This window comes from Lepidochelys kempii, chromosome 1 (genome assembly GCF_965140265.1).
Source record: "Lepidochelys kempii isolate rLepKem1 chromosome 1, rLepKem1.hap2, whole genome shotgun sequence".
Taxonomy (NCBI): domain Eukaryota; kingdom Metazoa; phylum Chordata; order Testudines; family Cheloniidae; genus Lepidochelys; species Lepidochelys kempii.
The window spans coordinates 122,772,010-123,060,367 of NC_133256.1; the positions used below are offsets into that span (position 1 = coordinate 122,772,010).

A 288,358-nucleotide genomic window follows, 5' to 3' on the forward strand; every position below is an offset into this window, starting at 1 on the left:
ATCTGCCGTCTTGCAATAGGTCAATTATGTAGCTGATGGTCCTTAATGGGCCATCAAGCAGGCTAGGCAGAGCTGACACCAACTTGTCTGGGGTGTCACCCAGAAGCATAGCACAAGTTTGAAATACAGACAGTATAGAGCCAATACTTATATCTTTAAATACAAAAATTATAAATGCACCTTATTTGACCCCCTTTATACAAGATTTGGTGCCATTACAGGGCCTTGGTTGCAACAATGTTCTATACGGTCCCAGTTCAAGTCAATAACGTCACACGGCGGTCATCATATCCCTTGGTCCGCGCTGCTTCCCGCAGCCCCCATTGGCCTGGAGCGGCAAACCGCAGCTAGTGGGAACTGAGATCGGCTGAACCTGCGGACACAGCAGGTAAACAAACCGGCCCAGCCCGCCAGACTGGATCAGACCTATGGTCCAGCTAGTCCAATAATAATTTTTATTTATATTACCATAGTACCCAAGAGCCCTAGTCAGAAGAAGGTAGTCAGACATTGACTGAATGAAGCATAAGGTGTAATATTGCTTCCAAAATTTGGTAGCATAATTATAACTCTGGATTTCTTTTTGATGTAAAAGAAGTTTTCTTTCTTTCAAAAAAAACTTTTCATTTTAGAGGGGAAAAAAACCAGTTTTATACATCAGATGAACTATAGAAAAGAAAACAATAATACTTACAGGTACATTATTTATAGATTCATAGATTTTTCGGGCCAGAAGGGACCATTAGATTATTTAGTCTTCTCTATTTAGTTTTATCACACAGGCCAGAGACTTTCACCCAGTTACCCTCCTATATTGAGCTCAATTGTTTGTTTGACTAAAGCATATCTTCCAGAAAGGCATCCAGTCTTGATCTGAAGACATCAGAAGATGGAGAATTCACCACTTCCCTGGGTAGTTTGTTCTAATAGTTAATCACCCTGCTAAAAATTTATTCCTTATTTCTGATTTGAATTTGTCTGGCTTTGACAGTTGGAATACTGTATTAAAAAATGATAGCAACACTGAGGGTTCTCTTGACTCTTCCTGACATCAGAAGGCTTTCTGTAAGCTCCATCCAAGAGAAGAATCTATCCTGTTCTTATGTCACTGGCAAACGAGTCATTCTAGCTGTATGACACCAAAACTCAGCATTAAAATCCACCTGGTTAACTTTTTTTATTGATCTTGATTTCTTTTCTTACCGATTAGTAGTTATCACTGCTATTACTGACATTCAAAATATGATTTGCATTATAGTAGCACATAGAAGCTTCACCCAACATCAGGGCCCCAGTGTGCAAGGCACTGTACAAACACATAATAAGAGACAGTCTCTGCCCCAAAGAGCTAAGTAGGGAAGATAATGGGTGGGAGAAGGGAAGTATCATTATTCTAATTTTACCATAGAGAATGGAGGCGCATAGGGATTAAGCGACTTGCATAAAACCACACCGAAAATGTGTGGGAGACCTGGGAAGTGAATCCAGATCTGCTGAGTCCCATTCCAGTGTCTTAACCACAGGACCATCTTTCCTCTTAAAATGTCACTTTGTTATTTAAACTTTCTTCGACGATGCTACCTTCGGAACTGATACTTCTTCAAGATTTCAGCTAATATCTATCGGGTTTTGGTAGCACATGTGGATGGCATTTAAAGAGTTAGGGAAAAATTTAGAGGGTGACATAAATGAAGATGTAAATTACATGTCAATAAGTGGATATAGGTAGGAGTAACATATATATTAAGGATACACAAAGGGTGATGCTGCAGGAAAGGCAACTTGCAGGACCCTGTGAAAACCCTCCCTCCTCCTTAGATTGCTTTTCCTGCTTCACCACTCACCTTCCTGGCACAATGTGTAATTAGACCAGTTTACCTGTGCTTACACAACAGTGAGCTGGAGTAACTAACACTCCCATTTATGTCCCCACCTCTTAGTAAAGCTGTTTATTATTATTATTATTTATACACCATCACAGGGATATATACTATACAAATACAACTGACCGGTCCCTGCCCACAGGAGTGCACAACCCAAACCATGCTCAAACTTGTTTATTTGGGAAGCAGGTCATCACCAAAGAACCATTACCTTCTACAGCCTGTCACTAGAGGTCTGTCAACAGGATAGGCAGGTAAAAACCTTGATTTACTTTAACAAATCATTTATTCATAATTTCAAGGCTACAAGTGTGTTCTTGTTATTGATTTAAAGGGACACTTTTAGCTTAAATAACATTTCTAAAAAAGTCTTTACCTATATTACTAATAATAACTTAGATTATTAAAAATGATTGGGTGTTTTATATCTACTCTGAGTTTTTTGTTCACTTTGACATTTATCTCCAGAAAATAAAAACAGAGAAGTCCCTTTCATTTGCTGGACTAATACACTTATAAAATGCTGCAAAATTTCGGTTGCAAAGACTGAAGGGATTTTTTTTAAAACAATCTTTCCATTACAATTGGAAACAAACCCGATCTTGTTAAATTAGACCTGACAGTCACCTTTATGATCTTAAATGTATGTTTATATTTATTTTCAAAAGGTCTTTCAGTTCACCCTTTAAAGAGTATCATCCACAAGGTCAGCAAGAATGGATGGCTGTCACATCTTAAAACAATTTTCACTGCTTATGGCTGTGAGAAGCTGTGTCCAATAGTATGGATGGATAAGAGGAGCTAATATTTTTTGGTTTTTTTTTAAACTGTCTGAGTTTGATGCTTTTGAAAGTAGAAGATGGGTCACGGATGAGGGCTACCTAGAACCACAGTCTAGGCTGCTCTTGTCCTGTTGAAGCCAATGGACTGATTGTGGATAGATGCTGCATAATCAACTGATCCTCTCTGTGCAGCTCTATGAAAGCTATCCTGACCTGTGATCTCTCTGATATTCAAATGCCCGATTTCACTTGAAGAGAGCCTGAAATATATGCCAAATTTTGTGGTGAGCAAATGCTCTGTATCAGTGGTGGGCAACCTGCAGCCCATCAGAGTAATCTGCTGGCAGGTCGTGAGGCAGTGTTTACATTGACCGTCCGCAGGCATGGTCGCCCGCAGCTCCTAGTGGCTGCGGTTCGCCGTTCCCGGCCAATTATGGGAGCTGCGGGTAGCAGTGGCCAGCATGTTCCTGTGGCCCGTGCCACTTCCTGCAGCTACCATTGGCTGGGAATGGTGAACTGGAGCCACTGGGAGCTGCGGGGGGCCGTGCCTGCGGACGGTCAGTATAAACACTGTCTCGCAGCTCATGAGTGGATTACCCTGATGGGCCACAGTTGCCCACCACTGCTCTATATGGACAAGGATGAATAAGATCACCAAATTCCTTCTCCCTTGACACAAAAGCATATATGGTACCATTATTAGCTGCACTGTGGAGCTTTGAATCTGACCAGCAGCGTCTGCAGCAATTTTCATCCTTGTCATTATGCTGCTGTCCACCAAAGGGAGCTGATTTCCAATTTCACACCATCCAAATTTGCACTGGAGAGTCTCCATGTAGGCTGGGATCTGTCCAAAAGTGAATAGTATCATAAAAATGTCACATTAAGGTATTAGTATAGCATCAGAAAAAGGCAGATGAGGAGAAAAATGAAAAGCATTCAACTAATATTATCCACATTAATTTAATTAATCTTAGCTAGCTGGAATAGGAGACCCGCTTTGGCATCTGCTCACATGGAAACTGATCATGTGGGAGTTTTCTGTCTAGTAGCTACCTCCATTTTTTCACATCTGTCAGCCAAATCAGAAATCTAAATGCAAAATATAGCTCTTGGGAGCATTATATGGATGTAGGATACTCCCTGGAGAAATTTGGACCACTAAGTAATTAATGGATTACAATGAGACATGAATTGAACATTTTCATCTGTGACAGCTATAATCTTCATGTGTGTTATTTAAAGGGAAGCTGTATCCATTTCCCTCAGACTAACCTTCTGAATTTTTTTTTAAGAAATGCAACAATAAGGAAGAGCTAAATGAGAAATAGATTTAATATTTAACTGGGCTCCATCGTTTCTGGTGAGGATGGTGTGTTAAGGACTAGATTGGAAACTGGTTAAAAATGACAAAACTCTCACTTTATGTGTGAGGCTTTCCTAGTTCTGCTTGCAGGCTAGAAGGCTCTGAGAGAAGCCACCTGGGTTATCTGAGTCAGTCAGCAGACAGGCAGCATGGGATGAGTCAGGTTGAAGCAAGGTGGGTGAATGGTATCGCTCTGATTTAGGGAGCAGCCTGTTTTGCTTTTCTCTGTCTCTCTGTTTTGGGGTTCTTGTGCATTATTCTGAATTCTAAGAAATAAAGTAGTGTTATGTTGCAACCTTCCGGCAATGGAACAGTCTGGGAAATCCCTCCTTCCCCCAACGGAACAGGAAAAACTCAGCAAGGAGGACCTTGTGGAACTTTCCTTCTTCCTGATTCTCTTCTGTGGATTTTCTATGGGACGAGTGGTCTGGAATTAATCATTAACAGGTGCCAAAGTATTGAGCCAACTACCCCCTGCATGATAGTATGGGCCTGTCAGGAATGTGGGCCTGCAGCTGGGCCTGGGATCAGCCAGTTAACTGCAGCAGAAACCCCCTAGTTGGCCAGGTTGTCTGAGTGGTATTGCCAGGACTGCTGTTAAGCCCAGCAATAACACTTGCCCAGCTCTTTTCAATGCTTATGCCCGCAGCTGTGATCGCTCCTATGCCTGCTTTGTTCCCAGCCCTGTTCTTGCCCTGCTCCTGACCCTGACTCTGACCCTTGGCTTGGACTCCTGGTTCCTGACTCCAAAGCTCCAATCACTAGACCTGGCTGCCACTGTCCGACCATTAGACCTCACCATCCACCTCCCAGTCCATGACAGGGTCTCCGGGCTGCCAGGGATGCTCTCTTTTGGGTTTGTCATAGAACTAAGGGCCTCACCACTCATGGTCATTAAAAGAATCCAGGGATTTTTTTTTTCAAGAGCAACTGTGTTAATCCTGATGTTCCATCTTAAGAGCAACTTTGGTATGATATAATTACATTCTGCCTTTGGGACTGATGAGTAAACTCCAGTATTTGTCAAGTAAAATAAAGATTTCAGGCAATTCAAGTTTATGTGCGTTCGTAAACCATGGCAGACAACTGTACAAGGTTTGGGTGGGTATTTTTTTTTTTTGGTAATTTATCTTCTATTTTGCTGTATTTGCTTCTATAATTAGTCCAACAAACAATTTAAGTTTTGTGCATCAGATGGTGAACTAAGTGAAGCTGTCGCAATATGCATAATGTTGTGCTGGAAGATGTTAATGGCTGCCATCAAATGTATCTTTGATCAATCTGCAATCACAGACTTCATTAAAGCTGATAGGTAGGGCCCTACCAATTTCATGGCTGAGAAAAATGCATCACGGGACTGTGAAATAAACTCTTCCCTGTGAAATCTAATCTCCCCCAGCTGCTAGGAGTGCCCCAGCCAGGGGGCTCCTAGCTCTGGCTGGGCTGGAGAGTGACAGGACTTGTCCATCCCCTGCACAGCTGCTGTTGGGGGGAGCTCAGACCCACCTCCACCTCTGGGAACCAATGTTCCTTCTAATATTTTACATCCATGTGCAGAATGAAATTTGTTATGTGCACCAATATGGAGGTGGAGTGTGAAATTGACCATAATGGACCATGAATTTGATAGGGCCCTATTGATAGGTATGCTAGCTACCCTTCATTCAGGGTAAATGGCAGAAGCAATTAAGCTCCAGTAGAGAGTAAGATATCAGAAACAATAGAAGCCACTGCCCAAGGTACTAGATTGCATGCATGGCCAATCAGCAGCTAAGTCATATGGGCTGAGGGGTTTCCCTGGGGACTGATTGCAAATGCTGGTGCTGAGGCTTTGTGTGTCAGAGACGAAAAAGCGGGACAAAGCTAGCAGAAAGCCAGAAAAACAGTTGTGAACATGGCCCTAGGTGGGAGCAGAGATAGAGCTCCTTGGGGCACAGAACTAGGTTAGAGAGGCAAGCTTAGAAATTGTGAGCAAGGAAACTGTCTGCGTTGTTTGTTCCTCCTGTGTTCGGGGAAACAGGACTTTGTGTACATTCTTTGTAAATAAACAGGCTCCAAAGAAATGCCAGCCTAATTATAATCAATTTCTCCTCTTAATGTAAACAACCTGGCAAGGGCCTGAATATTGACCAACCTTGCTCTGCTTCCTCTTTCTGTTTAAATAGGCCACTAGGGTGGAACAGGTAATTTCACCCAGGCTGTTCTGTTTGTGAGATCCAGGCTTGCGCTTAAAGGGGTAGTACACTCCTTCACATACCTCCCCATCTTGAGTGGACCTGTTTGGGCACTCACCGGATGTCCCAATGTCTTCATCCATTCGCCAGAAATCTGAGTTTTGATGGTCCTTACTTGGCTGGTGTTCGATGCTGAACCAAAAGCACCATAATGCTATGCACTACTGGGTGACACAGGCATTTGAGTCCTTCATTGTATGAAGCCACCATAGAGCCCCATGAGCAGTGACCAGGACAAATGGAATAGCAAACAGGTAGTACTTTAGCACCCTCACAGCCCTGTGTATTTCAAGGATGTAGTACTGCATCTCTCTGTCCAGGAGCTTTTGAATCCTATAGAGCAGGGATCAGCAGCCTTTGGCATGCAGCCCATCAGGGAAAGCCGCTGGCAGGCCGGGACAGTTTCTTTACTTGCAGCATCCACAGGTTCGGCAGCTCGCAGCTCCCACTGGCTGTGGTTCACCGCTCCAGGCCAATGGGGGCTGTGGGAAGCCGCAGCCAGCACATCCCTCAGCCCACGCCCGTTCCCACAGCCCCCATTGGCCTGGAACAGCAAACTGCGGCCAGTGGAGCTGTGATTGGCCAAACCTGTGGATGCTGTGGGTAAACAAACTGTCCCGGCCCGCCAGTGGCTTTCCCTGACGGGCCGGGTGCCAAAGGTTGCTGATCCCTGCTCTATAGAGAATGGGGCATTCCTGCCCTTGGAACTCCTGAGAAAGGATGGCCACCACAGTGAGTGTGAAGCATCAGTCTGTACAATAAACTCACACGTGAAATCCGGATTGTGCAAAATAAGCACTCTATGGAGAATTCACTAAATCTCCTGGAAGGCCTGGTGAGACTGGCAGGTGAACTGCCAAGGGACTGACTTCTTGGCAAGGTCTGCGTGACGCCAGTGAAACAAAATCTGGCACAAATCACCTGTAATAACCAGCTAGATTCAAAAAGGACCACACCTGTTTTTTGTTTCTTGGGGTGGGAGTACTGGTCAATGCCTCTACCTTATCAATGAGGGGGCTGTACCCGCCCATTCCCCACTAGATACCCTCAATCCTTTGTTTCTTGCTTGCCTACCTGGCACTTTCTAGGGCTCACTGTGAGATTGCCCTCTCATAAGGACTGCTGGTCCATGACCAGATTCCAGTGGTGAGTAAACCAGTCTTGGCTGTAGACCATCACATGACCTAGATATGCCGCGTATAGATATGGTGAGAGCATAATACCCAGTCCATCAATCTCCTGAAGGTGGCAGGACTCCATATAACCCAAAGTGCATCATTATGAAATGAAACAAGTCTATCAGGGTAGCAAAAGCTGTTTTTCCTGGGAGTCAGGAGAAGGAGGAATCTGCCATGGTCAGATCTAAAGGCAGTCTGGTAAATCATCCTCCTGGGGCATCGGGTAGGCATCAAAACGACTGATGACATTTACCTGCCTGAAGTCCACACAGAATCAGATGGCCCTCTTAGAATTTGGGAGTAGGACTACTGGACTAAACCAGGGTCTATAGGATTCCTCAATTGCCCCCATCCTTAACGTCTCTTCAAATTCCTGAGCCAGTACCTTCTTCATCCCTTCAGAAATCTGACAGGCTTTCTTCACCAGCTTGGCCCCGGCTCGAAATGGATCAGGTGTGCCACAAGGGAGGTTCACCCTGGTTGTGTGGAGAACACATCCTTGTATGCCCTCAGTAGGGGACCCATTTGACCTTGGAATGCCCTAGTAAGCTGCTCCCCCAGAGGTACATCCCCAGCACGCTTCTAGATCCTCCCTACCATCCTTAGGGTGAATGAAAAGACCCTGCTGTCCCCCTTTCCCCCACGGTTTTAGCAAATTAACATGGTAAATTTGTTTCCTTTTGTCTGGACAATGCATCTCGTACTCCACAGGTCCAAACCACTGCAGCGCTTCCTATGAGCCCTGACACTTAGCTAGGAGTTTGGTCTCCAAGCTGGGACAGGAACACCTGACCCCCCCCCGGCTGAAACTCCCTGGGCCTAACTCCTTTATTGTACTGTTGGGTCAGGGACAGGTTACTTCTAGCAAAGCAGATTATGCACTCCAACTGCTCTCTCATCTGGAGGACACATGGCACCATGTCATTAGTGTGTGTAGGCTGGGCTTCCCAGGATTCCTTAAACAGATCAAGAATACCCTGGGGCTGTCCCCTGGAAAGGAGGTCAAAGGAGGAGAAGCAAGTGGAATCCTCTGACACCTCCCACACTGCAAACAGCACTGTCAGTCAGTCAGGGCACTGTATTCCAAGGTGAGAGTTTGGTCTGGGATTGGGATGCCCCTGTGAGATACCCAAAGTACAATCCATACTAAAGAGTAGCGGTGTCACCCCTCTTCTCTAACCTGGGGTACCCTTTACAGTGCCCTGCTGCTGTAGGCTCCAGTCTGGACTGCTCATAAACAGTCTCCAGCATGTAAGTTACTCCCAGCTGTGTCTGTGTGTATGCTGCAGCTAGCCAGCCACACCGTGGCTCTTACTAGCCTCGGACGATGACCCCAACACACCCCCAGTCCTAGATTTCCCCCTAGAAAATATATGTCCTGTACTTCCCTCTTGTGGACAATACAAGCTGTGATAAAGTTCCTGCTCTACCTTGGTGGGTCTTGCGCTTCCACCGTTCCTAAGTGGGTTCCCCAGTCGGTGGTGTGAATAATCACATCATCCAGGTATGCCGCTGTATAACTGGTATGGGGCCATAGAAGCTTGTCCATAAGACGCTGGAAGGTGGCAGGTGTCCCACGCAATCCAAAAGGAAGAACAGTATATTGAAACAGACCCTCTGGTGTAGAGAATGCCGTCTTTTCTTTCGCATCTTTGGCAAGGGGAATCTGCCAGTATCCCTTTGTTAAATCAAGGGTGGTCAAAAATCGGGCATTGCCCAGATTTCCAGCACAAGTCCAGGTTTTCTCACCCCCACCCCTTTTCCCACACAAACAGAGTGAGTTTGTGTGTGTGTGGGAAAAGTGGGGGGGGGGTGAGAAAACCTGGACTTGTGCTGGAAATGGCCCACCTTGATTATCATACACATTGTAAGGAGAGTGATCACTTTAGATAAGCTATTACCAGCAGGAGAGTGGGGTGGGAGGAGGTATTTTTTCATGCTTTTTGTGTGTATATAATAAGATCTTCTACACTTTCCACAGTATGCATCCGATGAAGTGAGCTGTAGCTCACGAAAGCTTATGCTCAAATAAATTGGTTAGTCTCTAAGGTGCCACAAGTACTCCTTTTCTTTTTGCGAATACAGACTAGCATGGCTGTTACTCTGAAACCTGATTCTTGTTTCCAGTGTCCTGGCTGCCACACCTTGTAGGTTACTTCCCCCACGGGTTCAACTACCTCATAGGACCCCTGCCATTGGGCCAAAAGCTTGCTTTCTGCCATGGGTACCAACACCATCATCCAATCCCCTGATTGGAATGTCGGACTTTTGCCTGGGGATTGTAATGGGTTCGCTGGGCCTCCTGCGCCTTTTCCAAATGTTCCCGTACAATAGGGGTGATCTGGGCTATCCGTTCTCGCATCTGCAACACATGGTCAATTATATTTCTCCCCTCATTGGGTTCCTCTTCCCAGATTTCTTTTTCAATATCTAGTATGCCACGGGGGTGGCGTCCATGTAATAATTCAAAGGGGGAAAACCAGTTGAGGCCTGAGGTACCTCCCGGATTGCAAACATAAGGTAGGGTAGTCGGGTGTCCCAATCCTTCCCATCTCGACTTACCACTTTCCTTATCATTGTCTTGAGCGTCCGGTTAAACCTTTCTACCAGCCCATCGGTCTGCGGATGATAGACTGAAGTTCTCAGGGTATGTATATGGAGCAGCGTACAGAGGTCCTTCATTAGCTTCGACATAAATGGGGTACCTTGGTCTGTTAATATTTCCCTTGGTAGCCCCAATCGGGCAAAGATCCCCACCAACTCTTTAGCTATCGTTTTAGAGGCCGTGTTCCACGGGGGACGGCTTCTGGGTAGCGAGTAGCATAATCCTGAACAACAAGTATATATTGGTGGCCCCGGGCTGTCTTATCCAGGGGTCCCACTAGATCCATGGCTATTCGCTCGAAGAGGACCTCTATGATGAGAAGGGGAACTAAAGGTGCCCTCAAGTGGGGACGGAGACTGTGCAGCTGACACTCCGGGCAGGACGCACAGTACCTCCGCACTTCTTCATATACTCCGGGCCAGAAGAATTGTCGCAGGACCCATGCCAGGGTCTTCTCTACCCACAAATGCCTCCCAAAAAGATGACTATGGGCCAGACTTAATACAGCATTCTGGTGTTTTTGAGGTACTAGGATCTGCTGTACTTTCTGCCCCTGGACTGGTGCAACCCGGTATAAGAGATTCTTCTTCATTATGAAGTAGGGTCCTGGTCCCTGGGTTTTCCCTTCCACGGGGACCCCATCTATTTCGGCCACCTCCTTCCTAATTTTGTCGTACCTTCGGTCTTCAGCCTGGTCCCACCCAAAATTTCCTCTCCCGGGGCTAATCTGCCTGAGATCTAGGGGGCCAGTCTCTGTTGCCTCTACTGGTTCAGAGGCATTAGGGTGTGGGTCAGACTTGGGTGCTTCTCCCTCCTGGGTGGCCTCCTTTTCAGCTGCTTGGGTCTGCCTACCTACGAGAGCGACCCTCTGGCTTTGGGCCAGTATTCGGGTTCCCAAGGCCTTAGCTGCCCTTCTTTCCCTTTTCATCTTTCTAAGCTGTCTGGGAGCGGAGAACAAATCTGGGGATATTTCAGAGAAGGTTGGGGGTTGACAGTCTACTGTGGATGCCTCACTACTCTCAGGGCTTCCCCCTTTCTCCAATTCCCCTACCAGGAGTAAGTCTTCAAACCCTGGGAGTCCCTCCCTATGAGCACTGGGTATGGGAGTTTAGGGACTACACCTGCTGCTACCGTAGTAGTGTTCCCCTGAATCTCGATTTTTACTGGGATGGTTGGGTAATAACCAACTGTCCCATGGACGCATGTTATCCCCATATGCTTAGCCCACAGCAGCTGACTACGCTTCATGAGCTTCCCCGAGACAAGCGTGATAGCACTCCCCGAATCAACCAGTGCTGTGGTGTCTACCCCATTTAGCTTCACTGGTCTAGTGTACATATGTGGGGTTAGTGAGACCCCCACAAGGTTGATTAAGGAGCATGGGTCTGCCCAGTTCCCCAGGTTACACTGCATAGGCTCCTCGGCATTGGGACAGTGTGCAGCTAGGTGTCCCCACTCCACGCAGGCGTAACATCTGTGTGGAGCCCTAGGCATTCCCCGGTCTCTTGGTTTGGGTAGTCTAACATCGTGATCCTCTTCCCCCTCAGTGCTCCGACTCTTTGTGGCTTCTGGTGGTCTTTCAGCCCCTCTCTTTTTCCACCTGGGTTCTCCTGGTGGCCCAGTCACCCGAGCTCTAGGGCTTGGTGCTGATAGTTTAAGCCGGGGTGCTTCTTCCTTAACTGGTCGAATCAGCTCCCTCACCGTCCTTCGCCTTTCTACCAGCGCGACAACCTCGTTTTAGGTGGAGGGTTCGTTCTGGCTTACCCAGGTGCGAAGGTCTGGCGGTAGTCCTTTCATGTACCGATGACCAGAACTTCTAGTATCGACTCTGGGACTCAGTTCATAACCACTTTCGTGTGAGATAGATGAGGTCATATAATTGGGACCGTGAGGTTTTGTTTTCCTGGTACCTCCACTCATGATATCGCTGGGCCCGCACTGCGATCATTACGCCAGATCTGGCCAGGATCTCTGCTTTCAGCTGGGGGTAGTCTGCCGCAGCCTCTTCAGGCAAATCATAGGAGGCCTTCTGGGCCTCCCCACACAGGAATGGAGCTAGGATGCCAGACCACTGTTCTGGGGGCCAAGCCCCCCACAGGGCTGTCCTCTCAAAGGCCAGGAGGTATGCCTCTACATCATCCTCCCACGTCATTTTCTGCAGCCAATTGCTGACCCGCATGATCTGCGTCCCAGCATTCATGGCCGCGGTTCAGCTCTGTAAGGGCCTTTACCTGATTTACCAGTTCCCGCAACATAGTCCGAACTTGAGCAGCCTGGTCCATCAGCAGGCGATTAGTCTCCTGTTGCAGCCGCACTGCCTCCTGTTGGGCGGCTGCCTGGACATGAGTAGCCTCCTGCTGGGCAGCCGTGGCTTGTATCAGTGCCTGCACTACCTCCTCCATTGTGGTGAAAAAAATAAAAATAGACGCTCTTCCCCCTTTTTTTTTTTCCTTCCAAACACCCTTCTTCTTCCACCGCGCTGTGGACACCAGATCCCACTGCCGGCACCAGTTGTGACAAAGTTCCTGTTCTACCTTGCGCTTATTGGCGGATTTGCTCACCTTGGCGCTTCATGGCAGACCTCAGCTTGGCCGTTTTTCTGAACCCACAGTCCAGGTCGACTCCTCCTGTGTCTGACCAGGAGTTGGGAGGATTTGGGGGGAACCCGGGCCCGCCCTCTACTCCGGGTTCCAGCCCAGGGCCCTGTGGAATGCAGCTGTCTAGAGTGCCTCCTGGAACAACTGTGCGACAGCTACAACTCCCTGGGCTACTTCCCATGGCCTCCTCCCAACACCTTCTTTATCCTCACCATAGGACCTTCCTCCTGGTGTCTGATAATGCTTGTACACCTCAGTCCTCCAACAGTCCGCGTTCTCACTCTCAGCTCCTAGTGCCTCTTGCTCCTAGCTCCTCACACGCACACCACAAACTGAAGTGAGCTCCTTTTTTTAAAACCCAGGTGCCCTGATTAGCCTGCCTTAATTGATTCTAGCAGCTTCTTGATTGGCTGCAGGTGTTCTAATCAGCCTGTCTTAATTGTTTCCAGAAGGTTCCTGATTGTTCTGGAACCTTCCCTGTTACCTTACCCAGGGAAAAGGGACCTACTGAGCCTGGGGCTAATATATCCGCCTTCTATTACTCTCCTATAGACATCTGGCCCGACCCTGTCACAAAGCTTATACTAGTCTGTGTTTTTATTAATAGAAATGGTATGCACACATCTTGTTACCCCAAATGGAATTGACCAAACACTTCAATTTAAACACACTGGATTATATAAAACAGTAAAACAAGTTTATTAGCTACAAAGAGGGATTTTAAGAGAGTACAAGTAGTGAGGCATAAAACTCAGAAATGGTTACAAGAAAAATAAGGATAAAATGCAACTAGTGCCTAACTTAACAAACTATGTTAAATTCAAAGCAAAGTTTTTCTCACCACATGCTCTCAACAGTCTTACTGGCCAAACTTCTTAGGCCAAGACCCCTTCTTCGGGTCAATGGCTGCTTCCTTTGTCCCTTCTCATGCATTGAATTGGTGGACAGAGGGAGATAGAGAAGAGAGTGCTTTGGGACGTCTGTCCATTCTTTTTATTGTCCTGTCCCCCCTTTGAGAAGCATTTCCAGCTTGGAGCAAGACAAGAGGCAGTCTATGCGGAAAGGAACTCCATGCTATTTCTTTGCTAAGATGTAGATATTTTGCCCCTTTCCTGCCAAAGAATGGTCCATCAGCCTTGTTTACAACTGTCTGAGGGGTCAGCTTGCTCTTTGTCTCTGAGGAACTGGTTTGGCCACTCCCCAGACTTCTCTTAAAACGTATTTTTAGTCATGTTCTCAGCTTATGTTTATAAGGTCACATATAACGCTGCTATGTACATTTTCCCATGATATTAATGGTCAGCAAATTATGAGGTTTTTAAATGACATTTCACAAGGCATACTTTGCACAAAGATTATTGGACTATTGGGTAGCATGTGGACACAGCGGTACATTTTGGCACAGCCCCTTTCAACTCCAGGGTGTCTGGGCTGCTGAGAGGTTCCCTTGCCAAAATCCAACCCCTGAGAAGGCCTTCCCTCAGACTCCATGGTGCTGTCACTGACACAGGCCCAAACAGACCAAGGGTCGTGGTTGAGTCTCCATCATTGACCATTTTAAAATAAAGACTGGCAGTTTTTCTAAGAGATCTGCTCCAGGAATTATTTAGGGAACGTTCTATGGCCTGTGTTATACAGGAGGTCAGACTGCATGGTCCCTTCTGGTCTTTGAATCTACTAAATCTTCCCAGGTCGCGAACCAGGAGGGCCAATTCCAGGTGGGAGCTGCAGATTGCCTATCCTGGTCAGTGATACTGGGGCAAGACTAGAAATATTTTCCAGTGCTCTTGGGAGGAGAATCCATTCCCTCAACCCTGAACCCTCAGAGGGGCAAAAAGGGAGCCCACTTGGAAGATGCCTGGAATCTATTCCCCACTGACCAGTCATATATTTTTGCGATTCCCAGCAAGTTCTGAAACTCATGAAGCCAGTGACTGAGGTCAGTGGTTCTCACATGAGTACAGGCTTCAGGATCTGGCTATAAGTGTGGTGGTATATTTACAGGGAGCTCTGAATTTTTAGGGGCAATTAAGTAGTTGAGCTGAGAAATACATTACTGTCCTACTCTGATTCCAAAGGACTAATTATACATAAAAACGTTATAAGCAAAATAATAAAACATGGGTGTGCCATCATCGTGTCTTCTGTTCATATCCAGGGAACTAGAAAAACTTGTCCTTCAACTTGTCATGCTTGGCCTTATTGTAGCTCCTCACGTGTGCCAGTATAAAAGCATAGCACGTGTGCTGACGTGTTCATTTAAATCAGTATTATTATTGCCTATGTTTTGAATTGTCAGTTGCTTGTATATTATTTATGTTTAGTTTTGCCAATTAAAACTTTATAATAAATATTGCCAAGGCACTTTGCATTTTGAATAGATGCAGATGTATGAACAAATTATCTTTCCCCGGTATAACTCAAAAGTCAGGAAAAAAGTGATTGGGTTTTCCCAGAATAGAAAATGAAATCATTCTATCATGTGTATATTAATCATCATCTAGGATTCAATTTGTTTATAAACAATACACATTGTTATCAGAATGTGGTGAAATCTGTCTGGTAAGGAAATCTTCCAGCTACTACAGGAAAAGGATGGAATGCTCAGAAACTCCTTTGTATTGTACAGATCAGTCCAATTTAAAGGCAAGTGTCTGGGAAAGTTAATTTGCTGGAGAGAATAAATATGATAGAATCGGGTGGTGTCTGTTGAACCCATACAGATTTGTGTGTGGACTAGCGTGTAAACCCATTGTACAGGAACAGAACAGGGATATGGATATGAAGTTAAGAGAGAGCATGTGAGAAAAAGTGGAGGAGGAAATCTGTAAAATCTTGTGGTTCACTAGATTTAACATGCATATTTCTTATATGCATTGTTTAATTTTAATATATGTGCAAATTCTTAAGTCATTAGAGCTATGCTAAAAAGTTTTATTTAGTGTGCAAAATGCTGACAACGAGTAGTTTTTTGTAAGACCTCTTCCTAATAACACACACAACCAGAATTGGGCACATAGTGTTTGCGTTGAAAGAGCAGTGGTATCATTTTTATGACTGTTGCATACCCAGTAAATCAGCTCAAGATAGTACATGTAGGAGACAGAGCATGAGTCAGTCAGACTTCTGTAAAGGTTGATTTTTGTCCCTTAGCCCATCTCCCAGGCACTTGGGCTGAGTTCAAGCTGGGGTACAAGAGTCTGCTCCTAGCTATGACCCCAGTGATGCTGGAACAGTTTTTATAGTGGGGGTTCTGATGGCAGAAACCATGTATTTGGGTTGTTATTACAACTTCAAGCCAGTACCCCTTGTTCCAGCACCTCTGTATGACCCCCATGGTATATTGAACAACTGCCGCTTCTCTTAGTGGGCTTTTCCCCATAGTACTTGAATAACGGGAGAATTGTTGATGGCTTATTTAACAGATTTTGTTCAGTGCAGGAGACACTATGCCACATGTAGGCATCAGTACGGTCAAAATAAAAGCCAGCCTGAAACTTCAACCAAAACTTGAAATGAACCTGTTTTAGGGCTTAAAAATGCCAACTGTATTTTTTTAATCCCACAGCTGGAAGCAGTAATGCTAGAAATAGCATGAGAGTTCCTGTGTACTTGTTCGATTTTCTGCCCAGCTTTGCATACCCATAAAATTTCAATAAGTATTAGGGATGTGAAAAATCCATTATTTCTGGATTATTCTGGATACCAATTACAGTTCTTTCCTGTCACCCAATGAATACTAATTGGGAAAATCAATGACATCTATGTCAAGAACAGCATAAAGATTGACTGGTTCTAAGTAATAATGATTCCAACATACAATGTAACATATACAGCAGCCTATAAGTGGTTATATATTGTCAACTACTACTGGATGTCAGTGTAGCAAGTGATTGTAGTATTTTATTGGGGTAGTTTTACAACAGCCAGATTGCCAACTCCAAAGGTTCAAAAATCATGAGCCAAACCCCAAAAGTCATGACATTCTTTTAAAAAGATTATAGTGTGTGTTTGGTCTGTCATTTCATTTTTGAACTCCCTCTGTCCATCCCCAGTGTGTGTGTGTGAGACAGTTAGTGTTGCAATCGCTCCTAAAAGTAGTAAAAAGATTATGGCCTTGCTGCCAGAGTTCTTATCTCCACATCTGCCCATCCCCTAACCCCATCAATTCTGCCCCCCACCTCCTATCAATTCTTCCTTGCCCCCCAACTTCCTATTATTCTGCCCCGCCTCTGCCTCACCTTGGCTCCTCCTGGGGTTCTTCAGCCTCTCTCCCAGGCCCAGCAGGACAGCACAGAGGAATCCCCTCTTCACCTTCCAGGCTGAGGGGACAGCTCCAGGGGCTCTTCACCTCCTTCTGCCCCATCCCAGGCCATGTGCTGAAGAGAGGGAAGGGGAGGAGCAGAGGAACTGTCCCCATTGCTCACAGGAGGGGAGAGGGGAAGGTGGGAGCAGAGACACCCTGAGCTGGTGGGCTCTTTAGCTCCCTCTAGGGTTGCCAAGCCTTCAGGATTGTCCTGGAGTCTCCAGAAATTAAAGATGAATCTTTAATGAAAGGTTATGTCATAGGATGAAACCTCCAGGAATATGTCCAACCAGAAATGGCAACCCTAGCTTCCTCCTCCACCAACCCTTCTGTGAGAGAGCATGATGACCCCGCATGTTCACAGACAGAATGGGGTCTGTACTGCAGCAGGGTGCCAGGACGGTAGGAGAAGGCTAAGGAGAAAAGCAGCAAGGAACAGGAGTGCAGACCGTGGCTGCTGATTAAAGGGTCCCCGAGCTGGAACTCGGAGTACAGGGTGGGCCCTGGTTCCACTACCAGACTGGGGATGTGGCACAGGCCAGGCAGAGGACAGTGGACTGCCTGGGGCAATTTGTCCTGGAAAGATTTTGATACCCCAGCAGGGGAAACCATATAGTGACCTGGCCAGAGGGCTAAGTCACAAAGAGGAGACTGCAGTTCCTGGAGTGAGAGGGGGGCTGTAGGGTGAGAGGATGATGGGAAAGACATGGCTGGGGGTGGGGAGGCAAAGCATCTGGCAGAACTAATCCCAGGATGGCCAGAAGAGGGTGCCACTAGCAGCGAGGGGACCCCGTGACACACAGCTACTTCATATCTTGGCCACGAGGGCCTAGAGAAGCTCCCATTTTCCACCAATTGCACTGTAGCATGGAATCAAATATTGCTCACAGCATTGCCATAGTGGCTCGCTGCTTCTGGTGAGCCACAACAAAGAATTAAAGCAGTAAAAACTCTCTCACTATGTTAAGCTCTCCATGTAACAAGCTGTACAGAAGACATTTGCAGTGCACCACAAGTAGGTTGGTCCTACTAGTCCTAGGAACAATGTTGCATATTCCTGAGTGCCATCAATGGCACCTTAACTATTTTCAGAGCTCTCTTTTATGGAGCACTCCTTTGGCAACAGATGTCTCATCTCCCAGTGGATCTCTCTGGGATGACTGGCCCTTTGAGCACTAGCTTCTGGCCAGCCTCCTCTTTGTGATCTTCACAGGAGAACTTGGAGATTACCCTTTCACCAGACCTCTATCTCAGGAGGAGGAGAGGATCTTCTTGTCACAGTTCAAGGTACCCACTCTAGACTTCCAGTTCCCCAGCTGTTTCCTCTCTTGGAGGGAGACCCTCATCTTTCCTCCTTCTGCCAGAGAAATTTCCAGGCTGAACGGTTCCCTGTCTTTACTGTGTTATTCCTAGAAAAAGAGTCTGCCTAGCCACGCCTGCTTCACTTCTCTCCTCGCCTCAGAGACAGTACATAGTGTAATTGCCACAGGTATACATTACCACACAAGCTCTTTCTAAGGAAGCACATTTCATTCTTAAGGTAAAAGCATTACAGAGAAAACATATTAAAAACAATACAAGAACCTACATGCATGCTAATAAGCTTACCAGTGATCACTCCAACTGCAGCATGTGCTTTGGCAGGAACAGTCTTTCAGCTTTCACCCGGGGGTTTTCCTTTGGTTTCTAATTCGTCACTTTTCTCAGAACAAAAATCCAGTCTTATGAGCTACACTGCTTCCAACCCTTCCCTAAGGTTTGGGGCCTCTGTGGACCAGAGGTCCCGTCTGTTTGCTGGATCAGGAAGAAAGCCCTGAGCCCACTTAAATTCAAGCTATGTAACTAAAAGTCCTTCCTTTGTCTGTTGTCCCTGAGGGCAGGGTGGGGGTTGGAATCTCAGGAGGAGTAACAACCTGAGTGAATATGCCTAAACACCTCCTGCTGTTTTTAGTTCCTGGAGGCCCCCCTTAAAATTAGATACAATCCCTGGCCCATAAGGATACATACATCATTCATTTACTACAATGGACTCCAAAGATATTGAACTTAATTCAATCGGGTTCATCCAGGATATTGCTGGAAATTGTCATAATTGTCACATTTCTCCCCCAGGCTGGCTGTCTCTGGGGTAAGCTGTCCTTTTAAGAATAAAGCCTGCAGGAACAGGTGCTCTGCTTTGGATGCTTTGATTGCAAAGCTGATGCTGCCATTTTAATGCATGGTGCTGGTTTTCCTTTGCTTCTCCTGAGACAGCCAGTGTGATTACTAGGCACATTCCCACACAGCTCTGAAGCCCTGGACCAGCTTGGAGTGAGTACCACCTCCATACTACAAGTCACATTTCCTTGGCAAAGGCTTTATGGAAACCACTGGACTCAGAGGATCATGTGATGGATTTTTTGTGTTCCAAGCTCCTCATCCAGCTACAGGATTGAAATGGTGAAGTGGCAGGGATGTGGCTCTGGGAGACAATAATCCCTTATCCCATTTTGTGCTTTGCTCCCTGCACACACTCTAAAGCCACAGGAGTCAGAGGCCACTCAGGGAGCACTTGTATGTGTTCCCTTTATATGCCTCTGAGTTTTTACTCCCTCTCTTGAAGGGCTGATATTGCCCTTTAAAGAATGGGTGCCTCTACTGACCCTTTCTTGGTGTAGGTCCTTCCTGCTATCTTGCTAACTCTCGATCTCACGGGGAACTCCAGTGGAGCTCTTTGAGTTGAACATGCCCCTCTGTGATACTTTTTCAACCTCCTCATGACTTTGAGTGGATCTTGGGGGATACTTTCTTTCCTCTGATTAGCCCTTTATCCTGAGAGATGGAAAGGATGTTCTCTCATGCTGGGTTTCTCTGAGGGATAACCTACTATCCTAGACTCAGCACATCCTGGATTCAGGACAGGACATGGGATGAAAATGGCTTTACTGGTGCTGATGGATGATGATCTGCTGTGAATGGATAGAGGGCAGATATTCATTCTCATCCTCCTGGACCTCTGCAGCATTCAATGTTGTTGAGTATGAGATACTGCTGTCCCACCTGGGAGAGTGGCAGAGGTCCAGGGGACTATGCCAGAATGGTTTAAGTCCTTCCTGGAAGGACACATTCAATGACTAGTGATAGGAAACTGTACCACCCACCCCTAAAGCCCTCATTTGTGGAGTTCCACAAGGATCAATTCTCTCTCCAGTCCTATTTAACTTCTACAAGCAGGCGAACTGGTCAGATGATTTACAGGGAGCAATATTCAGATGATACACAGATTTACCTGACCATCACCACGTATGTCCACACCGCTACCACCAGCATGACCCAGTGCTTGCATGAGATCAGCTCTTGGATGAAGAACAGCTGGGTGAAAGTGAGCCCAATGAAGACAGAGATACATCTGGTGGGTAGAGGAAAGTACTTTGAAGAGCTTGCAGCTGTTGCTTGAAGATACACCCTCACAATTGGTCAATTCACTCCAGAGTTTAGGAATGTTCCTGGGTTCCTCACTGATGCTAAGCTCTCACATAGTAACATGCAGAAGTAATGCTTTCTACCCTTTCCGTTTGGCTAGGAAACTCCGTCCCAAACAATGACCTTACCTTGATTATTCACACCTTTTGGCTGGACTACGGCAATGCAATATACCTGGGCGTGAAGCCACCGGTCTTTAGGGAACTCCATCTAGTACAGAATGCAGTAGTGCTTCTCCACAGCAACACAGACTACTGCAAGAACTTCAGTCCTGTCCTTCATTCTCTACACTGGCTTCCCTGAGAATATTGAGTCAAGGCAGTTTTTATCTTCAAGACACTCAAAGGCCTGGGTCCAAGGTATTTAAACAATCGCCTAAAGCTCCAGATAGAGACCATGGTCAACAGCACCGCTCCTCAGGCGGAATGGCGCTTTCTACCATAAGAATGAAGCGTGTCTGTGCATGAGGCAGAGCTTTCTCAGAGGCTGTAGAAAGAACTCCCACAGGAAGTAAGGACTATTACAGACCTCCCCACCTTCTCCTCAAGTGTGAGGCACACTTTTTCAACCTTGCCTTCCCTATCAAACCCAGAACCGTGTGTTCATTAAAGAAGAAAACAAACCTACAACCCAAACCCTACCAAACCACAACACTATGCTGCACATACAATTCTTCCCCTGGGATTAGAGAGAGAGAACAGCCCACTTGTGACAGTTGTTAGTCATGTTGCTTAAGGCACTACTTGAAGGTGTTTAGATACTAAAGTGAGGAGGGCAGTATAAAAACCAGTATAGGCTAGAACAGAGCTGCTGTGTAAGAAGGGAGAGTCCCACTTCACTCTGACTGCAGAGCTCCTCAGCAAGCTACAAAGCTCTGGAAAACAAAAGGTCAAGTTGATGCTACTCCCTTAGGCCTAGTGATTACTTTATCTTAGGAGTGAGTGACCTGCCCTCCTCCTCCCCCTCTTTGGTTCTCTCCTCTAAGGGCTTGTCTACACTTGAAACACTACAGTGGCACAGCTGCAGCACTTCAGTGTAGACTGTAACAAGAAGGGTTCTCCCGTCAGTGTAGTTAAGCCACCTACCTGGGAGACAGTAGCTAGGTCAACAGAGGACTTATTCTATCAACCTAGTGCTATGTACACTGGGGATTAGGATGGTTTAACAATGTCACTCAGGGGTGTGGATTTTTCATATCCCTGAGCGACGTTGCTGGGTCGACTTAACTTTTGAGTGTAGACCTGGCCCAAGTCCATCAGCTCTAGTACAGTGCCTCAGTGCACAGAATACTTTAATTACCAGAACTAGGCCAAGTCAAATGTTAACTATCAAAGTCAATTTATTTGCTTATATGATGTAGCAACAGTAACTGCCGTCAACGGATATTGACCCCTGCCAATGGATGTTGACCCCTGCCATCTCCAGCTCTCTTTTACCAAGTCTGGCTACTTGAAAGAACATTGTCCCAATAATGACACAGAGAAGTAACCCTATGTCAAGGTTCCTTCCCCACTCTGAACTCTAGGGTACAGATGTGGGGACCTGCATGAAAACCCCCTAAGCTTATTTTTACCAGCTTAGGTTAAAACCTTCCCAAGGTACAAACTATTTTACCTTTTGCCCTTGGACTTTATTGCTGCCACCACCAAGCGTCTAACAAATATATAACAGGGAAAGAGCCCGCTTGGAAACGTCTTTCTCCCCAAAATCCCAAACCCTACACCCCCTTTCCTGGGGAAGGCTTGATAAAAATCCTCACCAATTTGCATAGGTGAACACAGACCCAAACCCTTGGATTTTAAGAACAAATGAAAAAGCAATCAGGTTCTTAAAAGAAGAATTTTAATTGAAGAAAAAAAGTAAAAGAATCACCTCTTTAAAATCAGGATGGTTAATACCTTACAGGGTAATCAGATTCAAAACATAGAAAATCCCTCTAGGCAAAACCTTAAGATACAAAAAGACACAAAAACAGGAATATCCATTCCCTTCAGCGCAACTTATTTTATCAGCCATTTAAAGAAAACAGAATCTAACACATCTCTAGCTAGATTACTTACTAAGTTCTAAGACTCCATTCCTGTTCTGTCCCCGGCAAAAGCCTCACCCAGACACTTTGAAAGTGTCTTGAAAGTGACTTTGAAAGTGTCTTGTCTCCTCATTGGTCATTTTGGTCAGGTGCCAGCGAGGTTATCCTAGCTTCTTAACCCTTTACAGGTGAAAGGATTTTTCCTCTGGCCAGGAGGAATTTTAAAGGTGTTTACCCTTCCCTTTATATTTATGACAGCGTGTTTGCGTAATTGTCTCCCCTGCAGTTGCTGGAGGGCTCTGGTCATCGATCTGTTTTCTAATACTGGAATGGGTAGGGCACCAGCTGTACCGACCGCTCAGAGGCAAGCGTGAAAGGACCTTCAACTGCTGGGCGCAATGAGCTCTAGCACCGATGGGTCCCAAAAACCTGTCCAAGAACTACCTCCAAATACCCTCTCCCTTTGGCCCCCAAATACCCTTCCCCTTTGGCCCCTCTCCCTAAGAGCCAGAGGCAGCTGCCGGGGGGTGAGGTGGGGAGTCCTGAAGGTGCTTACCTGGGGCAGCTCCCAGGAAGCATCCGGCAGCTCCCTCTGGCTCCTAGGGGTGGGAGAGCGTAGCTGCGGGGGAGCAGGAGGAGCGACCGCTCCCCCACTGATCACATCAAAAGTGGCACCTTAGGCGCTGACTCCCTGGGTGCTCCAGGGCTGAGAAGCAGACCGTGGCTTCACACTCAGGCCGAGGGTGGTGGAGGTGAGCTGGGGCAGGGGCGGTTCCCCTGCACACACCCCCGGGTTACCTCCGCCTCCCTGGGCCTGAGCGGGAAGCTGCCGCTTGCTTCTCAGCCTGGCCCGGCTTCCCGCGCGAACAGCTGATTTGCGAGTAGCCCGGGGGTGGGGGGGGGGCGGAGAAGCAGAGCGGGGCAGCACGTTCAGGAGAAGAGGCAGAGGCAGAGCGGAGGTGAGGTGAGCTGGGGCCGGGGCTGGGGTGGGGAGCTGCCGGTGGGTGCTCTGCATCCACCAAATTTTCCCCTTGGGTGCTCCAGGGCTGGACACCCGTGGAGTCGGCACCTAAGGCGCCACTTTTGGCCTGTTAAATTTAGAAGCCCTTTTAGAACCGGTTGTCCCTCGCGGAACAACCGGTTCTAACAGGGCTTCTAAATTTAACAACCGGTTCTAATGAACCGGTGCAAACCAGCTCCAGCTCACCACTGCTCTCACCCATCTTTCTGCATTTTCTGTTTCTACTTTCCTTTCCCAAAATAAGCAAACAGAAAATAACAAACTGGTAACCTTCACTTTGACTGTTTTCAGCCACCACATTTAAAGTCTCACTTAAAATCTCTACACCACAATATGAAGTGCAAATCTCACTCAGATCAACAAGCTGTGCATTTCACTCTGCTCGCTGTGCCACAGTGATGGGGTGTGATGTTATTAATATGAACTGTGACCATACAGATGATTGTTGCAACCAAGGTCATATAGTGGCACCAAATCTTGTACAAAGGAGATCAGGTAAGGTGCCTATGAAAAGGTTATGATTTGCTGGTTATAATTATGCTGTTTGTATGTGTGTATCATTTTTGTATTTGAAGTTACGAATATTGGCTATGTACTTGTATCTTGGCATGTAGCCATTAATGCCATAAGGTGGTGTGCCTCAGTTTCCCCGTCTACACAGCAGACCAGGTGTCTTATGGTTTCTCTGTTATGACAAGCTTCAAGCCTGTTTACAGGTATTAGCTGAGAAGCAGCATTACCATAGGGCTTCTTAACACAGAATATGCTCTTATTTGCCACTCCTAGCATGTCCAAAGTGTGGGCGAAGAGCTGTTCGGCGGCGGGGGAGGGGAGGAACGTGGCATGCTCGGGGGAAGAGGCGGGGGAGGGAGGAGCTTGGCTGCCAGTGGAGCCTGCCCTGCTGCAGCAGGAGCTGGCAGAACCAAGCTTCTGCCCCCGCAGGAGAGAGCAGTGGGCGGGGGGCAGAGAAGAGCAGGCCGGGCCAGGGCCCCTTTAAAGTGTGGGCCTAGCGCCATGGTGTCACTGGTACTGACTCCAGCTAGTTCCCCGCAGCTCCCCAGCCTTGCATCCCAGAACTATACAGAAGCCTGACCAGTGTAAGTTCACCACTCCCTCAGTGTGGGGTGGACACACACTAGCCTTTGTAAACTGAGCTGAGATTTTCCAAGCACTTCAACCGAACCAGAGTGTTTTAGGTAAAATATAAAACAGGTTTATTAACTATAGAAAGAGAGATTTTAAGTGATTATAAGTCGCAAGCACAGAGATCAAAGTTGGTTACTAAAGGAATAAAAATAAATTCACAGTCTATGTTCTACAAATGAAGCAGGATTTGAATCAAGCAGTGTCTCACCCTGACAGACAGAACAAACAGGTTACAGATCTCCAATATATGGGCTGGAACTTGCCTTCCAGGCTTGGCCCACCCTTCCCCAGTTCAAAGTGTTTGTCCTCCAGACATTTCTTCCAGGTGCTGTGTTGGGGGGAAGAGAGGCCAAATAATGATATCACTTCCCCTCTTTTATATTTTCTTCCAGCTTGTTGAAAAGATCTTTTGCTGTGATGTGGGGAACAGGCAGTCCCCACTGGTCAAGCAGTCTCTATTGTATATGTGCTCTCTCTGAGAAGTTTCTGGGATGGCTGTTGTTTTGAGAGTGGATTCCCTTTAATGGACCATCAGCACCTCTGGCTGGTCCTTTGTTGCAGTTAGAAGATTGGCTATGGGCGTCTCCCAACCTCAAAACATATTTAAGTAACACACACATAGCAAAACTTCATCACTTTACATACAATGATACCACATACAATCTAACAGGATATTAATGTTCAACAGATCAAGACTTCTAAAATTATACCTCACAAGGCAAACTTTGTATAAAACATGACATAATTATATGACAGTAGTGAATATGGGGATTCCAGGGTGCTACTCTGAGATACAGTGTGTTACATATACCTAACACAAGCATTGCAAACCCCAGAAATTCACAGTCAAAGACTGTTTGGATGTCTTAACTATTGCATTTCCATATCTTATAGCAGTGGTTCTCAAATTGTGGGTTAGGACCCCAAAGTGGGTCACAACCCTTTTTTAATGGGGTTGCCAGGGCTGGCGTTAGACTTGCTGGGGCCCGGGGATGAAGTCAAAAGTCCGAGTCCCACTGCCCAGGACTGTAGCCAAAGCCTGACCGCTTCAGCCTGGGGCACTGGGGCTCAGGTTACAGTCTCCACTTGCCCAGGGATGAAGCCCTCAAGCTTTGGGTTTGCCCCACCCCCGGGGGGCGGGGCTTGGGCTTCAGCTTTGGTCCCCCTTCCTGGGGTTGAGTAGTAATTTTTGTTGTCAGAAGGGGGTCACAATGCAATGAAGTTTGAGCAACCCTGCCTTATAGCATGGAAACAGGACCATCAATCCTCCTAAACATTTCTTTTTAAAAACTACCCATTACACCACATCTATTAAAGAGTTGCTTCTTTGCCACTTTTCGCTTAGCTAGACAGTGTCTGAGACAAGATCATTCAGGACAAAAAAAGGTCTCACTCAGCAGCATAATTTATTAAGGGACCCTTTTTAATTACTTTTAACTCAGACAGATTTACCTGTAAAATTTCAGAAAATCCATTCATAATTCAAAGAGTAAGTGGTGCAATGGGGAGGAAAATAAAGTGTTTTCTTCACGCACAATAAAATGGTTGAATCCTTGCTCTAAGTGCAAAACTCAAATCAGCTTTAACTATGGAGCCGTGATGGATGATAACTAACAAAATAGAAACGTTTCACTCAGATATACAGACATAAAGCATCTTTCTGTGTCCATCAACTCACTCTTTGATCCCCTTATAGCTCCTTGTCTTGATTCTGTCAGCTCTGTAACTTCCTGTTATTGAATGCTTCAAAAACTCACCAACTCCTCCTGAGTTCCTTTTTGTCCAATATTTCTACCTCCACTATTAATTGCTTTAACTCAGACATTTTTTGCAACCAAAGCCAGAAATCTTGAAGACATCCCGGACTTCTTTCCTCCCACAGCTTCTTCATCTGTAAATCTGCTTATCATGACCTCTGCAGTACTACCAGAATTCATCCTTACCTTGACCCTTGCTCTGTTGAAATACTTTGTCATTGCTTAATCGCTTGCTGATTAGTTTCCTGTTATTCCTTCTTTTATAGTTGTTTTAAATCCTTAGGGCCCGTTTGTGATCTCACTCATAGCAATTTAAATAGGAGTATCTCCATTGACATCACCAGTGTTACTCCAGAGAGGAGAATTCATGCCCTCTACTTTTAAATTTGAAACTGTCCAGACTGCTGTAGCCAGATTTGCTCTAGCATGCAGGAACCTAGCTGTCCATTTCTAATGCACTTATCCCAGTAGTGTCTGAGAGCCATATAACTCTCTTCTTACTCTTCTCTCTTCCATCAACTTGCCTTCCTATGAAGTCTCTGAATCAAATTTAACTTTGTCATCCTGATTTTTAAAACTCTCCACAGACTCTACTTCATCCTATATCTCTGACTTGATATCCCTGTGCTCACCTATACAGTCACTTTCTCCTTTGCCGTCTGTCTCCTCTTCCCCTAGAGATTTCTCAGTTTCAAATCTTACTTTAAAAAAAGTCCTGTTTGCTTTTGTGCTTGATGTACCCTGCACTACCCTCCCCATTGTTGGGTTCACCTGCTTTCCATCATAGTGTGACAGGGCATTTAAACCCCCCACTAGTGACAAATTAGTTAAAGGGTTACTGTGGGCAAGGCTGGCCCCGCTTCTCCACCCCTGTCAATCATGTCAGGGGTGGAATAAGAGTTTAAAAGCCAGTTGTTCCAAACAGTTGTTGGGCAGTTCTGGGAGAAAGCATACAGCAGCTCCTGAGAGGGGCTCCTGGAAAGCTTCAGAGAAACTGCCCTCGAGAAGCTCACCCACTGATCTCCCCTGTGCCTACAAGCAGAAAACAGACTCCGATATACTGGACAGGCAGCACAGGTTCAGCAAGCCTCAGGTGAGCAGTCGGTACCACTATCCTCTACCCCTTCCGGGAGCAGGGAATCTTGGATTGTATTGAAAGGACTTAGAGAGTGGGAGCCAGGAGCCCCATCCCCTTCAAACGCAGTCAGACTGTTTGCCTCAGTTTTGCATCACAGAGACTCCTGTTTATGCAGATTGAGGGGTGGGGGCCATGGGTTTTGCAGCACTCAGATAGCAGAAGGTACTCATCAGTAACCCAAGAACTGTGACACACAGTAACTTGTATCCTTACTGCTTTTAAACATTTTTCTAATTTCCACTTTCTGCCACTGATAGCAGGGGTGAAAGTAACATTAAGCACTTACCAATATGGGTCCCAGCTCTGGGACCCCGGAAGGGGCGGGGCCTCAGGCGGAAGAGGCGGGGTGGGGGGCTTCAGCCTCTCCCAGCCAGCCCATTCACGCTGCCTGGCCTGCACTGCCTGGGGTTCCGGCTGCTGCCACAATAGCAGCAGCGGTGGCCGGGAGCCCCGGGGCCTTTTAAATCGCTGGCCCTGGGGCAGCTGCCCCTTTTGCTCCCACCCCCGCCCATCAATGGCAGCCCGCAGGGAGGCAATGACCTTAAAATGTTGCTGCGGCAGTGCTTTAACATCGGCTGTGTACGGGCCGGTACCGGCAGCCACTTCTTACTGGTACGCCGTACCAGCCCGTACTGGCCTACTTTCACCCCTGGCTGCTAGTCTCCTTACCGAGCTTCAGAAAAGTACTATGTCTCCGGAGCATTTTGTAACGCTCTGTATAAAGGAAGCTATATAAAAATAAATTGCATTGTATTATAACAGTGAAGTAGAAGCACTTTTAGAAATGTGCTTCTAAATTACAATAACAGAAGCTCTAAATAACTCCTTAAGATCACCTCCTTGATCTGGGGACTAGACATTAAATGTATTTTTTGAATAGGGGAGCTTAATCGTAGAATCATAATGTATTCACTCCATGGCATGCAGCTGATATCGCAGTGTCTCTAGGAATGATGAGAAACAAATTTGTAACTAGCATGGTGGTTGCTAAACTCGACTGTTGAATCAAACTAGTTGTCAGTACATGTCATTCACCCACTATCTGTATATAGGTTGTCTATTTATATAGTAAGCTCTTAAAGCATGGGACCTTCACTTCCTATGTCTGTACAATAACTGGATAAATGATGATAACCTACATCCTAAATGTAGAAATTGTAGAAGTTGGAGATGGGAAAAGAAATATCAGGTCATCAAGTTCTTCTCCTTGAAATGGAGGATGGAAATGCTGTTAGATGATAAAGGTGATCATAATTAATAAAAAAAATAATATAGATTAGCTCTTGTACAGTCCTTTTCATCCTTACATCTTAAAATGCTGCAAAAAGTTTGTTAAATATTATTACTTTGTGTGCTGCTAGACTTCCTTTCGTCATTCCTTGCATGTACATTAATCATGAGGCAATACAGTGTCTCATTCTTACATGGTTTTTCACAACAAGAGGGAGCAGCCTCACTGAAGTGAAGCCTCAAAAAATTGGGTAGAAACTCATAAATGTTCCTCTCCACGGAAATCTTTAGTAAAAGGTGAAAGATTTATATGATCTGAAGAGAAACCAGAGTATGCATGTTAGGCAGCTCCACTAACCTGAGGAACTTTTGTTCTTCCTCCTCTCATGAAGCTGGGTGTCACTTGATCTGAGAGTGTGCTGCAGATTCTGACCAATCCCATGGCAGTTAGCGTGCTGTGTTTGTTTGCATATGTTTCCTGATGTAGTGTAGGAGATTCAGTTCAGTCTTTCACAGGGGAAGACTAGCTGCTAGGAAAGCGGAAATCTTTTTGAAGAAATGAACAGCTGAAATGAAAACCAATGATTTCATAAGAGTAAGTAAAACTAAAATAATCCCTTCCCCCTTGAGAACAAAAGTATAGTGTAACTAAATCAAAGACCTGGAATTATTTGAATATATACACCTCTACCCTGATATAACACGAATTTGGATATAACATGGTAAAGCTGTGCTCTGGGGGGCAGGGCTGCGTGCTCTGGCAAAGCAGCGCATCAGCGTGTCTGGCTCTGACATGCTGCTCTGAGCGGCAGGTTAAGGGTGCCGGGCCGGGGCCGAGAGGTTGGATAAGGGGCAGAGGGTCTCGGGGGGCGGTCAGGGGACAGGGAGCAGGAGGGTTGGGTAGGGGGTGCAGTCCTGGGGGTGATTGGGATGGGGGGGGTCTCTGGAGGGGACGGTCAGGGGACAAAGAGCAGGGGGGCTTAGATAGGGGATTGGGGTCTTGAGAGGGATGGTTATGTTATACCAATAAGATAAAAACCAGCAAGATCTTATTAAAGGGGAAAAGGCAAAATGCCACATTTATTGTGAATACAGAAAGAATCATAGTAAGCAGTTAGTTATAGCTATAACATTCCATTCAATTTCATATTTATTCACACATTCATTCATACAAACACACACACAGGTTCTGCAAGGTTGTTATCATAGTTACCAGCCTTAGAGTTGCTCATGCCAAGCCACTGGCCAGGTGGCCTGGACATGAGGAGGGAGCAGGGCCTTGTCAGATGCACATCTGATGCTCCTGGAAGTTGGTTTGCAGAATCAGACCCCAAAGTTCTCACTTTCTAGAGTCCATTTTTATAGGAATTTCTTCCTATGCCAGTCTATGGGAATTGCTTCATCATGCTGTTGCGGAATCAATCAGCAGATAGCACATTCCTGACAGCTCCGTGCTGCCAGATGTTATCTTGTTCTTTGGTTCTCCCATCCTTGAGGCTCTTGGGTGGATTCCAGTCTGCCCCCCCGGGGGTCCTCTGGTTATTTCCACTTGACGCCTTCTTCAGCCGATGGACACTGGATTCTTAGGCTGGCACCTCCCTGATCATTCAGTTATTATCCACACCAAGCATCCATCCACATACATCCTCTATCTCTATTTTAATCACAATTGTTAACAAAGCGAGATGAATACAACAAAAGGGCGGGGAGTCTCTGGGTGCTGTTTCTGTTGGTACAGAGTATTGCTTTGAGTCTCTCTGTGTGAATAGCTGTTGTTACAAAGAATTGCTTTGAGAACAGACTCTGTCTTAGAATGTACTAACACAATTAGCAGCTTGCAAGTTTCACACAGAGAGGGAGAGAAACAGCACCAAAAACCAAGAGACCTCTTAATTAGTAATACCCTGGAATTTAAACTATGGGGAATCAAACTCTTTTGTGATTTTAATACAGAACTTCTTTAATATGATCCAACAGTTAGGGGTGGGGGGTCTCTGGAGGGGGTAGTCAGGGGACAAGGAGCGGGGGGGTTGGATGGGTCAGGGGTTCTGAGGGGTCAGTCAGGGGGCAGGAAGTGACTATTAATAAGGGAAATGCTTGAGGCCAAAGCAAGTTCAATATAGGTTTCACCTATAACGCAGTAAGATTTTTTGGCTCCCGAGGACAGCGTTATATCGGGGTAGAGGTGTACTTCTTTTAAAAGCAATCTGGGAGTTGGATTCTGTATTATTTAGACTGTTTCTAGATATGGATGCTTTTGCTTGCGTGTTCCAGAGACAATTTAATCTTAAGTGGCAGTTCACTTAGTTTATGTAAACATATTTTCCCCAATCACTGCTGTATTAGTTTGTTCCTAAGAGGACTGGTGAATTCACTTTCATTGTTTCATCAGGAATTCCACAGGTTGAAGCATGCAATATATACTTCCAACATAAACGTCTCCACACCAGTGAAATGCCACACCCTCTTTTTTGGCCTACTGAATTTAGAAGGCAATGAGCTAAAATTATGATACTCTATTATATTTTGGTAAGTTTACATTATTTATTATGTTTTTGGAAATGTATCATGCATATTACAGATATTTAATACAGATATTAAAATATTAATGAAACTGTCTATTATGTCTATGCAATTGTATACTACCTAGTCACTGGGTTTAATATTTATTATGGTAACATCCACAAAGTGCTTGGTACTGTCCACACCTAGCCTGTCTACTGTCAGACTAGAAATAAGACTTTTTTATCAGTGAGGATAACTAACCATTGGAACAGCTTATCTAGCAGTGTGATGGATTCTCCATTGCTTTCCAGTCTTTAAGCAAGACTGGATCTCTTTCTAAAAGACATGCTCTAGCTCAAACAGAGCATATGGGATCAATGCAGAAATTATTGGGTTAGATTCTATGGTCTGTGTTATATAGGAGGGCAGACTAGATTATAATGTCCCTTCTGGCCTTAAAATCTACAGGAAGACATAATGTTTGCCTCAAAATTCCTACAATGGAGGAGGGCCCTGGTTCTGCCTTGTGTTGCTCATGGACTGACAAGCTCCTGCACCTGTGCAGAGCTCCCCTGACTTCAGTGGGACTCTGTACTGCTAGACCAGGGATCGGCAACCTTTAGCCGACGGCCCACCAGGGTAAGCCCCTTGGCTGGCCGAGCTGGCTTGTTTACCTGCCGCATCTGCAGGTTCGGCCAATCGCAGCTCCCACTAGCCGCAGTTCGCCGCTGTAGGCCAATGGGGGCTGCGGGAAGTGGCAGTCAGCACATCCTTCAGCCCATGCTGCTTCCCGCAGCCCCCATGGGGCTTACCCTGGTGAGCCACGTGCCAAAGGTTGCCGATCCCTGTGTTAGACCCTTATGCAGGAATGCAGAATTGGGGTATAAGAAGACAAGCAACAGAGGAAGGGGGGAAGCGAGAAAACATATACTCAATATTTGTAGTTATTTTTAGGATCAGAATTTCATTCCATTATTTATAGCAGCTGAATCTCAGTTTCCATCACAAGCCTGACTTTCACAGGCTTGAGAGAGAACTGCATCAAGTCCTCGCTGGCAGTAAGGAGAGTCATTGCCACACAAGGGGTAGCTCCTTAGCTGATGTAAATTGTCATAGTTCTGTTAACTTCCATGGAACTCTGACAATTTCCAGCAGCTAAGGAGCTGCCCCTCGGAGTTTTAGCCCTGTGTCAGGGAGGAACACGGAGTGGTGATGTTACAGCATCCTCCTAAAGATCTTAAATGTAAATTGCACAGGCATATTTCGTTAGTTTATCTAGCTAATGAGGTTCATTTGGAGGCTGGCCTCAAGTTCAGAGGCTGTGCTCCAACTCTGTGGCGTGGCTTGTGTGTGGAAAAAACTTAGCTCAAGAAACCCCCTATGAAAAGTGGTGTGGAATCCAAAACAAAGATTTTCAAAAATGGGTGCCTAAAGTTAGGCCCTGTTAGGATATAGATATTCAGGCCTGTCTGCAAAGGCCTGTACTTTAAGAATTTAGGTGTATTCTTATCACTTGGCTAGTTCTAGAGGTATAAAAGAAAGAATCAAAATCACTATCTGCTGGAGTAAGGGGCTTCTCTTACTGTGACAGTCTGAGGCCCTGGTCTTAGTCTAAGGCCTTTGGCTAAGCAGCAGAGGCAGCCATAAGCTAGGAAGCCAACAGTCACATCCTCACATTCCAAACTAGTCACATTGAAATAAGGTGCTATTGGGCTGTTAGGCACTATCAGGACAGGATTGTATTCCTATCACCTCCAGAGAAAGGGAAAGAAAATGTAAAAGGAAACTTAGTTTGATAGCATCCTGTCTGGCAAGAACTCACTTATCAATAGCTGGGATGTGAAATCCTCACTTCTGTATTGTCTTGTCATTATAGTTCCCACTTTGCTATTGTTTGTCTGTATAATCTCTGTCTGGTTCTGTGATTGTTCCTGTCTGCTGTATAATTAATTTTGCTGAGTGTAAACTAATTAAGGTGGTGGGATATAATTGGTTACATAATCATGTGACAATATGTTAGGATTGGTTAGTTAAATTTCAGGAAAATGATTGGTTAAGGTATAGCTAAGCAGAACTCAAGTTTTACTATATAATCTGTAGTCAATGCGGAAGTGAGTCGGTGGGTGGGTGGGTGGGTGGGGGAGATAGGAACAGGGAATGGGGGTAAGAAAATTGGAATCATGTTTTGCTAAAGGGGGAAATGGGAACAGGGAATGGAAGTAAGGAAGTTGGAATCATGTTTGGCAAAGGGCAGGAATGTTTGGCAAAGGGCAGGGAACAGGGACACAGGCGTAAGGCTCTGTGGTGTTAGAGCTGGGAAGGAGGATACTAAGGAAGGAAACTGGAATCATGCTTGCTGGAAGTTCACCCCAATAAACATCGAATTGTTTGCACCTTTGGACTTCAGGTATTGTTACTCTCTGTTCATGTGAGAAGGACCAGGGAAGTAAGTGGGTGAAGGAATAAGCCCCCTAACAGGCCCCATAATCATTATATAGGTACCTAAATAAGTGGCCTGATATTCAACAGTGCTGCACACGTAGGAGCTTCCACTGGCTGTATAGAAAGGGAAAGAGAGACTATCCAGTTTCTTGCAAATGTTTAGCATTTAAAAATATTATTTTAAGCTTACATAGCACCTCTGTTCAATATACAGTACACACAGCACCACTGAAATGCAGGTATGCTGGGAAAGAGGGGACCAACCGACTGATGTACAGAACAATAGTGAAGGGGAAAGAAATGTGACTAGGGATAGTGCAGTGGGATCTTTAATTTGCATATCGAGCCTGTGCCCTTGCCTGAAAGGCCACACACAATAAGTTGCATAGTGCCTAGATTATTTACCTCAGAAGGAAAGACTGAGGTGACCCTGCTGGGTTATGAACATGTGGTTCCAAGGAAGATAACGATACCAAACTTAAACTTTAGAGACCATTAAGCCACCTCCTCTAGCTTAGTAGTAAATTGGCTCCTTTTCCAGAGTATAGGGGTCTCAGCCAAAGCTTACTGAAGTTAATGGGAGCCTTTCCACTGACTTCAGTGTGTTTGACATCAGGCCCTAGGACCACAGGTCATCAGGCAGACCAAATGTAAGTTATACAATAGGAGCACAAATCACTCAAACTATTTATAATGTACAAAATACTTCAACTCTTTTCAGAACATCCTGTGAGAACCCACTGTTGCAAATAATGAAAGCGACTTCGGAAAGGTCCATTCATCTGTGTCATGAAAATGGTGATTGGATGTCACATCTGCCAGAAAATCTCTGGGATGTTCCTCTCCATAACTTATCCCTTCCAGGTAAATATTAACCTTCTTCTCTAGATACTGATCTTGTTGTCAAAACATTTAAGCATTAGATGCTTGGAGTACCAACAGTGTGGTCAGCGCTTGTGCAATAGAAGAAAATACCATTTCTTTTCCAAGGAGCTAATAGTCTAAATAGATTGAGTGGGAGTAACTGAAGATGCTATCTGTTGGATCAGATGTAAACCAAGATCCTGATCACTTATGATTATTAATGATTGCATGACTCTTTTTACAAGAGTTACCAGGGTAGTCCTGCTGTGCTAGTGAATTACAGTGGGAGTGATTACTCTCAGGGACAGATTTATTAGTCTGATTACATAAGAACAGTTATACTGGGACAGACGAAATGTTCAACTAGCCCAGTATTGTGTCTTCTGACAGTGGCCAATGGCAGGTGCTTCAAAAGGAATGAAAAGAACAGGTAATTATCAAGTGATCCATCCCCGGTTGTCCAGTCCTAACCTCTGGCAGTCAGAGGCGTAGGGACACCCAGAGAATGGGATTGCATCCCTGACAGTCTTGACTAATAGCCATTGATGGACCTATCCTCCATGAATTTATCTAATTCTTTTTTGAACCTAGTTATACTTTTCACAACATCCCCTGGCAATGAGTTCCACAGGTTGACTGTATGTTGTATGAAGAAGTACTTCCTTTAGTTTGTTTTATACCTGCTGCCCATTCATTTCATTGGGTGACCCCTGGTTCTTGTATTATGTGAAGGAGTAAATAACACTTTCTTATTCACTTTCTTCATACCATTCACAATTTTATAGATCTCTATCATATCCCCTCTTAATTGCCTCTTTTCCCAGCTGAATAGTCCCAGTTTTTTAAATCGCTCCTCATATGGAAGCTGTTCCAGACCCCTAATCATTTTTGTTGCCCTTCTCTGTATCTTTTCCAAGTCTAATCTCTTTTTTGAGATGGGGCGACCAGAACTGCACACAGTACTCAAGGTGTGGGTGTATGATGGATTTATACAGTAGCATTATGATATTTTATGTCTTATTAGCTATCCCTTTTCTAATGGTTCCTAACATTCTGTTCGCTTTTTTTACTGCTGCTGCACATTGAGCAGATTTTTCAGAGAACTATCCACAGTGACTCCAAGATCTTTTTTGAGTGGGAACAATTAATTTAGAACCCATCATTTTGTATGTATAGTTGGGATTACGTTTCCCAGAATACATTACTTTGCATTTATCAACACTGAATTTCATCTGCCATTTTATTGCCTAGTCACCCAGTTTTATGAGATCCCTTTGATCTTTGCAGTCTGCTTTCGACTTAACTATCTTGAGTAGTTTGTATCATCTCCAACTTGCCACCTCATCCCTTTTTCCAGATAATTTATTAATTTGTTGAGCAGCACTTGTGTAACTACAGATCCCTGGGGGACACTGCTATTTACCTCTCTCCATTCTGAGAACTCACCATTTATTCCTACCCTTTGTTTTCTGTCTTTTAACCAGTTATTGATCCATGAGAGGACTTTCTCTTTTATCCTATGACTGCTTACTTTACGTAAGAGTCTTTGGTAAGAGACCTTGTCAAAGGCTTTCTGATGATCAATTTACTGGTTTGGTGGATAGGGGGAATGCAGTGGACATAATATATCTGGACTTCAGCAAGACTTTTGACACAGTCCAACATGACATTCTGATAAGTAGGATGGAGAAATGTGGGCTCAGAGAAACTACCATTAAGTGGATACATAATTGATCAATAACTGCAAACAATGAGTAACTATTAATGGAATGACATCAGATTGGAAGGAGGTCTTGAGTGGAGTTCCACAGGATCGGGGATTGCAAACACTTTGGAGGATAGAGCTAAAATTCAGAGGGATCTTGATGAATTGGAGAACTGGGCTATAGACAACAAAATGAAATTTAACAAAGACAAATGTAAGGTGCTACATTTAGGAAAGAAAAACCAAAAGCACAAATACAGAATGGGGGATAACTGGCTTGGCAGCAGCACTGCTGAGAATGATCTGTGTAGTTGTGGTGGATCACAACCTCAACATGAATCAACAGTGTGATGCTGTTGCAAAACATGCAAATGCAATTTTAGGTTGCTTTAACAGAGGCACAGCATGCAAATCATGAGAGGTGTTAGTACCGCTCTATTCAGCACAAGTTAGGCCTCAGCTGGAGTACTGTGTCCAATTTTGGTCACCAATGTATAGAAAGGATGTAGAGACACTGGAAAGGATCCAAAGATGAGTGATGAAGATGATCAAAGGGATGGAATGCAAGCCATATGAGCAAAGGCTGAAGGAACTGGGTATGTTTAGTTTGGAATAGAGGAGATTAATGGGGGACATGATAACAGTCTTCAAATACTTGAAAGGCAGGCAAGGGGTTCAAACTACAGCATAGCAGATTCAGATTAAATGTCAGGAAAAACTTCCTAACTGTAAGAACAGTAGGACAATGGAACAGACTGCCTAGGGAGGTTGTGGAAGCTCCTTCACAGGAGGTTTTCAAAAGGAGGCTGGATAGCCATTTGTCTTGGACACAACAAATCCTGCATCTTGGCAGGGGGTTAGACTAGATGACCGTTGCAGACCCTTCTAACCCTATGGTTCTATGATTTTATGATTCTAAGTCCACATACCCTATATTCACTGGATCATTCTTGTCCACATGTTTATTGACCCCCTCAAAGAATTCTAGTAGATTGGTGAAGCATGATTTCCCTTTACTAAAACCATGTTGACTCTTCCCCAATATATTGTGTTCATCTACGTGTCTGATAATTCTTTTCTTTATTATAGTTTCAACCAATTTGTCTTGTACTGAAGTTAGGCTTACTGGCCTGTAATTGCCAGGATTGCCTCTGTAGACGTTTTAAAAAATTGGTGTCACATTAGCTATCCTCCAGCCATCTGAAGCCGATTTAAGTGATAGGTTATACACCACAGTTAGTAGTTCTGCAATTTCATATTTGAGTTCCTTCAGAACTCTTGGGTGAATACCATCTGGTCCTGGTGACTTATTACTCTTTAATTTATCAGTTTGTTCCAGTAATGATAAGCAGCTATTATATAACACTGTGACAGGTTTCAATCGGTCCACCGAGCCCCTAGGGGGGATGGAGAGCTATGGTCCCACAGGCAGGCCTTAGTCACACCATCCGCGCCTGCTGACCAAACACACCCACCCCACGGTGCAGTTCTGCCCCTGGGCTACTTCCTACCCGGTCTCTCAAGCGGGCCTCTCCGGTCCCTCCAGCTCGTCCAGGTATTCCGCTGCTGGCAGCTCCAGCTCCCCCTCTGTGTCGGACTCACGCCGGCCCGGGCTACAGCCGGGCCCCTCCAGGTCCTCAGCGGCTGGCAGTCCTGGTCGCCACAGGCCTTCCTCCCGGTCAGGTTCCTCCTGGCCCAGGGCCTCCCCTGGGTCGGCGGCAGGGTCTGGAGGGAGCAGCCAGCAGCTTGTGTCTGTCTCCCTCTCTCGAGCTCTCTTCACTGGGCAAAGGGCTCCGCCCTTTGTACTTCCTGTCCCACCCCTCCCCTTCTGGGGATTGGCGTAAATTTGGTCTGGCCCTGCCCACTCAGGCTGAGAGGATGGCTCTTTATCCTCTGGTTCAGAGGGAAGCCACCCTGGCTCCCTACAAACACTTTTCAGTAGATTTCAAAGGAGGTCAGTATAATCCCCATTTTACAGATGGGGAAACTGAGGCAGGTGAGGTGACTTGCCCAAGCTCACCCAGCTGGCCAGTGGCAGAGCTGGGAATAGAATTCAGCTTTCCTGAGTCCTAGTCCAGTGCTCTATCCATTAGGCCACACTGCTTCCCTTATTAGGATGTATTTTATATGACTATATTGGTTTAGCCCACAGGCGATAGTTTGAAAAAATATGCAGGAAGGCAAAGAATGACTCAAGACAAGCTGCCTCTCAGCAAACACTGGAGGGCTGTTATGGAAGAATGCCAGAGCTATTAGCTTTGAAGATTTTGCCTCCTCTCCAGCTAATCTACAAAACTGGCTTGAGGCAAGACTGGAAAAGGCCTGCGAACACAGGAGCTCAAAAAAATTGTGGCAGGTTTAAAAAGAATGTTCTCTGTCTTTTGAGAAGAGGGACGTTGTTTGGGAGAACCAGACTGAGCCACACGATACCCTGATGGGGGTGTCTGAGCCACACGATACCCTGCCAAGGTTACCCTTAGGGATAGAAAGCCATTAGGTAACATAGCCATGCAGTAGTCTGTTTGTTTTCAAATCCTTTTTCTTTAAATTTTTTGTTCCTACTGTTAAAATAAACAATACGTTGGTTTTAAGAAAGCTGTCTGATCACTGCATGGCACTGGTCACAGATGCTCAAAATTCATCTGAGCAGGTGACATACCCACTCAGACTTTCTGGGAAAGCAACGCTGATATACAGGGTCCTATATCCCAGAGCTCAGTAAGACTGGAAGAATTGTGGAATTCCACCCCAAGAGAGGTAAACGCATAAGGCCAGACTCCTGAGGGGCTACTCTCACAGAGACCATTAAGGGAACACAGGTTCAGTTAGCCTTGTAACCTTGACACATTCTCCCGTATTGCCAATCCCCAGCATTTAAAAATCATAAATCAGGCCCCCAAATCACGAGATTTAAAAAATAATAAATTTGGGATATTTTTATTAGCCTTTTGGTTTTTGAGCTTTAAGGGTCACATTTTTCATGTTTTTCTCCATGACCGTGATGGCTAAAAACATTTTTTTTTTGTAAACAAAAGTTGAAATTCTCAAATAATCACAGAACTCCTGGACCTGAGCCTCTAAGAAAAACATCAAATATCATGAGACTTATGATGAGAGTTGGCAACACAGTCCTTCTGCATTTCATTTGGATATAGTATGCTTCACTGCTGTCATTAACTGCACTCAGCAACACTGCAGAACAGTTTAAGAGTTGCAACTTTTTACCAGAGAGGTGGTTAGGTGAAGAGATTTCAGTATATTTTGTATTGATGCTGGTTGGCCAGTGATAGAGTGAGAATGTTAAGGGGTGACTTGATTACAGTCTGTAAGTATCTACATGGGGAATAAATATTTAATAATGGGCTCTTCAGTCAAGCAGAAAAAGGTATAACACAATCCACTGGAAATAAGGCATACATTTTTAACTATGAGAGTAATTCACCACTGGAACAATTTACCCAAGGTGGTATTAGATTCTACATCACTGACAATTTTTAAATCAGGATGGGATGTTTTTCTAAAAGATCTGCTGTAGGAATTATTTTAGGGAAATTCTATGGCCTGTGTTAGAAAGGGGATCAGACTAGATAATCATAATGGTCCCTTCTGGCCTTGAAATCTATGAACTTGTACTGGCAAAATATGACTACGTCCACACTAGGAGTTGCACTGATTTAACTATTTTGGTAATAGGGTTGCCTTGACTAGCTACATCAAGACAAAAATGGCAGTGCCTTTTCTCCATTAGGATTTTACATTAAGATAGTGATCTCAAATTAACTATCTTGTGTAAAAACACATCTGTTTTGTAGTGAATACATATGCCTTTTGCCAATACACACTTATGTTTTGGGGGTAGATTGGGAGTTGGAAGGTTAGGTGTGCATATGTAATATTATTTTCTATTGTGTAATACAAAGGAAAATGGTATTTGAGGTATTAACAAACAATTGAAACAAACTTAACCTTTGTTTTTATTCTACAGGGAGCCATGACACTATGACTTACTGTTTAGATAAAAACTCTGATATAAGTGTCAATGAATCAAAGCTGTTGCAGTTGATAGATAAATTTATGCCCTGCATCATACATCCTATTATTATGAAGTGGTCTATAACACAGGTAACCAATTATCTAATGTTCTCAAACTTGAATTAATTGTCTTGTTTGAAGTTTGTTACATAGTGTTGAATGTTTGTACTTTTTTCAATCCAATTAAGGAATACATTGGTGCCTAGATATGTGAATAACATTTTGGGGCAAATTCTAAATACCATAGGTAGAGATGTAAGATAAAAACATTCTGTAAATACCAAATGTCTGTTTATGGGGAAGATATTTTTGGTGGGAGAGCCTGATATTTTAGGGATAGAGGATTCATAAATAAAGATAATAGTTAAAGGGACACTGTTAACTAAAACCCCCCACATACTGCTTTCTAATCTGAATTAGTTAAGAACATAAGAATGACCATACTGTGTCAGAACAATGGCCCATCTAGCCCAGTATCCTGTATTCCAACAGTGGCCAATGCCAGGTGCTTCAGAGGGAGTGAACAGAACAGGCAGTCACCAAGTGATCCATCCCTGTAATCCAATCCTAGCTTCTGGCAATCAGAGCATACGGTTGCATCCCTGACCATCTTGCCTAATAGCCATTGGTAGACCTATCCTCCAGGAACGTATCTAGTTCTTTTTAGAACCACATTATAGTTTGGCCTTCACAACATCCCCTAGCACTGAGGTCCACAGGTTCTGACAGTCTTGACTAATAGCCACTGATGGATATCCTCCATGAATGTATCTAATTCTTTTTTTGAACCCAGTTATACTTTTTACAACATCCCCTGGCAGTGAGTTCCACAGGTTGACTGTATGAAAAAGTACTTCCTTTTGTTTGTTTTAAACCTGCTGCCTATTAATTTCATCAGGTAACTCCTGGTTCTTGTGTTATGTGAAGGAGTAAATAAAACTTCCTTATTTACTTTCTCCACACCAGTAATAATTTTATAGACTTATATCATATCCCCTCATAGTTGTCTCTTTTCCAAGCTGAATAGTCCCAGTCTTTTCAATCTCTCCTCATATGGAAGCTGTTCTACACTCCTAATCATTTATTTGCCCTTCTCAGTACCTTTTCTAATTTTAATATATCTTTTTTGAGATGGGGCAACCAGAATTGCATGCAGTATTCAAGGTGTGGGCGTACAAGGGATTTATATATTGGCATTATATTTTCTGTCTTATTAGCTATCCCTTTTCTAATGGTTCCTAATATTCCGTTAGCTTTTTGACTGAGGCTGCACATTGAGCAGATATTTTCAGAGAACTATCCACAATGACTCCAAGATCTCTTTCTTGAGAGGGAACAGCTAATTTAGGCCCCATCATTTTGTATAATTGGGATAATGTTTTCCAATGTGCATTGCTTTGCATTGATCAACACGGAATTTCAGCTACCATTTTATTGCCCAGTCACCAAGTTTTGTGAGATCTCTTTGTAACTCTTTGCAGTCCGCTCTGGACTTAACTATCTTGAATAATTTTGTACCATCTTCAAAATTTTGCCACCTTCCTGTTTACCTGTTTTTCAAGATCATTTATGAATATGTTGAATAGCATTGGTCCTAGCACAGACCCCTGGGGGACACCACTATTTACATCTCTCTGTTCTGAAAAATGACCCATGTATTCCTACCCTTTGTTTTCTGCCTTTTTACCATTTACTGATCCATGAGAAGACCTTCCCTCTTATCCCATGACTACTTAGTTAGATAGGTACAACTTTTATTATAGGTAAGGCCTCTATCTAGATCAAAATATATGTGTTTTTTTAGAACTTTCACCCCAGAAAGCCACATTCACCAGCTGTCTTAGCAGAGTGATTAGGACAGGGCTATGGGAAAGAGAACATAAGGCCTCCGTTTGTAGGAATTCAGAAACTGATTCAGCCTTCTTAAAGACTTTAATATTATAAATAAATACATAAAATAAAAATCCAGTATCCATGGGATTATTATTTCTGTTGAGGGAACATGATCAGGGAGCTCCCTAAAGAAAATCTCTGTGAAGTCTTTGATCTGAGGAAAATGAATGCAGACATTTTAAGTTGCTGATCCTGCAACCTTTTCTCAAACAAGGAGTCCAGATGACTTCAATAGGAGTATTATTGAACTCAGAACTCAGTATTAACCAGAACTGCTCATGTGTAGGGATTGAAGAATTGGCTCCTAAGCCTTTATTATGTAGACAATTTAAAGTCCTTTTTAAAAGATCTTAAACTAATCTGTGTTTAGTGTCCACTTCATAAGGAAATAAAAACCCTTAATGTCAGATATTTCTGTAACTTCAGAGCAAACAGTCAGCACCACACACAAAACTTTCAGCATCATTTTAAAGGTGAAAGACGTAATAGATTTTGTAATCCTAAAAATATGAAAAATAAGATCAGACAATTTTATAAGCTTCTTTAGATTTCCTAAAATAAAGGAACACATGTCCCTTGCAAAAATTTACGATTCTTTTGTTGTTTTTAACCATTCAGGTACTAAATGTGTCAGAACAACTGGATGCCGGGATTCGATATTTGGATTTTAGGATTGCTCACAAGCCTAATGACCCTTCTGTGAATTTGTACTTTGTGCACATGGTATACACAACGGCTGTAGTAGAGGTACTGTTCTTAAATCTGGAACATTCAGAAAGGGGTGCTGCTAATTTTTTTTAAAGAACCAACAACTACTTCTGAGTAAGAACTGCTTTGGGTGGGGAACACTGACCCTAAGATTTTCTGAACAGGTTATTCTTTCTTCAGTAACATGGGAACTTCAAAATAAGAAATTAAATATACTGCCGGGTTGATTGTTGGAGCTGAAATTCCTGTGAGTTGGAATTATCTTCCACCGTTCTCTGCAAACAAATAATTGCCATTTTCCAGGCTGTGTTTTGTGATAGTCCCAGTATCTCATCTTGAGCCAGCCCATCATTCTGTGATGTGGGCACAAAGTGACCACTTTGAGAAATAAGTGACGGAAAAATAAGATGGGATTTAAAGTGTAATATAGGTAAAATATTTTTCAAGAAAAATGTAGTTAATGAAAAGATAATGACTCAGTCTTTTGGTCTTAAAATGTCACATGTTGATTGGTGTATTCCTTTATTGGCACGCATAGGGCCTGGCCATGCTGTTAGTTGCATGTGACTTCAATGAGATGTAAGTGTCAGCAACTAATGGGAGGTCTGTCTTGTTATAGCAAGACTATGGGATTTAGGGGACCTGGGTTCTATCCCTGATTTTACCACTGACTCACTCTTTGACCTTGAACTAGTCCAGAAAAATGGGGATTCTACTTTCCACCTTTGAGATCCTCGGATGAAAGACACTGAAGATGCAAAGTCTCTATATACCTTATATACATTGGTGTATAAGGTGGAGAACCCCACAGGTGGCATAAATCAGCATAGCTCCACTGAAGAAAAATCCAAAGGATGGCTTTCCAGCCACTATGAAACTTCCTGCAGAATGTCCCATATTGTCATTTATGATAAAGCTATGCTGATTTGTACCAGCTGAGGGTCTGGCCTATCATAAAACATTAGTTTATGATTTATTTAATTCTCCCTTACCATCAGACAGGCTTTTCTAAGTTGATTTGACTTAACTTTTGTAGGATATTCTGTGGGAAATTTTGAAGTGGTTGCAGGCCCATCCTCAGGAGGTCGTTATCCTTGCCTGCAGGAATTTTGTTGGATTGACCAAGGAACTTCATCATCATCTTATCTCCTGCATAAAAAAGATCTTTCATTCTAAACTGTGTCCAAAAGAGGTAAGTGCAGAAATAATTTCTTTTAGAATGATACAGTAGTTGTTTGATTTGTTCCGAGTCCTTATATACTCTACGTTATCATTATGTCCTTTAAAACTATGGAAACACGCACCTGTCCTATTATAAACAACTTAAGTGGAGGTCAGTTATTAGAGAGTTATCACATAAGTGATGTCATAACGTGGAGTGGCCCTCTAAGGGAACTGACTCAGCTCCACCTGTGCTGTGTCATCCAATCCCAAGTAATGGGTTTGGACTTGGGCTTGTGATTGGGTCAGGTGACCAAGCATCACATGATGGTATCCCAGGAGCAGGGCTTCCTATAAGAATGAGCCTGCTCTGTCAGAGAGAGGAAGACCAGGGGAATACTCTAGAGAAGCCCAGAGTTTGAGTGGTCTTAACAGAGCTTCCCTGCCCAGAAAGGGCAAGCGGAGAGAGGGCTGTGGCTTTCAACCCTGACACAAGGGTAACTGAAGAGAGAGACTGTGGGGAGGCTCCTGACCCATGGCCAGAGAGGACTGAGGAGGGCCTTTCCATATCATCCAGATGGAAAGACCTGGCTGGAGCTAACTGGCGTGAGAGTAGAAGCCTTAAGCAGAAGAGGCTTGAGGATACACTGGGCAGCAGGACCTGGGTTTGGGAGAAAGTACTGTGGAGTCCAGCAAGGCACTGAAGAAACTACAGAGTTGGGGAAAGACTTATTTTGATTTAATTTGACATTTAAATGTGCTGTCTTAATAAACCAGAACCCAAGAAGGGGTGTTTATTTGACTTGCATGAGAGCTGGGGGGACAGTTACTGGAAAGCCCCAGAAGGGGAAACTGTGGCAAGAATTATCTGAAGGTTTAGGGTGTTAGCCTAGGGGCTTGGGAGACCTGGGTTCAATTTTCTGCTGAGCTACAGATTTCTGGTGTGACCTTAGGCAAACCACTTAGGGCCAGAGCCACAAAAGTACTTAGGCACGTAACCCCCAGATTTAGGAGCTTAAGTCCCAGATTTAGGATCCACTGGGATCTACAAAACTCCCACTCAGGTCCAATCTAACCCTGTAGGTGCCTTAACTCAAGTCTCACTCCACACTGACATTTCCTCTGCAAAAATTCCCTTGGCACCTATGTTTCTGCCTGTGGGCATGCGGCTGCAGTGCACATGCCAGGTGTCCAGATGCTTGTCTCCTGCCTAAGCCCCAAGATGATCCACAATCCAGGGCCCCATCTGGTAAGCATGCTCAGACCAGGGGTGTCATTTGAGGGTGGCAGAGAGGAGCGGGACTGGGAGCCTTCCCCCCCTCCCCCCGAGTTTCGTACAGGAGATGTGGGAGTTCCTAGGTGGAACTCTTAACTACAGCACAGCGTCAGTGTGAAATGTAAGTTCTGCAAAGGAGAGGTGCCCCTGAGGCAGGGAGTCAGTATTTTGTTTACAAACAGAGGCAGGGTGATTAAGATAAGAAAGGGCTGGTGATTAAATTAAGGTTTCAGAGTAACAGCCTGTTAGTCTGTATTCGCAAAAAGAAAAGGAGGACTTGTGGCACCTTAGAGACTAACCAATTTATTTGAGCATGAGCTTTCGTGAGCTACAGCTCACTTCATTGGATGCCCACAGTATGAGGCGCAAGAATACCAAGATGAGAGCAGCCCTGACAGTTGAGAATTCAGTGGCAATAGCCCTGTTGAAGCTTGCAACGCCAGACAGCTACTGGTCAGTCGGGAATCAATTTGGAGTGGGCAAATCTACTGTGGGGGCTGCTGTGATGCAAGTAGCCAAAGCAATCAAAGATCTGCTATTATCAAGGGTAGTGACCCTGGTAAAAGTAGGACACATGCAGAAGCCCTGCCCCCTCAATGGCCCCACTCCTGTCCCTCCTCTTCCCCTGAGCCCCCGCCCCCCCCCCCCCCCCCCGCTACTCCTCTTCCCCTCAAGACCCTGCTCCCTGGCTACGCCAGAAGCCATAGCCGGGCCATGGTAAGAGCCACTCAGGGAGCCTGGGCTGCTGTGAGGAGCCCCGGACCCTCCAGTTGCGCTGGGCTATGACATCCATCCCAACCTCCAGGGATTGTTTGCTGGAGTCTCAGAGAACTGGCCACCTTGGTTTTGTTCCCATCTATCAGAGTCCTCTTTTTTTGCAGCACGTAGCAGAGAGAGGCTGGTCTGCTGGATAGGGAGCTAGCCCTGAGGGACCTGGGATCTACTCCCCCGCCCCCCATGGACTTCCTGTCTAACCTCAGGCCAGAGCCTTATGGACAGAATTTCAAAACCTTGTAGGGACCCAAAGATGCAGCTTGGCATCTAGTGGGGTTTACAAAGCACCTAACCTTCTAGGCACTTCTGAAAATCTTACTAGGTGACTAAATACCTTTGAAAATCTGGCCTTTGGTCTGTGTGCGCCTCATGGCCCCATCTGTACAATGGGGATAACAGCACTGCTCTACCTCACTGAGGGGCTGTGAGGAGAAATAGTTTAGTACCTTGTGAGACAGATACTACAGTGACAGGACCACATAAGTACCACAGGTAGAGTGGGAACTTCTCTATATCACTGCTAGCCCTTCCCTTGGTTTTGGCCCCTTCTTTTCACCTGCGCCCCTCCCCCCCAAATCTCTCCCTTTTTCTGAATGTAACCTTGGCTAAGAGGGCTTGGCTGTATTTTTTCTGAGTCCCTTATGTTCTCTCTAAAACAACTCCCCCCACCACCACCTGGATTCCTGTTTTACAAGCTAGACTTCCAGATACTTAATTTAATCAAAAAGAAAAGGAGTACTGAGGCACAAGAGTTCTCAGGGCAGGGGAAAGCAAGTCACAAAGTTCCATGAAAGTGCCCTTACGCATGGGAAAATTTCTCAGCCACTAAGAATCGTCCCAGATCTGCAACACTATGCAGTGCCACCAGTCTGTGCTTGTTTCCCGACCCCAGGATCGGTGTTCCACCGCATGAACCTGCCCCATTAGCACCATGATGCCCACATTGCCAGGGCCCATGCTTTGAGAGAAGTTTGTGTCCATGTCCTCATCACTCTCGTCACTGCACTGAGGTTGCCTACTTGCCCGGTTTCGCTTTGCCAGGTTCTGGTGCTGCATATACTGCTGGATAATGCGTGTGGTGTTTAATGTGCTCCTAATTGCCAAAGTGATCTGAGCGGGCTCCATGCTTGCCATGATATGGCATCTGCACAGAAAAAAAGCGCAGAACGATTGTCTGCCATTGCTCTGATGGAGGGAGGGGCGACTGACGACATGGTTTACAGGGTTGGCTTACAGGGAATTAAGATCAACAAAGGCGGTGGCTTTGCGAGAAACAGAATGGCCCCCTCAAGGATAGAACTCAAAACCTCAAGGATAGAACTCAAAACTGGGTTTAGCGGGCCGTTGATTTCACAGAGGGAGGGAGGAGCAAATGAGTACAAAACAAATCTGGTCTATTTCTTGTTTTGATCCACTTCATCTATCTTTATACATCTTGCTGGCAGCAGACTGTGGAGTACGACCGCTAGCGATCGTCATCTCCTCAGCAGAAGACACTGCAGTATGACTGCTGGCCATCATCTTCTGCTGGCTGCAGATTAAAAGACAGTGCACTGCCGGTAGGACTGAATCGCCATGAAACGAAACTTAAAAGGGAAATGACTTGGCTGAATCACTCCCATGTTTGCCCAGGCACCCTTGACCTCATTGAGGTCAGTTAAAAGAGCACCCTGGACAATGCTGACGACGGCTACCAGTCATACTGCACTGTCTGCTGCCAAAAGGCAATAAACTGTTGGTGTGTAGCAATGCAGTACCGCGTCTGCCAGCACCCAGGAGACATACGGTGACGGTTAGCTGAGCGGGCTCCATGCTTGCCGTGGTATGGCGTCTGCACAGGTAACTCAAGAAAAAAGGCGCAAAACAATTGTCTGCCCTTGCTTTCACGGAGAGAGGGAAGGAAGGGGGGCCTGACGATATGTACCCAGAACCACCCGCGGCAATGTTTCAGCCCCATCAGGCACTGGGATTTCTACCCAGAATTCAAATGGGCGGTGGAGACTGTGGGAACTGTGGGATAGCTACGCACAGTGCAACACCCCGGAAGTCAATGGTTGCCTCGGTACTGTGGACACACTCCACCGACTACATGCACTTAGAGCATTTGTGTGGGGACACACACAATTGACTGTATAAAAACGTTTTCTACAAAACCGACTTCTATAAATTCAACCTAATTTTGTAGTGTAGACATACCCTTAGAAACACTCTACCTTAATTTCCCCAATACTAATTTCTCCCTACTGTTACTCGCACCTTCTTGTCAAGTGTCTGTAATGGGCCACTCTCATTACCACTTCAAAAGTTATTTTTCCTCCCTTGGTATCCTGCTGTTAATTGATTTATCTCATTAGACTGACCTCACACTTGGTAAAGCAACCCCCATCCTTTGATGTATTTATACCTGCTCCTGTATTTTCACTCCATGCATCTGATGAAGTGGGTTCTAACCAACGAAAGCTTATGCCCAAATAAATTTGTTTGTCTCTAAGGTGCCACAAGGACTCCTCATTATTTTTATAAAGAGTGTATCATTCTCTGTTACTTTCTGTAGGTTAGATAAATTTCTGGAGGACTCTTTTTTGGTTTTCTCCTAGTTCAGTTCAATTTTTTGCAACATAGGCTGCATCTATACTAGCAAACTTTATAGCTGTAATTCTCCACCAGTGCTACCACTAGCAGAACTGCATTTTGCTATGGCTAGAAGTTTGCAAATGTGGACAAGGCCATATAGTATATAAATACAGATTTTAAAATATACACTTTTCACTTTTCCTCTCCCCTCCCTTCATGCCTAAAATGGCCCCATGTAAAATCTCTTGTACTGCAGTCCAGTAAAGGCTACCTAAGATGTTTGGTAATTAGGTGAACTTTGTAATTTTACCTGTGAATTATACTGGCACCTGATAGATTGATTCACACCTGGTTCCACTGATGTCATTCAGAACAATTCACTCCCCTAGCGTGCCTAGTCAGAGTGATGATGTTGAATGGACTTTTAAGGTAGTACTGGGAATGTCCGTGGAGGTGGGTTTTTTGTAGTGTACTGTTAGTGCTAGCGCTCTCCTGACAACTCTGTGGCCCCAAAGCTCTCTGATGGAATTGATACATAAAGTGATCACTCTCCTTACAGTGGGTATGATAAACATCCATTTTTTCATGGTCTGTGTGTATATAAACCTCCTCACTGTATTTTCCACTTTATCCATCCGATGAAGTGAGCTGTAGCTCACGAAAGCTTATGCTCAAATAGATTGGTTAGTCTCTAAGGTGCCACAAGTCCTCCTTTTCTTTTAGCAGCAATGCAGGCTTCCTCACACTGCTCCACCAATGTATGTCAGCTGTGTTCCAGAGGGACGGTTAGGGGATGAGACAGTAGTCTGGTCTGTCTTTTTGATCCTGGACCTCTCTGCTGCAAGTGCCAACAAGGCACTAATTAGTGCTAGTGTTTTTTGTGATGTGGGCTTCTCCACTAGGGAATGGACTGGGACCACCTACTGACTTCACACAACAGCCAGCAGATGGTAATGACTTTCTCTATTGAACTTAGGCTGGATTCGACCTGCCAACCTAGAGGTGAGAGAGGCTTGCCATCCTACTACCATTCCTTTGAACCCTCCAGCCCTCCCGAAAGGGCTTGATTTAATAATCAGAAATTGTTTAATGATTAAATTCTAAGAGTTAAAATTTTCAGGGTTTTTTTTTTAAACCAGCTACAAGGTACAAGAGCTTTGAGCAGTTAAACAATTAACATTTCAAAGAGGCACATGAACAGTGAGATTTCTCTGGAGCCATGAGGGCTACAGGATAATGATGACCCTGTTTACTATTTGAATTAAGTCTTTGAAGTTACTGTACCTAGTGGTAACCATTCAAGATTACCATTTCAAAGAGGTTTGTTCAGTAGAGTTAAAATAGAACAATTCTGGGGAAAATTAGATAATCCTGAATATTCAAGGTCTCAACTGAATAACTGAAGACCTGAGTGACATTGTTTTATTGTTTCCTCGAAGCACTCTTTGACATAAAGGTCTGGATTAACAGAACCAATATTAGAGGGGCTAATGGAATAGATTACTTGTGTTCAGAATGGTCAGCCAGAGTGGGATGAATTAAACTGTCCTCACCACAAAAGGAATTTTTGATACAAAAGAATAAAGGGACTAAGATCATGGTGAGGCTATCATACTGTGCTGTAGCTGTCAGTGCTAGATTCTTGCTTCTACCACTTATGCTGCTGAACCTGATATGTTGCCAGCCCTTAGTTCTGGTAAAATGGTATAAAACTCCTTTTAGTTCTATTGGAGGGGAAGATTTCAAAAATCTGGACTATGGTGCCAAAATTGGGATGAGTGACCAAGGTAATTATAGCAGGTGTGGCATTTGATCTCCACCTGGCTTTAAAATTACACATTTCTTTAGTCCCCCCATCCCCCCTCCACCCTCCCAAAAAACAAAACCAAAAAACCCTACAACAGATTCTCTCCCCCTTCCCATTTCAGTGACGGAGCAACAGGGGAGGTATTCCCTTTCTTTGTGGAGAGCTGGAGAGAGAAGTATGGAGATGGGAAGGTGTTTTCCTTGCTCTGCCCACCTGCCCTACCACACTGAAGTTGCTTCAGGGAAGAGCAGGAATGGATTAAGTTGCAAACAGTGGCAGATCACGGAGAGAGTAGAAGAATGACACTCTCTAAGCATTCAGGGCTCTTAGCATAGCAGTCTGACGTGCATGTGCAGTAGAGCCATGAAACAGACACAGGCTAAATAGCCTTTGGGAATAAGAAATGAGGTAAACATTACTTAAAGAACATGGATGGTTCACATCTAGTCTATCAAGGAATCAGAGAGAGGGGCCAATACATTGAAACTATCTCTAAGTAAATGTGGCTTTCAGGTTTCAAATTACATCCCTTATTGCCTGAAGCATCTCACAAATCATCTTGTTCTTAAGGATAGGTGAACTGGTTCTGATTCATAGGCACTGGAGATTGGGATGATGGGGACTGAGAGAGAAGGGAAGAAGAGAGTCAGGCTGGTGACGGGGGTTGTCCCTTGACAGGTCCAGGGGGACAGTCTGGTGAAGGGGTGCTTCCTTTAGGGCTCTGGGAGGGAGATGTTTTTGTTGCTTGCCAACCCTTCTCCCCACTCTTGCAGTACTTCTAGCACCCTTGTCTAGAGCTGGTGTGTGTTTGTGGAAGGCATTAGGGGAACTGTAGGTGGTTTCCTGTTAGACAGGAAGAAGGAGAACTTGTAATGTGTGCCCTAACTAGAACTGCCCTAAAGACAGAGACGTCTCAAGTTATTATTACCATCACAGAGCTCTCTCAGCCCGAAGCACCTTCTAATTCACCTGGTGCCTGCCCTTTATGTTGGCAGGTGTAGCAGCATTGTCAGGACTGAGCCTGCATCTGTTTCATTTTAGAGCAAGTTCATGCCTTAGCATTTGAACTTTTAAAGAGTTGCCCAGGAGTTAGTCCTCCAGCTCCTGTTAACTTTAACAGCAGGACTGTCATTCCTTTCAGGTGGTTCCAACGTTACGGAACATGTGGACATGTGGTTACCAGGTTATCATCTCCTATGAGGATGTGACTGAAGTAATGAAGCACCATGAACTATGGCCTGCAATTCCATATTGGTGGGGAAACAAGACTACAACTCAGGATCTTATCCAGTATCTGGAACAAATGAAACAGAATGGGCGCCCAGGTAACTACCACATCTCACTTACAGGAACTAGGAACACACCCAGGAACAAGAAATGAGTAGAAACCCCAAACTACTTATTGCCAACCTATACATTTGGGCCTGATCCACAAAGGTACTTAAGTGCCTAAATTCCAGTTTTAGGCTCCATGGTGACCCACAAAACTCCTGCTGAACCTTGTAGGTGCCTTAATTTCAGCCTCTGGTCATGCGCCCTGCTGCCTCTCTCTCTAGGCATCTGGATGCTTATCTTGCATATGAGGCCCAATCTGGCAGGCATGTTCTGAGGTTGCCTACCAGAGCAGGTCCCACTTAAAATCTTGCTGGTGGTGGGGCTTTATAACTTTTAGCCCAGTGGTCAGAACACTCACCTGGGATGTGGGAGATCCAGCTTTAATTTCCCCATTTCTGCCAGAGAGGGAGAAAGGGGACCCCTGTTCAAATCCTGTGTCTCAGCAGGGAGCTCTAACGACTGGGCTATGGGATATTCTGAAGAAGGGTGCCCTCAATCTCTCCTGTTGAAGCTGTTCCACTGTGGGTAAAGTGAGAGTGACGGGAGCAGAGGGATTACACACGTGGGTACCCTAACCACCAGGTCACAGAGTCATTCTCACTCTTGCATTCGCTCTCTCTGGCCCAATGACTGTTCTAAACAGGGGATTTAGAGGGGGGTTCTGAACAGTCATTGGGCTAGACCAGAGAGAGTGAAAATGACTCTAGCCAGGTGCTTAGGATACTCATCTGGGAGACCCAGGATCAAGCTCCCCTGTTCTAATCACTCTTTTGTTATTCAGGAGCCCCACATCAGAATATCCCATAGCTCAGTGATTAGAGCCCTCTCCTGAGGTTTGGGATCTATCTCCCTGTTCAAATTCTTTCACCCCTCAGGGGGAAGGGGAATTGAATCTGGGACTCCCACATCTCAAGTGAGTACCCTAACCACTAGGTTAGAAGTTAAAAGGTGCCCCCTTCTTCTTTGTGGAGAGAGGCAGATTCCTAACTCAGTCTCATCAGAAGCAACATAGACACCTAACCCCCCTGATTCCATGAGAGGGATTCCCATTCGTGGAAGGCTAGCAGAGATAGACACTGAAATCCAGGCTGCAGGGAGGGACTGATATCTGTCAGAGCGAGGGGGCTTAGGATACACCCCTTTCATCAGCATCTCCTTTAGCTAGCTTAGATGGCTCCCTGCGTAGTGTGCTGGCTTTTTGGATCACATTGTAAGGTGCCTATCTCTCCCCATGCATTGTATTGGGACGCTAGGTGCATAACTCAGGCTTTGTGGATCCCATTGCTATTTTCTAGGTGCCTAAAAGTTAGGTGTTGCTGGGCACAGCATCACAGTGCCTAAATCCCTTTATAGATCTGGGCCTTAATGTCCTACTTGTTACACTGTATGCAGTAGCTGTTACCTTGCTTTAAATGCCCATGATACTGAATGGGTGTGATACTCCATGGCTGGTTAGATCAGTGAAGTTCATCTTCCCTTATAATGATGTCTCCAAAAATGGATCAGCTCTCTGCTTCTTTTACATATCAGCTATTTGCTTAAAGTTGTGACATGAACCTTAATTCTGGGAAGGAAACTAAGGGTATGTCTATACTACCCACCGGATTGGCGGGCAGTGATCGATCCAGCAGGGGTCGATTTATCGCGTCTAGTCTAGATGTGATAAATGGACTCCTAAACGCTCTCCTGTCGACTCCTGTACTCCAGCGTCGCGAGAGGTGCAGGCAGAGTCGACGGGGGAGCTGCAGCAGTTGACTCACCACAGTGAAGACACCGTGGTGTGTAGGTCTAAGTATGTCGACTTCAGCTATGTTATTCACATAGCTGAAGTTGCATAACTTAAGATCGATTCCCCCAGCTAGCGTAGACCAGGCCTAAGGCAGGGAAAAAACAGAAACATGGGTGACTTGTATTAAAAGACAGGAGGGGTTTTCACTGACTTTTGAAACCCATTATAAAGTAAACTATCTTTTCTCAGACACAGCTCACATCTAAAACTAGCCCTGAGAAGTTGGTTTCACTTTGTAATTGTCCATGGCTACCCACATGTAAACACCAGCTTGGCTTAATGGTGAAATCCTAGCGGATCTTAAACATAAAAAAGAAGCTTACAAGAAGTGGAAGGTTGGACATATGACCAGGGAAGAGTATAAAAATATTGCTCGGGCATGTAGGAATGAAATCAGGAGGGCCAAATCGCACCTGGAGCTGCAGCTAGCGAGAGATGTCAAGAGTAACAAGAAGGGTTTCTTCAGGTATGTTGGCAACAAGAAGAAAGCCAAGGAAAGTGTGGGCCCCTTACTGAATGAAGGAGGCAACCTAGTGACAGAGGATGTGGAAAAAGCTAATGTACTCAATGCTTTTTTTGCCTCTGTTTTCACTAACAAGGTCAGCTCCCAGACTGCTGCGCTGGGCATCACAAAATGCAGAAGAGATGGCCAGCCCTCTGTGGAGATAGAGGCGGTTAGGGACTATTTAGAAAAGCTGGACGTGCACAAGTCCATGGGGCCGGACGAGTTGCATCCGAGAGTGCTGAAGGAATTGGCGGCTGTGATTGCAGAGCCACTGGCCATTATCTTTGAAAACTCGTGGCGAACCGGGGAAGTCCCGGATGACTGGAAAAAGGCTAATGTAGTGCCAATCTTTAAAAAAGGGAAGAAGGAAGATCCTGGGAACTACAGGCCAGTCAGCCTCACCTCAGTCCCTGGAAAAATCATGGAGCAGGTCCTCAAAGAATCAATCCTGAAGCACTTGCATGAGAGGAAAGTGATCAGGAACAGCCAGCATGGATTCACCAAGGGAAGGTCATGCCTGACTAATCTAATCGCCTTTTATGATTAGATTACTGGTTCTGTGGATGAAGGGAAAGCAGTGGATGTATTGTTTCTTGACTTTAGCAAAGCTTTTGACACGGTCTCCCATAGTATTCTTGTCAGCAAGTTAAGGAAGTATGGGCTGGATGAATGCACTATAAGGTGGGTAGAAAGCTGGCTAGATTGTCGGGCTCAACGGGTAGTGATCAATGGCTCCATGTCTAGTTGGCAGCCGGTATCAAGTGGAGTGCCCCAAGGGTCGGTCCTGGGGCCGGTTTTATTTAATATCTTCATAAATGATCTGGAGGATGGTGTGGATTGCACTCTCAGCAAATTTGCGGATGATACTAAACTGGGAGGAGTGGTAGATACGCTGGAGGGGAGGGATAGGATACAGAAGGACCTAGACCAATTGGAAGATTGGGCCAAAAGGAATCTGATGAGGTTCAATAAGGATAAGTGCAGGGTCCTGCACTTAGGACGGAAGAACCCAATGCACAGCTACAGACTAGGGACCGAATGGCTAGGCAGCAGTTCTGCGGAAAAGGACCTAGGGGTGACAGTGGACGAGAAGCTGGATATGAGTCAGCAGTGTGCCCTTGTTGCCAAGAAGGCCAATGGCATTTTGGGATGTATAAGTAGGGGCATAGCGAGCAGATCGAGGGACGTGATCGTTCCCCTCTATTCGACATTGGTGAGGCCTCATCTGGAGTACTGTGTCCAGTTTTGGGCCCCACACTTCAAGAAGGATGTGGATAAATTGGAGAGAGTCCAGCGAAGGGCAACAAAAATGATTAGGGGACTGGAACACATGAGTTATGAGGAGAGGCTGAGGGAGCTGGGATTGTTTAGCCTGCAGAAGAGAAGAATGAGGGGGGATTTGATAGCTGCTTTCAACTACCTGAAAGGGGGTTCCAAAGAGGATGGCTCTAGACTGTTCTCAATGGTAGCAGATGACAGAACGAGGAGTAATGGTCTCAAGTTGCAGTGGGGGAGGTTTAGATTGGATATTAGGAAAAACTTTTTCACTAAGAGGGTGGTGAAACACTGGAATGCGTTACCTACGGAGGTGGTAGAATCTCCTTCCTTAGAGGTTTTTAAGGTCAGGCTTGACAAAGCCCTGGCTGGGATTATTTAACTGGGAATTGGTCCTGCTTTGAGCAGGGGGTTGGACTAGATGACCTTCTGGGGTCCCTTCCAACCCTGATATTCTATGATTCTATGATGGCCATCAGCTAAACACATCCCTGTTTCAGAGTAGCAGCCGTGTTAGTCTGTATCCGCAAAAAGAAAAGGAGGACTTGTGGCACCTTAGAGACTAATACATTTATTTGAGCATAAGCTTTCGTGAGCTACAGCTCACTTCATCGGATGCATCATCCAAAATGCACATCCCTGTGACATTGAAACTCCTCATCACTTTACGCTGCAAACCCACAAGCCTCCACCAGCACCACTGACAGTAAAAAGTGAAACCTGTAAGCACTTGAGCAGTTCTAACATTTTTCAAGAAGCAGGCAGTGATGCACTCGTGTGTGCAAGCCAGTGCATTACCACTAACAAAAAGAAAGAGGCCTTTCATGTTTGTAAGTGTAGCAGTGAGTACATTAAGTGAATATATATTGAAGCTTAAACACTTTCTTTGATGTTAGTGAGAGTAACATAAATGAGTGATTAACATACAGTGATGGAAGAATTGTGACAGCTTGACTTTATGCTTTGGCGTGTCACAGGAGTGCTGCAACCTCAACAGAGCTGTGTTTTATCTATCCAATTGATCTCTACACATTAAGATGTATCTAAAGATTGTGGGGGGGGGGAGGGTAAAAGGGAGAGAGAGCTATTGTATACCTGCCCCTCTTTCCCCTTCCCTACTGCCTTCCACATTCTTTCTTTTCTCATTTTTTGCATTGCACATAATTAATGGGGTTTAAAAGCCTCAACCCCCCCTTCTGCATCAGTCTGCTTCTCCTCCCTGTTAGCGATGTACTACTTTCATGGAAATTACCTCCAAATGGATACCTTTCCTTTAGAGTTGGGCATTATGCCATATATTATGGGGACACTTAACCATTAAAGAACAGGTTTCAGAGTAACAGCCGTGTTAGTCTGTATTCGCAAAAAGGAGTACTTGTGGCACCTTAGAGACTAACCAATTTATTTGAGCATGAGCTTTTGTGAGCTACAGCTCACTTCATCGGATGCATACCGTGGAAACTGCAGCAGACTTTATATATACACAGAGAATATGAAACAATACCTCCTCCCACCCCACTGTCCTGCTGGTAATAGCTTATCTAAAGTGATCATCAGGTTGGGCCATTTCCAGCACAAATCCAGGTTTTCTCACCCTCCACCCCCCCACACAAATTCACTCTCCGGTGGGGGGGATGTGAGAAAACCTGGATTTGTGCAGGAAATGGCCCAACTTGATTATCATGCACATTGTGTAAAGAGTTGTCACTTTGGATGGGCTATCACCAGCAGGAGAGTGAATTTGTGTGTGGGGGTGAAGGGTGAGAAAACCTGGATTTGTGCTGGAAATGGCCCAACCTGATGATCACTTTAGATAAGCTATTACCAGCAGGACAGTGGGGTGGGAGGAGGTATTGTTTCATATTCTCTGTGTATATATAAAGTCTGCTGCAGTTTCCACGGTATGCATCCGATGAAGTGAGCTGTAGCTCACGAAAGCTCATGCTCAAATAAATTGGTTAGCATTAAAGAACAGTTACCACTTGTTATATGCCTCAACTTGTACACCCTCTGTACTGATACAGCTGTAAAAGGAGGCATGTCAGCCGTTCATTTTCTTCCTCGAATAGAGATGCAGGGATAGTGAGTGATGACTGGGGGGAACAATGGGACATATTATGCAACTGATATTTACAGGGGACTCCTCAATGAAGCCATTGCTTGTTAGCCTATAGAAGTTGAGGCAACTCTTATGGGGAAACCTATGACTGGATCTTGCCACAGATATTGTGCAGTACTGTTCATAAAAAGAAATTGCCAAATCAAGGCACAGTATGGCCCTATATTGATATAGGGAACTCCAGTTACTGTTAAGTGACCTAAGTTTCACCTTTATGAAAATTTTCCTTGATTGATGGAGACTAGCAAGCAGGGAACATTTTCTCACAGGATGAGTAAATTAAGTGACAAATTATTGAAGCATGTGAGCCTGAGTTAGGTTAACTGGTTTTAATTGCTCCATATCTGTATAGCGTAGCTTGCAACTCTAAGAGAAGGTGAGCTGTTGAGACAACTCCAGTTACTGGAAAGGTATCTAATTTTCTGGAGGAAGCTCCTCTGCTAATTATTCCAGAGAAAACACTAGATGTAGGGCTGAGTCAATGCTCAGTAATAACAGATACCAATTTAATGTTTCTTTCTTTTGTTCGTTTCAGACAGTTTCTTTGTTGCAGGGATTAACCTTACTGAAGACTTAGAGTACATTCTGGCACATCCATTTGGATCCTTGAAGAAAATGACCCTTTCTAGCTTTTCACACTTGAAACTCTGGATAAAGCAACAGTATCCAGGACCAAAGAGCGACTGTATCAACATCATTGCTGGAGACTTCATAGAAAATGATGATTTTGTGAATGATGTGATAGAACTTAACAAAAAAATCATCCCTCTATTACATTTCCATGGTAATGAGACTGAATTAAGGGATGTTTCATACTTTCAGCTTCATAACCTTGGTATTGAGTAGCTTTTAATCAGCTCTCACCCAGAGGGCCGTTTTCCTGGTTCAGATACAGCGTATGTGTATATAAATTACGTTTCTTCCTCCCAGGGATATTTTGAAGATTCATTAGTTGATGCTTTCTCACCAAAGTCAGATTTTAAAATACACAATGCTTATGGCAAGCAAAACTTCCTATAACTAGGGGAGGGAGAAGAGCAAGAAGGCCTCTCCTTAAGTTCTCTAGAACCCTTGCCATGTAGGTGTAATTTAGCTGGGAAGAGCATAAATATTGCAGTAACAAAACTTTTAGAAAATAAGTTTGTTTACTGTTGATTTTTTCCTTTAAATATATTCTTAATGCAAATAATTTAGTTATTTCAATGAAAAATTTTTAGGTATGGATTTAAATGTTTGTTTGTGTGTGTGTGTGTGTTTGCAACCTGAACATCTTGGTTTGTGCATCAGACAGTGCAACTGACTAGTTTGTTTTCATGGGCCAAGGTGAGTGAAATGTTAAAAGTACACAACATAATTAGCAAACAGAAAATTAGATTTTTAGAATATATTGTTTTGATAATCTAAGGCATTATTACTATGCCTACAAGTAAATTTATCAAAACTGACAAAAAGAAAAGCAATACTTGTAGCACGTTAGAGACTAACAAATTTATTTGAGCATAAGCTTTCGTGCGCTACAGCTCACTTCATCGGATGTAGCTCACAAAAGCTTATGCTCAAATAAATCTGTTAGTCTCTAAGGTGCCACAAGTACTCCTTTTCTTTTTGAGAATACAGACTAACATGGCTGCTACTCCAAACGTGACAGTGTTCTTAAAGAATCTTGGCAGTATTTTGGAAAATGTCAAGTTGGTCATCAGGTGGGCATTTTGGCATCTTGGAGGGAAACGGCAATACTGTACCCAAGAGGGTGCTGAATTGATCCTTTAGTGTCTGTCTTACAACCTGGTAAGTTTATTATCACAATGTTCATCAGCAGTCTCTATGCTAATACACTACTGTTTACTACATATTCCTCAGGCCTGATATTGCCCCCATTTTATAGTCATGCCAATTCTGACTTCAAGATAGCACAACTGGGCCCTCTGAGCAGATTTTTACCCATTTAGCTTGAAATGTCTTCAATGAAGGGGCTGTTATGTAGCCCCCAGTAAAATACAAGCAAGATTTTTAAAAATGTTTTTCACACTTTAATTTAACTATAATACACTATGGACTAAAGTCTACTTTAATTTACACTGATATAAATCTAGAGTATCTTCAGTAGAGTTCCAAGTTGGTAGGACCTGAAGTGACCACCTGGGACATCAAGTCAAGTCCCCTACTACTGTAGGCAACCCTTTCATAAACATATCACACTCCATTTTAAAACTAGTTGTTTCCCCCACTAGCCCAGCAGAAGACTGTTCCAGAACCTCACTCCTTTGAGGGTTAGAAATCTTCCAACTTCCAACCTAAATTATGCTTTAAATTAATATTTATATTTCCCCCCCTCTTACTTAACAAAATAGCAACTAAAGCAGATATTGGGTATCTGGACTTGTACATTGCAAATCATGGGTTTGATGCCATGCACTGATTGTTAATACTATTTTTCTGTTTTCATTTTTGGATAAACTATGTGCATTTTTATTAATCATGAAAGTGAGGACCAAGTATCATTGGCAAGAGCCAGGAACAGAGGAGGCAGGTGTTGTATAAGCTTCAGTGTGTAGCTCCGTCAGTATACCTCATTCTTTAGATGCAAAACACACTTTTTATGCCAGTGGTGGGTTCTTAAGATGAACAAACATCCACTAGGGACAAGACTGATCTCAAATGTTATCTGACCCCAAATCATATTTGAGTTCCAGAAATAAATGGCAAGGAAATTGCTTCCCTGTGAAACTTCACACTGATTTATGGGTGGTGTATCAACAGAAACCCAAACATTGTTTAGAAACAATTCTGCCAGTCTGTCATGGTATTTTTTATCCATGTCCTTTCCCTGTTTACTGTTAGTATATAGCAGTGATGTATTTTGTTGGATTTATAAAAGTGTATATAAAATTTGTGTCATTTACATAAAATGCTGTATTACATGTATTTAGATATGTTTTTCTGCACAGTATTGTTATCTTTCCTAGTAAAACTTTTATTCACTTCTATGATACACAGATTTGCCTCACAGTTCTCTCTAGTGTTGCTACATTTTCTGTTTCCTATTCATTCAGTCTTTTTTCCTCTCCTTTTTTGTAAATATTCTATTCTTCTAAGTTTAAATTTGAGATATAATTTCCTTGTCTGCAGTACTGGAATCCTGTGGTTGGCTCATAATAGGCCTACAACATATTGGGCTATCAGTTCTGAAGCAGAAATCCCTATTGATTTTTACAGTCAGAGGAGTTCTAGCAATAGCTCTGGCCCATGCTACGACCTCATTCTTAAGCAGGAAAGATGTAACTTCACCCTTAACATTTTCTATAATATTTAAAACAATATTCAAGGCTAGGTAGCAGTTCCTTATTTTGTTTGGAGATTTGTGTTGTAGAAAAGTTTGTTTCTTCTATTTCCCTGCTTAAAACTCTACATAGACATGCACTTTTTACCCTCATATAATTAACTAAATCCTTTGCACTAACCTTTTAGTAAGCAAACTGCTTAATGAACACAACAATCTCTCTACCTTCTATTATTTATAAGATGCTTATGCAATTGTGTGGTGGCCAGCAATCTCTCTTTTCCCTCTATAGTTTATAATTTCCAGTCATGAAATAAAAGTAGCCAGGACCAGCACTAATAAACAATATTTATTCTTAAACTTGTTACATAAAAACTAGCATACATGATTTAATAAACTTGGCAATGTGCCGAAACTGAATTTGGTTACCACACAGTGGTTCAGAAAATCTCCAGGGCCAGAGTTTAGAGCAGCTGTTGTGTGCAGTTCCAATACACACCGATGAACGTTTCATAGTCTGAAATTAGTGCTTTCCTTGGTATGTGTTTGTCAATGGAAAGAGGCTGGAGGTCTGTAGTATTTCCATGAAGAGGCATTTAGGAAGCACTGACACTATTTTACATAGCTCCAACTTCAGCTCACTGTCAGACTTCCAAAAAACTTATGCAGTAGAGATTGTGTCAATCCTGCCCATATATGAACACAGAGATTATTACTTTCATTTCAAAAAGCCTTACTGCCAGCTGATTAGTTCTTTTTCCAAAGACTATTGCACAGAATAAATAACTTGTTATTGTGGGAAAAGTTTTTTGTATTTGCCCAAAGCAGAATTACTTATGATCACCTTCACATTGGCTGTGCCATCTTCAGGCATAACATCCACTTCCTGAACTGTTGCTTCTTTATACAGCCAACTGAAAAGAAACACTCATCAGCACCTTACAGGCATTCAATAATGAACAAAACAAGGCCTGTATTTTACACCAAGTACAGGATATTTATATACATTTTAAATGCAAGTAATTCCAAACTTTGAAACAAATAAGCCCAACAAAGGGAAAAATCCTTATTTTTGCTCCCACAATAAGCTACTCCTGTTCTGAAAAGAGGTATAATACTTTACAAAATGTCTAAGATTTGTGGTCTTTTATTGGATTCAAGGGCGGCTCTAGCTCCAAGAGGTTTTTTGTTTGAAAAAAATATTTTGTATGCATATATGTAGTAAATTACACAATGTAGAAGAATCACTTCTCATAAGTCCTCCTACAAAAGAACACTTAAAAAAAGCAGCATCTAGACTTCTTTGGGAGACTATATCATTTCATCGGAGATTGGTCAGACAAAACTTCAAAAGTTGTCTCCCCATTCTTATCACAGTTTGAAACCAAAATTAATACAATTTGTCAACTTCTCAGAAAATAAAGTTTCACATTATATATATATATACACATATATATATACACACACACACACACCCTGCCTTTCAAAAAGTCTGACTGTAGAAGTCGCAATTGTTTACCTTAGTTGAGGTCCAGCTAAGTTGACTTTAATTGTCAGAATATTTTTCCCAGTTGTTTTCAAAACTGTTCTCTCAATCTCCCCTTTCAGTTCTTCTAATCCATATCCAAGAAGAGCAGAAACAGCTATAGCATTTGTTTCAGGGGACTGATACCTGGAAGACAACAACTGTCAGGTAGAGATGTGCTGGCAGAGCAGGTGACTTAACTGAGATGCAGGAATTTAACAGCAGATGAGGGGTTGTACCTCTAAAAAGGCTGGATGTGTTCCAAACAGACTATTTGGCTGTACATTAGATTCTGGTGTCTGACTACACAGACATCTTATCTGCAGATGATAATGAGCTCCGATCTTATTTTACTTCTAAAGACAAGGATCTCCAGATCCTTATATAAGGAAAGGACTGAGGAACCAGTATCCTAGTAGTGTATACAAAAAGTGGCTGGAAGCTCCCTGCAGGACTGGAAAACTAGATTACCAGCAGGAGAGTGGGGTGGGGGGAGAGAAAATCTGGATTTGTGCTGGAAATTATACACAGTGTAAGGAGAGTGATCACTTTAGATAAGCTATTACCAGCAGGAGAGTGGGGTGGGGGGAGAAAACCTTTTGAAGTGATAAACACCCATTTTTTCCATGGTCTGTGTGTATAAAAACATCCTCACTGCATTTTCCACTTTTATGCATCTGATGAAGTGAGCTGTAGCTCACGAAAGCTTATGCTCAAATAAATTGGTTAGTCTCTAAGGTGCCACAAGTACTCCTTTTCTTTTTGCGAATACAGACTAACACGGCTGCTACTCTGAAACCTTTGCAAGTATGCGTGCGCAATGATACAAGTAAATACAGTACTTGTAAATGCTACAATACAACTAGGAAACATGAGTTAAAGTGCAAGAACAGTTTTAGAACTGTACTTTTCCTCTTACCGTTCTATCAAATCCACTTTGTTATGAACTTCTACAACTGAATCCAGTAAATGGCTTGGAAGATTAAGATTCTTCAGAACAGACAAAACACTTGCTTTCTGGAGGACAGTTTCTGGATGACTAATGTCCCTCACATGAACTATTAAATCCTAGAAAATATAAGTACACAATATGATTACTGGTGATAATGGCTGTTTTAAAATAATATTTGGCATTTCTGTTTCATGAGGGACATTCCTTTGTAGTGAAGAGTACATCGACAGATTAACAAATTAAGCTGTATTTCTGGAACAGATTTCAAATCACGACCAAATGTTTACTCCAAAGTGGAAGGCTAGAGGTGTAGCAGGTCTGTAGCTTGGTCCTTAGCTCCATAAAGGGGTGCAACTGCCTCATATGGCCTCAAAACAAACCCTCCCAACCAAGTTAGTTATGATTTTCTTAGGTTTCGGGGAGAAATTGGCTCATCTTTCCAAGCCAAGGTTGAGCAAAGACAAGGACTTGAAAAAGAACAGCAGAAAGAGCAGTAATAGCCCTGAAGAAATCCAACCCCACACACTGCTTGTGTAATTTTGGGGAGGTACAGAAAGAACAACGCAGACACTTCAAAAAGCTTATAAAATGGGCAGTGATTTTTATCCTAGCCAACAGAAAGTGGGATATTAGGTAATACATGCTTTTTTGTAATGCTATAAAACACTCTAGAACTTTATTCTTCCCCATAGCCTTTAGTACACCTGTGTCAGTGATGGAGAACCTCTGGTACGCAGTAAATCTGTTGGCACAAACTGTATACACAGTATTAGGCCCTGGTGCACCCATGACCAGAGATTTGGGCAAGAAGCATATTGCAAGTGACACACTACAGGCATCCAAAATATAGCAACCTTTTATTTTTAGCACCTGACTCAAAATGGTTCAGCATCTTGGGCCTACATATTATTCTAAAAATTTCTAAAAACTGACGTCCAAAAGTAACATCTTGCATAAACTGCAATAACTAGGCAGAAAAGGACAAATAAAGACAGTTGGAGTCTTAGCTTTCAAAATGTCATTTTTATGAGTTTTACATGTTACCCACAGACATGTAAAAACCAAGTTATGTATATGAACTGTATGGCTCTAATGCTGTTTGAAATTCATTTTAATAGAGAAATCTTAGAAAAGTACATTTAAATTAATTTCATGATTATTCATACCTCAGGCTATAATTTCATCACCTACTGGGCTGTTATTTATGGTACTGAAATAAATTTAATTTTAAACAAATTTCTAAAAAAAGTTTCTCCCTACACCTTTCTTTCAAAAAAGGTATTCTCAAAGACACGTAAACATCTATCTAGGTTTTTATACAATTATATTGGAACAGACATGGATACTTTGTATACATTTTATTTGTGAAATCTTGTCACACTTAAAAATACACAAAACATAAAAGTGGAATACTGGCTTAAAACAAGATATTGTGCAATAGTGACGAAAGTATCCACCACCAACCAAATGTTGCAATAAAGCTAGTCAGATGTGCCACTTTAAACAGCAAGCCAGTTAACTCCCACCCCTCTGCAAAGGTGAAGACTGTCCCAAAGACAATAGTCCAGACATTGATATGTTTTAGAATCAATTACTTACTGAGTAAGCCACATCATCTAATGTGGCTGAAAAGGACTCAATGAGATCATGAGGCAATTCAGAGAGAAACCCTATAGTGTCAACATAAATAACTGCCAGGTGTGAGGGCAGATAGCCAGCATGAGCTGTAATATCAAGAGTGGCAAACAGTCGATCTTGAGGCTGCAGTCCTTCATCTCCAGTCAATGCCTTGATCAAAGTGGTTTTCCCTAACAGAAATCAGAGCTGAATAAAACACAATTTAAACAGACTGCTTCAAGTAAAATTAACATACATGTCTCAAATGATTGAGTAATGGGATACAGGAACTTTTACCCCTACATCACCAGTTTAAATCCAGCTCATGATGGTACTGATTGAAAATAATTACTATCAGCTGGCTGTCTACAGAAAGTTATAAAGTTAGAATGGCATCTTAACCTAGTACCCATTTTGACCAGTGATAAGGATACACATTAAGAGGCATAATCTCCCCTTGTACAGTATGCAGAATGCCTACTGACAATAATAGGAATTGAGCAATTATCAAGGGCAAACCATGGCTCTAGAAGTGCAGCAGATCTCACTAACAAACAGCAAGCTTTGTTTGCCTTTCTACCAAAATTCTCACTGACATGTATTCATTAGACAATCAGGGAACTAATTAAAATTTTGTAACACAAGCCCGTGCATGCTGAAATGAGATTTTAGCTAGTGCTTCTAATTAAATATTAGAAATGTAAGCTCTTCTGTGTTATAATTTCAGGAGTTTTTTCTTACCACAATTAGTGTAGCCCATTACTGAGATAACTGGAAACTCACGCCTTCTACGCTGAGTTCTGAGTACAGACCTCTTTCTTCTCAGCTTTTCCAGGGCATTCCTAATTTTAAATTCTTTTTCTTTCAAGAGACGATACTGCATTTCCATGAAAGTCTCACCTAAAGAATATAAACTAATAAGTGGCTGAACAACCAATAAGAGAGATGGAAATCAAGCTGTGTTATGAAACTACTTAAAATGGTGATAGAGAACTGACAATATAAATTCAAAGCAGTCTTAAGAATACATTAATTCAATTGCTTAACTAACACAGAACCAAGACAAAGTTACAATTGACTTTTAAAGGTGTCATACCACAGCAACCATATAGCCTGCTCATTGCCCTTTCTGGCAACTAACACATCTTCAGGCATTTTAAAAATAAAACTAATGTGGTCTGTGTATATGTATATGGTCATGTATGTCATCAGGATCGTCCACTGAGCCCACTGGGTGGTCTCATACTCCTATTTTATAGCTTCTCTCTACCTGAGCTCTGATTGGCTCAATTCTCAAATCATGAGTATTTATGACTCCACCCACCTGGGCAACTTACTCTCCAGCTCATGGAAAAATACAGTAATTTATGTGTCCAAAATATTTAAGGTTGTTTTGTTAAATAAAAATACATTTTACAGGCTGTTTTGTATGTTTAATTAAATTCCTGTTACCACATGACACAAGTCATGAGCAAACAGTTAAATTATCTAGTAAATAAGCGTTATATAATTTCACCATTTTTAAAATACTAAAAATGTATAATAAGAATCTGAAAATATTAAGCTATATAATTGCTTAAATAAACTTGTACAGTTATAGTCAGTGTACCCTACTAGATAGCAAACAGATATACCAAATCTAGTGTAAAGGCTCTATTTAGTTGTAAATCAACATGTTTGTATCAGCCAATGAGAACACAGCTTTCTTTAGAAAATAACTGAAGTACAAATGGACAAGCTGACTAAAACCAATAACTGAAGTACAAATGGACAAGCTGACTAAAATCAATAACTTAAATCAAGACTTTCCACTTGTTGATTTATATAATTAAATTGATTTAAATAGCCTTTTCTTAAATCAATCCACCCTGGTCACAACTACCATGACTTCCAAAAAGCAATTAAACCTGGTCGTAGATTATAGAGGATAATCCTACAGTTCACAAATATTTACACTTTACCTGAACCCATGATGTATCTTGATCCACCTCTTTGCTGATCTAACTGAGACATCTCATTTTTCAGATTTGTTCTGGCAATCGAAGAAGAGTAACATTTTTACCAAAGTAAATATAATGACTTTAATTAAAGGATCTTAAAATTACTTCACAAACATGGCTAAGTAGTAATAACCTAATATTACAGCTGGGAAAACTGGGACACAGAGAAGTTAAGCGACTAGCCCAAGGCCATATTAGGAATGGAATCCAAATTTTCTGGCTCCTCAACAGACAACACCGTTATCAAATAATAACTGCACAAAAAATGACTGAGCCAAAATTTCAGGGAGCCAATCATACTGTCAGATGCACATACATAACTCCCACTGACTTCAGTCAGGTATCGGAATGGCAATTATACAAAATATACCAAGTACTTAACTTGCCAGTATTTGATGTGGGATACACACATAAATCAACCAGACTCTAATCTGGTATTCTCAACTCCTCTGCTGAGAGCTAAAATTCTAACCCTATATACTATAAATTTGCCATATATTTTCTAAGAAGTTGCTGCTGCTGTTCCTGGCAGGTTACTGGGATTGGGATGAACTAGCAATTCACAAGAGAAATTTATTTGGTAAGGATATCTTGTGAACATCTTTTTTTTGGGGGGTGGCTAGTCAATGGTGAAAAGCTTAAAGCAATGCTATATTCTGATCTGTTCTGGACAGTTAATGGCATAAAATGCTATAAAGCATATTATACAAAAAAGAACCATTGACTCCTCCACCCCCAAGAATAGTACCACCATTTTAGTCATTGTGAAGAATATGCCTTTATGTTATATTGAAATACTAACATCTGCTATTTGCACAATTGGAAGTACCTGAGAAGTGGGATTTCAGCCAATGCAATCTGAAGTTTTGCCTCCTTAGTCCGAGCATTGCAACGAAAAATATGAAGGACAACTGTATATCTGTCAAAAACCGTCACTCCCCAAGCATCTTCCAGTTCTTTCTTTAAAAACATAAGATAAGATAACCTGAGGGTTTTTTATGATGATGTATATAAGTCAATATGCATGCAGCAGGGTGAAGAAATTAAACTGTAGAGTGACGAGGTGGGTGAGGTATATCTTTTATTGGACCAACTTCTGTTGGTGAGAGAGAGAAGCTTGCGAGCTTACACAGAGCTCCTTTTCTGCTGGAAGCTGGTTCAACCCTGATTCAGTAAGGTGCTTAAGTATGAGTAGTCCCATTGAAGTTCATTGGACTGCTCATTCACTTAAAGTTACACACATTCTTAAGTACCTTGCTGAATCATGGCCACTATCATGTTAAATTATGTCCAAGATATAAGTTTGATAAAACAAGCTTTTACAAAACCTAATATCAATAGAAAGATTTCCACAAATGAGAGAAGGATGAAAAACTGGTACACTTTTGAGAAAAATGTGTCTTATTTTTGTCAAAAAATGTGGAACTTAAAATCTTTTCACAAACTCTATCCATAATCATCTAAAAACTTTAAATAAAACCAACTAGTAAAGAATAACACAGATGATAATAATTGCAGAGATTGCAACCAAAACAGTGCAGGATGCTGCTTATGCATGAGAACTAGAAAGTGACACTGTCTATTTTCAGTGCTTTTCTAAAATTGCCTATCACTACAATGTCTAAGTGACAAGTACCAGTGGTTTCTATTTCCCTAAATGAAATATAAAAAATAAAAGCAGAGCATAAATAGTGAAGAGCATATTTATTTTTAATTTTTTCCAGTTTTAATCATCTAAGGAATCATTAGTAATGAAGTTAAGGTTTTTTAAAATGTATAAATTATAACCAGTGTCACTTTAAAACATACTTAAAAAGTGTAAAAAAAAAGTACATGAAAATTAATATATGCGTAGCTTGCATTTTTAACTAATTTCCTGTTAAATATTAATGCCTAGCATTTTAATATAGAGAATGTTTCATCCAAAAATCCTGAAGTGCTTTACCAAGGCTAAGTTTCCCCCCATTTTACAGATGGAGATATTGAGGAACAAAAATGAAGTGACTTGTCCAAGATACCAATGAGCCAGCAGCAGGGCTGGGAGTAGAACCCAGATTAAAAGACCACCAGGATGTCAGTGTGCCGAATTCAGCCATGAAGAGGTATAATGCCCAATAAAGTCAATGGAACTAGCTTTGCTTACATCAGGCATAATTTGGCCAAACTGGCTTAAAAAAATGTCATGTGCAGCTTTTGAGTCAAAAGTTGGCCTTAACTTTTCAGAGCATCAGTACATTCCAAACACAGCCTTTGGATGTAGAAGCGTGGTGGGCAACCTGTGGCCTGCATGTGGCCCAACAGGGTAATCCGCTGGTGGGTCGCCTGCAGCTCTCAGTGGCTGGATTACCCTGATGGGATTGCCCACCACTAATGTAGAACATAAAAAAAATACACTTAAATATTGTTTTTTAAATTACCTTTGTCAGTGGAGAGAGCCTTTCTATATTCAAGAAGACAGCCGTTATGTGTGGTAATCCTTTAATCTTTTCTAAATAAAGAGGATTGCATTGTGTAATTTTGTAATAGTTAATGCCAATCTAGAGCAAAAAGGCTATTTTAATTATGTGTTAAAAAGTGAATGCAGTGTTCATGAAATAATAGACTGACAGCACACGAAAGTACACTCTTTGTTTACAGAACAGGCACAGCAGTACATGCTTTCACATTGTGTGACTATGTGTTCCAAGTGTATTCTAAAAGGACTACCAAAAAGGATGAGAGGATAAAGTTCTGCTTCCAGGCCCATTCAGTCTATGGATTATGGGCTGCTGAGACTGCCAACAAACATGCTAGGATGCTTCTTGCTGACACATGGAGACTAGGAAGAGTACTAGGGCCCAGATCCACAAAAGGATTTAGGTGCCTAAGTGTAAAATTTATGTGGATATGAAATCCTCAGAATCACTGTTCAACTGTCATCTAGGGGCCCAAACTCCCTCGCTGCCTACATTTTTGCTGTGGAAGTCCCCTATGTGCCTAAATTTCTGCCTCTAGGCATGCACATTGCTGCCTTAGGCAGTGCCTGGACACCTTTACACACTTAAGCCCCAGTGCACTCCTCCAACCAGATGAAGATAGGTGTTCCCCCTCCTACCTTGTTCATACAAAATGGCTGGGGCAGGCTCTCCCTGATGCTTTAGCCAGTGGACTAAAGGGTACTCACACAGGATATGGGAGACCCTGGTTCAAGTCCTCTCTCTTCCTGAACAGATGTCTCCCACCTAACCACTGGGCTACGGGATAGTCTAACGTTGGTCTCTCTCAATCTCTCCTAATGAGCAAGTCAATTTTGTAGAACTACTTAAATATGCATTGGTCCAGAGAGCATAAGAATGAATCTATAGTCCAGTGGTTAGGGCATTCACGAGAGGTGTGAAACCCATGTTCACAGCCCTTAACTTCATCAGGTGGGGGTGGGAACTGAACTGGGGACTCCCACATCCCAGGTAAGTGCTCTACTCACTGTGCTAAAGGTTATAAGGGAGATCCACTTGCACCAGCAATTTTGTGTGGCGTTAGGCATGTACAGCCACCATTCTTGCAAGAAACAGCTTAGGTGACTGACTCCAAGAGAGGGTTCATGGCTGTGGATCCCAAGCAGAGATACGTGTCTCCATAGGTGCCAATTCCATCGGTGCTCCAGCCCTGGAGCACCCATGGAAAAAAATAGCATGTGCTTAGAACCCATCGTACAGGAGGCGCTGGGAGGGAGGGGGAGGAGTGGGGACAGGATGTTCTCAGGGCCAGGAAGAGGTGGGGGTGGGACCTTGGGGGAAGGAGTGGAGTGGGGGCGGGGTCTGTGGTGGGGGCTTAGAGGAAGGGATGGAGTGGTGGCAGGCTTGGGCAGAGGTCAAGCACTCCCCCAGACAGAGAGGAAGTCAGCACTTATGTGTGTCTCCTCCTCCAGCCTAGATTGAGGTGCCTAACTCCCTGAGGGGCAGGGTTTAGGACGCATTCCTCTTGTTGGCATCTGCTATGGGCTAGTTTAAGCAGCTGCCCACCTAGACTTTTGTGGATCCCATTCTTAGGTGCTTCTCTCTCCCCATGCATTGCACAGAAAGCCGAGGGTTTGTGGATTCTGTTGAGCAGCTGGGCCCCTAAAAGTTAGGCATTCCAATGCCTCAATCCCTTTGTGGATCTGGGCCTAAGAATATGAACTCACTTCACATAGTCTATTGAATAGTCATCAGGTTTTGATCACTACCGACCTGGGTCAAAGGCAGCTGTCACCTTTACTTAAGTCAGTCACTTAATTTTATTCAGAATCACCCTGTATATTGCATACCTTTACCTAAGGTATTTAGAATCATACTATATATCACACATTTAGGGCTTGTCTTCACTGCAGTGTTAGCTCAAGTTAAAACTTGAGTTTTGACCCATACCCAACTTCCATCCACACACAAAAATCTCTAGCTCAACTTAAGTGCTTTAGGCTTGAGCTAGCCCGACTGGCAGGTGGTGGGTTGGAAATTGAGTGCTACTGATGCTCAAGCTAGCAATGCTGTGGGGATTCAACAGCTGGAGTTATATCTCACCCAATCATTCTGTAGTGCAAATGTAGACTAGGTCGAGCAGAGTAACTCAAGTGTATTAACTCATGTTAACTGTTGCAGTGAAAACAAGTCCTTACAGCAAGTATTGGTTATTTCCATCTTGCATGTTTTTAATTAACATCTCTGAAGTTTGTTTGTAAACCTGGCCATGAAGTAGACAAAACCTTAACTCTCCCCTGTGTCTGCAATAATCATTAATTAGCTTAAGAAGGATAAAAATCTTTCACTTAGTATGATATACTGTATTAAGAAATCTTTTGTTTTCTTCTTACCTGTCAGAATCTGAAAATTTCCTTTGCCAAAAATAAACTTCTTGTCAGGAGTTTTTGTAGACATAATTATTTTATCTAAAACCGTCCAATTATGAAGGGTGTTTATTAGAGCAATAGCTTCAGCGATCTGTAATTCAGCTTTAGCATTGGAAAAAGAAAAAAGATTATAGTATACAGTCCTAACTCTGCACACATATTTCCAACATTTGCAATAAGAACATAAACAGTGAGGCCTGGTCTACACCTAAAAAAGTTTTGCCGGCATAGTTCTGTTGGTTAGGAATGTGAAAAAATTATAGCCCTCACCAACATAGATAGGACAGCAAAAGCCCTGGGTTAGATGTAGTTACATCAGCAAAAAAGTCATTTTTGTTTGAAGAACTGGTATTAACTATATTGGCAAAAAATCTGCACAAATTAACAAGGAAATTACATAGTTATTTGCATCAACATTGTACTTCAGTCCTAAAAGGGTTACTATCAAAATTTTTGTTTAAGCCTACTTACAGAAAGATGATGGGAAAACTGTGACAGCAAAACAATGTGTTAATAACTCCTTACTGTTTTGTAGAAATATTTAAAGAACTTCTAGAGTTGTGCACATTGTTCCTGACATCATCAGTGATGCTGGTTCATAGACAGAATAGCAATAGGCAGCGATACTGACTCCTGCTTTACTAGAAACACAGCAGAGCAGGGCCCCAGTCTTGCATTCTGAGTCACTTGGGTAGTCTCTTGAACTTGTACAGAGCCTCACTGAGTTTAAAGGGACCCCATGCAGGTATAAAGGTTACCCAGGCAAATCAAATTGCAGAACTGGACCTAGGAAAATTGTTGGAGAAAGAAAATTTATCATCCATTCACTCTAAATGGAAAACAGTGTATTCGATATTTTAAATTCTATTTGCTGAAAAAGTTTCTTCCTACTTAAAAAAAAGTCTTCTCTTTTGCCAAGATTTGCCAGATTGGTTAAGTGAGTTTTTCCTTGAGATAGCTGGGAATAAATTTGAAACATTCACCTAGTGAGCAGGTTCTCCACTTGGGGGTCATAAATAGATTTCAATCGGTTCACAACCACCCTCTTTGCCTTTCTGGCTAGACAGGAGGAAAGTGCAAAACTTTTTTTTTGTTTATAACATGAGAAAATAGTACAGAAATGGTTGAGAACCACTGACCCAGTTTGTTTCATGTGTTGTAGTACATCTAGTAGTTTTGAAAACAGCACTTCCTAAAACAGTTTTCAACACAGGCTGTGGCCAGCAACACTGACAAACTAGAATGAAATTTAGATAAACTTCCTATGAATGAGATAAATTAAAATTAGGCTGAAGAACAGTCTCCCAAAGAAAGTGGTGGAAGTCTCATAATTTGTGCCTTAAAGTTATACTGGACAAAACAGTTGCCTCATCAAATTGGCTGCATTGGTTGAGGCACAAGTCTACTAAAGTGGCAGTGAAGGGATGATATCTGAAAATCACAAACAGCTGTTACGGACCATATTAGAAAGATTCCCATTAATAAGATTGGTAAAGAAGAGGACAAGGAATCAAATGCAAATGTAAAATACCCTAAACTATGATCTCCAGTGCTTTCCGTTACAGATTTCTGCAGGACAGGAGCATTTGGAGTGGTGTCACCCAAGGCAAAACTCCTTACCATCCCAGGGAGACTGACATGTCTATAACTAGCTGCAGTGGTGGAGAAATGAAACCAGAGACAACTCAGTATTCCTTACTAAGGCCCCCATCCTGGAAACATGCATTTGCTTAACTTTAAGCACATTAACAGTCCCATGAGACTTCACTGAGGGGCTTATCTTCATTGCCTTGTTAGCTTGAGGTATAATTTGAATGTTGCCCCTAACTTGACTCCCATGCACACACAAAAATCTGTAGCATGAGTTAAATGGTGCTTTAGACTTTAACTAACTGGCCTGTCAGAGTGTTTGTCTTGAAGCTCAAGCAATGCCCATGCTTGAGCAGATTGCAGCATAGCCTAGCATGAGTTGGAGTGGTTATCTCGGTCAACTTGAGTGTAGATAACTAGAGCTAACACTGAAGTGAAGACAAGCCCTGAAAAAAGTTGATCATGTCCATAAGTGTTTGTAGAATCAAGACCTAAGTTTGCAACAAAACAGTGTCAATGTGGCATTCATTATTTAAAGGGGGAACATATGCTGATCTAGAACTGTTGGCCAATTAGACTTTGTATCTTGATAATGTGAAAAAAATACATAGCAAACTTCTTAAAGAGATAAAATTGTTCTCTGGTTGTTTGCCAACCATTCCTGCTTGCCTCTTATATTTAGAATGTAAGGCTAGAAGGGACCTTGAGAGGTCATCAAGTCTAGCCCCTTACCTCGAGGCAAGCCTAAGTAAACCTAGATCATTTCTGACAAGTGTTTGTCCAACCTGTTCTTAAAAACCTCCAGTGATGGAGATTCCACAGTCTCACTTGGGATGCCCATGCCAGAGCTTAACTACCCCTATAGTTAGATTTTCCTAATATCTAACCTAAATCTCCCATGCTGCAGATTTAGGCCATTACTGCTTGTCCAACCACCAGTAGAGACAAAGAACAATTGCTCATTGTTCTCTTTGTAACGACACTTAACATACTTGAAGATTTATTTAATTCATAAAGATCCTGAAGAAGCTTTAAGAGCGAAAAGGGCAACAACTGACAGGGTAGGAGGGGGACAGACGCATTTTCGATTACACAGAGGCTAAGTCAGTAAGTCTACCGTGCTACAATCGGACAGGTGTCAGTGTCTGAGTAGTTAGCTTGGGAAAGGCTCCCCTCTGTCTCCCCTGCAAAAAGAGACGTGCTTTGTATTTCAGGATAGCTACCTCGACGTCAAATCCTCACAAAGGCCAGGCACAGGCAGTTTTCACCTGGAGGAAACGACGCAAGGTACATCCCAGGTAGGGGGAGCAAGGTCCCATGTCAGCCAGCGGCTACGTCAAGGTAAAAAAAAAAAAAAAAAAAAAACCTGCCTGTGTCTTCCCTCCACTCGGATTTCACCCTGAGGCAGACAAGCCACTGCCCCGCCCGGAACACGCCGCTGCAGGGAAAAGACAGACCCAGAGGATTCGGGGGCCGAGGCTGGTGCCCTGAGCACCGGGGCCCGTGGGAGGAGAGCCCCCCGCACCTCACCTGTGGTGAGTTGGGGCTTTTTCGCTCCCCACTTGACGGCCGGGTGCACCACGAGCAGCCGCTGGGCCCCGGGAGGCGGCCCTGGGGCCAGCAGCTCCTCCAGCTCCTCTTCCTCACCATCCTCCTCCTCCTCCTCCTCCTCCTCGCTGTGCGCCGCCCCCCGCCCGCGCCCCCCGCTCCGGGGCGGCTTCCCCTGGCCCGGGGGCCCCAGCGCGGTGCGGAGGCAGCGGCAGCCCCCAGTGCGGAGGAGCCGGGCGGGCGGCCGGGGCAGCAGCGGGCAGAGCCTCCCGGCCGCTGCGGCGCGGAGCCCCCGGGCGCACAGGGCGGCGGCCCCGCGCAGCAGGAGCCCGGGCCCCATCGCCCGCCCCGGTACCGCGAGAGGGGGGGTCAGAGCCCGGCGCCGTTAGAGCCTGCGCGAGGAGTACGTGCTCGTGCTCGCGCTCCGCGTCCCAACGAGGCTCCCCAGGAAACCGCCACCAGACCCGCCCCCTCCCTGCTGCCTTCGGGCGGGGTCCGTTTCCTGCGGGGGCGGGGCTTTGGCTGCCGGAGGACAGGCCCGCGGGAAGAGGAATTTATTAATTGTAGTGAGTGACTGGCTCGGCTGCGTCACGCGGTACGCGGCAGCTCTCTGGTAGGCCGATGGGGGGGGGGGGGGCGCACGCGCTCTCGGGGATCAATGGCTCGGGGCCTCTCCACTGGTCGCCGCCGGGATTGAGGCGGGCGGGCGCCGCGCGGGCTCGCGCAGTGTCTGGGTAGCGCGCGCGGGTGTCACGGGCTTGTGTCGCAGAGCGTCAGGGGGTGAGTCCTGTCCTTAATGCTCCCCGGGGGTCGTGCCCATGTATTGCCTCGTCCCCCCGGGCTGTGCTGCGCGGCGCCTCCCTCTTGTATGGCAGTCCACTGCGCTACACGGCACTGCACCCCCCAACCCCCCGCATGGGATTTCCCGGCTCTGCATCCCCCTGTGCTGCAGTGTCCTGCACCCCCCTCCCCCTGCATGGGATTTCCCGGCTCTGCATCCCCTCTTGCATTACACCGGTGCTGCAGTGTGCTGCATTGAACCCCTTCTGCTCTGCAAACTCCCGCTGCTTCCCCTCATATTGTACCTTCCTGCGCTACCGTGCACCCCTTCTACACTGCAACCCTTTGCCGTAGCCGTCTTGCATTGCGAACCACCTGTGGTACAGGAAGCACTTTCTCCACTGCAGACTACTACTGCACCCTGTCATGCGTTTTGACCCCGGTTTTGTTATGCTGCATTGCACCCCTTTCACTGCACTGAGGTCCACCTTGACGGTCATTTGTATTCCTTTCTTTGTATTATATCATTGCATCCCCCAAATGACTAATTGCTCATGTTATCTGCAATGCCCTAGGATCGCTTCTCATTCGGGGGGGGGAGTGGTACCTCCATATTTCCTGTGTTCTCTGTAATGGTGCAGTGATAAATATGAACCCACAGTATGTCCTCTAGTTACTTTTAAAACCCCACTTGCTCTGTGGGACTGTTCGTAGGCGCTAGATGCTTCTATCTCCACCTTACTCTCACAATCCATTATTCTTTTATTTTGAAGTCACTACCTTTAAAATGGCTTGCTTTTTTGGCTTTCTTTTTTAACTTTATTATAGAAGATTTGCCTTTCTAACCTCTAGCCATTCTTTTTCTTGACAGGTTTCTCTTACGAGAACCAAGGAAGTGGAGTTTAGTTTCTGCTGCTCTTATTTAGGGTTACCATATGTCCTGTTTTCCCCAGACAAAGTCTGTTTTTTGAGCCTGCTTTCCCTGTCCCAGCAGGGTTTTCAAATAACAGCAAATGTTCCGGTTTTTGCAGAGTAGAGAAGCTGCAGTTCAGAAAGAGCCCCCGTTGATCAGCTTCCCAATTGGTCCCAGCCCTGTATCCACTGCTGATTGGGCCATTCCCCTGCATCTGCAGTTGAGTGATCCTTTCCCCTGCAAGTCACAGCTGCTGAATCCTGCCTACCCATGCCCCCTTGCCCCCACTCAGCCCTGGGAGGTGCTGACTGACTACTGTTGCTGTGTCCTGGGCTTGTGCCAGCTGCCCTGCCACTGTGACAGGGAGTGACACTGCCCCCCCACCACACACCTCCCGTGAGTACCGCTGCTGCAGGTACGCCCCCTTCAGCTTCCCTTCCTTCCCATTGCCCCTGCCCCCTGCACTGTCTGCTTTTTGGGAACTTGAAATATGGTAACCCTACTCTTATTCCCATTCCTGGCGAAGTTTCCTGAAAGTGGTGTGGATCATGTTAACTTGCTTTGTACTCTGCTGAAATGATGTAACGGCAATGATAGCCAAGCCCAACACAGTCAGTAACCTCCCCAGCCAAAAGTAAGTCCTGACAATGAGGAGTTTCTAATTTACATTGGTATTTTGGTGAATTGCCCTTGTCTAATGACTCCTGCAGTCAGTGGGTGGATCCATGATGCATGGCTTTGGGGGATTCTCGCTACTGATTATGTGCTGTACTAACTCCTACTTTTGTTGCCTTATTGATTACATCCTCCCTTCCTTAAGCAGATCAAATTAGACTTTTAATTTTTCAAGTTCTTCTGTGACTTTTGGCCCTCATTGACTTAAAGAGGAGTCTTCCTGCCCTGAAAAATTTGCAGAATCTTGACCTAAATGATTTGTTCCCTTTATTGTTCCCTCATAAGGCAGGCTAAGAAAGAATTTGAGAAGCAACTCGCTAAAGATGCGCACACTAACAGTAAGAATTTTTTAAAGTACATCAGAAGCAGGAAGCCTGTTAAACAGGCAGTGGAGCCACTATAAGACCAAGATGTTAAGGGAGTACTCAAGAAAGACAAGGTCATTGCAGAGAAGCTAAATAAATTCTGTGCCACAGTGTTTGCTGCAGAGGAGGTGGGAGAAATACCCACATCAAAGTTTTTGGCTTTTGTAAAGGGAAGTCAAGCATCACCAATCTGTTTGAATTCTTTGAGGGGTTAAAAAATGTGGACCTGGGTGATCTGGTGGATATAGTGTACTTGGATTTCCAGAAGGCCTTTGGCAGGGTCCTTTACCAAAGGCTCTTAAGGAAGCTAAGTAGCCATGGGGTAACAGGAGAGGTCCTTGTACGGATCAATAACTGATTAAAAGATAAGAAACAAAGGATAAGAATAAATGGTTAGTTTTCAGAATGGAGAAGGGGAAATAAGGATCTGCACTGGGACCTGTGCTGTTCAACATATTCCTTTTCCAGGTCATTAATGGAGTGAACAGTGAAATGGCAAAGTCTGTAGATAATACAAAGTTACTCAAGATAGTTAAGTTTGAAGAGCTAGGTTATGTCTACCCTACATAGTTAAGTCAACTTAAGTTACGTCGACAATCATCTACTGCTGTAATTAAACTATTTTTGCACATCCACACAATGCTCCTTGTGATGGTGGAGTGTGTCCACAGTTGGTGCTCTTGAGTTGACAGAGAGAGCAATGCACCATGAGTACCTATCCCACTGTACAACTCGTCACCATTTGCCCCTGGGTGCTCTGGCAAGGGATCACAGTGCCTTATGGGGGCGGGCTTACTGTCCCATGATGCAGTTTTCTCTGTCCCATCATTCCATGGGCTTCTGACTACGTTTTGCGCTGCTTTTCAACCACCAATGTAAACTGCATGCCCGCCATCTGTCTCACACTGCTTTCCAGTCTTGTGATGAGCATTAAGAACACAACACAGCTGATCCTGTGGTATTTCATGAACTGTGAATAAGATAATGACACCGTGGTGTCTGCCCTGCTGTGTGCCATGGAAAGAAACAATTCAAGATTGCTGTTTGCATTCATGGAGCCGCTGCACATGGTGAACCATCGGTACTGGGCTTGGGAACTGGGCTCAGCCAACAAATGGTGGGATTGCATCGTGATGCAGGTATAGGGTGACAAGCAGTGGCTGCAGAACTTTCAGATGCACAAAGCTGCCTTCTTGGAACTGTGTGCGGAGCTTGCCCCTGTCCTTTGGCACATGAATACTAAAATTAGAGCTGCCCACAGGGTGGAGAAGTGAGTGGTGATCGCTGTGTGGAAGCTGGTAACTCCAGTCTGCTACTGATCAGTCGCAAATCAGTTTGGAGTTGGAAAGTCCACCATGGGGGTTGCAGTCATGCAAGTGTGCAGGGTCATTAATTGTCTCCTGTTACGAAGGACTGTGATTCTGGGAATTGTGTGGGAAATAGTGGATGGCTTTGCATCAATGGCATTCTCCAACTGGGGTGGGGTGATAGATGGCACTCATATCCCCATTTTGGCCCCAGACCACCTTGTGAAGGAGTACATTAACAGAAAGGCCTACTTTTCTACGGTATTGCAAGCGCTGGTGGACCACCTAGGTCATTTCACTGACATCAATGTGGGGGATCAGGGAAGGTGCATGTCACATGCATCTTCAGGAATGCTGGCCTATATAGAAAGCCGAAAGCAGGAACTTTCTTTCCAGACCAGAAGATTCCAACTGGGGATGTGGAAATGCCAATTGTGATCCTGGGAGACCTAGCCTACCCCTTGTTCCCATGGCTCATGAAGCCTTACACTGGAAACCTTGACTGCAGCAAGGAGCACTTCAACAACATGCTCAGCAGGTGCAGAATGGCCGTTGAATGTGCCTTTGGCAGATTAAAGGGTTACTGGCGCTGGCTTTTTGGCAGTTTAGACCTCAGTGAGGAAAATATTCCATGGTCATTGCTGCCTGCTGTGCTCTGCATAACATTTGTGAAGCTAAAGGGGAAAAGTTTCTGCAGGGGTGGAGCGTTGAGGTAGATCGGCTGGCAGCTGCTTTTGAGCAGCCAAGTACCAGGGCTGTTAGAGGGGTTCAATGCGGGGGCTGTTCAAATCAGGGAGACTTTGCAGGAGCATTTTGAGAAGGAGCCCCACTATTCTGTGTTTTTCTTTAATGCACTGAGCCAGGCATTGCTTTCTTTCACTGTAGTGTGAGCCTTTTAATGATTGCCTTGTGTGCATTAATTATACTCTGCTAATACACTGATTGCCATTGTGTATTAATTTCAGCAGCAACCACCATGTGTTATAGGCAAATAAATATTCATTTTCTTTTTATACGTACATTTTTATTCATCAGCTATACAAATGTTTCTATTTTCTACAAGGGATGTGATCCCGAAGAGCGCTTTTTGAAATGAAGCTCTCACAGCTGGGTATATGTCCAGTTGTCATTGTGAAACATGTCCCAAGGGGTGGAATGCATGGGGTACTGTGATGACCTAGGAACGTGTGAGGAATGTGTGTGTGGAGTTTGGGAAGGGAATGGAAGGAAGTTCTATATGGGCTGTTCTATATGGGCTGCAGGGGGAGGCGAGCACATGTGTTCTGCCTGCACTGCTGGTGGGACCTCAGCATGTCTGTTTGGTCCTCCAGCAGGTCTATCATCCGCTCCTGCCCATTTCCTCTCCTGGCTATCCATTTTCAGTTTTTCAGTCTCTCTCCATGCTTTCTACTCGCTATAAGTAGCTTCAGATGATTGCAACATCTCCCTGAATGTTTTCCTTACTCCTCCTAGTTTGTCTCATCAGAGAGAGCTGCTCAGCCGGTGTGCAGGAGGAGATCCTCAAGGGAACATCTGCAGAAGCTAAAGAAATGATAGACAGAGGCACTGTTGTGAGTGCACTCACAGCCTTGATTCATACAAGCTAGATACATCACTTTCCCTTAGCAAGTACAGAGCACGGCAAGAGCCCTAATGATGAGTTCGGCCTGGGGTGGCGGGAAAGGGGCAAGATGGGAGAAAGGGTGGGGTTCACAGGGGTATCAATACAAGAGCCTAGGGCCACTATTATGAATACTGGCACTGCTTTATACAGTCAGGGTTGATAGCAGCTGAGACCTCACTCTTGTGGGTAACCAAGGATGCAGCTCCTGCATGCATGCAACTGCAGACCGGGTTTGTATGCTGCTTGCTTATGTGCTGCTTTGATGCCTGCACAGGTAATTGATGATTGGTGCAGCAAGTTTCCTACTGTGGGGGAAGAAACAAGGAACCTTCAGTCGAGGATTGCAAAGTACCTCCAGGAAAGTTTCCTAGAGATTTCTATGGAGGATTCCCGGGAGTGCCAGTGTGCATCAACAAACTTTTCCACAGTGCACAGGGGAATGAAAAGCAGAGGCAAACAGCGCTTGTGTTGGTTATTTCTATCCCCCTACTACCCTGGGAAAAAAACAAAACAAAGGGCTACCTCATGTCTCCCTGCAGTATCAAAGCACAATGGATGCTTACCGGAGCTTCCCTCTTTCGTGTCATGCACACCAGAGCTGGAGTGCTGAGACTGGCTAGACCCCTCCAAAGTTAAAAAAGAGGTCTTGGCTCACCACCCCAATAGACATCCCATTTGCCTGTCCCATCTCCTCCTCCAACTCCACTTCATCCTTTGGGTTCAATCTGCTGGCTGCTGTCTCCAGCCCCCCTAAGTATGCATGGGGCTCTTGGCGGTGAAGGTGGGGTTGCCACCGAGGATGGTGTGCAGCTCTTTGTAAGGAAACGGCATGTCTATGGCAACGAACCAGACCGACAATTGGCCTCCCTTGCCTTCTGGTACGCCTGCCTCAGCGCCTTGATCTTAGCACGGCACTGGTGAATGTCCCTTTCATGCCCCTTCTCCGTGCCACAAGCAATCTGCCCATAGGTATCAAAGTTCCTACAACTGGAGCAGAGCTGAAACTGCAAAGCCGCCTCTCCTCACAGACTCAGCAGATCCAATAACTCTGGTGTGCTCCAGGAGGGAGAGCCAGCATGGTCATCTGGAAAGATGCTATGTGAGCTGTTTGGACCGAACAAACAAGAAGAGGAATTAAAAACATTCCTGGGCCTTTAAAGAGAGAGGGGCGCATGCATATATACTTGGCTGCAGGGCAGCGGAGTTCAAATTGGTGACCAGAATGGCCATGATAGGCATTGTGGGACACACCCTGAAGGCCAGGTATGATGACATAACACAGTGTTGACACTGACATTGCGTCGCTCTAACTTTGTTGCAAAAAGCTCTATGCCTCACATCCTGGTGATTTTATTATGTTGGCATTGCAGTACAGTTAAATCATCAGGAGGAGCATTGCAGTGTAAACTCCTCCACTGTTTTGTTGACAAAAGCCGACTTTTGTCGACCAAACTGTGTTTTCACAGAGCTGGGTGACTGGGTAACAAAATGGCAGATGAAATCTAATGTTAGTAAGTGCAAAGTAATGCATGTTGGAAAAAGCAATCACAACTATACGTATAAAAGGAGAGGTTCTAAATTAGCTGTTACCATTAATGAAAGAGATTTTGGAGTTATTATGCATAGTTCTCTGAAAACTTCAGCTCCGTGCATAGCAGTGGTCAAAAAGGCTATCAGAATGTTGGGAACTATTAAAAAAAAGCACAGAAAAAAGTCAATATCATAATGACACTATATAAAACGATGGTGCATCCACACCTTGAATACTGCGTCCAGTTCAGGTTGCCCCATCTCAAAAATGATATAGTGAAATTGGAGAAGTTTCAGAGAAGGATAACTAAGATGATCAAGAATATGGAACAGCTTCCATATGAGGAGAGACTAAAAAGATTAGGGCTGTTCAGCTTGGAAAAGAGACAATCCAGGGTGGCTATAATCGACCTCTATGAAATCATGAATGGTGTGGAAAAAGTGAACAGAGAAGTGTTGTTTACCCTTTCCCACAATACAAAAACAAAGGGTCACCCAATGAAATTAATAGGCAGGGGGTTTAATACAAAGAAGAGGAAATACTTTTCTACGCAGTGCACAGCTAACCTATGGAATTCATTGCCATAGAATGTTAAGATGGCCAAAAGTATAACTGGGTTCAAAAAAGAACTAGATAAGTTCATGGAGGATGGATCCATCAATGGCTTCATGCTCAGGGTGGCCAAAAGCTGGGAGGGGAAGACGGGAGGATCTTTCCAAAATTGCCATGTTCTAGATACTCTACCTGAAGCTCTGGCACTGGCCACTGTTGGAGACAGGATATTGGGATACATAGGCACCAACTTCTGCTGGCGCTGGTGGGTGCTTGACCTCTCTCTACCCCCAGTCCCGCCCCCATTCCAACCCTTTCGCCAAAGTCCCTGCCCCAACTCTGCCCCTCCCTGCCCCTGTTCCAACCTCTTCCCCAAATCTCCGCCTCTTCCCCACCTCCTCCCCTGAGCACACTGCGTTCCTGCTCCTTCCCCCTCCCTCCCGGAGCTTGTTACGCCATGAAACAGCTGTTTTGTGGTGGCAAGTGCTGGGAGGAGAAGCGGGGAGGAGGCGGAGGCAGAGGTGAGGTGGGGAGGGGAACTTGGCTGCCAGTGGGTGCAGAGCACCCACCAATTTTTCCCAGTGGGTGCTCCAGCCCTGGAGCACCCATGAAGTCAGTGCCTATGTTGGGATAGATTAACCACTGGTTTGACCCAGTATGGCATTTCTTATGTTCTTTTGTATTATAAGCAACGCTATCACTGTGTAAGAGAAAATGCAGACTAGATTTATAGCAATATTTACAACCATTTCAAACCTTAGTCAAGGAATATATAGGTAATGGATAAATGAAACAAGATTAAAACAGGCAAAATTTAAATTCAGAAGAAAAACTTTTGTGCAGTTCTTACTTACATGTTTTTTGCATCTTCACTAAGCTGAACCTAAATTTTAATCAGTTACTTGCTGATCTCATCACCTCCAAAACAGGTCTTCTCCAGGGTGCTCTCATCTCATTTGGGTTCTACAGGAGTTTGGAGATACACTCATCTCCACCTCTCCTTGTTAAGAATTTGCTTCGAGGTCTTGTTGCCTTCCAGTGCTCTTTCCAGGAAATTCCTGGCTGAAGTAGAAACCTAGGTAGAAATGAATGATAGATGTTGTGGGCACTTTAAAAAGGTATGGCACATGTTATACTTTCATAGTATGTCATACCACAGTCTGCCCACAGTTAAACCTATGCAGCCTCATTGAAATCAACGGGGGTGCACATGTGTATCTGAGAGGAGATAATCCATTTAGAAGTAATGAGCAAAAGACACAAAAACTAACAGCAAAATGTACCTATCTGATTGGGACCAGGACCAGATTGGAGAATCAAAAATTCAGATAATCAGGAGAATGGGCAAAGAGCTTTCAAGCCATTATTTTAAGATGCTTTTAAACCAGCTGGATCCCTCCCAGAAAAAGCATTAAAACATACCCCCCTTTTAATCTGTTTAACAGAATATACAAACCGTTAGTTCTTACAAACAATGTTCTGTTAATTTATTAACAGGAAAACCGACATGAGTTTTTAACAAGTTGTATTGATCATTTTTACACTCTTTAGTCATTAACCCTGAACATTATCGGGACCGTGTACAAAGTCTGTGTAATGTTACACAAGGCACCAACTCCGTTTAGCATGTTTACTTGTAATATGACAAACAGTACAATTTAAAAAAAATGCAAAAATTATCATTACAAAGCATTAAAACATAGCTACCTGCTTTATTTACTGCCTGCAAATGAACAGTTACTGCTAGTGAAGAGTACCAGTTTTTAAAAATGCAGAAATGATAAACTCAAGCCTTAAAACATAGCCACCTTCTTCATTCTGTGATCACAAAGTCACTTCATTAACCACAGTTCAGTGGGGTTGGTACCGGGCTGTTGCGTCAAGTACGGAAGGAAGAGGTTTACTCCTGTTGCAGCATTGCAGTGAGAAATGTTTTCTGTCAATTCTTCCTTGGCAGAATCTTCAGCTTCATAATCACTGTCTGCATGTAGTGTACAGTCTGCATGATTTTGGCATCCTCCAGTAACTGATAGCCAGGGTCATTAGCATCAATCATTTTCGAGCCAATCTGCAACATCATCTTTGTCAACTTCTATGCATCCAGGAAGTCTGTGGAGGAGGTCAACAAATGCATTGGTCTCTTCTTCAGCTGGTAATGTTGCTGTTGCAGCTGCAAGTTCACTGTCCTAAGTGTTAGCGATAACATCAGACACTAGATTTTTCCATGATTTTTGTAAGCTTGACCTGGGGATGTCGTCCCAAGCTTCTGGAACCCCATATATAGCATTCTTGATACTGATTTTTTTCCAGTGCTGCAACATGTTGCCTTCATTCTCAGATGCTTCATCAGACATCAGTGGTCAATTAAGAAGATGCCATTTATAGTGCCGTATTAGACTCTTCAGCACGCCTTGCTCCATAGGCTGCACAAGAGATGTTCCGTTTGGAAGGAGAAAAAAACAGAAGATCGGGTCATCTTGGGAGGTAAGCCCTCTGTTGTCAGGGTGAGCGGGTGTGTTGGCCAGCAGTAAGATAGCTTTTGGTGGGATATTTTCTTCATTCAGATGAACCCACATGCTTGGTACACAGGTTTTTAAAAAACAATCACGAAACAAAGCACTGTCCATCCATGCTTTTCCCTGTGATTTGTAGATGACGGGCAAAGCATCTGTGAGTGCATTTTTAAGCAGACAAGGATTCTTTGCTTTATCAATGACAGTTAATGGGAGCATGTATTTGCCACTGGCATTAGCACAGGGGCCAGGATTGCTAAACATTCTTTGCTTTGTTTGTAGCCAGGCACAGATCTTTACATTCTGGTATTAAGTGTTTTTGATGGCAATATCTTTCAATACAAGCCAGTCTCGTCACAGTTATAAACTTGTTCCGGTGACAAGTTGTGCTTGGCTAAGACACCTTGCAATTTTTTTTTATAGTCAGAAATAACTCCCAAATCAGCAGACAGCTTTTCCCCGGTGACTGTTAGTTGTCAGATGTTGTGACGCTTTTTAAACTGACTGATTCATCCCTGACTAGCAGAGAAACCTGCGTCCCTTCCTAAAGCTTGATTAAGCTCTGAGCCTTCTCACATAGTAAAGGATCACTAATAGGTATGCCTTCTTCTCTCACCTTTGTAACCACCAGTAAAGGGCTTCACCTCGATCAGTGTCCTTCGAGTTCTTCATGGTCTTCCAGGATGCAGAGTTCTTTATGCTGTACTTAAGAATTTGCTTGGCATTGTGTTTGATGTTTGATTCTGTGCTTTCGCCAGTGCTATACTCTTGGGCTATTTTTGTCAGCGACTCTCCTTTTTAATTTGATTAATCATCTCTATTTTAGCCTCCAATGACAGTAATACGTGTGTTTGCTTAGTAGTTGCAGTCCTTTTACAAGGCTAAAAAGTAGTGGTGTCATGGAGGTGACGTCACTTTCCCATTTTCCTGTGTGTGTGCTAGATGTTCAGTTAATACGGAGAGCTGGATACTGGGGGCTCGGTTAAACGGGCTTCCGTTGTACATTAGAAGAAGGAAGCCTGCCAAACAATTAGTGGGGCCGCTGGATGATCGAGGTGCTAAAGGAGCACTCAGGGAAGACCAGGCCATTGTGGAGAAGCTAAATGAATTCTTTGCATCGGTCTTTGTTGCAGAGGATGACAGATTCCCACAACTGAGCCATTCATTTTAGGGGACAAATCTGAGGTATCAGATTGAGGTGTTGATAGAGGAAGTTTTGGAACAAATTCCTAAATTAAACAGTAATTAGTCACCAGGACCAGATGGTATTCACCCAAGAGTTCTGAAGGAACTCAGATATGAAATTGCTTATCTGCTAACTGTGGTGGGTAACCTATCATGTAAATCAGTTTCTGTACCAATTGATTGGAGGATAATTAATGTGATGCCATTTTTAAAAAAAGGCTCCAGAGGTGATCCTGACAATTACAGGGGTCATCCAATGAAATTACTAGGCAGCAGGTTTAAAACAAACAAAAGGAAGTACTTCTTCACACAACACACAGTCAACCTGTAGAACTCATTGCTAGGGGTGGTTGTGCAGGCCAAAACTATAATTGTATTAAAAAAAGAATTAGATAAGTTTATGGAGGACAGGTCCATCAATGGCTGTTAGCTGAGATGGTCAGAGATGTGATGCCATGCTCTCAGTGTCCCTAAGTCTCTGACTGCATGATGCTGGGGTTGGGAAATATCGCTCAATAATTACTCTGTTCTGTTCTTTCCCTTTGAAGCATCTGGCGCCAGCCACTTTTTTTTTTTTTTTGAGGAACGAAGAGACACCCATTTATTGTAACAAGGGGGCAGGACAGCTGCTGGTTGGAAGGCAGGATACTGGGCTAGATGGACCATTGGTCTGACCCATTGTGGCCATTCTTATGTTCTATGTGTCATTCTTCCTTGGTACCTCCAGGTATAATAGTTCTCAAGTTGCTCTATACAGCTGTGGTGAGACAAGATAGAGGGACTTAATTCTGTTTATAAAATATGTTCAAAGAAAGTTAAAGATGTGCACATAAAATTAATGTAGGTAAATTTCATTTACTTCAGTAATGTCTGCTCTGCTAAATGGCTCCATATGGTATAGTTTCCATCACTTTGGCTCACATACTGAGGACAGTTAAGCATATACATAACTCTATCTGTGAGCAGTCTTGCAGAAAAGTTATGTATGTGCTTAAGAGTTTGTAGGATCTTGGCCTTAGCCTTAATTTGTAGTTTGGAAACTCTGTACCAAAATAAACAAAAACATTTGAAGAGAGAGAAACTTTGCAGTCCATCACAGAGAAAAACTATATAAAGATTAAAAAAGATCAATTTTTTTTTTAAGGGATGCAAAATAAGAGAGCCAGAACAATTCAAGAAACTAAAAAGTAGGTTATGTGCTGCTCCCAACACAGATAAAGCTAGATAAGCACATCAGTCAGGAAGAACCATAGCTTCATAAAACAGTCCAAATGTTGGTTTAAAAAAACTTAAACTATGGTGGTTATTGATTGATATAGCTTTCTATCTTTATTGTGTGGGTGTACAAATCCCACATTGGACCAGGCAGAAAGAGGCTGCTGTGGCCTGCAGATATGTTGCTCTTTGCTGTGCCCTTGAAGACCATAACACTTGCCATAAATGTCAAGTTTTGAGTGGGGCATCCTATGGCTGAAGGGAATAAGTAGGATGGGTTCAAGATATAAAAAGGGGAAAAAAAACAAAAAATCAGCTTTGAGAGATAGTTTAGGGAAGCTCTCTACTAGGCTTGAAAGGAACCGGATATCAGTCTGCCTGGAAGAGAGAGAAAGAGCAGTGAGGGAAAGGGGAAGCTTTTAGGCTACAGACTGCTTATCCACTTGGAGAGCAGCCAGAGTGGCCAGGTCTTTCTGAGGAAAAGGGAGAACCTGCAGACCAGCAGTATCTGAGATTGTGTCCCTTATTAATGTGTGCAAACTGTTTGTTTGAATATCTGGTGAATGGGAGAGACTTTCCAGGCCTCCTTGAAGGATAAAGAAAGGCAGGAAGCAGATTAGAGGAGCTTTGAACATAGGCTATCATCTTTCTGGAACTAACACCAATCTGTACCTGGTGTGGGATGGTGAACACTTACTGATTCTATGGGTTGCTGTTTAAATGAGAGGCTGTTTTCCTACCTCATACTGAGGTGTATTCTTTCTGACTTCTGCTGTGGTCAGTTGGTACTTTCCTAATATGGCTCCTGTGTAAGACTCTCCTTGTGTGTTTTTTGGGTATGTTTTTAAAATTTATCATTTGTATAATGTTTAGAGATCTGTAAGGTGCCTATTGCACATACAAGATCCTTGCCCTAAAGAATTTCTAATCTAAATAGAAACCCTACAGATAATAGAAAGGAGGAGACAAGGAAAAGTATGCAACATGTAATTTACTCTTGTAAAATTATTTTTTAAAAACCAGAGCAATATGCCCAAAGATATGTTACTGACTTTTTCTAGGTTGGTGGGGTTATGTTACAGCATGGTGCTTTCCGTGGCATCACAGTGCAGTGGGAATAGAGGCAACCCAATATTTCAAGTGACCTAAAAAGTTGGAGCTTCAGTATTTTTTGCATGGCGGCTCCTCATGGCCTAGTTAGTGGAAGGCCTATGGCCTTGTGACATAAATGCCATTGGCCAAATTCATCCCTTGTGTAACACTATTGAATTCAGAGATGATTTTCCCATATGAGCCTTATTTGTAGATCACCTCTCAGGCTTCCGTGAGGTGCCTGGGAAAGATCTGCATGATATAAAATTCTAGTTGAACTGAATATGAAGCAGTTCTTAGAAGCAGTAATCTGCATGCTCAGACAAGACCTGGGCTGAGTTGTCCTACAATGAGATCTTTACTTTTCCCATAATTTAAGAACTGTATTACTTCTGGATTTGATTATAGCAGCTGTGAAATATGCGGACCATGGAATGGTACAAATATATTGCTGTACATTATATGGGAAGAATTGGGGGGAAATAGTTAAAAATTATATTGAGCATTATAACAAGTATTTTAATTGTGACAATGGGTTGGGCAAGTAGTGAAGTGATTGGCTACGCTCTGTGTTGGTGTTCTAGTAAAACAGCACAAGTAAGAACGTGTTAGCCTAGCTATGTAATGTTACACCCAGTTTCAACACCGAGGGAGAGAGAAATTAATTATGTAGAAGAACAAAACAAAGTACACTATCTTGAATCTTTTTAATTAGTTAGTGGGCTACAAAAGATTAATGTCTGGGAAGATCCATCTGGGATCAGGAAAAGAGTATGTGATGGAAGACCAATCTAAATATATATTTAGGTTTTTAACGTCTCCAGTTTTGAACTAGAATGGTTTAAACAGCATTTGACTGAGCCACTTGCTGTCTGCGGTTCAAAAATAATAAATCAAAGAGAAACATTTGATAATTCTTGCATGTAGCAGTCTGACTTGGCTACTACCTATAATCCATCTCTCTCTACAGTACAACTTTTTCTAAATTAGTAAAATTTTACCTAAGATCTTACTCAGCCTGGATTATTGTTTTAGCACTCAATCCTTCAAACACATATGTACATTTTTAATTTTACTATGGTGAGAAGTCAAATAGAAACCAATGTAAGTACTCACTTAAGCCCGTGCATAAATTTTTGTAAGACACGGGTGTTATGCAGAATGTTACTTTACAAAAAAGTAAATTTAAGTGTTTCAACAAAACCTGCCATTTATTATCACCAATAAAATACACTGGAGCCTTGAGTCTTCAGCTGTCTCTATGCAGTTGCAGGGGTCTGCTCTGCAGACTGCAGAGTTAGTTGAAGAGCAGGGTGCAGATTTGTTTCATGTAGGGGTTCTAAGGAAACTAACAAGTCAGTAAGCTTCACTGTTGTATTTTATTGCACTTAATACAGGAGTAACTGGATGAATGTCTGTGGCCCATGTTATACAAGAAGTTAGACTAGATGATTTAATGGTCCCATCTGGCCTTAAAAATCCATGAATCTTTAAAATTTCAGATACTTTTGATGGGACTGTTGTCACATATCATTGATAGTGACTGTGTCACTGATGTGATAATCTCCATGAATGTTGTTCCCCATTAAGTGGTCACTTTTCTGAGTTTACCTTTTTGTTGTGTAGATAGTTATGAAAAATAATTGGATTCCCTATTCTTTATGATTAAAAGTTAATTTCAAGTTAGGCATGATTGTAGAATGAAAAGTGGTTACTGTACCTATTACCTTTTCTCCCAACTTTCCTTGTCTGCTGGTAGGCAATGAGTTCATTTAAGACAGCTTAGAAATGGCCTTTGCTAAAGCATATTGTTCACTGTGGAAAATGCTGGGAAAAGATGTAAATTCATTGCAGATTAATCAAACGGCTTCAAAACCCAGCATGCAGATTATGCAGAGGTATAATAGGCCATGCGTACACTTCATTTTCCTCCTAAATGTTGACACCTTAATATTTAACTTCCTGTGCTCTGAAAGCCACTTGGCCTGTTGTGGAGACATTGCAAATCTGTTATTTGGGTGCAGATCAGTTTGTTCACAGGAGAAGTCCTATATACCCTTCGATATTTTCTGTTTATTATGCTCCAGAGAAAATGCTATCCATGATGAGACTGTGCCTGGGTCCACTGTACAGAGTGGCAGCTGTCTGAGGAATGGCAACGTGCAAACCCCAGTAAGTTCATGCTTTCATTATACAAATTAGTACCCTTTTACACGGAATAAGATAAAAGTGGGTGGGATATTGCATGGCATTGACAATGGGGATAAAGAGCCTCTCCCCTCTCGTTCCCTGGCTAGTTTGATCCAAAATTCTGTTGGCATCAGGAGTCACAATCAAGTCACTTTGGGATTAGGTTTCAGAGTAACAGCCATGTTAGTCTGTATTCGCAAAAAGAAAAGGAGGACTTGTGGCACCTTAGAGACTAACCAATTTATTTGAGCATAAGCTTTCGTGAGCTACAGCTCACTTCATCGGATGCATACTGTGGAAAGTACAGAAGATCTTTTTATACACACAAACCATGAAAAAATGGGTGTTTACCACTACAAAAGGTTTTCTCTCCCCCCACCCCACTCTCCTGCTGGTAATAGCTTATCTAAAGTGATCACTCTCCTTACTTTAGCTGTAGCTCCTTACTTTACTGTAGCTCACGAAAGCTTATGCTCAAATAAATTGGTTAGTCTCTAAGGTGCCACAAGTACTCCTTTTCTTTTTGGGATTAGGGTTTGCCAACTCTGGTTGGACATATTCCTGGTGGTTTCATCAGATGACATCATCTTTAATTAAAGATGAATCTTTAATTCCTGAAGAGTCCAGGACAATCCTGGAGGCTTGGCAACCCTCTTTGGGATATAAGCTTCCTTAAATACACAGTATGTGCAGCTGATAGTAATGCCAATGCAGTGCTTATCCTGCAAGCAAATAGACTTGTTTGTTTGTTTACCAAATCCCCATTCAGAAATGACTATCATTGTTGCTACACTTGGCAGCTGCTCACCGGTTACACTCTCCTAGTTAAGGATGTTCTTGCAAAAGGAAGCTTCACCTGGGATATCCTCTTCTTTATCCCTTCCCCATACTTGATAGTTCCTTGCCACTGGCAGTCAGACAGCTTTTACAGATATCTTCTATCAAATCCTGGGGAATGTTGTAATGGAAGTAACCGGCACATATTGCTAGAGGACAGAGCGCTCTCCATCCAGGGAGCCTGCATTTGTCTGGCTGGCCATTAGTTGTCTTATGGTTACACATCTTCTCTTGAATGATTTTAGAGAGGAAAAAGGAAGGTCCAAGAACAGTGTGCACACATACGAAGAAATTCTTCCAGGAGCAGAAGGCCAAGCCAGCCGCAGAATGGAGAAGTGGTTAAAGCAGTTACGTTGTTTGAAGTGGTCAGCATGGGCAAGAGGGCAATGCAGGTACTGTACCTTCAGTTCCTGGAATGAATTGACATTCTACCTGCTGGGAGGGGAAATGAGCACATAATGATTTCTGTTAGTTACATCTCAAGAATTTCTGGTTTAATTCTGAAATCTGTTGAGTCTTCGTGTAGTCGTTGTTATACCGTCAACTTGCAAAATAACACTTTGTCTGCAATTTTTTTTGACTCCTATACTTACAAGTAACACGGTTACTGTAACTGTGGAAGAAGTGAGTGAGACAACTTGGGCATGGATTTCCAAACAAAAGGTGCCTAAAGTGAGGCTCCAAAATATTTAAGCACCTAAAAAGGCGTCTGATTTTTCAAAACCTAGTGGTTCCCATGGCTTCAGTGGAAGTTATTAGGAGCTTAGGACTCTTGAAAACCAAGCTACTTAAGTGCCTGAATGTGGCTCTAAGAGACTAACTTTAGGCATCCCTTTTAGGAAATCCTGGCTATTATCTCCCCTGCCCTCCTAGTTTGACAGCATTTTGTAAGTAGTCAGTATACCCTGTTTCCCTGTACAGTCAGTAAGTTTATTCTGTGCTGAAGAAATCCTTATGAAATCAAAGAAGTGCTTCCCCCACCCCCCCCACTTAAAAATATTTTTAATTAATATATATTCTGGACTGTAGGCCCCAGTCTTTCAAGGTGCTTTGTGCGGATGATCCCCTGTTCCCATGAAGAGCCTCATTAACTTCAGTGGGGTTTCTTCAGGCACACAGATTAATCATCCTGCAGAATCAGGGCCTGGGGTTCACCACTCTTTAAATTTAGAGTTAGAGCTGGGCAAATAAATTATATTCCGTTCACTGGCCCTTAGAAAAAATTGGAAAAAATTTTTGGTTTGGGTTTAACTAAATCTGAAAATTGTGAATTTTTTTGGTAAATCATAAAAAATAATCAATTTTGCATTGAAAGACATGTTTGCAGCTTTTTCCTAAAGGTCTAGATTCACAAAATGAGGTGGGAAGGTGGTGGTGCTGCTTTCCTTATAACTTTTAGCCCAATGTTTATGTCACCTACCTACGATGTAGGAGACCAGGGTTCAGTTTCCCCCTCTGTCTGATTTGGAGAATGGATTTGAACCTGGATTTCCCACCTCTCCGGTCAGGGCCCTACCCACAGAGCTGTAGGCTATTCTGGTGTGTAGAAGGGGGTCTCAGTCTCTTCTTTTGAAGCTGTTTCACTGAATGCAGTCGCTGGAATAGGGTTTGGACTTGAATCTTCCACATCCTAAGTGAGAGTCCTAACCACCAGGCTAAAGCATCATTCTCACTCTCCCTAGTCCAGTGACTGTTCATTGTCATTCATACCAGTGAGAGTAATTTAACCATTGGAACAATTTAGCATGGATGTTGGTGGATTCTCCATCACTGGCAATTTTAAAATTAAGATTGGATTTTTTTTTAAGGTAAGCTCTAGTTCAAAAGGAATTATATTGGGGAAGTTCTATGGCCTATGTTACACAGCAGGTCAGACTAGATGGTCACAATGGTCCCTTCTGGCTTGGAATATATGAATAATGAATGAAATTAAATGAAAGTAAAACTTTTTTTCCTCATCTCCTTCAGTTATAGGCATCTTAGGTGCTGCTGTAACAACAGCAGGTGACATACTTTAGATAGAAGTCTTTTTTTTTTTTTTTTAAAGCTGATGGTTTTCTTTAATACTAGTGTTTTTATAGTATACCCTGTCTCTAATGGTTGATACAATGTATGTAAACTTCTCAAATACATTTTTGTAACCATTTTTTGTATGATATGAGTCTGGTAAAATATTTATGATACTGATTAGTGATAGTGCCCGACTGCCTTTTTTATTTTCTTTTGTTTGTGAAACTCTAAGAAAGCATTTTGATATAAACATTGGGGTTTTTTTGTTTTGAGAGCAGATGTTTTATTTTGTTCTAGCATAGCCTGAGTTTGTTCTAGCCCTGCTTATAGGGGAGTGTGCAGTTCTGGGAATAGTGTTCTAACAGTTTACTTTGCTTCATAAGGAGTTGTGTGCACACATACTGTTATGGCCATAACCAAATGGTGGACAACTTATTCTGGATATCTATTTTTTATAACTATTGGTGACAGAATAGTGTAAGACATACTATATTAAGAATTTCACAGGCTGGAGCATATCACACCTTGTTTAGCCTTTGATCACTGTTTTTTTTTTTTTTTTTTTTTTTTCCTGTAATCTGTTTTAGTCTGTGGTAGATGACTGGGTTGAAGCTTATATCCAAGATCGAGATGTGGCACTTCTAGATCTGATCAACTTCTTCATTCAGTGCTCAGGCTGTCAAGGTAATTCAGTATCATATAGGCATATCCATTTGCTGGACAGTTTCTTCTGGACAGAAACTACCTTTATAATAAGTCACTTATACAGAAGTGGATTGTTTGTTTTAATGGGCTCTAGACATACCAAGATTAATGAAGGAGGATGTCAATGGCCAAATTCTTCAGCCTTTGGGCACACAACTCCCCTTAACTTTACTGAGAGTTCTATGCATATGATGGCTTCAAGATTCAACCTTCTTGTGTAACAAACACTCTGAAACATGCCCACACGTCTTTACAGAATCACTGACTTTTGAGAAGAATATTTTTCATGACTGTTCAAATTTGAAATCCTAATTTTTTGTTGATTTCAGAATGCTAGTTTGCACTGACCTAGTATTTTCATCTGAGGCTCTGAAGGTACTTTACAAGTACTAGCAAATTGAGTCTCACATTTCAATTGTTTGAGGAACAGTGTATCTCTCTTCCTTCTATCTACTTGCTACAGAGTGACTAGAAAAGGAGTACTTGTGGCATCTTAGAGACTAACAAAATTATTTGAGCATAAGCTTTCGTGAGCTACAGCTCACTTCATCCGATGCATTCAGAGTGACTGTGAGTCTAAGTAATAATTAATTATTTCCAAAGCAGGCATAGAGACACCAACTGCTATCTCATCTGAAATCTAGCACCTTCTGCAGTACAGTGTCCCCTTATACCATATGGAGGTGTTAGTTTGGCCGTGATTCTGAGGGAGTGGTGCCATCCATTGAAGCACCAATGTTACTTTCTGCGGCACCCGCTTGTTCCTTAGTGATTTCCCTTTCAAGTACTGAATTGTGTACTCCATGCTTAGTTTCTGGTGATACAGCTACAGAATAAATGATTACTTAGTCTGTTTCCCAAATCCTCTGGATGTACAGATTGGAATCTTGTAGACTTTATCTGCTTTAGCAAACAGAACAAAGCCTGTTCTGTTAAATGGCTTATTAAGCACCTCTATCATAAAATATTGCCAATGCAGGAATTTAAGGTATACAAGTAGATAAACAAATTGGTGTCAGTTTGATACGAAACTCAACACTCCTTCTCTGAAGCTGAATGTTGGTGCACTGTTATCAGCTGCTAATAACCTATTTATTTGTCAACTTGCACTAATGCAAAAACAAGTAGAACAGTTTGGGTTACTTTTTTTGGCACCCATGGATTTAGGTCAAAGCCACTACTATAGTATGGACTTTATTATTTTTGAAATTTTAATATATGGTATGGCAAAATATTTCCATTTAATTCTCAAATATTTCAATTTCATCTATCTAGGAATGGTGACAGCTGAGATGTTCCAAAGTTTGTGCAACAGTGATGTAATACAAAAAATGACGGAGACATTTGATGAGGTAATTGCAACATGAAACTATGACTTCATATGGCTCATTTGAATAAGCAATTGCTATCAATATGAAAATTGGATAGTACTGTTCGTTGACTAGTATCTCTCTCTCGCTCATTGAAGCCTGCATTCCCTCTTTTTTCCCCTGTAGGAAAGGTTTTATGCACATCTGGAATGAGAAGCAGTCAAGGTGCCTGAAACAGAGAGTATTGCTGTCTTCAATATTTTCATAATACTTCCCTGCATCCTTGCTAAGTCTTGCATCTAGCTCTTTTTCAATAAAATAAATAAATTGGGGGCATAGTATTTTTCCTCTTAAGATGTTCTAATAATGATAAATACAGTCTGTAATGGCTGCAGGTAACATCATGCTTTGGGACCTTATTGATAGGTGCCTTTAAAAATACATAGTGTGGATGGATGGGGAGCTGCTGATGAAACTAGTTGTCCGTTGGAACTTAAACTTTTTTCCCTTCCCATTTTGTTGATCGTATGAATTTCCATTGCTGTCCTTTTGATGTGAGAGCAATAATAATGTGCATTACTAATGTCAGATCACGGTCCAGACAGGATATTTTATTCCGTGAAGTTTATTAGAAAAACTGTGTCTTTAAAGTGCCACCTCCACCCCTCAGTCTTGCCTGGCTAATAAGGCCAGCCTCCACTGTCTTTTGCCAATTATCTCACAATCCTCTGAGTGCCTTTTTCCATGCTTGCCCTCTAAGTTAGTTTGCCACCCTCATCTTATTTGTATCCCTCCTTAAGCCGCTGCTCTGAGATACCAGTAAATTGAAAAGTCTGACTTTATCCGTCTTGGATTTGAGACCTTTTACTGTCCTGGAGTGAATACTGTGCTTTACTTTATAGTGGCCCTGATTGGCTATGCCTACAAGAGGAACACTTTACCAGTACAGGAATACCAGTGTTTTATACTGTCAGAACACTCCTAGTTTGGTGCAGCTATGCTACCACTTCGCACCAGTATAGTAATCCCCAGCCCCCCACGGGTGAAACAAGCTATACTAGTAAAAGCACAGCTTTGCATTATAGCAACATCTACGACAGAGGCTTCTGCTGGCACAGCTGTATTGGGGATCACGCTGCTTCGTGCCCCTGACCAACATAGCTATGCCATGTGAAGTCTGTAGTGTACCCGCAGGGTTGTCCTTAGGATTTATGGGGCCCCACACAGTATTATTAAACTGATGCCTCTATGCCTGATGGCAGCCCGGGCTCGCAGCGCGAGGGGGAGGGGGGGGAAATAAGGCATAGCAAGACGCCCGGCCCACCTCATGGTGGCGGAAAGTCACAGTTCCCTGAAAAGACCCCTGTACTCTCTCCCTCACGCAGAATGAATATGCAGAGAAGGTACCTAATTAAAAGCACTAAATTTGGGAATAAAAAACGTCAGTCAGGTTTTATGATATGCCCTGAAGTTTGTCAGACATTTATTTGCAAAAACTTTGTAGTAAGGGCGAGTCAGTTGTTCTGCTGAATACAACATTAAATGTTATGGAATACATGATGCAGCTCTTCTCTGTTTTACATTTTCTTAATCAGTATTTCTAAGCTGATTTTACATGTACTCATAAGTCTTCAGAAAGTAGTCATTCCAGATTACTACATATTTAACTCACTGAAACAAAGACATTATTTTAAATTAATCATGTCACAGAGGTTTAGTGTGTTCATAACAATGTTCATTGCTTTTAGAAAATGGGAACACTAATTTACTTCGTGTAATCTCTGTAACAATAAACATGTTTATGAAATGTCACCAACTTTAAAAAATATGTTTCCAAAGATTTTAGGCATAACAAAAGGGGCTGAAGGGAGAAAGGGATGGACAGAAAGGATAGGAAGACTTTGGAAGCAAGTTTCTCTTACTACAGAAATTAAAATTAAAATGTGTATTTTAGCTACAGGTGGTCTTTTGAAGGATTTATTTAAAAAAAAAATATGTCTGAAGATCCAAGCATTTAAGACAAAAGATGGTTGTGCATCTAAAAATCTATGCAAGGATTTTTTAGAGATGTGATTTTATAAGCTTCACTAACGAGATATTTTTAAAGCAAATTTTAAACTAAGGTCCTGTAAAGTAACATGTTCTGAGTAAATATTACAGTAATGCACAACTGTTTTTTTTTTAGTAAATTCAGGGCATGGCTACACTGGAAACTTCAAAGTGCTGTCGTGGGAGTGAGGTCCTGGTAATCCACCTCCATGAGGTGGGGCAGCTGAGAGCCTGTCCACACTAGCGCTTTAAAGTGCTCAGACTTGCTGTGCTCAGGGGAGTGATTTTTCACACCCCTGAGCCAGCAAGTTAGAGTGCTATAAAATGTAAGTGTAGACAAGCCCTCAGAAACTGGCAGTGTATACCTGGGGTTTGGCAAATGCCTGTTAAATGCCTTCATTACCATTTGCATGGCTCTGTAACAGTTTCAATGTTGTGCTAATAGGTTTGGCAGGCTGGAAGTCTTTTTCAATTTTAAGTTACTAGATCCCCTCAGAGTAAGAGTCACCAGGCTGCAGCAGCCAGCTGTGGGAACCTGCAGGAAGAGTCAGAACAGGGATAGGAGAGCCAGGAAGGTGGACACTAAGACCCAGTGATGCCCCATATTTTCAGGTGCCCTATGCAGCTGTGTCTTCTGTGTATGCCTAAGGCCTTGTGTACCCTGGCGTAACACATATGTTCATCTTTACTACCTTGAGTAGTCCCGTTGAAATGGAGAAAAGATTTCAACGTGGTAACACTTCTGAGGAGGAGGACAAGATTAAACAGTTTGTCAAATCACTGAAATGATGGGACTATTAATGGTAGTAAAGGTAAGCATGTGAGCAAGTGTTTGCAGGATTAGGGCCAAAATGCTCACTTTCTCTTGCCAGCAAAGTGCTCAGGGGGCTGCCAGCGACTTCAAAATACAATGTGATTGAAAACATTAAAACAAGTTTAAATCGTTTCAGATCCACCATGGATGTGCTTTTCAGCGCAATTTGAAATGCACAATAATTAATGAGGGTTTTGTCTTGTCTAAAGGATGCTGGAATCCAGAGTGTGGTGAATTTTCAAAATATCATTTAGCTGTTTTTTTAAGATGATAATCCCCAAAGAATGCCTAAATTCATGTGAAAATGGGATTGACTGATAAAGCTGTTAGGTTTTTGAAATACGGCTTGCCCTCACTTGCAAATGTGAGCATATTTGCCTACCCTTGAACTGGGATGTTTCCTGGGGGTCAGCTGTTTCACAATAGCAAATAACTGAATGTTGCAGATTGATACATATTTAAATTTCTAAGGGAGAAGCAGATGCTGTCTCTCAGAATAAACAGTAAAGATTATAGTTTGCACATTTCAGTACCTGATGTTTAAATGAAACTTGGCACTGACTACTTGTTAGTACAAGAGTACCAGTTTTTAAATAAAAACTGCATTTGTCTTTTACTGAAGTACACATGGGTTTTAGCTAAAAACAAGCCAAATAAAAGGGGATTGTGTGCATGTGTGTGAGATGTATACAGTCTCAAGTTTAAATGACATAGAATCATAGAATATCAGGGTTGGAAGGGACCTCAGGAGGTCATCTAGTCCAACTCCCTGCTCAAAGCAGGACCAATCCCCAAGATCTTAAAACATGATTCACAATTGGTACTTTTGTATATGTAAAATCTTTCAGAATCACTTCTGCAGTTTCATCAAAAGCTTTTATAATTTTGTCTCTTGCATTCTAGGAAACAGGATTGCAATACAAGAAATTTATGGCCTATCCCTGGATTCTGACTGTTACTTGGCCAGTGGACATGGTAAATAGCTGCATTTCTTGAATATCCTTGAAGTAAAGATTTCAAATGCTGCATATATGTGAAAATTGTACTTGCTTAATGGTGCAGTCCAGCAGTACAGTGGTGAAAATCAAGTGCAGAGTTGTTGTCTGCGTGACTGCAGAATTGCTTTAAATAAACAAATGTTCTTGATGTATGATGGACCCCATTCAGCAAGAACCTGAGCACACAATGGCTTTACAGGAATTGAAAGTGCTCAGCACCTTGCAGGATTGAGCCCTATGTGAGATGCAATAGGCATGGTGTTCAAACAGCTGTCGATCTAGAACAGTATCCAACTGTGCTTTCTTCCATCACCCCGCTAGCCTACTTGGCTTTACTTATGTGTGTGTTCTCCCCATGCACACCCTTAAAAAAATTCTTTTTTTAGATAGTATTTTGGAAGGGCCACTGTCAAGTGAAATTTGGCTCAAAGTTTAGGTTTCATTAAAATGATCTTTTACAAAATTGAAGACTAATAGAAATTTCTGCAACTTTAAAAAGAAAATGGCAATAGAATGTATAAAAACAAAAACTATTTCTCTTTGGTGTTTGATATCAGAAATAGCTTGCAGCATTGTGCTGTTTATGTTGTTGTAATGTGCCCATCGCCATAGTGATGTGTATACAGATAGTAGCAATTCTATCCCAAAGGACCAGGCCCTCCATCACCTATGCCTCTTTCTTCGAATTAGTTTTCTTGTTATGTCTCCAGGAAAGATGCTGTGGTTGTTCAGTAAAGGCTTGCATGCACTGTATGCAGAGAGTCTTACATTGTTTTCTAACCGTGGCATGATTTATGTTTCTCTGCTCTACAATGGTAGAGTTCCATAGTAGATTGCCACGCCCCTGAGAGTTTTACTCTCAATTAGCCATAGTGTCCCTCTTAACTGGAGCTATCTACTGGATTGTGGGAAGAAGTGAGTGTGACACCCTGTAGCCCATGTGACGCTCTGTACCCCACATTCACCACTTTTATATGGTTATGATATATTGTGTACAAAGTATGCCCTAAGAGGTATAATTTGAAAACTTATAATCTGCTGAATATTCTTATCCTGTTGAAATGTGTGTAAAATTATGAGATTTTGCTGTATGATTGTTACTGAAATATGTTGTTCTGGGTAATGCCCAGAAACCATTTTCTCAGAGACAAAGATGCACTGGCACGGCAGCAAGCTGTTAAAAATCCATGACCTACTTAACTGGCCATTCACCAGCTGGGGAGAAGGCATAAACAAGACACTTACATTTCATCCCAGTGATGGTACAGATCTCATATACACAGTCTATACCCCGATGGGGGGGAGGGGCAAATCCTCAAGGAGAAGAGGATAAAAAAATAAGAGGCAGTGACCACCACGTCACCTCTTCCCCTCCATCTCTACTGGTGGTAGCTAGATCACTTGAAAGACAAAAGTAGTATAATTGAACTGTGGGAGTCGTTCTGGCCCCGAGGTTTTTTAGCCATTATAGACTGCTGTATGCTTTTGGTGAGAAAAATTCCTTTTTTTGCTTTTAAACCTATTAGCCTTGGTAAAGTTTAGGAATTTTCTTGTTTGTTTATCTGTTTATTTGTTTTGTAACCAATTCTGACTTCTAGGTCTTATCACTTGTAATCGCTTAAAATCTCTCTTTCTCTAGCTAATACAATTGTTTTATTGTTTTAGCTAAACCAGTGTGTTTTGGTTGAAGTGTTTTGAAATGTCTACTTAGGTCAACAAGGTTGGTGCATAATCATTACCCAGTGTTGGAATGATGAAATATCTGAGAGCTTGTACTGCCCAGAAGGCTACTGAGCAGTACAAGACACACGTTTTGGGGGAGCAAGGCTGGGACTGGGCTTTCATGTATTCATTTGGGAGTGATTTTACATGTGAGTGGCTTTGTGTGAGCAGAGCCTGGAGGGGTTGCTGTTCACCAGCAAAGCAGTGTAAAGGGCATCCCAGGCTGGAGAGCTAAATGGACACAGAAGTCCAGCAGTTCAGATTGTACCCTGGGGAATGTCACAGTGAGTTCTAAGACGGTCAGTCTGCAGCCCATTGATGGCTTTAAAGGTTAGCATCAGGACTTTCTAGAACATGAGTACCTCCATGTGGCACTGATGAGAATCTCACTTGACACCAAACTGAAATTGCATATTTCTTCACTGTTTCAGGTGGGAGAAATGTGGGTAGTAAACAAGCAGCACAAATGAAAAGTAAATGAGACTTTCAGTTTTTATAATTATTTTTTCCTTCTAATATAGGACAATGGAGACTATCCACTCATCAAACCGGGACCCTACTGGAAGAAGTTCAAGGCCAATTTCTGTGAGTTCACTGCGGTGCTAATCCAGCAGTGTCAGTACAGCATCCTCTATGATAGTTACCTGATGGACACAGTCATCTCACTGCTTACAGGGCTAGCAGACTCCAGGGTCAGAGCATTCAGGCACACCAGCACTTTAGCAGGTAAATACAGTTCACGTTGCTTTTGCAGTTTTCATCAGAGATTGTAGGTTTTTGGTGACTCGTGTGTTTACAAAACTGATCAAACGTAAAAAGGACTGTAAGCTTTCCAAGGCAGGAATGGTCTTCTTTTGTACATTAACAGTGCCTAGCACGTTATGGATGCTACCGTAGTATTAATAACCTCCTTCTGCATATATATGTTGTTAGAGGGCTTTCCCTTCACCCTCTCCCTTGGTTCTTGTCAGCAGACAGAAAGCAGAAGACCAGAAGTCCGAAGTGTAGGCAAAGTGATGTTTATTGGGGTTAGTTCCAAGCAAGCATGTCCATAGCTCTACATGCCGGCAGAGTCTGTTTTCCAGTGTTCTGTTCCCAGCTCTGACACCGCAGAGTATTTACCCCACGTTCCCCTTCCCAGCTCTGACACTGCAGAACCTTGCCTGTGTCCCAGTCCCTATTCCCACCTCCTCCTCCTTAGCAGGCCAAAACATACCTGCAATGCATGCCCACAGTCCCACCCCTTACAATTTGGTCTTTTAGTGTTATATACCTCACCCCCCAAAACCCTTTTGCCCCTCCCAACTGGTTGCTTAACCTTGCCTTAAAATAGGGGTTTAAACAATCTTAAAGTGTGTTCTCGAGTAACACTTTAACTGCTCTTATCTGTTCCCATTGTACTAACAAACCCATCTGACTAGGCAAAAGCAACATACACAATCTATGTCCTTTGTTTACACATATTAGTATAAAATATAAAAGTATTAAAGGTCAAACCCAAAATTCTATCCAAGGGATAGCTCAGTGGTTTGAGCGTTGGGCTGCTAAACTCAGGGTTGTGAGTTCAATCCTTGATGGGGCCATTTAGGGATCTGGGGCAAAAATTGGGGATTGGTCCTGCTTTGAGCAGGGGGTTGGACTAGATGACCTCCTGAGGTCCCTTCCAACCCTGATATTCTATGAAACAAGCCTATATACTAGCATGTGTGAATGTAATTTGGAAGCATTGGACATGGTAGGTATCCTGCTGGCTTTAAGAATAGTACAGGTATTTAAAATACGTTCAAGAGTATCTCGGCACCCCAAAATTCTTGTTTGAAGAGGAAGCTTGGAATGTAGATTATCTGTAAAGTAGATCAGTTGCATTTTAATATTTAGCAAAATCTTTTGTAACAGCTGAGATAATTAACTTTGTAACAGCTGAGATAATTAACTTCAGAATTCTGCTATGTAGTGGAAGTTATGCATAACATAGTTTTCTGTCACTAATTTTCCTTCCATCCCCACTGAGTGAATATAATTAATATAAAAGGGAGGATTTTAAAACTTATGAGGCCTGTCCTAAGAAACTTATCATTCAAGAGGTTTTTTTATGATACCCCTACTAAAATGAATACCTTTGTAGCTTGCTTATCTTGCACAGCATGACAATATCTAGGTGAGTTTATACTTTTAAAAAAGCCAACAATTGGTCACAGCACAGCCCCTTCCCTCCCGCCCCCCCCCCTTTTTATTTTTTTTTTGCCTTTGCCATCCGTGCCCACTGACAAATGGGAATCTAGCTGTTGGTCTGAATCAACAAAAGTAGACACACTTTATACGGTTTCATAAAGACCATCAGACTCTGGCTCGTGTGGTCCTGAGCTCTTGCACTGATGTTACTACGTTTCTTCACATCTGAGGAAGGCACTTATCCTATAGCTCTAGATTGTTGTCCAAAATTAAGGAGGAAATCTGCAACATGCAACATCACCTGGACCAAAAGAAGTATTTCACCAGGAGTAGAATAAAACACCTCTGACAACCCTTTTGTTTCCAAGCCAAGTAGTAAATTTAAATGAAATATTACCCCAACATCTGTCTTTTTGCTGCTCCTACCTTGGATTGTGATCTTACAATTTAAGCAGGGTTGAGGTTGACCAGTACACTTGTTTTAACATGTTGAATATACTTTGTAATTTGTACCGCTGAGCTAAGGCTTACTTATTTGGTTTCTCTTCTTTTTCAGCGTTGAAGCTTCTGACAGCACTTGTAAGAGTAAATCTAAATCTTGATGTCAGCAAATGTAACGCTCAAAGGCTGTATCAAGTGGAGAAGAACAGGATTTCTGTCAAGAGGACCAATCACAGACTGGACCAATTAGAGAGAAAAAGGAAAGAGGTGGGTCAGGTTTGTTATTTGGGATGGGTGAAGATGTAGTAATAGAGGTGGCTCTTTTCTGGCTGCTGACTTACACATGTTTTTCTCACACTTTTGAAATACAGGGAGGTGATATTTGCTAAGCATCATCAATGATAGATTGCAAAGCAGTTCTCACTTACCAGGTTCAGTGCTATACTGACAAGCACTCCAGACATGTCGCACACAACTGATCTGCATTTTACTACTTGCTCTAGCCATTATGCAGCAGTAGAGTGCATAGTATTCTTTAAAGTCTCTGTTTTGATGATAGCCTCTCAAAATTGGGGATGTGACTAGCTGGTGAATTGGCATCTCTTCTGTGTGCATCTGGTAATTTTTTCATGTCTATTCATACACATGCATGCACACACAAAACTGGGCTCCCACAAACCATGAGCCAAATTCTTTGGTCTTTGCTCAGATTATACTCTGGAATTAGACCAACGATATTGGAATTTATCACTGTATGAAAAAAGGATTCTTAAAATGCCATGTGACCACAATTTAAACTATGGCTCATTTCTCTCCTACTGTCCGGACTCCATTATTCCTTTCCTGACACCCAGACAGCCTCTTGTGACTCTCCTACTGTCCATGCAGCATCCTGCACCATGGAAAATTATCTTTTAGGTGCTGGCATAGTTTGTTGCTGCACAAATGTGAGAGAGAGTCCCTGCCCCGCTAAGCTCGCAACCAAGTACCTCCGATGTAATCTTTGAACTCCGTCATGGGTACAATTGTTGTATTTGTAAGAAGAGGCAGCTTCTGTGTTGAAAGGTGGCTAGGTAGGGCAGGAGAGACAGACTAGGGCAAGTGTTAGCTTCCTAATCCCAGTCTCTTGGGCAAATCAGAGGGAAGAGGTGTGGGGTGGGAAATTACTTGTCACCTTCATGGTACCTTCATTAAAGAGAAATGATAGATTATGACTCAATGATTTATTGTCTCTGAAGACCTCTACCGAGTTTTCAGGGCTTCGTCAAGGTGCCCATTGGACTACCTCATCCAAAGGTATTCTGGGTTTTTTCCAACTTCTGACTTTTCTTCTACCATATGTCCAAGTGAATTACAAAGACAACTTAGACCTACACATGCAAACTAATTGTGTAATGGCATGTATCATTCCTTCTGTGTATTCCTAGAACAAGGTTCTTTTCCTCAACCAATATATTATATGAAGTGTCTTAGTACTTGGATTCATAGTTGAAATCCAATGACATTTCATTTTGATGTAGTTGTGCCAAATCAAATCCCTAATGTAGACAGGCTCATTTTTTTGTACTGATGAATTGTGCAAACAGTAGGGTTTGCACCCAGTGTAACAACGTGAATGTGGTTACCTTGATATGAATTTCCTGTAATATAAAGGGGATTTGTCATATTCCCTACTTGGAATTTTCAATGTTTTTGGTATTTTCAGTATGAACAGAAACCGCTGGAAATAGAGAATATGATGAATGCTATTTTCAAAGGGACATTCTTACAGAGATATCGGTAAGAATATTTATCATTTATATGCTTTTGAAATAGCACCCACAGGCCTTAATCAAGACTGGACTCCATTGTGCTGCATATTGTACTAACACATAGGAGCCCACTGTCCCTTCCCTGATGAGTTGACAATCTAACTTCCCTCACTGAAAAAAAGAATAGGAAGGAATAAAAATAAGTCTGTACAGCATACATGCATCCCATAAGAAAATCTCATGCAAAGTGTCCCGGTTAAATCAAGATGAATATCCAAGGGACAGTAAAATTTTCTCTGAAAAAGCACATAATACTGAATTATTTGAAAGAACCCATTTAGGCTTAGAAAGTAACCCCTTCATTATGTACACTCATTCTCCACTGCTTTGTTTGCTTCTTCCTTCTGGCTACAGACTAATAAGTTTATGGTTGAAAGACCTTCCAAACCCTCAAAATAATTGCAACTTGTGTAGCTAACAGGGTTTTTTTTCAAACACTAACAGATCCTTTGTAGGGGATTTGTAGATTAAAGACATGTTTAAAAGTTACTGAATGGACACTTAAGATGCTACTTGGGATTGCATGTATATCTGCAACTCTTGATCTCCTGCTCGGAAAAGCAAATAATTAACCTGGTATCTTTTGGGTATTTATAAATGTGTTTATAACACAGTTTTGTAATTTTACAGTGATGTGATTCCTGAGATCCGGGCTATCTGCATTGAAGAAATTGGCAGCTGGATGAAAATGTATCCTGATACGTTCTTAAATGATAGTTACTTGAAATATATTGGATGGATGCTGTATGATAAGGTGAGGATTTTCACCTCCTCCTCCCTTTATCTCCCACAGAAGGAAAGTTAATTCAAGATTTAAAAAAAAATTGTTCTAAAAGTTAAAACAACTTAGAGTTATATATTCTTACATGGTCAAAAAGTCTCCCCTCCTCCAATACTATGTTTTGTTTTAAAACTCACCTTACACCACTAAGTAATAGAAAGCACTTACTTTTATCCATTCTGTGCACAAAGCTGTGTGAAAGTGTGCGGCACTGATCCATGGTGTGTGTATGTATAGCTTTGCTGGATGTATATGTATGTGACCTTGAGCAATGTTTCACTTTATTGGGTAAGTTGACTTTGAAACCTATCCTTGCTAAGTGGTGACATGGAATACATCCTCTGTATGTACAATTTTAGAGGTAGGGTAAACTTCTGTTTTAAGATTGACAGTTGTTACTTTGTTAAATTATATTATTTCATAGAGAGAGACAATAATACTCTTTATTTCTGAACTGGAAAACAAGTGGAGCTATAAGAACATTTGGAAAATATTATTTAAAATCTCAACTATTTTGTTACAGTTCAGTTTCTTTTAATTACCTCTTATATTCCTAAAATCTTCCAAATAATGTTTTGCTTTCCCCTCACCCCCAAGGCTTTTGTCCTCATCTGTTTAGCAGTTTTCCTGTTTTAGAGCAGAGATGAACTTAGTATGTCTATCTTTTTAGAAGTTAACCTGTAAACATATTTTTCTCAAATTTACCAGTGTGTGCTTAATAGCCTGGCAGAGACAGTATTTGCTGTGAACGGTTAATTACTGAGTATGGTACTTTACTTTTGTAGGGCATCTTTTAAAATAAATAAAATGAGTTTATATAGCTCCTGTATAAATGCCAAAATGTCTTTTCTTTTGCATCAAGATTATATATGATGACACATAGTTCTTTGAATAGAATATTAGTTAACTGCAAAGCCAGCAGAGGGTGCACAAATCACATTGTTTGTGTTTCATGCTATAACTATATAAGCAGTGGTTAAACTTCTTTAAAAGGAAACTAACTTACCAATAACAGGCCCCTCTCCCACAAAGACTTTTAGGGCACATTTAAATAGCAGGATTCTTTTGGCAGCATGTACTGTACATACTCACGTAACCCCTCTTCCATGGGTATACACAGCAGAGTGAGTAAATGGTGAGACATGGATTAAGTCAGTAGAATAAAGACATGCCTGAAGGGTGTGGGTATGAAGCCGAGTACATTCCCTACACGTTTTCTACTAGCCCAAGCTTTGCCTTCCATTTACACTGCTTTTTTAGCAGAGTAGTATCCTGCTACTGCAGCCTTTCTCCTCCTCAGCAAAAGACTCTGGTAGTGGGGAAAGGTTATGTCAGCTCCCTGCTGCTGAAGCCCTGCTCCACAGAGAGGCTGGGGTCAGTGAGGAAAAGGCTCAACCGTTCCTCATTGCCTCCCCCCGCCAAGGCCTTTCCTCACCAGAGGGAAAGGCTCTGGCAGTGGGGAGCAGCTGAAGCCTTTCCCTGCTGCCTCCCCTCTGCTGGAGCCTTTCTTTGACATGTGTAGCAACACACTGCCGTGAGGACACTTTTCCCTGTGGTGGGTAGCTAGATGTGCGCTACAGGGCACTGAAGGTGGTATGTAGTGTAGATGTAGCCATAGAGTCTAGAGAAGTTTCTCAGATCAATCATAGCAACTTTTTAAGGTATGGCCGGTTGAGAGATCTTTCAAATTACAAACACAGAATTTCCATTTTTCCCTTAGAATATGTGACATTGCTGTCAGTGCAGTACAATATGAAAATTCTAAAAATTTGGTGTCTTTGGCTAGAGCACAGAACCCCATCTGCTGTCTTTTACTGGAGACTGGAAACAGCTGCTTTTTTAAAAAAAGAAAAAATGTTTGTTAACTGGAAGCAATCACTGTAGCAAAAACTAAGTGAGATAAAATGAGAAGGCCTCTGGATTTCATCTCCATCCAGTTGACTGATTACAATACCAATCTTGCATTGCGGTACTGGCTTTAAAAAACATACTGCAAGCTATTCCTTCCCATTTTTGTGGGGGAGGGTGTACCCAGATCATTGTCATTTGGGAATATAGTTCCAGAGACATTTGCCAAATAATTTTAGGGCCCAAATCTGAGTAACCACAAAATTGTTTTCAACTACAGGAAAATGTAGCCCAGATAACCTGTGGCATTCTAAGTATAGACTAAACTCAGTCAGTCACTGGGAAGCTTTAAAAAAAGGTTTAAACACTTATTTGGTCTTCAAAGACTTATTTGCATGTTATGACTTATTTTACCCTTCTGATGCTATTTTGACATGACGTATATTTATAATGCAGACTTAATGCTGGCATAGAAGATATTTCCCACACCCAACTGGATGCCCCAAATCCATTTCTCTTAGTGGTACTGAGTTCAAAATAAAAAAAAATGAAAAGTCTGTCTGTGTCCCAGTAAGAATTGTGAAACAATGTCCCGAAGGTGTAATTTTCTGCTGGAACAACTTCAGTAGTTAATTATTTCTAGAAGACAGGAATAAATGTTGCTTTTTAATACTAAATACAAATAATGCAAAATCTGGCAACACCATTCAGTAACAATAACTATACAGTTAACCCCCTTCCTAAAGAACTGTCGTCCCATTTCTCAAACTTGGTCCCCTAATTGTGCATTTTGACGCTCAAAGTGGCATTTTGATGCCTACAGTGAGTGTTTGGCTCCTATGTATTGATCTGAGCAATTAGATGTGGAAGAAAAGAAAGGGGCAGGGAAAAAAATTCCTCTGGGAGGTGAGAGGGATGGAGGCTGAAAAATGGAGATGAGCAGAGGTGGGGTAGGTGAAAGGAGTAGAAAGGATGACTTATTTTCTAAGGAAAATAAAAGGTGTACTACATACACACACGCTTGGGACATCCACATGTGTCGGCCTCGCTTTTGAGTTGTGTAGGGAGTTGTGTGATGCTTTTACTTCTAGAATGTAGCATTTTCATTAGAAAAAAAAATTACAAAAATCTAATCCCTCTTGGAACAAAATGTGCTTACGTTACAGAAGAAAAGATTCAAGAACAAAACCAGTCTTGTGAGCCTTGCAAAACTAATTTGAGATCCTCTACTGTAAGGTGCTAGAGAAGTGCTACGTAGGTAGATCCCCTTGTACTGAGGAGGAAGTTGAAGCACAGGGATGCAATGATTCTCTTGCTGCTTTGCATGGGAAATATGGCAGAAGTGGGAAAAGAGCTCAGATCTCCTCCTGACATCAAGTCCTGGGAGCTAACCACGAGATCATCCTTCTCCTGTCTAATTACAAATTAGTTTGAGAAGTTGTCCATGACAGGACATCTGTGTGGTTTGACATTCCTTCTATGGAAACTTCTATGTCATGACATCCCCCCAGATGTCATGACAGTTCACATGTACATCCTGCAACAGTGTCTCTGTAAAACTGGCATCTTATTCAACAGATCTACTCCCTGGATGTATTCTCAGTCCTAGTCTCTGACTTCTCTGAACAAAAAAAGCGTTCACTATGTTTTAGTTTGGCAGTGCTGTGGGGAGAGTGAGCTGGGTTCTTTTCACAGATCAGCAGTATTTTAAACTAAGTTCCTGTTGCAGAATCAGAGAGACAAGAATGGTGATTCTGGTGAGGGAAAAGAAAAGAAGGCTTTATCTGTAGCAAAAAGCTGCTGAGATCATTTGGGAAAAAATTTAAATAATGGAAAAAGCAGTGCAGGAGGAGTAAACACTCACTCTAAGGAACAGGAAAATGGGGCAGGAAATGTGGCTAAAAACAAAGGAAAGAAATGTAAAAAAGATGACGAAAATAATGGTAGTGGAGGTAAATCATAGAATCATAGAATATCAGGGTTGGAAGGGACCTCAGGAGGTCATCTAGTCCAACCCCCTGCTCAAAGCAGGACCTATCCCCAATTAAATCATCCCAGCCAGGGCTTTGTCAAGCCTGACCTTAAAAACTTCTAAGGAAGGAGATTCTACCACCTCCCTAGGTAGTGCATTCCAGTGTTTCACCACCCTCCTAGTGAAGAAGTTTTTCCTAATATCCAACCTAAACCTCCCCCACTGCAACTTGAGACCATTATTCCTTGTCCTGTCCTCTTCTACCACTGAGAATAGTCTAAAACCATCCTCTCTGGAACCACCTCTCAGGTAGTTGAAAGCAGCTATCAAATCCCCTCTCATTCTTCTCTTCTGCAGACTAAACAATCCCAGTTCCCTCAGCCTCTCCTCATAAGTCATGTGGTCCAGACCCCTAATCATTTTTGTTGCACTTCGCTGGACTCTCTCCAATTTCTCCACATCCTTCTTGTAGTGCGGGACCCAAAACTGGACACAGTACTCCAGATGAGGCCTCACCAATGTCGAATAGAGGGGAACGATCACGTCCCTCGATCTGCTCGCTATGCCCCTACTTATACATCCCAAAATGCCATTGGCCTTCTTGGCAACAAGGGCACACTGCTGACTCATATCCGGCTTCTCGTCCACTGTCACCCCAGGTCCTTTTCCGCAGAACTGCTGCCTAGCCATTCGGTCCCTAGTCTGTAGCTGTGCATTGGGTTCTTCCGTCCTAAGTGCAGGACCTTGCACTTATCCTTATTGAACCTCATCAGATTTCTTTTGGCCCAATCCTCCAATTTGTCTAGGTCCCTCTGTATCCTATCCCTGCCCTCCAGCGTATCAACCACTCCTCCCAGTTTAGTATCATCCGCAGATTTGCTGAGGGTGCAATCCACACCATCCTCCAGATCATTTATGAAGATATTGAACAAAACCGGCCCCAGGACCGACCCCTCGGGCACTCCAGTTGATACGGGCTGCCAACTAGACACGGAGCCATTGATCACTACCTGTTGAGCCCGACAATCTAGCCGACTTTCTACCCACCTTATAGTGCATTCATCCAGCCCGTACTTCTTTAATGGATTGTTCATTCTTAGTCCCTAGATGTAGTTTCCTTAACACATAAAATACATGTAGGGTTAAACTGAGAGATTTGAGGTGGGAAGGGAGATTAGGAAAGGCAGGTGATACGGTTTTAGGAATTAACTTGTCCTATCTACAGACCTATGTTCTAATATTGTCTGACTGACAAATGCAAATGACAATGATTTTTCTCTGCTCCAGTCAATATCTGACCATCTGACACAACCAGCACAACTTAAATTTAGCACAGATGTAGTCTTTATTCAGGATTACAGCCCAGGAATGGAACAGTGTGGGGTGGGACTGGGATTGAGGTACAGTGGTTTTGCTGAGTGTGTTTATAAATTTGTACAGCTCTTGACTGTGGTATGCCAGGTAGTAGTCAGTGGTAAGTAGCAAGTTTGGGCGCTAATCCTGCAAGAAGCTTCATCAGGTGCAGCAGTCCACCTGTGGAAATAGGGCCTTAAATTTTAAAGAGGTGAGCAAAACTCAAGAAATGTGCCTGATGTATGTGAAGGTAGAGAAGGATAAATTAGACGACTTGAAAATCAGTGTCCATATTCTTTGGTGATCTTTCATTTTCTATTTCTAACTAAAAAGCGCCTTACACAGACTCATTAGTCAACGCCTGCTGCTGCATGGCATTGTTTGCGTTCCCTCTTAAGCAGGAGAATGGGAAGTTTGCAGTAACGGATAGCGTCCTTGTAGGAGATCTGCACTGCTTGGGTTTCTTTTATTTTCCTGCCATGTTAGAGGGAGAAATGAAAAAAAATAAATCTAGTATGAAGGAGATAATAGTGAATACAAGGCTGTAATTTGTTGCAGGGGCTCTGCAGAAACCCTTTGCCATGAGAGTTCAGCAGAGCTCAGTGAGTTCTGCTTTAGAGCCCTAGAATGACTGTCTTTTAATATTCTTAAAGGTTTTGACCTTTTAAAGTTGCAGGATTACACTTGAGGCATTTCAAAGTCTAGGAAAAGGACATTCTTTTTATAGAACCATTTTGAACAGTAGTATTGGCTTACAGAGAAACAAATGAGGTAAATCTTTATAAAACTCATAAATATTTTTGGTATAAACCAACTATATTTGTTAGCCAAACACAGAAGGGAACCTGAGGACTTGTCTACACTGGAAAATTGTATCATGCTAGAACATATTTTAACCAACATGAGCTCAGACATGTCTTAGCACTCAGGGTAGGTAAGGACTGTTGTATTTATCAACATGTCAGCAGGTTGTGGATAACCCTAGGAGGGAATAGAGGGGATTCTAGGATTAGTCACAGTCAGTCGATGTGATGTGTTAAACAGGACAGCTCTTGGCTACTCTGAGTGTTTTTATCTGAAGTAATTTATCAGTGTAGACTTGGCATGAGGGAGTCTAGATGGTGTAACATAAAACCTTCACTGGGTGCCCCAGCGTCAACGCGAACTCCGTCATACTGACTTAAACTAGTTTATTATTGTATAACATACATACATTTTATCTCTGAGTTTGGCCCACTTAGTCTTGGGACTGTAAGAGACTCTAAGTTGGTTTAACTCATATCTGAGGAAAGTGTTGGAAGAAAAACAAATAGCAGAAAGATATAAGTAGACCACCCCCAACTTTCACCTTCTGACACCCTGGGCATGGAATTATATGATCGTGGACTCCTTGCACTCCCATTGGTAATTAGTTATAATTTCTATGGGAGTGTAACATGAGCTTAGAGATCACCTCTCAGTTTGGCCCATTGTATGCTATTAGGCATATGTGACATAACTATAGATCTGTCTGGTAATGGAGATTGAGGCAGTTTTTGCTTTGTCCATCGTAGGCGTTTATAGGGCTCCCACTCCCATAGGATGACCACCAAATTATCAGTAAATAACATCAGTGCCAAAGATTTGTCACTTATCAGATTCTTCTTTGTCTAACAGCAACCTGAAGTGCGGTTGAAGTGTCTGCTGGGACTGCAAGGAATTTATAACAGAAAAGAGCTGGTATCCAAAATGGATCTCTTTACTAGCAGATTCAAGGTAAATGGAAATACCATTTTCTATTTTTAAAATCCGGTTTGGCTAGCTACACAGGATCTGATATTTTGAGCAGAGTTGGCTGTCAGTCCCTTAGACGGGCTAGGATTGTTGGGTGGGGGAGTTTGTGGGATGTTGCTCTTCATTCATGAGAACATTCTGGTTTTGCTTTGGCCAATGAACAAAGTGGGGTTGGCAGGCTCTGCGGACAGCCATGTCCAGCCTCTTGGCGAGGATTCTTTTGGCAAGGAGTATTTGGCATCCCAAAGTCCCCTGTGTTCCTTTATCCCCCTCAAAACTGAGTTTGTATGTTAGATGTTGGATTGGGTGATTCTGCATAGATTGCTATTGGAATGTATGATTCTGTGCTTATCCAGCATGACTCTGTGATCCTTGCAGAAAGATTTCCCATCCCCAGTCTGAACAAGTCAAATGCTAGGCAGTAAATGGATAGCTTTTGAGCATCTGTTGGGTGAGCTGAGCAGAGGCCATTGTGTCCCTAGTACACTGCACTGATCAAGTTGCCACGTACAGGCTAGTTCAGGCAGTCAGCACTCTACTTTTTAATGTTACCTTTGGTTGTGATTTCATCAGCTGTCACTAGCTAGCCTTGTCAGTACTTGGATAAGAAAACCCAAGGTGCTGCAGGAAGTGGTATCATGACTCCATAGGTGGCACTCTTCCTTCGGAGGACTGAACCAGTGCCCCAGCTAGTGCATACTCTTCTGCTAGGCCTGCAGGTACAGTCTTTTGGATGTCATGTAAAACCAAGGACTTGGCTCTTCGTAGTCACTGAAAATCCCATGGCACTTTCTGAAAGAGGAGGCTCATAATTCTCATGTTTTAGCCAAGTTTCAATCTGAGTAAATAAACTCTGCCTATCTAAATTCAATCCATATTTTAAACAGTTTTACAGCAGCCCTCTGTACTTCTGCCCTAATCTGTGGAGTATTGCTGTGCGTTGTTAAACAGCCACGTGATCCAAAATGTACTTACCTTTTTAGCAGGGTTATGGCTTCCAGAATTTTTTCACATTTGAGTAGAGAAATGATTTATGTAACATTGTAGCTTAGAATTTATCCTGATTTAGCATATTGTTACTAATTGTTCTTCATTTACAAACAAGTGGCCAATCATTCTTAATTTGTGAGCTGCAGTCAGTTTCTTGTGGAGACACTCTTGCATCTACACAAATTTCTTATTGGTCAATTAACTCAAATAAAAACGTAACATAATGATGGAACAACTTGGTGGTAAGCAAATTGTCTTATGTCTCTTAGGAAATAGTCATTGCAATACTAATAAGCCTGTTTGTTACTAGTGGAGATGATCTAACTGTAGCAAAATAAATATTTGTCCAGAACAAAAAATGTTACATCTTTTTATTGTCGTTTTACATCCATTAGGATCGAATTGTGTCCATGGCTCTGGACAAGGACCATGAAGTAGCAGTTCAAGCCATGAAACTCTTGATGCTTATGTCACAGTAAATAATTTTTTTAATGTTCTATATTGTTTTAATGGCAACGAGACCCAGATGTAACTAGTTGAGGAATCATCTTATTACTGATGATGTGCTCAGAAACAATTGCCCCCTGCAGGACATGGGTTAAACAGGATAACTGCAAGCTAAAAGTCAGTTGTGAAGTGCGTGACTAAAGTTAGAATGGTACTTAAGAAGTATGGTTATCCATTATAACACATTCTGGAGAATCATGTTTATTTTATAAATTTTAAATTGTGGGACTAGTGAGATTTCTTTGTCCCTTTTTGTTTTGCACTTTTTAAAAATTTGTATAAAGACTCTGCATCCCATTGCAGATACTGGTCAGATTTTAAGATCCTGCAGAAGCCAAAGCCTCTGGTGATTCAAAGTATAAGCTGACTCCTGCATCTGGCCAGGGGGAGATGGCTTCCATCCATGTACAACATTGCACAGTTGACCAGATGCACTGTGGGCTTTGCTTTTCCTCTGAAGCACAAGGTATTGGTCCCTGCTGGAGGAAGGATGTAGAACTTGATGGACCAATAAACTGACCTGGATATGGTAAATCTTACTCTTATTGAACCAGCGACATGGAACCCTGAGTGCTGACTGACTGACTGAATTGTGACTTGCTGAGGTCAGTCTTCAGAATGAGCAGTGCATGCAGAAGTTCGATAGGGATTGTCTGCACTGGGAAACTTACTGAAATAGCTATTCCAAAATAATTATTTTGGTGTAAGGCCCTGTGTGTTATTGTCTTTCTGGAGTAGCTATTTCAGTACATTTCCAAGTGTAAATGTGTCCTTATAAATCTGCTTTTCCTGTTTTTTCTCGTCTGCTCCCCCATTTGTTGTGTTTCTGATCACAGCAGTGTAAGTCTCACTGTAAAAGGAGTGCACTTTTTTCCCCTATAAAGTGAGCAGGGCTTTTTTGTATCTATTTCATTTAAGGTCAAAAGGGATTTTATTTGTTCATACTTAAAACCACTTCTGTATAGGCATATAAGTCCAATGATTAGGCAAATTTATATTAAACTGTACACCAGGCCCACTGTAAGTATTCCCCCCCCACCCCCACTTGTCATTCTTGTGAAAGTAATTGTTTGAATCTGTGAAAGCAACAAAAGATGCAGGATGGTTTCTACCTATCTACAGACACTGGTACCTGCAAGCAGTTTTAGGGTGTGCTGCATTTGGAGCTATGGGTTTGATCTGCAGCTCGTGCAGACATACTTGCGCCAGCTCTGATTGAGCTAGCGTATTAAAAATAGTCGTGTGGCTGTGGTGGCACAGGCAGTGGGGAGCCCGGGGCATGGCTAGCCACTCGAGTACGTACGCTTGGGGTCCAGGCTGGTTTGTACTTGGGGCAGCTAGCCTCTGCTGCCCCTCGCCACTGCCCGTGCTTTCCTGCCTACGCTATTTTTAGCACGCTAACTCAATGAGAGCTAGCATGCGTGTGTCTGTGTGAGCTCGGAATCACACCCCTAGCTTCAGGGATAGACATAGCCACGATTACATGAGGCCAGACAGGTGAAATCTGCACAACTTGGATAGTAACTTTAATTTAGGAACCTTTGTTTGCATTACAGTACCAGAATATCCTTTTGCACTGAAGTGCTGCTTTATAATCACAGGAAGTGATTATTATCTCCCTTGACACTCCGCCCATTTAGGTGGCATTACTCCAGGCTTACACCAGCCTATATATGGGAACAGAATTGGACCCATTGTATATGTTCATTGTTGACATAACTTGCTTTTTTACAGGAAGTATCATTGTTTAAGTGACACTAATAGTAGGTAGGTTACCACTGCTAATATAAACACAAGGACCACTTTGTATGACATTTGCTTCTCCATATTGCATAGATATTGCATTGTGCTTTGTTATAGCATCTATGTGCATAACATGTCCCTGTGCTAGGAAGAGTAGTGCACCATTGTTAAAATACAATGACTCTTTAAACCAGTTAAGGTTGCTCTTGTTCTATATCTGAACCAACAAGTGCTATATTGGCACTGCAGCTGTTTAGCTTCTCTGGCTTTATTGTTGGGTTCATGTTCTCACTAAACTCATGGATGCTAACTATAGTCAAAAAGTTTATTGGTTGTCTGTGTTTTTAGGAAAGCCTTGTCTAAAGAAAGTTTAAAATTAGATTTCCAGCACTGCGCAGTTCCTCCTAAGAAGTTTTCCAAACAACACTTGTCCGTTATAAAACATATTTCCTCGTAAATAAAATGAGTGCATGTTTTTGTTGATTAAGCCATGGCAGAGGTCCAGCAACCACATACTTGTTGTCTTTGTTTCTTCTCCATCTGTTGCAGAGCCAACAGCGCTCCTAGTCACTCTGAGCCCTGCTGATTTGGTTTAATTATTGGGAAGATGAAGATGGGAGTTGGGGACTGAAATGAATTATCCACAAAGCCAACCGAGAATCTTATCTCTTTTGCTTATAAAATTAGCACGGGACAGTCTAAACATTTTGGGTGAAGAATTGCGCTAAACTCTCTCTGATAAAGTTGCTTTAAGAGACTATATAAAGATGCCTTTCCAGCAGGGGAGACGTTTCAGAAGTGATTACTGTCATTCCAGGAGCAGAGAAGCACTCGCCTGTGTGTCTACACTGCAAGTGAAGGTGTGATTGTAGCAAAGGTTGGCGTACCACTGTTAGCCTGGGTAACAGTAGCAGTGTAGATGTGGTGGCATGGGCTCAGCAAGGGCTAACAACCTGAGCCATACCTCTGCTGTGGACCCTGGGTACATACTTGGACACTAGCTTCTGCTGAAGCCCATGTCACCACATGTACACTATTCTTGTTATCCACGCTAGCTAGATTTAAGGTGGCATGAGTATGCCTACTCATGCTATAGTCACACCTTCACTTGCAGTATAGACATAGACCCATGGTGTCTACCTAAGATAGCATGGGAAGCATATCTTGGCTCATAGACAGTATCTGGTCTTAAGCACTGCAGCTTTATACATGCAGAAACGCAATAGGTGGGGTTGGGAATTGTGAAATTCCTCAAAATGAGTAATAACAAAAGAGTGACTGTAAATATTAGATTTGTTCAACCGATCTGCTTCCTGTACGTGTTCAGTCACAGTTGCTTGCTTACTTGGCAAAAAAAAACGTTCACCTCCTTTAGTCAGGCAGTTCCAATTTTTCTGTGGGAGCTGGATTCTGCTCTAGTTTCGTCATCAGCAGAATTGTCAACTAAGTTCTAACTGGACATACTTCTGGTGAGGCCTAAAAAGTCTTTTCAGATACTAGTCTGAATTTTCAGTGCTGCCTGTAACCCCTTTCTGCATAACCTTTAAACTACATAAATTTAGTATAGAATTATTGAGTAAGTTAACATCAATCCTCACAATGCCCTTTTTAGAGTGTAATTTTAACTGGTCACACACTAGTCTATGAGATGAGGTTTTTTACTACTTCTTTTCTCTACGCTTATGCAGAACCCTCAAGCTGTACACTTACCTGGCCTGTGTAAATGCACGTTCTTATTATCCTCCTCCCTATTCCTTCAGATGTATATATCCATTTTTGCGTATTGTCTTAATTAAATGGTAAGCTCTCTGAGTGAGGGACTTCCTTTGCTGAGTGATACAGCACTTAGCATGGTGGGAGCTTGATTGGACCTCTAGGTCCTATCATAATATAAATGGTGCTACAAAATGTCATGGAATTGCCAGCATTAACGAGGACAGAGCAGTGATACCAAGTGCCTTACATTAGAAATAAGAAGGAAATAAAATATGAGGAAAAATGTGAGCCACAAAGAATTGGTAGAAGGAAGAAGTGAGAAAACAGCAATTCTGAAAGATATTTGGGAACCCTAGTGGACGGCAAATAGACATGAGGTTGCTATGCAAGATGTCAGTAAAAAGGGCTTTGGGGCACTCTGTTTCGAGGTATAGCGACAAAGGAACAGAATGCCATGCTCCCTCATTATAGTGCTTCAGTGAGAGTGAATTAATGTGCTCACTTCTGGCCTCTTCACTGCCAGAAAGAGTAGAGAAAGTTCAGAAAAGAAGAACAAAAATGACTGTTGAGGAAATGACTGATGAGGAAAGGTTAGAAGGGGTGTACACAAGTCTACAAGTAGCTGGAGAATGTAAATAACAAGGGGGAAAAATTATTTTGGCTCATACAAATCTGGTTATAATTAGAAATGATGAGACTAAGGCTATGTCTACAGTACAGAGTTAAGTCGACTTAAGATACGTTAAAAGAAAAGGAGGACTTGTAGCACCTTAGAGACTAACCAATTTATTTGAGCATAAGCTTTCGTGAGCTACAGCTCACTTCATCAGCTGCATTCCTTTGCCTTCAGTCCTTTTGGTACAATGTCCATCTGTTTGCATTGGAAAGGAAGATGATGTCTGTCTGTATCTGTATGAGTTTTCTCATGAAGTTGATAGATTTCCACTCCATACGGCTAAATGCAGTGCCTTGCATAATGACAGGTTTCAGAGTAACAGCCGTGTTAGTCTGTATTCGCAAAAAGAAAAGGAGGACTTGTGGCACCTTAGAGACTAACCAATTTATTTGAGCATAAGCTTTCGTGAGCTACAGACTATCACGGCTGCTACTCTGAAACCTGTCATTAAGTTACTTTGACATCCAACCACAGCTGTAATTAAACTGCAGTTCCATGTCCCCACTATGCTCCTGGTGTTGGCGGAGCGCATCCACAGTAGCTGCTCTTGCATCGACACAGAGAGCAGTGCACTGTGGGTAGCTATTCCACTGTGCAACTGGCCGCAGGCTGATTTGGGAAGGGTTTGCAGTCCCCATGGGGCAGGCACAGCATCTCATGATGCAGGTTTCTCAATCTCAGCATTCCATGGGCATCCTACTAGGTTTCCAGCTGCTTTTCAACTGTCCTGGTAACCTGCGAGCCAGCCATCTGTGTCAGAAAGCATAGAGCCTTTACTGCTCTTTAGTATTGTGCTGTGCATTATGAACACAAAGCTATAAGAGGAGCTCAAGGTGGGGAGGAGAAGGCTATTCACCACCACCCTGACCTCAGCCTCCTCCTTGTAGAGTGGCAGGTCTGCAACTCTGCACCAGAGGCTAATATTTGCCTCCCTTGCCTCCTGCTATGCCTGCTGCAGCTCTTTGATTTTTACATGGCACTGCTGTGTGTGTCTATCACAGCCCTTCACCTCCATGCCCTGAGCAAGTTCCTGCTGCTGGAGCAGAGCTGTGACTGCAAAGCCTCCTCTCCCCACAGACCCAAGAGATCCAACAACTCTGGTGTACTCCAGGCAGGAGTGGGTTTGCTGCATGGAGCCGGCATGTTCAGCTAGGCAGTTGCTATGTGAGCTCTCCACGCCGAGAAAACTGGAAGAGACTGTGTACCTGGCTGCAGGGCAGTGGAGTTCAAAAGAGTGGCCAGGGTAGGCATTGTGGGACACCTCTTAGAGGCCACTTAGGGCAACGTAAGCAATGCAGTGTCACTGCATCACTCTAAGTATGTCGCCCTAAGCTCTGCGCCTCTCATTGAAGTGGTTTTATTATGTCAAAGTAGCAGGCGAGTTAAACTGGTGGGAGGAGCATTGCAGTGTGTACAACTTCATAGTTAGGTCAACATAAGCTGCCTTGTGTCGACAAAACTGTGTAATGTAGACTCACCGCCCCATCAGCTGTTTGGTGGGTGCACTGTGCTCCCCATCAGCTGATGAGTGGGGGCGGTAAACAGCTGTGGCTGGTGGGTGATGAGCACCTGCTGTTTTTTCCCTGAGGGCTCCAGCCCCGGAACATGCATAGAGTCAGCACCCATGACACCATTAACGTAGAGATATGAGAATGCTTTGAGATTTTTTGAAGGAAGAACCAAGCCTGTCCCAAACAATGTAAAAGCGAAAAACCCCTCTCCTCCTTCATGATGGTGATGCAATAAGCTAATCACTCCTTCTGTTATCCCTTATCTCCTGCAACCATCTTCCTGCCATCATGCACCTCTGCTAACCTCTGGCTTCAAAATGCCTGCCAGCCCTAGTCTCTTCCCCTTCTTGAGACCACTTAAAAAGAGAAAAGAGCTTTCTCTCCTCTCCAGTGTGTGCTCTGGAACTAAAACAAACCCATCCTTTTAGTGCTGAAGCCCTTGCCCTTTGGCACCTATCTAATATTTGACACCTTCCCTTGTCCTGACAGATCATAGATCTTGGATGAAATCCTGGTCCTGTTTGAAGTCAATGGCAAAACTCCCACTGACTTCAGTGCGGCCAGGATTTCACCTCTTGTTTTGTGTATGCAGATGACACTTTACTGTCATGCCTGTATTGACACCAAGAGGGGAAACATGAAGAAAACAAAAACACCCTCCCAATATCCTCAAAAATCAGTTTAATAGAATCTGGGACCACAAACCCTTAAATGCCTTAATCATGCTTATTGGATGGTGATGCCAAGGGGGAGCATTAAGGTTGTTCATATAACTCTGCATTTCCATTCTTGTTTGGATTTCTTAAGTGCGATGTTTTCTCTGAATTTTCTTAGCATGTAATGTTTGGGTGTGGGATAATTACAACGTAAGGTGGGTTTTTTTTTGTTTGGTTGGGTTTTTTTACCCTTATGTTACGGATATTTTAATTCTGCTTAGATGTAGTGTTTTTTTTGTCTTGGAATATAAGTAAATTGCACACAACTGAGATGGTACAGGCAGCCCCTGTTCATTCTTCCCTCTCATGTTGAGAAGGCAGTGGGTCTTCTGCTTCCAAGGTCATCTCATGAAATGTAAAACAAAAGAGAAGACGTGAGATTTCCCAGCTAATGTTTGGCATCCAGAACAAATAGTCTCTTTGCTCTCTCCTTGCTGTATGTACCCCGTCTTCCTTCTTCCTTGCCTGTTCACACTGAAGCGAGATATATCATGGCATTGGTATGTGGAAAGCTGTGCTTATTTTTAGGCATCTAAATACTGGCAGGCACTTCTGGCTTAACCTTTATCTGTCACTTGGCATTTGAAGGGCTGTAAATTTGCCCCAGTAGTATTGCACTACATAAAGTGTTCTTTGAATGTGTGATTATTGGCTTATGTGTACAAAAGAAGGCACCCCTTTTATTGAGGAAATACTTCTAAAATTGCCATTGTAGTAGGTATAGCTAGGTATTGCCCTCTGTGTAGGTAAGTAGTCTCTGAAGTGGTCAGGTATCTTTCAAGTGGAAACCTTGACATCTTACAGTAAGCAACTGCTGAGCACTGTGTGAAAGACGAGAGAACAGATGCACATTCAGATCTTCTGTCTGCTTAATTAATGGATTTTTTAAAAAAGAATGTTATGCCCGTCTGGCAGCTCATATCGGGTAGAGGTGGCTCATTTTTCCCTGCTGCACTCCTGTGCCACCAGAGAGCATTCTGTACAAGGAGCTGAGGTCACACCTTACCTTACACTTCCCTAATGAAGGGAAAACTGAGTACAGGGTAAAATACCTGGGGTGAAATTCTGGTCCCTTTGAAGAAAGTGACAGAACTGGATTTCACCCCATTTTTAGCCTTTCCCTCCCATGGCTAGATATAGTTTGTATGAAATCTTGTAATTTGTCCCCAGAGAGGCTTTTTATAACTATAGACATGTAGCCAAGCACTTCACCTATCAAAGGGGTTTAGAAAAAGAAAGACTTGTTGCAGTGAATGTAATACCTGTCCCTCTCTGTCACCTTGCAATATAGTGAAGAGAGAGAACTAATGTAAAGAATAAAAAATAGCCCCCTATCTCAAACATTGCACGTCTCTGGCCAAAGGTGTCCCAGACTACAACACCTTCATGTAGAACTGCCATTTCAGTTTGATCCCAGCTTTTAAAAAGAGGGTGAGAGAGAGTTGCAAATAGGTAGAGAATTTGCATTGGACAGCTTCCTAGAAAAGAAGTCCTTGTGGCACCTTAGAGACTAACACCTGGTCTACACTACGAGTTTGTCTGATTTAGCAGCGTTAAATCGAATTTTCCCTGCACCCGTCCACACAACAAAGCCATTTTTTTCGACATAAAGGTCTCTTAAAACCGAATTCTGTACTCCTCCCCAACGAGGGGATTAGCGCTGAAATCGACATCGCCGTTTCGAATTAGGGTTAGTGTGGACTCAATTCTAAGGTACTGGCCTCCGGGAGCTATCCCACAGTGCACCATTGTGACCACTCTGGACAGCACTCTGAACTCGGATGCACTGGCCAGGTGTACAGGAAAAGTCCCGGGAACTTTTGAATCTCATTTCCTGTTTAGCCAGGCGAGCTCATCAGCACAGGTGACCATGCAGAGCTCATCAGCACGGGTGACCATGCAGTCCCAGAATCGAAAAAGAGCTCCAGCATGGACTGAATGGGAGGTACTGGATTTGATCGCTGTATGGGGAGAGGAATCTGTGCTATCAGAACTATGTTCCGAAAGACAAAATGCCAAAACATTTCAAAAAATCTCCGAGGCCATGAGGGACAGAGGCTACAGCAGGGATGCAGTACAGTGCCGTGTGAAACTTAAGGAGCTCAGACAAGCTTACCAGAAAACCAAAGAATCAAACGGATGCTCTGGGACAGAGCCCCAGACATATGCCGCTTCTCAAACATGCTGAGCTGCATGCAATTCTAGGGTGGGCTGCCACCACTACCCCACCCCTGACTGTGGACTCCGATGATGGAGTACTCTCTGCCATACCTGAGGATTTTGTGGACGGGGAAGATGAGGAGGAGGAGGAGGACGAGCTTGAGGAGAGCACACAGCACACCGTTTTCCCTGACAGCCAGGATCTTTTTCTCACCCTGACTGAAATACCCTCCCAACCCACCAAGCTGGAGAAGGGACCTCTGGTGAGTGTACCTTTTAAAATATAATACATGTTATAAAAGCAAGCGTTTTTTAATGATTAAGTAGCTCTGAGGACTTGGAATGCATTTGTGGCCGGTACAGCTACTGGAAAAGTCTGTTAATGTGTCTGGGGATGGAGTGGAAATCCTCCAGGGACATCTCCATGAAGCTCTCCTGGAGGTATTCTAAAAGCCTTTGCAGAAGGTTTCTGGGGAGAGCAACCTTATTCCAACCTCCATGGTAGGACACTTTACCACGCCATGCTAGTAGCAAGTAATCTGGTATCATTGCATGACAAATCCTGGCAGTGTATGGTCCCGGTGTTTGCTGGCATTCAAGCAACATCCGTTCTTCTCTCTGAGTTATCCTCAGGAGAGTGATATCATTCACAGTAACCTGGTTGAAATAGGGGGAATTTAATTAAGGGGACATTCAAAAGTGGCCGTTCCTACTGGGCTGTTTGCCTGTGGCTAAAAAGAAATCCTCCCCGCAGTTAGCCACACGGGGGGTGGGGTGGGGGGGGCATTGGTGCTGAGCTATTCGCATTTGGCTAGCAGGGATCTTCCCTGATACCAGCCACAATGTGGGATGAGGGATAAAGCAATCATCCCAGAGAATTGGATGGGGGGTAGGGTTACTTTGGTTTCTGCTGCTGCATGTTAACAGGAAAACCGCAGCACTAAATGGCCAATTCAATGTGCTTTGCTTGGTATGGGAGAGGAGGGCGCTGCTGTTATGAAGGTTGCAGAAGCTGAAAGACTATGGCTTACCATGGCTGCCTGCAAGCCGAATTCTGTTGCCCAGCACTGTGTGTGTGCTCTCTAACACCAAAGCTGCAGGCACTCAATATAAGATGCAAAATGCGACCTTGTACCAAAATCACATGTGCTATGTAATGTGAATAGTGGTGTTCACCATGAAAGAGTATAGCCATTGTTCTGTAAAATGTATCTTTTAAAATACTTCACTCCCTTTTTTTCCTCCAGCAGCTGCAAATGTTTCAAGCCTCCCTCCTCCATCCCAAAGGCTATCTCAGATAAGGCAGCGAAAAAAACGCACGCACGATGAAATGTTTTCTGAGCTCATGCAGTCGTCTGGCACTGACAGAGCTCAGCAGAATGTGTGGAGGGACACAATAGCAGAGTACAGGAAAGTGGCTGATGAACGTGAGGAAGGATGGCAGCAGGAAGATCAGAGAAGGCATGATGCAACGCTGGGGCTACTGCGGGATCAAACGGACATGCTCTGGCGTCTGGTGGAGGTTCATGAACGACAGCAGGATCACAGACTGTCACTGCAGCCCCTGTTTAACTGCCCTCCCTCCTCCCCAAGTTCCATAGCCTCCTCACCTAGACGCCCAAGAACGCCGGGGTGGCGGGGAAGGCTCCGGGCACCCAACAACTCCACACCAGTGGACAGCCCAAGCAACAGAAGGCTGTCATTCAACAGGTTTTGAAGTGGCCTTTTCCTTCCCTCCTACCCTCCTCGCACACCCCACCCAGGCTACCTTTTGAGTTATCTCCCTATTTTTATAATCAATTAATAAAGAATACATGTTTTTTAAACGATAGTGACTTTATTTCCTTTGCACGTAAGCTGTGATCGAAGGGGGGAGGGCAGGTGGCTTACAGGGAATTTAGAGGCAACCAAGATGATTAGATGATTTAGTCGGGGATTGGTCCTGCTTTGAGCAGGGGGTTGGACTAGATGACCTCCTGAGGTCCCTTCCAACCCTGATATTCTGTGATTCAAGGGGGCGGCTTTTCATCAAGGAGAAACAAACAGAAGTGTCACACAGTACCCAGGCCAGTCATGAAACTGGTTTTCAAAGCTTCTCTGATGCGCAGTGCCACCCTGGTGTCTGGCTGCACGTATTCAGTGACCAGGCAATTTACCTCAACCTCCCACCCCGCCATAAACGTCTCCCCCTTACTCTCACCGAGATTGTGGAGCACACAGCAAGCAGCAATAACAATGGGAATATTGGTTTCGCTGAGGTCTGAGCAAGTCAGTAAACTGTGCCAGCGACCCTTTAAACGTCCAAATGTGCACTCTAACAACATTCTGCACTTGCTCAGCCTACAGTTGAACAACTCCTTACTACTGTCCAGGGTGCCTGTGTATGATTTCATGAGCCAGGGCATTAAGGGGTAGGCTTGGTCCCCAGGGAAAACTATAGGCATTTCAACATCCCCAACAGTTATTTTCTGGTCTGGGAAGTAAATCCCTTCCTGCAGCTGTTTAAACAGACCAGAGTTCCTGAAGACGCGAGCATCATGAACCTTTCTCGGCCATCCCACATTGATGTTGGTGAAACATCCCTTGTAATCCACCAGTGCTTGCAGCACCATTGAAAAGTACCCCTTGCGGTTTATGTACTGGCTGCCCTGGTGGTCCGGTCCCAAGATAGGGCTTTGTGTTCTGACTATAACCCCAACACAGTTAGGGAATCCCATTGCAGCAAAGCCATCTAGTGTGACCTGCACATTTCCCAGAGTCACTATGTTTGATAGCAGCAGCTCAATGACTGCGTTGGCTACTTGCATCACAGCAACCCCCATGGTAGATTTGCCCACTCTAAATTGATTCCCGACTGACCGGTAGCTGTCTGGCGTCGCAAGCTTCAACAGGGCTGTTGCCACTCACTTGTGAACTGTGAGGGCTGATCTCATATTGGTATTCTGGCACTTCAGGGCAGGGGGAAAACAAGTCACAAAGTTCCATGAAAGTGTCCTTACGCATGCGAAAGTTTTGGAGCCACTGGGAATCATCCCAAACCTGCAACACTATGCGGTCCCACCACTCTGTGCTTGTTTCCCGCGTCCAGAATTGGCGTTCCACGGCATGAGCCTGCCCTAGTAACACCATGATCTCCAAATTGCCGGGGACCGCGGTTTTAGAGAAATCTGTGTTCATGTCCTCATCACCACACTGCCATTGCCTCCTCGCCTGGTTTTTCAGGTGCTGGTTCTGCATATACTGCTGAATAATGTGCGAGGTGTTTACAATGGTCATAACTGCTGCGGTGAGGTGAACGGATTCCATGCTTGCTGTGCTATGGCATCTGCTCAGGCAATCCAGGTGAAAGGACGCAAAATGATTTTCTGCTGTTGCTTTCACGGAGGGAGGGAGGTTTGACTGATGACATTTACCCATAACCACCTGCGACAAATTTTTGGCTCCATCAGGGATTGGGAGCTCGGCCCAGAATTCCAATGGTCAGCGGGAACTGTGGGATAGCTATCCACAATGCACCGCTCGGCATGTCGACGCTTGCCACAGTACTGTGGACGCACACCACCGAATTAATGTGCTTAGTATGGACGCATGCACACTACTTTATACAATCTGTTCCCAAAAATCGACTTCTGTAAAATCGGAGTATTTTCATAGTGTAGACATGGCCTAACAGATAGTCTCTAAGGTGCCACAAGTACTCCTTGTTGTTTTTGCTGATACAGACTAACATGGCTACCACTCTGAAACCTAGAAAAGAAGTGTTTATAGAGGACTTATGCTGTATTGATATTACAGTGAATTAAAATTATATTAAACTGTTGGCTTATTTCACTCAGTTCTCCATACTTTTACTGATACAAAGCTGGTTGGGCAACCCTTACTTCTGTAAGTGCTATTTGGTATGGTCAGTTGACACCACTCAACATGATTATGGGATGCAAAAGTAAATAGAAGGTGAATACCACTCAAGTACATCAGCCCTTGTAATTAAAATTTTAATCCAGGCTTCACAGGATACATAGCTGGATGCTCATATACTGTACAGAACTCCACACAGGAGCTGCTTGAATCATATTTGTATGTAGTAATTTTAAATGTTTCAAATCAAAATCACTGAGTAACTTATCCGTAAATATATTTTTTCACTATTTCACCAGTCCTAAAGATGGCTGAATAATGTAATAGAGAACTGGAACCATAAACTCACTGAACATTAAATCCCACCAAATGAGGGTAGATCCATCCCAATCATCGTATCCACTCATTATACTCCACATGTGAACATAGCCATTATATGGACAACATACCCCCATATCTCAATGTCTGTACTTTGACCGGTTAAACTTTTACCCCCAATCGGGGAGATTGCAGATTATGTATTCTTTACGCCACCCGTTCCTAAACCGAATTTTGCACCCTTTGATAATCTGTACCTTATTCCCTGATAACCAGAAACTTCTATGCCTAAACTCTGTACCGTTTTCTTTTTTACTTCAACATTATCTTAATAAAATTTATTTGCCATCCCCTCTGTGTCACCCTCCCCTCCCCCACACGTGGCATGGCATTTATTTAGTGTATAATTACTATTAGACCAGTTCCAGTCAATATTTACTTGGCATATCATCATCATTTTCACTATAAAGACCTGTTTACTGTGCCAGTGATCATTATAAGCAAGTTTACTGAGTGCAACCTAGCAGGAGAGAGAACTTTCATTAAAAATAGCAGGGAACTTTTCAGCAAAAATAAGCAAATAATGCACAGGGAAATAAACCATAATGATCAACTTATGACTTTTGAGACCTTGTTGGCTCACAGAAGTGAAAAGCCAACAGACAGCATGCCCTCTGTTCAAGTACCCTGGGGCTTCCAACGCACTACTCTCCTACTGTTTTAAACCACAGCCAATGTTTGTAGATTAGTTTAAGAGCTGCTCTGTCTTTTATGTGTTATAATCTCCCACAAACCTTCACCCAGTGTTAGTTCAAGTAGTTGTCAGTGAGATGCCTCTGCTTAATATTTAACTTCTGGGGACTAGGATTTGAGGGTGCTAGAGGCTTTGTATTTTTAAATTTGGGACTTGTCAAAATGCTAAGAGGCAAGACAGTGCTGGTGACAAAAGAGCTGGTAGCCATTATAGAAGAGGAGCAATGTGCGACTAGGATGTCAGTTCTGGCAGCTGCAAAATTGAGAGCCTTGTTTTTAGAAGTTGTAGTAGGCCACATATATAGAGAGCTGTGCATTAAAAGATGTAACCTCTTGGGGCTGATGGCAGTACTATTTAATAAATAAATAAAATAAAAACCCCTACAAGTATAATCTCTACCCCATCATAGTTAGCTCACCTTTCCCCTCCCATACTATCCAAGAAGTAGAAGGGTCTCATTGCTCTTTGTTCTGTTGACAGTGTTATCCAATGGCATGCAAGCAGGAGTAGGAACCTGGAATTTCTAAATTATCATCTCAGCTTTGATCTTGACTCCATCTATAGCCTTGTACAAGTCACTCAACCTTCTCTGCTTCAGTTTTTTTCTCTGTAAAATGGAGATAATACTTTCTGACCTCACAGGGTGTGTGTTGGAGGATTGATTAATATTTACGTGGTGCTCTGAAGGTGTAAAGGGCTATGTAAATGAGAAATGTATACTTATTGCAAAAACTGTGACTTTTAGGTTTTTCAATAAATAGTTCTGGTCTTTGGCATGCCTGTCAGCTTCCTATTGAGCATGCTTCTGCTGTGATTTTTAAAATTGGTTTCTATATAGGCTCATTGGAATTGAATATCGGTTTTAACCTCTTGATTAAATAGCTTTAAACAATTTTATTTAGAAAAATACAGGATATTTGATCTGTATTATAATTTTCTGTGGCAAACAGTCCAAGATTAAAAATACTGTGTTATGACTTTCCTTTTTTGTAACTAATTTTGGGTTTTATTTTTTTTTTGCCTTGAGAACCAAGTAGCCTTAACCATGCTTTTTTATGTGAATGTTTATGCCTGTACAAAGAGCCTAATTCTTCATTCCTTGTATGTTATGTAGACACTTCCATCTCTACAAGGCGAGTACAAAAATGCTACTGCTCTGGTTAGGTAGCATATCAAGATTCAATTTGCAGAGGTGCAACTGACTATATGAACTGCAAGGCAGTAGAGAATCAGGTCCCAAGATTAGGTATAGAATCAGGTCCAAGATTAGGATACATATAATTCTTTCTAGTTAAATATGCATAATAACTTGTATTATATCTTTGCATAGAAACTGTGAGGATGCGTTATCATCTGAAGACTGTGAAACCTTATTCCAGTTTGTTTATACCACGCACAGACCTCTAGCAGTAGCAGCCGGGGAATTCCTTTATAAAAGGTATCTCTGCCTGGCTACTTTTTGCATATTCTCATTGTTTCAGAGTGAAAATGGGTTTGTTTAAGAGGGACATTAAACCTCTATCTTTTAATTGGTGGGTTGTCTCTGGCGGATATCAGATGTCCTTTCTTCTGCTGAATAAGTGGAGGGCTGCTATCTGGGGCTAACTGTTTGTTTCACTTCCCAGCCCCAGTATGTTATACAAGCATGAGAAAGGTACAAGACTATAATAAAGTATAAAACAACTGACTAGTCCACTGGTATTGTATCATGCCAAGGACCATGCCGCCTTCCTTTCTACTTTTTCCCTGTTGCTTTGCTTCCTATGAGCCAGCTGATCACCTGGCATCTGTTGGATTTTTTTGTAGCTGTTTATGATTAATTGCAAAGGTGGCCTCTTCTCCCCTTGAAAGTTGCCTTATACATTGTAAAGTCTTTTGAATAATGAGAGAGCCCACAGATTAAAAAAATTCTCCCAATTTTCAATCAAGTTAATGAAATATACAATCTAACTTCCCAGGAGTAACTTTTGTAAATGGGCCTTTATGACAATGGATGTGGGAAATGAATGGAACTGCCATGCTACAAAGGGAATTAATAAATATTCTGTTTCTACAGCTTGATGAAATTCTGTATTTTGTTTAGCAAAAATTGGTGAAAATACTTTTGGCAAGGATTTGGAGAGGCAATGTTAAAAAATGACTATGATTATTCATACTTCTTTGTCCCCTTCATCCGTTGCTGTCCATACCCACCCAGCAAAATTATATAAGGCCTAGGATTTGTGGATCCAGGCCCAAAATAAAGAAAAAAGAAAAATCCCTTCTCTGATGTATCCCTCGTCATACCTCCTAGCCCTATACTGCTTTGTTTTGTAGGTTCCCAACTCTCTGGGCTAATGTTGTCATAAATCAGTGATTTATCCCCAGAAAAATGCCACTCTTAGCTATTGGTGGTGCTGTCTTGATAAACTTGGGGCCTGTAGCATCAGCATCTCATTAATATTTCACTGGAATCCAAGCAAATAACTGACTGGGTCAGTGTGAAATGAGCTGCTGATCTTTATACTGTTATCAGTGCACAAGGATCTACATCACATAAACCACCACCACACATGGCACTAGTTGACAACTTTGTTGGCAGGTTTGGCAGAAAAAGAACAGGCTTAAATCTACACTGAGGTTAACCTGCCCTCATGCTACTAGTGGCCTCTCCACTTCAGGTTTGAGGAACATAGGAAGGGAGTGTAGTAAATATTTCAGTGCTGCATCCCATGTTTTACCTGTGTCTGTGGATAGACTTCCTTGACCACTTCTTCTTGGCACTAGCCAAGATGGCTGTCCATCAGTCCAGGAGGAGGAATCTCAATGGGAGAGACATCATAGAATACTCAAGGAGCTGACTGAGGAGATATCTGAGCCATTAATGATTATCTTTGAAAAGTCATGGAAAGCTGGGAGAAATTCCAGAGGACTGGAAAAGGGCAAATGTACTGCCAATCTGTAAAAAAGGAAATAAGGACAACCTGGGGAATTACAGACCAGTCAACTTAACTTCAGTACCCAGAAAGATAATGGAGCAAATAATTAAGCAATCAGTTTGCAGATACCTAGAAGATAATAAGGTGATAAGTAACAGTCAGCATGGATTTGTCAAGAACAAATCAAACAAACCTAATAGCTTTCTTTGACAGGGGTTACTTGAAACTGTGAGGGAAGCAGCAGATGGTATATCTTGATATTAGTAAGGCTTTTGATACTGTCTTGCATGACTTCCTGATAAACTCAGGAAATACAACCTAGATAGCTACTATAACGTGGGTCAATGACTGGTTAGAAAACTGTTTCCAGAGAGTAGTTATCAGTGATTCACAGTCAAGCTGGAAGGGCATATACAGTGGGGTCCCATAGGGATCAGTTCTGGGTCCAGTTCTATTCAATATCCTCATCAATGATTTAGATCAGTGGTTCTCAACCAGGAGTACATGTACCCCTTGGGGTATTCAAAGGTCTTCCAGGGGGTACATCAACTCATCTAGATATAAAAAGCACTAGCGAAGTCAGTACAAACTAAAATTTCATACAGACAATGACTTGTTTATACTGACCTATATACTATATACTGAAATGTAAGTACAATATTTATATTTCAACTGATTTATTTTATAATTATATGGTAAAAATAAGAAAGTAAGAAATTTTTCAGTAATAGTGATGTGACACTTTTGTATTTTTATGTCTGATTTTGTAAGCAAGTAATTTTTAAATGAGGTGAAACTTGGGGGGCAGGCAAGACAAATCAGACTCCTGAAAGGGGTACAGCAGTCTGGAAAGGTTGAGAGCCACTGATTTAAATAGTGACATAGAGGGTACATTTATAAAGTTTGTGGACAATACCAAGTTGGGAGGGGTTGCAAGTGCTTTGGAGGATAGGATTAAAATTTAAAATGATCTGGGCAAACTGGAGAAATGGTCTGAAGTAAACAGGATGAAATTCAATAAGGACAAATACAAAGTACTCCACTTAGGAAGGTACAATCGGTTGCATACATACAAAATGGGAAATGACTGCCAAGGATGGAGTACTGCGGAAAGGAATCTGGAGATCATAGTGGATCACAAGCTAAACATGAATCACAGTGTAGCACTGTTGCAAAAAAAGCAAACATCATTCTGGGATGCATTAGCAGGAGTGTTATAAGCAAGACACAGGAACAGGTGGGCAAGGCAACTGAACCCCATGCAGTCCTCCGTGTTTACCCCACTCTCCTGTGGTTACCTCCATCTCCCTCCCCTGGCACCAAGTGTACAGAAAATGGGGAAAGTAGGGAAAGGAGAATTGGGGGGCCAGGTGACATGCAGCAGTAGGGGTTTTTGTCATGGTTGCGCTTCTTGCTACACTCTGTTTTTGTTTTTGTTTTGGAAAAGTTCTTTTGTAACTGGTGATTGGGTGTTGTAATAGCAGCTGGCCTGCCTGGCACTGGGTGATTGTTGTACTGTTTTTAACATGTTTACAAATAAAGCTTTTTATATCATCAAGAAAGTTTATTGTGGTCACTGCATCTCTTCATACAATCAGTTTTTGAAATAATAAAACTAAACACATGATCAGGAACAGTTAGGAAATAGTAAGCAAATGCTATTCCTCTATACAGTTAGGTACAGCAATCCATACTTCAGTCATTTCCTTATGTGAATCCGTGCTGTGAATCATCCCCCCATTTCATAAATCATGTTATTCATAAGTACATTGCAGGGCAATCAAGCCCTCACTCCTCCCCAACTGCTGAATACTCTCCCACACCCCAAATCAGTGAGCCCCATCCCCACCCACCTCCCCCCAACCACATTCATAGAGGTACTGATTGCCTCAGAAACCTCTACCACCACTTTACCCATGGTCGACTTTCCAACACCAATCTGGCTGGCAATGGACCTGAGCAGTCTGGGATACCCCGCTTACAGATGGGTATAGCAGCCCACTTCTAGGTCTGCATGGGTGCCCTCAGATGAGTGTCTTTATGCTGGAAGGTCAGGGCAAGCTGCTCACAAAGCTCCAGGAATGTGCCTTTCTTCATATGAAACTTGTGGACCCACTGCTGGTCATCCCAGGTCTGCATGATGATGTGATCCCCCAGTCTGTTCTTGTGGCCTTGCACCAGAAGTGCTGGTCTACACAGGGGGCCTCAGCGGCTATTCTGAGTGTACTGAGCAGCATCAGCCACTGTGAGTCTTCCATGTCTGGATACTCCTCCTCTTCTGCTGTCTTCTGCTCCATCTTAAGCTCTGTGAGGTTCCTTTGATGGGTTAAAAAATGCCACCGAAATGTCCACCAGCGCCTCGGGGAAGCTGTGCCTGTTTTCTGACACAGGAGTGAAAGCGCAAGCAAAAGAACCCATTGAAAAAGGGTCTCCTGCGTGTTGCTTTGCAGGCTGTGCTAGGGAATCTGTGATATGATTGGTTTGACTTGGGTCTGCATGCTGCAGTGTGGATGCCAGAGCCCCGGGTTTGAGCAAGGGCTAGAAAATTTGTAACGTAGGGTTAAGAACCAGTGTGGATGCTCAAGCCCTGAGTTTTCTAACACAGGTCAGTTGACTCGAGTCCCACTAACCCTGGCCTTACATTACAGTGTAGACATACCCTAAGAGCCTGGTTTGGTTTTCGAAGACTAGATGTACCATATTATGAAGTGTTGCTGGGCAGTAAGATTTTTATAGGAAGGATATTTCTCTTTTATGATTTTCTCTAAATTACAGTGGTCACCTTTACAGGATAAATAAATGCCTAACACTTGGTGTACTCATTGCCACGGAATCTATATATGTTGCCCAGACAACTGGCAAGGCCCCAGTATCAGCTGCTGCAGGTAGTCCCTGCTTTCACAGAGCGAACTTGTAGCTAAAAATAATCTAGTGTCTCCCCTTCCAGCTGACAGTAGAATTTGATGTTTGCTGAATGGATGAATAGATTTTAAAAGAAAGAAGTAAAGCTGTTTGAAATCCTGACAGAATCTGTGCTGCTTTGCTGAGTAATCTAAAGGTGCACAGCAGAATTGGACTGACTTCTTTTTTCCATTGGCAGGCTGCTTAGTTATCAGGGAACTGAAGAGGAAGTCCCACCTAAAAGAAGAGGGAAGTTTCGGGCTAATACCTGCTACATGAGAAAATTAATAACTTTTTTCTTGGAGAGTGAGGTAAGGAAAATGTAGATTGTGATAGACAGATGAGGGAGGAGCCCTTCCAAACCAGGGCAGCTGGCTGAGAATTGGTACTGAGGTGCTGCTGGAAGTTGGAGGGAGAAGTGGGGTGAGTGGGGAGGAGACTTCCTTTTGAAAGGTCTTTTTGGTTGCATGCTCAGAACTGTTGATCTTGGAACTCGATACTTTCTCAACTCTAGGATGAGCTTCAGTAAAGTAAAACTGTACATGTGCGTTCGGTTGTACTACGCCTCTTATTCTACAGTTGTATCAATGCAGAGAGGTAGTGTGGGACTGGCTTTCTGAAAAAACTAGGACTGCTCAGCCAGGGATAGCAACTAAAATGTAACTCATTTCAAGCTCCTGAATGGGAGTGGGCATTTTAGGTGTTACCAACAGCAGTCAAATAGTGATATTCAGGACAGCTTTGGGGAGACTAGTCTTTTTAGGAAATCTTTTTTCTGTCCTTTAAGTAACTCTTTTTCTCTTATGCTGTTCCCCATGTATCAAACTGAAGAATTATTATTTAGTTTGGATCTAGTAAAAAAATACACACATTGAAAAAAATACGATTTTACAATGAGAGAAAGGGGGGGAATATGTAATAAGCTGTATTCACATTTCAGTAAACATTTGATCCTCTAGGCTTATGTTTTTAATCTCTAGCTACATAAACACGTCACGTACCTTGTAGACAGCCTGTGGGATTGGACAGGCAGTTTGCTGAAGGACTGGGAGTGTATGACCACTCTCTTATTGGAAGCTGCTGAAGAAGAAGGTAGGTGAGCTAAAACCTTAGTGTTGCCCAAATTGATCTTGTTTTATTTACTAGAAGAAACTTCCTTCACCTTGAACTATAGCGGGGTCACTTCAAGAGCCTCTTGGCTGCATAGAGCCACAAAACAGTTTTGACTCTGTGTCCTGCCATGGCTCGGTGCCCTCAAATATTGATGCAGTATTCCTACGAAAACCTTGTGAAACACTATCCAACACTTATGCCCTGAATATTTATGCCTCTCAGTGACTCCTCCCTCCTATCTTCTTTCTCCCTCCTTCCTTGCTGCCTGCTGGGGGGCAGAGGGTGAAGAATGTTTCTTCTCTCTCTCGGCTACTTAGAGGCTGAAGAAGGGATTCCAAGGGTCGCAGTGTGTTTGTTCCGTACTATTTCCGCCTCAGTAGTCAGGTGTGAACCTTGTGAAGGTTCAGGCAGCTTTGGGAGCACTGTGGTGAATGGCTCTCTACTTGTTGGAAGAGAGAATCTCCAGTCTGATCCCTGGATTGCAGAAGAGGCACATATAGGGCCCTGTGAAGCTATATGTGGTTCTAGAGTCACATTGAGCTAAAAGTTCATGAGAAGATGAGTCTCAGGTCTGGTGGAAGAGAATGAAATTTCATTGGAGTTAGGTCTGAATTTGGCCTGTTCTTTTCTGGGGAAAGTCATTTCTGCGACACTGAACCTGTTGCTTTATTTGGCAAATGCAGTGGGATCCACTTATAATAAACATAGTAAAATGTATTTTATTCTAAAGTAAATTAAAAATTCCAAATAGTTTCTGTGAATCACAATGTATGTATTGTAGCTGTGGTTGTAGTGAATCACACAGAATAACTTCACTATAAGGTGAGAAGAAAAAAGACTTCGCTACATGAAGGTTCCTTTGTATTCAGAAATCTTAATTTACCTTTTACATTTCAAGGGGCATATTTGTTTTCATGGCTGAGTTAAGGAACCTAAATGCACCTATCTCATTGAAACAGAGTAGTGTGGAGCTGATGTTCACCACTGTAAAGGAAGAGGCTGAGTTGAATTTAATGCCATTTTCAGAAATCAGATATTTTAGAGGGTTTAGTTTTATGTAGAAAACGCCTTGAACATTGTTTATTGTGGCAGAATAAACTAGATCAGTTCTTTGCTGTGGGATCAAAGCATATAGGTCTAGATTTTTAAAGATATTTTTAGGTACCTAACTCCCAAAGGTGCCATAGAAGAAATAGAGCCATCCAACTTTTTTGCTTTTTTCACTGTGTGTAACAGAGAATAATTCAGTTCACAGTCAGGTTGGACTTAGCAAATTTTCAGCAGTTTTTTAGCAGTATCTCTCTCTCTCCCCCTCTCAAAGTTGTTTTGAGAAATGAGTAGACTTTCCTCATTAGCCATTCCTGCATCTTCACTTTTCTTTTGTGAGACACTGAAGAAACGATGATTTTCTTACAGCACTGAGTGATGCCCAGGAAAGTGCCCTCATTGAAATAATCTTAGCGACCGTTCGAGAAGCTGCTGAAGGTCACCCTCCTGTGGGCAGAGGAGCAGCCAAGAAGGTCAGTGGGTTTTATTCTAATATATTTATTATGTTGCAATCAAATTTGTCCTCCCTACGTGCTCTGCCAAAAGCCCTTTCCTAGCCACAGGTACATCAGCAGAAAGAGAGCAGCATTGTTTTTACAAGACAAGCGCAATGCCTTCTGACCATCAGACAAAACATCTTATCGGTGGATATTGAATGAGATGAGCTTTAGAGGAAGCTCAGCACCGTGGAAGCATGTTAGTGACACACACTGACCATTTTATCTATCAGTAGATGTCGTTATAAAGCACCCTGCATCCAAACAGCACTCTAGTTGTTCAACACTCGCTCAAGAATTTTATTAAAAAAAAGGGGGGGGGGAGAAATCCCATGGGGGGGGAAAATCTTTGCCTCAGCCAGGTGGTTTATGTTAGTTAAAGGTATATTAATATGCAAAGTTAACCTTGGGATAGGTGTAAAATTCCAATCAACTCCAAGAGTATTTTATAATTGAAGCAGAATGCTTTTGTCTGTAGATCCTGTCAGCGAAAGAGAAGAAAATACAATTGGAAGATTGTACCAAAATTACTGAGCACTTTATTGTGGTGCTTCCTCAGCTCTTGGCAAAGGTAACTAGCAGCTGTTCCATGAGCGCATGTTAAATATTTCATTAAAATTCCTGCAGCACACTCATATCCTGTTTTCCTCTGCAGTATTCAGCAGATGCTGAAAAAGTGGCGAACCTCCTGCAAATTCCCCAGTATTATGATTTAGATGTTTACAGTACTGGACGTCTGGAGAAGGTGAATAGGAATTGGGGCAGTTGGGTGTGCGTGAAATATAACAAATTTATGAGACAATTTACAGGGAGTAGTGAGACCTTGTTACAGCCAGGAGACTGTTGGGACATGAAGAAATACTTATACCCTGTTGAAACCCTTCATATTTGAACTGAGGCCACCAGGGAAATGCTTTAACATTTGTCTGTATGGATTTAGCAAGGTTGGCCTAAGGCCCTGGTAGATAATGATTTATGGCTTCGTGCAGGAGGCCCAGCTTTGGGAATGAACTAATTCTTCTTGCTTCTTGACCTCTTGTTGGGTGGAAAGGAGGGGGAGTTACAGCATGTATCCAAGTTGGCATCTCCCAGCAGCTTACTGCAGAACGAGGTTGCATTCTCATTGGAGACTGTCTCCCTTATCAGCTGCTGAGGGAGGGTAGTAACTGTAAAGAGAAAAATGGGGATAGTATATCTGTATGTGGAAGAGGGGAATTCAGGAATGGAAGGATGAAATCCTTGAAATAGCAAAGCCCATACGTAAGTGGAGTGGATTGCTCAAATTAACCCCCTGTAAATATCCATAACAAGGCAAGGGAAAAATCACATCCATGTACTTCCACCACAAAAAATTAGCTGAGGGGGGGGCCATAAAGCAGTAGCAGTATGGCAGAAATGTTTGTATAACAAACAATACTGTCAGTGACCCACTCATGGGAATAAGCCTACCACAGAATGATGGGAGCTCTGAAACATGCTTCATCTTTGTTACTGCAGCAGGCAGCCTTGTGTCCAGAGGGCCCTTTCTTTGTCCTTTTCCCCCTCAGTCTCTTCTACTATTATTATTTAGAGTCATGTGTATTGCTAGACTTGGGGCTGAAATAAATAATGAAGGTTTTAAGAAGATGTTAAGCTATACAAGTATACGTACAAAATGATGGGGTCTAAACTAGCCGTTACCACTCAAGAAAGAGATCTTGGAGTCATTGTGGATAGTTCTTTGAAAACATCTGCTCAGTGTGGAGCCAAAGTCAACAAAGCTAATGGAATGTTAGGGGAATGAAAGGGATAGAAAATAAGACAGAAAATACCATAATTACACTATATAGATCCAGGACACACTCATATCTTTAATACTGTATGCAGTTCTGGTCACCCCATCTCAAAAGAGACGTATTAGAATTGGAAAAAGTATAGAGAAAAGCAACAAAAATGATTAGGGGTATAGAACAGCTTCCATATGAGGAGAGATAAACAAGACTGGGACTGTCTAGCTTAGAAAAGATATGACGTGGGGGAGGTGGGATATAATAATGGTCTATGAAATCTTGACTGGTGTGGAGAAAATGAATATGGAGTGTTGTTTACACCTTCACATAACACAAGCATCGGGAGTTACTTTCATGAAACTACTAGGCCGCAGGTTTAAAACAAACATAAGGATTGCTTCTTCGTACAATACAGTCACCCCGTGGAACTTGTGACCAGGGGATGTTGTGAAGGCCAAATGTATAATTAGGTTAAAAAAAAAAAGCCTTAGATAAGGTCAGGAAGGAATAGTCAATTGTTCGCTGTTAGCCAAGATGGTCGGGGACGCAACCCCATGCTCTGGGTGTCCCTAAACCTCTGATGGCCAGAAGCTGGACTGGATGACGGGATGGATTGCTGAATAATTGCTCTGTTCTTTTCATTCCCTCTGAAGCATCTGGCACTGGCCCCTGTTGGAAGACAGGACATTGGGCTAGATGGACCATTGGTCTGACTAAGGGCTTGTTGGACCCTTGCATTTTACAGTGCTCTAACTTGCTGGCTCAGGGGTGTGAAAAATCACCCCCTGAGCGCAGCAAATCTGAGTGCTTTAAAGCGCTAGTGTAGACAGGCTCCTAGCACTTGGAGTTAATCCCCTCGTGGAGGTGGATTACCAGAAGAGCTGGGAGACCTCTCTCCCAGCACTCTCGTGCCACCACACTCGCACTTCAAAGCGCTGCCGTGGGAGTGCAGCCATGCCCTCAGTATAACCATTCTTATGTGACAGGTCTGTTATGAGAACTACAGCAACAAACAAAATCTTGTCCTGTAATGCCTGCCTGTCCTCCCCAAACGGGCATTTATTTTGTTTTCAGTTGTGTAAAGTAAAAAGGAATAAACATAAATAGGCATAACTTTGACTTGACTGTATCATCATGATAACTTGCAGCACTTGGATGCTTTGCTGAGAGTGGTGAAAGATATTGTAGCTGAACACTCTGACATGGATGTCCTCGAGGCTTGCTCCAGGACGTATTATGTCTTCTGCAATGAAGAACTGGCCATCCACAGGAGGGCGGATCTTGCCAGAACTCAGCTGATAGACGAGTTGGTGGACAAACTTAATGAGCTGCTGGCTGACTCTTGGCACGAGGTGCGTGTGACTGGAAGTAGAAATACATGAAACATTTCAGGATCAAAATGAAATAAATACAAGGGAGAGATGTTAAGACTGGCAATATACTGGTTTTTCTTTGCTTGGGGAGAGCAAAGCTTACAGAGGTAGTCTGAATACTCTGAAAGGGCTGTCTGTTTACATTTTAAAGGAGTGAAAATTGTATTCAGGCAGGAAGAAGGGGAAGAGAAGGGATGGTGTAGTTTATGGCACTAGGGAATGGGATTTCTGGGCATGCACTATCATGTGGATTCTTATGGCCAGAGCACCAATGGATATTCTAGCACTGAGCTGCAGAGGGTTAATGTTGCTATTTGAAAATGCCCGTCTAAGCACAAATGATCTGTTAGATATAGAGTATTTTAGAGGATGTATAATTCTACATTTGTACATATTGGCAGTAATCAAAAAGCTCTTTATAACTTTGCTGCTGTTTGAAGAGTTTTTTTTTAAAGATAATTCTGTAGGTACTATTAGGTCACATTAAAGTAGCTTTTGTGACTTGAAAGTCGCTTTTGCTTTTTGGAAGGAGGACTGCTGAATCTCTCTCCAAGTTTTTCAGTAGTTCTCAAAAGCAGAAACAGCCGGTGGAGATATGAATAGCTTGCTGGCTGATTTCAACAACAGGAGCCTGTAGCTGATGAACTGTGCCATCGCTAACAGGTGTCATGCCATAGTATGGGAGTTCAGACAAGTGGATTTTTATTGGGTGCTGGGATACTGTAAATGTGTCAGGCCAAAAAAATCACATTGGATTTATTTTGGTAGTTTAAATAGACATCTATTCCAATGCGTGAGTATTTTTTTAATTAGAAATAAGCTTATAAGAGGTCAACTGGGATTCTTGAACACTTGTGTAGTGTGGACCACAGCTAAATAAAGAGGTTGTCTCATGGAACCCTTCTCTTGTAATTCTTGATTGGAAGGAGTACCTCCTTTACCATTTGCCATTCTGTTGTATCCTTGTGGAAACTACAGCAATTGCTTATATGGGAAAGTAATATTAGGAAAGTATTTAATGTATTTTTAGCTGTCTTTGTGACTTGGCAGCTGAAAACAAGGAGAGCCAGCACCATGTGAGCAGCTAGCTCTCTGCAGACCACTAGCAGGTGCTTGATGGGTCAACAGTGACCACACACCACAATGTGAGAACGTCTGCAGTAGACTGCTTTGTAGTTTTAATTACCAAGACACTAGTGGCAGCTGTGGGGTGTTCAGTTATGAGGATGTTATAATGCGAGAGTAGCAGCATGGCATTTCCCAGACATATAACTTTGTCCCAGCCCGTGTACATTATTCTTTATCTTAGAGAGGGGTCTAGGGAACATAGTCGAAGGGCAAATGATTCCTGAAACTGAGACGAAGTCTAATTCAAGCCCGTGGTTAGTAGAGGAGCTAGCAGCTGGCCCACAACACCTCTGTTCATTCTGTTCTCTTTCCTAACTCATGTGATTTAGGGAGAAGGTCTTTGCACAGATGAAGAAGGAATTTGCCGAATATATACCACTTTGAGAAGAATAACAGCTTTTCATAAGTGAGATGTTTGTTTACATGATTACTGCCTTCCTCTCCTATACTGTTAGCACACTGTAACCTCACCGAGCTGCTATAAAAGCAGGAATTGCTGTTGGTTGGCTGGCTAATCAAGCTTACATAAAAGAATCAAAATAGTCACGAAGTGTGATGTTTGTGCATAGAATGGTCAGGTGGAATTCCTTTTATCACAAGTACTTTTTCCTGTCAGTTTCTAGACTCTCCTAAATGTTGGCAGGCTCTCTGAGCAGAGAATTCTTTTTGAATTTACTAGGAAGGCTTGAGTGGCAGTGATTAAGTCAATCAGAGGTCTGGAAGTGGGCTGCTTATGGGATTGGGATGTCACTGTCTGCCTGTAGGCCCTTTCCTTTGGGCTTTTTCTGTATCCTCCCTCTTAGCTGGATACCATTTGAGCCACCTTAGTGTCGAGACTGGCATTCAGCGTGGTGGGTAAGAGCACTATGTTTGATAGCAGGCACAATATGTTAACTCTAATTTGTCTGGTCTCCAACTCTAAAAGAGCAAGTCTCTGAAGCCCTGCTCTCATGTAGTGCAGAGGGTGCTCTTGCTTGCTCACTAGTGGCCCAGTTCTGCAACCCTTACTCACCTTGAGTAGGGTCTTACCAATGACTTTATTGAGACTCCTCACCAAGTGAGTGTGGCAGAATTGGGCCATGGGTTAGGAGTAGCTTTCCCTTCATCTTGCATTGCTGAGATTCCCTGTTGCTCCAAATACTGTTTCAGGCATGAAGCCTGAGCTCTCTTTTGGGAAGTACAGTAGAACCTCAGATTTACGAACACCTTGGGAATGGAGGTTGTTCATAACTCTGAAATGTTCGTAACTCTGAACAAAACGTTATGGTGGTTCTTTCACAAGTTTACAACTGAACATTGATTTAATACAGCTTTGAAATTTTACTATGCAGAAGAAGAATGCTGCTTTCCCTTTATTTTTTTAGTAGTTTATGTTTAACACAGAACTGTACTGTATTTGCGTTTTGGTTTTTGTCTCTGCTGCTGCCCGATTGTGTACTTCCAGTTCCAAATGAGGTGTGTGGTTGACTGGTCAGTTCGTAACTCTGAGCTTCTACTGGATGAGTGTTTGGAGAGAGCATTCCTGGTTTGTGTAGGAAAAGTGTAGAAATTCAGTTTCCTTCTGCATATTCCCATTCCTTTGGCTCACACAAGTTGCATTTTTTGTAGCAGGAACAAGACTCAGTGATAACTACTGAAACAATAGGCTAAAGGCTATAATTAATATTAGGCCATACTAAACTGTATTTCCCTTTTCCTATCTATACTGGAAGATTTCAGGCATCTCTTCCTGGCAGGTTTCATTGTAGAGGAAACAAATCATGACCAGCTTTAACATTTGTCGTCAAACTGTAGGAAGATCCTTGTGCTTTACCTGCCAACATAGAGTCGGTATAGATGGAGGTAGTTTATTTCCAATTAATCCTGTGGATCATAGAGCACAAACGGATCCAGCACATGCAAAACTGGTTTAAATTTTGTGTGCAGTGTCTGTCAATTAGTTTTCACTGAAAGTCCTTGTTATCCATTAGGTGCTGGCAAAAAGAGGATACATTTTACTTTTTATACTTGTGGTGAGATTTTTCTTACTTCCCTTAATAAATTTAGGTATCACTGTGAAGGAAATCAGCTCTCTTCACCAAATAAAAGCATAATCTCTTTGGTAGCGGTGATTATTTAGGAACAGGTTGCATGTAGGGAGAAATGGGATTGTTAAAAACAGTAGCTTTTATCTCAGGGGCGGGCAAACTTTTTGGCCCAAGGGCCACATCGGGTTTCCGAAATTGCATGGAGGACCAATTCCTGCCCAGACAGCCAGGCGAGGCCTGGCCCCTACCCAACCCCCCCTGCTTCTCGCCCCCTGACAGCCCCCCTGGGACCCCTGCACCGTCCACCCTTCCCTGTCCCCTGACCGCCCCCAGACCCTCTGCCCCTGACTTCCCCCTGCCGCCCCATCCAACCCCTCCTCTCATTCCTGACTGCCCCCTGGGACTCCTGCCCCATCCAACCACTCCTTCTCTGTGACCACCCCCGGAATCCCTGCCCCTGACTGCCCCCTGCCACCCCATCCAACCCCCCCTCCTTCCTGACTGCCCCCATTCAACCCCCCTGTTCCCTGCCCTCTAACTGTCCCAACCCCTATCCACAGCCCCGCCCCCCGACCACGACCCCAAACTCCCCTACCCCCTATCCAACCCCTGCTCCGCTCCCTGCCCCCTTACCAGGCTGCCTGAAGCACCAGTGGCTGGCAGTGCTACAGCTGCGCCGCCCAGAGCACCAGGACAGGCAGCTGTGCCGCCCAGCTGGAGCCAGCCACGCCACCGCGCAGCACAGAGCACCAGGTCGGGCTGTGGCTCTGCAGCTGTGCTGCTCGGCAAGAACTCGCAGCCCCGCTGCCCAGAGCATTGCACCGGAGGCGCGGCGAGCTGAAGCTGTGCGGGAGGGAGAACAGCAGTGAAGGGGCCGGGGGCTAGCCTCCTGGGCCAGGAGCTCAGGGGCCGGGCAGGACGGTCCTGCAAGCCAGATATGGTCCGCGGGCCATAGTTTGCCCACCTCTGTTTTATCTCTTCTCTTTATGATTATTTTAGTGTGGTATTTCATTTCCTTTTTGACTGGCAGTGCTCACAATCTCACCAAATGGAATCTCTATGGGAAGACTTCAAAGCTGCTGGTTTTTGAGATGGAGTATGGGAGTTTACCTGTTCAGGTAAATTGATGGTACTGAGCACTAATAAAGCATTTAGCCTATCAAAGTACTTTACAAACATTAACTGAACTTCACACTAGAGCCCTGCATGGGACTATTTTTTAATCCTGTTCCTGTCCCACCCCACAATACCCACTTTTGCCGACTCCCACATTTTTATCCTGCTCCCTCCATCAAAAGCCTTAGATCCCACAAATCCTGCAAGAGAGAGAGACTCCTCCATGCTACTAAAATAAACCCCCAACAGCAACACAAAAGAAAATGGTCGGTTAATATATTGTGTATATATAAACAGAATTCAGACACAATTTTTACCACTAAAAGTATAAAACAAATCTTGCTTAAACCATGTAAAAACAATACTTTAACTCCTGTTATAATAGACACCAAATCTCTTTCTATCCCTCGCTTAAATTTAAGTATTGAAACCTTTCCTTAAAAAAAAAAAAAAGAAAGAAAAGCTTGCTTTACATTGCTGAAATTCCATATATAACAAACTGACAAGAGATTTAGTGCTTTCCCACAAATTACTGCAGTCTGTTTTTTTCCCCACCCAATCCTGCCCACAACAAAATACATTTTACCCGCTCCTGCTTTTATGGCAGCAGGTCCTGTGGGACCCACGGGTTCCCAGTCCCGCTTCAGGGCTCTACCTTACACAGTATCCTGTGAGGGAGATGGATGTTATTACTCCCATTCCACAGCTTGGGAAACTGAGACACAGAGAGCCATCTTCATCTCTGGTATAACCCTGTTGAAGACCGTGGAATTAGGACATGGATTAATTTAATGCAAAGATTGTCCAATGCTGTGCTGGGGGTGTTATTGTCCGAGTCTGGATTAGTTGTTTGCTTAGAATCAGAGACAGCTTCTCTTTCTCAATTGTGCAATGTCGCTCTAAACAAAGTACAGATAATTCAGGGATTTGCTTGTCACTCGCAGATTAAATTTCGTCAGAATTGAAAATGTTTCAGACCCATTACTTGCAAAATGAACTATAGTGAAGCCAATTTGCTTATTAACTATTGTTAAGGTTGCGAGTTTGTCAGGGAGGTCATGGATTCCGTGACTTTCCAGGATCTCTGTGACTTCTGCAGCGGCTGGTGCGGCTGGCCCAGGGGCCGCCTGAGCAGCTGGGGCAGCCCCTTGGCCAGCCACACCGGCCGCTGCTGGGGCAGTCTTGGCCTACCGTGCCCTCCACCCCAGCAGCAGCAGGAGTTTGGGTGTGAGAGGGGGCTCAGGGCTGGGGATTGGGGCATGGGAGAGGGTGAGGGCTCTGGGCGGTGCTTACCTCGGGGGGCTCCCCAGAAGCAGCAACGTCCCTCCTTGGCGGAAGCATGGCCAGGGGGCTCTGCGTGCTGCCGCTGCCTGCAGGCACCGCCCCTGAAGCTACCATTGGCTGCAGTTCCCAGTCAATGGGAGCTGCGGAGCCAGTGCTCAGGGCGGAGGCAGCGTGCAGAGCTGCCTGGCCATGTCTCCGCCTAGGAGCAGAGGGAGGGGGATGTTTCTGCTTCCGGGGAGGCGCGGAGCCAAGGAGGGAGTCTGCCAGCCCTGCCAACCTGTCCCCCGTCCCAGCACCAGTGGGGGTCCTGAGCTGCGCCCCCCAGTACCCGCAGGGGTCTTGGGCTACCCCCCCCAGCACTCGTGGGGGATCCTGGGCCACCCCCTGGGCTCCCACCCTCCCCCCAAGATTTAGTCAGGGTATATAATACAAGTCATGGACAGGTCACAGGCCATGAATTTTTGTCTACTGCCCGTGACCTCTCCATTACTTTTACTAAAAATACCCGTGACTAAAATGTAGCCTTAACTATTGTCTAAACTACAAACCTCAAGTTTTCTGTTCAGCTTTAATGCTAATTCTGATAGTCTCCACTGGCCATGATTACCTAGTGCAAGTTTAGCAAAGCACTTAAGCATGTGCTTAGTCTGCATTGAAGTCCATGAGCCTTAATGCTTTACTGAATCAGGAACTTAATCCAGAGACAAAGGTTCTGAGGAAGTCATGCTTAGTTGCATGTAAACCTACTGAATCTGCTTTTGGGATCTAAATGTCTCATGCTGCAGAAATACTTGTACAAGCAGCATACAGAATATGAGATGTTGATTCTTTGCTTTCACTACAAAGCCTTTCACATTATTAAAAGATATGTACTTTTATTTGCAGATGATCCTACCAGCTCTACAGTGCACATACTTTGCTCTCTTATGGCAGCTAGCTTCAGCTGTGGAGAGGTCATCTTCCAAGGTTGGCCAGTGCAAATAATTCTGAAACCAAGTGGTGCACTTGAAAGGTTCACATTCACTTGCTGTCCTTTGATGGCTGGAAGAGACACGCTTTCCCAAAATGATGCTGTGAACATTTTGTTGGAGAAACCAAATTAGGATTAGGCATTTCTCTCTCCTGTGTTTTAATATTGGAAAAGTGGAGACATTTTAAAATCTCTGTAAGGGCATAATTAAATTAAACAAGTGCTTATCTGTGTTCAGTGCAAAGTTTTGTGCTTCTGAATCCTGGCATATGGTGGAAACAAGGATTGTTTCCTGAACAAAAAACAGTGAAAATACAATATTCAAAGAAAACCCTTGGAATTCAGTCTTTACATACCGCATATTTGTTTCTGTTTAGTGCACTATGGTATGCATGAAGAATGCCCAGGGAAAGTGTTAGGCAATCTCACCATCAGTTTTCTGTTACAATTATTATTTGTGAATTGATACTACGCAGCATCAAAAACATACTAAGCACTTCAATGGGGTATTTTAGTTTTAAATTACAAAAATGAGAACTCGCCTATGTTTTGATCCATGAGCAAATAAAAACAACGGTGTAGTTTCTCTAGAGATTTCTGGCTGCACTGAGTATTGCTGCTTTCTTCCATCTGTTCTCTTCCTCTTTTGTATCCCTGTATACAGAAGATACTGACATGGAACTGGCATCTTTTGTTTTTTGATGTTTCAGAAGTGATAGAAGGGTGCTGACCATTTAGGGACTGATTCAATAGATATACATGGTTTGGTGCTCCACTCCTGTCCTTGGCTACCTAGGTGTCAATGCCCATCATTTCTCTAATCTTTGTTTTTTCTTCCATAATTTTTTAGGAGACTCTTTTGGCATTGAACAGAGAGTTGAGATTTTTCTGCCAGATTTGTGCATGCTACCTCAGCCATAAAGATAAAGATTTAAGTGAAAAGGTCAGTGGCTCCGTAGGGGCTAGTTTGTTTAATGGTGTGTTTTGCTCACTCCTCCTTTAGCTCCTTTTCCTCATTTATTTTGCTTTTTAAAAGTCTTATTTTAAAATAAGTGGAGTCCTTGTTAACCAGAGCACTGAACTACCACAGCATCCTGCACACGCACAGGAATACATCTGCATGGAGCCAGGTGCAGGATGGGGGCTAAGTCTGAGTTGCATTGTTAATTAAAACTGAACTGAAAATGTAAATAGGAAGATTTTTTTCCTCCTCAACAATAACTTGTCCTAAATGCTGCCACTAGTAAAATCCTTGGGCTGCATGTAGCCAGATCTTCATTAACAAAATATATTGTAAGGATTTTCAAAATAGTCTTAAATTTTACATGTAAAATAATGATAAGACTACTAAAATGCACAATGTAATATAACTTTCCTCCTCCCCCTACAACTTTCCCAGCGTCTGGGCTACAATGTAGGTCTCTGGCACTGAGGAGGAAAGAAACAGATGAAGTCTAGAGGTTTGAGCACAGGACTGGATGCTATGAACTCCGGAGTTCTAATTGCAGTTCTGCCATTGACTCCCTCAGTCTTTCCATCTCTAAAGCAGAGATAACAAAATTTACCTTGAAGCGGTGTTGTTGGGATGGATTAATATTTGTCAGGTGATTTGAAGACTAAATGTATTAACATAATTATATAAACTGGAGTCACAGCGTGGTGTGTGCTGTGGTGTCACCCTGGATTGGGAGTTGGCAATCCGTGACTCAAGGAAACTTAAATGGGTGGTGGCAGAGAAGACAAAAGGTTGCTCTTTACGTTGCTGATGTGCTGTGAATGCTCCTTCTAACTTGGGTAGTTGCCAGGGCACTTTCAGCACATATTACTGAAGTAAATTGAATTTTCATATTTGCATTTGCACTTCTCCTTTTAACAATCACTGTTGGTGTGAGTGTATTTACTGCTCTCGTTTATTTATAAATGCCTGAAAAAATGGGTTTAATGGCTGAGAACGTAACTACAGAAATGGAAAATCAGGGACAAAGTGCTCAGTAGTTCAGCTTCCCAGACTTCTAAGAAGAGTGACATTGGCATATGACAGAATGCAGCTTCTTTATACAAGGTAGAAAATCTTTAGGAGATCAGGGTGGGGATTAAACATGCAGCTCTTACAAGGGCATCTCCAGAAGGGCTAAGCTATGGTACTCCATCCCTGTGGGACCAGGCTCAAAGACAGAGCTTTGGTCTTGTAGGAGTAATAGTTGATAATGGAGATGAAAAAATATCATTGTCCTGGTGGCTTTCCCCCAAATTCCTAAATCCTTGTTTGGCATGTGTGTATGTTACAGGCCTTCATGATACTCTGTGATTTACTGATGATTTTGAGTCACCAATCTTCAGGTGACGATGAAGCTGTAGGAGTCCTTCAGTATCTTCCCAGCACATCCCTTCAGTCAAAGATGCTCTTGTTTATCCAGGATCATGTTTTCACGGAGGAGAAAGAAGAAATCAAAGGTCAGCCACTGTCCTCAGCAAGGAAGTAAACTAACATTTTCTGATGTCATTCATCTGCAGCATTTGACATTGCCAGGCTGAGGGGCTGCTAATTTTTTTGATTTCTTTACAAATAGAGCTGTAGCATATGAATACAAACAAAATGGATCACTCAGTGTACACAGATTTATGTCTGCTGTGGCTTTTCCAGAGGAAGTATTGCTAATTGATTTTTATATGGAAGGGGCTGAGGTACATAGTACAATGATGGGTAGCACTATCAAACCTTGAGGTAGATTTCAATGGGTTAGAATTATTCTGTTAACCATGCTCCTGGAGGGATTTTAGTTGAGGAACTGTGGATCAGTTGATGTATAACAGTTCCAAGCCATTAAACTAAGGGATAATATATATTATTCGAGTGAGTTTGATTTTGCAGAACGTATTATGGTATTTGCTGTTCTTCTGTCATTTTCAAACAGATTTAGAATAGTAATGCAATAATTAGGTTTTGTTGTGAATGATTTTGAAAAGATGCTGCTAATTCTTTGTGGTACCAAGGATGCGGCTATACGACCTTGATAAATTGGAGAATTGGTCTGAAATCAACAAGAGGAAATTCACTTAGGAAGGAAAAATCAAATGCACAACTACAAAATGGGTTATAACTGGCTAGGTTGTAGTACTGCTGAAAGGATCTGGTGGTTATAGTGGATCAGGAATTGGGGCCTGCAACAGAGCCAGTCTCTGGGCACCCTAATGAATGCAGCGGGCCTGTCGTAGGCTGCCTTATTGGCTACACCACTTGATCAGTTGGACGGGTCAGCAGACCAGCTCTTAATCAACAGTTCAGTGGCTGCTTCGACCATTTGCCCACAGCTGCAATAGTTCCTGCTTCCATCTTGATTTCAGTCCTGCTCCTGCCTTGTTCCCAGCCTTATTTCAGCCCTGCTTTTGTCTGGAACCCTTGGACCTAGCTTTGCCTCCCTCCAGGTAACCCGGTTCTAACCCCTCTGATCCGATTACATCTGACCTCTGACCCTAGGCACCGACAACTGTTCTAACCATTAGGCAAGACTCCTGGTCGGACCACTAGGCATGCCCATCCACGCCCTGGTAACTGATGATAGTGGATCACAAAAAGAATAAGAGTTGTGAAAAAGGCTAATATCATTCCAAGGTGTATTAACAGTCATGTTGTATGTAGGACATAGGAGGTAAGCATCCCACTCTACTTGGCACTGGTGAGGCCTCAGCTGCGTCCAGCTTTGGGCACCACACTTTAAGAAATGTGGACAAACTGGAGAAAGTCCAGAGGAGAGCAACAAAAATGATGAAAGGTTTAGACAGCCTGACCTCTGAGGAAAAGTTGAAAATACAGGGTATGTTTAGTCTTGAGAAAAGAAGACTGAGGGGGAACCTGATAACCGTCTTCAGATATGTTAAGGGCTGTTAAAAAGAGGACTGTGATCAATTGTTCTCCATGAAGGTAGGATAAGAAGTAATTGGCTTAATCTGCAGCAAGGTAGATTTAGGTTAGATAATAGGAAAATCTTCCTAACTATAAGGGTAGTTAAGGTCTGGAATTGGCTTCTAAGGGAGGTCGTGGAACCCCCTCATTGGAGTTTTTTAGGAACAAGTTGGACAAACACCTCTCAGGGATGGTCTAGGTTTACTTGTCTGCCTTAGTGCAGAGGGCTGGACTAGCTGACCTTTTGAGGTCCCTTCCAGCCCTACATTTCTATGATACTTACCCAGCAACTTGCTCTGAGGAATTGAACATGAGAAGAAACATATTTTCAATTCCTCAGTCCTCCCAACAAAGGGTCCCAACTTCCCCCTCCAAACTCACTGTCTTACTCTCTCCCCTACAATAAACTCAGCAAACTCCTGCATCCAGGAGTGATTCCTTGTCTTTTCTCTCCCATGAGCCTATCTGCCTGTGTTATCTGTCAGCTGCCCCTTGTCAGTTCTGACCCTGACAGTCATTTACTCCTGGTCAGCCTACCTGCCTCTCATTGGTTCCTAGGCCAGAGGCTGGATTTGAAAGCCAGAAACAGGTCATGTGGGATTCCTAGGCCAGAGATCAGGGAAGCTTTCTGGCAGCGAGGAGGCAGAATTCACTCCAGGCAGGAGTCTAACTCTCCCAGGCTTTCCTTCCGCAGGTAACTCTCTCCAAGCACCTCCAGCAACAGGGCTGGCAAAAGCCGTAAAAGCAATTGGTTCCCAAATGTATTATTATTTGTACTGAAGTAATCCTGGGGCCCACAGTTGTGGACCAGGACCCCATTGTGCTAGGCACTATACATACACAGAACAAAATGACCTGTCCCAGAGAGTTTACATGCTAAGTAAATGTCAGATGTCAGTGTTGATAACTACTTGGAAACTTGCAACTGAATTCTTCTCTCACAGGCTGTGTGTACTGGTTTGTTTCTGTGGAGTTACTCATGAATTGAGTGCTGGGTGCTGGCATTGATTTCTTTTAAAGAAAAGATGTTGATATGGTTCGCTGGTCTTTTTCTGTCAGATGTGTTTGGTTTTTGTTCTGTGTTCCGTGTTTTGGTCCTGTCCTACAGCTATAGCCAGGATCTTACAAGGAGATTCTGACTGGTAGAAATGTGAAATCCCTACAAAGATTAGAATAGAAAGGATATACAAATAAGTAGCTTGCACTGTCATCAGCTGTGAGCTTTGTAATGGAAATAAACCTATATCCTTTGGTAAGGATAGTGTCTGTTATTTAGAGAGTTGACTGAACAGCTGAGTTTGTGTAATTTGGGTTGAAGTTGGCCTTAAAAATAAAATACATTAAGTAAAATGTTAGAACAAAGCCTTAGCATGTTTATTTCCCTAGACTTGACAGAAGAGGAGGAGAGGGAAAAGGAGGGCTACAAATTGAATGATTTACACAGGAGGCGGAGTCTTCTTGCAGTCTATTGCAAGCTAATTGTGTTTACCGTGGTGGAGATGTCTGCGGCTGCTGAGATCTATAAGCACTATATGAAGGTAACACTTAGCTTTGAAAATGCATTTACGCCATGAAAGTGACTCTAGTACTTGTGGAAGGTGCTGGATTAGCGACCTTGGAGGCCAGAGTCATCTGTTTATGCACAAAATGGTTGCAGAAATGAACAGTAGCAGTGCAGGCTTCTCCCCACTGCTCTGCTAATGTACCTTAGAGTAGAATGAATGATTACTAAGAGACAGGGTAATTTAGTTCCCCGTTCATTAACTCTTTGGCTTCTGTAGAAGACTGCCAGAGAGGTGCCATTTGTGGTGGTGGCACTTGGTCACTAGGATCACTCTAAACTTGAGTGAAATGAGTGGTTTCAATAGCCATCTGCTGGCGATGACACTTGGTATCCACGTGGCCAGGGCTGGGTGTGAATCAGTAGTCTAGGTGTGAAAATCTCCATATTCTGTTTCCAACTCATTGATTCAGTCCTCCTGTCAGAATAATACTTAACTATTTTTCATCCATAGATCTCACAGTACTTTACAAAGGAGCATAAATAAAATTATCCTTGTGAAAACATGTAAAAAAAGTTCCTTTTAGCAAGATATCTAGGACCTGGAATATTTTATGAATTGTTCAGTTTTTCTTAGCAGTCTCTGTTTTTCCTGTGTTTCATGAGTGTACCCCAGGTATTGTGTATTCATAAAGCTGTAGTAAGGTAGTGATGTTTCTGTTATGTATTTTTTGCACTAATAGACCTACAATGATTTTGGAGATATAATTAAGGAAACCCTGAGCAGGACGAGGCACAACAACAAAATCCTGAGTGCCAAGACGTTGATTCTCTGCCTGCAGCAGGTAAGAGTAATGCAGAAGGAAAGGGACTCTGATGAAAGCCATCCCCACACTATAATTTTCTAGGTACCTTGTCATAGTTATTCAAACTAATTTAAATAGATAGTGAAAAAGTCACTTTCTTGAATTCATGTAAGTGCTTTTCTTTGTCAAAGCACCTTATGAGCCCTTTGGCCTAAGAGTAAAAACCTAATTTTTTTTGCCAAATACCTGATCTTTTAGGATTGTTATTATTCATGGAACGTCTTGTGTTGCAAGATACAGACTAAGGGCCTCTGGGTACATAGTGGTGAGCAGCCTCAACTCCCACTGAAATTGGGGGTGGTTGGCATTTCTCCAGAGGTGTTCAGTGCCTTCTGGGATCAGGCCCCCATCGTTTCCATGCTTGACTAGAGAATTTAAATTAGATTTTTATTGAAAAAATTGGACACACCTGATGATGGCCCCTGCTCCTCTAGTTACACCAACTCTGCCATAGCAGTATTGAGCCTAATAATCTGTTTTAGAAACTGCTCTAGCCTGGTTTCCTCATGGACATCTGTTCTCCCAGCATCCATGTCATACTCCTAAGTTGCAGAACAGACTCCTCCTAGATTGACTGATATATGAGCTCTGCTGACTTCACACACTTCGCCAGGAGCTTAGATCCATGACCCAACCCCTGAAATACGAGATAAAGTGAGGGTGAGCCGCATTTGGCCACATATATTCTGCCCACATAGTCAGAAAGTCTGTTACATATCACATAGACAACTGGCCCAGGTTGGTCTTTCATTGACCTTCAAAATTTTCAGGTCGCAGGGAACAAACTACCTACATGTTCTATTAGAAAAAAACTTGGCAATAAGGTCTGTGTCTCTCGGTTGGCTCAGTCATGCCCTCAACTACGTGGGCAAGCGTTGCTGCTTCTCTTTCAAAACTAGCCGTTGTGTAACCATGCTCTGATTTTCTCTAACCCTCAGGGTGAGATTAAGCCCTCTGACTAGATCCACTGATCTCAGTGGGAGTTGAAGGCACTTATCATTTTGCAGGATTAGAGGCCTATGCAAGTAAGGCATCCTACCTGCTAAACAGAGTGGCACCCTTTGCAGATATTTTCCCAGGCAGTGCTCAAACCTCTCAGGTTTGTTCCAAGTGAGTGTGATTCTTCAGCAAATGAATTTGTTTTGCGCTTGTTCGTTTCCTTTGCAATGCTTCGCTCTACATGAGGTAAGTATTGTATGGCTGGTGTGTTCTCCTTGTGCTTTTGTTGCCTGGAAGTTTACATGTTGGTGTTTGTGGTTTTGCAGTTGTTTCAGAAACATACAGAAACCCATGGTAGTACCCACAGCATGGATTCGTCTTTCACAAACATTAAAGAACTTGCTCGTCGCTTTTCACTGACATTTGGCTGGGATCAGGTGAAATCCAGAGAATCAGTAGCCATGATACACAAGTATGTGCCACATAACCATATATTGTCCATGGCATTGTTTGTGTTTATTTTCTCTGTTAAGTTACCTTGTCCCTCTTATTTTTTCCCCTCTAATAGAGAAGGGATTGAATTTGCCTTTCAAGGAGCTGCTGGAGTGGAAGGGAAATGCCTGCCTCCAAATTTAAGCTTTCTGTTAATCATCAGTGAATTCTCCAATAAGCTACTAAAGCCTGACAAAAAATTAGTGTAAGTTACCTTTATTGCTTACTGCCAGACAAGTGATCTTAGGTGATGCATGTCATATGCAGCACTTACACACTCGTGCATAGATTGTTTTTGTACAGTGTGTCTTTGTATAATGGATGGCTTGATATTGTTGAAAGAATTATTCAAGTACTTCTCTGTCTGGCCAACTTTGGAAATCTGTTTGGTTTCCCATCAGAAGTGTGGATGATTGGACACTTTTTCAGTTTTGATTTCTTCTCCATTTCAGTCTGTGCTAGCAGTTTTTTGGGGTTGTGCATCTACATACCCAATCAGTTTTTAGCCATAATTACAACCAAATAAAAAAAAAAAGGTGTTTTTAAAAAAAAAAGGCCATGGGGGAAAATGGTGTTAACATGATATATGAGGGAGGGAGGTATATTGGCTGGCAGGAGCAAATAGAACCCTTTTTTTAAGGGTGGTCTCAAGTGTTAACCGGTTTAAGTTCTGTCCTGGAGCAAAGCAGAAGAGGTGGAGATAGAGCTTATACAGTGACAACGGAATGGAAGGAGCCAAAACCACAATCCATATGACTGGGGCAGACTAGCTTCTCTGAGGATTCTGTTACAAAATATGTCGCATGAAGCTCTTCACTGCAGGAACTATGTCTTTGTAGACCCTGACAGAATGGGATTCTGGTTCTGATTGGCACCTCTGGGTGCTATTGTAATGTAAATATTAAAAAATAATAATATAACACTGGGCCATTTATTCTTATGGCTCTGGATATTTTGTATCCTAGTACAGAGGAACATGATAGTGTCTGTTAGGCTTGGTATACGCTATCAACTTATGTTTGTATAACTACATCGTTCAGGGGTGTGGAAAATCCAATCAGAACACCCCTGAGCAACATAGTTGTACTGATCTAACTCCGGTGTGAACAGCGCTGTGTTGACAAGAGGGCATCCTTCTTTTTGGGGAGGTGGAGTACCTATACGGATGGGAGAAACTCTCCCGTCAACATAGGTAGCCTCTTCACTAAATGCTACAGCAGCGCTGCTGCAGCGTTTTAAGTGTAGACAAACCCATAGACCCTGCTTCCTCAGTGTTTGCTCTTCTCTGTCTCTGGTACTGCAGGAGCTCCTTCCTCCTTTCTGTCCCTTGGTTCCTTCCATTCCATTCCTTCTCTTTTCTTCCTTAGTCAGTGTCAATAGGTAAAGTTTCATGACAGAGAAGAAACCAGGCAGCAAGTAGGAAAAAAAGCATGCTGCCTGCATCCTGCCATGCCCCGTGTAACTTGCTCACTACTGGATTGTTAAGCTTACTGGTTATAGCATTAGCATGGGTTCAATTGGAACTGATCTTTCATGGAGAGCTTCAAATGACTTGTATGCCAAGGATTAAGAGTGGTAAAATGTTTAACCTCATGCTACTCTTAATCCGTGACAAACCAAATGTATTCAGGATTCAGTTATACACAGACTGCATATTGAGAAATGAATAAGATATAAAAATGCAACGTGCAGGGGGAAAATGTGCAGTGTGCAGATTCCCTTTTTTGTATTGTGACCTCTGATTGTTTGATTTTGATCAGTCTATAATTATAGTAATTACCCTTTCTAATTTTGCATTTTTGCCAGCCAGGATCTCTTGTGTGTACCACTAGATTGTACCTTCCACAAACGTTTGTTTAACTCCATCATCACAATGTGGACTTGGTTTAAGCAATCGTTCTCTTCCATATGGTGATCTTTTCCCCCCAGGTGGATTTCTGTTAATTCACCCTTGCAAAACTCTATTTACCAATTTGTCTTAGGAGAGTAACTTTTTTTTTTTAAATGATAAAGGAAAATATTTCATCAGCAGGATGGGCAGGATGGTAAATTTTCATGATGATTTTCCGAGGCTGTGTCTAATTTTTTTTCCAGTGGGTATATTCCAAGAAAGCAGGAATATCCCTACTGGTTTGCTCATCTTTTGACCACTCTTGTGAGGAACCAAGCAAGAAACACACCTAGAGTTTATCTTCAGCTGTCTTTGACTTGCCCACCTATGTTGGAAATAAATGAAAAACAATAAAGTTCTCAAGGAGGGGGAAATTGCAATTTTATCTACAACTCTACATTCAAGCTATGTTTGTAAAGTAACAGTTTCTTTTCTGGGAGGCTCAAAATGCCTTGCAAGGTCTGGAGATTATATTTCCTTTTAGAAATATTTAGGTTTAGTTGCACCATAAATTACAGGATGGAATGTTTTAAGTCAACATGAACTTTTGAAAATAAACATCTGGTTATTTTCATTTTTATTATTAATCAGGCACAGGACTGGTGAACAGACCTGCATAACGTTTGTGAATGCACCTATAACACATGATAAAGAGAATAAGGACGTTTGTTAGAAAGGAGTATAGCCAACTTGTTCTAAGTATATGGAGTTTAGTGGTAAAATATTTTACTTGTCAGTTTGTGTTTGCCACAAAGTATACATAGAAACAATTTATTAAATAAAAAAACAGTGCTAAGGGCTTCAAAATAGGAGTGTTTCCACTGACATCAGTGGGAGTTGGATTAGACCCTAAAATTTTAGTTACAGTACACTCTTGTTTGAAACTAACATATTGCATAATCAGTGTGTTGAGTCTCCATGATGCATGACTCTAATCATCTGAGTCATCCTCCCAGGACTGTCTTTTTCTTGTTTTGATGAAAGCTCTGATATTTTCCAGGCTGCCTTCCGAATCAGAGTAGTAATAACAATATAAAATTATAATTAAAATAATTATTGATATAATTAATTATATTAAAATGTATAAAATGTTCACGGTGTGCATGTTCTAACGTGGGATCTGGTTTAACAGTGCTGGCTGGATTGGAAGTGATGAGCTGTAGCTGGAAAGCATTGAGCCCGCCAGCCCCCACCCCTGCTTTCTAATTCCGGAGTTCGTTTTGTCTTGCTGTTAAATCAAAGGGAATGCCTCTCAGTTGGGTTTCCCTCTGCTCTGCAGTTGAGGAGGCAGGACTAGACCTTTCAGTTGCTGGGGAGGGGTTATCTTACAAGAAAACAACCCAGTAAATTGCTTCCTGGCAGCAGCAACAAACAGTTACTTTCCCTGTGCTAGAGTGTAGGAAATTGTACTAAAAGATGGATGTGGCTCTGTAATTATTGGGACTCAAGAGTTGTTTGTAATGTTCTGAGCAATCTTTCAGCTTCGGAAGCACTCACACTGATTTGTTTTCTCGGAAGGGGGAGCCAGGCCCTCCCTCTTTCTGTTGCTTGATGGATCTGGTTCTGCCTCCCCAATTGCAGAGGAGAGGGAAAAAACCCGAATGTAGGAAGGGTTAGCCTAGATAGCTACAGAAGAAATTTTGATTTTTCTTATACTTCTCATTTTTCCCCAGGTATGGTTACCTGCAGAGGTATATAACAGAGCCAGCATCTTGCAGAGGAGATGAATGGCACCCCTTGGTTTGGTACAGGAACTCTTTGCTGGCAAATGAAGATGAGGAGAATTCTGTTATCAGCAGTTTAAGAGAATTGTCACCCACAAGCAGATCTAAGACATCTTCTTTTAAAAGAAAATTGTCTAATGGTATGAAAGTTCCACCATCTTGTTAAATCTGATTGGTTGTGTCCTCAGTAAAAATGGATAACATATCACATTAAAATACTGCAGTGTGTGGGCTGTTGTAGACTTGCCATTCTAAACCCTATATTTTTCCCTTCAGATTTGTTGTTTTCATCATTCACTAGAGAGAGGCTTGGTCCAGTGGTCTGAGTATGGGAGCCAGAAACTCTCGAGTTCTGTTTTAGTCCCTGCTGTCATTCATGCCTTCGGTAGCCTTGAGCCAGTCACTTAACATCCCTGCCTCAGTTTCTCCATGTCTAAGTGAGGATAATATTACTTGACTCCACACAGTGGTATTGTGAGGATTAGATAAATTTTATGAAGCCCTATGATAATGAAAACAGTTATTTATAGAAGTGCTAAATATAGATTCTTACTGTTGCTATTTTTGGGATGTATTCTGTTAGAAGAACAAAGGGAATCCTCTCCAGAAGATCCTTTAATTCCTCCCTTTCTGGCTTACAGCCATCCTCAGGGCTATGCTTTGCACATCATCCTTCATCTGAGGAGTTGATGGGACTCCCTTCAGAGTCCAGTATCTATGGCAGGGGTGGGCAAACTTTTTGGCCCAAGGGCCACATCTGGGTAGGGAAATTGCATGCAGAGCCATGAATGCAGGGTTGGGACGGGGTTGGGGTGCAGCAGGGGGCTCAGGGCAGGGGGTTGAGGTGCGGTAGGGATTTGGGATGTGGCAGGGGGCTCCGGGAAGGGGCTTGGGGTGTAGGAAGGGTGTGGGGTGTGACAGGGGGTCGGGGTGTGGGCTCTGGCCAGGTGCTGCTTACCTGGAGTGGCTCTGGGTGGCAACAGCATGGAGTGGAGCCAGGGCAGGTTGCCTGCCTGCCCTGGCCCCACGCTGCTCCAGGAAGCGGCCGGCACCAGGTCCCTGTGGCCCCGGGGAGGGAGGCGCGGGGGAGGAGGGGAAAGAGACAGAGGGCTCCACGCGCTGCCCTCCCCTGTGGGTACCTTCCCCAAAGCCCCAAAGCATTGGCTGTGGTTCCCCGTTCACAGCCAATGGGAGCTGCGGGGAGAGGTGTCTGCAGGCAAGGGCAGCGCACGGAGCTCTCTGCCCCAGTCCCCACCCCAGAGGCCGCAGGGACGTGGTGATGGCTGCTTCCGGGAGCGGCACGGGGCCCGCAGTTCCACTGGGGTGGCAATCCCGTAGGCCGGATCCAAGGCCCTGATTGGCCAGATCTGGCCCGCGGGCTGTAGTTTGCCCACCCCTGATCTCTGGGGACATGGCGGGGTTGCAGCAGCATGTCACAAAGGTGGTCTGCCTTTCCAGAGAGGCTATGTGCACAGTTATTATGTTAGATCATATTAAAGAAGTTCTGTATTAAAATCACAAATGAGTTTGATTTCCCATAGTTTAAATTCCAGGGTATTACTAATTAAGAGGTCTCTTGGTTTTTGGTACTGTTTCTCTCCTTCTATGTGTGAAACTTGCAAGCTGCTAATTGTGTTAGTACATTCTAAGACAGAGTCTGTTCTCAAAGCAATTCTTTGTAACAACAACTACTCACACAGAGAGAGACTCAAAGCAATACTCTGTAACAATAGAAACAGCACCCAGAGACTCCCCACCCTTTTGTTGTATTCATCTAGCTTTGTTAACAATTGTGATTAAAATAGAGATAGAGGATGTATGTGGATGGATGCTTGGTGTGGATAATAACTGAATGATCAGGGAGGTGCCAGCCTAAGAATCCAGTGTCCATCGGCTGAAGAAGGCGTCAAGTGGAAATAACCAGAGGACCCCCGGAGGGCAGACTGGAATCCACCCAACAGCCTCAAGAATGGGAGAACCAAAGAACAAGATAACATCTGGCAGCACGGAGCCATCAGGAATGTGCTATCTGCTGATTGATTCAGCAACAGCATGATGAAGCAATTCCCATAGACTGGCATAGGAAGAAACTCCTATAAAAATGGACTCTGAAAGTGAGAACTTTGGGGTCTGATTCTGCAAACCAACTTCCAGGAGCATCAGATGTGCATCTGACAAGGCCCTGCTCCCTCTTCATGTCCAGGCCACCTGGCCAGTGGCTTGGCATGAGCACCTCTAAGGCTGGTAACTATGATAACAACCTTGCAGAACCTGTGTGTGTGTGTATGAATGAATGTGTGAATAAATATGAGATTGAATGGAATGTTATAGCTATATCTAACTACTTACTATGATTCTTTCTATATTCACAATAAATGTAGTATTTTGCCTTTTCCCCTTTAATAAGATCCTGCTGGTTTTTATTTTATTGGTATAACATGTGCAGCACTGACAGTGCCCTCTGGTCTGGAGAGGAAGAGTCAGGGCCCAGAAACCTAAGCTGGAGGTCTCACATACGCTGTGCAAAATCAGCCACTGCCCAAGCCGTCATTTTGGGGTTTTTTGTATAGATTTTAGCTGGGTCATTCAACACAGTGGAATTTTAAAATGAATGCTTTGCTCAGAGTGTCTCTATGAATTTAGCTTCCACAATGACTGCACCCATTGTAACAAACGCTGCTTTTTCCTCTCTCTTGGGCTGTTTGAAGTATTCCTCTCTCAATGTCTCAGAGAGCGAGAATGAAGAATAGTGCTATTGATTGTCTGTTACAGGGTCCCTGCCTGAAACCAGCCACACTGAGACAACAAACAAGACTCCAGACTTCCTGTGCACTCCAGAACTCACTGCTGCAGCAGGGAAAAGCAGAAAGAGGTTGAAGTCTCAAGATACAAGTCTCCAAGAATGTCTGCCATTCTTTTGTCCAGTGGGACTGAGCAGAAGACGTCGGTGAGGGAAAAATGGTTCACAAGCCCCTAAAAGAGCTGGGATTTTTCAAATACGCAGACTACAAAACTGTGTGCAATTAGTGCAGTGTCTTACAGTTCACACCTTGGGGCACTCCTTGTGTTCTCAGTGCTGCTATGGAGCAGTTGCCTGGGGCCATACCCTCCTCCTGATTCTATCTTCCAACTTCTGTGTTCTCCTCTTGGACGTACAGGGAGTGAACAACCCTCTCCCCTAGCTGCCCAGACTCCCGTTGCTCCCTAGTCCTATAGGCAGCTGGGGAAGGAGGAGAAGGCTTCCTGCCTGACTTCTGTAGTTCCCAGTCCCATTGAAAAAGTTGCAGAGGGAAGAATGGGGCTTTCCAGCCCCGTCACCTCAGATTTGAATCACTCCCTAGCCCTTTGTGGAGCGCGAAAGGGGCTTCCCAGGTACCAGTTACTACCCAGCCCTGGGTTTGGGAATGAAGAAGGGTGTTTCTCCACCCCACCTGTCCCCAGCTCCTCTTTACTCCTAAGAGAGAAATTGGAAAAGGAGACATCGTCTTGGCCTCAGCAGCTGTGCTGCTGTGTTTCTGGTGAATTCCTTCCTGCAGGGCCTGAGGCCAACTGTGTGGGAGCTCCACACAGAACATGACATAATGGAGGAAGTGCCCAACACTATCCACAGAACAGGGCCTCTGGCTAGACTCCATGTGCCATCCAGTGCACCAAGAAAACACACAGACAAACAAAGCAATATTTTCTCTGTAATATCTCAGGTACAGAAATCTGAGATGTCACTTGTCAAGGTTAAAAGGGAAAACACAAACTCCAGCCAGAAATGCAGTTTTCAGGGTGACAGCGCCCACTCTCCTTAAATGGATTTACTGGACAGACTCATAGGTGGGTGGTGGGTTTTTTTTGGTTTTTGTTTTTTTTTTACACTTTTTGGTTGTTTGGTGCCAAGTTGCACGAATCAAAATTCGTTTTATCAGAATATAATGAAGCTCTTCCCCACTTTGGGCCAAAGACTTTGGGCTTCTTTATGCAAGAATCCTAAAAGCAACTCGTATCATGTGCATGCAGTCTTTAAAATCTGCCCTCCCTTTTAGCGCCGCAAGCAAAACACATTCTAAATAGAACCTCCGTCAAAGGGAAGTGTGTTTCCAGGCCAGGAACTAAACTGCTCGGCTTTTCGTTCCAGCGAAGATGTGATCAAGGCAGAAGACTTCTCAGCAGATGGTGGAGCAGAAGATGTAGGCGAAGATGTGGATGTTGTTGGCGCAGACCAGGTAATGGTAGTTTAGTTTTGGCTTATCCAGATTTGTACAGTTGTACTTGGGCTGCTGTGTGGAGGGGGAGAAAAGTGATAGTACATAACCCAAGAAGCCAGTTTGTCAAGCTCATGTCTTTGCTCCACCCGTGTACCCTACTCCCCTTTATAGCTGCTAGAAGCGGGAGGAAGAAAGACTTTTCATTTTTCCCCCACGCGTAGCTTGACATGGGTTCTTTCTCTTGCTTGTCTATGGAGCCTCTCCTAGTAGCATCTAGGCCCTGTAACATACATTAACAGCTGTCAAAGATCTTTCAAGAGAAGGTACCCATTCCCCTCCTACATACTTGGAAGGCACTTGTTTATGAGCAGATGGCTCTTCCTGGTCTACAGCAGGGACACATTTTACCCTTTAGGGCAGCAGAGTAATGTCCAGCCAAGTCCCCTAAATATAAACATTGCCTTTCAGAAAATCCCATTTAATCCTATTTCTTTATCAAGCTGAATTGAGGCTATCAAGTTTCCCATGCTGCAGCTGCTAACTTCACTAACCCCTTGAAGCAGGTGAGCAAACTACCTTCCTTGCCTTTCTTTAAGGCGGTGGTCCCCAAACGTCTGAGGGTTGTGCCCCCCTTTACCCCTGTCTGCGCCTCTCCCCCCACCCCACCCCACCCCCGCCCACCAGGGCTGAGAGTTAGGCCGCAGCTCTGTGTGAGGGGATGTGGAAGGGGTAAGGAGGCCGGGAGCCAGGACTATGGCTGGAGGCAGGGCCGGAGCAGAGCTGGGGGTGGGGCAGGACTGGGTGTCGCTCCCTCCCCTCCTCCTGTGGGGGCTGGCCCGGGCCTGCTGGGCCCCCCGAACATTCCTCTGCACCTCCATAGGGAGGTGTGGCCCACAGTTTGGCGACTTCTGCTTTAAGGGTTAGTGAGGACAGCAGGTGTAGAAGGTGTGCATTTCCTTTAGGTTGTTCTCATTATAACCCTCTTCGCCTCCTTTTAGACGTTTTATTGGACAGCATTTTTGAAGGTGGTGCAAGCAGAATTGATTTGTAAATGGCTTTTTTCCCTTGTGGGTCTTTCCAGCCTTCCCAAATATGTTCATTATGGGACTTTCTGACTTTCAGGTATGTGATGGGTTGTATCAATCCTGCACACGGCCAAGAGGTGCTGACCAGTCACTGGAGACCTCACCTCCTTGCCTCTGTTATACAGGCTCCAGGTGGAGGGGACAGATAAAAGGAGGCAGCGCAGGTCAGTTGGGGCTGGCGGAAGAGGAGGAAGAATGTGTGCTGCAGGCTGCTGCAGAGGAACTGTTGACTCACCCGGCTGTTGGGACCATGGACCTGCCCTATGCTGCGGACGACTAGCCGGCCACAGAGACTGACAGGGACGCCGAGCCGCTGCCAGCTGAGGACATGCCTGAGGGGGACTTTATGGTAGGAAGTGACCCAGGGAATGTGTTAGGAGCCATGGCTTGAATCCTTAATAGGGAGTTTACCGGCTTCATAGGGCCCTGGGTTGGAACTCGGTGGAGTAGAGTGGGCCTGGGTTCCCTTACCCCTGCACTTGCCACTAAGAGTGGCTACAAAGGACTACTGATTTGGACTGATTGTTCACCCTGCCCTGCCCAGAGGGTCAGAGCCTCCGACTGTCCTTAACAGTTGAGTCCTGTTACGCGGGCCAGACCATCGTCAGTCGCTGCCCAGGAAGATGTGGGAAGTCATCTGGGAAGAGCTCAAGTCGATGCTGGCCGTTGGAGGCCATGACAGAATCTTGCAATGAGGGGAGGAGCCCCATTGTTCTCGTTCCAAAACCTGATGGATCCATGAGGTTCTGCATAGACTTCCAGAAAGTCAGTACAATCTCACAATTCAACACCTACTCTCTGCCCTGGGTGGATGAACTGCTCGAGTGACTAGGGAATGCCAAGTTTATATCTATACTGGATCTAACAAAGGGGTATTGGCAAATTTCCCTGACCCCGACCTCCCAGGAGAAGACAGCCTTTGCCACGCCATTCGGCCTTTTCCCATTTACAACCATGTCATACACGGGGCTGTGTCGACCTTCTAATGGCTTATGGATTAGCTGTTGCAGCCACATGATCAATACACAGCAGCTTATATTGACAACATAGTAGGTATACAGTGCCAACTGGGAAGATAATCTAAGACACCTCACCACAGTACTGCAAGCACTTGGGGTAGCTGGGCTAACTGAAAAACCATCTAAATGCCACTAGGACAGAAGGAGGTGATATACCTGGGATACACAGTGAGGCATGGGTGGTTGCACCCACTCGTGGATAAGGTCCAGGCCATGAGAGACTGCCCAACCCCCTTGACCAAAAGGCAGGTGAGGCAGTTTCTTGAACTGGCCAGTTTCTATAGACGCTTTGTGCCCCAGTTTGACACCCTAACAGCGCCCCTTAGGGATCTGACAAAGAACTCCCAGCTAAGAGGGCATAATGGTCCAGGGACTGTGAACACGCTTTCCAGACTCTGAAGGACTGATTGAGTCAAGAACCAGCCCTATTCCACCCAGACTTTTCGAACTGGTTTATACTCCAGACCGACACCTTAGAGGTGGGCCTCGGAACGGTGCTATCCCAGGAGCAGGATGGGGAAGAACACCCACTATTCTACCAAAGAAGGAAATTATTTCCCTGTGAAATGAGATATTCAACAATAGAAGAAGAGGCACTGGCAGTGAAATGGGCTGTTGAAGTCTTACATTATCTGCTGGGGAACCCATTCCAATGCATGACAGATCATGCATCCTTTCGATGGACCCACTCCTTGAAGGACACTAATGCCAGGATTAGAATTAGAAATGGTACCTCTGTCTCCAGCCCTACAAGTTCGAGGGACTTTACCGCCTGGGGAGAGCCCATGCAAATGCTGATCTCTTTTCCCAAGTGGGCAGAGAGGAAGATGAGGGAGGACAGCCATCAGGTCCTGACTTGAGGGGGAGGATGTATGACAGGGTGTAGCAGGGTGTATGGGGGGGGGGGGGAAATCAGGGTGTATTGAGGGGGGGAGGGATAGCTCAGTGGTTTGAGCTTTGGCCTGCTAAACCCAGGGTTGTGAGTTCAATCCTTGAGGGGGCCATTTAGGGATCTGGGGCAAAAATTGGGGATTGTTCCTGCTTTGAGCAGGGGGTTGGACTAGATGACCTCCTGAGGTCCTTTCCAACCCCGATATTCTATGATTCTGTGATACTGTGAACCCCGCACTGGGCCAACAGGTGCTGACCAATCACTGTGGGACCAGGAGACCACCCTTCCTCGCTCCTGTTGTGCATGGTCCAGGTGGAGTGGACAGGTTTAAGGAGGCAGCCCAGCTCAGTTGGGCTGGAGGAGGAGGAGGAGGAGAAAGGATGTTTGCTGCAGGCTCCTGCAGAGGAACTGTTGACTCACCCGGCTATTGGGACTGTGGACCCAGACTATGCTGCGGACGACCAGCCGACCACAGAGATGCCAAGCTGCTGCCAGCTGAGGAAATGCCTGAGAGGGGCTTTATGGTAGGAAGTGACCCAGGGAATGTGTTAGGAGCCAAGGCTTGAAGTCTTAATAGGGAGTTTACTGGCTTCATAGGGCGCTGGTCAGAACCTGGTAGAGTAGGAAGGGCCCAGGTTCCCCTATCCCCACCCCCCGCAGTTGCCACTAGGCATTGCTACCGGGGATTCCTGATTTAGACGGTTCACTCTGCCCTGCCCACAGGGTCAGAGTCCCAACTGTTATTGTTTGCCCTGGCCGGGAGCCCCAGGGGCTACAGACTGAGTGTTTGCTTTGCCCATCCCAGGGACTACGGACTGTTTGTTTTCTCTGCCCCGCCAGAGGTCCTGAGCCCCTGGGTCGTGATTGTTGACTCAAAAGGAATCCCAACAACTGTGTGATGGGGTATATCAACCCTGCACTGGGTAAACGAGGATGGCCCTGGTTGACCCACCAAGCCCCCATGACAAGGTACTTCTACTCTGGAGTTCAACAGATTATTTGCTTTGGTATTTGAGTGGTTTTTTATCTTCTTCACAGTTTTTGATGTTTCTTCTCCAGTGAGAATAGTGGCAGGAATGTCCCTGAACCTGTGCTATTGGGATCATAAGTTTTATGTATAGATAGTGGGTGTGGCCCCCCAAAATCCTGCAACTTTGTTTCATTTTCATTCAGTCATTTGACAGATGCTGCATCTGCCCTCATAGTTCACACACTAGCCTCAAGCCTTTCACATTAGAGCAGTGCCTCCCTTCTTCTGTAGAAGATCAAGTATGGTGCTCTCCTGAGTCAGTCAGGGCAGAGTGGTGAAGTGAAATATCACTCCAAGTGAGCTCAGACCTTTGGTTCTGACAGCAGGCTTGCGTCCTATACAATGTTTTCTTAGAACGTTTTTGTTTACCTGGAGTTGAGGAGGAACAGATGGGAGAAATGAAAGATTAAAAACACGTTGCCATTTTCTGTGCAAGCTGGACATCTGGTTAGCTGAAAAACTTGTTTTTCATCTTTGAGTGATGGTCCCTACATGTATTCCAAATGGGGGGGGGTGCGCATGTGTGCGAGGTGTCTGAGCTGGAAGGTTTTCTTAGCAGTGAGGGTATGACAGGTTGTGTAGGTCGACAGCTCTCCACCTCCCGCTTATCACTGCATGGCCTGAGTCGGAACCTCACAGGAGCGTCGGAACCTGTATAGAAGGGGAGCGGGGGCTACCAGTGCTGGAACTGTGGCCATGACCCCTGTGCCTCCTCTTCCCCCTGAAGCCATCCCCTGGCCAGGCTGGAAGCCGGAGCCTGCTATGATGGTGGGACCATATTCTCAACCCTCCTCCTCCCCCCTAAGCTGGTCTGAGCCGCTTGCCCAAGCCCCCCCCCCCCCCACTTAGTGGAGCTGGCCTGAGCCACTCACCCAAGCCACACCCCCTCCCCACACAGAGCCAGTCCGAGCCCTCCTCTGCTGCAGAGGGCTGACCCGCTCACCCCCCGAGCCCCTTTTAGGAAAAACTGGGCATTTGTCCCATTTGCTTTTGCCAACTAATGATCACCGCACCTCCATGGTCACCAGATAGAGACTCATCATCTTCTGGGTTGGAGATTGGATCATGCTCCTCTCTTCCAAGGAGTCGCTCCCACCACTCTTCCAGACACTCCTACCCTGCCATGGACCTAGGCAGAGGGGTGCTATTGGATGCTTGGCCTAAAGGTCACTGGGGACCTATGCTGGACATCATGGGGGACATCTTTCAATGGTGGGGGACTCCGCTTATAGACCAGTTTGCCACCTGCAACATCAGTTCTGCTTCCTGTAAGGTCACAGTGTGGGGTCCCTTAACGATGTGTTCCCGTTTCCATGGTCAAGACAGCTGTACTACACATCTCCTCCTCGCCCTCTGATTCCCAAATTTCTGATGAAGATCAGTGGAGACCAAGTGCAGGTCATTCTCATAGCCCTGGCATGGCCCAGGCCGCATTGGTTCACCACCCTCTTAGGCATGTCCTTAGAGGCATAGCTACGGCTTCCACAGCATCTGGACGTGATCTCTTGGGACCATGGTCAGCTGCTGCACCCAAATCTCAGCTTTCTTCATCTGATGGCCTGGAAGCTCCATGGCTGAATCCTGCTCGAAGCAGGTCTGCAAGGTCCTACTGGGAAGTAAGAAGCCCTCCGCCAGGGCCACCCACCTTCAAAAATGGAAGCGATTCTCCATCTGGTTTCTCAAAGATTTGGAGGTCCCTTGTCCATGCCCCCTGGGACCTGAACCTTGTCCTGTCAAAGCTTACAGTACTGCTTTGAACTGCTAGCAACGTGCTCATTTTTACACCTTTCTTGGAAAGTGGCCTTCCTGTTGGCTATCACTTCGGCCAGAAGAGTTTCAGAGATCTGGGCCCTCACATCGGAGTCCCCATAGATGTTCTTTTTTCAAGGACAGAGTCTAGTTGTGACCACACCCATCATTTCTTCCAATAGTCATCTCACAATTCCATTGCAGTCAAGCAATCTTTCTGCCGGTTTTCTACCCTAAGCCACATGCAAAGAGAGAGGAACAGTGCCTCCACTTATTGGATGTTTGGCCAGCCCTGACTTTCTTCATACAAACCATTCTGCAGATCTACTCAGCTGTTCATCGCAATAGCAGAAAGAATTAAAAGGTTTCCTCATCTCTGCACAGAATCTCATTGTGGATTATTTCTTGTTTAAGGACATGTTATGAATTTGTGAACATCTTGCCCCCAGCTAATCTAATGGCTCATTCCACAAGGTCTCAAACTTCCCCCATTACTTTCCTACCACAAGTCCTGATTCACGATATCTGCAAGGCAGCACTCTGGTCGTCAGTTCACACATTCACAGTGTACTGTGCCATCATACAGCAGACTAAAGACAATGCCAGCTTTGGCCATGTAGTCTTGCAGTCAGCCTGTCCTTGAACTCAGAACCCACCTCCCATACAACTGCTTGTGTATATTGGAATGGACATGTGTGTGCACTCGAAGAAAAAATGGTTACTAACCTTTCCGTAACTGTTGTTCTTCGAGATAGTTGCACATGTTCATTCCAAAACCAATGCTCCGTCCCCTCCTTTTGGAGGCGGTCGACAAGAAGAAACTGAAGGGGGGGAGGGTTTGGCAGGGCCCTTTATATTAGCACTATGAATATGTGGCACCATAGTGCACTAGAGCTGACCCAACGGATACCACTTGGGGAAAAAATTCCGGCAGTTATGTTCAGGTTGTGCACACACCTACATTGGAATGGACATGTGCAACACATAATGAAGAACAACAGTTACAGAAAGATTAGTAATAGTTTTTTTCCCCACTTGAAGCCACGTGCAAACAGGGAAGAACAGTGTCTTCACTTATGGACATTAGACAAGCCCTAGCGTCTACATAGAAAGCACCAGACCATTCTGTAAATTGACCCAACTGTTCATAGCAGTAGCTGACAGGATGAAGGGTCTCCCTATCTCTGCTCAGAGAATTTTGTCCTGGATCACATCATGCATTCGCACATGTTATGATCAGATGGGTGTTCCGCCACCAGTTAACCTAAATGCTCATTCCAAGAGGTTGCAAACATCATCAGTGGCATTCCTAGCACAGATCCCTATTCAGGACACTTGCAAAGCAGCAACTTGGTCTTTAGTGCACACATTCTCGTCTCACTACGCCATCACTCAACACAGTCCAGGGCCGATGCCAAATTTGGTCAAGCTGTTTTGCAGTCAACGTGTTCATGAGTTCCAGCCCCACCACCTATGTAACTTCTTGGGAGTCACCTACAGTGGAATGCACATGTGCAATCACTCTAAGAAGAAACAGTTACTAACCATCTGTAACTGTTGTTGTTTGAGATGTGTTGCACATCTCCATTCCATGACCTGCCCTCCTACTCCTTATATCAGAGTTGGCCAGAAAGACGGAAATAAGGGTAGTGGGGTGAGCTGGGTGCTTTATACTGGCGCTGTGAGTGCATGGCAGGAGAGTGCATTTGAGCTGCCCCCATGGGTGCCGCTAAGGGAAAAATTTCCAGCGACTGTGCTCGGGGCCTGCGTACATCTACAGTGGAATAGACAAGTGCAACACATCTTGAAGGATAACAGTTACAGAAGGTTAGTGACCATTTTTTTAAACTGTCAAGACCCATAAACCTTCTCCAGTGCTTCCCATGGCGCTCCACGTTGTCTTTGGGGGCCATCTTGCCCTATTTGCCCACAATTTGGGCAAGATCACCATGGACTGTTGGATACCGAAGATCATGCCAATGGATATGCCATAGAATTTTTCTCTCTTTCCCACATCAGCCCTCCTCCTGGGCAGCCCCAGGGGACCCTTCCCAGCAATGCATTCTCCAGCAAGAAGCAGACGTCCTTCTCGTGAAGGGAGCCATAGAGCAAATACCACCTCCCTATCTGGGAAGAAGCTTCTGTTCTCCATACTTCCTCATCCCAAAGGGCAGACACACTGCCCCATTCTCGACCTTCGACTACTGAACATCTTTATCAGGAAATCCAAATTCTGCATGGTGATGCTGGCATTGATTATCCCCTCTTCTCCTCAGGGGGCCTTGTTCATGGCTCGACATGAAGGATGCCTACTTCCATATCGACACTCATCTGGTCCACTGGAAATTTCTCTGTTTCTGTGTAGGACACCACCACTACGAATTCCGGGTCATTCCTTTCTGCATAGCGGCGGCTCGCCGGGTCTTCGCAAAGGTTCTCACTGTTGTCGTGGCACAGATACACTGCCTCTGCTACTTGTGTACCCCTATCAGGGTGACTGGCTCCTTGTTGTGCTATTGCAACAAGAACTCATCACTGCCATCCTAGCCCTTGGCGCTCTCCTGATGTTTTTAGGTATTTGCATCAACAAGGAGAAGTCAATGCTCATATCTACGCAGATGATTAACTTTATTCGGGTGCAGCTTGACTCCATCCTGGCATGAGCGTTCCTTCTGGCAGACCACTTTGCAATGCTGACAGCCATAATTACAGACCTACGCCACAATCCATGTATCATAGTTCATCGTTGTCTCTCCCTCCTTTGGATATATGGCAGCCTGTACCTCCGTGACACCATGTGCACATCTGCACTTTTGTGTTGCTTCCAAATGTGGCTCCTCTTTATCTACAGTCCCAGCTGGGACTGCTTGGAGGCCAGACTCATTGTCCCCCACTGCTGGCCTCCCTCGCCTGGTAGACCAACCCTTCCAAGATCATGGTCGGTACCCCCTTCACCCCTCCTACCCCAGAGGCCACCATCACCACAGATGCCTCCCTTGCGGGTTGGGGGCACACCTGGACCATCACACAGCCCAGCATGTCTGGATGCCTCAAGAGGTCAGGATGCATATAAACATGCTAGAACTGAGGGCAGTCCATTTGGTGTTTCAGGCATTTCTTTCTCTCCTCCGCTCCTGTCACATTCAATTCCTCTCTGACAACATTGCAGCAGTTGTGTACATCAAAAAGCAAGGCTGCACCAAGTCTCCCTCCCTCTGCTCCGAGTCCATCCACCTGTGGAACTGGTGCATCAGACCAGTGGATTGGGGGTACACCTGGAACCTGTGGAACCGGTGCATCAAACGCCACGTAACATTTCAACACTATCTCCCGTTCAATCAAAATTCCCTGGCCGACATGCTCAGCAGGACTCTCTACCTCAGTAGTGACTGGGAGCTGCATGATGGCACATTCTAACATCTCTTCCACCGATGGGCATCCCCTACTGGGATCTCTTCACCACTCACGAGAACTGCAAGCAGCCCCTTTATTATTCCAGGGAAGCCTTAGGGAAAGACTTGCAGCATGACGCTCTTTTCCTCCCCCAGTCAGATGACTGCTGCTACGCCTTCCCCCCCTCCTGCAAGTACTATACAAGGTCTAGCAGGACTGAGCTACCATAATACCCATATCCTCGTTCTGGCCCCATCAGTTTTTGTTTGCGGACCTCTCCACCCACAGACCACTCTGCCTTTGTACGCTCCCAGATCTATTCACACAAAATCGGGACAATCTGCTATCCCAGTCTGGGCCCTTTTCATTTCACAGTCTGGTATTTGGATGGGGGTGCTCCACCACTGGTGTGGCAAATACTTACTCAGAGCAGGAGAGGATCCACCAGGGTATGCTACCGAGCTAAATGGAAACACTTCACCTCATGGGTCACCTACCTCACCATCCACTGAGTGCAATATCCATATCTCTTATCCTTTACTACCGTCTCAATCTCAAAACATCAGGCCTTGCCCTCAGCACTATACAGGTCCACCTGGCAGTGCTCAGTGTCTTTCTTCTCCCAGTAGATGGCGCTTCTGTGTTTACACACCCAAGCACAGTTGGTTGCATGAAGGGTCTCCTCAATACTTTCCAGCCAGTATTCAAGCCCACACTCCCGTGAGACCTTAATCTTGTTCTCTCCGCCCTCACAAAGCCTCCCTTTGAACTGCTGGCCACGTGCTCCATCTCTCCATGAAGGTGATGTTCTTGGTTACCATCATCTCAGCTCGACAGATCAGTGAACTGGTGGCCATGATGGTTGACCCACCCTTACACAGTGTTCCACAAGGATAAAGTTTCCTTTTGCCTACATCCTAAATTTCTCCAAACGTACTTTTGGAGTTCCACCTCAGTCAGTCCATCCACCTAACTGTTTTCTGTCCCAAACCATGCATCTCCCATGCAGACAGAGTCCGCATTCCCTCAATGTCTGCTGTGCACTAACATTCTATCCGTGCAGGACTCACTCCTGCGCATTGCTGAAACTGTTTGTGGCCATTGCCGATCACTCCAAGGGCCAAGGCTTCTCTTTGCAACGAATCTCCAAATGGGTCTCCAGGTGCATCCGCAAATACTACACACAATCCAATGTGCAGCCTCCAGACAGAGTCACTCTCTACAAGCAGCCACATCGGCCCGCCTCATGGAGGTTTCCTGGCAAGCCACCTGTTGCGCAGTCACGCCCACCACGCCATTGCCCAAGCAGTGGCTGCGGACGCAGCAATAGGCCATGCCCTACTACAGACGGCACTTCCTACCTCATTCTCGCACTCAGCTCCACACCGATCACTGCTTGCTACACACCCACTTTTGGAAAACATGTAGGGCCCATCACTCAAAGAAGAAGTGGTTACTTATCTGTAACTGAAGGTTCTTTGAGAAATGTGGTCCCTATTAGTATTCCAATACCTGCTCTCCATCGCTTCTACTGCAGACTGGACTACTCAGTGGTAAGAGGGACACAGAGAGGTGTTGACCCACGTTACCTATGATACCCTGGGCTCTGAGTACCGCGGGATGCACCACACGTGTGGTTCAATGAACACTGCTAAGGAAACTTTCTGGCTCAGGCATGTGGCACACGTGCGCACCCCCCACATTTGGAATACAAATAGAGACCACACATCTCGAAGTACCTCCTCTTCCTGGTACTGGCCTCCAAGTCAACTGGACAAAGATCTTTGGATACTTAATAGCTAAATAGCAAATGAGACCCCAGCCAAATCTCCAGCTTTAGCCGTGCAACTGGAAGCAGTTATTACCACTGTGGTAAATCGCTCCAGTGTTACTTCTGACCTGACTGCTGTGAGGCTTCTGGTAATACGGGAGATAGGAACTCTGACTGAACTTCACTGATTTCCTGTTTCTCCTTATTAGTTTGGGAATCTTTATAAGACATCCGGCTTGTTTAAATATAGTCACTAAATGCAGAGCCTGTAAGACAATAATTTTCATCAAAATTTTGGGTGGGGCAGCATTCTGCTAGGCACTAACTCAGAGTTGTGAGACAACTAGTTCAGTTCCAAAACCCTTTATCTGCAAGTGGCAGAATGCGCAATTACTATAGAGGGAACGCAACATGCCTACTCCTAGGGATTGTATCCTGCCTTCCTGTTCCAGAAGAACAAGGTAACTAATCATGGGGGCTGGAGGGGCATGCGTGAGATGGGGAGAGAGAGAGGGAAGAGATGCCAGGAGAACATTCATATGTGCAATGGAATTTGCTTTTTCCTCAGATTTGTACTAGAAAAACAACAATTGAAGAATATAGTGTAAATGTAGACTATAAACTTTTAAAGAGTAATGTTTTTTCCACTGAATATTGAAAATTGTTTTGGTCACTGATGCTATCAGATTTTTCATCTGTTCATTGGAAAGGTGAACTGATCCCTAAAAGGCAGCTTGGGAGATCCAGTTGCTCCTGAACCTTCATCATCTTTCCCGTGCTTTCTAAATTGCGCTGTGTTTTTCTGACCAGCTTTCAGATTTTTTTTTTCCGTGTTTGATTGCTAACTGTAAAAATAAACAATGTCAAAACCAAACTTGGTTCCTGTTTCTTTTTTGAAGTTACAATACTCTAAATGCAGCATGTTTGCAGTGGAGAATTAAGTAAACAGGGCCAAAAGCCCCCGCTCTCCCCTACTCAACTGCCAAAACCCACTGGCTTGCATCTCCTATTTCTCCCTCCCTCAGAACACTTCTGTAATCAACACAAGCACCTTAAAATGGAAAATTTAAGGTCAGTAAGATAGAAATTTAAAACTCTGCCCAATGCTGAATGCACGTGAATCTGCCACTGGATTTCCAGGGTGCTGCCATGTTCAGCTGGAGCATCTTAGAGCACATAAGGGCTTAGCCCTACATAGAGCCAAATAGCTTAGTTCAAGTATAGGGTGAGTTATACATTTAACTTCTGTCACACACTCTTCTTCCACACCTTACTGCTAGGGCAACAGGCCTTCATTTTTCTCTGATAGTTCACATGTAGCTGCAGAACCCTTCAGGGTCCAAATCCCCATTGTTAGAGGAGATGTGGGCTACGATTTGCTATGATAAGGCTCCTCCAGCCAAACCTATGAAGCAGTGAAACAGCTGCTCAGGCTGTGTAAGTTTAGGAGATAGCAGTTGCTATTCCAAGGTATGTATGAGGAGAAATACAGCCATGGAGATGAGCTAAGATCTGGGTGGTGGTTTTGCCTGTCCCCTTTGGGCACTGTTTCTAGAGCATATATTTAAGTTTACATAGCAGGTCAGGCTGCAGAACAGTCCATTAGCCATTTCTGCAACAAATCTGGAAAATGAGACATTAGCAACCCCAGCATCCTACTTTACCTATAAGTGACAGATGTAACCAAAAAGAAAAATAAAAGATTTTTTTTCCAGCCATGTGTTAACAAGTTGAGTTTTTGTAATTGATGCTTTAGCAAAGGTGAGACTACGCTATACACATAATTACATCTGGTAGGCATTTTGGTTTAGTCACCTCACTGATTGCATAGTCCATGCTGGACTTGCTTTCACAAACATGAAAATGGCAGCCCAAGACACAGATTTACTTTCCTAAGGAAAACACAAATGTGAGTACTATGAAGCAAGTATTTACATAACATCCTTTTGTGCTGGGGCAGTCTTCCATTCTGAGCTGGTGGATCAGGTTCAGTTACAGTTAGAAACATGAGCTCACCACAAATTATCTAGCTGATGAGGTAGATAATCCACTGTAGCTAGAAATAGCATCCTGGCTAGGCCCACCCCGTACAAGACATGTCCAGACACATTAAATTGGTGAACTAAAAAGCATCTTTACTGAAAAGATTTGCATTGTGTGGACTCAGTATTTTCTTATCCTTTCTGTTCATTGTAGCCCTGCAAAGTTTCGACAGCTATAGGACAGTATGCTGACTTCTGTTCTGGTTCATATATCATTAGAACTAAGTTCCAACAGTAAAACCAAATTCTACCTTCAGTTACATCTGTATAGACTCATTGAAGGGAATGGGGATTGATTGTACAAATATAATTAAAAGCAGGATTTGGTCTGTAGGAGGAGAGGTTACTTACCTGTCCAGTAGTTGGAGTTCAAAATATGTTGTCCATATGGATGTTCCACTGTGGCTGTGCCTTCTTGGAGATTTTTAGTTAGTAGCACCCACAGGTCCATGCCTGTGCCCTGCACATCCTCGTATGCCAGACAGTATATTGGAAGTGGGGACCCGCCCTCATCCATTTCCTTCTCAACCACACAGTCCAGATAGAGGAGGACTCAGAAGCAGAGGGGAAAGGAAGGCGGGTATTGGAGCACCCACCGGGACAAAACACCTGTACAGAACCTGGAATTCTTCAAGATAAGTAACTGCTCCTTCAAGTTATTGTCCTTATGGGTGCACTATGTTAGGTGAGTCCCAAGCAGTGCCCCAGTCATGGAAGTGGATGCTGAAACATTCACCAGAATTTGGAGAACATCTGCATGAGGGGCTGTATCCACTTCTGAAGCATGTAGGATGGCATAATACTAGGAAAAGGTGTGCAGATGACTAGGTGATAGCATTGCAAATGTCTGCAATTGGTATGTTCTTAAGTAGGGCTAGAAAGGTGGATTATACCCCTGTTGGGATGGGCTATCAGAAGTTTTGTAACACGTTAAGATGAATCCTGATAGAAAATCTATGTGGAAATCAAATCTCCCTTCATTCTTCCTGCAAAGGAAACAAAGACTCTAGGGGAGGATCTCAAGGGTTTAGTCCTGTCAAGATAGAAGGCACATCCACAGTATGGAGACTGGCTTATTTCCATCACATATGGGTTTGGGATAAAGACCTGGTAATTCAAAGTTTTTGTTAGATGACACTTTAGATAGGAGTGATGGGTGATCTTCCCCACACTGGCAGAAAAGGGGTTAATGGAGCCTTGTAGATGCTGTGTGGGAAGCAGCCAATAGGAGAGGGGTTGTGAGGAAGAGCCAATCGAGGCCCAGCAGGCCCACATAAAAAGAACCACAAGGCAGAGCAGGGTCTGTTGCTGCTGGGAGTCCAGGGAGTAAGGACTGCAGTAAAAACATAAGAATGGCCATACTGGGTCAGACCAAAAGTCCATCTAGCCCAGGTGGCCAGTGCCAGGTGCCCCAGAGGGAATGAATAGAACAGGTAATCATCAAGTGATCCATCCCCTGTCGCCCATTCCCAGCTTCTGGCAAACAGAGGCTCGGGACCCTGAAGTGCTGAGAGAACAGTAAGTGCTCTGGACAGAGCAGTGGCTGTTTCCTGGGACTGAGCAGCTGAGTGCCCTGAGATAAGGGTGAAGAAGGTCCTGGGGCCATGGGGAAGTGGCCCAGGGAAATAGAGTAGCATTGACCGAGGTTACAGAGGAGCAGCAGGAGGCAGCTATTTACAGCGTCCCTCGGTTGGGGCCTGGAGTAGTGGGCAGTCCTGGGTCCGTCCCCCCCGACCCCCACTTGCCACTGTGGAAGTGGCTGGACTGTTGGACAGATTCCCCCAGAAGGGGAAAACAGAGATGGCAACCTACCTGGAGGGCTGAGTCGAGAAGCGGATGCTGCAGTTTTGGAAGCTGAGAGAAGAGCCATAGGCGGGAGCAGAGACAAAGTTCCAGTGTGCAGACTGTGGATGTGGGCGTTGGCCCCAAGCTAATCCCCAGGATAATCACAAGGAGGCACCAGTCTATTGATGAGGGCTGTACCCTGTGACAGTAGGAAGGAAGGATGGAGATGTAGAATCACTTTGTCATGGTAGAATAATGTGTATGGTGGATCAGGCATAAGTGCTCCCAATTCCTGGCTGAAGTGATGGCTACAAGAAATGGGGTTTTGAATGCTAAGTGTTGCAGAGAACAACCACCAATAGATTCAAAGAGAGATTTCCTCAAGCCATTGAGAAGTAAATTAAGCTCACATGGTGGAGTGGGCTCCCATACAGGAGGAGAAAGGTTGGATGAGCCCTTGGTTAATCTTGCAGTGGTTTGATACAGAAATACTGAGAACTCTTCAACTGGTAGGTGAAAGGCTGTAATGGCAGCAAGGTGGACTTTAAGTTTAATGACAAATGCAGTTTTTAAGCTCAACAGCCAGTCGAGAACATAAGAAAGGTGAGACTCAGAAGGAGATTATGATTTCTGGAAATTATTCCTCTTCTGCAGGTAAGTTTTTCTTGTGGTAGCTTTTCAACACCGCATGATAGAACAGTCCCTGTTTTACACCCAAGAGCCATGGCTTGAAGGATGGTGAGAAGAGATGGGTGGGCTAAGGTGCCTGATTCTTGTGTCAGCAGGTCTACCACCAAAGGACGGCAAAGGTGTTGATTCAGAGACTGGCAAATCAGACTTTAAGATCATCATGATCATTTAGTCTTATCTCCTGCATATTGCAGAAATGAGATATGGGAACCATACCTGCCTTAGCCATGTTGGTGCTAGGAGGATAATTACTGCTTTCTCCTGTTCCAGTTTGTTAGGGACCCTGAAGAGTAACAGGGTTGGAAGATAAATATTAGTAGAGCTCAAGGCCAGGATGGGGGAAGCTCTCTCTTAATGAGTTATGTCTGAGACTTTCCCTCAAACAAAACATCGGCATTTCATGTTGGATAGCATTGTAAAGAGGTGTATCTTTTGGGGAGCTCCAGGTGAAACAGCTCCTGAAAGCTTAGCTCCCGTTCATGATCCTCACTGAAACATCTGCTCAGGTGTTCTGGAGAGCTGGTATGTACATTGCTGAGAAGTTGATTTGGAGGGTTATGCCGCAATTCCCAAGTTTTATTACCTCTGCACATAAAGATTGGGATCTTGCTTCTCCTTGCTGTCCATCAGGCCCCTTATTGAGTGGTCCTTGATCTTGGGTAGGAAATGAAGGCATGTGTACAAACTTCCCTGACCTCAAGGAGATTGCTGTGAAGGGACAGCTACTGGCAAGTCCACTTCCCTTGTGCTCCTAAGTCATAAGCACATAAGAATGGCCATATTGTGTGCGACCAGTGGTCCATCTAGCCCAATATCCTGTCTTCCAACAGTGGCCAATACTAGATGCTTCAAAGAGAATGAACAGAACAGGGCAATTATCAAGTGATCCATTCCTTATCATCCAGTCCCAGCATCTGGCAGTCAAAGCCTAGGGACACCCAGAGCATGGGGTCATATCTCTGACCATCTTGGGTAATAGCCATTGATGGACCTAGCATCAATGAATTTACATAATTCTTTTTTGAACCCAGCTATACTTTTGGCCTTCATAACATCCCCTGGCAAAAAGTTCCCCAGTTTGGGCCTTGTGTGAAGAAGTTTGTTTTAAACCTTTGCCTATTAATTTCATTGGGTAACCTCTGGGGTTTGAGGTATGCGAAGGGGTAAATAACACTTCTATATTTACTTTCTCCATACCATTCATGATTTTATAGATCTCTCTCATATCCCACCTAGGTTCTCTCTTTTTCAAGATGAATAGTCAGTCTTTTTAATCTCTCCTCAGGTGGAAGCTGTGCCAGATCAATAATTTTTGTTGCCCTTTCCTTTACCTTTTCCATTTGTAATAATCTTTTTTGATCTCGGGGGATCAGAACTGCACCTGGGTATTAAAGGTATGGGCATACCATGGATCTCTATAATATATTTTCTCTCATTTTCTATTCCCTTTCGTAGCATTCTGTTTGTTTTTTTGACTGCCAGTGGAGAGTGAGCAGATGTTTTCTCAACCTAGTTTCAGAGAACTATCCACAATGACTTCAAGATCTTTGAGCAGTAACACTAATTTATACCCCACCATTGTGTATGTATAGTTGGGATAATGTTTTCCAGTGTGCATTACTTTGCATTGATCAACATTGAGGGGAAAAAAAAAAAAGCAGATAAAATTCAATCACCCTATCTTGTGAGATTCCTTTGTACCTCTTTGCACTTTGGTTTGGACTTAACTATCCTGAGTAATTTTGTATCATCTGCAACTTTGCCATTTCACTGTTTACCCCTTTTTCCAGATCATTCATAAATAATTTTGAATAGCATTGGTCCAAATACAGATCCCAGGGGGACTCTGCTATTTACCTCTCCCCATTCTGAAAAAATGACCATTTATTCCTATTGTTTCCTATCGTTTAACCAGTTACTGATCCATGAGAGGGCCTGTCCTCTTATCCCATGACTGCTTACTTTGCTTAAGAGCCTTTGGTGAGGGACTTTGTCCAAGACTTTTTGGATGTCCAAGTACACTATAGCCACTGGATCGCCCTTGTCCACGTGTTTGTTGACACTCTTCAAAGAATTCCTGTGATTTCCCTTTACAAAAACCATGTTGACTCTTCCCCAACAAATCATGTTAATCTATGTCTCTGATAATTTTGTTTACTACAGTTTCAATTGGTCTGCCTGGTACTGAAGTTAGGTTTACTATCCTGTAATTGTCAGAATCAGCTCTGAAGCCTTTTTAAAAAATTGGCATAATTAACTATCCTCCAATCAGTTGGTACAGAAACTGATTTAGGTGATACACCACAGTTTGTTTAGCAATTTCATATTTGAGTTCCCTCAAATGGGTGAATATCATCTGGTCCTTGTGACTAATTAGTTTAATTTATCAATTTGTTCCAAAACCACCTCTATTGACACCTCAATCTGGGACAGTTCCTCAGATTTGTCACCTAAGAAAGATTCCCACAACTGAGGTGTCAGCCTCATATCTTCTGCAGTGAAGACTGATGCAAAGAATTCATGGAGCTTCTCTGCAATGGCCTAGTCTTCCGTGAATACACCTTTAGCACCTCAATCATCCAGTAGTCCCACGGATTGTTTGGCAGGCTTCCTGCTTCTGATGTACTCAAAATTTGTTTTTGCTGTTAGCTTTTGAATCTTTTGCTAATTGCTCTTCAAATTCTCTTTCGGCCTGCCTAAACTTTTACACTTGAGTTGCCAGAGTTTACGCTTTTCAAATTGGAAGTCAAATCCTACCGAGAAAAAGAGAAAGGATGCCTTTAACCATTTTTAACTCTGTTGTTTAGCCAGGGTAGCATTTTTTGGTCTTACTAGTCTTTTTAATTTGGGGTATACATTTAATTTGAGCCTCTCTTATGGGGTTTTTTAAACATTTCCATGGAGCTTGCAGGCATCTCACTCATGTGACTAGTCCTTTTAATTAGCTTCCTTATTTTTGTGGAGTTCCTATTTCTGAAGTCTACTTCTACTGGGGTGGGCTTCTTTGGTGTTTCCCTCCTCCCCCGACAGGGTTACTAGGGTTGCTATATTCAAAGTTTCTAGACACCATTAATGACTGCTTCTAGGAGTAGTCAGTCCTGGAACCCATAAGGAGCAAGGCAATTCTTGATTTAGGCCTGTGCTCCACTTAGGCCTAAATCAAGAATTGCCTTGCTCCTTATGGGTTCCAGGACTGACTGTTTCTAAGAGCAGTCATTAATGGTGTCTAGAAACTTTATTTCTGTATCCCCTTCTGAGGTGATATGTACCTAGTCAATATGAGGATAGTTGAAATCCCTCATTTGGGCTGAAATTTCTATTTTTATAGACTCTCTAATCTCCCTGAACGTTTCACAGTCACTATCACCATCCTTGGCAGGTAGGTGGTAGTATATTCCTACTGAAAGTCCTGGAGGTGAGCTTCCAAACTGAGCCTGGAGCAGTCTGTATTCATGAGTTGCTGGGGTTGGGGTGGGGTGAACTGAGCTGGACGTGAGCATAGGACTCTCACAAATATTGAGTGAGAGATTCTGTCAGCTGCAGTGAGAGACCTGCAAAGCAGCTTTGATAGTCAACTGACACGCAAAAATGAGGGCTTGGAAATGGTCCTTTGAGTCATGTGGCATTTGGTCAATAAAATAAGAGAACATGCTATAGTTCATATAGTCATATTTTGCCATGGCTCAGTAGTTGTAGCCAAACAATTCCAGGCGCTTGAAATCCTTGCAATGAGGAACTGATCTGGATTGATGTCTGTTTCTCTCAACAGCATTGACCACCACAGGATTTGGGCTGAGTTAGGAGCAAAGCGTGTTCTTGGCCAGCATGTAGTACGTTGTGTCAGCCCTTTTACCGTGTATGCAAGATGGTAGGTGGTGTTTGCCAGATGGCATGGGCTAGTGATAGGACATTGTGACAGCTATCGTGACCACATACAGTATCTTGGGGGCAACACTGTATTAAGCTTATTAATCATGTATTACTGTGATTGTATACAACTGTGTGGGGTGGGGAAGGGTTACCACAGTTCTGCCAAAGAACAGTCAGGGGTGATTAAGGTGAATCGCTTAAGTTGTATACACCTCCAGCGAGCTACCACCCTCTGGTGAGGCCTGCATATACTGGTTGAAAACTGGCTTTTCCAGGGACCAAAGACAGGGCTTTTGATATCAAATGGAGGGAGGCTGGAATGGGAAGGTGATGGAATACTAGACAAACATCTGAGGAAGTGTCATTTCACATCCAATGGATGAGCTAGGGGTAGCAGTGGTCAAGTTGTTGCCAGCATCCATATTGGTATTGGATGCAGAGTTGGGGGGGGGGGAGGCGGGGGAGAGAAGAGGGTGCAGCAGCACCAGGAGTGGGGTGGTTGTAGTGTCATGTTGATACCAGCAGAAAATCCCTCTGTGCCTCTCAGTGGAGGGGATTTATGTTTTTCCAATATTCAGAGATTCTCATGATAGAAGAAAGTGGTCAGTACTGATGATCCAGACCACTGTTCCTCAGTATGAGGTGAATCAAACAGTAGCAGGAATGATACTGACGGTTGGCCTGTATGCTCCTTATGCCCACGGCTCAGAGGTTGCTTGGTTGAGGATAGAAGTGATTTCTCTGTGCCCTTGTGCTTGGATGATCCATGGGACACAACAGTACTGACAGAGGTTGTTTATCCCAAGACTTCTTCATATGCACTCTGGAAGTCTCTCTTCCTCAGAACCGACATCTCTGTACCAGAAGGTAGGAGCCTCAGCTGTATCCATACCAGGACATGAATTCGCCCTGGGCCTCTGGAGCAAGTTTTCCCTTTCCTTCAGATTCCCTGTCAGGGGATTGAAGTTATTTCTTTTTTTGGAGACTTTCAAGCCAGCCTTTAGTCTTGGCTCACTGGAATCCAATCAGAAGTTGCTTGAGTGGCCTGGGAGTTTGAGGCTAATGTATTGTGGGGGACCACACACAACACCCTGAAGGTCTCAAGCAGTTCTCTGTAAGGAGTAACTAATTTGTCTCCCTCCCAGTCCTGGATCTACTCTTGAAGCCAAAGCACACCTTCCATTCAACAGGACATAAGACTCTCCGAGGCAGCAGAGACTGCTGGAATGCCTGTCGCTGAGGCAGAAGGAACCGTGGAAGGTCTGGCAGAGTTTTGGACGTAACGTATCTAGAAAATAAAGGGCACAAGCAAACGGAGGACTGGCGCAGCAAAACCACTGACTGCAAAGGGGGATGGGGAACCCCACTGAAAGCACAAGCCTGTGCTATAAAATAAAAGCTGAAGAAAGGAGTCTGACAGCTAAGCTGCAGGTGGTTGAGAAGGAACTGGAGCAGCAGCATATCTGCCTCACCCCATATACCCTTTGTCTGAGGATGTATAGCATGCAAGCATGGACCCATGAACGCTGATGAAAAATCTGTAATCAAGAGCACATGTCCTTATGGGTTCTCCACATTAGGTGTGCACACAGCCAGTAACTCAAAGAACCTCTCTTACTGGCAGTGAAAGAAGACCAGAATGACAGATTCTCTGTAAAACTGGCCATTTAAAAAAAATAAAAAAAGCCACTGCTGAGAGGTCTAACATAGGAACCTCATACTACTGTACTCTGCCATTTTTCAGACTAGAGCTGCACTTTAAGGGCAGGAATATCAGCTCGTGAGGAGAACTAGGCCATCAGAAGCACATCTATGTTTACAAATGCTTTTACAAGTTGGCTTCTATAAGGGAGCCAGGTGGTGGGGAGCACAACAGCCTACAACCTTCATGTTTCAAAGTTGTAGCTGAGCTTGCACTGTGAAGTCAGCGTACTCATGGCAAGGCAAATAGTCATGACCCCCTGAATACCATGAAGGATGAAGCTTGAAATTAAGTCTGAAGGAGCCCTGCTGAGAAATTTGGCTTCAGGGTCAGACTTCGTTGGTGACTGCAAAGTGTTACAAGACTGCAGAACTTGATTTGTGTGAACTTCCACTAGACAATAACTTGTAGACTGGGTTCTATTTATAATCCTGATTAAGTGATTAGAATGCTGCTTGCATTTTTTCTTATTACACTCTGGTACTGGAAATCAACACCAGAGCTCATGTTACAAAAAGGGTATTCTTTCATTATGTGACATTGAGATATAACTTGGGTTACAAAGTATCTTCAATCATCACACAATATCCTGATCATTTTGTTACAGCAACCTTCCTGCAGTTTCGAAACATATTGCCTTCCTCAAGTAGTGGAAAACTCTTACGGATTTTTTCAGATTTTAGTTCTGAATAAGTATGCCAAACTGATTCAAGCTTTAAAGAAGCGTGTACACACATGGATAACCTGTAATATTTTTTATAAGGCATCTTGAAATTAAAATACTAAGACATTTGCTGTCTGTAATAAGTGAGTACAAGTAGATTACATGTATGAAAATCTTTATTTCAAAATACAAACATGATCCTTTAAACAGATTTACACCGCAAACAAAAATAACTTACATCTTTTTGTACATTTTACATGAAAATCTGTTTAGCAGTAAAGTATTGCTGAAAACGTTCCATACCTAAATTCTCACTTACATTTCAAGGCACTACAACCTTCTGATTTAATTGAGTAACAAACGTCAACTTGTCTAGTAAGCAATCTCTTGCCATAGGTAGGCAGGTGAGAAGACAATTTCAAGCTGCTGTGACACTATTTGTTTGAATATTTATGGAATGTGTCAATAGCTAACCACTGAAAAGGAGGAACAAACACACACTGAATGCCCACAAATTAGTGCACATCACAGATCAAGTAACATTTATACAAGGTTTAAAAAAATTGGTTCCTTCTACATGGAGTAAAATACCCATTTTGGCATCAAGTATGAACACTAAAACAGACTTCGGTATTCGAGAATGGACATCAATGAAAGGACTTGAAGTTTAAAAGGGCAAAGTTAAAGTTGGGGCAAATAAAATGAGGGGGTGGAAAGGAAAGAGGAGAAGCTACCTTGTGCACTAATGTATTCGGCTTGTCCAATGAAACTACTCAAAAATACTGAGCCAAATCAGTCACTCACAGCTACTCTCGTTCTTTTTACCAATGATATGTTACTAGATTTTTGCCATGAGAGCACAAGCACTGCACAAGCAGTCTCTTTATTTCCCATCCTAGCACAGGGACTTCGGTTCACAGGTACAGAATGAAGGTGGTCAGTGCACTATGTATCAACTCTAGAGAGAATTATATAGTCATTTCTTAAAACCAATAGAGTACTTTACAGAAGAACTCAAATATGGTTACTCTTCCATTACGGAATTATGCAACATCTATAAATAAATATTTTAATCTATTTTACAAGCTATAAACTACTGAATAAATACAAAAAAGTTTTGTCATTCCATACAAATGCACTTAATTTTTCTTTAAATGATAACCTAATTAATTTTGTAGCACAAAGAACTAAGTTTACTTTCTGTCAAGACAAATCCACTGAATTTTTATACATGTGTAGCAGACCTGCTGCAGACTGTCCTTTTCCTTCTGCAAGTGTTATCAGAATCACTCAAAGTCCTCTTCATAATCATAGTCATCCAAGTCTACATCAGCCAGATGGGATGGCATTTCAAAGAAAGGTCTTTTCTCCATCTGAAATTTTAGGACATTGGCCTTCTGATGGTCTACAGGATTCAGCTCTGCCTCATAACTAGGAAAGAGACAAGGAATAAAAAGAAGAATTAAAGAAAGGTCCAGAATCACAAGGAAGTGGGCAGGCATTAGTGTACTAGTGATGAACCTTCTTTAAGAGATTTACTTCCCACAAAAGTTAAGTAGCACATAAGTGTAGGTAAACTTAGGTTTGAATATAGCAACGCTCAAGGAAGTTACCATGGCTGTTGTATTGGCTAATTTACTCTCTAGGTCAAACGTTATGAGATTTCGTACCCCTTTTCATAAAATTTACACCAGACATACTAGGAATTGAATCAATTAAAAGGACTCAAGCTCATAAGACAGGTCAGAGCTAGAGACTGCCAAATGCACCACATACATGTACTTGACAAGAAACAAATTCCCTTCTTTAGAAGGGTAGAAATTAGATTTGGAAACATATCAAAATGTGAAGGATAGTGAAGCTACAATGTTATTAAAAGTGCGCCTAATGAGGAAGAAGCCACAGCAACCCAGTGGTAGAAAGCAGGTGATAAGTCAAACTAAGCAGATGCGAGAAAACAAAAGCAACTTTTTTTCATTAATGACAAATAGCTACTTGATAAATGCTAAATGTATCCAGATCAAGAGAATGATTTCCACTGATTTTGGCAGTATCCAGAAAGATCAGTTTCAGCACCGTTGCTTTAACTGGGCATCCCACTCCAAAACTGAGAGAATTCTAAGTAGTTTTCTGAATGACCCCCAGTTTCTAGCACCCAGGAAGCAGTGCATCTCATGACCAGTTTAAAAATACCTCATTTATCATGCCTCAGTCATTTTCTGAGCCAGGGGTATCTTAGGTTCACATTTGTCATCCAAACTACCACTGAATGCCATCATTCTGCACAGATGCTGTCTTCCTACAGAAAGGAGCACTTTGAGTACTTACTGAGAACAGTTGCTCTGTCTGTTGCCTTCCCAACAAGGAACAGCAAGGACAAGCTGGTATACAGAGACACTAAAGAGATTCAATCCCCACTGAAGTTAGTGGGAATCTTTCCATTGCCTTCAATGGGCTTTGAATCACACCCTAAAGTGGCATTACATGGCAAATCACAAGATCATTCTTCCAGCAACTGACAGATCAAAGATTACCCCTCAGCCTATACGGTTTTTATACCAGGAATCCACTTGACAACCCTAAAATAGAATGACATTAATATTACAGCTGGTCAGAAAAAGTTAGGTGTAATCATTTTCCCTCAGAGAATTCATCATCTCAAATGAAATACTGTGAAATTGTATCGATTTCATCAAAATTTCATATAGAAGAGAAAATGAAAAAAGTTTCACACTGCCAGAACATCCCATTTTGACATTTTTTGGGACAAAACATTTCAATTTTTCCTTTCAATAACTACTTTCAATTTTAAATTTTGTATCACATTATAATGTCAAAATTGAAATGAAACATTTCAATCAATCCCAAATTAATTTTTATTTCAGAATTTTATTTATTTATTTATTTATAATAGAATTTATTCCAGAATTTTCTTTCACAAAGAGTTTAGAAATTCTAGGTTTCTACACTGGAATGAAAGAAAATTTCAAAATCTTCCATGAAACAAAATTTCTGTTCTCCACGCAACTCTAATCATTATAAATGTTAGCAGAGATATTTCAAGGGCTAGATGGGATTTAGCCACACAGCTGTGTAAATGTGCCTGTGCTGGAGTGGGAGAGGGTAAAGCTTCTACTTTAAACAAATTAAAAATAGAACACACAAGTCAATTTTCCCTGACAAGTATGTAAAAGCCTTAAAAACTTAAGTGTAATGTCTCAGATCCACTGCTTCTCACTTATATTAATTGGCTTACAGCAAATGGTGCCGAGAAGACAGAATTCCCTGATTAACACCCTTTCACATTATGTCCATCTGGTTACAGAACAGAGACTAGATCTGTGTGTAAAAATACTCATTTTAAATTGTTGCACAACTTTAGTTGGGCATCTGTGAAGGACTGTGCAATTACACAGTCCAGTAAGAAAGCTTTAATAGTACTGTTGCTATTAATTTCTTTGCAGCCTATTCCAGGCTGGGGCTGAAATCCACACTTGCTATTGGACTTACTACTGAACAGTACCTGTCACACAGACACTCTGAATAGGAGTACTGACCCAGATTTTCACAAGTTTTACAGGCACAACTTGGTGGACTGTCTGGTCAGCAGAGCTCAGTCCCTCCAAAGAAGCATCCCTTCTGTAAGTTTTTGCTCACAAAATGTATTTGTCTGCTAGCCAGCGTTCGGGAATGCCAATGTGAAAAAGAAGAGCTGAAAAAAAGATAGATGCCCCCCACCCCCACATTCCTTCCAACCATATACTTTGTTGATCAGATAAAGTACAGAGAGCTCAGTTACCCTTCTCCTTCCCTTTGAATACCAGGTCAGTCAGAATCAGCCATGTGGGAGATACAACTTTCTAAGTGGGATAAGACACAAAACACCTCTGTTTTCAGTGGAACAAGAAGTGGGATCTAGAGAAAGATCAAAATCTGCCATTTTGATTCTAAAATACAAGGTAGAACTCCACTGGCAGAGCCCACAGCATAAAGGTAATTAAAGATGCCCTCCCCTGTTGGATAGGCCATGGCTCCACCTGTCCTCCCTGGAGTGAATTTCCAGTAGGCCAGGTTGTCACAGTACAGTATACCAACCAGAGAATCTGCTCACAGAAAAATCCCAACTTTAATGCTGTTACCATTGTTTGTACTAGCATCGTGTTTCTTCAGTAGACCAGCAGCCGGGGCACACAAGTAGGTGACAGCATGGAAGCTGGCTAGGGAAGACAGAAGCAGAAGTCTCACAGCAAGTGAATTGCGCTACAGGTCAGAAATGGACTTGTGAGAAAGTCTTAAAAGCTGGAAAATTGATTATTACAGCAGCCATTTATATAGAGTGAGCTAAGCAGAGGTGAGATCCCTACTTCAGAATTTTCTCTTGAATTTCTAGAAGAGAATAGAGTTTTGTATATTTATAGGCTTTTCTATGGCTCTCATCACTCTAGTACATGTGCACCTGTCTCAGTGACAATCACTGCCCACACACTCACACTGTAAAGGATCAGTGCAATATGCTGGTGGCAGTGCTTTAAGTGTGGCCCCTTCAGCATTTTGTTTTGAGAGGCAGAACAGCTGGGTGACAGCAGTGCTGAAAGCCAGCAATATAGAAATGCTGATTCTAGTCACTGCCACTATAAAAAAGTAAGAGATGGCACAATTAAGCAACACAACTGCATTAGTTTTTCAATATGTTTCCAAAAACGCATATACATGATCACAAGATCTCACATCCAAGTTGCTTTGTGCATCCCAGATATTAGAAATTTTAGAATGGGGGCAGCTAGATGCCATCATGGTTACTGGGTCCCAGCTATGTCAATTTAAGGTAGAGGTGAGAGAATTAGAGACTGAATTTACTGCTAACATAACATCTGAATGGGTCCACCATGTCTGTCAGGCTCTATCATGAGTCCCTGGCTGTAAAGTTTCAGGTGCCTTCGAAGAGAAGGTAAACAGTGACTGTGAATTCAGAAATAAGGATACCTAGTTAAGGTATATAAAGGCTCAGTCTTAACCTTGATCACTAAAATCAATGTGGCAAAGTCCTGGATATTTATAAACATGTAAGTGGAACTCCACAGCTTGGTGTGTTAAATCAATGGAATGTCCACACTGTGTATGCACAGAATTCAAATATTTAGTACTTTGTTTCATTCTTTGTAATCAGAATAAATTTTCATACATCAGAATATATTCGTCCCCATTTAAGATTCAGTTGATGGATATTGTAAATTAAGAAGCTGTTTGAGTTCTGGGGCACAAAATAATGCATCGGAAAATGTCTTCAGTACGAGACATCTTTTCATATTCAGATAATCCTAAAAAGCAGCCAAACAATCTCAAAATTTTCCCAAAATATTCATTACATGGCTGAGAACAAGCATGAGAAACTTCATCCTAAAGGTTAAATTTTTCACTTATGTGCGCCTGAAAACAAGGGTTTACAATGAAAGTGACTCTTCAGCCATGATTATGGGGTTCCTAACAGACACTATAATTTACAGTCTTCTACACCATTAATTCCTTCTTTTGGAGACTGAAATAGATTCTTCGAAAAAAGTAAACACCCAGAATGTACTCTTTGCATTTATGCCACTGTGCACACATGGCACAGTAAGGAAAGAGGTGGCAAAAACTTTTTTCAGTCATAGATTCATAGATATTTAGGTCAGAAGGGACCATTATGATCATCTAGTCTGACCTCCTGCACAATGCAGGCCACAGAACTTCACCCACCACTCCTAAAAAAGACCTCACACCTATATCTGTGCTATTGAAGTCCTCAAATTGTAGTTTGAAGACCTCAAGGAGCAGAGAATCCTCCAGCAAGTGACCCATGCCCCATGCTACAGAGGAAGGCGAAAAACCTCCAGGGCCTTCCAATCTGCCCTGGAGGAAAATTCCTTCCCGACCCCAAATATGGCGATCAGCTAAACCCTGAGCATATGGGCAAGATTCATCAGCCAGATACTACAGAAAATTCTTTCCCGGGTAACTTGGATCTTACCCCATCTAAAAACCCATCACAGGCCATTGGGCCTATTTACCATGAATATTTAATTACCAAAACCATGTTATCCCATCATACCATCTCCTCCATAAACTTATCGAGTTTAATCTTAAAGCAAGATAGATCTTTTGCCCCCACTACTTCCCTCGGAAGGCTATTCCAAAACTTCACTCCTCTGATGGTTAGAAACCTTCGTCTAATTTCTAATCTAAATTTCCTAGTGGCCAGTTTATATCCATTTGTTCTTGTGTCCACATTGGTACTGAGTTTAAATAATTCCTCTCCCTCTCTGGTATTTATCCCTCTGATATATTTATAGAGAGCAATCATATCTCCCCTCAACCTTCTTTTAGTTAGGCTAAACAAGCCAAGCTCCCTGAGTCTCCTTTCATAAGACAAGTTTTCCATTCCTCGGATCATCCTAGTAGCCCTTCTCTGTACCTGTTCCAGTTTGAATTCATCCTTCTTAAACATGGGAGACCAGAACTGCACACAGTATTCCAGGTGAGGTCTCACCAGTGCCTTATATAACGGTACTAAAACCTCCTTATCCCTACTGGAAATACCTCTCCTGATGCATCCCAAGACGACATTAGCTTTTTTCACAGCCATATCACATTGGCAGCTCATAGTCAACCTATGATCAACCAATACTCCAAGGTCCTTTTCCTCCTCCGTTACTTCTAGTTGATGCGTCCCTAGCTTATAACTAAAATTCTTGTTATTAATCCCTAAATGCATGACCTTACACTTCTCACTATTAAATTTCATCCTATTCCTATTACTCCAGTTTACAAGGTCATCCAGATCCTCCTGTAGGGTATCCCTGTCCTTCTCTAAATTAGCAATACCTCCCAGCTTTGTATCATCTGCAAACTTTATTAGCACACTCCCACTTTTTGTGCCCAGGTCAGTAATAAAAAGATTAAATAAGATTGGTCCCAAAACTGATCCTTGAGGAACTCCACTGGTAACCTCCCTCCAACTTGACAGTTCACCTTTCAGTAGGACCCGTTGTAGTCTCCCCTTTAACCAATTCCCTATCCACCTTTCAATTTTCCTATTGATGCCCATCTTATCCAATTTAACTAATAATTCCCCATGTGGCACAGTATCAAACGCCTTACTATAATCTAAATAAATTAGATCCACTGCGTTTCCTTTATCTAAAAAATCTGTTACTCTCTCAAAGAAGGAAATCAGGTTGGTTTGGCACGATCTACCTTTTGTAAAACCATGTTGTATTTTGTCCCATTTACCATTGACTTCAATGTCCTTAACTACCTTCTCCTTCAAAATTTTTTCCAAGACCTTGCATACTACAGATGTCAAACTAACAGGCCTATAATTACTTGGATCACTTTTTTTCCCTTTCTTAAAAATAGGAACTATGTTAGCAATTCTCCAATCATATGGTACAACCCCTGAATTTACAGATTCATTAAAAATTCTTGCTAATGGGCTTGCAATTTCTTGTGCCAATTCTTTTAATATTCTTGGATGAAGATTATCTGGGCCCCCCGATTTAGCCCCATTAAGCTGTTTGAGTTTCGCTTCTACCTCAGATATGGTGATGTCTACCTCCATATCCTCATTCCCATTTATCATGCTACCATTATCCCTAAGATCCTCTTTAGTCTTATTAAAGACTGAGGCAAAGTATTTGTTTAGATATTGGGCCATGCCTAGATTATCCTTGACCTCCACTCCATCCTCAGTTTTTAGCGGTCCCACTTCTTCTTTCTTTGTTTTCTTCCTATTTATATGACTATAGAACCTTTTACTATTGGTTTTAATTCCCTTTGCAAGGTCCAACTCTACTTGACTTTTAGCCTGTCTCACTTTATCCCTACATATTCTGACCTCAATAAGGTAGCTTTCCTTACTGATCCCTCCCTTCTTCCACTCCCTATATGCTTTCTGCTTTTTCTTAATTACCTCTCTAAGATGCTTGCTCATCCAGCTTGGTCTACAACTCCTGCCTATGAATTTTTTCCCCTTTCTTGGGATGCAGGCTTCCGATAGCTTCTGCAGCTTTAATTTAAAATAATCCCAGGCCTCCTCTACCTTTAAACCCATAAATTCTTCAGTCCAATCCACTTCCCTAACTAATTTCCTTAATTTTTGAAAGTCAGCCCTTTTGAAATCAAAAACCCTAGTTGCAGATTTATTTTTGTTAATCCTTCCATTCAGTTTGAACTGAATTAGCTCATGATCACTTGAGCCAAGATTATCCCCTACAACCATTTCCTCTATGAGATCCTCATTACTCGCCAAGACCAAATCTAAAATGGCATCCCCTCTAGTCGGTTCAGCAACTACTTGTTGAAGGAATCCATCAGCTATCGCATCTAGGAAAATCTGAGCCCTATTATTATTACTAGCACTCATCCTCCAGTCTATATCTGGGAAGTTAAAGTCTCCCATGATCACACAGTTTCCATTAGTATTTACTTTATTAAAAACATTAAAAAGGGCTCTATCCATATCCAAATTAGATCCCGGCGGTCTATAGCACACCCCAAGCACTATCCCAGGGGAGGCTCTAGTAGCTTTCTTCCCCAATTTAATTATTGCCCAGACAGACTCAGTCATATCCATTTCATCGCTTCTTATTTCTTTACATTCTATCTCATTATTGATATACAGTGCTACTCCACCACCTTTACCTTTATTTCGGTCTTTCCTAAACAGCACATACCCTTCAATACCTGTAGCCCAGTCATGACTACTATTCCACCAGGTCTCTGTTATACCTATAATATCTGGTTTCACTTCCTGCACCAGTAACTCTAGTTCCTCCATTTTGTTACCTAGGCTCCTTGCATTAGTGTACAAACATCTTAATTTTTGCTGTTTGGCCTCACTCACATTCTGTACCCTATTAGGCACGGTTATTTTACTACCAGTATAACCTATTAGACTTGTATCTACACTGCCCTTCCTCCTACCTACAGCTGTATCCACTCTTACTTCATTTTCTTTCCACTCTATGCTAAATTCTGGCGTGGAGATTACCTGGACATCTCCCAACCATCTCCCCCAAATTCCTAGTTTAAAGCTCTCTTAATCAGTTGTGCCAGCCTCCATCCTAGAAGTCTATTTCCTTCCCTACTCAGATGAAGTCCATCCCGAGAGAACTGTCCTCTATCCATGAATGCCTCCCAATGGCCATACATCCCAAAGCCCTCCTTATAGCACCACTGCCTAAGCCATCTATTGATAGTCATAATCTTGTCACACCTTTGTTGCCCTTCTCTAGGAACAGGCAGAATCCCACTAAAGATCACCTGAGCCTCAATTTCCTTAAGCGTCCTCCCCAGCCTAACATAGTCTCCCTTAATACTTTCCAGTGAGAATCTAGCCGTATCATTTGTTCCCACATGAAGGATAATTAGGGGATTCTTTCCTGCTCCCTTTAGAATCCTTTTTAACCTCAGGTCTACATCCCGTATCTTAGCACCTGGAAGACAGCACACCCTCCTATTTTCTGGATCAGCTCTGGTTACAGGCCTATCTATTCTTCTCAATAAAGAGTCCCCAATCACATAGACCTGCCTTTTCCTAGTGACGGTGCTATTCTCCAGTCTATCCCCTGTTCCCTCTGGCTGCAAGTTTTTTCCATTCCCATTCTCCCTTGTAATCCTTTTTAACCCATCCTGTATCCTCCTGGGGCTCATATTTGGTGTAATCTCCATTAACTCTTCCCCTTTTCCTATAGGACTAACCGCTCTTCTCTTCTTCCTTGCCCTGTCACCTTCAGTGACTACCTGCTGAGCCCCTTCTTCATTTTCCAACTCTGCAAACCTATTCTGAAGCTCTATTTCTCCTTCACTAGCCCGTCTTTTCCTCTGCCTAGTTCTTTTAGTCACATGCTTCCACTGACCACTTTCCTCACCCAGTCTCCCCTCAGAATTCCCTAGTCCTGCTTCCATCTGCAAGTCTGAGCTTTTCCCTTCAGATACCTCATGTCTTTGCTCCATAATCTGCTCAAACCCCTTCCTAAACTCTACCAGACTTTCCACCTGCATCTCCAAACCTCTGATCTTTTCCTCCATCAGCTCTATCAGACGGCATTTCATGCAGACAAAACTCTTACCAGGTGCCCCCTCCAGGATCATGTACATACCACAGCTTCCACATCCAGTCATCTTCATTGTGTCATCTGCTACATGGGTCACTCCCACTGCCACCTCTGAATCTGTCATAGCCTTCCCACCTAAATCCTGTTAATCTGGGAAACACAAACCACACCAAAACACCACCACCCACAGCAAAACCAAACCCCACACAAGCACCACAAGACAAACTCCCCTTTCAAACTCCCCTGTTTACAGCTCTGTTTGCTAGCTCCTGTGCTGCTGCAGCTGTCTGTGCTGCTGCCTGACTGGCTGCTACCTTTATAGGACCCCTAGTCAGTGAAGCCCCGCCCCCTAATCAGGGCTCAGCTTCTCTCCCAGCACAAAGCCCCTACAAGCCTCTACACATACAAATACTACCAATACAAAGCCAAACAAACACAAATACCTTCTCCTCCAACAGAACTCCCACTCAAACTCCCCTGTTTACAGCTCTGTTTGCTAGCTCCTGTGCTGCTGCAGCTGTCATAAGGGGTGGCAGCCCATAGACACTGTCCTATACTGCAAAGTTAACCAATTTCTATTCCATGCTAGAAGATATCTGCACTTTGGACGAGAGTAAATAAGATGTTCATCCTGCAGTACCATTCTATTATTCCTGGTTTAAGACCCCCATATACTCAAAAGGGTATTTAAACAAACACTCCTCAAGTTGCCCATATGCCAGCATTTATGCAGTACTTTGGTTATTTCTTAATTACTAAGGAGCCCAGCCCACACACCCACCATATCAGAAGCTTCAGACAGATTTATTTAAAGTTTTATAGGTAAAATATTTTTGTCTAGGTCCTTTATTTTTTCCTCTCACTTTCCAAACACCATTCAAATTAATAGGAATTCTCAATCTAAAAAAGAAAGGTTAAAATCTGTACTGGAATGCCCTGTTTCTAGATAGGACTGTACTGAATCCTCTGATATAACCACTGATATTCCCAAAGGATTAATTGGAACAAACTTTATGCTGAATTTAAAAACAAATTTGGATTTTCAGAGAGTTGCATACATGAAGAAAGGCCAACATTACCACTTACAAAAGTAAACGAGAGATCAGGAGGCTAATCAGTTCCTTTATATACTGCAGTAACTTAAAGCCATATGCCAATTTCGTCATCTATTGTAAGAAAAGCTCTATTTTAAAATCAGTTTACTCATCACTATTTATAATCTTGCATTTCTCTTGGCCTCAACAAAGTCAAATGAAGTCTGCTTCATTTTCAGGTTCTTACACTACAGAGAAAAGGTTTATTTAACTGTTTCTTTGGAATATTAAAATTGTAAAAACATTTTTACTGGTCTTTGGTTTTATAAAACCTTGTTTTAACAGCATTTAAACTGTGAGCCAACTCTAAATTGACTACAAAACAACTTGTCTTGTCCTACTCCTTAAACACTAATATTTGTTTGCTTTGAGTCTTCTAGTAACTCACTTGCCAACTTCAACCTATTACTGTACACATGGATTTTAGTAGCTGTCCTAGTTTGGCTGCATTAGAGATATATTCATTTGGCACTTCCAAGCCAATGGTCTCTAAATTGATAATGTAGGATCTAGGCAGAAAAGCCCAATAAAAGAAGATCAGTAAGTTATAAATATTGGTAGTTTCAATCGGGGGACCTGTTTAAATCAACATAAGAATGGCCATACCAGCTCAGACCAATGGTCCACCTACCCCAGTATCCTATCTTCCAACAGTGGCCAAGGGCAGATGCTTCACAGGGAATGAACAGAACAGGGCAATTATCAAGTGATCCCCTATCGTCCAGTCCCAGCATCTGGCATTCAGAGGCTCAGGGAAGTCCAGACCATGTGCTTTAAATGATGACTTAAATCTAGGTTTCCTGCTTTCTGATTTAAGTCATCAATTTTAATTGTATTTTGCATTTATATATTAGTTATTTTCTTAAGGAAAGACATTCTCTTTGGTTGGTAACCATTAAAATACACTGATTTGCAACTAAATATAGCCTTTGCATTAAATTTGGTGCTTCTTTTTGCTAACCAGGAGGATACACTATAGTTAAACACATTTAATTAAGAAATTATAGAGGTTACTTTTTTTTACTAGATTAAAAAACTTGTGAATTTTGTCAAGCTCTATTTGGATGGAAATTCAAATTCAATTAAAAATGCATAAAACAGCATTTTAAAAAACTAGAACTACCTTAAATGTGCTGGACACAAGGAAAAAGGTATATGAAAACATTTTGCATTTAAAATGGAGTTATTAGACAAAGGAAGAATTATCTGTAGTTACTGAACTGATTTGTTTCTGGTCACCCTGTCCCTCAAGATTTTACAACTAGAAGATCTCATATTTTCATACCAAATTTGTATTTATAGATTGGAAGAGAAAAAAAACTTTTTTGTTTTTACAACTCCCAACTGGCTTCTTAACTTTGAATATGCTAGTCACTGACTTGAACTAGTTGAATAAATTGAAAAAAAAAAATTCTCTGCACACTTGCTGGATTAGCACTTCAACAAACTCTGGTTCCAGCGGCTCCGCTAGTGATTTCAACTAGTTCAGTGGTTTGACTTTCTTTGAAGCTTGGCGGCAAATGCGTACTGCTTAATACTACTTTTTGTATTTAATGTAAATGATTTTAATAGTTATTTGTAACACGTTTAGGCCTTAACATATTATCAATTTCAAAAAATTTTAAACAGGTTTATTTAAAAAAAATAAACTTGTATTACATTTAAATAAAGAAATCCAGTATCTATTTTTTCTAAAAGGTTGTATAAAAGGAAGAGTATTTTATCCATGCTGGCTCCGATCAGGTAACAAAAATGCACTGCCTCACTTGAAAGATTAAAGTAAATTAGGAAGCCAGTACAGTAGATTCTGCTTAATAGCAACCTGAATATTAATAACTTCCAGTTAATAGCAACGTCCTAGTGATTTCAGTGTTAATGGGATTCAGGTATTGGCAATGCATGCTGCTTGTTCTTTGGAAGAAAGGCCCCAACTGCAGGCAGTTTTGCAAGGCTGCAGCCAGGGAAGAAGTTTTGGGCTATGCCTTCCCTAGATGCAGTCTTGCAGTTCTGCCTGCGGCTGGTGCCCACAAACTTGGGGCCATACGCAGGAGGTATGGGCTACAGGCTGGGAAGGGAGGCTGTGGGCATGGTACCTCTCCCTGCACCTTCCCTAGTGGGGCTGCACACGGAATACAGTGCTGGGACATGCTGAGCCCTAACCCCCAGAAAGCAAATGGAGAGGTACTGTGCATCTCTCTGTGGGCCCCTACCACCTCTGCTACCTATAGAAAGCCCCTGCATCCAGGAAGCAGCCCCCTTCCCCATAGGCAGGTTTGCAGTCAGGAAAGGCACATCCTAGTGCTTCCTTCCCTGGCTGTAGTCTCAAAAACTTGCCTTTCACTTATTGGCAACTGCCCGATAATGACAATTTTTTGCTGGCACCTGAGGCCGGTTGCTAATCAGACGAATCTACTGTAACTTTAAAAACACCCACCTCAATGATTAAAGGGTCAGAAAATTAAATCTTAAGGCAATGAGTGGTGCAAGTTATATAGCAAGAAAACACTGAGAAGCAAGACTGTGTAGAAACATGGTAAATTATGCCTACAGAAATATTTAGCAAACTTCGTAGGGAAACATCAGTTAAACCATACTCTAATACCCTCTCAACTGGGGATGTTGATGCTTAGGAGGAGAGAAGTTAGAAATTAAGAACATTAATTAAACTCAACTCTGGATCTTATGCAAGGATGTGATATTTAGAAACATGCAGCCCTGCACCAGTGGGAACCTCTGGGCCTTCTCAAAACAAGCATCCTTACCTTAACATTTCCTTACCCTAGCGTGGGGCAAGGCTAGTAGTCAGAGAAATCAGAATCCCTAAAATTGTTACAGAAGGAATGTCAGTGTTCTGCTGATGCAGGGTTTTTTTTCTGGTAAAAACAGAAGAACATAAAACCACTAATAGCTGAATCTGAAGGAACATCTGATTACTTTACTGTGGCGGCATGTTATAGATGCTAGATTTACAAGTATGAAACTAAGAAATATAACCAGTTTCAGTTTATCTCCATGGTGTTGGGATTTATTTTTCCTTCCATTTTCCAATAGGTATTTACACATACAGTGTTTGCACTGACTCCTAAAAGCACACATTCAGGATACCAGTAACATTTAAGCAATAGTGCTCTTTCAGCCTGGGAATTTGCAAAAGGCTCATTACTTAGGCCTGGACACATCTTTTTAAGAGGCCTCTTGGACTCAAGCTACTAGACCCTCTTGCGCAAACAAGCTCTAGAACAGAGGCTTGCAGTCTTTCTGGTCCTTTTTAGAGAAGATTTTGCAGGTGCCATAGCATTTAACTGAATGAGGCATAAAGGCACTTTTCATGCCCATCTGATGTGGGAAACCCAGGAACATCAACATCCTTTATTTTTCCAGACAGATCTTACATCTTGTTGAGGCCGACGGCAACTTTAAAAAAGGCAAAAATTTAAGTAGTGGTCTAAAGCTACAACAGCAAACACAGAACCTTAGTCCTAAATACTTACTATATAAAAGTATTTAGACTATTAAAAACTACATTTGAAAGACTAGCATGGAGTAAGGTAGATGTTGGATTTTGTGATTGCTCTAGCAGTTGGATAGCGAGTAGCTGAGGCATGATTAGATGGGTGGGGTATTTATTAGAGAAGGAAGAAAAATAGAGTTGTGTACTAGTTTAAAGTTGTTTCTATCTTACAGGGTTCAAAGTGGACCTTTTTTGTTTTTTTGAAGTTTTTTATTTGCACATTTTGTTTATTGAAAACCAGATTTTTCTGTAAATGAAAAGTTTTGATGTTTAAATAAATTTTGTGAAACTGCTTTTTTAAAAGTTGATCTTGATTTGGAAAAAGGACCTTTTTTGACAAAATCTTTGTAAAACCAACTAGTTTTAGCACTTATACCTCTGTCATTGGAATGTACTGCTTTAGATGCATGAGGATGCCCTCCTGGGCCCCTCAATACCCTCTAATTTACTGCTCAAAAAGGGTTCCTTGGCCACATAGCTAGGTATGGAACTCCTACAGTGGGACTCTGTTGAAGCAAGGTCATGATGGACATCAAAGGTGTTTAATACGCAGTACTCTAATTAATTTAGCTAACTCGTACTATTAACATTCCCCACATCGTTCTTACCCATCATTCCACTGGTCAGTAGCTGCCTCTTCAGCTACCAGGATATCATACTCTTCAGCAGCATATTTCTCCCAGTCAGAAATCTCTTGGCTTTCATTTTCACCATCCTGAACAGAATCAGTTTTAACATTTTATTTATGCATTAAATTTATGCATAATGCATGGTATTACATTTTGTATGTTTGTGTTTAACCAGACAAAGTTTACTTACCCTCAACATAGAAAATTGATCCTTCTGCTCATGGTCAAGGTATTTTTCAATGTTGAAAAAGGTATCAAAGAACACATTTGCTAACTTACACTTCTTTAAGTCATGGAGAGTAATTTTCTCTGGAAAAAGATTAAGAGATAAGTAGTAAAATATTAAAAAATAAAAACTGATTGAGCTGTGATTCAGCCCTTCTTTGAAAGTGCAAATGTGTTGAAAATTTAAAAGGAAAAAGTCACCATTTTGCTCAAGAACTAAAAATCTGTAAGATTAAACTGAAACAGTGCTGATAAAGTTACAACTTTCAGTAGCCATTTTGATGGAGACTGATTGATATGCTGTGGGTGCCTTATATAAAGAAATTATAACAGGTCCCAATCTGCCTTAATACTAGTTTAATGATAAACTTGAATATTTAAAGCTTCAAGTCAACATTTGATCACTGAAGCACAGGTGTCTGCTTGTGTGGGGTCACGTGCAGGATTGAAGCCTATGTTTAGGGTGGTTAACTCCTTAGTTAAGGTGACATTCTCTAAACCCTTATGGGTTTGAAGGGCTCCTGCTATTTCAGAACCAGCTGGAAGCAACTTCTCAGCTGGTTTTGTGCTCTCGCTGCTGTCTTATTTATTTTCCCCACATGTACAAAAGCACAGTTCCTTTCCGGAGGCAAGTCTTCCTGGATGTGAGCGTAGCTTCTTCTGGGATCCATCTGCCCCCAGGATTTTCCCCTGGTCCCTCACCTATTTCTCCACAACAGCCTCTCCTACTATTCTCCTGCTACAATCCCACCACCTGCCTCTTCCTCCTCCAGTCCAGTGAACAGCCTGTTCAGCTGCAGTGCAGCTCTCCTTTCTCACTACCCCTTCCTCAGCCCTCCAGCTTCACCATACACTAGCAAAGTGCAAGTGAGTCATTGAATTGCAACTCCCTTGCTGGACAATGGCTGTTGATGGTTGTTCAACACCTGACAGGGTGCTGGTTAGTCCCTTGTCCTTGGGGATCTAATATTTGGGCAGTTCCCCAACTCACAGCATATTTTAGTGCTTTAGTCAGTTTCTTTTCAACCTCCTTAGAGAAGTTTTGTAACCTTTAAATAGCCCTTAATTTGAGCAGGGAAGGTGGGTGGTGAGTGTGAGACTTCAAAATAATTACTATGTTCAGTGAACAAAAATTATAGGCAAGTACAACAGATTCACACTCCTGGAGACTATTAAAATCCAAGCATGTCTAAGAACTGAGTGCATGGAATCTAGCAAGATCACTTTAAATGTCTTAGAAAAAAAATATGACTATGTATAGATAATACCATAAAAAGTGTCAATAAGGAAGCGTTACTGAAATTTAGTTCCACAAGAAAAATTAATAGCTGTCTGAAAGATGAGAGAACTGAGCTATGCATCCTGTGCCTTAAAAAAACAAACACAAGAGAGGGAGACCAGCCCGAAATTTATGCTTCAATACTGAGTCCACACAATGATATTTTGTGAATACATTATATGTTTGGAACTTCATGCGTCTACTCTGCAAATCTGTTGGATGGAAACTAATACAAGGCTGGTTGTTACTGAAATAGGTTACAGGAAGCCTAAAAGTTCAGCCCAAATAAGGATTATTATTTGATAAACATTTACACATTTAGACATTACACGAGTCAAGCTGTCTAAAAGTAGTGTCAAACAGATTGATGGACTCCAAAGCCTTATCCTGAGCTAGAAGCCAAAGCTTCCAACATGCAACATGTGGAGCAGATGAAAGTGGCTTGAAAACGTGGTAATAAACAGAATAAGGGATATAGATTACTGTTGCACACTTCAGTACCTTAAGGAGTTTAGAAAAAGCAAACAAAATTACTTGGATTATGGAAAACTGTGGAATAGATCAGTTGCTACAGCCTGATGCTCACTTAATATTTAAGAGTTTTTGTCATCAGGAATAACATTTTCTATATTAAACTTGAGTTCTCTAGGTTTCATCAGCTAAGGGTCAAATTTAGGAAGATTAAAATGCAGTAAACCCCTACTGAATTTTAATTGAATGTCAGCTGCTCAACTCTTTTGAAGATCAGGCCACTTTTTAGGTGCCTAAACATGGATTTAGGATACTAGCATTAGGCACCCACGTTTGAAAAGTATTGTCCTTGTCTAGGACAAGTCATTCCACAGCTAATTGACAGACATTAAAGATAAACGAACTACTAAATATTATATTTCATCGCAGGAGCACAAGTGAAATGAGAATACTATAGCTGCAGTATGGAGCCTGTCAGTTAAAGTGAGACAGCCCTGGGTCGCAGTCAGTGATGCAGGATTTCAGTTTTTGAGCACACTAAACCTAGCTATGAGAAGGAACATATGGATTCATATAAATAAAAGACTAAAAAAATTTTAAAAAGGGAGGTCCTCTTGATTTTAATGTGCAAAGCAATTCACTCAGACATGTCATTTCAGAAGCACAAACATGTTCCAGTGGAAGGACCCCTCTTACAGAACTATTAACCCACATCAGTATTTTCTGGTCTAATTTTTTTTTGCTGAACTAGTAACTAAGATTAGGCCTAAATCTGATTCTTACTATAAAAGCAGACTGATACTCTACGCTGATCAGTAAACAGCTACTTCTGCTTAACTAGGAATATTAAGCTTGATCAACTAGCAAAGGCAGATTCACAACACAGCCCAGTGATGACCCCATATGCAAAGACCAAATTAATCTGAGGCAGCAGAAAATAAATAAATAGTTATAGAATGGAAAGAAGCCCCTTACCATCACATTGTGGCTTTACAAGATCCAGCATCTGGCACAGACAGTCTTCAAAAGGCAGAGGTTCAATAGCCATGTTATCCAGTTTTTGACACTGTTCCTCATAAAAGTACTCCAGTTCATACATAGACAATGCACCATCCCCATCAAGATCCATACAGCGAAACCAGTATTCAATGCTGAAATAAGTGATAACACTAACTGTTTACTGCATGAATGACTCTTTGCAAACATTTAATTTAAAAAAAAAAAAAAAAAAAACTTTTACAGACATTGGACAGCTCACAGATCCCATTGCATAGCTTTAAGCATACCTAGTAGGGATTTGCATTAAGTCAAGAATGGACTATCATGATACAGCAGACTTCTGCATAAACACTTCTCTCACCAGGTGCTGACTCAGGTACAATACAGGGTAAGCTATATTGTGCATTTTAAAAATACCTGTAAATTAAGTAGGTAGGAGGACCTAATTCCACCGCTGATATTTGGCCACAATTCCCAGTGAAGTCAATGGAAAGTGAAGTCAAATTCTGGCTTCCTACAAGAGTTCACATTGAAGAACTACCTTATATTTCATCAACACCTCATAGTTCTACTCTGTCAAAATGCAGCTCTTACTAAAGTCTTTCACAGCATATAGCAATGCAGAATTTGTTTCATTATTTGCGAGCCTATCCCTACACAGTATTAGGGTGCAATAAAATATAACCCCGTAAAATAGCAGCACTACTTAGGGCAGGTCTACTCTATGGCAGGGATCAACGCTCTGAGATCGATCCACTGGCAGTAAAGACCCACTAAATCTAGTAAAGACCCACTAAATCGACTGCAGATAGCTCTCTAGTCAATCCCTGTACTCTACCCCCGACGAGAAGTCTTTTCAGATAATTATTATCCCTTGCAGTGTAGACCCTGGGGTAACTCCACCTAAGGTACGTCAACTCCAGCCACATTATTCACATAGCTGGAGTTGCGTTGCGTAGTGTAGGTAGACTTATTGTGGTAATGTAAACATAGCCTCAGTTAACCATATTCATAGGCATTAAAAGAGTGCTTTGGGGAAGCATTAATGAAGAACCAATACTGAAGAGAGAAAACTCTGACGTAAAGAAATTTCCTTAGCCAGCTTCCTTTTACAAACCTACTTTTTCTATAGATTGGTATTAGGTTAATAACTTCCTCCTTGCCAGTTTAGATTCACTTTGCTTGTGCAGTGACATCTGTCTCACACATTTGGCATTATAACCTCACTATAATGTCAGAAGGGAATGAACATGTTTAGGGGGAGGTTTAGGTTGGATATTAGGAAAAACTTTTTCACTAGGAGGGTGGTGAAGCACTGGAATGTGTTACCGAGGGAGGTGGTGGAATCTCCTTCCTTAGAAGTTTTCAAGGTCAGGCTTGACAAAGCCCTGGCTGGAATGATTTAGTTGGGGATTGGTCCTGCTTTGAGCAGGGAGTTGGACTAGACGACCTCCTGAGGTCCCTTCCAACCCTGATATTCTATGTTCAAGGAAGGCCTTGTTTAAAAGTAAGAGCTTTGAAAATTACCAAGTCTAGTTAGAAAGAACAACTTTATATAAAGGATAGGTGGATTGTTTAAGCCTGAAATTTCTGAAAATGTTCCTCTAACACAAAACGCCTCTTTAAATGAATCAGACTCAACAGCTGAAATGAGGCCAAAGAAAATCAAATGAAACATACGGATTAAAAAACACTAATTAGGAGCCTTCTATTAAATTTCAAAGTGATTTACATTTGGTCAGGTAGGTATGTTCTGCCAGTTTATAGCTAGTGGCAGTGCCAATAAAGCCAGTTTCTAGTTATGCTCAAGTGTCAGTTAACTCTTACCTAGTTGGAGTCTTTTTGTCCTCTTCAGATATCAAAAACCAGACAAAATCAGCATAGCTAAGTTTTCCTTCTTTCTGTGCTTTTTTGCCCCTTAAAGGCCAATGCAGGTATTGACATAAATGGAAAACAAGAATGCGTAAGTATTTTAAGACATTGAAATACTGCAACAAAACTGGGACTAGACTTCACCACAGGAAAAGGGTCATTTTCATTTTGTTCATGTTAATTTTAAAATTTACTCAAAAGCTTACATCATAGTTGAAGTTAGGGAATGCAGCTCTGGCTCAGGATCAGCAACACTCAGTGTGCTGCCCCAGCCTTAACACATCCTGTATGAAAGAACAGGGGAAGTGGATGGCACAGAGTACGGTGAGGAGGAATCCTCAGCTGGCTCTTTAGATAAGCTGATTAGGCCTCAATAGGAGTATTGTGTCCAGTTCTGGGTACCACATTTCAGGAAAGATCTGGACTTTCAGTCCAGAGAAGAGCAACAAAAATGATTAAAGGTCTAGAAAACATGACCTGTGAGGGAAGACTGAAAAAAGTGGGTTTGTTTAGTCGAGAGAAGAGAAGAGGGGGAAGACGACAGGATAACAGTTTTCAAGTACATAAAGTTACAAGGAGAAGGGAGAAAAAAAATTTCTTGTTAACCTCTGAGGATAGGACAAGAAGCAATGGGCTTAAATTGCAGCAAGGGCAGTTTAGGTTGGACATCAGAAAAAACTTCCTAACTGTCAGGGTAGGTAAGCACTGGAATAAATTGCTAGGGAAGGAGGTTTTGGAATAACCATCATTGGAGATTTTTAAGAGCAGGTTAGACAAACACCTGTCAGGGATGGTCTACACCAGTGGTTCCCAAACTTGTTCTGCCGCTGGTGCAGGGAAAGCCCCTGGCAGGCTGGGCCGGTTTGTTTACCTGCTGCATCTGCAGGTTCAGCTGATCGCGGCTCCCACTGGCTGCGGTTTGCTACTTCAGGCCAATGGGGGCTGCGGGAAGCGGCGCAGGCCGAGGGACGTACTGGCCGCCACTTCCCACAGCCCCCATTGGCCTGGAGCAGCGAACCGCAGCCAATGGGAGCCGCGATCGGTTGAACCTTCGGACACGGCAGGTAAACAAACCAGCCCGGCCTGGCAGGGGCTTTCCCTGCACGAGTGGCGGAACACGTTTGGGAACCACTGGTCTAGACAATACTTAGCCCTGTCATGAGTGCAGGTGACTGGATTAGAAGATCTCTTCAGGTCCCTTCCAGTCCTATGATTATGGCTGCTTAGGCAGCAAGTGGGGCTGACAATCTGGTTCACTATTATGGATATATAAAAATTTTAGAATTACATTTGAATTAAAAAAAATACAAAAGTTGTACAGCATTTTGTAGCCTAATCAGAGAGTGCTTGGAAAGCAACAAAGAAAGAGTGACAATGTGTTTTGGCAAAACAATTATTGCTTTTCCTTTGTTGCTTTCCAAGCACTTATATCTATATGGCTGTAAAGCAATTTAAAAAATTAATCGCGATTAATTGCGCTGTTAAACAATAATAGAATACCATTTATTTACATATTTTTGGATGTTTTTCTATATTTTCAAATACATTGATTTCAGTTACAACACAGAATACATAGTGTACAGTGCTCACTTTTATTACAAATATTTGCACCGTAAAAACACACAAGAAATAGTATTTTTCAATTAACCTAATACAAGTACTGTATTGCAATCTGTCATGAGAGTTGAACTTACAAATGTAGAATTATGTACAGAAACTGCCTTCAAAAATAAAGCCATGTAAAACTTTAGAGCCTGCCAAGTCCATTCAGTCCTACTTCTTATTCAGTTAATTGCTAAGGCAAACATTTGTTTACATTTGCAGGAGATAATGCTGCCCACTTCTTGTTTACAATGTCACCTGAAAGTGAGAACAGGCACTCTCATGCTACTGTTGTAGCCGGCATTGCAAGATATTTATGTGCCAGATGTGCTAAAGATTCATATGCCCCTTCATGCTTCAACCACCATTCCAGAGGGCATGTATCCATGCTGATAACGGGTTCAGCTCGATAACAACCCAAAGCAGTGAGGACCAACGCATGTTCATTTTCATCATCTGAGTTAGATGCCACCAGCAGAAGGTTGATTTTCTTTTTAATGGTTTGGGTTCTGTAGTTTCCGCAGCAGAGTGTTGCTCTTTCACACCTCATCCCTCTCAGACTTTGGAAGGCACTTCAGATTCTTAAACCTTCGGTTGAGTGCTGTAGCTATCTTTAGAAATCTCACATTGGTACCTTCTTTCCGTTTTATGAAATCTTCAGTGAAAGTGTTCTTAAAATGAACAACACGAGTTGGGTCATCATCCAAGACTGCTATAACATGAAATATATGGCACAATGAGGGTAAAACAGAGCAGGGGACGTACAATTCTCCCCCAAGGAGTTCAGGCACAAATTTAATTAACGCATTTTTTTAAACGAACGTTGTCAACATGGAATCATGTCCTCTGGAATGGTGGCCGAAGTATGAAGGGGCATATGAATGTTTAGCATATCTGGCATGTAAATAACTTGCAATGCCAGCTACAAAAGTGGCATGCAAAGGCTGTTCTTATTTACAAGGTCACCAGAAAGTGAGAAGAGGGCAGCATTATCTCCTATAAATGTAAACAATCTTGTTTGTCTTTGCGATTGGCTGAACAAAAAGTAGGACTTAGTGGACTTGGAGGCTCTGAAGTTTTACATTGTTTTGTTTGAGTGCAGTTATGTAACCAAAAAAAATCTACATTTATAAGTTGCACTTTCATGCGAAGACTGTACTACAGTACTTGTATGATGTGAACTGAAAAATACTATTTCTTTTGTTTATCATTTTTACAGTGCAAATATTTGTAATCAAAAATGCCCTTTGATTTCAATTACAACACGATACAATATATATGAAAATGTAGTAAAACATTCAAAATATTTAATAAATTTCAATTGATATTCTATTGTTTAACAGTGCAATTAAAACTGATTAATTGTAATTAATTTTTTTAATCAATTAATTTTTGAGTAAATCGTGTGAGTTAACTGATTGATCAACAGCACACACATACATATATATAAAAATATAAATATAAGATACTTTCTGAATTATTCACTTCCATTTCATTTCTGTTCTTATACTGCACTGATCATTACAGTTTCCAAGCAACTTCCTTTGTGTCCTATACCTTCCAAAAGAGAACTTTGATTTTTACAAAACTGATTAAAAAAAAAAAAAATCAGATAAGCAGCCTTGAGTTAGCACATCGTGAAATTTCTCCTGTACAGAATTCCTGTTTTTAAGCATCTTTCTGATACTCTGCTGATGTTTAGATCTTTTTGGGAAGTCATGAAACATGCCCAAGCACACTTCTTCCTCCCTGGGGCTGTCTACTGCCACTTTGGTTTCAGATTTTCTGCTATATTTACTGGTCAAGACCTCTTTGTTAGCCTCAGGAACAGCATGTATGTGAGATGCCAAAAAAGCACTGCATGAGTGTGATGTCATTAGAGCTGACTAAGAATTGTTCAAGTAAACTGTTTTTTTGGGTCAAAAATGCCAATTCATCAAAACTGAATTTTTCACTCAAACTTATTGGTTTTGACATACATTTTGTCGTGAAGGTTTCAAGAATAGGTCTAAGTAAGAGAAAGGCCACTCCAGAATAACCACTAGACTAGTGGCTACGACACTCATATGGGATGTAGGAGACCAAGATTCAAGTCCCTGCTCTGCCTGATTCATGCAAGTGCCCTAACCACCAGGCCATAGAGTCAGTCTCTTTCGCTCTCCTGTTGGAGCTGTTTCACTTTATGTAAATCAGTGGTTTTCAACTTGTGGACCCCTTGGGGTCTGCAGATGATGTCTAAATTTTCAAAATGGCCTGCACCTCCATTTGCAATTTTGTAGGGGTCCACATCACTGGTGTAAATAGTTACTTATTCACTAGGCCAGAGAGAGAGCGCATGAGAGAGGTAGAATCAGGCAGAGCAGGGACTTGAATCCTGGTCTTCCATATCCCAAGTGAGCATTGGGCTACTGGCTATTCTCAGGTGGTTCTCTTGCCCTTTTTTTTTTTTTTTAAATTTGACAGGTCCAGTTTTCATTCTGATGCAGAACATGTTAAAACCTCAGTTTTTCACAAAATGGAATTCTTGTTTTCTATCTCGCCCTAGGCATCATAGCTATTCCATGGAGACAGGAAATACAAATGACCATCAAAAAAATACTGAAGCTCCTATACAGTGTTTGTCGAATGCACAAAGTACTCACTTAAGATAAATAATTTTTCTCTAACTTTAGTTAGATTAACCTTATGTGTTACTTATAACACTAGTAGAAAAGTTTCAGAGTAGCAGCCGTGTTAGTCCGTATCCACAAAAAGAAAAGGAGTACTTGTGGCACCTAGAGACTAAAATTTATTTGAGTATAAGCATTCATGAGCTACAGCTCACTTCATCGGATGCATTCAGTGTGAGCTGTAGCTCACGAAAACTTATGCTCAAATAAATTTGTTACTCTAAGGTGCCACAAGTACTCCTTTTCTTTTTACTAGTAGAAAAAGCTTTCAAATGAAAATTTGAGTTTCCAACTGGAGTCCCTTTAAAGTTTTAAATTGCAAATGGAAAGATAAAATAGCAGAGAAAGCCAGTGATTGCTTTTCACTTTCCTCCCAACCCAAATTAGATTTTACAAAGTAACGGTCAACATTGCTTTACCTTATTTAACATAAATCAAAGACCTTTGCACAGAGTACATTGTGCACCAGCAACACAAAAATTCCTGTTGAAACAGTGGATTTAAAAAGATGGAGTGACAGCGCTGAACCCTTGAAATTAGCTTTCGATTTTCAGTGGAACTCATCTGTTCTAGGAACTTCATTTTCAATATTTCATAAACAAGCCTGACCATTAAGTTGGATTACCTGTATTTAAATCAACATATAAAAAGTTACCTTGTTACTGCTCCTGAAAATATCCTCTCTATCATCCTGTTTGATATAGCTGTGAAAGAGAAAAAAATATTAGAAGACATTTAAAGGTCATATTTTTGCTTTATATTGGGTTTAAGCTGATTACTGCCTATTAGATCAGTATTTAACAAGCATGGCCTTAACAAGTAAATCTTGCTTTCAAGGGTCTTTACATTTTAGAAGCCCTATAATTCATCAGAGAGCCAACATGGAATTAGGAATTTTAATGTATAAAGATAATACTTAACTATCTCTGACACACAATTTTGAGATGCATGTTTTTATTCTGTTACCAATTCTGGGGTTTTACTAAAGATGAAGTGTCTTTGGTTAAATGATTGATTCTTATTTGCGTAGTTTTATGGTGCTTTCTACCAGCATACTCTAAACATAATTTCTCTACTAGAATACAAAAGATATTACTAAGAAATTAATAGGCTTTAAGAGCTGTATGTTTTAAGATATGTCTACATTTCAAAGTTTAATATTGGAAAAGAGAACCAGAATTGCATCTGATTAACTTAACCGTAGAAGCCTTTCATTTCAAAGTAAAAAACCCCCACCAATGCTTCCGTAAAAGGCTAATTAGTCAAAACCTTGTCCTGTAGTATATATTTGTTTTTGCTATCACCAAACATTTCATAGATAAGGCTAGAAGGACCACTGATCATTGAAGTCCAACCTCCTGTATAACACAAGCCACAGGATTTCCTTTAATTAATTCCTGTTTGAACATATCTTTTAAAAAACATTATGATGTTCAAGGCAGTGGTTCTCAACCTAGGGTACACAGAGGTCTTCCAGGGAGTACTTCAACTCATCTAGATATTTGCCTAGTTTTACTACAGGTTACATGAAAAGCACTAGCGAAGTCAATACAAACTAAAATTTCACACAATGACTTGTTTCTACTGCTCTATATACTGTACGCTGAAATGCAAGTATAATATTTTTATTCCAATCGATTTTATAATGATATGGTAAACGTGAGAAAAATTTTTTTTTCAGTAATAGTGTGCTGTGACATTTTTGTATTTGTGTCTGATTTTGTAAGCAAGTAGTTTAAGTGAGGTGAAACTTGGGGTACACAAGACAAATCAGACTCCTGAAAGGGGTACAATAGTTTGGAGAAGTTGAGAACCACTGTTCTAAGGGACACCAGCAACCTATTCACTACTTATTCCCAGAACTGTGCAACACTCAGCTCGTGTGCTTCGAGGGGGAAAAAAGGCATGATACAGCTGAAAGCTGAGATCACAGAAATTAGAGAGGGAAGAGACCTGTTAGGCCATCATGTCAATACCCCTTCCACTTCAGTATTTTTCCTCGCAATGTGTATGAGTGCTTGGTCTAGTCTAGTTTTAGACTGACAGCAATGAGGAGACTGCCACTCCCTGTGGGAGACAACTGTGTAGTTGGAGACATAACTTGCTCTACCACCTGCTTTTTAAGTGTAGGGCCAAAATTTTCAAAATGTGTGCCCAAAAGTAAGGCTGTGAAGTCCATATTTAGGCACCTAAGTAGCCTATTTTCAAGAGTGCTGAGCACCCAGTGTCGCCTTTTGATTTCAGCTGAACTTCATGGGAATGGCAGACATGCAGCAGTTCTTAAGATCAATCCCTTCTAGCTGCTTGCGCCCATATTTCCTACTGTTCATGTTTAACAGCTGTTACTTTTTCTTCTGGTTAAGAATGAGGAGGGAGTCATCTATAATATGTGATCAGACTTGCTTTTGCCTTTGCTGGTCTGTTGGTTCAAATGATCATGACCAGCAGAAAAACAAAAAAGTGTTCTTCTTCCTGAATTAAATATCGACTAAAAAGTAGTTAGACTTGAGTAGAAACAACCCTAGGGAAAAATATTTCCCTTTCATAGGGCAATCAGAATGATGTCCCAGATCTCTTTCACTATGGGGGAGAGCAGGGCACATCAGATTTTCTGTTTGTAAGTGAACTTCCCAATCATGAGAGGAATGATTCCTTAAGATGACAATAGACACAGCGTCGGACAAAGTACTTCCAGAGCAGCTGCAAGATGTAAAGAGATGTTTAAATTAAACTCTTGGTCAAATGTGCAGGATTACAGAATCCAAAACCACTGCAGAATTTGTGAATGCAGAACAGCGTGTAGGCGCTAGATATTCTTAAAACTGTATATGAAGTGCAATACAGCTTTTCAGTTAACTTTTACTTATGGTCTTAAAGCTAAACTGGTTAAAAGTTGTTCCATGTGTCATACCATGATCATTATGCCGGGCTAAATCCTTTGGATCAATATAGAGGTCATGGTCTGTATCCAGCTCCCAAAATTTGCAATAGATGACATAGAAGTGCTCATAAGAGAAGTACTCTGTCAGCTGGTTAATATCAGCTTCTTCTTCCAATAATGCCACATTCTATTATTAGGAAAAAGAAAATCTCAATTAAAGAACCTGCAAGATGCCTGTTGGTCACAGCAACAACTGGAAGGATGAGTGAAAGTTCTCATATCATCAATGAGCATCACTAATCTCTAACAGTTTTTCAGTGGAATTATTTTATTTTCAAAGACCTTATGCACAATATAGCATGCTAAGAAGATTTTAATAAACTGAGTTGAAAGCTAAGGTGCTAGAGAAAAATGCATAGTAAGGACAGCCAACTTTCTGCTAAGTGAGAGACAAATATAGCTCTGAACAATATAGTAATCTAAATTGAAACAGTCTTGTATTAATAATTGCTCCCTTGAGAATCAATGCACTTTAATCTTCATTGAACTGGGAAAAAGCAAGAAAACCATCTTTACTTATGCCCTTTTAAGTATTTAACTTAATAAAGCTTTTAAATGAGCAGAAGTTATATTTACCTTGCAAAATTTTACATAAATACCTGCAAAAAGCTGCTTTTCCTGAGTTCATTACACGTGATTCTTCCAGACCAAGACCTATTTACTGTATAAAATATCCTTTGTATAACCTACAAAAGAGAGACAAATTAAAAGTCTACTTTTAACTATCTGAACTAAACAATGTACTGTTCCAAGTTTTGGTTAAGTGTTTAAAAATACCTGTGTACAAATGCAAAGAAACAAAAATATGAAATAAGGTTCTGCAGTTTACTGCTGTATTCACTTCCCATTGTTTATTACTATTGCTCAATCTGCAGTATTTGGTCATCATTATCCTCAGTCTTCATCTTCCTCCTCTCTTCATCTGTTGAGGCCTGGGTCCATTCCTCTTTTTCCCTCTACCTTGTCTTAGTGAGCTCATCCTCCCATTGTTTCAGATACTATCTTTCCAGAAATGATTTCCAACTCTCTCTACTCAATCTACAGATATCACTTAGACATCCTTCAGCTGTCCCAATATCCTCGATTCAGTGCCACAAAGCCATACTTATTTCCTCCTGATCCCTCTCCAGCTGTCTCTCTCTACTGAGAACTCCAGCACCCTTCTATTCTCCCAGCATTCTTTTAACATTCAGTCTTGACAAATTCTGCTACTTCTGTATCACTAAAATCCATCCTTTACCTCACTATTCCCATTGCTAAAAACCCTGGAAAAACCTTTAAAAGGTCCATGCCCTGGCTTCTCTTGCCTCAACTACTGTAACTTTATCCCTGATCAACTTTCGCACCTCTGTCTCATTTATTCAAGAACCCCATTGCTGATATCCCCTTCCCCTCTAATTACTCCCACCAACTCATTTCATATATCCCTCTCTGGGTTTCTGCATTTTACTCTATCACACTGAAAACCTCCCCCACTACATCCACAACAGCCTCCTTCCTCATGCTTGCCAAGCAGCTTTTCCCTTCCAAATACAGCCTTCAGATCTAGTATATCCAAGATACTAGTTCTACCCGCAGCAAGGATTCTATTGATGTAAATTTAGGTCTCAATTTTACAAATGTACGGGTTATCACTTATCTATTATGCCATCCATGTATCTAGTGCTTTAAACATAAGACAATATTTCAGCCCTCCAGGATCTTAATCTAAATTAGAAATCACAAAACTTGTTTATGTATTTACACTGTAAATTTATGTTTGAAAAATGCATAACAGATATTTCCTGGTTCGAAGAGTTTACAATTTAAGCTAAGCAAGAGGCAGACAGGATATGGAAGAATAGGCCAGGAAAAGAATGTGGTAAGAGAATTACTTGAGAAAAGATCAGAAGGAAAAGTTGGTTTGATACATGTATTTTATAGTATCATACACTTTATACTTTTAGCTTAAGAATGGTCTTAGAAGCCTACTGTAAGAAGGTTCAGTCCAAAGAATGTGAGATTTTTATTTCAGACACACTATTAAAAACGTTACCTATCTGTTATAAATCCATCTATATTACTAAAATAAAGGCATGTCAAAAAACCCTATGAAACAGTCCATCATACTTCCATATCAAAATTAAATTGGCTTTGAGTCATAAGTAGAGGGCATTAAGTGAGTTACTGATATTGTAATCATGAAATTTTATATATAGTTAAAGCTTCAGCATACAGCAAGCTCTGCTGCTCTTACTTTGAATTGGAACAGCTGGTTTGATAAGCCTAGAAAGGCCTCTCTTACTTCTGAAACTTAATTAGTTCAGTCTTAATTGTGTGTTTAGGGAAGCCCATTTTTGGCTTAAACTACAAAGCAATTTTTTTCTAGCAAAGTTCTGCCTTAGCTTTGCAGTTTAATCCATCTGGACATCATTACCTCATCTGTTACACATCTAACTGGTCTAAAAAACCCCCCCAAAATTGAATGTTTGCTAGAGACAACTGGACAAGTCTTAAAATTTGGGTCTCTAAAACAAACCAGAGCAGAGAATGAGTAAATATAGTTTGAGACTTGTTTGATTTACTATGCTCAAGATGTCAGTTGCTGCTGTACATTGGCTTTTTTTATTGTGGGAAGGAAAAATTGTGCAAAATAAACATAACACTGTTGAAATTCTAGAGATATGTTTAATTCCTATGGAAGTTGCCTATACAACCCTTGTGTCAGTACAAATACTATTTCTACAGATTAGCTTTATATTAGCCTAAAACGTGTGTACCAGACCTTACTCCTAGACAGAGCAATTGTTTTAAACCTCTGCCCAGCAGATGGGTCTGTCTCCCTCTGAGGTACTGCTCAGATGGCATCTTACCCAGAAGTGGAAGCGGAACAGTAATTAGATTTCAAATATTTAATAGTGAATTGGTGTGAGAACCCACTAAGAACTCTAACCTACAACTTTAATTTTGTGAAGACAACATCCTCCAGACAGCTTCCACCCAGCAGTCGGATCACTAAAGCTTCAAGAAGTTACTTAAACAACTCCCATTCAAAATACGCTTAAATACAATACTTAACAAAAGGGAAGATCAACAGATCTATTTGTTATCATTCACATAATTACAGGGCTTAATTTCTTTAGAAGCATGTAGTGGTTGGCAGATGCTCTTTCTTCTAAAAAGGGACAACAGTGTAGACCGTTTTCTTATGTCTTTGATAAGTGGACTGATGTTATGGTTCCCTTTTCAGAGAGAATGTTCATAGCAGTTTGGGCTTCTTTTCTAGGACCTTGATATGAGGAGTTCTTTTAGGGGCAAAAGTAAGTAGTGGAAAATTCATTAGCTATCCCTACTAACCAACTGCTAAGATGAATTTGTCAAATGTTATTTCAACCCAGGCCTCCCTAAGTAAATATGTTCCTCAACTAAAGAAAGGACTGGGGAATGAGAGGATTTAGCTGCTGCAGCCCTCAGAAGGAACAGTAGTTTTTCCACAATTCAGACAAGCCATGCTCCAATACAGTTGCCGAAGAAAGATCATCACAGATGACATATTTTCTTCTTTCTCCCCTAGCTTCAACCATATCTTTTGAGAAATAATTCATCTAGGAATTGCTATGGCCTCACTGAGAGGCAAATACTAGTATCAGCTCTTAGCATGAAAAACCCAGCAAAGCAGTTACAGTGTCATCAGTTCTCATTAATTTATTGAGAGTCCCACAACTTTGCTACCTGTTGGAGCTCTTGTGATGACATGAAGAGCTCCTTGCCTCATGTGACTTGGGAGCAGGTGCCTGCACGAACTCCCCACTGCTCCATCCTCCAAGCTCTTCTTGCCCCTCACTCACCCTGGCAGTTCTTGTGGGGACCTGATTGCAGCAGGGAGGGGTGGATCAAAACAGGCTTCTGGAGGTGACTGACTGACCTGCATCCCCATCTTTTTTGGCAGGCTACCACGGGGGGTGGTTCTTTCGTCATGCTAGACTGCATAAGCTGGCTCAGAAGTAGAAAGCTCAACCCCAGAGCAGGCTGTCCCTCTGAAGGTAACCCACTATGGACAAGGAACACCCACCCACCACAGCACTGAGAAAAGGCTTTTGCTAGGGACCTGCCTTGAGCCCCCTACTCCTATACATTAGGTGTCAACTGGAAAGGAATCCCTTCCTCCCACACATCTCCCTCTGTCTTGTGAAGGGCAAAGCAGAGCCCTCACGCCCCCACCCACTGCACCCTACTACTATGCAGATACAACTGAGCCCTCTACCCACCATCCCCTGCTGCTCTGTGGGGCAGCACATTATTTTCTTGAGGCATTTTGATATACCAGGTCTGCAATGGCTACACACTTCCTCTCTCAGCAGCTTGAAGCAGTACTGGCCCTCATTGCTCAGCCCCCAAAAGCACCTCCACTCTACCTTTCCGCAGGGCTTCTCCTGACCAGGAGTTAGAGGGTGGGGGTATGGTATTAAGATCTCAGCATATTCCCCTACAACCTCCAATCCTGACACAGCTTCCTGCAAGAGAGAACAGGAGAAGCAGGAGGCACAAAAGGTAGCGGGGGCACCAACTGACTTTTGGAGGGCATGGGGGAGGAAGAGGATGATAGTAGCAGCTAACTTTTGAGCAAGTAGTAAAGTTTCATGAAGCTCCAAGTATAACCCTTCTTTGTTGGTGAGAAAGTCTCTAATGTCACTCACATGATGTCTCCCCTCCATGTTCCCAAGTAGTGGCATGGAATCATATTGGGGAGATAAGTGACTTTCACATTGATGAGAAATGTCACATGGAGCTGTGCAAACTTTGGCAGTTAAGGGAACCAGTGGCTGTCTTGGACTTGGAAGGCAAGAGCTAGGGAGTAGACCAACAAGCACCTGCTCCACGATTGCATAAAGACAAGAGTAACTGCAAAAGGGGACAAAGTCTTCTTACTTTTGATAAATATGCAAGAGTTTGCACTACAGTGTTTCTAAAACACACTGCAAGTATGCAGAGGGGTTCAAAAATCAGAATAGACTAAATCTCACAACTTAATCTTCTTAAACAATCTCTTGCTTTTTAGGCCAATCATGATTTTTGAACTCTTGGGGCTGGCAATACTACTATTGGTCTATTGGCGATGTCTATTGGAGTGGGGTGGATGAACCTGAAGACCTTCAACTCTGCACTAAAGTATGAAAGGTGCAGAAGCAAAGTTAATGTCTCAAAAGAAAGACTCCCAGATTAAATTTGTGCTACATCCAACTGTAGCTTATGTATACTGAACTAATGGATTTAATTTAGTTCCCAGAGGATGCTCGTTAAACTCAGTCACTGATGCTTGCTGACATTTTTAAAAAAAAATTGAATGCCCTTGGGAGGGATCTCAGACTCTGAAGATTGAAGGACCAAATGAGCAGAGTCTGAAGCAACATAATCTCTAGAGTTTGTCAAATCCAGATCAGTAGTTGAGGGAAATTGATAGAACAGTTAACTGCTATTCATATAGCAGTTTGTGGACAGAAAGATGACTAGTCACAGAAGCTTAGAGCTGCAGATCTGGAACTTTTCATGTATACAAAATTCAATTAAAAGGAAAATCATTGAACTGGGAAGGTGCAAGTAGCTTTAAAAAAAGGCTTAAATTCTATCATGATCTCTTTACAATTCCATAATATTGTGGAGAACTTATGCATTATCTACTTGATAAAATCTGAACTTGAAATAATGCGGAAGTCATTTTAAACTTAGGCTTTTTTCATTACGAAGTCCAAACCAGGGTCAGTATTCTAACCTGCCATACATTGAAAACCACACCCAAATAAGCATCCAAGTTAACTAAGTAATTTGCTCTTCAGTAGAAATACATTAACATGTTCCACACAAACCATCTCCATTCAGTATTCCTCATTTCAACTGTTATTCAGTAAGCTCTTCTAACACGCTGAAATACAGAGAAACCTTACAACTATCGATTGCAATGACAAATGCTCTTCCTCCCATTACCGTGTCTCCTGAAGATTTGAATAGACTCAGTATCATGCACTAGAAGCTTGAAAAGTTGAAATCAACAGAATACTTGTCTCTAGAGATAAGCCCATTGTGAAAAGGATGGTTTTACATATTTCAATTGACCTATTAATTAACTGTTAAACTGTATAAAAGTAATGTTTCTAAATAAAGCACTTACTGTGGTAATGTAACGAGAATGAAATTCGGATGCTTCTTTTAAAAAGGATAGGCCAGGATGACTATTCACCACATCCTATAAAGAGAGGGGAGGAAATGAAGTGCCAACTGGTACCCATTCTCACCCTGGGTATCAACTCATTAATGCAGAATACTACCATCAATTCCTTGAAAGAGCCATTCCAAATTCGATTGCTAAGCAAAGCAACCATTACTAAGTATAACAATTTGTAGACTGCCTCATGTAAACATCCCATGGTGATGTAAGTTTTCAAAATAACGTGACTTTTAAAAGCCATTCAACATGAGCTTTCTTAATTGTAATAGGGAGATGTCAGAAACAATAGGCAGAGGTGTGCAAATTATATGTTCCTTTCAGAAAAAAAACAACTTATTTTCCTGGTGTAGATGGGGCTTGATACATGTAACTAGTAAGAAATAGCACTGCTGAAAAATTACGGATGGTTTTCCATTAGAAATGAAGACACTCTATAAAACCACGTGGAAGTACACTAAGTCCAACATGGAAGTTTGCTTCTGGTCATTCATTAGCAAAGCACTAAGACTTGTGACAGTCCAAAAAGAGATTCAACTGCCATTTTTCTTTTCCCCTCCCCAATAACTTCCCAGAAGCCCAAGAAGCACATCCTTAACACTACTATGTCAATCATGAGTTGTCATTAAGGTTAAATAGGCTCTGACACATTAGTCAGTCGAAATCAAACATCAATTAAGAGCTATTGTAGTATGTGTAGGGTTTCTTCTTTTCAACTTCTTCCCTACATAAAAGTAGGCTATAAATATTTGTGACTGTAAAATGACTTGTAACAAGTTAACCTCATCAGTTGACCATACAAGTTGCGTACACTAAATATCAGTAATCTTTTTATTCATTCTCTTTACTAGAGTTACTCTATCAGTTAGGAAATTAAAGTTGTGCTGGTACAGCTAGTCTTTTGTTTAGCTTTGGAAGATACAAAGAGGTCATGATTAAATTAAATCGCTATGTACTTGTAAAAATGGAATGAAGTCTTCTTGCACCAAGTAGTTGCATCCAGGGTTCATCAGAAGATGAACAAACTTTGCAGCATCATCGTGGCAGGTCTGTAGTATTCTGAAATGCAAATATAAAATGAATTTGCATCAAACTTTTTCTACTCCATTCAGAGAGGAAAAATGCTCATATTTGTGTTAGGAAGTTCTACAGCAGGATTTATGAAAAATCTGCAGTCTCAGAATTTAATCCCAACTCATTGATGTAACATGTGAGCACCTAAAGAATGAGTTACCATAATATAAAGGCAGGCATGTGGTCACAGTTTCTTTTGCCTACTAGTGATTTTACATAGCTCTAAGCATTGCACTGGCCAATAATCCTATATTGCTTCCTCTCATACTAGACTTTAAGGCATAATTTACATTGTACTATCTTTACTGTACCTGCTCCCAGAAGTGGAGTAGTCAAATGAGAGGACAGTTTGAAATCAAGACCATAGTTCTCCTTCCTAGCCTCATTGATCCCAGAGAAAGTAGTATCTGCCCACAACTGTTGACATATTCCTGCAAATTAGGACCACACTTCTCAAAACCTTACACAGTTGGGACCACTAGGAACTTGTCATTAACCACACCACATTATATATCTTTACACAGCAAATATCAAGAATTTAAACTGTACGCATTTTTTTAAATCCAGTCCACTCTGTGTTGGACTATTAGAAAGGGGTTTTGTTTGTTTGCAGGCTGGATCACATTCATAGCTTAAATATTACATTTAAATTAAGAAATACAGTACCTCAAAAAGCAACCTACTTACTTTCGCCACATTGCAACAAATTTATGAACTGAGACACATCCTGTTCGTTCTCCTCCAGCACAATAAAACAAGGGACCTTTCCAGTAAAGCGGGCATTCACAGGCCTGGAATTAAGGTGTAGAACAATGCAGACAGTCAGTTTATTGATTACTTATCTGAGCATTACTCCCTCTCAAAACACTAGCGTAAAATGAAACCTTGCTAGTGTAGTTGTAAGGGGGCATTATGGGAGAGCAGGACAGACACTTGTTTCGTTGCACACACTTTTACGGAACTACAGTGAAAATAAGGCAATTCCTGGAAGATTTAGTTTTTTGACAGGTAACCTTTAATTTGACCAACAGCTTTAGTCTCTACTGTACTGCACAACAAGGTAGATTTTCATGGTAAATAAAAGAAATTAAGGGGAAAAGTCATTTCCATTTATTCTTTTTCCCCACAGTTGGGAACCATTTTTCCACTTGTACTTCTAAAGAAATGGGGGATTCACACATGAAGACAAGCATATGTTTACTGTAAGCAATCACAGTGTATGTGTTCCAGTGTTAGCCCTAGACTACTATGGAAAGATATACGGAGTGATCAATACAGCTCCCTTGAAAACAAAATATTTATCATTTACATTCCTGCTTCAATATTATATGGAGAAAATATTAAATTCCTCCAACCCAATTTGCTATGTATGTTATACAGAAGCAAAACAAGTCAGTCTTTTTAGATTGATAAACCCCATATTCTGACACTGCAATAAATCTAGTGACTACTGAAGGACTAAAAAAACCCTCCAAAGAAACAAAGCCATTCTGGATTCGAAGGTTTAATAACCTAAGTCCATAACTTAACTTTCTCACCTTAGACAGGAAAAGAATCTAGCTTCTTTGTTTTTAGATGAGTAACTGGTTTAATTGTAGAGTTCTACATAGACATATTCAAAGTGATAACTCAAAATGCTAATCTTGCACCATGTAAGTAAACCAACTTAAAGATGCGCTTAAAACATCTGCAGTAGTACAACTGATTACTGTGAATGCACATGGCCAAATTTTGCACTGAGACAATGCTATCCCACTGACATCTATGGGACTGCACAAGATATAACTCAAAGAAAATTTGGCTGCTTGAGTTTGATGTTGAAGTTTATGGGTTTTCTCCAAAACCCACTAAGGTTAATGTAAAGGCTCTCATTGACTTTAATGGGTTATGGATCAGGCCCCATATTAAGTAAAGACAATACCAGCCCAATTTAAGTTAACTTTTTGGAATTTTATTCATATCACACAACAGATAACATAGGAAAACCATTTGTTGCCTTTTTGTAGGTTAGTATACTGAAGTTAGACACCCAGTAAATCCTTACCTTTGCAACTTTGCCCATGTCTTCTAATCTTGCTCTCTCATTTGGAAACTGAGAGAAAGTTCTCTCTATTTTGGCAATCACTGCATCTATATTCACTTTTTCTTTTGGACATCCTCGGGGAAAATAAAATGTTGGAATGGTTTGGCTCAGTGATGGCGGCAAAGGTTCTTCTTTCTTTGTCTGAACCTAAATGGATAAATACATTTGACATACTGAGGTGTATCAAACTGTTTGCCATACAATCCTCCTTAGAATGAGACGGAAAAGCCTTTATCTTGTTTTGTATTAACTACTGTAACATATTCCTACAGAAAATTACATATGATGGAATAAGCTCTTTAAGAGTGAAATTCCTGAAAAATTGGCATCTAGAACATTTCAGCCTTTTCAAAATGAATTCAAGTTTGACATAAGGAAAGCTATTTGGCGAAGGTAAGAATAGCGTTTCCCCTCTATCCCACCTCAAGTCTTCATCCAGCTTTAGAACCAGAACTCTAGCCAAACCTTTTTCTGAAGTTTGGAAGTATTCATAATTGTTATTTTCACTTCCAGTATAGCTTGAGACCAGAACAGCCCAAAATATCACAAGCAAGGCTGTTTAGAATTTCAACTTGTCGCTTAAGTGCTATAATCATGTGAGATCGTGCTTTCACAAAATTTCCACCTCAGTTTTGTAGACTCAAGAGGGTCAGGTAAGCATGCAATCTTTTGTGTGCTTGCAAGCTGCACACTTTTCTTCTCTAACTCAAACAGTCATAACTGTGGAGAAAAAAGTTTCAGTTGAATCCTAAAAACAAGACAACTTTTCTTAAAATATTTTTTTAGGAAATATGTTCAGTATTTGTGTACTAATACTTCTGCACACACAAGCGCAAAGATATAGGGGTCTAGGTATGCTAGAGTAGTGTAATTAACAACTCAAAAATGACTGAAGTCCATAATAGGTAAATTTATTCAGTAAGAGGTTACAGTACAGCTGTTAGCTATGGTAAAAGGAGAATTTATCCTTTATTTGGTTAGTCCCATGAAGAAAGGTCAGTAGCTGAAAAACAAGTCAACAGGATATAAGGCAACAGAAAAATAAACTGAGCAAATAAAAGAATGTGTGTACTGGACAGCTCAATAATTTGGCAACTGAATACAAAGGCTTTCCTCTCTACGGTACAGATTCAAAACCAGCCCAATTTAGCAGTGACAAAAAGTTATTTCCCATGGTGGCCCATGATGAAATCAACGATCCCAGTGAACCCAAAGTCCATCTCAATTTCCTCCAGTCACAACTGGTACCATCTGACAGATTCAGCAGCAACATTAAGGAATGAATGGCAAAGACATTATTACCACCACACCCCTCAAGATGGTCCTTTCACAGCTGGGCTGAGGCAATGGCAAAAAACCAGATGTCTATACTGCTGCCATCCATATTGAGAATGCCGTACGGATAAAGGATTTTGGTCCCCCAAAAGACTTCAATTTCACTGAGATATAATATGTAAAGAGGTTGAGTTAATCCCCTCGGATTTTTCTACAAATGAGCCAACCAATTCCAACTTTACACTTGCCCTGATATTGCAACTTCACTAAAAATCAATGCTAGCCTTTAAGTATGTCAGAATAAAAAAAACAGAAAAAAAAAGTTTACTTGAGTTTGTAGTACTTGTATGCAAAAGTTTTATTTTTGTTGACTGGATTTGCACTTTTCAGTTACACCATAAAGGCTCTCTTGATGCAATACAAAAATGTAAAAGTCACATCCACAGAATCACCAAACAAAAACAAAAATACCCCAGATCTCAAACTAAAAAGACAAACATTTTTCCATCTCCAAAGTGGTGTTCCTGTTTGCACTCTTGATGGTGCTATAAACAATTTCTTTATAATTTCCCCCTAAATTTCAAGGTAACCACCATCACATCAGTGCTTGGGTTGAGCCGCTGACATAACTAGTCACTGAAAGCCTGTGCTGTTGCCCAGGTGTAATTCGTAAAAGTAAAATGGCTGAGAACTTGAAAACTGGACAGTTTCAGACAGTGAATCCCAGTGATTATTCAACCTGGTGATATTATAAACAAAAGGACATCTCAACCAGGTTGGAAGCTGTTTCCATCACTTTAAACTGACTCACACATTCTATACTTCAGAGCGACACCCTTGGAATATTATTATATACATAGCACGTTTTAATCTATTGTGCCAGCCTGGGGAGTAGATCTTTAGCCCTTCCCTCTCTATGGGACTGACACAGTATGTGCTCTCGGTGCTGTGTGTTAACTGACCATTTTTACAGAAAGACAAAAAAGGAAAAAAGGAAACAGGAAAAAAGTTAGAGTTGTGATGCAGCTACTTCATTCCTTCCCCCCCTAATCTTTGTTATTTTCCTAAGTAGCAGCTTTCAGCAAGACTGGCAGGTAGTAAAGTTCTTCAGATCACAGCTGTCCATTCTTTCTTCAGGTGGAATGCCAGAAAGTTATAAATTACTGTAAACTCCTTTAGTTAAAAGTTTCAGAGCATTAGTTTAAACAGTGTAAATTTAGTATAGAGACAAAACGAGGTGTTTTAAGTCCAAGGTTAAGAAAGTGTAAAGACTAAGTCGCAAGACTGGTTTCTTAGCAAAGGAGGAAAAAGGAATATGTAAAAAGACTTAGAGAATGGGAAGATGACCCAGTAAAACCAAGCAAGAGAAGAAAATAATCAAATTGAAAGTTCTACAAAGGTTTGAAACAGATATTTTTCAAAAATTGTTCCTTCAATTATATAAAGTATACTGCACATCTGTTGTGCTACAGTGAGATAAATGGTAACTTTTTGGTTTACACATAGAAGTTTTTGGATTTTAAAGGCTATCTGGAATTTAGAAAGTTAGCTTTGTACAACTAGCGATAAATCCTTTCACAGAACTGTTCTCTCCAGATGGACAAATTTAACACAGCAGGCATGCCCACTTCATCACAACAGAAGCTGCCTCTTCCCAAAACCACTCAACCATACCAGCATTTAATTTCTCCAAGTTAAATACTGCTGTGGATAAACTTGACGTTCTAGATTTGAGGTTATTTTGGTAACAGTAAAAACATCAGGTTTTGTTATACAAGTTAAAGTTATCATTAGTGTGCTATTTAAAAGACAAAACACACTAAATATGTGCTTCAATTTTGATGGTGATAGTTTACACATAACTGGTCCCTACTGTGAATATTTATATCAGATTTCAGAGGAACAGCCGTGTTAGTCTGTATTCGCAAAAAGAAAAGGAGTACTTGTGGCACCTTAGAGACTAACCAATTTATTTGAGCATGAGCTTTCGTGAGCTACAGCTCACTTCATCAGATGTTTACCGTGGAAACTGCAGCAGACTTTATATACACAACCGCATTTGCTCCAACCCCTCAGACAGAGACAAACACCTACAAGATCTCTGTCAAGCTTTCTTACAACTACAATACCCACCTGCAGAAGTAAAGAAACAGATTGATAGAGCCAGAAGAGTTCCCAGAAGTTACCTACTACAGGACAGGCCTAACAAAGAAAATAACAGAACGCCACTAGCCGTCACCTTCAGCCCCCAACTAAAACCCCTCCAACGCATTATTAAGGATCTACAACCTATCCTAAAGGATGACCCAACACTCTCACAAGTCTTGGGAGACAGGCCAGTCCTTGCCTACAGACAGCCCCGCAACCTGAAGCAAATACTCACCAACAACCACATACCACACAACAGAACCACTAACCCAGGAACTTATCCTTGCAACAAAGCCCGTTGCCAATTGTGCCCACATATCTTTTCAGGGGACACCATCACAGGGCCTAATAACATCAGCCACACTATCAGAGGCTCGTTCACCTGCACATCCAACAATGTGATCTATGCCATCATGTGCCAGCAATGCCCCTCTGCCATGTACATTGGTCAAACTGGACAGTCTCTACGTAAAAGAATAAATGGACACAAATCAGATGTCAAGAATTATAACATTCATAAACCAGTCGGAGAACACTTCAATCTCTCTGGTCACGCAATCACAGACATGAAGGTCGCTATCTTAAAACAAAAAAACTTCAAATCCAGACTCCAGCGAGAAACTGCTGAATTGGAATTCATTTGCAAATTGGATACTATTAATTTAGGCTTAAATAGAGACTGGGAGTGGCTAAGTCATTATGCAAGGTAGCCTGTGTCCTCTTGTTTTTTCCTACCCCCCCCCCAGATGTTCTGGTTTAACTTGGATTTAAACCTGGAGAATGGTCAGTTTAGATGAGCTATTACCAGCAGGAGAGTGAGTTTGTGTGTGTATGGGGGTGGGGGGGATGTGAGAAAACCTTGATCTATGCAGGAAATAGCCCGACTTGATTATGTAAAGAGTTGTCACTTTGGATGGGCTAGCACCAGCAGGAGAGTGAATTTGTGTGGGGGGGTGGAGGGTGAGAAAACCTGGATTTGTGCTGGAAATGGCCCACCTGTTGATCACTTTAGATAAGCTATTACCAGCAGGACAGTGGGGTGGGAGGAGGTATTGTTTCATGATTTCTGTGTGTATATAAAGTCTGCTGCAGTTTCCACGGTAAACATCTGATGAAGTGAGCTGTAGCTCACGAAAGCTCATGCTCAAATAAATTGGTTAGTCTCTAAGGTGCCACAAGTACTCCTTTTCTATTTATATCAGAGTGATTTTGAACAGGAAGCAGCAAGATGTCTAAACAAGTTCAATCTGCATAAGAATTGGCACGTGAAGAGTTACAAAACCTGGAGAAAGACTAACCCAAACTGAAAACAAACACCTTATGAAATAGTAAGGGAAAAGGTTATGTTTAAATATGATTTTCAAGTTAGGATCCCTTTCATGAACAGATTACAGAAGCTAATATTACCATGCACATTTGATTTTTTTATGCACTTGTTCAATTTTCTGAGAGCCTATATGGGATGCAGGCTTTTCTGTTTTTTTTCTTTTCTTTTTTTAAAAGAAAATAAAGTATATAACTTTCCTTTGCACTACAGAGGAACCTTCTCTATTGTTTCAAGTTGGAAATGGAAAATAATGTAAGCCTTCGTACTTGTTAGTGATACCTGAAAATGGATTGAATGTATAGTGTATCAATGTATCCTGAAAATGGAAAGAATGTATAGTGATAACATGAAGTGGAATTGAATAAAGTAAATCCTTTGGAAGCTTCCAGAATCACTGGTCTTATATTTCCCCACTTCTCCAACCAGGCAGCAACAATCATCTGCTTTGTTACTAAGTAGATTGTGGCCCTAAAAAGGAAAATCCACCAAATTATCTTGGCTATCTTTAAGGTCTGAATCCTTTAGCCCCTTTTCAGGGTGACAGCTGTAGTCCAAGAGCATGCTGAGGTCCTAAAGGCACTATGCACTGCTTGAAGAGTATTTATGGTTACTCTTTGCCCATCAAGCAAAATTGGCTGGTCTCATTTCCTTGTGGGAGAGTTGATTAAAGAGGGAGAAAAGGTGGTTTTGGAACAGGAAGGTGAATGTGTCTCACCTTTCAGTAATTAGAAATAGTCATCTGAAGGGTGACCAACAAATACAACTCCTTCCCCAAAGCGGTCAGTTTTCCTGAGCTTAATCTCTAGATCTTTGAAGCAGAGAAATACCTTCAGAATGTTTTTTTTTAATGCAACAGATATACAATAGCCTTTTGGGGCTGAAGACTATGGCCACAGCAAGAGCTCAGCCCCAAACCATCCATGTCAATGCAATTTTCAACACCTATCATCATTGGAAAGAAAGGTCAGGGATGGTTTCTAGGGCATACCAAAGAGGAAACAGAATGCTAGGACAGTAACTCCCCACTGACTCCTCAGCAGCAAGTACAAAGCATGCCCCTGGCACTGAACCAGACTACTCTGCAAGGTGAAGCAGCTGTATCAAAGCATTACACACTCTTATTTCCCTTGAATAATCCTGCCACAACTATTCCAAAGCCTCCTTTAGCATTAAGTAGGGGCACAGACCCAGGCTTCCTCATCTTCTAGAAGTACCATGAGGAATGTTACAGAAAACAAAGAGCCTCCCCTCCCAGCCCCTTCAGCATCAAGGAAGTAGTATGCATTAAGGCCACCCTCACCTTTTATGCAACTGAATCTCTGAAGATTTCTATGAGCTGTTTTTGGAAGTGGTCTCAAGTCTCTAGGATGGCACCAACTCGGATGTCTCTTTAATCATCTTAAGCAGAAAGAGTTCAAGCATTTACTTCCCATCCTTATGGGTGCAGGAAGTAAAGACAACAAAGGCTGCACACTACCCTGGGGAACTATTTCCATTCAGGTACTAAGGCTGTTGATCCGGAATCAATAATTTGGAACAGAATTATGTACAACCTTTAACTCCAGATTTCTCTACACCTACAACACTGAACACAAGGTCAACAAGCTCATACCAAAAATTGAACAGAAAAACCAAATTTATGGTACATTAGTTACAGCAAATCAAAAGCTGTAGGTACAGGATTGGTTTTTGCTTTTCTGAAGAAAAAAGGAAACTACTACAAGTTTTGACCCTCAGTTCCACCTTTCAGATGAAGGTCAGAAGGAACTGAGGAACTACTAAAGTTGCGCTTCTTTGTATGTCCTCCCTGAATGAATGGGAAGGTTCACCTGGATGGTCCCTATGATCACTGCTTTCTAGAGCGTTCAGTAGGATGTCCTAGAGCATATGTACATCTTACCAAGAAGGAACCATACTGAAAATACTCAAAAGAAGGGCTATTTCTGTTCTAAATAAGACAACCTATTAAAAATGCACTTAGACAAAAACGGTAAGTTTAGAAAACCTGACCTATGAGGAAAGATTTAAAAACTGGGCATGTTTAGTCTTGTGAAAAAAAGACTGAGGGGGAGCTGATAGTCTTCAAACATGTTAAGGGCAGTTGCAAAGAGGACGGTGATCAACTGTCCTATGTCCACTGAAAATAGGACAAGAAGTAATCAGCTAAATCTGCAGCAAGGGAGATTAAGGTTAGATATTAGGAAAACTATCCTTATAGAGAAAAAGTTTAAATATATTAACTATGTTAGATATTAGGAAAATCTTTAACTACAAGGATAGCTAGGTACTGGACTAGGTTTCAAAGGGAAGCACTTGACTAGGTTGCCATCCTTGGGGGATTTTAAGAACAGGTTAGACAAACACTTGTTAGAGATGGCCTAGGTGTTTTGGTCTTGCCTCAGCACAGGGAGGATGGACTGACTAGAGGTCCTTCCAGTCCTATATTTCTAGGACTCTAATTCCACACAGATGGATAAAAATCCCAAATTACTGTCTTAATTCTAACAATTTAATTAATGTGGAATATTTGTTCACACCTAAAAAATACTGCTAAGAGTCCTGCTAATGGAAAGCATAAATTTGTTTGGATTGAAAACCTCATATGACACGGTTTACTCTTGCCGCTGTGACTTTCAGTTGGAGGTTATCCTTCATTTTCTTGCTTGTGCTAAAAATCTGTTTATAAATTAAACTACCAAAAAAGACTTGTTCAGCCAAGTGAGAAACTCCACCACTCAACTTGCAAACCCACATACAATTATGAAATATTTGGAGCTAAAAGGAGATTTAAAAAAAGAGTTACATTTCAATGAATGATTTGCATGTCTTGAAGTCTCACAGTATGATGTCAATTTGACATATTAACCTTTGCAATGAACATATGTAAAAGCCAGAATCAATAGTCTGATTGTACTGCCAAGTCTCCATTTAATTTAGTTTTATATTAATAGCCTGAGTTGCAATTCGCAATTCAGAAAGACAAATAATAAGTTCTCTAAAATATGATCAGTTAATGATTTACAATTTCGTAATATTGCAAATAAGCTTCTGTAAGATTTACCTTGAAAAGAGAACATAAGATCGTCCCTTTAATACACGTGGTCAATTTTCACCCCGGCATACAAAAAGCATAAAGGCTTTGGGTAAATTCAGACTATAAAGTGTTTCTTTACTCTTACTTTGTAAAAGTGGTGAGAAGGTTAAATTTAATTTATTTATTTTTGCAGGAAGTGGCATAAAGGCATTTCTTCATTCCCTTTGCTAGTTTCAAGAATATTCACTACTCTTCGATAACATCTGAGAGTATGTCAGCATCAGATGCATACTCCTACAGCCCTTCAATAACACGAGGCAGGAAATACATCACATCATCAAGCAGGCTGAAAGGAAACATGTACATCCCCACCCACCCCAGAAATAATCTTCTGACCCTCTCTTGCCTGCTTAGTTTCTCTCTCCTCGTAATGGTAGACAAAAAATTCTATTCCAGCAGCAAATTTGGCTTTGAGCAAAACTGAGGAAGCAAGGAGATTAGAAGCCAGATGGGCCAGTTTCTAAATATGGGGGAACCAGCTGTTGCTTTCCGTTTCCTTAAGATGATTTTTTTTAAGGGGATGCTTATCCCAATCACTCTCCCAAATAGAGATCTCTGGATGTTACACAACTTGGACTGCCTTGGCTACGGTACACTTCTTTTGGTGAGACATTGGATGCCTGCTCCTTCCCCTCCCTGCCTACTAGGTTACTGGGATGTGGAGTATTTGCAGCTGGTCAGAGGGGCCCATCCTATCCACCATTACCGCAAGACTTTAGAAATGAGATAACCCATTTCCTCTCCTTCCTGACCTAAAGTAACTTATTCTTGAAATCAAGAAAAGGGGAAAAGCCTCTTCTCCCCTATTTTTAAAAGGCTGTACACTTTTCAGGATGGCAACTCTGTGTGAGAACTACCACATTAAAGAAATAAATGCATAACCTCATTGAGCTAATTGACTAAGTCTCAATTGTTTACAGAGTGAAGGTCAAGAGGAAGTGAGTTAAATACCATTAAGGGTTTTTTTTTGGGGGGGGGGGGGTGGAATCAAGCACACTTACCTACTTAAAAATATATTTAGACAACATGCTGATCAAGATGCCACACTGACTAAACAATTCTCAGTATTTGCACTGTTTTGACATGATACGGTACTTAGAATAACTGAATGAATTTGTCCTCATATGGCAGTGCTTGTGTTTTATGGTATCAGCTTAGACATATGTAGCTTTATTGTTTACGAGTAGAGATTTATAAGAAAAAAAAAAGGGTATTTTCTAGTGTTAAATCAACAGCCCTGGTACATTCCATAGAAGGCAGATCTCAAGAACAAGATTCTACTCAGTATGAGGACTTCAGGTGATGGAAAACAGATTAACATAAGATTAACATAAAATCCAGAATTTCTTACCACACACTGTAAAGTATGGGCAAAAGTTTAAGTTGTCACCAGGGTGTATTTGATTTAAAATCATGATTTAAATCACTAATCAGGAAGACTCGATTTAATCTGATTTCTACATAAAAGTTTCAGAGTAACAACCGTGTTAGTTTGTATTCGCAAAAAGAAAAGGCGTACTTGTGGCATCTTAGAGACTAACCAATTTGAGCATAAGCTTTCGTGAGCTACAGCTCACTTCATCGGATGCATACTGTGGAAACTGCAGAAGACATTATTTACACAGAGACCATGAAACAATACCTCGTCCCACCCCACTCTCCTGCTGGTAATAGCTTATCTAAAGTGACTACTCTCCTTACAATGTGTATGAAAATCAAGGTGGGCCATTTCCAGCACAAATCCAGGTTCTCACTCTCCCCCCCCCCCGCACGGGTGTGTGTGAGAACCTGGATTTGTGCTGGAAATGGCCCACCTTGATTTTCATACACATTGTAAGGAGAGTGATCACTTTAGATAAGCTATTACCAGCAGGAGAGTGGGGTGGGACGAGGTATTGTTTCATGGTCTCTGTGTAAATAATGTCTTCTGCAGTTTCCACAGTATGCATCCGATGAAGTGAGCTGTAGCTCACGAAAGCTTATGCTCAAATAAATTGGTTAGTCTCTAAGGTGCCACAAGTACTCCTTTTCTTTCTACATAAAAGTGCATACTTGTTGGTTGTTACCAACCTGAAGATCCTGTATGTTCAGACGTGTTCCTTTCATCATCAACGCAGTTTCCTCCTGAGAAGGAACACTTCTCATGATGATGTTTCATTTGGGCAACCAGGCCTTGCATTTCTTTGTTGCACTGTTTGCATTTTGCACGCATGCCTGTCTTACCCACAGGTAGAGGAACTTCATTAAAACATTCCAAAACTGGGTCTCTCTTACAGCCTGTTGCCATTATAGGTTTTCCCTTCTAGTGAGAGAATGGTATGGTAGGTCTCAAATCAATGAAGACTACCCTCAGAAAGACCTCAAAGACTTCTGGAATATGCTGCTCAAAAAGTTTCACTTTTGTTTCTACTGCCTGTCCCTCCCTTCTCACATTTATCTCCAGACTTCTTTTCCTTGTCCAGATCTATTGCGGCCCCAACAATCTTCTATTCAGTGAACTTTTTGAAGCTTTGCACTTTTAGAGAGGTAAGGGATTGACTGTGTACACAAATTTGCAGAGGAACAATAGGCTTGAGGTCTCTTATTTCTCACCTCTTATTTATTTAAAAACATTTTTGCTGTTAACAAGCATGTTATCTCTGAAGACAAATCCACCGTTTGAGAACTGCAAAACTAATCATCTCTGATGTTACCTTCTAAACTGAGTACTGAGTCCCACTGGGCAGATAGAAAGATTAATCTAAATAATCTATACAGAATCCCCTGGAACCCCATAAGATTGGGTCCCTAATCCATGAACTATTGGAACTCATTTACAAAATTTTCTTAAATATTACATGAATATATTGTCTCATACTATAGAATTAGAATTTATAATCCCTATTCCATGAAGAGATATATTTGAGCTATAATGCATCTTAATTAAAACTATCTTTAGATAGGTTCCCCCCCCCAAAGCATTATCAAAAATCTGAATTAAAAAAAATTGGATAAAAAAAATAAATTGATTTTTATCCACCCTGGTTGTCACTTCTAAGAAGCGGTGCATCATAGCACCTTATTCTGAAAAGATAGCCAAGTCAAAAACAGTAATTGAAGGTTTAAAAGTTTCAGAATGCAAGAGCTACTTTAACAGAGTAAAGATTTCTGGTCCTGCAGAAGTTTTCTTTTCCTTTTTTAAGATAGGTGATGTAGCAACAGTAAGGGGATTTGCAATCCATTTTACTTAAGACACTGCTTTTAAATTCATTTAGTTTTAGAGACTTATTTGTAGATCACAAACTTTATTCAAATGCTATATGGATTTTAAAAAAGGATGAAAATAAATATTTCTATTGGTGATATTACTCATCTACCTTTTGAACCCAAAACTTATTACAACAACCCATTTTTTGGTCTGATGAGCAAGCCTAAACAAATAAAACTCAGCATTTTACTCCCTTCTCTCTCATTTGAGTGACGTATGTAATTTCAACAGATGCATTGAAGAACAGTCAAAAGTATGATCAAAGTTTACAACTATTTCTACCGCAGAAGACCCAAAAGCCTCAATCGGGAAATTCAGAGGGGATGAAATTTCCATGGGGGGGGGGGAAAGAAGAGGAAAGTAAATTAGTTACTAGGCTCTCTAACCTCTTATCCCACATTTTTCAGTCAATAAGATAATTAACCCTCATCTTCAGTTCTGAATGAAGTTTCTGTTTGAATTTAATAGCTATTATAATGCAGAGTTTCTCAAAACGGCTATTTATGTTCTGCTTACAGTACTGAGACATCATATATGCTATTCAGTCCCTGAATATAAAATGCTGAGCCTGTATTATATTGTAATCCTTATGAAAGAAATTTCTCATTTAGCAAAATATGGTACATTCTTACAGGATAGTAGTGGACTTACAGCTACAATAGAGTAAGGATACAAGAAGATGGAGCCCAACACTCCTTTATGAGCTGGTTTATTGTTCCCATCTATTTGATTTTCACACAATTACACTTTGTGCTTTCTCTAGCAAAGTTAATTTTAATGCGACTAACTTCTGGCTTTATGACACAGTGAAGCAGGAAACATTCTTGAAGAACTTTTGTGTCTAGTGTATTAGTACAGTGAAACTCAAGTTCTACCTACCTATAGATCAATTGTCAGAATACAAAGGGAAACTCCCTGCCCCCCAAAACACCATCAGTATATTTTTTGAATGCAATAGCCACATCCACCTGCAGTTGTCACCTTCCCCTCTGTGTAGATGACACTAGCAGAGTGCATATGAAGATATTATTTTAAACTTCTGCTTTGCTTTATCGAAGGTGCTGAAAACAAGATCTGGATTCTTCCACATAAACTAGCATATACCTTGAGACGCTTACATGTAGAGAAATTTGACACCTTTTCTCTCTGCCACTCTCCAGTGACAACTTACTCCGCCTTTCCCAGGAGGAGACTTCCACAGCTGTGACCATAGCATGTACTAGGATATTCTACCACCACATGATCCCTAAAATACCTTACCCTTAAACTAGATATGTTTAGCTAGATGGGGATGAATAGGAGTCACACAGAAATTAAGAGACTGGAATAGGAGGATAAAAAAAATATGGAATAGAGGACAGTTTTCCTAGAAAGGTAATTATGAGTTGCTGCACTGAGCAGCAGGAAAAACTTGGTTAACATAAAATTATCTATATCCACTTCTTCATTCAGTACAGGAGTTCACAAGATAGAATTTGACAAATAATCTTTGTGTGTCACTGTTAGAGCTAGTCAAACAAAATCTGAGACTGGCTTAATTGTTTCATATACAGAAATCTCAGAAGCAGCATTATTAGCTGAAGCTAAACTGATGAGTGCTTCAACAGAACTCATAAGCAAGACTACCTAGCTGTCCTTCATTACTACAGGGCTAAAGCCATGCCCCCCATCACCCTCAAAAACAGAATTGCTCTACTCAAGTAACAGGTAGGCTTCAGTTACCTACATAATGAGCAAAGGAACTGCCAAACTGAATCATATCAATAGTTCATCTTTACTGTCTTGTTCCTGATCCAGTAGAGAGTAGTGTTCTGCAAAGTTAAGTGATCTTTCTTGGGGCTCTTCCCAGACAACAATCTTGGAAACAAGGAGGTCTTACTTCTGCAAGTTTATAGACCAGGGGATCTAGAATTTTCAGTGTGGATCACAGAGATAATTATGGGAACTAGCATCCTCCTGTTCTTGATCACATAAATCCCAACTACAGCAACTGCTTATGCAGAAAGGTTATTTTAAGGAATATATTTTAGCGGTCTCAAAGTGATTTAGCAAGCAGAATGAGGAGCCAGCAACATGACTAGTGAGCTATTTGCAGACCCCCGGCAGGATGCTTCTAATTCTGCCTGGAGTGATGTCAGAAGAAGTCCACTGATCAAGACTTTTGAATGGATCAGGAGCAAAAAGGAAGCAAGATACTCTAAAAGTTGATAAAAGGATCTGGATGGGACTTAAGCCATTATGAAAGTACACCCTCAAGGAACAAGTTTGTTACTAGCTAGGAAACACTTTTTGATGAAGGAAGACTCCACTCATGTCAGGAATGGAAACACATGGCCACCCCAAACTTAAAAATAAAATCGGGGAGGGAAGGCTAAATTGAAGTTGCTTCAAACAATTCCAAGGTAGGAAGGTAAATTTACAACCAATATTATGTTCTGAACCAGTACAGAGAATGAGCCTTCTGCAGTATCTATTCTGTGACTTCAGGTAGAGATCAACATATCCTATTTTACATAAATCCAAAGCCATGATTATATTATTCCTTACGTATGTTTCATTCTTGCAGACAAACCAGAAGGACTTAAGCTTTGCATCCTGAGAGCTCAGAATCCACTTTATGGGGACACTTTCCCTCCACCACACATCCTTTAGAAACTCTTGAGAATTTAGTATTTTTCTTAATAAAGGGAGGTTTTGGGGTTTGGGTTTTTTTGATAATTTAACATTTACAATATTGCTTCTGCAGATAAACCCTCCTTCTCCAAAACATTCCAAAAAGAACCACCTTTTTTCCGCCCATTGTCAAATAGTATGAAAGAGCTCTCATTCAGGCTCTGTTTAATCTTAGAAATTAGGTGGTTCTTCAGACTGGACTGGAGCTACCATAGTATGTTAACTGATTAGACACTGAAGTCACCTAGTGGTTTAGGTGGGGCATTGAGACAATAAAGGCCATTCTACCTTGGAAACTTTTGGCATTTACAGTACACATTCAAGTGCCTGGAATACTGTCCACATGAATGCTTCACAAGAGTACAGAATATCATTTCATCACTTGCACTAGCTCTAAGCAAGTCTTATACACACTTTAGAGACATCAGTTCAATTGATCAATGTTGAAGGGAAGTGATGGCATCACAGGTACACTTGTTCAGCTGTCCTCCCAGTGCAGTCACAATGTTCCAACTCAATTCTGCAACCATCCTCGATGAATGTTCTGTGCATTCTGGTTTATGTGCCTGGTGGCAGCCAAGGGGTAAATTATCCATGAAGCCCCTTGCTTACATACAACATTGTATAGTCATCTCAATTATAGCACATAATTTTGTCACCAACATCCACAGCTGAGAGATCTCAGAATTCTTGTGTATTCTATCTGCAAGTTTTGGATCCACAATTTATTTCCATGTAAAACCTGCTTTTATGGTCAGGATGCTACTGGCCCAAGACAGATTAAAATTTACCTGGAAGCAGAGGCAATTACGCAATCCACAGTGATTTTAAGTACACCAACTGGAAGAGAGTGGTGTACGAAAGTGTTCCAGTGTCTGTCTGAAATGGTCAACTGCAGCAAAAGCAATGAAGTGACAAGACAAAAAAACAAACAAAAACAAAAAAATCAGCCTGAGAGTGAGATTCAAAGAGATTTAGAGCAATGACTAGACTGGGGTTCAGGACCCATCAAGGGGTCATGTGGCTATTACATGGGGGGTTGTGAGCGGTCAGCCTCCATCCCAAACCCCACTTTGCTTCCAGCATTTATAGTGGTGTTTAATATATTAAAGAGTGTTTTTAATTTATAAGGGGGGGGTGGCACTCAGAGGCTTGGTTTGTGAAAGGGGTCACCAGTACAAAAGTTTGAGAACCCCTGGACTAGACTTTCAGGGTGTGAAGTCTGATTCATCCCTTCAACAAGTTAAAGCACAATTCTCATCCACAAGATGTCTTAAGTTTGTCTTGAACTTAACAGCAGAGGCCCACAGTAGAATGTTGCCGAGGGCAGTGTTCAGAATGACAGGGATGGGAACTAGGACTAAGAGCTCAATGACTCAGACTATTTGATCTTCCACCCTAGAGATGAAGAGCTCTCCATGTAGGGTTTCACTGTGTGCTTGATCAGGGATGTACAGTAGAAGTCAAGTTTAGCAATTCACAGGGCCCAGTCATTGTTATTGTAAGGGTGGATATAGCAACCAGCAAAGTTGAATATTAGTAAGTTTGTCCCTCTTTTTCCATTAAGGGGGATCAAATAAGCAAGGTATGGAACACCTTCTGGTGGCTGATTAATACCCAAAACACTGAAAGCCTCATTTCCCAGATAAACCAACTGGTTCCCACCCATTATCCTTGGGACCAGAATTCCACCTCTCCTCTGAAGCCAGTTACGAGCTACCAAAATAGTCCATGTTGGTCGAAATGGGCAACTTTGAGAGCAGAAGTTGACAGAAATTCCAGAATTCCATATGCTGCCATATTTCAAAGCCAAGTGTTCAAAACTAGTTGCCCAAACAATATTACCACCAGAACAGAAGCCAGATCTATTTATTCCACTGAAGTACTTCAGTACCAATCGACAATCTGGTAACTTCTAATTTATTAGCCAGTCCTTCTGCTGCTCCCTGTCAGGATCAAACCTACTATCTACTGTAAGTAACACTTTTTACATGTTTCCTGCCACCAGACTGCAGAACAAGTAGTTCATCTATCTACTTTTCTAGAGCAATGGAGGATGCCAGGTAAAGCAGCCTTCCACAAGCTTCACTGAAATTGATACGACCCCTCCACCATTACAGGGTTTCAGAAATGGTCTACCTATTACTCTACTGCAAGATTATCTGCATGTCCTTGGATGACTGGAGACAGGATCTCATAACGCAACAGTTTACTGGACGACAAGCAGGTGTCACTTGGAAGAGTACCATCAAGTATTTTTTCATCCAGTCAAGAAGGATCCAAGAAGCCTAATAGAGCCTACCAAGACAAAAAGCACACTGAATTGACCCAATCCAGTTAGCCCAGCAGATGGCATATTACAATCTATTGGAAATGGTGTCTCACTTGGGAGACTTAATGGGATAGAACTTGGGGAATACCGCTATCTATTTTTACCAAATTTGATCTCTGCAGACTATAATCAACGAGTTCACACATTAAAACTGAAATTCCATTCAACTTCCTTAGATACGTGCAAATTCAGAGCACTGAGCAAGAGTACTCAAAATATTTTCAGTGAATTTATATATGCACACATATGCAGTGGAATATTGGCACATTATTGTGTAACAAGCCAGCACACAGGAAAAAAATAAAAAATGTGTACAACTGGCAAATCAACTGATTTTCAGTAGATCAGCAACAAAGATCATAATCCCTCCCCACTCAGGTACATTAGATGTAATTTAAAAAGTAGTAAAAAGCACACCACCCGACAGCTCTTCAGCTACTGCTAAATGACATTTCACCACTGTAGAATGCATCCAGTACCGTCCTCACTTATGACTGCATTTACATTCAACACTAGTCCCAACAGGTAAGAAACCCAGACCCTAAATGCTATACTTGCACCACTTGTAATTTCAGAAGTACAAAGACTCTGTTCTCCTTGTTCCTTTTGGTCTTTGATTTATTAAAACAGGCTTGGGCAAGTACGCAGCCTTCTTGGGAACTGAAGTACAGCTACGGCTTCTGTGTTGTGTCAGCGCTCCTGCTGCTGAGATACTGCTTCTAGCTGTGCTGCTGAAGTAGCGCTTATGATTAACAGAACTTTAGTTTAAAAAAAATAGAAGCTGATAATCAGATATTCTGTTCTATGATCATTTTTGGAGTTTCCAGAAAGTCACCAACAATCAATACTATGAAGATGTTGGTATCAACTTACAAATATAAAAAGTCCATATCAATCTGCATTGTCTCATTTTCTCTTTCCTAAGTGCGGATAGAGGACATTCTTAATGATATCAGAACATCTATTAAAGCCAGCTGTTGTGTGGTACCTAATTATAGGTTATGGCACTGACTAGTGAAATACTTTGCCTCCCCTGCCCGACATCTCTGCCTACTATCAGAAGGAAACTTCCCCTCTTGCTTTCACAAATTTTTTACAAAAAACATTACAGGCCAAAAAATGGTCTTGCATATGTCCTACTGAAGGCAACCACCACATTCTGCTCCTTATGAGGTGGCAGTGAAGCAGTGCTTTTTACTGTTAGTATATACTGTGTCCGCCCATAAAGGCTGTGGTGGGGAAGAATGTCCACTCTAGAGTATATTTGTGAATTATGTACCATTTCTTTGCCAGACTGAACATTCAGAATCTTGTGATCCATCTTGGCTACCAGGGAGTAGTGGCCTGTTCAGTTGTCATTCTCTGATGGTTGTATGGGTTGACATGTGGAAATATGGATTCCATCTACTGCCCCAGCTTTTTGGGGAATCCACCAGGGACATTTTGCATGTTGATAATACACCACTTCAGGCAGTTTCCACGATATGCATCTGATGAAGTGAGCTGTAGCTCACGAAAGCTTATGCTCTAATAAATTGGTTAGTCTCTAAGGTGCCACAAGTACTCCTTTTCTTTTTGCGAATACAGACTAACATGGCTGTTACTCTGAAACACTTCAGGACTGTACTCTCACCCATGTCTCCAGCACTGCAGACCCTACAGTGGGCTTCCAAACCTAAACAGATTTTCCACTTAGTAATAATCAACAGGTTCTGTCAGTTTCCCTAGGAGAGAAAAAGGAGATATGTGCAGGGATGGTCTGTTCTCAGCCTGCAAGTCTTGGTCCAGAGAAGGAGAACTGTGAGCTGATTCTGACTGTTGTGGGAAAAGATAACTCCCTTCTCAGATGATCAGGGGCTAGAGAGATTTAGGTCTTGAATATGTAGTTGAGATTAGTCTTCTATGCCTGTGGGGTCCCCAAGATACCCCAAAATTCAAGGGATGCAGGAAAATAAGATACCAACCGGTAGCCCAGGCAATGAGTATCAGTATCTAGAGTGAGTATACGAGCTCCTACCATAATAATGGAAGCCTGGCTTAGATGCTTTCTATAGGGTAGGGAATTCAGCAAGTCCCGATAACTCCAATCTTGTAGGAGACAGCCCTCCACTGGCCACTGAAGTAAATGAGGTGGAAGTAGTCCTCATGAAAAGATGGTGCTGTTCCCACTGGAGTAGTGAGAATATACATGGGATACTCTTTAGTCAGTACTGATACAATAGACTATACTGGAACCAGTGCTGCAGACTGAGCCAATGGAAGTAGTCTTGTGGAATCAAGTGGAACCAATGAAAAGGTAAGTTCTGTGGAAGCCAGATACAGCTGCAGTGCGGGAGTAGCTCAAACGGCATCTGTACCAAGGAAACGGGCATGAGAGAAGGAGGTGCTAATATAAGTTCTTGTTGGTGCTGGAGTCATAGTTACACTGGTCATCCACTAGCAGATAGTATTGATACTATTTGCCCTTGGGTAGTAGGCACTACTAAGGCCTGATCATGGGATCTCTACCAAGGAACCCAAATGGCCAATATGATACCAGGTGAGATCTGAGGTAATACCAATATGGATGCTCAGGAACTTTTTTTTGAAGCTTTGAGGCACCTTATATCTCAAATTTTTATGAGATCTAAAAGAAGTCACACAGAGATGATATGACCCTGTTTCTCCCTGGGGATCTTTCACTCCCTCTTACCAGTCTCCCAAAGACTCTCTCAGGACAGATGATTAGAGGGCTATTTCCACAATCTGTGAGAACAAAGCTGCAGGAGCAATCCTCAAAGATCTCTTGTACTTTTTAGCAACCAAAACCAGGCTTAAATGTGGGTGTAATAACTGCTCAGGGAGGAATCCCCCGAGATGAGATTCTCTAGCTTGCTGAATTCTTCTCCAGAATGATCAGCAAATGTCACACTGGTCAGGGATGTGACCTTCTGAGGCAGAACATACATCTTAGGTAACCACCATTCAACAGCATGACCATTTCACAAGATGGAGAATGTTTGAATCTTGGGGACCTAAGATCAGTCATATTGACCAGACTAGTACCCAGTACTCCCAGAAAGAAAAAAACAAGCAAAACAAGTTCCCAAATGTGGTTAAAATGGAAACCATCAAGAAACTAAAGTAAATCTATTAGTGCTAGCTATAAACTATTTACACTATATTTACAAGACAATGGTTAGTGTGGTAAGAAGTGATAAAATTCAACTCCTAGCTATGGGTGGTGAGAAGGAAATGGGGCCCTATCCTTTGTCCTCTGTTGCAGGTATGAAGACATGCAGGGCGCATGTGCCAGCTCAATGGGCACAACCAATTAGAAAAGACTTGGCGTGTGCATGTTGAGCGCACACAAACAGTGGAATAGGTATATGGACAGTCATTCAAACAACATTACTTTGGGACAGGAAGTGTTTTGAGATATTACCCTTGTTTGTCAGAATACCCTTCTGGGTCCTATAATATCTTATAAGTTGTCCCACGTTTCCCTGCTTTGGACAGTTATGAAAAGGAACTTGTGTTGCATAATATATTGCTCTGGCAATATTTGGAAGGAATGTGGAGCGTAGACATGCTGAAGGCAGACTGTTTGGTGTGGATATACTGATCTGCTTCAGAAGTAAATAGTAATGCAACAGCTTTGCCATAGTGTCTGCAGTCCTCCACCACAGAGAAACCTGAGGTCCTGAAGATATTTAATGTTTAATTATAGCACTCCAGGCACTTTCCAGGCAAATGGGAAGGTAAGTTCTATTGTGTTAACTGGGTTTACAAATTTACTCTGAGTTCAACTATAAGGAGTGAGTTTAAGTTCATAAGATATCACAATAACCTATAACAAATGTTGCTGGGAAAAGCTGCATTAGTTCAAACAAAAAGGCCTACTGATATAACTCAAGGACTGTGTTAAGATCATGCCTGGTAAACAAGAACTGTGTGAAACTGAAAATCAGTTAACCAAAATTGGTATGTCAGATATTAGGCCTAATTGGTAGACAAAATGAGGGAATGGGCCACTCAGCCCATAATTCCCTTGTGGGGTCCTTAAAGAGACTTTGGAAGAAAAATTGACTACTAGAGGGGCTTCACCATCACAGCTGCCACCTGCACCATCTTCTGGGACCCCAGACCTACTTCATCCCAATCCTGAAAGATGTTCTGATCAGACTAGGCCAGAGGGAGCCAGATGACATTGCCACCTCCAACCAGTTCCATCTGAATTCCAACCACCACCTAGATAGGAGACTGACCGTCTCTCCGCCTCGTCTTTTCCCCAATGTGTCCTTTCCTTCATTTCTTCTTTTTCCTATCCTTCTCCTTTTTCCTTCTGTCTAGTAAAGTCTGGCTTAGCCCACCAAGATTGTATATTTTGCTGAAATGCTGTAAGCCTGTGACCAAAGAGGCAACTAAAAGCAATGCCAATACGAGTTGCCAGGTCTTGGAGTAGCTATGACCGGGTGCTGTGCTTATGGTTTTCCAGCACTGAGGTTGCAAGTGAAAGTCAACATCAAAGACAGAAGCTGCATTTTCTATCTTTGCTATTCTTCTCTCCCCCTTTTGGGTATTTGTTCTATCTTCTTAGGAAACTGAATTGGATTCAGCAGCTCCAGCCAATCTCAATGAACTTCTTTTCCACAGAAAGGATATTTATTTAAGACTGCCAAACAAGGTTTGTTTTTTCCCTCTAAAAACTCCAGCTAAAGGGAAAGGGATCAAGGGATGTTGTTAAAAGAAAGTATTAAATAAGCTTTCCTATACTTGTCAAACGCTTTAACTGTTTTTCCTTTTTCTGTATCTTTAATAATATGTTAAAAGGACTTTAATGGTGTGTTTGCCATGGTACTAAGCAGGCTGAGGTCTCTCTAATCAAACCCTAACCTTGTTTAAATGTTGGACAGTGTTTGGGTTATGTTAACACCTTTGACTCTTTGGGCCCCTACATTTAATCTAAATTAATAGAACAGGCCTCTCCCCAAAAAGTTTAGAATTTTAATAGCCAACGTAGAGGTTATGTAACAAGAGAGAATCAGTGGAATTTCACTTTCTTTTTTTTTTTTTACTCTAATATCTGGTTTTGTTCAAATATGTTTAAGTGGGAGGGTCAGGGTTTATATAACTTGGGGAAATATGGTTAGATCAGAGGGGTCAAATGGAAGCAGGGATATTGGAGCCATATTATAGTAAGAAATAAGTCAATCTTTAGGCCCAGTGATTCAGGCATTCAGAAAGTCATCTGCAGAGCAGAGAGGATTGAAAGATGGACTCTCAACTCAGGTTAGGAGAGAGATTTTTTATTTTAATAATCATTGTATTGGCTCCAAGAGCTTTCTGACAGTCCTCTTTAAAGAAATGAATAGTCTCACAGATAAAGCCATGGGAATCCAGTAGCACTGAGCCTTTTCTGAACAGGTATCTTATAATCTAAATAGAATTAGCTGACCTTTTGGTTTTAGGTATCTTAGATCTTTTAAGTGCAGTCTTAACAGCGTGGGCTCCAAACAATGTTCTGATACAGAACAAATGACTAACCAGCTATGATTAGCTGCAGCACTTCATTCTAGCTACAGCGTACATGATCTTTTATTTTTTCTTACTATACTGTTATGTAACTAGATGTATAAAATAAGTTTGGTTTCTGCAAAAAATATAAATTTGATCTCAAATCTTTTCTGTGTAGCAACCAGGTTTTGTTGGGGGAGGGGGAAGAGAGGGAAACAGGGCTACCAATCTAAACAGGATTATGTATGACTGTGATATGGCACTGACCCTGCATTGCCCCATGAATACTACTAACCCTTGTGGATACACTAATACCAGCTCTGAGAACAGATCCATTATGGAAAGCTGGTCTGCTAGAAGATCAGTGATCACCAAGGAGTTCCCCATGGTAACTGCAGTGTTAAGCATTATCTGCTACCTCAACTAAGTCATTCAGCTATTCAATGATTCATGTAGACTTGGGCTAAAGTTCTTATCTGTCACTGAAGGAAGAAGCAGCAAGGACCATAAAAAAAGCTGTAGACTAGCACACCCCACATAGTTGTCTGAAGGCTACACTCCTTGCCCTCTCTTGGGTTTACCACCAGAACTTGAGAGTTACAAAGGATTTCAGTGGCAAAGCAAAAAGTGTCACCAATATTAGCTGCCACTGTCATTTTTAAGAGACAAAAATTGAGATGATCTCACTGGAGATCTGAGCTAAAAAAAGCTCTTCAGGAATAATTAGCTGCTTCCTTCAGATATAGGGGAAAGCCAGTCTTCTAAGTTGCTCACTTTTAAAAAATTTTTTTAAAGATTTGTGTGTGCTTATATCCCAAATAGCAAGCATAAGAGGCATTTATCATGACAAAGACTGTCACTGAATTAACCTTTATTTTTATCCTAAAGGGGAAAATGTTTTGTACAACTATGATCCCTTCCACTCCTGCTTATGCTTTAGTGGGACAATAGTAGCTGTGATATCACAGAATGATTATGCTTAAAAATAAATCACAGTACAGCAGGAGCTGTGTATATGAATCTGGGAGACCCAAAATTAAAGAAAAGGGTTAGTTTAGAATTCAGGCTGAATGCTAGGAGGACTCGGCATAAAAATGAATTTAGCTCTTCTAAAGAAGAAATGTGCAGCTCCAACTTTAAAGATGAACTATTTTATAAGATACTTGGGGTCCTAAACATAAAAAGTATCTTTCTAGTTCAACCAACTCAGTAGAATATCTGGGTGCAAATTATAAAATTATACCTTTTAATTGTGTATTATATTTTTTGCTTCCAACTTCAAATACATCACCACAGTGTGTAGGTGCTTGTAAGGTGGCTTACTTTTCAGTTCCAACTGAGACATCACGAACCATAGAGTGAAAAATCCGAACTCAACTAGCAGCAGGCAACAAACCTTTCAATTCAGTTCACATATTTAAGTTTCCAGTACAGTTGATATATGTTCCACATGGTTGACTTCTGATTCCAAAGTTTCAGGGAAACTTATGAGCAATTGGGATACAGCTGCCTTTTAAAGTTTCATATTACCATTCACTATACACTGTAAGTGTTCTGCGTTGAGAGTATCGAAAATCTCCTGAGTAGCCCCTTTTGCATATAATCAATGCAAAATTCTGCTTACCCATGAAAAATAACTGATAACTGAGAAAGTCAGTATTTTCCAATAACATGGTAAAAGGTGGATTTTAGGCCTGGGCTATTTTTTTCACATCAATTTTGAAAGGCTGATCCGATTACTTTCAGGGCTTTTCTAGGGGAAAAAAATCCATCTCTGTATTATCACCCCTAATCCATGACATAACAAAACCAGATGCTCGAAAATAGCCTGTCCCCAGGCTCTTCATGGCCACGCAGCTTTCCAGTGATTTCTACTGCAGTTCATTAGGAGACTTTCACAAAACAAATTGTTTGGTTCCAGAAAGGATATATTGTACTTGGGAGTTGTTTACACGTGGAGCTCAGGGAAAAAAAGCCCACTGACTTGTCCCAGAAGCCATTATAGTTCCATCAATCAATTTGAATTACCTCGCAACAAATGTTTTAGTTGTATATGTTCATACACAAACTAACAACAAAACCTTGCTATACACTAATGTTATTTCTTTTTTGGGTATTCATTCAAGAGTTCAGTGTGAATTGCAATAAGTCTGCTAGAGGAAATCTGGAGTTTGTCTAACAAGTTCAACATTTAATCTGATCACAACATTTAAAAAAATTAAAGGAAGTCTACAAAGAAAAATGTGGGTTGCCCCTATTTTTGCTTCTTTATGATGTCTGAAAATTGGAAGATTTATATTCTGGTTTCTACATTAGAATTTGAAATATTGTCTCCACCTCTGAAAAGCACTAGGACGACCAGAAAAGTAGGGAAATGACACTAAGTCAAGAGTAAAAGTTAGGCAACTGAGAGGGGAAGTATGCTCAGACAGCTTAAACTGCTCTCCCTCCCCTCTCCCTGCCCTAAACAGCTTGCATAACTTCAACATGAGCTTCATGAAGCATACAACATCTCTACTTCTATTGGGAAAGTACCTATCACATAGTGGGCACTACTGGAGGTAATTAACATTTGGATTAGAATGGGTAGGAAACTTGTTTGTGTCCTGCCAACATTTTTGAGACTTCAAATTTTTTCCTATTCTACACTGGGACAGAGCAGAGATCTTCTGAAATTATTATTTGTGTGAAAAACCAGCGAGACCTCCCACTGCCCCCAGAATAGCCAATAGCCTTGTGGTTAGGGCACTTCTAAGAGATGTGGGGGCTCAGGTTCATGCTCTGCTTGATTCAGAACAGGGACTTGATTACTGGTGCCCCAACCACCACCAGGCTCTTGGCTATTCTGGGAGTGGTGGTCTCTCTCTTGAAATTCTATCTTGAGAAACTTTCCCAATAAAAGTTGTGTCAAAAAAACCATTTCCATGAAAAATTTCAATTTTGGCAAATCAACATTCTGAAAAAAGAGTTTCACTGAAAAATTCCCAATCAGCTCTAATTTGGATAAAGGACATTTTTGTTAAAAATTCAGCATTCTTGCTCCTTCAGTTAAACTGTTAGTGCTCACAATAAGCATGTTCGAGTCTCCCAATAGATCTGCTAGCAAAATCAGTGATGACCAATTTGACATTCCTGATACTTGCATAAAAAACAAGCAGAAGACACTTAAACAAAAAAAAAAACAACAAACTTTCATTCATGTCTTCTCTATTCTCAAAGAAAAAAAGAGCACAAGCCATCCCTCTCCCCTCCATTCTACACAGAGTATTTTGGTTTATAACTACATTACAAGCTGTAATTATGTACGTATGAAGTAACTGGAACTTGTAATGTACACTAACAAATATTTAACCCTAGGGTTAAAAGTGACTTGGCAACAAATGTTTGTTCCTTGTCCACACTAGATTTTCAAGTATGTTGGTTCACATGTTAAAACAATTACAAATTGCAGAGTGAACAAGCCCTAAGAGATTTGCAAGCACTTATTCTAAGTTTCTTGGTGATATTATATACCTATTACCTAGTACATACACTGTTTAGTAGTTCCTTTCCACATAAAGCAAACAAAATTTTCATGACACAATGTAACTATCATTTTTGGTTGATAAAAGTTATTTTCACGCTAGAGGGCACCCACCACAGAGGGCAATACTGATTGTTTACAAAAAGGTACTGTGACTAGAGTAAGCGATCCTCCAGCTTTGATATCTCTAAACATTTAACTAAATTACCAAAGATGCAAGATTAAATAGCACATATAGCATTTCTCACTTCTTGTATTTTTCAGGCTCTCTCTCCAGTGCTCTAAACCACCAAAATTAATTTTTCAGTAATACAAATCTTTTCACACTCACAGCAAATTTACATTAAATGCTTTAAAATAGCAGGGTCAGCACTACAAGTTTGCTTTAAAATAAGGAATGACCTTTTCAAATCAAGTTTAATTTAACCAAATCTGAAATACCACCATTCAATTTTTAAATCCAATATATTAAACTAATAGGAAATCAAAGCATTTATAGGGTCATGGGGTTCTTTGCCCTCTCTTGAAGGTCACCTTAAAGAGACTAGTGCATTAGACTTGGAATTTAGAATTAAACTGTAGGTCATATTTACGTTCTGGTTACCTCTAAGTCCATAAAAACTAGGAAATTCTGAGTTTGGCAGCCAATTTTTTCCTAAATAAATAGGGTACAAAAATGTCAGGCATGGTATACAAGATAGCTTGGAGACACCTCTTGCTCATAGATTGGAGGTAGGCGTAAGTTAAGAACAGGATGAATGTATTAGCTCTTGAAGTTTTAATACATCCAGAAATTATGACAACACTTGATATCTGAATGTAGGTTTTGATACCTTTTAAAAATTACATTTGTTAATTTTTCATAACTAAACTAGCACACTTGCAAAAGTTTACAAAATAATGGAACACTTCCATAATTATAATTATGAGTATAATTTTAACTGATGAGCAATATTTGAAATGCATAATCACTCAAATAATAATGAACCCACTTCATAAAATGGTGGATTTAACTCACTGGTTGCAAAGTTGCAATTACTCAGATACTTGTGCAATACACAGTAATACCTTAAATTTTCTTTAGTATAGACGGAGCTGATCCATGAAGTTCAAAATGGTAATGTCTTATTGAGTTACATAATGTGTGGAACTCAACACAGAGCATGCTAAAGGGGCTACATTCATATTTGGGCAAAGCTGCAGCCTATCTTTTTGTACCTAGTTTTAGCAAGTAGTAAGTTAATATCCATGGGGAAAGTGCATGTAGATTAATAATGGAACTATTCTTTCAACTCAAATGGTGCTAATTAAGTAATACCAACCTTTCTATTTCACACACATCTGTAAACAAATCAGGCATATAAGTGTTATGCTAAATGAATTTTTTGTAGCTTTCAAAACAATGCACAATTCATGTAGCAGGACTAAGGCACAGTATCTACTTCCTTTCAAAACCACACAAACATGTTACATTTTGAAAAAAATAAAACTGGTATTCAAATATTCTAGTTAGTGAAGAACTTTCATGTATTTCATGAGGTTTATGGAGATCAAAGTTGTGCCTTCACAAATAGGGGAAGCAGTTATATAGAGAAGAACATAAACAAACCTGAACCTGCTGGAAAGCTTTTAGTCTTTTCTTGAATCTAGAAGGTAAAACAAAATCACATCCTCGAGCTAGCAATGCCAACTCCTTTCTTAGATCAGGATCTTGCCGCAAGGAAATCTCTTTTATCCTCATGCTTTCAGATTTCATATAATATCTGTGTGCGCCAGTCCAGGCACTTCAGTCCAAGTAAATAGCAGAGCCTTTCTATTATCACACAGTGCCACTTAGAGCAGCAGCTGCGCTTTAGTTCTGTGACATTCTAAGAGAGCCAGCTCAACTTAGCCTGCGCCATACATTAAAGAGAACTTGGCTGGAATCACAAAAACAGATTGGAAGGTCACTTTAGGGGCTTGCCCTTTTGCTGCATGCATTCCAAAGACTAAATGGGATGGTATGGAAAGAAACAAACCTGTTTCGAGAATCATCTTTATATAAGCAGCTCCCAATTTAAAAAAGGCAAACTCCAGAGGAATGTAAAGATGTCAGTTTTGCAGTTTTTTCTTTGCCTCTTTCCGTCAGAAACCACACACTCTCTAGCCTCAGTGAAGTATTTCATTGAGGGATAAGGCTTATTACACAGCAATTAAATTCTAAGTTGTTCAGCCCTTTAACAGCAAACTCTGCAACTTTAGAGAGCATGAGGCAACCGCAAGATAAACTTCAAACAAACTTGCTGGGATAAGCTGTTGTAAAGCTCATGTTCACAGTTTCATAAGATGAAGCTTCTGTATTTGTCTGAACAATTATTCACATATTGCAGGATTTCAGTCATGTAAAATGTTAAAGCAGAAAATATTGAGCAATAAAGTAGGCAAACATTACCACAACTGAATTGCAGAGATGGCAGCTTATAGCAGGAAAGGGAAGATTTAGATATCACATATGAAACTGCTTTATCAGGATGAACTTTTCTTGCCCAAACAAAAGTACGTTAAGTACTGCAAAGAAAGACACATCTTAAAATAAATATGAACATAATGTTTCAGTAGCAATGCTGCAGTTAGAGATAGCAGTTTTAGACTTCTAGTTTCAGTTTATTGTAGTTTAAAAATATTTTTGGGACGGAGGCTCAGTTTCAGTTTACAAGATTTACCTCCTCATTTCCCCCAAGTTTATACTTTTTCATATGATTTTGAAGTGAAAAAATACATACATTCTCCATCTCCCGTGTTCTAACATTTCAGAATTTTTTAAAAATATTCTGACTGAAATGGTATTGCTTTAAAATTTCAAATTGGTCATAGGTTTACTCTAGCTGTCACTAGGAACACATTCATTTTTAGACACATTTGCTTTAAATGTCACCATTATAACTATTTGAGAATGGCATCCTGTTTACTACCTCCATTTAGCTTGACTAAAACTTTCAGCCCTCCCAGCATTGTCAGTATCTCTAAAAAAAGTGGACAGACCGACTCTGTACCTGTGTATAACAGAATGGGTATAGTCAAAACAAACATTGGGAAAGAAACCTAGAGGTTGTTTTTTTGGGATGGGGATTTAGCATGCAGGAAAGGAAATTAGTCAGATGCCAGTGTAACAAGGCTTAGATTTAATTCACAAAACGAACAAAAATTGAAATGGGCTTTCTTTACAGGATCATCGATCACTGGAACATGTAACATACATGTCAAAGTCAATGTTTTCTGAGGAAAATTATGGTTCTAAAGGTATCAGTTATTTAAGAAAAGTATTATTACAAAGTTAACTTGTAGTTATGAAAAATGAAAGCCAGGAAATTAAAGTATGGTTGAAAAAGCCTCTGAACAATTGTATCTTTTAGAGTCAGGAAATGCATAGTTGCACAAACCATCTTAACTCTGATCCCGTCTATTATGTACCAACAAATGTACTTTCTTATATGGTGTTACTGGATACAAGAGACATGGCATTTAACGTGGTACCACAATAAATGAGTCCAAATGTCCTCAATCTAGATTGAGATACGTGTTGGCTTTTATTTTAATTTTAATTTATTTTATTTTATTTTGTAGTTTAGACGACAATATTATTCCTAAACGTTTAATAGAGTATGGATTCATCTAACTGGATAAGGAAGAGACTCTGAAGATCGAGTGAGGACCTCGCATTTCTGTTTTATAGCAAGAAAACAAAGTTTCTATTAAAGCATCAGTTGTACTTGATTTTGGCTTATCAAAAAAAAGAACACGAGACAAATGGTGAATTAAGTTATCCTTAACAAATTACTTCACAAAATTTGAGTAATCACAAGGTGGTGAGAGCTAAAAGAACTGTGAGACTGTCCAAGAAACAAAACAATATGAACAAATGCCAATTTGTTAATACTGGAGCACACCAAGTTTCCTTAGCAAAACCAGTGATTAATTTGTTAAATATCATCAGTGAGATAGAAAAAATCTCTGGATAACTAAATTTTGTGAGACACACAAACTTCAGACCTAAAAGAGCTAGCTGAATGAACATGATTGGAAGTTAATTGCATTTATCAAAACATGGTTACAGTGAAAGGAACAATCTGAACTATCCACACACATTGCTGGATTCCAATTAAGGTTTGTCACTCAGGAAAGATCTTGGGTGTCACTGTGAATAGATCAACAAAACCTTCTGCTTAATCTAGATCAGATCTCTAAAAGCAATGTTAATATGCATAAATAATTGGATGGAAAAATTTAATCTTTTAACTCTGAGTCTCTTGGCCTCGGTGATGTCTGGTATTGAGTTCCACAGGTTATTATAGTTGTATAAAGTATTTCATTTTTATCATATTCATATTTGATATCTTTCAGGGTTAAAGTTTCCCCTTTTGTATTATGAGAGAGAAAATAGGAGTGTACACACTTTTCTATACTTGTTTGCAGGGAGAATTTCCTCTCTTTATTCAGCAATATTATAGGCCACACATGCTATTAAGGTCATATTTTAATGTGAAGTAGTGAAGGTCAAAACTAATTTGACACTGCAGGTTACATTCCTATAAACTCATACTGAAGTCCAGAAAATCATCAAAAGCACAAACAAGCTAGTTTGAAGTCTCACTTAAGGTTTGATTTAAAATAATGTAAAATAATGCTGATTTAAAATAATGTAAAAGGAAACAAACATTAAGTTTTAATCACACTGTCAAGTATCAACATCCCCCCCCAGCTTGAACTATTTTAGTCTGGACTCTCCTTTGCTTCCCAGCAAGGACTTTAAATACAGAAGGTTCTCCTGCAGCCAAATGAGAGGTTGTTTGCATTCCGGAAATATCTGTTTATATCTGGAAGCCTTGTATCAGCACTAGACTTGGATGGAGGGAGAATAGTTTTCCTCTCTTTATAAGAAAGTGTAGAGGAGACAAATATACACAGATACTAGAACAGACTCACCAAATTTGCAATAAAGCAGATTTCACACTATTGAACCAATTGAAATGCACTTACTGAAGCACTGAATCACAGCAGTGCAGTTCACAGGAGCTCTAAACACTGCATCTCTCAGAGAAGAGTCCCATCACTACTAGAAAAAATGCATTCCAGTCTTTAAGGCTTAGTATTGTTTCCTATTGATAAGAACTTGTGTAGTCTGGACAATTTTTGTAGCAAGGTCCCTGGATTCCGTGGCAGCTTCAGATAATAGTTTTAAATAGGCAGTTTTAGTGAATTAAATATTAGAGTAATCAGTAGAAGAGTTGCATTTATTTTGATACCAAGGGCTTGTCTACACTGGCAATTAACAGCGCTGCAGCTTTCTCGCTGAGGGGTGTGAAAACGCCCCCTTGAGCGCAGCAAGTTGCAGCACTGTATTGCACTGGGAGAGAGCTCTCTCTAGGTGCAGCACTGTGACCACAGAAAGCACATTAAAGCACTGCTGCGGCAGCACTTTAGCATTGCCAGCGTAGACTAGCCCTTCGTTCAATTTTATGTTTTCCAAATTATGTTTTCAATATATGCACATTTTTGTACTGACTAATGTCCAACTTGTGTACAAATTAGAAGGCAAAACTGCAGGTTTTAGAAGTTGCCCAAGAGAGTTGGTGTGCATGAGATTGCAGGTAAACACATTAGGTGGATGTTTCTGCTAAAGAGATCAGTGGTGAAAGAGTTAATGTTGACACTGAAATTATCAAATGGAGGTTTCAAAGTTACACTGTTGAGAGGAATGAGAACTATAGTTTCAGGCTCTTTACAGCCTCAGGAAGACAATACTATGAACAGTGTAAACTGGTCCATTTTTCATGGTCCCCCCCACAATGTTAAGGATTAGGGGGGAAATTAAAAAACAAAACAGCTTCTAGAACACAATTCCGGGTCAAATATCACCTTGTGGAGTGGAAGTAGGCTACCACAAGGACTTCCTTGTTATTTATGACCCTCAAATGTGCTCATCAGAAACATGAAAACTAGAAAAAGCCAAACTACTGTGAAATTGAGATTAGATACCCGATTCCAGGTCCCAGAAGTGGAATGCCCTAACTGAGATCAGACTGTAGTCCAGTGTGACCATCCACAGAGATTAATGCAAAACCCACCTCTATAGATTTTTTTTATGGGTAGGCTTTTGTAATGGCCCACATTTGTAAGCTTGGGTGCTTACCTAAAAAAGGTGAGCACTTATAGCTGCCATTCCAAGGAGAGAGAGAAAGCTGAGGCTGATCACTTTCAAAACCAAGCCACTTATTTAGGTGCCCAACTTATCCAGTTTAAAGTTTTCTGCTACAGCCCTTAGTATTTTGTCTAAGTATACTTCGACTAGTTTGGAGGGAAAACCACACTGGTTTGGTTTAAGGACTTGGCCAGAGCACGAGAATGCTATTTTGAAGTTTGCCAACAAAAAAAAGGATAGTTGTAGTCTAGGCTGGTGTTTAAATGAGTTTATGAAGTCCTGCAGACAGATTTAGAAATGTAACTGCTTCTAGGTATACATTTACCTTGAATCACCTTAACTTAAAGCTGAGAGAGTAATCTGGTCAAGGAGAGGTATTTTTAAAGTACATGAATGACAACCCTTTATCAGTAGCTACTTCCAACATAGCACCAGCTGTTCAGTGCTTCATCAGTCTGACATGAATTGAATTTTTAACTAATCCTTTCAAAAGTGCATTTGTATCTTGGAATTCCACTGGGTTTCCAAAAACAGAATGATTGCTGTATGAAAGTACAACCACCACTTTAATTCAAGCACCACATACTACCAGTATATGTAATTTGGTCCCTGAAATCACAAGATAGTAATTTTGTTTTAATTATAGCAGCAGAACTGTTTCCTGCATGTGTTTCTACCACATTTGTCCCCTCCCTAACAGTCCTAAAGCTCAAAGACAACAGAACAGGAAGGGTTGGAACGTGGACACCACAACTTTTAAGACCTCAAGAAGACTAAAAACCAGTTAATCGATAGATCACAAAGTAACTAAGGGCTTTTCTACACTGGCACTTTACAGCCCTGCAACCTTCTCGCTCAGGGATGTGAAAAGAGACCCTCCTGAGCGCTGCAAGTTTCAGCGCTGTAAAATGCCAGCGCTGGGAGCTATTTGTGGTGGTGGTTTTCTCCTATGGCACTGGGAGTGCTCTTTCCCAGTGCTATGCCACGATTACATAAGCCATGTTAAAGCGCTGCCGCGGCAGCACTTTAACATTGCTAAGGAAGACATGCCTTAAGTGAGGGGTTTCTACTGCAGTCCCACAGGGATCTGCTCTCTGGGCTATGCTATTCAAAATATAAAATCACTGCTGATAAAATGTGTAGATGACAAAAGCTCGTGGTAAATAATGATGAGGGCAGGTCAGGGACAGACTATCTGGAACACCTGGTAAAGTAAACATTTGTTTTAAACACAGCCAAATGCACGGTCTAGGAAACCCCACTTACAGGATGGGGATGTAGCTTGGAAAGCAGTGACTGAAAAGGACTCAGGTGGTCACAGTAGACAACCAATCTAACATGAGCGTTAAGCGCAATGCTTTAGCTAAGTGGGTGAGAACACAAGCTTTGGATATACAGGCTGAGGAATATCGAGCAGGAGTAGGGAGATTAGTATTATATCTGAATGTAATATTAGTGAGATCATTATTGGAATAGTTGTCCACTTCTGGTGTCCACAAGTCTATGCTGTTAAAAACTGGAAAGAGGTAAGAAAAAAGCTTCAAGGAGGATCTGATATTTGGAAAATATGCAGTCACGGATACTAAGGGTGTGCTATGCCACAAGTTCTCCTTTTCTTTTTGCGAATACAGACTAACATGGCTGTTACTTTGAGACCTTTGTACAGCTTTTCTGGAAGTGTATCCTTGTTATAGGCCTTGACCTCCTTTTCAAGGAGGAGCCCTATGGCTGTTAGTCTGAGACTACATCCCTGCCTGCTGCACCTGTTTCTCACTGTGGCTTCTTCAGCAGATCCAAATAAGCCTGGACCCCCTCTGTTGGAGACTTACTCTTGTGGGAGCTATACAGCAGCTGTTTGCAGTACAAAAGACAGCCTTCAAAAAATAAACTGGCATTTATTAGTCCACTATACAGAATACAGTATTTAGGGCTTTGGGTTAAAATGATCAAGCAAAACTAAACCTCTTCCATCTGGCTTGCCAGCATCTCCTTGTTTAGTTAGCGGGGTCTTACTTTTGCCATCATCTGGAAGGCAGACTGCATGCTTGCAGCCAACTTCCCTCATCTTGCTCTCCCATATGAGACTGAATTACCATCAACTGTGAGAACAGGGTTCTTATCAGGTGTTTCCTAACACTTCAGAGTCCTTTGTTTCAAGTTTCAGTCATACTGTTTTCACATGTCCTGCCCCTGCCCAGGAAGGGTGGAGGTGTGGTCAGACATGTAATTTGCCTTTCCACATCCAAAAAGTCCCCTTGGTTGGCAGCTGTTACACTGGAAGACCAATGGTTGAACCATTACCTCATATCTCTAAGGTAGTTTCATTCACATTTTGACAGATCTTGATAGTCCATTCATACCCATTCCAGCATGTCTTCGTGACCTAGTCATTTGATATCTTATTCCCCTTGTTCCTGGAAAGAAATTAATCCTTTCATACCCAGTAGGTAACAATACAAAAGTGGCTGGGTAACTGAGTAACAGTTCTTAATAAAAATACAGAAATTTCCCACATTCTCCACACGTGCCTTTAAAGAAAAACTAAAGAAGCTCAATCTCTTTAGTTTAGGCAAGTGAAGGTAATACAAATCAAAAAACTAAAAGTACCTATATATTGGTAAGCGACTTGAATCCTAAAGGAAAAAGGCATAATAAGATTCTATGGATAAAAACTGAAGTTATGCAAATTCAGACTAGAAATAAAGTGCACATTTTTAATAGCAAGGGTAAATAACCACTGAAATAACTTACTTATATATGTGGTGGATTCTCAGTTATTTGAAGTCTTGATATGCAGACTTCCTAAATGATATGCTATAGCTCAAGCAGAAATTTTGGCTTAATGCAGCAATTACTGGGTAAGATTCTTTGGCCTTGTTATGCAGGAAGTCAGACCAGATGATTATTATAATGATCCCTTCTGGCCTAAAGAAAAGGAGGATTCTTTAAAAGATTTAAAAAAGTTTGTTACAAAGGCAAGAAGCACATAGTGATTAATGTTACATGGACAAATGAGAAAAATCTAATACATCAAGCATCTTCAACATAGCTATTTAGCCTAATTAACCCTGAAAGCAAGTTGACTATGGAAAACAAACCCCAATAAGGAAAGGAAAAGAAAAGTTTACTCACTAACCCCCTCAGTTTAACTTTCTTAACCCTCACAGCCACATCTAGAGTAGCAAACAAGTCACGTTTAAGAATATGTTAGCTAACAGTAACTATCGTGGTGTTAAACCCTAGCGCAGATGTGGTTTAACACTTTTGAAAACATGAAAAAAAGACAGCCCTTGCATGGCCTCAACAGATTTTGCTTCTCAGAAGGTTTCTGAAGTTCAGTGACAGTAAGGGAAGGAGCAGCTACAACAAGCAGAAGTATCCACAATCCACTAGTAACTGCTCGTAAATGGCAGTCACAATGTAATTAAATTTAACATCCTTGTAGGGGGGAAAAATACCAAAGAAAGCCACCAAAATAGCATCTAAACATCAAAAAGAGGAACTGCACAAGAATGAGGAAACTAGTTAAATGGAAATAAAAAGCAACAGTAACAAGAGTGAGATGCCTGCAAGCTGCACGGAAACTTAAACACACCATAACAGAGACTCAAAGTAAACGTATGCCCCAAATAAATAAATAAATAAATAAATAAATAAATAAATAAGGTTAAAAAACAAGACCAAAACAATGCCACTATGGCTAAACAGAGTAACAGAGATAGTTAGAGATAAAAAGACATCCTTTAAAAATTGGAAGTCAAATCCTGCTGAAGAAAACAAAAGCAGCACAAACTTTGGCAAGTCAAGGGTAAAAGTATAATTAGGCAGGTCAAAACAGAACTGAAGAACAACTAGCAAAAGGCAAAAACTAAAAGCAAAAATTATTATATATATGTAAGTACATCAGAAGCAGGAAGCCTGCCAAACAATACTTCTGAGGGCATTCTGAGCCAAAAAATTAAAAATTCTACACCAAAAAAATTAAAACTGCACACAATATTTTAAAATTCTGCAAATTTTATTTGTCAAATAAATGTGGAGGCTCCAGCATGGTACTGGGGAGCATAGGCCACTGACAGCACAAAGGTGGGAGATAACTGCAGTTGTCGTCCCCGGGGACATGGACTTGGCCGTGAGGCTGCGCGCAACCCTGCCATAGTGCAAGAACTGGGCCCACCCCAGAAATACCCCATACCAGGTGCAACAAGTGTGGGAGACAGGATCCAAATATGGAAGCGCTTAGTGGGGGGGATCCAGGTATGGGTTGAGAGGGTTCTGTGTGGGGCAATCAGGCAGCTCAGTGGGGGATCTGGGTAGGAGGGGACAGGATGCACAGGAACTTTTTGGGGGGGTTCAAGGTGAAATGGTAATAGGACTCTGTAGGGGGTTCCAGGTAAAGGTGGTTGGGGTTCAGCAGGGGGGTCTGGGTGTGTGGGGCTGGTATCCATGTGAAACTGGTTGCGGCTCGGTGGGGTGGGAATCTGGTTGCGGTTGGCTCATCAGGGTGGTCCAGGTGCAGGAGGAGTGGGGCTCATCGGGGGTCTGGATACACAGGGGTTAGGCAGATGTGGGAGCAGCTCTCTGTACAGGGATCCTTTCCCCCTACAGTGAGAAGCAATGGATGCAGGAAGTAAGGGGGGGGGGGTTGCAGAACTTCCTACAGCCAGGGGAGAAATCTGAAGGTGGGTCTCACCTGGCCCTGGATGCCATGCAGGGGAAGAGGATGTCCCATCCTCCCCAGCCCAGCCGCTGAGCTCGACGCAAGGTAGGGACCACCAGTTGGGTCTTTCCCAGTGCCGCCTCCATGCCCTCAGTGATTTAACTCTCTGCTGCCTGCCCTGAGCACATGAAACATACTGCTGGGGAGGGTGGCATGACTGCTCTTGTGGCTTCCCTTTGCTTCCCCGTCAGAAAGTCATTTTTCTGCAAGAGAGCAAAGAAATCTTCAGGGGACCTAAATTCTGTGCATGTGCAGTGGTGCAGAATTCCCCCAGGAGTAAAACAATCAGTGGGCCAATGGACAATGAATGTACTAAGGGAGCACTCAAGGAAGACAAGGCCACTGCGGGGAAGCTACAGGAATTCTTCGCATCAATCTTCACTGCAGAGGATGGAGGGAGATTCCCACATCTGTGCCATTCTTTTTAGGTGACAAACCTGAGGGACTGTTTCAGACTAAGGCGTCAATAGAGGTGGTTTTGCATCAAATGGATAAATTTAACCATAGACTCATAGAATTATAGAATATGAGGGTTGGAAGGGACCTCAGGAGGTCATCTAGTCCAACCCCCTGCTCAAAGCAGGACCGATCCCCAACTAAATCATCCCAGCCAGGGCTTTGTCAAGCCTGACCTTAAAAACTTCTAGGGAAGGAGATTCCACCATCTCCCTAGGTAACGCATTCCAGTGTTTCACCACCCTCCTAGTGAAAAAGGTTTTCCTAATATCCAACCTAATCTCCCCCACTGCAACTTGAGACCATTACTCCCTGTTCTGTCATCTGCTACCACCAAGAACAGTCTAGAGCCATCCTCTTTGGAATCCCCTTTCCAGTAGTTGAAAGCAGCTATCAAATCCCCCCTCATTCTTCTCCGCTGACTAAACATCCCCAGTTCCCTCAGCCTCTCCTCATAACTCATGTGTTCCAGTCCCCTAACCATTTTTGTTGCCCTCCGCTGGACTCTTTCCAATTTTTCCACATCCTTCTTGTAGTGTGGGGCCCAAATCTGGACACAGTACTCCAGATGAGGCCTCACCAATATCAAATAGGGGGGGAACGATCATGTCCCTCGATTTGCTGGCAATGCCCCTACTTATACATCCCAAAATGCCATTGGCCTTCTTGGCAACAAGGGCACACTGTTGACTCATATCCAACTTCTCGTCCACTGTAACCCCTAGATCCTTTTCTGCAGAACTGCTGCCGAGCCATTCGGTCCCTAGTCTGTAGCGGTGCATTGGATTCTTCCGTCCTAAGTGCAGGACTCTGCACTTGTCCTTGTTGAATCTCATCAGATTTCTTTTGGCCCAATCCTCCAATTTGTCTAGGTCCCTCTGTATCTTATCCCTACCCTCCAGCATATTTACCTCTCCTCCCAATTTAGTGTCATCTGCAAACTTGCTGAGGGTGCAATCCACACCATCCTCCAGATCATTTATGAAGATATTGAACAAAACCGGCCCCAGGACAGACCCCTGGGGCACTCCACTTGATACGGGCTGCCAACTAGACATGGAGCCATTGATCACTACCCGTTGAGCCCGACAATCTAGCCAGCTTTCTATCCACCTTATAGTCCATTCATCCAGCCCATACTTCTTTAACTTGCTGGCAAGAATACTGTGGGAGACCATGTCAAAAGCTTTGCTAAAGTCAAGGAACAACACGTCCACTGCTTTCCCTTGATCCACAGGACCACTTATCTCGTCATAGAAGGCAATTAGATTAGTCAGGCATGACTTGCCCTTGGTGAATCCATGCTGACTGTTCCTGATCACTTTCCTCTCCTCTAAGTGCTTCAGAATTGATTCCTTGAGGACCTGCTCCATGATTTTTCCAGGGATTGAGGTGAGGCTGACTGGCCTGTAGTTCCCAGGATCCTCCTCCTTCCCTTTTTTAAAAGATGGGCACTACATTAGCCTTTTTCCAGTCATCTGGGACCTCCCACAATCGCCATGAGTTTTGAAAGATAATGGCCAATCACTCTGCAATCATATCCACCAACTCCTTTAGCACTTTCGGATGCAACGCATCCCCATGGACCATAAGAAGTCAGACCAGACAGCATTCACTCAAGAGTTCTGAAGAAACTCAAAATAGGAAATTGCAGAACTACTAACTTTGTTAGTCTCTAAGGTGCCACAAGTACTCCTGTTCTTTTTGCGGATACAGACTAACACGGCTGCTACTCTGAAACCTAACTTTGATGTTTAGCCCATCGCTTAAATCAGCCGGTGTACCAGATGACTGGAGAATATCTAATGTAATGCCAATTTTTTAAAAAGGCTAGAGACAATCCTGGCAATTACAGCCAGTAAGCCTAATTTCAGTACCAGACATGTTGGTTGAAAATTATCAGACACACAGATGGACATCTGCTGGGGACAAATCAACACTGCTTTTGTAAAGGGAAAGCATGACTCAATCAATCTACTGCAATTCTTTGGGGGGTGGGGAGGGTCAATAAACACGTGGACAAGGGTGATCCAGGGGATATATTGTACTTGGACTTTCAGAAAGCCTTTGACAAGGTCCCTCACCAATGGCTCTTAAGCAAAGTACGTGGTCATGGGATAAGAGGGAAAGTCCTTTCATGGATCAGTAATTGATTAAAAGATAGGAAACAGAGTAAGAATAAATGGCCAGTTTTCACAGTGGAGAAGGTAAATAGCAGGGTCCCACAAGGATCTGTACTGTAACCTGTGCTGTAATATTCATATATGATCTGGAAAAAGGGGTAAACAGTAAAGTGGCAAAGTTTGCAGATGCTACAAAATTACTCAAAATAGTTAAGTCCAAAGCAGATTGTGAAGAGTCACAAAGGGATCTCACAAAACTGGGTGACTGAGCAACAAAATAGCAGATGAAATTCAATGTTGACAAATGCAAAGTAATGCACACTGGAAAACAATTCCAACGATACATACAAAATCTAAATTAGCACTCAAGAAAGATCTTAATCACTGTGGATAGTTCTCTGAAAATATCTGTTCAATGTACAGCAGCCGTCAAAAAAGCAAACAATGTTCTGAGCCATACGAAAGAGAGAGAATAAGATAAATCCATGGTACACCCACACCTTGAATATGGTTGCCTCATCTCAAAAAAGATGCTGGAATTGGAAAACGTACAGAGAAAAGCAACAGAAACAAATTAGGGCTACGCAGCAGCTTCCATATGAGGAGAGACTAAGACGACTGGGACTGTTCAGTTTGGAAAAGAGATGACTGGGGGGGGGGGAAGGGGGATTTGATAAAGGTCTATAAAATCTTGAATGACGTGGAGAAAGTGAATAAGGAAAGGTTATTTACCCCTTCATGTAATACAGGAATTAGGGGTCACCCAATGAAATTAATAGGCAGCAAGTTTAAAACGAGCAAAAGGAAGTACTTTGTCACACAACTCAGTCACCTGTGAAACTTGCTACCAGAGGCATGAAGGCCAAAAGTATAACTGGGTTCAAAAAAGGAATTAGGTAAGTTCATGGAGGATAGGTCCATCTAAGTCTATTAGCCAAGATGGTCATGGTAATTGCCCGGTTTTGTTCATTCCCCTCTGAAGCACCTGGCACCAGCCACTATTGGAAGACAGGATACTAGGCTACATGGACCACTGGTCTGACCCAGTATGGCCATTCTTATGTAAAAACATGCCCCTTTGATAGTCGGTTGGTTACTATGCACTAAATCAGAACTGAAAATTTTATCCTTATCAGATAAAGGACTGCAAGCTAGTCTTTTTTAAAAATGCAACTACACTTCCTGGTGAACTAACTTCTGTGAAGGGCTTTCTCAGTAATTTAACTATTACAGTATGCTCCCATTTATCTAAAACTCTATTATCCCAACTGCCACATTAACTGAATCACTTCTTTGTCCCACAGCATGAGATACTTGCTGCAGAGGTCATGTGTTTCATGCTGGGGGACAAGGCAAAGATTCAGACAATGCAGATGTTTGGATAATAGAACAGAGGCCCCCGGCCAGGACTGCGAGGAGAATGACAGGATCCGGGATGCAGGAGTGACCACTCTACTGCTGACTGGCTCCTATGGCACCACAGGAAGCCCTCTGCAGAAGTGAATGAGCAGGGCTGTGACTGCAGTTCTGCTGAAGACTCCCTGTGATGCCACAAGGCTGGTGACAACTGATCCCTGAAGGCATGAGGTGGGCGAGGAGGAGGCTGCAGTCATGGTGGGGCAGAGACCACTGTGAGGAGGACAAGCCTCCATATGTGGATACCTCACTGCTGAATAGTTCTTGCCCTCTCTATTATCGAAACTCCCAATTACCCAAATAAAATGTGTGAAGTATATTATATAGATAAAGGGATGCATTACATTATTTTCATTTTCTAATTAAGCTAGAATCTTAAATTTGGTACCCATTCATTATGAACTGAAAAGTATAGGGGGAAAAAAACTAATTTGACATTTTCCCCAGATCAATGAAGCTTTTACTTAGTTATATTAATTTCTTCCATGAGGCAGTCATTTGGAACATGAAGCCTCCAATTTAGAGAAATTAAGGTCACCTAAGGTTACCAATTCTATTTCATGGATTTCAGCCAAGAAAACTGTTTGAAGTGATAAGTGTGGCACAAACAGACATTACAGACATGTCCACCCAAAGGATTACAGCTTTATTATAACTTGGGCACATAGCGACTGCTATAATTAAGGCTGCCTTTGTGCTTGCATTCTGAAGGACCATTTTTGTTGCTTAAAATTGAAGCTGACCTATCATTGATGTCTGAACAAATCAATGATTTGCAGGAGTAGCACTTTTTTTGAAGATTTGAGTGGGACATTTTTACAGCTTAACAGCATCTAGCTTTTGAAGGGACAATTGTGGTATCCATTAGTTCAAAATTTAGCTTTAGCAATACTGGAGGAAGTTGAGGATAAAATTTAAAACAAGAAATGATTAGCTCAAGTCAAGTAAGGAGCTAAGTTTTTCTGATTCCAATTTAGTATGTTAAATGTTTTGGATTAGATTGAGTAGTTAAGGAACAACCAGTCTTCATTTTGCTCTCTTTGATCTAGTTGACCATTTAAATTCAGTGTTACCATTTTCCAGTGACTACAGACTACAACAGTAGGGTAAACAGAAAAAGTGTCCAATCCTCTAAATTAGTTATGAGTTTAATTATTGGATCAGACAGATCTGGTGTAAAGCTGTGAAACTTCATGAACTTAAATGAGTTGCATCCAACTTCCAAAATCCATATTTGTCCTACGCCTAAAGGATTCATGTGAATTGTATTTTCTGGAGAAAGCTAATTATACTTTTGGAATTTTACTTGCTTTCATCAGTGAAGATTCCAAAAAGCAACACAGAGGAAGAGCACATCAATATTTAAACACTATTACTAATAAAATTAGTATTTAGAAAATTGAGAATTTTTTAAAAAGTCAAAAATTTAGCTACTGGTTTGGAACATGGCTAATTGGAAGGTTTTTTGTGTGTTTTTTTTTTAAAAAAACATTAACATGAATAAAGAAATACGCCTAATCAAAATTAACTTTCTGGTTACCAAGACAATGAGGAGAAATGAAAAATTCTTTGTTCCAGAGTCATATGTGCAATGAGTGAACAACAAAGAAATACTGCATAAGAAAAACAGTAAAACAGAAGAGCAAAGCTAGTGAATGAATAACTTCAGCGTCTCTTAGATCAAAAATTTATACTTGGTTCTTCAGTCAGACAAACAATGCTTCCTTTCTAAGTTGTTCTGTACAGTGACACTCTTAATGTATACAAGACACCAATGGTACACCAACTTGCCTCAAGTGCAATTATTTCATTACTGAAGTTGAGGTATGATATGCTGTTCAGAGGAACATTGCTTAGCTACATTTTTCCAGATCTAAAAAGAAGAGTTTATGGCAGGCCCTTCCTCCCATGGAGCCAGAGAAACATCTTTATATTGAATATATCAGTACTGATAACCCTCTCACAGTACTTGAGGTGGAATGACACTATCATCAGGAAAAAACACAGCATCTTTTCAGGAAAGCATACCACAAAAGTGTATGTTTGATGCAATTATATCTATGGTCTCTGGAAGACTAAAGAGCCTGTTGTGCTCTTAAGTCAAAGCCCTGAATTGGTTGTCATTGCTATCCTTATTTAGTATTTGCATTCAGGGGAATGAAAGTACTGGGCTTCACCCAGTCCTGTACAAGAGCACAGGGTGGTTTCTTGTGCAGTAGTGATGGCACAACTGGCACAGGACAAAGGACCATTCAGTCTTATGTTACCATTTACTGAACACAAAACATGTTTAAATTTACAAATAAATCAATACCACCATTGAGGCTGTACTACATAGCAACACTGTTATAGAGAGACATACAGAGGCAGACATGCTGTATCCCAATCTATGCAGTTATGTTTTAGTGTTCATGTGTAATGATTTCGGGGTTCTGTCTGTACAGCTTGCCCCAACCAGATCTGCATCATCATACAATAGGGATTTATAGTTCAAATTCTACAGAACTGTCATTAAGTTTAAATCTTAACAAAATCTATGCAGCATAAGCAATGGCAAATTTCTTACCTGATCGTTTACTCTCTTAGTAGCTTCTCTCCTTATTCATTCATCACTAATAGGTTAATGCCACCTACCTATGTAGTTCAGAGATTATCCAGTGTTGTTGCTGGAGGCTCCAGGATTTATGCCCTGCTCTTCAGATTAGGCCACAAAGAGTTCTCCCAAAACTGTAGAAATACTCCAGCTACCCACTATTATCATTAAGACAACAACTTGGCATAATGTATGAATTAACCTTAAGATAATTATATGTGAAAGTCTCCCTTTAGAGAAAAAAAATCAGTTTTTATTTTGTTAATTTACCAAACTACTGGATGGGTGGAATGAGATGAGAAATGACGCTAACACAAGAAACAAAAAAAAAAAAAAAAAAAGACTTTCCTCCCTATTCTGCTCCACACCGCCTCTCATTCTCACTAATGGGAGGCAGTGACCAGAAAGCAGTGAATCACAGGAGGAGGACAACAATAAGCAGTATAGTAGAATAAGAAGCAGGAATAGAAGTTCCCCTATATAAAACAAGGAATTATGTGGGAACATTAGCATCTTCCTACAAAAGGCTGCAGCTGCAAAGAAATTGAATCTTACTTGCAAATCTTCCTCAGACAAGGTCATATATTTAAGACTGCCGTAAGGCATTTGATTTGGTACTTCATAACATTTTGATAAAAAACAGAATGGTACAAAATTAATGTGGTTAAAAGGTGGCTAACTGATGATTTCACATTTACAAGTTACATTTTGAGATCTATCACTGTGTAGTGAGTTCCAAGTGGGGTCCCGCACAGATCAGTTCATGTTCCTACACTATTTAATGACTTGAAAGAAAACAAAATCTTCAAACTTTTATCAGTGATGACATAAAAATTGGGGGAGTGGTAAACAAAGAGGACAGATTACTAATACAGAGCACTATGGATCAGTTGGTAAAGTGGGCACAAGCAAACAATATGTATGTATACAGCTAGGAACAAAGAATGAAGGGCACAGACATCCTTACAAGATGGGGGACTATATCGTAGGATGCAGTCACTCTGAAGATTTGGGGTTGTGGTGAACAATCAGAATAGACTATCAGGGTTAGAAGAGACCTCAGGAGGTCATTTAGTCCAACCCCCCGCTTAAAGCGGGACCAATCCCCAATTTTTGCCCCAGATCCCTAAATGGCCCCCTCAAGGATTGAACTCACAAACCTGGGTTTAGCAGGCCAATGCTCAAACCACTGAGCTATCCCTCCCCACACTGTATCCAAAAGGATAATGTGAAAATCTTGAGTAGTCTGACCACACCAATGAAAAATTTCCTATCTGAGTTCTGCATGAATACCAAAATGTATCAGAGGCTAATGGACAATCTATGCAGAACTACACTTCCGTTTTGATGCCCAGGTTGTTAATTACAGGTATTCCTGATTCAGATGAAGGAGTCCCTGCTTCAGGAAATCTGCTCTTTTCTGCTGGTGCAGTGTGAGCTCCTGGACTATCTTGCAAGTCCAAAGTGCATTTTGCACCAGTTGAGGACTAGTAGGAGGACTTAAACTCTCCCTTCTTTTCTCTATCCTTCATGTAAACTGTCTGGAAAGGTAACAGATTCTTCTCTGCCAAGGATATTATTTGCATTGCCACAGAAAAGCTTTGACCCCTGGTTACTCCCTAGTTTTGGGAGAGATATAAACACAAATACCTTAATTATAAGCAAACTTCTAACAGAAGATAGGAGGAAACTTCCCCTGTGAACACCATGGTTGCCCGCTACATGATTTTTTGCACCTGTTTCTGAAGCAGCTGGTACTAACCACAGTCAGACAGAATATTGGACTTGATGGCTCACTAATCTGTTCCCATTTGGCCATGGTTTTAGGGACTTTTTAGGCATGGGGAGGTTGGTTCAAACATCAGATATAGCTGCCCAAATGAACTAAAAGTATGTACTCAGATTCTGGAATTTGCTTCTCCTCTGCAATGCTTGCTTTCAAAGTAAGCAAGCAAGGATTAGAGTTAAAAAAAATCAGGTTAACTTTCATCATGTTGTTTGTACTTGTCTTATTCAAATCACATCAAATGTCCACCTCTGTGGGAAGGCACCTAATTTTGTGAGCTCTGTAGGGAACCCTGTGCTTCTTCCCCTAGGGAGCTGAGAACCCAGTTTGGTACCTTGAGGCGGGGGGGAGGAGAGAGAGGGGAGGAGAGAGACAGGGAGGTTTATGAATCCTTTCAGGGTTTCCTCCCCTCCAGCCCAGGTCTGTTGCAGGATTTACCTCCTTGAGGTAGTCAGATAATCTGAGGATGAAAAGGACACTATCTTCCTAAAATGCTCAGAAGCTTCTGATTGGTCTTGTGTTGAGTCATGGCTCCTTGGGGCATGAGGTGAGACCCAACATACAGTTCCAACTGAGACCCATGGTCTGGCAGCACAAGGGTTGTCTGGCTGTGAGCAGGTAGGGAATAATACACCCTCTGTAAAGTCTGTAAATGCTGCCTCAGAGATTTAGCCTAGTGTTTGCAGGCCAGCTCTGCCATGCCCAAATGGGGGCAGAAGAATGCCTAAGAGACGCTGCAGCACTGAATGATTGAAGCCACCCTGTTACCAAAAACGCAAACTAAGGGAGTTGGGGGAAAAGAAACATGCGTTGCTACTGTACAAAAATGAATAAAAAAATAAAGTTATAAAATGAAGAAAATGAAGAAAAGCTGCTGGAGGCAGAAAATCTGATGACCTGAGCTGAAGGGTGGGGACTTAGTTCAGGAGCATCCACCAACATTGGATCAACTCCAAATTCCAAAGATTGGGGCATTAACCCGTTAGTAATGAGTAAGAAAAGAAGCTATGCAACAGAAGTTGTCTGCAACATTAAAGTACATTTCTGAAACTGCTGTAGATGGTTAAAAACTGGAAAAGTTTTTGCCAAAAAATTGCATTTTAGTTTTCTTCCTGTTTTACATTTACTAGAAACATAACATACTTATTTGGCACTGCTAAATCTGTATGAGCACAGATATAACTGGGGCAGACAGTAAAATAAAGTTTTTTCCCCACTCAAGAATAAATCTGGGGGGTTCCAAAAGCTTTCCTACAGCATAATGGATATACTGACCTGTTTCAAAGTTACAATAGGTGATCAAATTGTAGTTCAACACCAATTTCATCTAGTAAATGCTATTTTAAGAACTTATTTTTTAAACATAACAAAAGCAAAAACAAAGGAATGCAACAAACATGCAATGATACAATCATCATCATCATCAGGTAAAAGGAATGTCTATGTAGGTTTTTATACTGCGCTCAGAGAGCCTTCCAGTAGTGCATTAAGCAAGACAGCTGTCACCTGTCAGATCTCATCCTCTCACCAGAGAGAGAAGCATATGTAGTGAAGCATTTTGTTTTGGTGAGGTTTTTTTTTTTTTAAAACTTTAATATAATTTTGCTATGTGTTTATATTATAGAAGTCAAGGTCAAAAAAAATGTGCCTTGCACTTGGAGGGTGAAGTGGTGAGGTTTGTGGGGGCCTTAGTTCTTGGAAGAATTCATTCCAGGTTCAGATCGTCCTCAGAGAAAGTTTTGTCTCCCACACAGATGAACTTTACCCTCATTGTTGAGTTCTATTGTGTCAGAGGAGTGATGTTGCTGACCATGATCTTTTTACCAGAGATTAAGATGAACTTTTAAGTATCTTGAGCCCAGGTCATGGGGCGTACTGAAGATAAGGACTGAGACCTTCAACTTGATTCAAAATTCTGTGGGAAGCCATTGTAGAGAGCAGCGTATGGGTGTGATGTGCCTGTGCTGCTGAGGAGGCATACTGCAGTGTATATATTAGTTGGAGTTACCTAAATACTGAAGGTTTCATGCCCAGGTATACCACATTGCTGTAGTCCAGCTGAGAGGTGACAAAGACATGAATAACTGAGGCCAGGTCGTTGTCCAACAGGATGCGGCAGTCTCCTAGCCAACCAGAGATGGTAGTAAGTGTTACTGTTGCTATGTGAGAGCTCAGTGTCAGCAAGGAATCCAAGAGTAATCCTAGATCATGGACTGAATTGACTAATTGTGGATGTGAACCTTCAATCAACAGAGAATGCACTGTGGCTGAAAACTCTGCCCACCAGCACCATCTCTGTTTGGCTTAGGTTTAGCTTCATCCAGCTGCTGTTCATACATGAGCTGAACTCATCCAAACACTAGGACATCTTGGTGGCAGTGATTTGGGCATATATGGTGAAGGATAAATAGAGCTGTGTATCATCTACATATTAGTGGCACTGGATTACATATTGTCTGACGCAGTTCACATAGTGGTTACATGCAGATGTTGAAAATGACTGGACAGAGAACTCTCCCTGTGGAACTCTACAAGTGAGGGGTCTAGTGGTGGAGATGCAGTTTCCCATCACTACTTACTGGGTGAATCCCTCCAGGAAACTCTCAAACCATTTTAGTGCATTATTCTGGACCCCACCATCTCTCTCTCAAGTGATACAGCAGTATATCATAGTCATGTGTTAAATGCAGAAGAGAGGTACCGGAGGATGAGAATGGATGTCTGTTCTCTATCCACTGAGAAATCGTCCATTAGTGCCATTATAGCAGTTTCAGTTCCATGTCCTGGCCTAAATCCAGACTATTCCAGGTACAGAATGTTAGCTTCACTTAGACAAGCTTGTCATTGGCCTTTTGTTAGTTTCGCTGTGAGCTTGCTCAGGAATAGGAGGTTTGAAACTTGGAATAGTTGGCTAGGTCTAAGTATCCACAGTGGGGTTCTTCAGCGTTGGTCAGACTATTGCGTGTTTGAAAAAGGATGGGAAGATTCCTTCTCTGAAAGATGCATTGGCTATTTCAGTGGCACCCAGTTATTCATGACTCCCAAGAGCCAGGAAGGGCATGGGGTAGATTCCCAAGTCTTGAGTCAGGACTCTTTTAGAATGCCCAGAACTTCGTGAGTGAATGTACTATACTCTGGGAATGCAGGGGAGGCTGTTGGTTGGTGGTTTCAGGCAGAGAGAATCCATGCTGTTTGAGAAGACTACCTGCACACACATGATCATTTCATGAAAGTTGGGCAATAGTTATTTGCAGTGCTTGCTAACTCGGCTTTGATACAAGTTATAGGCACTCAGGATTGATGAAGCAGTTTACTGCCCTGGATAACTCCTTGGGGCAGGATCTGGGCAGCCTCAATGGTGGTTCAGTAAGATGATTCTCTTGGACCACAATATAGGCTGGTGCTAGGGACATGCCTTTTGTTGCCTGAGAAAATCTCCCCAAGTTTGGTCAAGTTATAAGTCTCCTGTACACTGAGTGAGGCAGGGGGTCCTGTGGGAAACAGTGATCATATAAATCAATGCACACACACGAGGGCAAAATTAAAGTTGAATTGTGCAACCTTAATTCTGGCTTTTCTTAACCTTTGAGTGCTTGACTTTGCAACCTTAACATTCCTTTAATGTAGCTTTTGTATAGTTGCATTTAAACTCAAGACTACAGGTTTTAAATTTTTCTCCAAAAAAGCAGTGTTAATTAATATAACTTCCATCATCAACACTGAAAGACTATACAAGAAAAGTAAACTTTGTAAAACATCCCTTATTCAAAAGCTAGTTATTTATCTATGAGCTGTATCATGATATTAAGTTATCTAAGCAAGTTCTCAGGTTGGTTTTGGGTTCGGAGAGGTAAATAAAATAGTAAAGTAAAAACAAGTAAAATAATATATAAAGAGTTTATGCAATGAGGGCATTTTCTCTGTGTGAATATTTAAGAGCAAAAATAAAGTGAAACCCAGGTTAAAATTAGTTGGTGGACTTTACAAGTAAAGTAACTTTACATAACTTAAAACAAATCAAGTTCAATTCTGCACCTGCTTTCTCAGTTTTCAAAACCAGAGTATCAATCTGGGCTACTAAGATAAGTAGACACAAAGCTGAGGATTATATAAATGCTTCAGTGGTCAGTTTTTTGACATATGTGACTGAAACATGGCATGTACTGTTAAGATTGAAAAGGAGTTGGACACCAGTCACATGAAGCATCTCCAAATGATTGAAAACATCAAATGGTAAAAATTCAAGTAGAATGAATAGATCCATTTTCTAACTAAACAGATCCTTCTCTCCAAAGTGGTGTAGTCAGCTGCTCTGAATGCCTACCAACTTCCCTGCAAAAGTCATCTTTGACATTGACCCAGTGAAAGCAAGATGAAAAAACCCAGACCTAAACATGATGGCTGAATGACAGACATCTGTTCCTCACAGGCATCCCACTCTAATGTGCCAGATTTGGTTCAGGACAGATCATGGAAGCACATACCACAATGAGTATCCTTTATGCTGTCCATGCAACAGCACACAAACTAACTCCTTCCAAGTCTTCATCCTCTAACTTACTGGCTCTTAGCTGCTTGAATCATCAGTGGCTTTGATGTAGCACAAACACAGCTTATCTTCAAATATGACTGGCACTTTTACTGGCTAAAGAAGGGTGTACTCTATGTTCTACATTAGCGGAGGACTGTCTCAATCATCTTTCTTCCTGCCTCTCCCCTGACTGTGTGGGGAATAAGGCCCAGGAGAAACAAGATTTTCCTCCCTTCAGATAAGACCTGTTTTCTCAGGACCCAAAACCCTTTTATAGAGACTAACCCCAAAGAGAATTATAATTCAGGTCTCATTGTTATCTCCTGAAATCTATTTGTTTGTAGGTATTCAGCACCACTGCATGCCCTGTATGTTATTTGTGATAATTCCAGAAATGGATATCAGAATTCAGTGACTCAGCCCAAATGTACCAAAGGTTGTGATGGAAGAGGCCTCTGCCCGAAAGAAAATATATACTTCAGTAACTGCAAAGCGCATTCATACATTTCCCTTCTGCAGTTAAAAGAGCAGAGACTTTTAAAGAAGTTGGCTATAGTGAAATTTTGGGCAGCTCTAAGAAATTCTGTTCATTCTTCCACTATTCCTGATTAGAAGTAGGACCCTTCTCTTATATCACCTTTTGGTACATAGTCCCAAATGCTACAATATTGTATCTTAATTTTTTTCCTATCTCTTTTATGGTTCCTGTTTAGAACCTAAATTTGGATTACTGAAGCTATATTACAAGCTATTTTTACAATTAGGAACTTGTTTTTCATTTATGGAAGATTAGGATTCCAAACTTCACTTATATTTAAACTAGCTGTAGGTAAATCTGTTTGAACTCATCTTGGAAGCATGCTTAAGTACACATACACAAACAGATGCATTCTATTAACATTGTAATGGGTGGTTTGTGAATGCATCTGAAGGACAAAAGGGTAGATTCTGGAATCTATAAGAAAGTTAGCAGCCATAGGAGAACCTGCCATTATACCAAGGGTGTTATTTTAAGGGTTGACGTACCCAGCAAATGCACATTATTCAAAAGCAACTTTTATTTCTTAAACATACTGTGTTTTATAGAAGAGAAACATTTAAGATGAAGGTTCACTTCAGCTGATAATAAAATTAGACCAGTGTTCATATAAGTTTTCTGTAGCTTAGACCCAAATTTTGGGTGGGAACTGAGCTTATAAGGGTCATTTCTAAACAGTATTATAAAAGCCACTCCACTATCTAAATGAAAGTTAGATTTTCATTTATGACTTCCCCTACTCCCCATTATGAGTACATTTTCAGTTCTCTTTAACAACTGGTATACTTAATTGGGGAAGTAGATTGTTAGATGCATTGGGCTAGCTGCGGTACACAGTTTGCAGAGCATTCAGATTGCCAAGCAAACTGAGTAATATTAACTTCAAAAGATTTTCTTTCCCCTCTTAAGTATTGTCTGAAGAATGGAGTAGATTAAACAACTGTAATCTGTAAGACTCCAATATCCTTCAAAGGGTTTCTAGTGACAACCATGGAACCAAATCCCAAGTGTATTTTTTGCCAAAATTTTAGTTTTCCTCCCACTATACATTTGTTAGAAACATGAAAATTCTCTCACCAGACCATCATTTTTTTCTATTGTTGTCACCAAGGACAACAGTTCAAACAAGAACTGTTGCAATTCCTTGCTGTCAAATAGTTATTACTTTTAGTATATTTATAAAATTATCCTTACATTACAGATAAATTCTGGTGCCTATTGCACTGAAATGTGAGAGGTTGTGACTTCAGTAGTTTTGCCTATGTTTGGTAATGGAAGACCAACTCATTCATTTGCCATCTGCTCTGCTATAATGGAACTTTAAGCCTACAGATAATGAAACGCCTAATAAGTTGTTTTCAGGCCTCAAACAAGAGGCAACTATTGCCACTGCACTATTATAAATCAAGAAACTAGGCAAATTCTGTAGCACACTTCTACTCTACACTGAGTTCTGGGGCACCTTTATTTAAATTCAAAACTGCAGGTTACTGGACTAGATGTGAAAATGAATACAGTACTAAAAAGCTAGTACAGCAATCCCATAGATCAGATGTTGTATCCTTGTGTCACGGGATGCCTTAACTTGTGGTCCTGTTGCAAGCACTCCTATGAGCCACTGCACAGACAATTCCTGGGGCACAGGTTTGCCCCAGCTAGATTCTCCCACTTCCGATCTGCCCCCCATGGCTCCTGTCTCTGATCTGCCTTCACCGTGTCTTCTCTGACCCACGCACAGTCTGCCCCAGTTACTGGCAGGAACCCCTACCGCACTAGTAGTGCTGTCCAGGGGGGTCTTACACCTCTTCACACTTTAAAAGGTCCATAGAACAGCGATGAATTAGGCCACACATTTAAACAGGTTAATTTTTATGTTGCCATTTTCAGTTTATAACATGCTGCAGACTTTGCAGAGACAACACAAGTAAACCATATAAGCAGTTAAAGAAGAGGGGGAAACTGGAAATTGGGCAACTTGATTAGGTTAGTGGTAGTTTCTGACTTGAAAGTGTCTGGAAAGCAATTTAGGATGACAGTTGGATGTTTTTGCTATAATATTCAGTAGTGTTGATATTTAACTTTTAAACCAACATTTTATCAGCCCACGGAGATGAGGCAGCTCTGGGCTTGTCTACACAGTACGGCAATACATGCTCAAGGAGTGTGAATTCTAAAACCCATCAACATGTTGTGCACTAACTGGCCCTTGCAGTCCCATTTCAAACAGCACTATGTTAACGGGCACTAAGAACTTTTAGCTCATGCCAGCAAGATCTTCAAGGGCCAGTTCGTGTGCATCATGTTGAAGTGCTTGAGAATTCACACCCCTTGAGTGCACATTACCACACTGTTTAAACAAGCCCTCAGAAATAATTTCAGACTGCATGAAGACTCTGCATTGGTTTACACTCAATTCTCATTTTTAGGATTTTGTCGTAACAGTGAAGGCTAGCTGCCATTTTTTTTTTTAAAAGATTAAAAATTTAGAACAGTTCTGCAGCAAATTCTGCAACACTGCCCAATACTTGAGGCCTTCACTATAAGTCAGGAGCTTTATGAAAGGAGAGCTTAGAAACATACCACCTACTGACAAAACTATTACTTACTGTTAAAGTGCAATCAAGTCTGAGGTTCTGTACAAAATATGGTGCCTGGTAAGTTTATCACTACAGCGAGAAAGAAAATGTCTTCACATCTGTTTACCTGGTACTCTGCTCTATGGCAGAACCAAATTAAATTAAGGATAAGCAGCAATACATCTTTCCCTCAGACCTAGTCTTTTAGAAAGCTAGCCTTTTCTTTGATTAAAAGGTATATCGCCACATGCTATTTTATGGATATGTCTGTATAATCAACACTACTTCATCTATAGGGCTACTGAGTCTGAGATTTGGCTTCTAGAGTCAGTAAGTGTTCGTCCCTGGGCTTCCACACAAATAGTATTCCTGTACTCAGAGCTCCTGTCTGGACCTGGACAGATTCATGCAGAAAGATGGGCACAAAAACTGGATGACCGGGTCACAGGTTTTTTTGTTTCTTTTTAACTATAGCAAGCTGTAAATCCACCAATGATCCACCTAAATTCCCCACCCCTCCATCCTCAATCCTTAGCTTTTCCTTGCCAGTCAGGAAAGTGCTGGAAAACAGATACCAGACTTAGCCTTACTGTACTAGGAAGGAATAAAAAAACCAAACTGGCTCCAATACTACTCTGATATGCAATTTCTATGAATTCACGCATTTGTAATACAGTCATAGTATCTGGATAACAAAAGAGCATTAGTCCACATAACTAAGGTTCTTCACTTTCGTTCTACGTTATGATGCTTTCACAATAAAGAATTTCTGGAGGATTTTTTCACTGAGAAATGTTACGACCACTCTGCAGCTACTGGTATTGGGGGGGGGGGAAAAAAGCAAGATTGACTCATTCTGATTTCCTGGATAAGAAATTCTACAGCTAGCAGTCTTCCACTGAGAATTCAAACTGAAAGCACCTGTGCCCATCATAAATCGAACAAGTGGAAAGAAAAGCACATACTTAAAACCAGATTCCCACAAAGTCTGAGGCAATAAATCATTCAGCCTCTACACAATACTGATAGAACTTCAAGTTATACATCTACTAAGCAGAAAAGGATACAAGTGATGACCCTCCAGAAGCAAAGGCAAAATATTAGTTAACCTTCCTAGAGCCTAAGGATAACAAGGGACTAAGGCCTAGATTTTTAAAGGGATTTAAATGTTTCTTCACTCAGCACTGCAATGAACTGACTTAGGAGTTTAAGCCTCATTTTCAAAGTGATTTAGACGCCTAAGGCAAAGATACTTAGGTTTTGCAATGCTGAACAAAAGCAACACCTAACTACGTTTAAAAATCTGGGCCTAGGCTTCTCACCAGGATGTTGTCCCTCTACTGGTAGATAGTACCACTCCCTTTGTAGAGTTAGGTGTGTATGGAAAATTTTTCAAACTCTAGTAAAGTACACTGCTCTGTATTAGCACCAGGAAAAGTGACATGTGGCCCTTGGATAATCAGTGAACTTGAGCTTCCAACCAGAGATGTTAGTTTGTAAAGCTCTACTCCACATCTTTAGTCAAATGAAATCCCTAATACCAATTTCAGACACTAGCATAGCTTGTAAATCCAACCAGTAGTAGATTTTATCAGACGCACACCCACATAGGAGTGGATACTAACTTATTAGGCTTGCCTACATTACCCGCTGAATCAACTGGCAGTGATTGATCCAGCAGGGGTCAATTTATTGCGTCTAGACTAGGCGGCGTCGACGGGGGAGCATCAGCAGTCGACTCACTGCAGTAAAGACACCACGGTGTGTAGATTTAAGTATGTCGACTTCAGCTACATTATTTGTGTAGCTGAAGTTGCGTAACTTAGATCGATCCCCCTCCGCCCACAGTGTAGATCAGATCTTAGATGCTAAGTTCATTAAAGCAGCTACTCTACAACTAAAATCAACAAATTTCTGCAATTTCTAATCCTCTATAGGAGGAAATTATTTTCCTGCACATGTAGCATTCACTGTGGTACGTTTAGCATCTAGTAAGAGTTGCAACAGAGATATACAGCTCAGATTGTACGATATTATATTTGTCAGAGTTTAGTGTCCTAGAATATCAGGGTTGGAAGGGACCTCAGGAGGTCATCTAGTCCAACCCCCTGCTCAAAGCAGGACCAATTCCTGACTAAATCATCCCAGCCAGGGCTTTGTCAAGCCTGACCTTAAAAACTTCTAAGGAAGGAGATTCCACCACCTCCCTAGGTAACGCATTCCAGTGTTTCACCACCCTCCTAGTGAAAAAGGTTTTCCTAATATCCAACCTAAATCTCCCCCACTGCAACTTGAGACCATTACTCCTTTTCTGTCATCTGCTACCACTGAGAACAGTCTAGAGCCATCCTCTTTGGAATCCCCTTTCCAGTAGTTGAAAGCAGCTATCAAATCCCCCCTCATTCTTCTCCTCCGCTGACTAAACATCCTCAGTTCCCTCAGCCTCTCCTTATAACTCATGTGTTCCAGTCCCCTAACCATTTTTGTTGCCCTCCGCTGGACTCTTTCCAATTTTTCCACATCCTTCTTGTAGTGTGGGGGCCCAAATCTGGACAGAGTACTCCAGATGAGGCCTCACCAATGTCAAATACGGGGGAACGATCACATCCCTCGATCTGCTGGCAATGCCCCTACTTATACATCCCAAAATGCCATTGGCCTTCTTGGCAACAAGGGCACACTGTTGACTCATATCCAACTTCTCGTCCACTGTAACCCCTAGATCCTTTTCTGCAGAACTGCTGCCGAGCCATTCGGTCCCTAGTCTGTAGCGGTGCATTGGATTCTTCCGTCCTAAGTGCAGGACTCTGCACTTGTCCTTGTTGAATCTCATCAGATTTCTTTTGGCCCAATCCTCCAATTTGTCTAGGTCCCTCTGTATCTTATCCCTACCCTCCAGCGTATCTACCTCACCTCCCAGTTTAGTGTCATCTGCAAACTTGCTGAGGGTGCAATCCACACCATCCTCCAGATCATTTATGAAGATATTGAACAAAACCGGCCCCAGGACAGACCCCTGGGGCACTCCACTTGATACGGGCTGCCAACTAGACATGGAGCCATTGATCACTACCCGTTGAGCCCGACAATCTAGCCAGCTTTCTATCCACCTTATAGTCCATTCATCCAGCCCATACTTCTTTAACTTGCTGGCAAGTGTCCTTTTACATTACTTCGTTACACTTCACGGTACTGAATAACTACCACCATTGTTGATTTTGGAGAACTGGAGATTCCAGAGGGAAACAAAATGCTTGGAAGTTTCTTGTTTTGAGTAATCTTCAATCAGCTATAAGATTATCAGTCTCTTGGTAAAAAGAAAAGGAGTACTTGCGGCACCTTAGAGACTAACAAATTTATTTGAACATAAGCTTTCGTGAGCTACAGCTCACCTCATCAGATGCAATCGATGTAGCTCACGAAAGCTTATGCTCAAATTTGTTAGTCTCTAAGGTGCCACAAGTACTCCTTTTCCTTTTACAGATACAGACTAACACGGCTGCTATTTTGAAACCAGTCTCTTGGTAGTTTAGACAAGTATTAGCGAACACTAGCTATTTATGCCACTAACTCACTTTTTGATTGAATGCAGTGGTGAAACAAAAACAGCCTCATAACTCATCAACACCACACACCTTAGGTTCACCTATTACAAAAGGTATTCTAATTCAAGTCTCAAAGTAAAGGAACTTACTGTTCTTGTCCCTGCAGACCTACGTATTCCTCTAATATTAGATAGGTTTCTTGGGCTAGTTGAAGTTCCTAGGGGGAGAGCTGTGGAAAGATGAGGAGGACTGGAAGGAGTCACCAAAGGAGATATCAGGTTATCTAGCATACTTTGTTTAGATTTGGAGGTTTTATTAGTAAAAATGAGAGGTTCACTGTCCCCAGCATCTCCACTACCAATTTCAGTCTTCTCTTCATTCTTGATCCTTCTCAAACAATCCTTTAACATCGACTGGGTTGTAGGCTGACTGAGCCAGCACAGGAAGAGTTCATCCACTTTCATTTTTAGTACAGGTTGCAAAACTTTCCCAGCCAGCATCTTCTACCAGTTTACTTTTGTTCCAACAAAGGAACTCAAGTCAACCAGATTAAAAACGTTTCACTGCTTATTCCACTGTCTTTCACTCTGTTGCACAAAATCCAAGATGCCTGTTAAAAGAAAGATTTTATTGCTTAATATTATGATTGCAACAAGATGTCAAGACTTAACTAATTCCACATGGTACAAACTCAGATACAAGGCTTGATGACAAACATACAAATAAATGAGAATCAGATCATATTCCATCAACTATGGATTAGTGACAATCTATTAAAAGGCTTTTAAAACTAATTTGGGCTGTGAAGATTGTTCCTCTGAGTCCCCATCCTGTACAATCTTAGCATAAGAGATAATTTATCTGGTCTACACTACAGACCAATATCAGTATAACTACGTTGCTCAGGGTGTGAAAAATCCACACCCCTAAGCAACTTAGTTTTACCAACTTAACCTTCCACCACATAGACAGTGCTATGTGGACAGGAGAGCTTCTCCTGTCAACATAGTTACCACTTCTGAGGGAGGTGGATTAACTACACCAATGGGAGAAGCTCTCCTGTCAGCCTAGGAGTGTTTTCACTAAAGCTTTTACTGCTGTAGACTGTACATGAAAACAAGCCCTAATACTTTTCAGACATTTACTTCCAACTTTGCCAAAAAACCCACCTTCCTTTCTGTGAGTGTAGATGTGCAAAGTTTCAAGGGCTTTTTTTTTTAAATGAAAATAGAAGTGGGTCTTAAATAAGGCTTTGAACCTGACTGATACTACAGAGCCATTACATGCAAACAATGAAATTCCAAGCAAAAGAAGTTAGTATTAATGAAATGTTAAGATTGAAATACCAAGCGTTTGAGTCAGGAAATGCAGAGTTAAAGTTGAAAACTCAACCTTAATTCCACATCTTATGCTTATGCCTTAAAATATGATCCCTTTGTCTCAGTTTTAATGATTTATCAGTATAATCCTAAATGAAATTTTTTATCAAGTTAATACAGTTATGATACAGTGCTGTCTTCAGACTATTTGATTTTTATGTCTCAGTCAGAACACCACAAATCAGTGTTGAAAGTACAACTTAATGTTATTAACCTTTACAATGTATGGAATGTTCAGTTTTTTTTAAAAGCCAACGCAAACCTATGATGGCTTTAAGTGTTGGGATGGCTGCAAGACCTTTCAGCTTTGAATTACTCTCACTTCTGAGGCAAAACTCCAGGTTGAGCATGCCCGAGTTCAAAATTTAAGGAAAGAAGCAAAGGGCTAATGCAAAATACTAAAAAAAAAAATCTGCGTTCTATCCTAGTTCTGTAGTTGACCGATATCTCAGTCACCACGTCTGTAAAAAAACCTGTCAAAGGGACTTAATGTTTGCAAAGCATTCTTATCCTTAGGCGGAAGGCTTTATGGATATGCAAAATAGTTGTAATTATTTTTATTAAAACCTCAGTTAAGGAAGAAAAGCTTTTGTTAGCACCATAATTTACATACGTTTAAAATTAGGAAGTTTGAGCCTTTATCCAGTCTTCCAGCTAGCATGCGTCACAATAATGGACAAACTCAGGAACCTTTAAACATCTATAACACCACTTACTCAGATTTTCTTTAGATATGGTTTGTTTGCAGATCACGACACTAACTCAAACCAAGACAGAGTGAATCAGAATTAACTGCAAGTCAGATGTTCCACTATGTATTTGCAGGTTGGGATTTTCTATTATCTAAGTGAATTAGGAGCACATGTAACATTGAAAGCCAACGTGATTTGTGTACCGTAAACCATGGAGATGCTTTCAAAAAAAATCCATATTCTAGGGTGTCAACAAATAAGGGCAGAGTAAAGATTCAGCTTTCCCTAAATTGCATACAATTTTGCATACAATTGCATACAATTTACAAAATTTACAATTTTGATTCCATAACATCCATGTTGATTTTGCAGTAATTTTCTGCAGGGAAAGCATGCCTGAGAGAGGCAGCCAAAACACACTATGCAATGATAATGGTTGTAATTAAGCACTCAAGACAAGGCAGGCAGAGCTAGTTAAATGATCAACTTTATCTCTTCCCCTCGCCTCCCTTCCGTTGGTTACTATAACTTTTCAGATATTGTGTTTATGAAATCAGAGTTATCCATGGTGTTGAACTCATACACTGTTTGTGGAATAGCAAGGATATGACACGGAAGAAACTCATTGAGTGGCCCATCCCACCCAGCTCACTGCAGGACTGTTCACTTCTATGGTCTGTCTCCTGATAGACTCCATCCCGTACAAAGAGAGAACCAGGGTGCCTTGGTGCGGGTCATGAGTCATGAAACTAAAAGACAACAGGTTTAAAGCTATCATAAGGAAGTACTTCACCCAATGCACAGTCAACCTCTTGAACTGGTCACCAGGGGATGTGACTAAAGCCAGAACTATAACTTGGTTCAAAGAAGAATTAGCTACATTCATGGAAGATAGGTCCACCCATGGTTATTCGTAGGGTGACCAGACTGTTCCAATATTAGGGGCTTTGTTTTACCCCAGCCTGATTTTTCACATTTGAGATGTGGTCACTCTAGCCCTTAGCCAAGATCATCAGAGATGCGACCCCACCCTCCTTCTGGCCACACGAAACCTCGCACTCCCAGAAGCTGAGACGGGACAACAGGGGATGGATCCCTTGATAATTACCCCACTTCTGAAGACAGGGCACTCCGGACTAGAGGGACCACTGAGGGCTCTGCCCCTGCTCAGCCTCTCCTCTGCCCCGTGGCCCCCGCCCCAACCCCGGGCGGCGGCCAGGCCCCTGCCGCACTCAGCTCCGTGTTTCCTTCCCCTCAGCTCGGCGCCGGGCTGCGGGACGGACCCGCTGGGAAACGGGGCTGCAGCCACCCAGGGCCCGGACCGCCCCGCGCTCCCCAGCAATACCCCGGCCGGGCGGGGCGGGGCAGCGGCGGCTTCACGTCTCACCTCCCGCCGCTCCCTTCAAACCCGCCGCGCCGCGCCTTCCGGCCCGCCCCGCCCGAGAGCGGGCCCTTTATACAGCCGCAACTCTCACGAGAGTCTCCCCGCGAGAAGCTGCTCCCGGTTGCCAGGGTGACAGGGGGGCACGTGGCTGGAAGGAACCACAGCCACGCCGGGAGGCTGCTGCGTCCTGACGTTGCCGTGCGGGCGCCTCGCCTTCCCAGCAGCCTGTGCGGTGTGACGACACCACCCCACCCCCCTGGCTTCCCCTCCCGTCTACTTCTCCTTTCCCAGCAGCCTGTGCGGTGCGCTGGGCGCTCTGTGACCCCTCCCGTCCTTTCCCGGCCGCCTGTGTGGTGTAACGCCCCGTGTCGGCCCCCATACACCCCTCCCCCTCCCCCATGCCCTGCAGGCTCCCACCATGGCTGCCTAGCACCCTCCTGTAACCCCCTGTGCCACTGCCATCAGCATCACCAGGGTTCCCTCCCTCCCTCTTGGGAGCCTCCTGAACCCTGTGGGTGAAGGGGGGCAGCCCGGGGTTGGGGAAGCTCCCGCCTGGCCTCATAGTGCATCCCAACATAAGAGGCACAATGTAGGGGCCCAGCTTGTCTCTGAGGTCAAGTAGGTGCAACGCAGGGTGCTGCTGCATGTCAGTGCCATTTGCCACCATGTTCCTATGCCCCTCCTAGGCCCTCTCCCACCCCCACCCCAAACCCTCAAGAATGGCAACTCTCTTGGCAATAGTTGCCAATCTGTGGCTCATGGTCCACAGTGTACTTGCTGGTATCCTGAAGAGAGCTGACTAATCACGTGATGCTGGCTCTTCTTGTTTCCAGCTGTTACGTTCTGTTAAAAGAGAGCTAAAAATACATTAAATATTTTCCGATTGCGTTTCTATGTAAGCAATTGCTGTAGTTGCCATAGGAATGCTATGGTGGGGTTGCAAATGGGAGGAAAGGTGGTTCATGTGATAGCAAATGGGAGGTGAGGTGAAGCCTGGCGATGGTGAATGTAAAGGTAGATGATAGACAATCTCTCTATTAAGAACTCCTCACCGTTTGAGAGCCACTCCCTGCCATGTAGTTCACTTCACTGTTTATCTTTCTCTCCAGCCTCAAAACCTCTGTGTAGTTTCACACTTTGTATAAATTTCACAAATCAACTTCTGGGACTTTCTGGATAGGCTTGGGGGATTGAGGGGGGTTAAGAGGGACATGTGCTCATACCCTTGCACACACAATTTTTCACTCACCTATTGGCATCCGCTCACTACAGCTGCAGGCCCTCTGTACTTGTACCCAGAATCCCCCACCCTCTCTTCTGATATGGTTTCACCTCCTTTCATATATATATCATCCATGTATCACAGTGAAGTGAAAGAAAGGATTTAGCTAAATTTAATCTATTTGCTGATGGCTTCCTTTGGCATCTTCTGTGTAGTGGTGGAATGGCAGTCTTTCAAAGTCAGTGTTCCAGGACTGGGACAGCATTGGAGATGTTCTTTCCCTACTTTATCATCTACATGAAGCAGCAACAAAGAAGTTGGAATGGAATGCAGTGGTTCAGAAGGAAGGAATAGAGAGTGTCTACACTGCAATAAAACACCCACGGCTGGCCCATCTCAGCTGACTCAGGTTGCAGGGCTGTAAAACTGCGGTGAAGATATTGGGCTTGGGCTGGAGCCTGGGCTCTAGGATCCCACAGGTGGGGAGCATCCCAGAGCCAAGGCTCCAGCACAAGGTCAGATATCTACATCACAATTTTATAGGCCTGCAGCCTGACTTCTGCAAGCCTGAGTTAGCTGACACAGGCCAACTCCAGGTGTTTTATTGCAGTGTAGACATATCCTGAGTTTGAGATTAGGTGAATCTAGGAGAAGTGAAAAAGTGGGCTTGCTCCTCCACCTGTGAAGAGTGAACAAAAGAGGCAATAGATGAGAGGAAGCTAAGATTGGATGAGCAAAGGAGAAGGTTCATATATGCTAAGAGATAATCTGGTATAAATCCAAAGGCCAACAAATTCAGGAAAGCAATTCCTGTATTAAAAATACTATTCTTCTATCCAAAACAATGGTGGTATTGTCATTGTTTTTGAGTTTTTTGAACCATTCTTGTAAACACTTTCATATTTTTCACAGTTTTTAAAATTGGATTCAGAGATGTTAAGAAAGCCTGTAAATTGATGAAGGATAGGTTGAATGGTCCCCACTTTCTCAAGTAAGATAGTATTCTGGTTCCTGCATATTGGTCGGTAAAGTTAGGAGAGTAGGATTTTATGAAGACTAAAATGTAATGAACTGCTTTATCCAAGATGGGAAGTGATTAAGGCATTGAGCATAAGATGTGCAAAGCAGAATCTGAAGTAAGGATAACTCTGTGAATGTTCTGGAAGTAGTGAAGGACAGAATTCAATATGGAAGATGAGGGAAGACAAAAAAGTTTGTCACAGGTTACATGATTTCTGGCCCAAGGAGTACAGGTCTGAATTAAGCAGAGTGATAGAAGAGTCAGAGACATGGAACAAAGAGGACTCTTAAAAGATTTTGAATGTCTTTGAAGCATTCCTTAGTGATGATGTAGCCATCTGTTGATTGACAGAGTGACAACAGGTGGCAATAGAGGGATCAGAGAACGAGTGGAGTGAGTTGTAAAGTTGGATATCGTCTGCATAGAAATGATGCCCGTTGTTGACGCTGGCAATGAGATCTCCCAAAGGGAGCAGATGGAGAAATCAGAGAAAAAAAATAAAACATCTGTGAAAAATACACAGGGTCAAAGTCTTGTTTATGCATGTTGGTGTAAATTCAAAGTAACTCCATTGACTTTAATAGAATTTGTAAAGATTTACACTGTTTTCGGTGAGATGGGAATCAGACCCTCTATGTCTTCAGGGAAGCAGGTAGTACTTGGGGCAAGATCATCAGCTGGTACTGCAATTGGCAGTAATATTTTGGCAAGTTGGTCCAAGGAAAGAACTTGCAGAAGCTGGATCAGATCTCCTTCAATAGGGTGTCTCTGTCCCTGGATCTTGCTTCTATAAATGTGAGCCCATACTTGTGCAATTTTAGAAAAAGCTGTCAAATGCACCCCTTTGTTAAGGCCTTCTAACTACGAGCTGACTTTTAGACTTCCCTATAGAAACTTGTGTTCTGGCTGGTATTCCCACATCTCAGTTGGTGTAATGTGTGGTCAACAGAGATGTGTTTGGTCCAATTTATGCAAAATGTACCCATTCATTTTAGTGATGGATGCTTAAAATGTACAGTTGAATAATAAAAATTAGTGCATGCATTATGAGACAATATCCAGTGTCTGAAAGTTAAAGTAATGGAGTCATATTCAGTAGTCATGTAAAAGGTGGTAAAAGTTACATGTGAGGGTGAGTGAAGATCAGGAAATAGGTTTAGGTGGATGTAGGTGGTACAGTAAAATAACCTACATCAATGTAGGACTCAGTGGGTATGCAAAATTAGTATATTTTACGTGTTAAGAGGCAAAAAAGAAGGTTGTAGCATAAAAGCAGCTAATAGGAGGTGTAAGATAACTGGGGCCTAGACCAGGGGTTCTCAAACTATGGGTCGGGACCCCAAAGTGGGTCACGACCCCATTTTAATGGGGTCACCAAAGCTGATGTTGGTCTGAAGCCCAAGCCCCACCACCCAGGGCTAAGGTTACTTGTCCCCTGTCTACGGCAGAAGCCCTTGGGCTTCAGCTTTGGCTCCTCTGCCTGGGGCGGGCGGGTTCAGCCTTCAGTCCCCCTCCTGGGGTAGTGTAGTAATTTTTATTGTCAGAAGGGGGTCACGGTGCAATGAAGTTTGAGAACCACTGGCCTAGACAATTCAGATCTTTGTGGTCTGCAGTTATTACCTAGATTTTCACCTGGAACTTGCAGTCCATACAGCATATGAAGCAGAAGAGGCTGACCTACCCTACTCGGTTGCCATCCAGCACTTACATTACTGAATGGTTATGCTTTTCCTATATGATTTATTTGTAGCTTCAAATTAGGGTGACAACCTTTTCAAAAGGCAAAAGAGGGACACAGGCAGAATACCCATCCTCCTCCATGGCTACACTCCTACTCCTCCTCTTCCCAGAGGCCATGCCCCATCTCTTCCCCTGGCTCCCCACCCCCTGCTCCTCCTCTTCCCCTGAGGCCCCACCTCTTGGCCTGGCTAGAAGCCAGAGCCGGGCTATGGTAAGAGCTGCCCAGGAAGTCTGGGCCACTGTGGGGAACCCCAAACTGTCCACCTGCCCTGGGTGGGAGGCCTGAGAGCAGCTTCTGGCCCATGTCTACACCCCACAGGATGTGCCGTCCAGGGCAGATGGAGGATATGGTGCTCCGCACAGCAACCCAGGCTCCCTGAGTGGCTCTTACCATGGCCTGCCAGGATGCAGGGCAAAGGCCCACCTAAGTGCCCCGCTCCACTGGGATAAGGCTGGCACCGCCCCTGAGCGTCAGTCAGTTGCAGAGCGGCACCACAGGGAATCTGGGGCAAATGCTGTTCCAGGGTCATTCAGCCCAGGACCAGGACCTGAACTCTGTATTTTGGGACTGTCCTACCCCATTCGGGACAGGTGGTCACCCTACTTCAAATATAATATTTTAGAAGGGTAATGTTGTGAAATCTTTGGCTCCAATACTAAATCTAACAATAAGAAGCTGCATTAAAACAAAATAAAGTGGCTAGCATTTCATTTTTGCTCATTAAAACCATAAAGAGTATAGTTTACCAATATTGCTTGGTAACATCATTTTCAGAGTATGTATATAGAACATCTGATATATGTAAAGTAGATCCAAATACCACTTCCATCCTAAAATGCCTTCAGCTTTGTCTGTCACTTTCCAGAACTCCATCTACACTATAAAGTCAGTGTTCTCAATCACCAGTTAGAATTGATGAGTGCTGACTTTTTTTCTTTGTGCATGTATGTCAGCATAGTAAATATCTGTGAACAGCAAGGGAAGATTATTGCCATAAACACAGTGGGTCCTAAATGCCAATGGTAGGTAATGGGATGTTTCCAGTGGATATGGACCGATAAACTTCCAGTGTATTGTATATGTATATTGCCCCCTTACTAACATTCAGTGCGGGTGTTTCAGTTGCTAGCTCCCAGTACTAAAAGGGGGAAGGGTCGATGGGGAATCAGGACCCTGAGACTGACAGCCCCCAGGAACAATGGGGAGAGGCCAATGCTCCAGGTCAGCCTGAATGACAGGGTGAGCAGGCTAATTAGGGAGTCAGGAGGCCAGGGAGGTCCCGTCCTCTGTGTGAACTGGATTTGCTTGGGTCAGACAGAGTGGGGTCGAGCTAAGGAGAAAGCAGGGGTCCAAGCTGAGCTGGAGAGCAGAGCTGTGCCAGATCCAGAGAGAGCAGACCCTGTCCTGGGAGCAGAGCTGCAGCCCCAAAGCCAGAGGCACAGCCCAGAGAGTGCAGATTTGCCCTGGGAGGAGAGCTGCAGCAACCAGAGCCAGAGGGGCCAGAAAAGCAGCCCATGAAGCAGGTCAGTGTTGGGAGCAGAGTCACAGAAGCAGCCTGCAGAGCAGACCTGTCCTGGAAGCAGAGCTTCCGCAACTAGAGCCAGAGGGGCCAGAGAAGCAGCCCAGGGAGCTGGAGGCAGAGCAGCAGCCGTGCTGAGGTAGAGTGGAGCTGGAGCTGGAGCAGTCCGGAGCCGGGTGTCGTGAGCAGCTGGGGAGAGCGAGGGGGACCCTGGGCAGTGGGCCCAGCACAGGGAGACACCTCAGCCAAGAGGCTCTGCAGGCCAGACTCGGAGCGAGATTGGTTACCCTGACAGGGCGGGGGCGACACTGGGAAGAAGGGTCCTGCCACCTAGAGCCTGAGAGCGTGTGGCCACCACCAGAGCGAGTGTCCAACCCACAGCATCCCTGCAGCACAGCCAGGGCCTGAGAAGGAGGCCTGGGACTTACAAGGAACAGACTGTGAACTGCCCTGACGTTCCAGAGACACTGTTTGTGAAGTTCCCTGCCACAGAGCGGGGTGATGTGTTTCCTTTAACCTTTCCCATTTTTCCTTATTCTTTTTAAAATTAATTGTTGATTAAATAACTTGCATTTGCTTTAACTTGTATGTAATGGTCAGTGGGTCAGAGAAGTGCCCAGTGCAGAGAGAGTACCCCGGAGTGGGAACACCCTAGCCCCTGTCCTAGGTGACCACAGCAGGGTTGGGGGTCGAGCCCCCCAGGAATCCTGGGCCCAGCCTTGTTGGGGTTACGAGGACTCTGCCAGACAGGAGAGTAGAAGGGGAGTCCTCAAGGGCAGGGAGGCCACTGGATAAAGGAAGTGGAAGTGAGGACTCAGATCCTTGCGCTAGCCCACTTCACCGGGGTAGTGCAGAAGCCAGGAAAGTTTCCCACAATAGTGGGACTATTCCCCCACTTACATATAAGCCCTAAATCATGCAGTCTTGAGTACTTAGGCAAAACTCCCATTAACTTAAGTGGGAGTTTTGTCGCAGTAAATTCTAGGTATTTCATAGTTAGCCTATAGATTATAGTCATACCACTTCCAAAACAGTTTTTCACACATACTTTTCCACCTTTCTTTCCCGAATGTAGAGCTGCCATTTTGCCATAGATTGCACGTATGGCGAGGTGAAATGCCTCCTTTTTAGATCCAGACGCAAATCCCTATGATGAATATTTATGAATCCTTATACTGGAACTTTAAAACTGCACATGTGTGGAGGAAAACTGTAACACTTTCTTAGGATGTAGTTTTAAAAGAGAAGAGCTACTTTTGTGTCAGGCTTCTAATATGGCTGTTGCTGACACAGACCACAATTTTCAAATTTATGTACCTAAAGTTAGGTGTAGAACCTAGTTGCAGTGGGGGAGGTTTAGATTGGATATTAGGAAAAACTTTTTCACTAAGAGGGTGGTGAAACACTGGAATGCGTTACCTAGGGAGGTGGTAGAATCTCCTTCCTTAGAGGTTTTTAAGGTCAGGCTTGACAAAGCCCTGGCTGGGATGATTTAACTGGGAATTGGTCCTGCTTCGAGCAGGGGGTTGGACTACATGACCTTCTGGGGTCCCTTCCAACCCTGATATTCTATGATTCTATGATTCTAACCTATATTTCAGCACCTCAGAAATAGTGGCCTGATTTTAAAAGTTGCTGATGAGTTGAAGCTCCTGCTTAGGTCAGTTGGAGGTAGGTGTTCTCAATATCTCTAACAATTAGGCCTCTTTTATTTAAGTGCCTACATTCGACAATTTTGGCCGTAGCTACTAATCTGGTTTGTGTTTCAAAACTTGCTGTTGCTTTTATGACTTAGTCATAAGACACAATCAAAGGATTGTGGAAAGGGATCTGCAGAAAGGGATCGGTGGGTCATAGTGGATCACAAGCTCAACATGAGTCAAGTGTAACTCTGTTGCAAAAAAAAAAATCAAACATCATGCTGGGGTGTATTAGCAGGAGTGTTGAAGCAAGACACAAGAAGTAATTCATCCGCTGTACTCGGAACTGATGAGGCCTCAACTGGAATATTGTGCCCAGTTCTGGGGCGCCACATTTTAGGAAAGATGTGAACAGATTGGAGAAAGTCCAGAGAGGAGCAACAAAAATGGTTAAAAGTCTAGAAAACATGACCCATGAGGGAAGATTGGAAAAAAACCTGATTTTGTTTAGTCTGGAGAAGAGAAGACTGAGAGGGGACATAACTGTTTTCAAGTACATAAGAGATTGTTACAAAGGGGAGGGAGAAAAACTGTTCCCCTTAACCTTTGAGGATAGGACAAGAAGCAATGGTCTTAAATTGCAGCAAGGGTGGTTTAGATTGGACATAAGGAAAACTCTCCTAACTCTCAGGGTGGTTAAGCACTGGAATAAATTGCCTAGGGAGGTTATGGAATCTCTACCTTTGGAGATTTTTAAGAGCAGGTTAGATAAACATCTGCCAGGGATAGTCTAGATAATACTCCTGCCATGAGTGCAGGGGACTGGACTAGATGAGCTCTCAAGGTCCCTTCCAGTCCTACGATTCTATGATAATGTAAAATGTAGAGATTCCTGTCTGACCAATGGGAGAAAATTCAACTTTCTACTATCCAAAAAAGAAGTGCTGGTGCTGAAAGCCATCAAGTACTGCAATCTTATGTGTGGATCTAGAGCACTGACTGCTGGGGCTTCATGCATCCTTTTGTATGCTAGGGTGAGGGGAAAGGCTAAGAAAATGTTTGGGACTCCCTTACACTACGGACCCACAACACCGAACCATGTCACTTCAGCCTTTCTTGCAGCTGCCTACCAAAAATAGAGCTAGAATGGTGAGCTAGATATCATATGGCCTCCAAAAGTAGCATCATATGCAGAAAAAAAATTTCAACAATGCTGACTTAGTGTACACGTTCTGCCGCCAGCTACAAACTAGGGAAAACATGAAATTCAGTTAAGGCTCAAAATTTGTGTTTATGCCTTCACTTTGTGACTAGATATTGCAGAAAACAGAGTCTGGATAATCTCTTGCAGATCATCAATTCTTGCAGCACCAGGCAGGGTGTAGTGCTGGGTTTAATTATGAATTGCTTTGCTGCCTGTCAACTTGTGTCATGGATTTAGACGTTACTTTAAAATATTTTTTGTCCACGAATATGTTTTACTCCCTCTTTATCACATTGTGTGTTTATTGACTGAGGCATCATCACAGGCTGTCTCTTTACAATAGCGGTTGTTGCTGTATGGGAGTATTTACATTTCAGAAAGGGAAAAGAAAAAGTAATATAAAATGTAGTTACTGTAAGAGCAGGTACACTATTCACCAAACAGGAAAAGCAGTTGAGCAGTTGTTTGCCATTACAGTTTTAGATTAATTTAATTTTTATATCAATCTGGAGCAAGAAAATTGAGCAG

At 42.3% G+C, this 288,358-nt stretch overlaps 4 protein-coding genes and 1 non-coding gene across 34 annotated transcripts; 2 read left to right on the top strand and 3 right to left on the bottom strand.

Moving 5' to 3' along the window:
• Positions 1 to 28,953: 28,953 nt before the first annotated feature.
• LOC140905676 (U5 spliceosomal RNA) lies at positions 28,954 to 29,069 on the bottom strand. Its single transcript, XR_012156917.1, has one exon. It is a non-coding gene; the product is annotated as a U5 spliceosomal RNA (small nuclear RNA).
• A 166-nt stretch (positions 29,070 to 29,235) lies between these two features.
• Positions 29,236 to 58,872, top strand: PLCXD1 (phosphatidylinositol specific phospholipase C X domain containing 1). The gene is made up of 8 exons (XM_073327731.1): positions 29,236 to 29,329; positions 31,127 to 31,263; positions 34,403 to 34,545; positions 40,236 to 40,372; positions 42,794 to 42,922; positions 43,920 to 44,075; positions 51,617 to 51,800; positions 58,034 to 58,872. The coding sequence occupies exons 3-8, from the start codon at positions 34,434 to 34,436 to the stop codon at positions 58,342 to 58,344; spliced, it is 1,029 nt and encodes a 342-aa protein (XP_073183832.1). The 5' UTR covers positions 29,236 to 29,329; positions 31,127 to 31,263; positions 34,403 to 34,433; the 3' UTR covers positions 58,345 to 58,872.
• Positions 58,873 to 61,108: 2,236 nt separating this feature from the next.
• GTPBP6 (GTP binding protein 6 (putative)) lies at positions 61,109 to 75,329 on the bottom strand. The gene is made up of 10 exons (XM_073353869.1): positions 74,857 to 75,329; positions 71,701 to 71,838; positions 69,290 to 69,360; positions 67,702 to 67,832; positions 66,834 to 66,904; positions 65,614 to 65,772; positions 64,855 to 65,063; positions 63,223 to 63,371; positions 62,298 to 62,450; positions 61,109 to 61,692 (listed from the first exon to the last, which is right to left on the bottom strand). The coding sequence occupies exons 1-10, from the start codon at positions 75,212 to 75,214 to the stop codon at positions 61,569 to 61,571; spliced, it is 1,563 nt and encodes a 520-aa protein (XP_073209970.1). The 5' UTR covers positions 75,215 to 75,329; the 3' UTR covers positions 61,109 to 61,568.
• On the top strand, positions 74,693 to 173,830 carry LOC140914828 (cohesin subunit SA-2-like). Of its 24 annotated transcripts, none has more exons than XM_073353687.1 (35): positions 74,693 to 74,861; positions 76,526 to 77,201; positions 84,960 to 85,105; positions 90,714 to 90,798; positions 91,899 to 92,045; positions 94,251 to 94,347; positions 95,644 to 95,720; positions 99,445 to 99,516; positions 101,783 to 101,987; positions 103,990 to 104,141; positions 105,580 to 105,653; positions 106,316 to 106,439; positions 113,296 to 113,394; positions 114,798 to 114,877; positions 129,692 to 129,799; positions 134,380 to 134,491; positions 135,161 to 135,272; positions 136,710 to 136,813; positions 137,316 to 137,408; positions 137,493 to 137,582; positions 139,755 to 139,958; positions 141,437 to 141,513; positions 144,165 to 144,252; positions 146,420 to 146,500; positions 147,355 to 147,447; positions 148,793 to 148,958; positions 151,795 to 151,946; positions 152,653 to 152,754; positions 154,041 to 154,186; positions 154,283 to 154,411; positions 157,771 to 157,961; positions 160,594 to 160,768; positions 161,953 to 162,035; positions 163,099 to 163,451; positions 165,262 to 173,830. In XM_073353687.1, the coding sequence occupies exons 3-34, from the start codon at positions 85,056 to 85,058 to the stop codon at positions 163,380 to 163,382; spliced, it is 3,852 nt and encodes a 1,283-aa protein (XP_073209788.1). In that variant the 5' UTR covers positions 74,693 to 74,861; positions 76,526 to 77,201; positions 84,960 to 85,055; the 3' UTR covers positions 163,383 to 163,451; positions 165,262 to 173,830. The 24 variants fall into 24 exon arrangements, with proteins under 24 accessions (XP_073209788.1, XP_073209795.1, XP_073209827.1 ...); XM_073353694.1 differs by lacking the exon at positions 74,693 to 74,861 and adding an exon at positions 75,329 to 75,487 and having other exon boundaries at positions 84,932 to 85,105; XM_073353668.1 differs by lacking the exon at positions 74,693 to 74,861 and adding an exon at positions 75,330 to 75,487.
• Positions 173,831 to 183,907: 10,077 nt separating this feature from the next.
• On the bottom strand, positions 183,908 to 279,563 carry PPP2R3B (protein phosphatase 2 regulatory subunit B''beta). Of its 7 annotated transcripts, none has more exons than XM_073353807.1 (14): positions 279,487 to 279,563; positions 276,178 to 276,638; positions 220,413 to 220,598; positions 219,056 to 219,159; positions 218,251 to 218,353; positions 217,241 to 217,315; positions 211,695 to 211,781; positions 211,066 to 211,222; positions 208,810 to 208,858; positions 203,839 to 203,928; positions 201,988 to 202,163; positions 199,228 to 199,346; positions 199,017 to 199,123; positions 183,908 to 185,140 (listed from the first exon to the last, which is right to left on the bottom strand). In XM_073353807.1, exons 2-14 carry the CDS (start codon positions 276,526 to 276,528, stop codon positions 184,996 to 184,998), a joined length of 1,749 nt encoding a protein of 582 aa, XP_073209908.1. In that variant the 5' UTR covers positions 276,529 to 276,638; positions 279,487 to 279,563; the 3' UTR covers positions 183,908 to 184,995. The 7 variants fall into 7 exon arrangements, with proteins under 7 accessions (XP_073209908.1, XP_073209928.1, XP_073209898.1 ...); XM_073353827.1 differs by lacking the exon at positions 279,487 to 279,563 and adding an exon at positions 279,445 to 279,466; XM_073353797.1 differs by lacking the exon at positions 279,487 to 279,563 and adding an exon at positions 279,208 to 279,435.
• Between the last annotated feature and the right edge of the window lie 8,795 nt (positions 279,564 to 288,358).

Coding starts and splice junctions, on each gene's coding strand:
- LOC140914828 (XM_073353565.1), top strand. CDS start 90,415: ATGGCCTTTGCTAAAGCATATTGTTCACTGTGGAAAATGCTGGGAAAA. Junction 113,395..114,797: donor TCTTTACTAGCAGATTCAAG/GTAAATGGAAAT, acceptor TACATCCATTAG/GATCGAATTGTGTCCATGGC. Junction 157,962..160,593: donor TAAAAGAAAATTGTCTAATG/GTATGAAAGTTC, acceptor TGTCTGTTACAG/GGTCCCTGCCTGAAACCAGC.
- GTPBP6 (XM_073353869.1), bottom strand. CDS start 75,214: ATGGGGCCCGGGCTCCTGCTGCGCGGGGCCGCCGCCCTGTGCGCCCGG. Junction 66,905..67,701: donor GCTGAAATCCCACTTCTCAG/GTACTTCCAATT, acceptor TTCGATTGCCAG/AACAAATCTGAAAAATGAGA. Junction 65,064..65,613: donor AATGGGCTACACTAATTGTG/GTAAGAAAAAAC, acceptor GATTTCTGTTAG/GGAAAACCACTTTGATCAAG.
- PLCXD1 (XM_073327731.1), top strand. CDS start 34,434: ATGAAAGCGACTTCGGAAAGGTCCATTCATCTGTGTCATGAAAATGGT. Junction 34,546..40,235: donor CCATAACTTATCCCTTCCAG/GTAAATATTAAC, acceptor TTTATTCTACAG/GGAGCCATGACACTATGACT. Junction 51,801..58,033: donor GAAACAGAATGGGCGCCCAG/GTAACTACCACA, acceptor TGTTCGTTTCAG/ACAGTTTCTTTGTTGCAGGG.
- PPP2R3B (XM_073353807.1), bottom strand. CDS start 276,528: ATGCTGGCTGGGAAAGTTTTGCAACCTGTACTAAAAATGAAAGTGGAT. Junction 211,223..211,694: donor GGAAAAGCAGCTTTTTGCAG/GTATTTATGTAA, acceptor TCCTAATAATAG/AATGTGGCATTATTGGAAGA. Junction 203,929..208,809: donor TTTTCAGGAGCAGTAACAAG/GTAACTTTTTAT, acceptor TTGGCCTTTAAG/GGGCAAAAAAGCACAGAAAG.